The 288358-nt window shown below is 36.7% G+C and overlaps 1 protein-coding gene and 1 non-coding gene across 3 annotated transcripts; one reads left to right on the forward strand and one right to left on the reverse strand.

The window, feature by feature from the left end:
• Positions 1-62384: 62384 nt before the first annotated feature.
• LOC131037169 (auxin response factor 12) lies at positions 62385-234954 on the reverse strand. Of its 2 annotated transcripts, none has more exons than XM_057969240.2 (14): positions 234318-234954; positions 194478-194590; positions 183097-183195; positions 182959-183015; positions 182695-182850; positions 182396-182480; positions 138847-138937; positions 138521-138685; positions 138306-138428; positions 100454-100529; positions 74303-74438; positions 63221-64428; positions 62955-63142; positions 62385-62824 (listed from the first exon to the last, which is right to left on the reverse strand). In XM_057969240.2, the coding sequence occupies exons 1-14, from the start codon at positions 234361-234363 to the stop codon at positions 62647-62649; spliced, it is 2721 nt and encodes a 906-aa protein (XP_057825223.2). In that variant the 5' UTR covers positions 234364-234954; the 3' UTR covers positions 62385-62646. The 2 variants fall into 2 exon arrangements, with proteins under 2 accessions (XP_057825223.2, XP_057825222.2); XM_057969239.2 differs by having other exon boundaries at positions 74285-74438; positions 234318-234953.
• TRNAG-ACC (transfer RNA glycine (anticodon ACC)) lies at positions 101549-101619 on the forward strand. Its single transcript has one exon. It is a non-coding gene; the product is annotated as a tRNA-Gly (tRNA).
• Positions 234955-288358: the final 53404 nt, after the last annotated feature.

Below are 288358 nucleotides of genomic sequence, written 5' to 3' on the forward strand. Positions count from 1 at the left end.
AAAGTGAGAGGCTAACTTTTTCATTAACCCCAGATGTCTGATGCAGGAGCATCCACAATTCGCAGCAATCGTGCATCAACCAAAAACATTTTTCCTTTCTGTTTTGTTTTATGTTTGCAGTTTCAGTTTTCCTTTTTGTGTGTCCTGGTTTTTGCTCACCGGATCCCGTGGAGTTGGATTGTACTTGAAATCATGATCATATTTCTTTCTTTCAGACCGCATTGCATTTGGATCACTTTCCAACAAGATATCACTACCGGTTTCCATGATAGTTTCTTGTTACTGGTTGTTCCTTTGTTATTGATTGCCTGAGATCTATTCTGGTGATCTATCAAAATCCATTCTAAAGCTTGGGGAGCCTTGGGCATTGATTTTGATGTTCCTTGGCATGTGGCTGACCTTTTCCCATGATCTACAACACATCCTTTGGATTTTCGAAGGAATCTCTTGGCGGAGGCTGACCTTGTTTATTTTGCACGTTAGGTCTTGTTCTTTAGGTTTTGATCCTTTTTGGGATGACTAGATCCTTTGGATTGATATATATATATTTGTAATCATGCTTTAGAATGTAATCAATCAGAATCAATCAGAGTATCAGATAGTTAGACTGTGCCTAGAAGATAGATCTTTCGATTCAAGGTCTCGGTTATGACCTATTCTACCAGGCTTGTGTGCTGGTATGTTGTAACCTAGCTGTTACCAGTTGGGTGTAATCAAATTTCATGCAATTAATCAATCTGTTTTGCATTGCCTCCATCATATATGTGTGTTTCTGTTGTGTTTACTCTTGCTGATCGATCCAGATTGATCTCTTTGAGGTCCCTCCTCACCGATGACTGCTTCAATAACTATCTTTTGATACCATGTTTCTCAAAGAAGTCATTGAACTCATCCGAGATGAATTATCATCCTCTATCAAACCTTAAACACTTGATTTCCCTGTCAAGCTCATTTTCAATTTTTGCCTTGAAAATCTTGAAATTTTCTAATGCTTCAAATTTATCTCTTAACAATGCAACCCAAGTCGTTCTAGAATTATCATCAATCAGTAACATGAAATACCTCTCACCTTGCAAGATCTTTATCTGGGTCTAACCACAAAGATCTGTGTGAACCAAATCTAGTAATTTAGTGAACGAGTACTCCTTTCCTCTGAATGTGCTTCTAATCTACTTTCCTACTTGACATTCCTTGTAGATGTTGTTCTTTGACTTAGTCAATCAGAGCAAATCTCTTACTGCACTCCTTGAACTAATCTGTACCAAGTTGTCTTAATTGATATGACACATCCTCCGGTATCATAGCTAGTTGTCATCAAGTTGTGATATCAAGCAATGTTTTGTAGCTCCTTCCAATTAGTACACATTTCCATTTGTCCTTCTTCCAGCTACAATGACAATTCTAGAATCCTTTCGGATTTCACATCCATTGTCCTGAAAAACAACATTGTACCCATTTTCCCACATTTGTCCAACACTAAAGAGATTATGATGCAAACCCTTCACATAATAAACATTGTCAATGTTATGTTTTCCATCAAAAGTAATTGAACCAATACCAACAATTTGTGTTGTTTGGTCATCTCCAACCCTAACTGAACCTCCATCATATCTTTCAAGTTTTCTGAATTTACTTTTATCATCGATCATATGATTTGAACATTCACTGTCAACCAACCATTCACTCTTATCTCTTCTAGCATGAAATGCATTAGAAAGAATCTTAGAGATATCAAACTTAGGAACATCCTTTTCTACCAGAAACAAGCAATCGCCATCCTCATAGTCTGATTCATCATCTGAGATGCCAACATCATCCTTAACATAATATGCCTTCTTATTGAATTTTCCCTTGTTTTCCCTAAATTTCTTTCTAGTTCCCTTTTCCAGACATCTAGTTGCAATATGACCAATTTTTCCACATCTAAAACATTTAAAGGGTAACATACATTTGTTTTTTCTAGAGCCTTTCTTCAATTTTCTCACAAAGTTCACTTCCACCTCATCTAGGCTTTCCTCATCATCTAGACTGTCTTCAGATGCCTTGAATGCGGTCTCTAACTTGTCTTTGTCCTTTCCAAACTTTCTTACTTCAAATGTAGTCAGGGTACCAAAGAGTTGTTCTCTGGTGACTTCTTTGGATCATAAGTTTCTTCAATCACTGAGATCTTATCACAGTAGCTTACCGATAATGTCGTGAGGATTTTGTCAATTACATCTCCATCATTCAAGGTGTCTCTGAGTTCTCTGATTTCATTCATTGCATAATAAACCTTCTCAAAATAGCTTACAATGTCTTCTCCTTCTTCCATCCTTAAGTTTTTGTATCTTCTCTTAGTTGTTAACCTCTTTGTCATCTTAACTCTCATTCCATTAATAGATGTCTTTTAGCTTGGACTCTCTTCATCCAGATGATGGATCACAGAGTGTGATCCGAAACGTTGATGCTAAAATCTTTCACACAATCGAATCCAGAAATACTCTCTTGATAAGTATTCAAAGAGATAACCTTATTCAATTCTATTTTTGATAATGCACTGAAGATAGCGTACCTTGCTCTTTCATTTTCTTCATAATCTTGAATCTCATCCGGAGTGTTCAAACCATTTGTTCGTAGAACATACTTAGTCTCCACAACCTTTCAAGTGTTGTAACCCAGAGAAACCAAATAACCTCTCATCTTCACTTTCCAAAAGCTATAATCAGATCCTTCAAATATAGGAATGGATAACATGTATGCCATTGGATCATGATCTACCTCAAATGGTTAAGCTCCATATCAAGGAACCAAAGCTCTGATACCAATTGTTGAATATCCAGGCAACTAAGAGGGGGGGGGGGGGGGGGGTGAATCAGTTGACAATAAAATATTATTTTAACCTTAATCCACAGATCCAAAATAATTAATAAAATTAACAAAACATTAAAGCACATACACGAAATAGATCAGAGACAACAAACACCATAATTTACGTGGAAAACCCAAGGGAAACACCACGGAGAATGCTAATTCTCAATATATAAACACTGGTTAAGGTGACACCAGTTAAGGTGATTTTTTACAAAGGATGGCTCACTGCCAAGGTGCTCACTACGGGTGGGCTCATTGCCATGAAAGGTTCACTATTGATGTGCTCATTGTTGGTGGGCTCACTGCCTTGAAAGGCTCACTGCCGAAGAAGAAAGAAAGATAAAAAAAATCCACCATAAAATTATAGTCTACATTGTTGGTAACAATCCACAACACTATACTCACACAACTACTGGATTCTTTTAATCTCGCATGTCTTCAACACAAAAAGCCATGTCTGATCTCATAAAACCATACTCCTACATTTACTAAATCATAATTCTCAATATCAACTAAGACAGAGATCTAAAATAAGTCTCCACTAAACATTCTAATGGTAAGAAGGAATGAGAAGTAGACCATATTACATCGTTCCTCATCAAACATATCAACACGCTACATACATCACCAAAGCCGCACCCAAAATGCATTTGCACGCTATATGAAACCACTTCAAGATCCGGTCCTCGAGCTCTAGAGAAATCTGGACCCAAAGATTATACTGAGTAATATCTGTTGAGTTACCAAACTCATCCAGTAAAACTGGGAAACCTCCAATACACACAACAAACATTTCTTCTCATCATACCACATTCGGACCTAATCCGGACCAAAGGATTTGACATCAATGACAACACATAATGTAATTCTAACACTAAGGACTTGATCAATTGTATACTTATCTAAATTATGACATTCTTCAATAGGACACTTCTTTGGCTTGTAGGGTTTAGGCAAAGTTAGTAAGATCTTTCTCACAACATCACCTTCTTCTATCTTTCCACCAACATTTCTAATAGCATTCATAATCTCATTTACCTTGTGTATGTAATTTTCAACTTGTTCATCATCAACCATCTTTAGACATTCATATTTATGTTTCAGATTCATTAACTTAGCCTTCTTTGTCTTAGGGTATCCTTCATATGATTGACTTAAATTGTTTCTTATTTCTTTGGCTTCTTTTAATCCACCAACCTTGTAAAATACTACATCACTTAAGAAACTAATAGTTACAGTTATATTCTTCGCATTATTCTTATAATTTTTTAGTTCATTTGGAGTTTGAGGTCCATTCGATGAAGGCATATAGATAGACTTGACAATTTACTAGATTCCACTCGACAAAGTTTCCAAATAACATTCCTTCCTCCTTCCAATAAGAAAAATTTGTGCCATCAAACATCAATGCTTTGAAATGAAGTTCTTGCACCATTCTAGTTCTACCTCAAGTGGTTAAGCTCTTGTAAGAGAAACCTTTCTCTGATACCAATTGTTGAACCTAGGGCAAGACTAGGGGAGGGGTAAATTAGTCCAGATCTTCTTAAACTGATCAATCAAATTATAAACAATATTTAACCATTCTATACTAATATTAAAAACCATCAACCATAAAAACATGAACACCAGATTTACGTGGAAAACCCAATAGGAAAAAACAACAATGAGAATCATGCTCATAATATAAATAAAATTGATTGCAATGTTTTAGGATCACTATCAAGGAGAATCATGCACCTGATGGACTTGCAAGACTAAGGCGCACTAGCTTAGGGCAAGATACATGGACTTGCACAATTGAGGCACATTGCTTCAAGGCAAGATACAAAGAGTTACCAAAAGTCCCACTGACTTTTAACAAAAGGAATAGTAGAACTGATACGAGAAGCATCCCATGATCATGAAATTATCCTCGAATCTCTATGGCAAGCAACTAATGTTGGCATTTGCATGAAGATTGCATTGATAAACTATTATGTTGTCCTTGATGTCAATTATAACCGGTAATGATGTTGTTATGATGTTGTTTTGCAACCAATAAGTGAGCTAGTGAAGGAAACAGGTATTACTTGAGAAGCAGTGACATCAATCAGTAACTCTAACTATTGATGTGCTAAACCCTAACCGATGGACCTTGGTAAATCGGTTGTATTGGTTTATGATCAAATGATGAACGATAATGATTATGCCACATATGCATGTTGTATGTGAAGAGTTTCAAATGCTTTTTGGTGTGTAAAGAAACTTGGGAATGAGCCAGTACATTTTATGAAGTGGAAACCGCATGATGAGTTACATGGATCGATGAAGCGGTGATCAAGGAGCGATCGAGATTGTCTTGAACAATGTGCAATGATTGCTATGTAATCCAACAGCCATACTTGAACCGATTTGTGTGTAATCTCTATGAGATCCTAGGTTTGTAATGTGTTACCGACCTATTGTTTTGCTTATAAGGTGGATGAGTTGTTTTGTTGTAGTGTTGGCAATGTTGGTTAAGTATAAATGTGATTGGTTGCCGAACTAGAAGGTGTATTTGCAATATGTGTGAAGGAAGATAGGAGCATGAAAAGGATCTGATCAAGCAGAGTAGTGCTATTCACCAGATCAGCAAACCCTTGTTGTTCTCTAACAATTACAACGATTAAATCCCTTAACTGGGTAAGCTCTACAGGCTTAGTGCTATCTAAATCCTCTAGCCAAGTGATCCATTAGCTTGAATTTCAAATCCTCTACCAAGGTTACTCCTAACAGGGTATTGCTTCTAATAGGGCATTATAGTCAATTCCTTAACCAGGTGGTCCCTAACAGAATCTATTCCTAACAAGAATTTTGTAAAGCTTTAATACGCTTGACCCCTAACAGAGCGAACTTCAAAAGAGTTCAGAATACTTGTGGGCATTCATCCCCACCATGGTTTTTCCCATTTGGGTTTCCATGTCAAAATCATTGTGTCAAGTGGTGAATTTTTTTTTGGTTATGTTTGCTATGGTTAATTTGCTTAACTGCTAAATCCACTTAGATTTGATAAGATGACCAACAATAATCTGAAATGTGCTTTTACTATTGTTAGTAAAGTATTTGAATGTTTTTGTTAAAAGGTTTTGAGAGTTTCAGAGCTATTATACTGTTATTCTATTATGACAGTCAACTGGTATACTTGACAATGATTTTGAAATTGTAGTTCAGTGTTTGAACCAATTAGTTTTGAGATTGGCTTGAGAGGTTGTTTTTTAAGTTTGGTGAAATTTTAGTCAGTTTCCATCTACTGATTCACACCCTCTCATTAACTGTCTGGATCCTCATTGATTCATCATACCATCAACTAATATCACGGAAAATACTTCTGACATCCACCACTATGTCAGAACATTGTCACATTGAATATATCACTATCAACGCTCTTCACAAATATCAATTCACGCTCTATGTAATACACAACTCATACATCCACACTTCTTAAATACAAGTTAGGTCATCAAAAACCTAATTGAGGATAGACCACAGATAGGGTAAACAATATTGCACAAAATTAGCCACCTGAACCAAGAATACCCAAAGCGGCCCTCTAGGAGAAAGAGGAGACCCAGATCCATCACAATACATTCTTTCAAGTTGAATCCAACAAACAACACATGCTAATGCATCCTCAAAAATCACCACCAAACATAACTTGTAGATAAATTGTAATAAAACTCAACAACTAGTCGACCAAAAGACACCTTCCAATGCAAATTACCGAATGTGGATCTCCACACACTATGTGAGACCCATAACAATGTTCTAACTCACCCTCTAATGAATATCTAGACCAAAAAGTATGATCTAGTCAATATAATCCAATCGACACACTGAAAAACATATCATAGTTGCATATACCAAGCATAGATCAACATAACTCACTTGTAGGACAAAAACACTACTAGATAATTAAATTGAAATACTGCACAAACCAAATAAGCATGTCCACCAAACCACAACACAAGATTCTACATATCCAAAGGCTACCAAGCATTTTTTGGACTAGTTTGACAGATGCCCTTAGTGTCAAAAAATAGAAACAACAAACTTCTACCATCTGCAAACCAAAAAAACAGATGATGTAACATCCACAAAACACATACAATATATCAAGAAACATAAAACATAATCTTCACCATCTAAAGGAATGTAAATAATTATACCACTGGGGCATTAAGTACTATTTCCTACATATTAAACTTTGCACAACTAGAACTTTCTAGAGATATTTAATCAACATAAATTTAGTACAAACATCAGGCAAAGAGACATGCATCAAACTCAACAACAACATCAGATAGAAAAACCAGCAATAGTACAAGATCATATCCAAAATAGACTCCATCCGGACAACCAAGTTTGACATAAATTACAACATAACTCAAATTTCCAATATTTTTGTATTAGTATATCTCGTAACTTGCTTATCATACCTTATTGAATTAAAGTATGTCCAAATAAATTGAGATTTACCAACTAAACATAATTATTAAATCTTCAAAAACTTTAAGCTACAAACAAAGAAATGGTACTTAAAGAATTAACCACACTTAACCAAACACCAAGTAAATCCATGATACATAGGGAATGAATAAAAGTTTATGGTACTTTAATATTCCTATTCCTCTTTTAAACTTTTTACTTGAGAAACCCTTTCATATTTTTTCATAAAAATTCATATATCTAGTGGTCCATGATCATCACAAAATTCGTTGATCTTAAACTATGTTCTAGATGGTTAATACAATACTTAAGTTTTTTTTTAAAGTTACTTAAGTTTTTGATTAAAGGTAAAACATGTTTCAAAGGGACCCAAAATCTAGAACAAATGGATTTTATTTGGGCTTTGAAACTCGCATACAGAACACTACTAAAAGATAGAATCCATACAAATATTAGAAAAGTAGCCTTCATTAACGACCAACCCCTCACCACAAATACCAAGAGGGGTAAAGCAAGAACAATGCAAAGGCGTACCCTATGAGAGGAATGAGTTGGACAAGGGTTACCACTAAAAGAACCAACTACCTTAACAAAAGAAATAGCTACTAGGGAAGAAGTCCTAGCATCCACATGCTGAGAACCATACACTTAAGGTGGAAAATCAGACAACAGAAAACCAGCTCACGACGACCCAACAACAATCTTTGATGGTGAACCAACAACACCTTGCAACAAACCATTAGTAGATGATGAAGCCAACGACGAACTGACAACATCATTAGCAAGTGTCAACGATGAACCAACAATGCATAGAGATGATGATAAACCATCAACATTAGTAGATGAGGAACAAGCAATGCACAAACCATTAGCAACAACAAATGACAATTGTAGGGTTTCAAGAAAGAGCAAGGAAGCCATTAAAAAAATTATGTGGTTCATACGTTAGTTAAGTTATTGGATATAGATTTTGTAATACGACGTTCAACAGTGCCTAAGATAAAAAGAACTTAATATAGACGACAAAATAAGAAAAATAAGTATATTGAAAAAATCATTTATACTAGTATACCTATATTCTAAAAAAACATATGTAAAATAATGCCGAGAGATATCACATAATTGTTTTGCATGCTTATTAGTTGTGAACGAGGACATGGACCTGAATAATGTTGCATTCTTTCACTCTCATTAAAGATGTAATAGTTTCGTATACTTACAGACAAGTGGCAATGATTCTATTTTATTCAGAGTAATAAAATAATACTTATATAGAAACTAAAACATGTATGCATTTACCTGTCATTTTCACGTCAAATTTATTAAAAATCATTTTTTTGTTTACGGATATTTGTATGTCATTGTAGATGCCTCACGACATAATAAGAAAAAAGGAATGATATAGAAGGTGGAATAAGAATGAAATAATATATCAAAGACACAATTTATATAAGGTAAAATTGGAAATTTAACATAAAAGGTGAAATATAAGAATGAATTAATATATCAAAGACAATTTAAAATCTATGGTCCTTAAGACATTTTTTTTAGAAATGGGGTTTGCCAATACAATTAATTCATAGGTTTTATAATGCTAATATATTGTTGAAATGGTATATCTCATAACTTTTTTTACCTACCTTTAATATCATGTGCCTCTGTCTTATAAAATGAATCCTTAATAACTAGAACCATGTCCAAAGAAATAGGGATTTATTGCCTAAACAAAATTATGAAATCTTCTAACGCAGTCACAGGTTAGGAGGGACGTCAAAGAGATCAATTTGGACTGGTCAACAAGAGTAAACACAACAGAAACACAAGGATATGATGGAGGCAATGAAAAACTAAATTAATTATATCATGAAAACTGTTTGCAATCAACCGGTAACAACCGGGTTACAGAAACTGGCTCACTGGCCTGCTAAAACATGCTTAATTACAAAACAAGTCACAACTGGGACCTCAAATCTTAAGATCTATCTTCTATGTTCTATATCTTTACTTACCTCCATTCTAATGCTCAATTACAATGATTTATACGATCCAAGGGGATTCGATCGTCCCAAAAATGGATCAAATACCGAAGAACAAGACCTAACGTGTAAAAACAACAAGGTCAGCCTCCGCCAAAGAAATTATTTCAAAAAATCCAAAGGATTAAGTTCGGATCAAATGGAAGGTCGACCACACGCCAAGGAACATCTGAATCAACGCTCAGGGCTCCACAAACTACGGAAGGGATTCGATAGATTCTGGTAGATTACAAATGCAAATAGGTCCAGGCAACCGGTACCAAAAAGTTGTCTCATAAACCGGTAGCGATAACTTCCCGGAAAATGATCCAAATGCTTCGCGGTTTAGGAATAAGGTAGATGATCAAGTCCTCAAACAAAATCCAACTACTTAAGATCTGGTGAACCAATGCCAGAAAATGCAGAATGAAATGTTGAAACTGCAAAACAGAAAGCAAAACAGAAAGGAAATATTTTTGGTTGATGCAAGATTGCCACGAACCAGGGATGCCCTGCATCAGACATCCAGGGTTGTTGAAAAGTGAGTCCCTCACTTTGCTGGGGTCAGAGGAAAACCAAGGCGATCTACCTTTTCCTGAGAAATCCAAGATGAATCTTCAACCGGTCTGTCCTTCCACTTTACTGGATACTCCTTATATTGATTGCTCTAGATACTACGCCCAATCCTACAGTCCAAAATATCTTCAATCTAATCTGGTTCCTTCCGGGGCAACTGTTTCTCCAAGTCTGCAATACTGTCCTCACTGAATTCTATTTTATGATATTGATGTAAATCTGCAATGTTAAATACAAGTGAAATACTCAGACTATCCGGTAACTCCACTTCATATGCATTTCCGGAATTGAACTTTCTCAAAATCTTGCAAGGTCCAAACTTCCTCATCTGCAACTTGTTATAAGTTCCAATCGAGAATCTTTCTTTTCTCGGATTCACCATCACTTCATCACCAAATTCAAATTCCTTATGTCTCTTCTTCTCATATGTTTTCTCCTTATACTTGTTGTTCATGTCCTCCAAATGTTGCTTAACTTGAATATGTAAGTCCTTTATGTGATCTGCAAATTCTTCTCCTTCTGAACTTCTCTGGTCTTTACTGTTGATATCTCTTAATTATAATATACCTCTAGGGTGTGCTCCAGTAACAATCTCAAAAGGTGTCCTTCTGATACTAATGTTTACTGAATTATTATAGGCAAACTCTGCTTGTACAAGAATAAAATCCCAACTTCCGGTTTTGTCTCCAACTAAGCACCTTAACAAATTTCCCAAGCTCCATTTAACTAATTTTGTATGTCCATCAATCTATGGGTGAAAAGTAGAACTAAACTTCAAATCTGTCTTCATCTTCTTCCAAAGTGTTCTCCAAAAATAACCAACAAACTTTGTATCTGTGTCTGAAACTATGCTCTTAGTTAATCCATGCAATCTCACCACTTCCTTGAAAAATAGGTTAGCTATATGCACTACATCTGATGTCTTCTTACAAGGTATGAAATGAGCCATCTTCGAGAATCTATCCACTACTACAAATATAGAATCATTCCCTCTGTGTTTTACGCAATCCAAGTATGAAATCCATGCTTATATCTTCCCAAGGTCTCTTTCGTACTGTCAAAGGTTTATACAATCCCACATTTTGACTACTACCCTTTGCAACTTGACAAACTCTACAACTTTCAACATATTTCCTAACATCCTTATGAATCTGGGGCCAAAAGTAATGCTCACTCACCAAAGCTACTGTTTTATCAACACTAAAGTGTCCGGCTAATCCTCCACTATGTTTCTCTTTTATCAGATTCTCCCTCATAGATCTCTTAGGTATGCACAACTGAACTCCTCTGAATAACATCCCATCCTGAATGAAGTAATCCAACCACTTGCTTCTATCTACTGTAACTGGTTCTCTACATGCTCTCCAAGTTTCTGTAAAATCTAGGTCATCATCATACAGGGTCTTCAACTCCTCAAATCCTAATATTGTCACTCTCATCTCTATCAACAAATTACTTCTTCTACTCAATGCATCAACAACTTTGTTAGATTTCCCACTTCTATGCTTCAACATAAAGGCGTAACTCTGCAAAAATTCTACCCATCTCATATGTCTCATATTCAACTTACTATGACTTCAAATACTGCAAAGCTTGATGATCTGTATACAACACAAACTCCTTAGGCAACAGGTGATGTCTCCACTTCTTCAAGGCTTGAAGTATGGCATAAAATTCTTGATCATACACTGAATATCTCTTCCGAGCATCATTCAATTTCTCACTGAAATAAGCTACTACTCTCCCTTCCTGACTCAAAACTGCTCATATTGTTGTTCCACTTGCATCACAATCCACTTGAAATACTTTGTTGAAATCCGGTAAAGCTAACACAGGTTGCTCAGTCACTTTCTGTTTCAATAGTTCAAAACTTTTGTTTGCTTTGGTGGTCCACTTGAATTACTTCCTATCTCCTCTCATTGTCTCAGTCATAGGGTTACGAACTGAACTGAAATTTATGATAAACTTACGGTAGAACCTAGCAAATCCATGAAATGTTCTTACCTCTCCAATGCTTTCCGGTGTAGGCCATTCAACAATTGTTTTTACTTTCTCAGGGTCCATCTTCAAACCATCCTCATATATCACAAATCCTAAATAGACTAACTCTTCCTTCATGAAAGTACACTTCTTAAGATTTATTAGCAACTTTTCTTCTCTCAAACTCTGCAAAACTTGTCTTAAATGCACAAAAAATGCTCCTCTTTTGTTTTACTGAAAAATCAGAATGTCATCCAAATATACAATAACTTACCCAAAAATTTCTTCAATACCTTATTCATCAACCTCATGAAAGTAGTTCGTGCATTAGTTAACCAAAAAGGCATCACCAATCACTCATACAGTCCTTCATTTGTCTTGAACGTTGTCTTCCACTCATCTCCTTCTTTGATCCTGATCTGATGTTATCCACTCTTCAATTCTATCTTTGTAAAGTATTTGGTTCCACTCAAACAGTCTATTATGTCATCCATCCTAGGTAATGGAAATTGATATTTCACTATGATCTTGTTTATTGCTCTGGAATTAGTTCACATCCTCCATTATCCATTCGTCTTAGGTGCTAATATTGTCGGTATTGCACAAGGACTCCAACTTTCTCTAATCAAATCTTTCTTCAACAACTCTTGCACTTGTCTATTCAACTCTTCATTCTCTGTCGATGTCATCTGGTGTGCAACTTTGCTAGGCAAACTAGCTTCAGGAATCAGGTCCATGCAATGACTGATACTTCTCACAGGTGGTAATCCATCGAGCAAATTATCTGATATGATGTCTTCATACTCTATCAGCAACTCTTTTATCTCTTCCGGTTGTTCTTATTCATGCTCTAGATTCTCAATCTTCTTAGGAACTAAGGCAAAACGCACATTCTCATGTCTCATTCCATCTAGGAATTTCATTCCATCCACCAAACAAATTCTAGCATTCGTACAAACTTCACTCTTCAAAGGCTCTTCCAAGGGCAACAAGGTTTGCTTCATCCCATTGGCCATAATAGTGTATGTATTCTTTCTCCCATCATTTATTGCATGTCCATCAAACTGCCAAGGTCTATCCAACAAAAGGTGACAAATATCCATAGGCATAATATCACACAAGACTTCATCTTGATAATTCCCAATTTTCAATTTCACCAAACATTTCTCACTTACTTACAACTTATGATCATCCTGAATTCATGCTATCTGATAAGGCTTGGGGTGTTTCAATCTTTCAAAATTCAACTTATTCACCATCTCTTCTGAAACAAGATTATCCAGACTACCACTATCAATAACAACTTTACAACACTTACCGGTACCTTTCATCGGGTCTTGAACAAATTCTTCCTCTGCAAGGGCTCTTCATCTCCTCTGGTATGACACAAAGCTCTCCTCATCATCAACAATTTTGCATCTTCGATTTTATTAGCTAATCCGGTGGGGCTTTCTTCCACCACTGTTGTTCTTCTGGTATTCTCTGTCTTCTTACATTTGAAAGCACGATGTCCTTCTCCTCCACACTTACATCAAGTTCCTCTAAATACTCTCTTGTCTTGTCTTATGTCATCTTTTCCAAAATTCTCATTCTCGTAGCCATCCGGTTCTCTCCTCCGATAGAAATTTCTACCATCTTTCCGGTATGAATTACCTTCTTTGTTTACTTCCTTGTCCTTGTTCTAATCCATATGGGTTCCTCTACCTCCAATATATCCTCTTCCTCCTTGAAATATTCCTCCAGAAAACCTTCCACCTCGACCTCTTTGCCTCTCCTCATGTCTTTTGTTCAGCTTCTCTTTTGCTTTTAGGGCACAGTGGTAAATTTCTTCAACACTTTGCAATTTAATCAAACTGAGTTAATCTTGTATAAATCCATTCAAATATCTTGCAACTTGTTCAACTTTATCATCAACATGCCCAGATCTGATATTCAACTTGTAAAATGCTTCGATGTACTCCTTCACACTAGATTCCTTCTGGCTCAAATTCTGCAAGTTTCGGAACAGATTCACTTGGTAGTCAACTGGCATAAATTTTGATTTCAACTTAGCAACCATCTGATCCCATGTCTTGATCTTCTCTTTACCTCTTCTCTGTCTATCAACCTGTAAATGCTCCCACCAAAGAGATGCATGACCTTTAAACCGGGTACAGGCATATTTCACCTTTCTTTTTTCTGTAGTGTTCTCAAAATCAAAATATTTCTCCATCTCTGAGATCCAATCCATCATTTCATCTGAATCAAACTTTTCATCATATTTCGGTGGGGTAAAATGTGGTTTAGTATTCGCCCTACTCAAAAACCTCTCCATCCGGATCAATCCCTGGTGGTTTTACTTGTTCTGTCAAGGCTTCTTCTCCTTCATCTTCACTCACATCTTCAATATGTCGGCCTCTTCTCTGGGTTTTCTCAACAACTTGCAACCGAACTGCAATTCCTCGCAACATTTTTATCACAACAGGGTCTGCATTCCCACGCGTTCCAGCATTCCTATATCCTCTTCGCGTCATCTTCACGCCAGTCCTCTACAGCTGCAGTTCAGATCCATAGTCCGCCACCCTACAACAAAATTCCTCAGGACAACGCAATCTCTGAAACGAAAGCTCACTCTGATACCACTTGGTGCAGTCATCAGTTAGGAGGGACCTCAAAGAGATCAATCTAGACCGGTCAGCAAGAGTAAACAAAATAGAAACACAAGGATATAATGGAGGCAATGCAGAACTGAATAAATTATATTATGAAAACTATTTACAATCAACCAGTAACAACCAAGTTACAGAAACCGGCTCAATGGCCTCCTAAAACATGCTTAATTGCAGAACAAGTCACAACCGAGACTTCAAATCTTAAGATCTATCTTCTATGTTCTATATCTTAGCTTATCTCCATTCTAATTCTCAATTATAATGATTTATATGATCCAAGGGGATCCGGTCGACCCAAAAAGGGATCAAATACCAAAGAACAGAACCTAACGTCTAAAAACAACAAGGTCGCCCTCCGCCAAAAAAATTCCTCTGGAAAATCCAAAGGATGAAGTGTGGATCAAACGGAAGGTTGGCAATGTGCCAACGAACATCAAAATCAACGCTCACGGGCTTTGCAAGCTACGAAAGGGATCTGGTAGATTCCGGTAGATTACAAATGCAAACAGGTCTAGGCAACCGATACCAGAAAATTGTCTCAGAAACAGGTAGCGATAACTTGCCGGAAAATGATCCAAATGCTCCGTGGTTTAGGAGTAATGTAGATGATCAAGTCCTCAAGAAAAATCCAACTCCTCAAGATCTGGTGAGCCAATGCTAGAAAATGTTGAATGAAATGTTGAAACTGCAAAACACAAACAAAAATAGAAAGGAAATATTTTGGGTTGATGCAAGATTGCCACGAACTGGGGATGCTCCTGCATCATCTTCACACATTTCAACCTATGACACAAATAAATGGTACTCGAAGAATTAACCACACTTCAACAAACAATGTAGATCCAAAAATTATGCATTGATCTTCTGTGTTCTTTATTTCAACACTCATATGCTCTATGATACAATAGGGAATGTTATAAAAGTTTATGGTTCTCAAATATATGCTTTTGCCACTTTTAAATATACAAAATATATATAACATTTGCATGATGAAAACTTGTAATGGCAATCATGGTAGATCTACTTGTAGGGGACTTGCAGAAATAATGAATGTAAGTAAATTAACAATATAATACATGTCGTAATTCGAACACATGCAAGAAAATTATAATAAATAAAGTTATAAAATTAGATCTTATAAATTTGTGGCATTCAAGTGATGCCTACCATAGTTAAATTATCTACTATTTTGTCACAAGTTGAATGCACAAGTAGTGGTCGCCAATTCCATCTAGTTGTGGGAGATTTGAACAAAAATGACTAGATATAATTAGGAGATGACTTAAAGGATCTTAAGAGGATGGATTAAGGGGAGATACAAGAGATTTGACTCAAAGTATGTGTCACTAATAAAATTAATTTTATAATTAAGAGATGGCTTAAGGGTAGGTAAGAGAATGGCTCGAGGGGAACTGAGAGGTTGACTTAAGGGGTCCTATGAAGATGGATTTAGGGTAGATAAGAGATAATTGACTCAAAGTATGTGTCATTTGAAAATATTAGTTTTATCACTAGAAGATGGCTTAAGGGTAGGTACGATGATTACTAAAGGGGATATAAGAGGGTGACACAAGGGGTTCTAAGAGGATGGCTTAAGAGGAGATACAATTGCTTTCAATAAAAGTATGTGTCATGTGACAAAATTAGTTTTATAATTAGGAGATGGCTTAAGGTAATGTAAGAGTATGTCTTAAGGGGAGCTAAGTGCTAGAGCGAATAATATCGTGTACCTTGTAATTTCCTACTAAGAGAACATATTCATATGTTAAGTTAGCTTAGGTCCTAGGCACCATTCTAGAAGTCTTGGTTGTTAAGACAAGAACATGCCATATCTTATGTTTATGACTTTTATTTATTTTTAGTTACCTAGGCATTTAACATTTGCATCAAGGTAGTTTCTCATACTAAATCTCACCTTGCCTATGTAAGAAATGTTATTGTACATTTATAACATATTCAATTGATCTCATTTGATCAAGATCTTGTATCTCATATATAATTATTAAAAAGCACATTATCTTGCATAATCTTTTGTGGAAGACATTGTTTTTGTTAGTGATCCAAGAGTCTACAACTCTTGCAGTAAGAGGATGACTTAAGGTGTCCTAAAAGAATGACTTGATGAGACGTATAAGAGCCTTCAGTCAATGTATGTGTCATGTGAAAAAAAAATAGTTCTATAATTAGGAGATGGATTAAAGGCGGGTAAGAGGATTTCTTTAGGAGAAATATGAGGATGACTTAAGAGGTCCGAAGAGGATGGCTTAAAGGGAGATACAAGAGCCTTGACTCAAAGGATGTGTCATGTGAAAAAATAGTTTTATAATTAGGATATGACTTAAGAGTAGGTAAGAGGATGTTTGAAGAGGAACTAAGATAATGACTTAAGATAATGCAATAGCTTAAGTGGAGATATAAGAGCCTTGACTCAAAGTATGTGTCATGTGAGAAAATTAGTCCTGTAATGAGGAGATGGCTTAAGGGTAGGTAAGAGTGTGTCTAAGGGGAGCTAAAAGGATGACTTAATGGGTCATAAAAGGTTGGCTTAAGGGGATATACAGAAGACTTTACATAAAGTATGTGTCATTGGAGAAAATTAGTTCTATAATTAAGAGATGGTTTAAGGATAGGTAAAAGGATGGCTTAAGGGGAGCTAAGAAGATGACTTAAGGGGACTTGCAATCACTTTTAAAATTCTTAAGGAATGATAATAAATTAATAAACTATATATTAACTATAAATTAAATATATACAATTATATGTACTTACCTATATTTATTTATTTATTCCATTGTACCATCTGCATCCTCTCTTTTTGTAATGCATATATAATTGTCTCATGTTCTTCCATAAAAAGCATCCATAACTCTTTATTAGCAAGTCTCCCTTGATATCTAATTGTTTTTATATTTGTTGCCATAACCAAATCCGAGCAATGTATAATTTTTTTATTTCTTTTATATCTTCAAATGCAAACAAACCATTATTTCTTATGAGATATTTCCATAGCTAGGTGCCAACACCAACCACATAACCTATTGGATACTCATAGTTATCATTCTCTACTCTAGGATGTAAGAACTTAGATTTTGTCTCAGCACGTCAAGCCAACCAACAGTTTGTTTCCTCTTAATTCCCCTTAGGTGCAACAACATACACATGTCTTGCAAAAAAAATATTAATTCAATAAAGTATGACATATAATTCACATATATACAAATATAATTGAACATATTTAAAAATAATATAATAGAAAAAAGTAAATCAAATTAAAGTACCTTCTTGTACAAGGTCTAAAATATGACCATAGTCATCTGATGGAAACACTTGATCATCATCTTCAACTGTTGTTTCATATAGATCATGTATTTATGTAGATGCCAAAAATCTTGTATCCATTTTCAAGTGATTCTATATTTTACATGCTTTCCAAATCACTTGCAATACAAAATTGACAAAAATAGGCAATCTCAATAAACACATGAGCTTCCTCTTACTTTGTTTTGATCCAATGATTATCACACCCTATTGAAGAAAATAACAAATGATATTAAATCTGTTTTCGGCTTGATACCTCCTTGAAATTTTGTAGTCCAAATATCTATGTAGATCCTTTGTTCCATAAATGCTAAAGTATAAATACATATGAATAATAAAAACCTTATATTCCTTTTTGTGAGATTTTGCCAAGATCAAGGGCACAATGAAAAGTATAAAAATAGAGACAAAAGAATGACAAGAACAAACTGTATTCTCATCAATATGAAAATGATCAACTGGATTCACCAATACAATGAATATAGGCCTGCTTATATAGGCAAGGCCATATGGATGTACGAGCACACAATTATGACACGTGGTTCAATGAGAAACAAGGGTAGGTAAGAAATATTAGGGGTAGGTAGGAGAAATAATATAATATTCCACAAGAGGTGGATGACCCACCGGATGTGGAGTGTAACAACAAAACAAGACCACAAAAGGTGGAATTTCTCCTACAAGCTCTATCCCTATGTGCACACTTCCCTAAGTGTCTCAAATCCAAACTACGAAGAGATGCATTATCCTAAGTTAACTTAAGTAAAGTGTAATAATATCCATAATGAATATTTATTTACACCAACACCCCCCCTTAAGTGCAACTTAGGGGAATGAAGACTCAAGTCAACAATGCAAGATGGGTCCCGACTACTAGGGCATGATAGGTACCCATATACAATATGCAAATGCAAGCAAAACCATGCAATGCAATCTCTCACAAACAGAGAAAAGGAGAAAACCCAGTGGGAAAAAACTTCCCCTCAAAAGAGAGATGAAAGTACAAAAGACTCTCAAAGAAGAAAGACAAAACCTCAAAGAGGAAAAAGTCCCCCCCATAAGAAAGGAAGGAAAAATCAGCTGACCCCCCCTAATGACACATCTCGCACCCCCAAGAGAGATCGCAACTACTGGAACTTACTCTTAGTGAAAGGTTTGGTGAATATGTCAGCAACCTGCTCCGCTGTAAGACAATATTGCAAATCACTACCTGCTCCTGAATGAGCTCTCGGATATAGTGCATATGAATCTCGATGTGTTTGGTCCGCTGGTGTTGGACCGGGTTCTTCGAGATTGCAATAGCACTCTGATTGTCGCAATGTAGGACTGTCGGCCGTGGAGTGGTGAATCCAAACTCTATGAGAATCTCCTGGAGCCAAATTGTCTCAGTCATTGCGTTAACAGCACCTCGATACTCAGCCTCAGTCGAAGAGAGAGCAATAGCATGTTGCTTCTTGCTCTGCCAACAAATGGGGCCTGAACCAAGGTGAAAAGTGTAACCGGAAGTAGACTTACGATCATCAACATCGCCAGCCCAATCGAAGTCTGTGTAACCAACCAAGCGAAGTCCTGTGTCTGCTGCATAGTGAATCCCATAGTGATGTGTACCTTGGATGTAATGAAGGATGCATTTGGCGGCTTTCCAATGAAGCTCATGTGGTTCCTGCATGAAGCGGGAAACCATGCCAACTGCAAATGAAATATCAGGGCGTGTATGGGTCAAGTAGATGAGACTACCCACAAGCTGACGATACAAAGTGGCATCAACTGGTGGAGAAGAACACAGAGCCTTAAGTTTGACTCCTGAAAGAAAGGGAGTCAGGGCAGGCTTACAATCAGCCATACCAAAGCGTGCAAGTAGATCAACAGCATACTTGGGCTGCAATAGTGTAATCCCAGAAGGTGACTATGAAATCTCGATCCCGAGAAAGTAGTGCAAAAGACCCAAGTCAGTCATAGCAAATCTATCATGCAAAGCAAATTTGACCCTACTAATGATGGATGCGGTACTCCCTGTAATGATCAAATCATCAACATAGAGCACAAGTATCAAGTGAGAGTCATCCTGTCGCAAAATGTAGACATTCGGATCAGAATGAGACCTGGTGAACCCTGCTGGGAGAAGAAAGGAATCCATCTTGGCGTACCAAGCCCTGGGGGCCTACTTAAGACCATAGAGAGATTTCCTTAGTCTGCAAACCAAGGAAGTATCCTGGATGAAACCGTGTGGCTGCTCCATATAAATCTCCTCATCAAGATCACCATGAAGAAAAGCACTCTTCACATCCATCTGATGTACAGCCCAATCATGGGCTACAACAATAGCAAGTGTCAAGTGAATGGAGTTCATCTTGGCTACGAGCGCAAAGGTCTTAGTATAGTCAACACCTGCAACTTGAGAGAAACCTTTCGCAACAAGCCGAGCCTTATACTTATCCACACTACCATCCGCTGCAAACTTGCTCTGATAGATCCACTTACATCGAACCATCTTTCTCCCCTTAGGGAGATGGACTAAATCCTATTTGTTGTTCCTCATCAAGGAACTATACTCTTCCTCCATAGCTCGGTCCCACTCAGGAACCCCTGATGCTTCCCTAAATGTCTGTGGATCGGAAGCGGTAGCAATGAATGCATGTGGAAGATCCTGATGTTGTGATCGAGTTCTCCGTGTATCTGAAGGATCCCCAACAAGAGAACCCGCAGACTAAAGTGTCTGTTGAGCCCAACGAGGTCTAGGTGGAGGTGGAGAATGAGGCTCCTCAACTACAAGTGGACCCTGCGGAGGTGTAACCCTGCGAGTCCGAGTTGAAGGAGTCTCATCATCTGAATCACTAGCATCACTATCCACAATGGAGGAAGGTGGAGGAGGTAGAGAGGCTAAGCTAGGAGAGCTTTCCTCAAAGTGAACACTCCTCTCAACGAACACCTCATGTGTCTCAGGATCCATCAATCTATATGCCTTAACACCCTCAGGATATCCAACAAATATGCAAGGCTGACTCTGAGGTTCCAATGCCTTGCATTTTTGCGGAGGTATGCGAGCCCATGCTGGACACCCAAAGAATCTAAAATGTCTCACAATCGGTTTCCTACCAGCCCAAGCCTCAAAAGGAGTAATACCTTGCAAAGCTTTGTGAGGAACCCAATTCTGGATGTGTGTGGCACAACTGATAGCCTCTGCCCAAAAAGCAGGATCAAGAGAACGTGCATGTATCATATAGCTAGCCATTTCTTTGAGAGTTCTATTCTTGCATTCTGCAACTCCATTCTGCTGTGGAGTGTAAGCAATAGAATGCTGAAGATCAATCCCCTCAAATGTACAAAAATCCTCAAGTCTTTTGTTCACATATTCCCTTCCATTATCTGTGCGAAGAATCTTCACCACTTTCCCGAATCGCTTCTCCACACGAGTCTTGAAGTCTTGAAATCTGTCAAATACTTCACTCTTATGAATAAGAAAGTAGACCCAAGTGAAGCGAGAGTAGTCATCAATGAAGGTGAGGACATAGCGGGCCTTGCTAAATGAAGGTGCTGGAAATGGACCTGCTACATCGCTATGAACAAGTTGAAGAACTTCCAAAGCTCTCCAAGCTTTCCCTTTATCAAACTTTTCCTTGGGATGCTTGCCCATGGAACAACCTGAACATACACCCTCTGAAAAACTGATTCGAGGTAGACCTGTGACCATGTCTTTAGTGTTGAGTTGCTGAAGATAGCGGTAGTTGAGGTGACCAAACCGCTCATGCCATAGCTTACTTTCTGAATTTGAATGAGTAAGCAAGGCCCTAGAAGGTGAACTTGGCACAAAGTGGGAGAATGAATAAAGCCTTGAGTTGTCATTGACTTGTCCCACTGCTACCAAGGCATCATCATCAAGTTCCTTTACCATAACTAAATCTGGTGTAAACTCAACCTTTTTCCCATTCCCATAGTGAGTGATTTGGTAGATAGATAGAAGGTTGGTAGACAAGTTAGGAACATAGAGAACATTCTCAAATGTTCCATCATCCATGTCAACTGAACCTTTCCCTTCAACCTCTACTTGTGTATCATCACTATGTATATGTGAGGTACCTTAGATGGCTCCAATGAAGAAAACTGCTCCTTTGTAGAACCCATGTGATATGAGGCACCTAAGTCAAGTATCCACTCCTGTGAAGAACTTGTTGTAGCCACAAATGCTTGCCCTTTTCCCTTAGACTGTGAGGAAGAGGAAGGAGATGAATCCTTCTTTGTGTAGGCGGATGGCAAGTTGATGTTGTTTTTCTTAAGAAGATTAGTTAACTCATCAACTTGCTTTGTGTGGCATCGATGCTCATCATGACCATACTTCTTGCAATATGCACAAGTTGGCTTATCCTTCTTAGGTGGTGTCCCCTTCTTGGAAGAGGATTTAAAATCGCCTTGTGATGGAGAGGATGATTGTCCTTTTTCCTGTTGTGGCTGTGACTTAGATTGTTTCTTCTTGTTGTTGGAATCTTTGCCTTGACTTCCTTGATTCCCTTGATTAGCCACCAAAGCCTTGGACTTTGAAGACTTGAGAAACCCCATGTTCAACAACTTAGATTGTTCCAATATCAACATTTATGTGAAAGCATCAAATGAAGGCATAACATAGGAACTCCCCACTGTCAAACGATGAGTTTGGAAGCTAGACACAAATGTTGCATATTCTGGTGCAAGCTTGTCCAACAAGTTGAATATCCACTGAGCATCCTTTTTGTCAATTCCACAATCCTTAAGCTTTGCTCTTAGCTCATTTGCTTTGGTGACATAATCTTGGATTGTATCAAAATTCTTGGGATCCAAGTTGGTCAGCTCATTGTCAATCTTATAACCTCTGATTTCATCAACTTGACCATACAATTTCTGAAACATATCTCAAACATCTTTGATTGTAGTACACTTTTCAATATGAAAGATGAGGTCATCTGATACATACTTGCGCAAAGTTCCAAGAGCCATGCAATTCTTAGTGAGTCATTCTAATTGAGCATTAGGATCAGCCTTAGGATCAGGTGGTGCCGCTATTGTTCTATCTATGTAATGCATGAGACCTTTTTCCATTAATTTGCTCCATACTTTAATTTTCCATGATGCATAATTATGTGGAGTTAAAGATGGAAATTTATGAGGACTCATTGCAACAAAAATGAAAGAGCACAATGAAAGAGAGGCACAATCACACAAGACACCCCCCCAGATTCACTCAATCAAAGAACCCCCCCAAAAGTGATGATTTGGCACTTTATACTTAGGGCATGTACAATGGGCCACTTGCAAAAAATGGCAAAGTGGACTTCTGATTTCAATTTTACAATTGCCTCAATAAGGCCAAAAGAGACTCAAACTAATAATGCAAGAGATCTAAACTAAGATCCAAGCAATTTATAAGTACCAAATAGGCCAAATAAGACCAATATCTGAAAGTATAATTTCTACTTAAAATCTTTAAAATCTGATTATAGATTATGAAAGTAGATGAAAAATCACTCACTTTCAAAAAAAATGGCACCTGAAAAGGAGGTCGTATGAGCTCAACCGAGGCCTTTGAAGTTGCAGAATTGAGGATTGGACAGGTACAACTGAGAGAATCTGAAAATTCTGAAAACTCTGTGCACCAAAACCAAAAAATAACCACACCACTGCGAAGAGCACGAAAAATTAGCCCAAATCAAAAAAAATTGAACCCAAAAAAGAGCAAAATTGAGCAAGTTATGGGCCTCCAAAGTTGACCAAAAAATCCAAACTGCTCAATTGAGAGGGGTCTAAAAAGTTCCAAAGAAAATGTTAACTGGGCGCTGACTGGGTGTTGCTGACTAGACGCTGACTGTGCACTGCTGACTGGGCAGAAGGTACGGATCCCAAAAATAATTTTCAAAATTTATTTTTTTATTTTTATTTTTAAAAAAAAATTTCAAACTAGAAAATAATTTTCAGAAAAAAGACAATTTTTTTTATTTTATTTTTTGAAATAAAATCCAAAAATTTCGTACCGTACCACCCAAATTGAGCAGAAAATTTCCTCCACACCCAAAAATCGATTTTCGCCAAAATAGGTCGAATTTATATTCGATTTTTATGGAAACGGCCTCCCGGACGCAATGGTGATGTCAAAAATGCTCTAAGATGCCTCCAAAAAATGCAGTCCCTCAAATCCGAAAATAAAAGCCTTCCACGATGTCTCCAAAAACCAATCAATGAAGCCCCAATGGCTTTGATACCATGTGAGATTTTCCTAAGATCAAGGGCACAATGAAAAGTATAAAAATAGAGACAAAAGAATGACAAGAACAAACTGTATTCTCATCAATATGAAAATGATCAACTGGATTCACCAATACAATGAATATAGGTCTGCTTATATAGGCAAGGCCATATGAATGTACGAGCACACAATTATGACATGTCACTCAATGAGAAACAAGGGTAGGTAAGAAATACTAGGGGTAGGTAGGAAAAATAATATAATTTCCACAAGAGGTGGATGACCCATCGAATGTGGAGTGTAACAACAAAACAAGAATACAAAAGGTGGAATTTCTTCTACAAGCTCTATCCCTATGTGCACACTTGCCTAAGTGTCTCAAATCCAAACTACGAAGAGATGCATTATCCTAAGTTAACTTAAGTAAAGTGTAATAATATCCATAATGAATATTTATTTACACCAACACTTTTGAAAATAGTCCATGATGCACTTGATTCCGCTTCGAAATTTTTCCAATGATCAACTCTTTTTAAAATTGAATAAAATATGACATGCCAAGAGATTGCATTGATGAATTAAAAACTACAGAAAATGTCATCGTTGGCATATACTCAAAATAACACGTTGCAGAAATGTAGTGGTAATACATATTTACTAAAAATAAAAACAATAATGGACATATTAGAAACAAGTACCCACATATAAAATGGGCACCCATTCTATTTTAGAATGGATACCCATTTCCATTAGGTCTAACAGAGTTGCAAACAACTTAAGCAGGAGGTAGATTTTGTTGACAAAGATGCAGTTTGAGGTGGTTGGTTCAATGAACTCAAGACCTTGTATCCCGAGTATCCAAATTTTGTAGAGGCTTGGAAAGCTTACAAGGAGCCTATTACTTTGGATAGGACAAGATGGTTGGATTTTATAATCCAAGATGGCATGTTGTTTAAGGGAAGCCAACTGTGTATTCCAAGGAGCTCAATGAGAGAGAAATTGATCGAGGAGAAGCACAGTGGAAGAATGGAAGGACATTTGGACGAGATAAGACCATTGCCATTATCAGTGAACATTATTATTGGCCTCAGTTATCACAGGATGTGAATAAATTTGTGCAAAGTTGCAGTGTATGTCAAATGGCTAAAGGAGTAAGCCAGAATACAGGGCTATATCAACCATTACCTATACCAGAGAGGCCATGGGAGGATATAAACATGGATTTTGTTCTTGGTTTACCAAGGACACAACGACGAAATGATTTAGTATTTGTCGTGGTTGACAGGTTTTCAAAGATGGCACATTTAATTCCATACCAGAAGACCCATGATGTTGTCCACATGGCTGATTTATTCTTCAGGAAGGTGTTGAGACTACATGGTCTACCAAAAAGTATTGTTTCACATCATGATACCAAGTTTCTTCGATACTTTTGGAGGACCTTGAGGAAGAAGTTGAAAACAAAGTTGAAGTTCAGTTCTGCACACCATTGGTAGACCGATGGGCAGACTGAAATAGTGAACAAGAGTCCGGGTAACCTACTAAGATGCTTGGTAGGAGATAAACCCAAGGGATGGGATCTGATCTTACCACAGATATAATTTTCTTACAAGAACACTGGTAGATCACCATTCCAAATTGTATATGGAAGCAATCCAAGGACCGCTCCAGAATTAAGGAAGATAAGACCAAGAGAAGCATACAAGTGCCGAAGCTGAAGACTTTGCATAACACATCAAGAATATACATGAAGAGGTGAAAAATCGCATTAACAAGATGAACCTGCAGTATAAGGCGAAGACATATCAAAAAAGGAGGTATATTTGAGGAAGGAAAGGTTTCCAGTGGGAACCTACAATAAGTTGAAAATGAAGAAGTTCAATCCCTACAAGATTTTGAAGAAGCATGTTCAAGGAATGCATATGAGGTAGAGTTGCCAGATGGAATCAACATTTCCCTTGTGTTCAACATTCCAAATTTGCCAAAATATCATGAAGTTGACACATAGGAGGGGCAAGCAATAGAACAATATAAAATCCCAAGACCTACTTCTGAGAAGGAGGAGAGCGAAGCAATCCTAGATAGTCGTGTGCGAAGGAGTACTAGAAATGGGCAGTATGAGGAATATTTGGTAGAGTGAAAAGTTAGACCTATTTAAGATTCTTCATGGTTGTCCAAAGTAGAGATTGACCATTTGGGTTTTCCTCAACCATCTGAGACGTGACAGAGTCACTTCTCAAACAACCCCGGGTGTCTGGTGCAGGAGCATCTGGTTGTGTAAGGGCAATCTTGCATCACCCAAAACAAATTAAAAAAATTCTTTTTTATTTTTTTTAATGTTTTCGCATTTCTGGATACCCATTTGGACGAACAAGGGATAACAAATTTCATAATCAATTTGTTGTTTTTTCTAGCCAACTTGCTAGTTTTAGAAAGTTTTAATTTGAAGGTAGATGGAGCCAAAAATTTGCGGGAATCTTTAGACCAGAAAAATAAGCACTTTCGCAAAAAATCAGGTCAAAATCATTCACGGTTTGAAAGTTATTCAAGTTCCAGTTTCTCGAAAATCTGTTAAAAATTCTTTCGTCAGATTTGAGGCACTAAATGGCCCCGAAAATGGCCAGAATCGACAAAGCGGATTTATAGCATATTCTTTACTCAGTGAGCTTTATGATGGTTCAAACGACGTGTCAATGCGACTACTAGATCAAAAGTTATGGTTGTCGAAAGTTGGACAACTTTTCAGAAAGTTTCTAGTTTTTTAATTTGGCTCAATTTCATGTTTTGGCACCAGGCCGCCAAATTTTAAATTCAAATTGTAATTTTGGCTCCAAATCTTGGGAGGCTATTTAGGACCCATTTTGGGGAAACTTGTGAGAGTTTTCGAGTTGAAAAAATTGTATCGTAAGAGAAAGGGTATTTCATAAAATTGTATAAGTTGTCATATGTTACAGCTTATGAGGATTCATTCCTCTTGTTTGCATCTACGTGTATCGAAGATAGTTTTCAAATAATAATAATATAATCTTTTGTTGCAAATTTTCTAAGTTTTTTGTGTCTCCGGTTCTTCCCTCATTAGATGAGGTTGTGGGTGGAGATGGGGATGGAGCAGGGGATGGAGGAGTCAAAGGCTGATGCAGGTTCCCTGAGAGAGGAGTTAGGAGAGCATGAGGGCAGGCACAGGCACAGGTGCTAGTACAACTTCAGGCTCCATTGGTAGCACTACCACCAACAATAGCCACAACCACAACCCCAAGGTGTACAAGGACAAGGACAATAGGGACATGTACCACATGCCATTTTGGATCAAGATACAGAGAGAGCCCATGCAATGAGCCTCTAGCATGAGGTAGTACACAAGAGGGGGAGGGAGGCGAGAGTAGACCAAAGCCAATAGTCTGAATGCAAAGGTGGATATATTATGGAGAGAGGTGGATGCTCTGCAATTGGATTTGGAGGCAGTGATGATGGACATGAATGCCCTCCGCACAGAGGCCGACACCACATCAAAGATGCTACAGGTGGCACAAGGTGCGGAGATGGTACAACAGATAGACCACCAGAAGACAAAGGTGAAGGGATTGAGGGTGAGGTTGATGAGGGCAGAGGTAATGTCACCTGCCTCTAGGGAAAGAGGGACCTAGCTAGACAAGCATTGGCACCAGGGAAAATGATGCCACTATTTACAGAGGCCATGGATGCACAGAGAGCAACAAAGAGAGCCTTGCGAGAGGCTCAATATTATTGTGGCTTGTATTACGGTGTAGTCCCTCCCAATCAACGGGCACCTAGTTTTGCAAATAGGATACAAACAATCTAGACCTAGTCATAGGAGTCTGGTGAGTCAATTGGGATGTGGGCACCTTGACCACCTCCAGCAAGACCATCCAGTGGGTGAGCAGATCCTGGGGAATGAGACAGACAGAGAACATGTTAGCTCCTAGTTTTGTGACATTTTGACCCTTCGAGGACATGATTTTCCTTGTATTATGACTGGACAAATCATTTTTGATATATATGAGATGACTCGTGATTTTGGATGGCGAATCATTTGTCTATTTGATTGATGGATTTTATTATGGACTTTGGTATTATGAATTATAATTTGATGATGATGCATGCTTATTATTATGATGATGATGATGATGATGATGATGATGATGATGATGATGATGATGATGATGATGATGATGATGATGATTTCCTAGCTGACATGTTTGTGATGTAGGATGGATGCTTATGTTTATGATTTGTTTTATGCTTTTTTGTATATGATATGCTCCTAATATGTTGTGGATGTAGGACATATGCACTTATGATGTTTATATGATGTGATGTGTGTGATTTGTTGGCATATATGATGATCATATATATGTGGTGAGAATGCCTAATTGATTATGTATGCAAGGTACATTATGTATGATGTGCATGATGTGACAAATTGATGTGATTTATTGATGTATGATGTGAATACAATGGCTGCAATGTGTAATGATTATTATAATGAATAAGAACTACCTAATTAATGAGATGAATGATATGCAATTTTGAATTGATAAGTGAATATGACAATGATTAAAATGATTATGGCATGCATATTATGATAATGTTGTGGAATTTAATGGATATGAAATACAATGATATGTAAAATGCATCTATATGATATGAATATAAATGATATGCAAATGCTATGTGAATGAAAATGAATCTATGTAAAATTAATCTAAATGATATGAACATTATAATGGACTAAAATGCTTCATAAATGAATTACAATGAACCCTAATGAGAATGTATGTAAGATGGAAATGATTTTTAATAACATGTGAAGAGATTAAACTGAACCTTAATGGATAAAAATGATATGCAAATCAAACATAAATGAGATGTAAATGATATGAAAATGATTCTAATATGTAAAATGAATAATGTGAATAAACCCTAGGTATACATGATATGTAATGAACAGGAAAGTAATAATGCAAAACAACCTAGTTATACATGCAATATGCAACTACACAGTAATACATTTCTAAAATGATATGAATGCAATGAACCTTAATATACAATACGATGCAACCGAATGTTATTCTAAAATGATAATGCAAATGGGACCAATGAGGGAGATGCAAGTGAAATTGATGCAGAAGCATCCCTGGTCTATGAGCAATCTTGCATCAACCAAAAATATTTCTTTCAATTTAGTTCTTGTTCAGTTCTGTGTGCAGTTTTTTGTATTCCTGTCGGTAGGTACCGGTAGTTGTTTTCTTTTCATTGCAAATCCTATTTGAGGCAGTTCACCGGAGCGGAAGAGGAGATGCTACCTAGAAGGGCAAACCCCTGAAGGGTAGAGCAAATGATAGAGGACTTCAAGAATGAAGTGAGGAACGAAATTCGGAATGCATTGGCTAGTTTACGGAGGAACCCTGAATCTGAGGATGAGTATGAAGAAGTCAATGAAGAGCTTGAAGTGGAAGAGGCTGAAGGACCGGAAGACGAAAGAGACGAAATATTCCTGAGAGTAGTGGCGCAAGCAAGTAAAGTTCATAAAGTAGAAGTTTCAAACCTTTCTGGAATGCTTAACCCGAAGGATTTGATTGATTGAATCGGAGAGTTAGAGGGTTACTTTGAGTTTGAGGATGTCAACGACTCGCAAAGAGTCTGGTTGGCACAGACTAAGTTGAAAGGGCATGTTGCCTTATGGTGGAAAGAATTACAAAAAGACAGAGTGGAGAACGGTGAAATGAAGATCACACGATGGAGACAGATGGTTGCAAGATTGAAGGTCAAGTTCATACCGGGAGACTATGAGTTTGAATTGTTCAAGAAGTTGCAGAACCTGAAACAGAGAAACATGACTGTGAAAGAGTACACTAAGGAATTCTACAAGGTGATGATTAGATCTGGACATAGAGAGTTGGATAGAGAAAAGGTGGCGAAGTACATAAACGGACTTACATTTAACATCCAAGATGAGATGAGTATGTTGAGGGTTTCCACAGTTGAAGAAGCTTATTAGTATGCTTTTAAGGCAAAGGAGAAGGTGAGAAGAAGACAGTCAAATAACCGTAGAGGGAAGGAGAGAGTCAAGGGGCAGATGAGTATAGAGAAGTAGAATGTTGAATAACAATCAAAACCTAAGTGGAGTAAAGAACCGGAACAAAAAACACAGAGGAAAGGTAGTGGCAGTAGTGACAGAGAATTTCCCGACAAATGTTTCAAGTGTGGAGAAACTGGACATATTTTATGAATGTAAGCGGGGAATGGCAATAAGTTGTATATGATGAATACTAAGAGGGTGGGTGAATTAGTATACCAAAAAATACTGAACTTCAACACTTAAACAGTTTAGCAGTAAACCAGTATAACAGTTTTACTAACATACCAATGAACACAAATGCAAACCAAACAGCAAATAACGCATTCACCCACAGAAGCACAATCACCATAACACAAGAGATTTTGACGGGGAAACCCAAATGGGAAAAACCACGGTGAGGTGAAACTCACCAGCAACTATCTGCAGAATAGTAACCAGACCGGTTAAGGTCATACAATGTTCTTTACCAGAACAAATCCTGTTAGGAATCTCAATCTTTGTTAGGAGATAAGTCCGATAAAAGACTACCTTGTGAGACGATTTCAAATCCACAGTTGTGAACCACCTTGTTAGAGGATTTACAAAGGCTTTGCCAACCCTACCGGGTTAAGGGTTTCAGACTTGTCGAAGATGTGAGTAATCAACAAGTGAATGATCTAACAAATAGCACAGTCTGCTTGGTTAAATCCTTGACAGCTCATTGTTAATGCATTTCAGCATTACTTCAATCTTCAGTAAATCCACACTCTGTTACAGCACACAGACTCGATCTTCTCTTCTAAGATCACACATACAAAAACTCATCAACCACCAAAAACCCTAATAGCTATCCAACTTTTTAAAACCCTAGACATGATGTCCTTATAAAGGAATTCGATTTCATGTTGGTCCAATAGGATTACATTGCAAGTTCCTAGGTTCATTGCATCTAGACACATTTGGTAACACAACACAAAATCACTGTCAAAGTGTCAGTGGATGGTAACTCATCACAAAAATATCGGTTGGTAACTCATCACAGAGTATTACCGATTCATACTTTACCGATTACCGGTTGGTAACTCATCACAGAGTAATACCAGTTCAAACATTAAACCGATTACTGGCCGTCAAAAATGAAGACTAGAAAAATGATAACTGCTTCAGTAGTTTCTCCGAACCGCTTGAGGTCTTCATGCCTCTTAAGATCGGTAAACACTTTCTGCAAAACACCGATAGCCTAAAGACTATAACACAATACCGGTTTGGAACAAATACCGATTGAGCATAACTCATACATACAAAAAGTGTTCCCAAAGCAAGTGTGTGTCCATCAATGACAATCACAACATAATCATCAAAAATGCCAACAATCTCCCCCTTTGGCATTGATGGCAACACTTAGGAAAATTTTGACATCTAAGTGTTTTACAACAAAAAATATGTCATAATCAAAATTACTCCCCCTAAGCATATACACTATACCTTGTGCAAAAAATACAATGTATACTACTCCCTTACAGAGATAAACATGAAGGTATACATAGCATGCACCAAAATTTTAAATACAGAATACTACTCTCCCTTTGCCAACAATGACAAAGTACAGCTGAATAACCCCTGTTTCCATTAGTATTAAAATAATAAGTGTTTATGACAATAAAGAGTGAAACTTGTCAAAAACTGATTTAAAGTCTTGCATAAATGTCTTCATTGATACAGACCATGACTCAAGCAATCAGGTAGCAACCTCACTCTCTGTTTGCATTTGGGATACTTGTTCCTCCATGGCATCCAAGGTACTCATCTCTTGAGTGACTGTTAAGGCATCCAGATTGAGATAGCATTTTTGAAGTATTTGCAGTCTTGGTAGTAAAACCAGTTGAAGTTCCTGCAAATCTTTGGTCCGGTTGCTGATCTCCAACTCAATTCTTGCAGCCTGAAGTTGAAACCAGTGAATGGTTTGTCCATAAGCGGTGAAGGAATCATAGGGCGTCTTGAAGGTTCCTATGAATGTCTGCAAATCAATTTGCAGTTTGTCTTTCTGAGCAAGCACATCATCACAGAATAGATGATGTTGGCATATATTACTGAGGAGTATATTCCCCTCATCCAAAACATCTTTTATGTCCTTCTGTGATTTCTGTAGATCAGACCGGAGCTCATTTAACTTCTTTACCAAGGCAGTGTTCAGAGCCTTTTGATGCTTCTTTTGTGCATTGGCTTTAGTAACATCTTCCAAACATTGCACTTGGTCCTCTACAACTGTGAATAGGAGCTTCAATTGAGCTGAAGAGGCATCGGTACTTCTAAGATTGGTACCGGGAATCAAACTGGTGAGAGTTTCCACCGCAGTTTGAATCACATCTTCCTCATTTTTCCTCCTTAGTGCTTTCAGTCGCTCTTGAGCAAGCTTAATGCTTTGCAGTAGCTCCTATTCATTCGCAGACTGGAGGTCAATGGGATTGGTGATGTCAGCCGATTTGGCTTTACCACAGGTTGCCTTTGGGGTCTCTACATGTACACTCTTTGCCGCTTCCTCCTTTTCCTTGGCTTTTTGCTTATCTTCTTCTGCCATATTTTGCTCCTCAGCTTCTTTCTTTCTTTTCTCTTCTTCCTTCTTCCTTTCTTCTTCTTTCCGCATCTCTTCTTCTTTCCTCTTCTCTTCCTTCTTCTTCTTCTCCTCTTCCTGTTTCTTCTCCTCTTCCTTCTTCTTCTTCTCTTCTTCTTGTTTCTTGTCTTCTTCCTTCTTCTTCTTGTTTCTTCTCTTCTTCCTTCTTCTTCTTCTCCTCTTCCTATTTTCTCTTCTCCTCTTATTTTCTCTTCTCTTCCTCTTTTCGCTTTTCCTCGTCCTGTTTCTCCTGTCCTGTCATTTCTGTTGATGTATCCAGAGTAATATCTTCACCATCCAAAGCATCAACATCAATAGGGTCCATTTGCTCAGTGACCTGTTCTCCTTCACTGTTATACACCTCATCTGGTTTTGCGATTTCTGGTTCTTGTTCAGCCTTCTTGTTGGCTTTGGACACTTGGTGCAACCTCAGAGAAACTTGGGCATGAGAGTGGGTATTTTTAACCACCTGAGGGACTTTCCCTTCTAGCAACAAGAGTCTCCTTCTTTGCATAAAGAAGACACCTTTATATTTTTCCATAACTTCATAAAGTTTGGAATTAGACACATCAGAAAAATATTGGGCAAATATTTCGTCTCTTATCTCTTGTCCCTTTTCTATGGCAATGCGCCATTTGTTGTCTAAAGAATTATATAAAGAATCCGGTGTCACAGATTTAATTTTTAATGGCGACCGGTCATTAATACATAAATATCGAATGACTTCCTGTTCTACTTCCTCCTTCTCATTATCATTGAAATCATCAAAATAATCTGCCAAATCACTCAGCACTTTTCTCCTAATGTTCTTAATAGTTCTTTGACAATGTCTCAAAGGTTTGTAAGAGGAAATATCAATATTTATCGGTGCAGATGATGCCCGTTCATTGCTGGTTGCCTTAGTCTTCTTCCTTGTTTGCCTAGTCTTCTTAGGCAGTTCTTCAGATTCAGTGTCCTCTGAGTCCGGTGTGTTGCCTTTTGTCTTCCGCTTTCTCTCAAAGACTTTGGCGGGTGCAACTTCTGGTTTCTTCTTTGTCGGTGACCGCTTGGTCACTTTAGGACTCGCTAAAGTAACCGGTGCCAATACAGATGGCACTGCCTTTCCTTTCTTCACTGAGGGCTCTTCAACCGATGTAACCCTTTCCAGATAGGTGTCGGTTCTCTACTTCTTAGGATCAAGCGGTGAGGCAAGTAGGGTAGAAGCATACTCGTTTAGCATGTCATACATCACCTCATAACCCATAGGCTCCACTTCTTCCTTTCTGGGCTCAATAGCCTCCATTATGCACTCATCTACTTTGATGATAAAACAAATGTCCTCTTCATATTTATTGACAATATCACCAGATATTCTCACCCTTTGGCTCATCTTGCATCTGAACTCATCAAAGTATTTGTTCAGAACTTCAAGATAACTGGTTCCAACCGCTTGAAGACTTTCCCCGATTTGCTTTGTAAACGATTGGTCAGCAGACCACTAAATATCACCGATTCATGGGAAGTAGCCTTAGAAGTAGAAGAACAATCCGACCAATAGTTGTTTGAATTTAAATCTCAAGGCATTGTCCTGCTTGATTGACTTTAGCTCACCAGTAGCTGCCTTTGCATACAGGTGCATAAATTAAACGAGGCATCTTCCATAATCATCCTGTAGCCAGCATTTACCGCTGCAGCAAAGACAGAGTTGATCCTGCTAGCATAGACTGTTCGGTAACCTATCACCATGCAGGCATACTTGACCAGATCATCCTTGATGGTATTGATGGTCATTCCCCATTGATCGCTCACAGAACCGGTGAGCTTGGTCATTTCGGTCTTGTTGATCTTCCTTAGGGCTGGCACTTCTCCAACGTTATAGAAACTGGTGACGACATGAATCGCTTCCGGTGTGATGTCATGTGTCCTCTCTAAATACATTTTGTCACCGTGCACTCTGCTTAGAATGATGCGGATGTGATCATCTGTGAATTCTTCAAGGAAATAGACCGCATTATGAAGATTCTTCTTTTCCAATATGCTAAATTCCGGTTTGATCTTTTTGTCCTTCCCGCAGAACAAACTCAACTGTGAATGGATCACTATAGATCCTAGGTCTTCAATTTTACAGTCAATGTAATCTGAAATACCTTCCTCTACTATAACACCAACAGGTATTTGGGATAGGGCATTATATTTTGCCTTCCGTTGGATGAAATCTACTGAATCAACGGGTGCACTAGAACTAGGTGCGATGTTGAAGCAATAACAAACAAAGAAACTCGAAAAATACCTTCGAAAGTCGAGATTTAGGGCTTGCAAATTCCGCTTCGCCACTCACTACTTCAGTTGTTGGATTACCGCTTTGAGTTCTACACTTGACCGATTGATGTTATCTTCAGATTCTTCTTCAAGGTTTTGAAATCACTTCGATTTGCAAGACAAATCGCCTTTTGTCGCTCTGCACTTGAAAACTTCTTCGCTTGAAAATTGAAAAGTGAAAATGACTTGAAAATCCCTTTTAAATGAATTCTCCACCTACCATAATAAATGCTCCACCATTAGGGCGTAAACCCTAATTTGCCTTTTACCGTTTCCAGTCTTCCGCGAATTGACAGGTAACACATACCACTTAGGGCCTTTTACCACTGTAAACCGGGGGTTCGAGATATTTCACCGATTGGTTCCCCCTAAGCTTTTTTGTTGTTTAGTTTGCCGGTTCACAAATTTCCACACCAGGTGTAGAAACCGGTTCTTCTAGAGACACTTCTTTTGGCTTCTTTTTCCACGTTTTCTTCATATCTGCTTGAACAGTTTCAAGATCAATTTTTCCTTCCGAACTAATCGGTATATCATCCGATATATTATTTATCATCCTGCAGAATCTTGTTGTGTGACTCGGTTTGTTGCAATGATAGCAAACCATTCCAGGTGCTCTCCAAGGTCCATTATTCATGTTTTCATTCTTCCTTCTGCATGTTGCAGCAGTGTGACCACTACCATGACAAATCAAACAGGTTGCTCTCCATCCGGTTGCCGCTTGATAGCCACCGCTTCGTGACTGATGATTGTAGGTATTAAACCAGTTAGGATTCCGGTTCCCAGACAGTTCAGGAAAAACTCCTTGAATCCTTTGAGGATACCTTCAGGGGTTGTGCATGACACCCACATTCAAATGCTCTATGCCCAAACTTGTTGCATGCATAACAATTTCCATTGAAACTATTGGATGTAGGCTTATTATTTTAAAAGTAAGGAAAATTATTGTAAGGCTTGTTTCTACATACATTAACAATGTGTCCTTCCTTGAGACAATTAAAGCAAATAGCTTTGAATTTTTTCTTACCTTTCTCCTTTGATATCAGTTGCTTCTTTGATGCTGCATCTTTTGCTCCAGAGGTCTCACCTTCTTCATACTTAGAGAAACCAAGTCCAGTGGTATTCCTTACCGGTTTTGCTGATTCAAGCTTTTGTTCTAATTTAATAATGCTCTTATTGAATTTGGCAAGCATTTCCTTTGACTCGGTGAGTTCTTTGGTAATAGCAGCATTGGACTCCTTCAAGGTTGCATTCTCAGAAATAGCCAAGTTTAGTTCACCTTCCATTTCTTCTTTTTCGACTTTGGTTTCTTAGAGATGAGCGGTTAGTGCACTAATTTCTTGTTTCAGCTAGGAAATCTCATGATCTTTGTCTTTTACCAAATCTTCAACTTTCCTCCGATTCTCAAGCTCTTGACACATCCTCATAGTCAGTCCTTCCAATTCCCTTCTTAGGTTGGCATTAGACTCATTCGGTTTTTCAACTTCTTCAACTAGGGCTTCCATGTTCGCTTCATCAGAGGAACTGTTTTCAGTTAGTTCCATCAGTTTCTTAGCATGCTCTCTCCTTTTTGTCAGAGAGGCCTTATATTTGACCTTGAGTTCATCATAGGCTTTCTCAATCTGAGTGAGCCAATGAGCAAGTTCCCTCACAGTGTATTCCCCCATATCTCTTTCCAAGTGGTTAAACTTATAGAAAGGTTGGCTCTGATACCAATTGATAAATTCTAAGAGAGGGGTTGAATTAGTATACCAAAAAATATTGAACTTAAACACTTAAACAGTTTAGCAGTAAACCAATATAACAATTTTACTAACAAACCTGTTAACACAAATGCAAACCAAACAACAAATAAGGCATTCACCCACAGAAGCACAATCACCATAACACGAGATTTTGACGTGGAAACCCAAATGGGAAAAACCACAGTGAGCTGAAACTCACAAATAACTATCTGCAGAATAGTAACCAGACCGGTTAAGGTCATACAATGTTCTTTACCAGAACAGATCTTGTTAGGAATCTCAATCTCTGTTAGGAGATAAGTCCGATTAAAGACTACCTTGTGAGAGGATTTCAGATTCACAGTTGTGAACCACCTTGCTAAAGGATTTACAAAGGCTTTGCCAAGCCTACCCAGTTAAGGGTTTCAAACTTGTCGAAGATGTGAGTAATCAACAAGTGAATGATCTAGCAAATAGCAAAGTCTGCTTGGTTAGATCCTTGACAGCTCATTGTTAATGCATTTCAGCATTACTTCAGTCTTCAGTAAATCCACACTATGTTACAGCACACAGACTCAATCTTCTCTTCTAAGATCGCACATACAAAAACTCATCAACTACCAAAAACCCTAACAGCTATCCAACTTTTTAAAACCCTAGACATGATGTCCTTATAAAGGAATCCGATTTCATGTCGGTCCAATAGGATTACATTGCAAGTTCCTAGGTTCATTGCATCTAAACACATTTGGTAACACGGCAAAAAATCATCGTCAAAGTGTCGGTGGATGGTAACTCATCACAAAAATACCAGTTGGTAACTCATCATAGAGTATTACCGGTTCATAAAACTTCACCGATTACAGGTTGGTAACTCATCACAGAGTAATACCGATTCAAACATTAAACCGATTACCGGTTGTCAAAAATGAAGACTGGGAAAATGATAACTGCTGCTTTAGTTTCTTCGCTCCGCTTGAGATCCTCGAATCGCTTGAGGTCTTCATACCGCTTGAGATCAGTAAACACTTTCTGCAAAACACCGATAGCCTAGAGAATATAACACCATACCTGTTTGGAACAAATACCGGTTGAGCATAACTCATACATACAAAAAGTGTTCCCAAAGCAAGTGTGTGTCCATCAATGACAATCACAACATAATCATCAAAAAGGCCAACAGTATGGCAAATGAGGAACTAGAAGGTGAAGTTACCGGAGCTAACTGTACACCGAAGCAAGGAGAATCCCTTATGTTCAGAAGAGTCATGATGGAGCAAAGCAGTGAGGATACCGGATCTACTCAGAGAAAGAGTCTTTTCTGGACTCTGTGCAAATTAGGTGGTTAATGTCGCAAGGTTATTGTGGATAGTGGAAGTACTAATAATTTTGTATCTAAAGAGATGGTAGTTAAGCTTGGGTTGAAGAGGATTGAGCATCCTTGTCCTTACAAGGTAATTTAGTTACAAGATGATCAAAAGATAGAAGTAAAGGAATAGTGTTTTGTAACTTTTAATAGTGGGGCTTGGTCTTGTGTGATGTTCTATCTATGAGTGCTTGTCATGTCTTCTTGTGAAGACCTTGGCAGTTTGATAGAGGAGCTATTTATGACTGTAGAAGAAACCTAATCACTATTTGGAAAGATGGGCAGAAGTTCACATTGACTTCTTTGAAAACAGAGGTGAAGAATCTGAGTCTTGAGAAAAGTTGCAATACTGAGAAACTAGTTGTAGAGGTTATACTAGAAGATAGCATGAGTTCGCAGAAAGATTTAATAGATAAACCTAATGGACAAATGGAACTAGATGACAGAAAGCTTATGCTGACAAATCGGATGAGATCTTATGGCAGAAACAAATCAAAATTACGGAAGAAAGAGAATAGTAAGAAAAAACAATGTGTAGACCTGAAGCAAAGAAAGAGAAACAAAGAGAGTCAGGGGTTAGAGAAGTCGGTTGAGATCTCGGAGGAGCTAAAGAAGAGGTTGGGGGATAAGGAAGATGTTTGGATCAGAAATGAGCACGTGGTCTTTATCTCGAATCCTTTTAGATGTTTATGAGTTTCCTCTCATGGAACATCTCTTTCTACCTGGTGTGTTTGATGCAGGAGCATCCCCAGCCTATGAGCAATCTTGCATCAACCAAAAAAATTTATTTTAGTTTAGTTTGTGTTCAGTTCTATGTGCAGTTTTCTATGTTCCTGCAAATAGGCACCGAAAGTTGCTTGCTTTTCATTGTAGATCCTATTTTCAGTTTGCAGGCTGGTTCATTTGCTTAGTTCCATATTTTCGGTCCATTTGGATTCTTTTCCGACTAGTTATCACTCTCGGTTTGACTGTTTCTGGGTTCTGGGACAATTCTTGTGCTTACCGGTTAGTCTTCCTTCATTACCAGAGCCGTTCTTGGCATGTGGATCTATTTTGGGTCTTATCCAGTGTTCTTTGACATGTGGTCGAGCTTCCTGCTGATGCGCACTTCTTGGTTGTTATTTTCCGGAACGATTTCTTTCATTCATGGGGCCGACCTAGCTATCCATTTCTTTTTCCTGCATTGATAAATGTAATCTTTTATGGCCGACCTGGATATGTTCCAGAGGGTATACATAGGGTGTTATGTAATCATTTGTAAGGCAGAGAAAGTAGAAATGAGAATAAGTATTGAGATTTGGTTTTAGTGATCCAATTGATTCTGAGAGTCCCGGTTGGATTGTATTAGGTTTGTAGCCTTCATGTAACCGGTTAACTATCGAATGTTCTATGATGATTGTATGATGATAACCGATTGGTTGCCGAAGGTTCTAAGACAATAAAATGATATGTTTTTGTGATCTTGTTATGTTTTCTTGTTGTTTTCGTTGTGTTATTCTTGCTACATAAGTCGGTCAATTCTCTTTTGAGGGTTTTACCGGTTATGGCTACATCAGAAATGCAACGGATGTAGAATGGAGATGGACAATTTTTGTGCTGTGCCAACCATAATACAATGAATGGGATTGGATAGACGAATGGATGGAAATAGAGGATGAACAAATTTTAGTTTCCAAGGTAAGTGGATGAAATGAAATGAGTGAGTGGATGGGATTTTTCGTTGTGTAGATGTGGAGAGAAAACCTAGCTTTGATACTGTCAGGGATTTATCTACATTGCCGATTATAGGAATCAAGATATTGTGAATATCCATGGTGTGGACTAGACTCTCAAACAATAGGTATCTCAATGCACACAGGTTCACAAACACCGATAATGGTGTAAGTGTGAGGTTGTTGGATCATACCAGAGAAACCATCAAACACACCATACCACAAAAAGATGCCTCAATATACACCTAAATAGTAAACCCTAATTGTTTATAATTGATCCTAAAATGAAAGCAAACAATCTAGAGCAACCCTAAATAGTAAACCCTAATTGCTTATAATTGATAAAGTAAATGCTCTAAATCCATGATGCAAAGTGATCTAAATCATGAATATGAATCAAAATGAAGCTCATACAAAGACATGGAAACAACATGAAACCATACCCAGCCCCAAGGGAGAGGTACAAGCCAATCTACAGTCGGTGATCTCCTATCGTTCTCCTACATCTTCAAAAAGCCCCCAATTGATGAAATGATACTTGATGAATGTTTGATGGATGAATGTTGTTGAAGACTTCAAAGATCTACTCTTTCGTTGCAAAGAAGGCTTTTTATGTTCCAAAAACCTACCCTTAGATTCTTAGAAGAAGACCCCTTCAAATGAAGAAAGAGAGCTTTTAAGTATGAAACCTTAGATCTTAATTTCATGTTTAGGCCGACCTAGGATTTGAATTTCCTGCCAAACTTTTGGGTTTAAGCATTATTATATCATAGGATTATGCTCCCAAAATTTCGAGAAAAAAGTCGAGGACCATGTGCACTTTCAACATGGTCTGACCAACTTTTCACCAAATTTTCGGGGTCGTTAGGTATAATGATATTAGAGCAAATCCCAAACTTACAACTGATTTCAAGGTGTTTTGATATGTGAAATCCCACCGGTTCCTCGTCTTTAGGGAGGGAGTTAAGCAATCCAGCTATATAGTTGATTCTCGCTTAAGCTATAGTTGATTCCCTAGGGCCGAATGGTCCGGTTGAACGCCCTCCTTATTGATAGTTGTTGAATTCGAGCCTTCTGAATCAATTATCGTTAATATGTATATAACATGCGGATACGACTTAAGAGTTCTACCTGCAAAGTATCCTGCGAAGAGGCAAGCTATCGGGAAACAAAACAATGGAACCGATGCCCACCCGTTCATGAAAGTTTTAATTCATTCTTTAAAAGGAAGAAAACTGCATGCATCCCTCATGTCGGGAGAATAAAGGGAAGTGTCACTAAAGCCCTTTAGCCGCTGAGCTATCGGGCCTCAAAGGTCAAAATGGGACATAATTAGGGTTTAGGATTAAATGATTTATTAAAGGAATAAAATGACAAGGGGCACACTTAAGATAAAGGGCCCATCTTTATAACATGTGAAGTGATGAATTATGAATTTACATTTAATTAAATGCTTAAAAGAGATTAGAAATGCAAGATGCAAAACACACTAAGGCGGGTGTTAACCAAGTGTGAAATTGTACCACCCTAGCAAGCGTGTACAATTTACGATACTCCAGTAGCCATAGTGTCTGCAGCTCTATTGTTGGTCCTCGAAATCTACTCACATTGAATGTTAATGAAGTGTTGCTTGAGTTCCTCCACCATGTTACAATAAGGATGCAACTTGTCATCCTTCGTTTGGTACTCACCATTGACTTGCTTAATGACAAGTTGGGAGTCTCCATAGATGTGTAGGTCAGTGATATTCCATTGAATAGCAAGGTGGAGTCCAGTGATAAGAGCTTCATACTTCGTGATGTTGTTTGTGCATGCAAAGGCTATCTTGTAGGACTTGGGTATACAATCGCCTTGAATAGTGATCAACAAAATGCCTGCCCTCGATCCATGTTGTGTGCAAGAGACATCAAATTACAACCACCGTTTAGTGGATTGTGTATATGTCATGATAGAATCATCCGAAAATTATGCAATAAGGAGATGATCTCCTTGTAGAGGAGCATCAACCAACTGATCAGAAATGATCTGTCCTTTAATAGCTTTTTGATCTATATACTCTATGTCAAACATACTCAGCAACATGACCCATTTAGTTGTACGTCATGTAAGAGCAGCCCTTGATAATAGGTACTTGAGAGGATCGATCTTTGCTATGAGCTTCATCTTGCGATTAAGCATGTAGTGTCATAATTTTTTAGTGCTCAAGACCACTGTTAGGCATCCTTGTTCTATGGGACTGTAAGTGAGCTCATATCCAAAAACAGTGCGACTGATATAATAGATTGCACTTTCTTTCCCTTGGTCATCAGTTTGTCAAAAGAGGGGATGCGAAATACTCTTTTAGCTTGTCAAAAGATTTATTGCGCAAGCAATCCCACTTAAACTTGGTGTCCTTGCATAGGAGATGTGCAAATGGATGGCACTTGTCTGCAAGTTGTGCTATAGACTGTCTGGTGGATTGAAGCTTGCCTTTTAAACTGTGTAGTTGCCTAAGTGTCTTAGGAGGAGTCATTTCAATTATTGCTTTCTTTGGCCGGATCTACTTTGATTCCTTTCTGAGACACAATGAATCCCAACAGTTTTCCAGATGTGTCCTCGAAGACTCCTTTTTGGATTAAGTCGTAGCTTGTATCTTTCTAATCTCTAGAAGATCCTTCTCAAGACAGGGATGAGTTCTTCACGTGTCTTCGATTTTCCCAGAAGGTCATCCACATATTTTTCCATGATGTCATACAAGAGGTCACGGAAAATGGTTGTCATTTCTCTTTGATAAGTTGCACTTGCGTTCTTTAGTCCAAATAGCATGACTTGATAACAAATGTGTCCCCAAGGAGTGGTAAATGTTGTTTTGTGTTTATCTTCTTCTACAATTTTGATTTGGTTGTAAATAGAGAAACCATCCATTAAAGAAAGCATCTTGTGCCTAGTTGTAAGGTCAACAATCATGTCAATGTTAGTTAGGGGGAAATCATCCTTAGAACAAGATTTGTTTAGATCCCTGAAATATATACAAATGCATATGCCCCCATTAGGCTTGCCAACAGGTACAATATTGGAGACCCACTTAGGATAGTCAATGGGTCTGATGAAACCAACATCAAGCATTTTCTGTAATTCTGCTTTGACAAGTAGAGCGATTTGAGAATGCATTTTGCGGAGTTTCTATTTCACTAGCTTAACATCTGGTCGAACTGCAAGATTGTGTACTACCAGCTCTGGATCTAACCTTGGCATGTTAGTGTAAGACCAAGCAAACTTGATTTGCATCTCCTTGAAGAAGTTTATAGTGTTTTTGTTTTCTTGATCTGAAGGGTCTTAGTCACAAGCACATTCTTTGGATTGTCTTTTGTTCGCATGTTGATGGTATCGGTATCTTCATTGAGGAGTGATGATCTTTTTGGCAGCAAAGGAAACATGGTAGGCAGGTCAAGTTCCTCATCTTCTAGTGCCTGATCCAAGTTTTCACTAGAAGATATGTCCTTTATTTTTACCTTTTTTGCATTTGAAGGTGCCTCGAGGAGGTTCTCACTAGGAGACTTTTGATTTTTCTCTTTGTTTTCACTTTTGTGACTAAGGGAGTTGACCTAACTACCAAAGTATGCCTCCCTCTACAATTCGATGCCACTCACAGTCGTGTGATTTTTAAGGTCATGCATGTTTAATAATGCCAAGAGGGCATGGCCATCAACACAGATATCAAGAGTCAGAGGTCCTTGTTGGTCCCAGTCAATGAGTTTCGAGTTGTACAAGTTGTAGATTTGATGGGGGGGGAGGAGTGACAGAGGTAACGGTGTTTACGTAGGCATAGTCAAAAAGGTCATTGAGGAATTCGAAAGGCACTCCGTGAAATTCCTCTTCGTCGGAGTCTTCGATGTCAAAAGGGTTTGTGGGAACACCTCCAATGGTGACCTTAAGCACTGGGGAGTAACCCAAGCCCCTATGGTATTTGTATGAGGCCAATGAGAGGGGTGTTTTCCTACCTTGTTGTTTAGGTCCAAGATCGTGTCCTCTATAGCCCATCTTGTCTACCATTGTTGATGCCTTGGGATAAATTTCCTTAGTTAAGTTTGTTGGTGCTTCATTTTCCTCTCTGAAGAGCCAAGAGGTAACATCAATTTCAAGACTCTCTTCGTCAAGTGAACCCCACTGGTGGAAGGTGGTTTTCTTACATTTGATGGTAGGTTTCTTTTGAATCTCAATTTCCTTAGGTCTACCATAGGATTTTGCAAAAGGAGGGACATGTCCCACATAGAGTGCATTTTGAAGGGTGTATTATCCACATCCCTTGTCAATTATCTTGACCTTGATCTTGGGTTGGGAGGAGGTGGAACCAACATTGAATGCATCAAATGGTGGTGGCGGAGCAGGTGTATTGAGCAGACAATGGTAGAAATGTTTTCCTTCAAGGAGTTTGCAGTACTGGAAGGGTTGTGGATCATTCAAGATTGTGATTTCTCTACCATTGTAAGGGAACTTAAGGCATTGATGATAAGTGGATGGAATGGCTTGAATACAATGGAGCCATGGACGACCAAGGAGGATGTTATACGGGAGATCAAGGTCCAAAACTTGACCCGTTGCATGGCCCACTTGAAGAGGTAATGTGATGGTGCCTTTAGAGACTCTTTCTGCATCATCATATGCTTTTATTGGGATTTTACCATGTGTATCAACCAAGTCTTCAAAAATACCCACTTGTTTGATCAATTTATATGTACACAGATTCAGTCCAAATGCACTATCTGTTGGCAAGAGACGTTGTTCTGGTGAAGATCGATGCTTGATTGATTATGAATGGTTGTCACTGATGAGAACTCAATTCATAAATCACATCCGGTGTAAATAGATTTAGTTTACTGGAAGTCATTTTGTTCATAGGCATAAGTCTGGAAGGTGGAACGCAGTACCCTGTAGAGGATGCGATCATGGCGCACATCATGACATTGGTGTTGTAACTTTCGTTGCGGTGGTTAAGGCAGTTGATTCGAGGTTTCAGGTAGATTATTTCATGATCCTGATATCCGGTGTTGAATTGTGTGAAAGTTTAGAGGTCCGGTACCCGATAATTCAGTTAGAACGGAGCTAATTTGGTGTAACATGTGCTGCGGAATCTTAGGGATGATTTCGGTGATTGGTTTCATGTTCGAGGTGATTGGGCCGACCTATGGGAAGCTTATTATCATCTTGTTTTGGTCCGCATTTGGATTTGTGCACGGATTGAGCCGACTTGGAAATACACATTTCATGTTACGTGTTATGCGGTTTTTCGAAGCCATCAAGGCTAATGATTCCTTTCATTCGTGCGGATATATAAGATCGATTTGGTTAATCATTTTGGTGTATGTTATGAGTGAAGAGAGCCTGTATGCAAGAATTTGCAAGTCTAGTGAATGTGATTCAACGTTTCGATGGTTCGGTGAGTGACAAAGCAGAATAACAAATCAGTTGCAGAAGACAATTTGAGCCTAACCAAAACTGCATTTTCACATATGTAGATGCTACACTTTAGTTCATTCATTATAGTAATCATTTTTAATAGCATGTAAGGCAGTGAGCCTTCCTTCGAGTTGTATCTCTTATGTAATTGAGCAGTGAGCTCTAGGCAGTGTGCCTGAATGCAAGTGCATTCCCCTTATGTAATATTACCCTACTTGATGCAGTAGCATCCCCGATTCACAGAGATCTTGCATCAACCAAAAACATTTTCCTTTCTGTTTTGTTTTTTTGTTTGCAGTTTCAGTTTTCTTTTGTGTGTCCCGGTTTTGGCTGACCGGATCCTGTGGAGTCGGATTCTACTTGAAGACTTGATCATCTTTCTTACTTTCAGACCGCATCACACTTGGATCACTTTCCGACAAGATATCGCTATCAGTTTCCATGACAATTTCTTGTTACCGGTTGCCTGAGAGCTATTTTGGTGATCTACCGGAACCCATTCTGAAGCTTATGGAGCCTTGGGCGTTGATCCCGATGTTCCTTGGCGTGTGGCCAACCTTTTCCCACGATCTACATTTCATCCTTTGAATTTTCCGGAGGAATCTCTTGGCGGAGGCCAACCTTGTTATTTTCATGTTAGGTCTTGTTCTTCGGGTTTTGATCCCTTTTGGGCCGACTGGATCCTTTGGATCGATATATATATTTGAAAGATTTACTAGCCACTCTATACTTTTCATGACGATGCAAAAACAAGTAAAAGAACGACAAAAGAAGACCAAAATTGGTAGGATTTCATGAGGATTTATGTCAAATGACACTATAGTAAACCATCCAAAGAGCAAGAGGCCATGAAACCTAGCGAGAACAGGTCATCACAAAAGGTGTACAAAGTTCAAGATGATATGATACAAGTATGAGAAGTAGACATGGACAAGATAGTCCAATATTGTGATAAGAGTGATACGAGAGCAATAGAATAGAGATCACAGAGAAAGGCCATAAATCAATCAAAATGATCATGGGAAGCATGAGCACAAGCGACGTACAACATTACCCTATGCTCAAAGAGATGACATTTATATGATGGATCACCAAACATTGTTATTAAATTAAAATATTCATACCAAGTATTTAAAACAAATAATGAGCATTCATGTCCTAAGGCAGTTTTGAATATAAATGGATGTGATAAGATAGAGGTGAAGTGACAGTCACTAAAGATCTCGCAAAGGGTTGTTAGTTGAGGACAATGAAGATAAGAGGGAAAATCAGACTCAATGGAATAACATATATGTCTACTTTTAAGCCCTATATGAGCCTATATGCCCTCTTAGTGCATTTAACCATCTTCAAGTCACTTGTCACATGGCCTATAAGACTGGAAAGTGAGTCTTAGTGGTTGGATGATTAAATAAGAAGTTACAGTTTCCTTCAAAGTGCATGGAGACAAGTTACAAGCATATAGGAGATTTGTTAGAAAGGTGGATAGTTGTGGGAGACCTTTTGCAAAACGTCTCACCACTCTAGGCAAGTAGAGGTAAAGGAAGAAAATGTCAATATTTATCAACTTCTATGCTACATAAGAGGAGTCAACATTCAAAGCAAAAATATACCTTTTTTCAGACCCCAAAATTGGTGGATTGCGTCATTAGAAGCATCAAACTTGTTAAAAGAAGTACGGGTAGAAGTTGTACACACAAAAATAATATTACTTCTTACTTCATTCATTACAAATTACTTATATATAGGATTTTTTTTATATCCTATTTTGTCGGAAACAACATCTATAAATGTATGAGATGTTTTAACAACTCATAATACAATCCCAACCAATTGCTTACAAACCTACAATAACCATGTACTAAAACTTACTTTTATTTTAACATACCACACAATATTATTCTAATTGGCCACACTAATAATATTAAGTTGTTTCTCAACAACTTAATATTTATTACACTTATGCTAATTTTTAACACCAATGTGAACACTAATCTCTAACATGCCTCCTTACTATGAACATGGTAGAAAAAACTCACACACTCCTCTACAATATGCTCACCCCTATGGCATGCCCATTCTCATGATGTTAGATAGCTCATATAACCAAAAGAACAACTGAGGGGGGGGGAGGGGTTGAATCAGTTGTCAACAGATTACAGAACATTAAGCATTCAAAACCTTATTACTGGAACACATAAACTTAATGCCAAAATGCAATTAAACATAATCATAAATCACAGAACAGTTACCATCCATCCAAAACACATGACACCAAGATTTGTACGTGGAAAACCCGGTAAAGGGAAAAACCAGGGTGGGAAGCCTACCCATAGTCAGATAATACTTCTGCAATAAGTATGTGATTACAAAATGAGGGGCATGTGCATGCAGGAAGGCCAATAGCCTAGAGTGCACTACTCATCACAAAAGGAGCCTCACTGACTACAAAATAAATCTAGACTACAATCTAGAAAGAATAGTAAACTGCAAAGATAGCATCTCCTATGCCTCAAAACAATTCTGGTTAAGCTTAGTACCAGAGGTCTTAAACCTCTCTTACCAACCCGATTCGATCACCTATGATCAACCAAACCTTTTGCATATGATTAAAACATTATTCGCACACAGATAATCCTATCTCCCAATTAACATTCCCATATACCCATAACCATGATCTACAAAGAGACCTTACATCATATTTATACCAACCCGGGACCTAAACAATTAGGTCGGCCACCTAAAAGATAATACAATAAGTTCATAAAATAAACCCGCAATCCAATGATCAACCAAGTCGGCTTAAGCCGAAAACAATGTAAACCAATCACTAAATCTCCTTAGTAACGCATCAGGAACATCCTCCAACACGTTACATAAACCGGTCCATAACCTAGATAACACCAAACCCAAAATAGGTCGCCATAAACCAAATCCAACACCATCGATCAACAGGAACACGAACAAGATAACCAACAACATCCTGAAAGTCATCTAGAAGCTGCACCAACACCATTTATCATGTGCATCAAAAGATCTTCAACAAAGCTCTGTCGGTAAAACCCTTACCGGTGACCAAAAGGCTTACTAGAACAAATGATAGCTCATGAGTTATCAGATCCTAAACCAACTGATCGTGATACACATCTGAATAGCATGAATGATAGATCCAAAACAATTCCACAAACCAAAGCATACCAGAACATATCAGATCGATATCATAGTCCAACCACTCTACCGGAACCAATTGGAAAGCGATAAACAACGAAAACAACTGGTGTTGCCATCAATGACAAAACATCAATGCAACACATAATCAATTCCTCCAAATTGCCAACACATGGCTCATGAACTTGATACAAAAGAAAGTATCTCTTCTTCAATGGTTTTAAACGGGATTCCCACAAACCTTGATGTGAACAAGGACTTATTAACTGTACACCTCGTGTTGTTTTCTGGATCCTCCCCCAAACACTTTCGAGATCCATGAAATGACTTCCTCTGGTGCTTTTGTTCGCGACTATGCTTGTACATCAGTGAAATTATATAGAAATCAAAATACATATCACAAATTTGAAAAAAACACACTAGAAAACATTTCACATTAGAATCCATAATAACATGATGTTCTTAATTGTAGTCATTGTCATCGAGCGTTGCCACTCGATCTCGAACAACATAGACAGTTGCCACAACCACTAGAAGTTTCCCTCGACTTTAGTCATTTTTGCACTAAATGGGAATGGAACATTGGTTACTCTTCTCCCCCACAATATGAAATTTCCACTTATTCACACAACCGGGAACACTTAAAAGTGAATCATATCATGTTGCATACTACTATCTGGATCTTGTTGTCTACGGATCTTGTTGTCTAGATCTTGTTGCACATGAGCACCATTGCCAATGAACATATTCATTGAATGATCATCTTCCAATGAAGTACAACAGTCAAAGGTTCAACACAGTCATTGGACCTTTGTAGTCATATGCTCTCCAATACAATAATTTTTCAGCATTCAAACACCATACTGAACATTTGTCACCATAAAAGAAATACTGGTAGAAGTTGTACACACAAAAATAATATTGCTTCTTACATCATTCAGTACAAATTATATATATATAGGATTTTTTAGATCCTATATTATAGGAAACAACATCTATAAGTATATGAGGTGTTTTAACAACTCATAATACAATCCCAACCAATTGTTTGCAAACTTAGAATAGCTACGTGAGTTATTACTAGAACTCACTTTTATTTTAACATACCACGCAATATTATTCTAATTGACACTAGTTATATTAAGTTGTTTCTCAACAACATAATATTTATTACACTTATGATGCTAATTTTTAACACCAATGTGAAAACTAATCTCTAACACTTGTCCTATTGTGAATGATTCTAATGTTTCTAAGTTCTAGTGAATGAATGAGGGCAAAAAGGAAATCCGTGACTCAATTTAGATACTTCTCTTCAATTTTGAAGACAAGTATTGTAGCTTGTAACTCTTTCTTGGTAGAAATATATTGTTTTGTAACTCAAAACCAATCATTTTACGACTAAAAATCAACGTAATTTAATTTTCAAGAGTAATTTCAAACTTATTTCCAATACTAGAACACATTTTTATCAATTAAAGTCATATTTTCCTTCGATATGTATTGTCTTTTGGTGTTTTTTTTATTAAAGATGTATTCATTTTCTTAGTTTTTATCTCAAAAAATATTTTAAATACGTCTCCTTTGAACACCTATAGAAAGGAAAACACATGTATGCATTGTGAAAAGTCTTTCATTTCCTTCTCAAATAGCGAAATGTAGGCTTTTCTATAAAATATTGATGCACAGGTAGTGAAAAATAGAAGAAGTGCAAGATAAGGGATTTTTATGAATCGTTTTTTTTAGTTTAGTTTAAATTAGGTAAGCTTTAAGGTAACAAACCCTCTCTAGAGATCCAATCAAACTTATGGGTAACTCATAAGCCCTAAAGTGATCCCATGTTTCACTAAATGGCTAAATAGAGCATTTAGCTAGGGTGTATTTCGTGTGATAACAACCCAAAGGGCATAAAATTGTTGCTTGTAAATGTGTGTTCAAGGGGAAGTTTAGTTTGGATGACACGATTGAGAAGGATAAGGTATGGTTGGTTGCTAAGGGTTATTCTCAGGTGGAGGGAATTGACTATGGTGATATATTATCTCTTGTTGCAAAGTTGACATCTATCTGGTTCTTGTTGTCACTTGTAGCATCATGTGATTTAGAAATGGAGTGAATGGATGTGAAGACGTCATTCTTTCACGGTGATTTGGTGGAAGAGATATATGCCACAACTAGAGAATTTCGTTGATAAAGGTAAAGAAAATATGGTTTGCAAGTTGAAGTCTTTATATGCTTTAAAGCAATCTCCTAGAATACAGTATTAGAAATTTGACACCTATGTGTTTTCTTTGGCATTTCTAAGATCTAAATTTGACAATTATGTGTTTTTCAAATTTGATAATGGTTGCATTCTTATCATAGTTATATATGTGGTTGATATGTTATTTAGTGGGAATGGTATAAGTATGATTTCAAATTCAAAGTCTTAGTTTTCAAAATAGTTTGAGATAAAGGATATAGGTGCAATGAGGTATAATCTTAGGACTCAGATTAGAAGAGATGTAGCTAATACAAAGCTTTGGTTAAGCTAGAATAAGTATGTGAACTTAGTATTGGAAAGATTTAGAATGACAACTTGCAAACAATTAGTTGTTCCTATGTTGTAGGAAACGAAGCTTTTCGTGGAGAATTGTTCAAAATTTCTTACCGAGATGGATGGCATGACCAAAGTACCATATGCAAGTGTGGTTGCCAATCATGTATGATATGGTATGTACAAGGCTAGAAATTGACCAAACAATGACAGTCCTTAGTGGGTGTATGGCTAATCTTGGACAAGTACATTGGGATGTGGTGAAGAAAGTGTTCAAATATTTGTGGGGTGCTTTCAGGTATTCTCTATGTTTTCATGGTTATCCTACTAGATCTTGACATCTAGTCAATATTAGTGGATATATACATTCATATTGGGTAGGTGACGTTGACAACAAAAGATCCACCATTGGATATGTTTTCACAATACTTGGTGGTGCTATTAGTTGGATGAGCATGCGATAGGTTGTAGTCACTTTAAACAAAGCACATGGAAGCTACTCATGCTTGTAAAAAAGTCATTTGGCTTAAGATATTGTGTTCCCCATTAGTTTTGACACTGGACATATTACTATTTGTTGGGATAGTCAGGGTGTCATTTTCTTAGAAAAGAATATTACTTTCCAAGCCAAAGCAAAGCACATTGATGTTCAATTTCAATTTGTGCATGATATGATAGAACATGGAAATGTGAAGTTGCAGAAAGTTGACACTTCGATGAATGTTGCAAATGCATTGACAAAGCTACTGAGCACAAAGAAATTAAGATGGTGTTCCAATTCCACGAGCCTTGGTGCCTTGAGTAATTGATTGCAGCATACTCTTGATAGGTCCTAGGCAAGTGGGAGAATGTTGGGATTAAGGTGTCTCAACCTTTAAGTCCTAACATTAATTAATTCAGTATATGCTGAATATTTATCTATTTTAATTTTGTTAATTTCCTAAGTTGTCATTCACTTTGTGGGTCCTCTGATTGAGATCCTACATGGCGGGTAATGAAATACAACAAGATCCCTATTTCTTAGAAAATAACCCTTGGAGGTCCTATTTTTAGGAGGTTGAAGACAAAAGTTTCTACAATGGTGATAAAAATGATTTGAAAATATTCTATGTTGATCTGATAGTCTTGATTGATAGGTATTATATCATAACTGAAGAGGAACAAAGCAACATTTTGATTTATCCATTTTAGGTTCCCATGTTATGGATAAGAATGGTTTTCTTAGAATTGGGCACCCAAGATGAGGATATGCTTCATTTTGGATAAGCAATTTCAAGTTTGATCTTACAATTGTTGAACTTTTCCTATTTTTATTGATTTGTAGAAGATTGAGTGTACTTTTTTGGGTCCCTAGCTTCCACATCTTTATATACTTGTTGTATTACTCCATTATGCATATTAGGTTGATTAATATTATGCTATTGTTATGCTGCTAAAATTATTCTAAGTTCTAGAAGACTCTTGAAGAGCATAAGCTTTGATATTGCATTATAATTTCTTCATTGCTGAATAATACAATTGAGTTGGGTGTTTCAAGTGTTGTTTTTCTCCTGAAACGATTTTCCCACATAAAACATAGTGATATGGTTTAATTATTTTAACTATTTAAAATTGGATTTTATAAATACATCTTTTTGCTTTTGTAATTGAACAAAGGTTTGAAGAATTGTTTGCAATCATCTCCTATGTTAGATTGACGTAGAGACCTAATTCTGCATACTCAACTTCCTTTCACCTACATAATGCATCCATTTTTCCCCTTTCATTTTGCATGTCTCAAGCTGCTAATACGAAATAAAAGTGTGGCATTCCAAACATTTAGATCATATAAGATCCACATAGGTAAATAGTTTAATTATTTTGAGCATTCAGATGCTAGAGCGATGCACTAATGTCCTCGACATTTTGCTCCATTTTTTGGCGATAGGTTCCTCTCTCACCTGGTTTCCCAAATCTTCTTGTAGTTCCCACACATGTTTTGCAACCCCTGTATCATTTTTCAAATGCTAGAGCGATGCACTAGCGTCCTCCATATTTTTATCCATTTTTTAGTGCCAGGTTCCTCTCTTTGTTGTTGGTTTTAATTAGGGTGAAGAGCGGATTCCAATTGCCTAAGGCAACATCAGAATCCGCCCTAAAGGGCTAGGCCCTTTAGCCTCTCCTCTAGCGTGTGGGGTTGGGCCCTCTTTACTATGTGGCATGTTCAAATAAAATAGGGCCAACCTCTTAAAAGGACACGCTACACTAAATCAAAAGATAAAATATCTTTGGCACCAAAATACCACATTCTAAAGCCAACCTAATTAAGTATAAGATGGATATAAATAAAGATGCAAAATGAAACATTACATACACTTGCAACACATACATCAATTGTCAAATTCGGTCTACAACCAGCTAATGTGAAATACATCAGAAAGGTGAGAATTCATTTCCAGTCAAGTGCGAACTTTGTAGCTCCTCCTTCATTGTCATCTCTGTTGTTGAAAGTGCGATTTCCATTTAAGTAGAGGTGTTCGCCTTGCATATTATCTCAGAATTGTAGCGGACCTGTGAATGCTGAAAGAACAGATCTGATTGTTGATTCATCCACTAAGGAGAAGTGCAGACCTAAACAACAGACTACAGACCTATTGTTGATTGATGAAGACAACCTAAGAAGCAGCTTGTGTGTTGACCTAATTGCTAAGTGAACTCCTTCATCAAAGCCCTAAGAGATAAGTTGTAATCAAAACATTATGCTTAATACATAATCAGATCTGAGGATCTTTCTTGTTGGGTTTTTCCTCCTAGGAGGTTTTCCCAGGGTACTTGTGTGTTGTGAGTTCATTTTGTTCATTTCTCTACTTATGCTTCATTCTGGAAAATCCTAACACTAACAACAATCCACATTAATCCAGAAAATTAGATAGATTTCTATTTTCTAAGTATTGTAATAATATGAAAGTCTAAAAATTAGCATGGTATTAGAGCTATAGGCTAGATCAACTTTCAGATTTCAGAATTTAGTACTCTTTTATTTCCAGACTGTTGTCTCATTCCCAGGTCAGGTCAATGGGGCTAAAAGTTGAAGATAGGCTCGATGGAAATCTCAACTTTGATGCATGGAAGCTTCGCATCATGGTTGCCCTAGAGGAAGAAGATCTTCTTCACTTCATAGAAGAGAAAGAGCTAACTGAACCTACAGATGCAGCTGAGCTAAAGCAATTCAAAAAGAATGATGTCAAGGTCAGAAAGCTCCTTATTGATTCAATTAAAGATCACCTAGTCACCTCCATTTCCTCATTTACTACAGCAAGAGAAATATTCAGTCATCTACAAGGTACTTATGAAATCAACAATCCCAGTAGGGCAATTAATTTGAGGCAGCAATTACTTAATATCAAGATGTCAAAAGAAGATTTTGTTATGTCTTATTTCATGAGGATTTTAGAACTAAAGAATCAACTAAGGACAATTGGACATAACATAGAAGACAAGAATCTTGTCACAATTGCTCTAAATGGTCTACCATACTCATTGGATTCCTTTATTCATACCATAAGTGGAAGAACTGAATTACCTATCCTTGATCATCTTAAGAATGATTGCATTCAAGAAGAGTCGCGTCTTATCACAAGGGGACAACTCAAAAGTCCTCAAGTGAATGATCGACATGTACTTGCAGCCCAACGCAAAAAAGGTGGTCATTGGAAGAAGATTAATCCTAAGAGGAATAGAGACCTCAGATTATCAAATGCTCAGAATACTTGGAAGAAGCCAAGAGATCTCTCTCATGTTCGATACTTTAGATGTGACAAATTTGGTCACTATGCTAAACAATGTCAGAATGAAACTTCGCAAAGAGAAGCCAACCTAAATGAAGTCTCAAATCAAAACGAGGACTTCCTATTCATTTATGCCCTGTCAAGCAGCACTCTCACAGACAGTAACACATGGTTGATTGACAATGGTGCTTCCAGACACATCACAGGCTATCGTCGGCATCTTTCAGACTCAATAGAGAAAGATACCAGTCTACATGTAGTAATTGGCAATGATGCTGAATATTCGGTAAGAGGTTCTGACACTACTTCTCTGAATTTAGATTCTGCTATTTCTCTTCACCTTCGTGACATCTTATTTGTTCCTGGTATTAAAAGAAATTTAATTTATATTTCTCCTCTATAAGATAAAGGTTATCAAGTTGAATTTTCTGAGGGTAAAGTTTTTGCTTGGCCTAAGAAGGCTAGTTTTAAATTTGCTCGTGTAATTGGAAATAGATATGATAGTTTATATAAACTCTCTACTAACCCTATTCAAGCCCTCATTAATGAGGCTCCCGAATCATGTGAGCTATGACATAGAAGACTTGGACACTTACACTTTCAAGCACTTCCCTCCCTTGGAAAGATCGTCAAAGGTATGCCTAAACTCAGTCAAGTTCATGATGATACATGCAAAGGTTGTGCTATGGGTAAAAATGTTAAAAGTTCTTTTCATAAAAGTGAAAGTAGAGCTAAAGAAAAACTAGAACTTGTTTACTCTGATTTATGTGGTCCTATGTTTGTAGCATCTCCTAGTGGATTTCTTTATAATGTAATCTTCATAGATGATTTATCTAGGAAAACTTGGATCTACTTCTTAAAATCTAAAGAATCTGATGAAGTCTTAAGTAGATTTAAAGAGTTTAAGACATTGGCTGAAAACATTTCTAGCAAAAGAATTAAATGTTTAAGATCTGACAATGGATGTGAGTATACCTCTAGTAGCTTTCATGATTTTTGTGTTGAGACAGAAATTAAGAGGGAGTTTTGTGTTCCCTACAATCCTCAACAAAATGGGGTCGCTGAAAGAAAGAATAGAACAATTATTGAGGCTGCAAAGGCTATGATTCGTGATCAAGATTTACATACTTTTCTATGGGTTGAGGCTTCTAGAACAACAGTATACATTCAGAATAGATGTCCTCACCGTGTTCTAAAGAATATGACTCTTGAAGAAGCCTTCACTGGATCCATACCTAACATCAGTCACTTAAGAATTTTTGGAAGTTCTGTATATATTCATGTACCAAAATAAAAGCGAACCAAGTTGGAGCCTTCCGGAAAGAAAAGAATGCTAGTTGGATACAGTGAATCCTCCAAAGCCTTCAGGATCTACATTCCAGGTCAAAGATATGTTGACGTAAGTAGGGATGTTGCTTTTGAAGAAGATATTGCATTTAAGAAATTAAAAGGTTCTCCAGTTATTGATGAGGCTAATGACAATCAAGATATGAATGTTGATACTAACCTTGAGATTCAGAGGGAGTCTGTTGTGCCTCCACCTCAAGAAGTGCATAATGATCCACCTGAGCCTATCGATCCCACAGATGTACTTGATGACATTGTTGTTAGCAAAAAGAGGCCACTTTGGGTGAGAAACGACATTCAAGAAGCTGAAAGATTTGCACCCCCCAGTGATACCTTCAGAGAAAGCAAGAGACCTCAAGTATTCTCCAACTACGTTGCATTGATGAGCAATCTCATTGAGTCTGAGCCATGCAATGTTGAAGAAGCCTTGAACCAACATGCCTGGAAGTTAGCCATGGATGAAGAATATCAGTTAATCATCAAGAATGATGTCTGGGATATTGTGCCTAGACCTAAAGGTATGTCTGTTGTTTCCTCTAAATGGTTATATAAAATTAAACATAATGTTGATGGTAGTATTGAGAAATATAAAGCTAGATTTGTAGTTCATGGTTTTTCTCAAAAGGAAGGCATAGATTATGAAGAAACATTTTCTCCTGCTGCTAGATATACTTCTATTAGAACTATAATAGTCATTGTTGCAACTAAAGGTTGGAAGCTACATCAAATGGATGTTAAGGTTGCCTTCCTTAATGGTGTCATTGAAGAAGAAGTCTATATTGAACAACCTGAGGGTTATGAGATTCATGAAAGAGAAACACATATTTGCAGATTAAAGAAAGCACTATATGGCCTCAAACAGGCCCCTCGAGCTTGGTATGAAAGAATTGATAAGTATTTGGCAAGCTTAGGGTTTTGCAAGAATGATGTTGATTCTAACATTTACTTTAAAGTATTTAATGATGAAATGCTCATTCTGGTTCTATATGTGGATGATTTATTTCTTACTGGTAAAGACGAACTCATTATTAGATGTAAGAAAGAATTAGCTTCAAAATTTGAAATGAAGGATTTAGGTCTAATGCATTATTTTCTAGGTCTAGAAGTATGGCAAAGACCTAACGAAATTTTCTTAAGTCAAGGAAAGTATACTATTGATATTCCAAAAAGATTTAGAATGATGGATTGTAAACCTATGTCTACTCCTATGGAATCTAACTTAAAGAAGTTGAGTGTTTCTGCAACTAACTCTGATTTTGCAGATCCATCTAAGTACAAACAGTTGATTGGATCATTGATGTATCTAGTTAACACTAGACCAGATATATGCTATGTAGTGAATGCTCTCAGCCAGTTCATGAGCATGCCTAAACATGTTCACCTTGTCGCAGCCAAACACATCCTGAGATACTTGCGAGGCACAATTGGCTTTGGGCTGAAGTATCCAATGAAAACTCCAATAAACCTGGAAGGTTACTCAGATGCAAATTGGGTAGGAAGTGTAAAAGACAGGAAAAGAACTTCAAGCATCTGCTTCAACTTAGAATCTGTAGTGATTTCTTGGGCTTGCAGAAAACAATCCTTAGTGGTACTAAGTACAGCTGAAGTTGAGTACATTGCAGCAAGTGTTGCTTCTAGGGAAGCAGTATGGCTTCGTAAGCTTCTCGCTGGGTTGTTTGAACAACCTTGGAAACCCACAGTCATTCATTGTGATAATCAAAGTTGCATAAAGATGTATGTCAATCCATTGTTCCATGATAGGCCAAAACATCTGGAAACTCATTATCACTTCATTCGGGATATGGTGCAAAGAGGCACTATTCAACTGAAGTATGTCGGTACTGATGATCAGATTGTAGATATCTTTACCAAGCCTCTATCCAAGGTGAAGTTTGTGTACTTCAGATATAGGCTAGGCATTTCGAAAAATGAAACCTTGGTTGAGAAGGAGTCTCAACCAAGGTGATGCATTGTGTTGCATCAACCACCCTCTGTGGGCAATGTAAGGTGGTAGTCTTCTCAGGGAGAAGAGCAATTGTTACCATCCTCTGCTGGAAATGTAAGATGGTAGAAAAGATCCTCGCCACCCTCTGCAAGCAATGTAAGGTGGATCCAATCTTTGCTTATGTGCAAGATGGAAGTCTACTATGTTCTGATTATGTAATCCATTCTTTGCTTGTGTGCAAGATGGAAGTTAGTGATATTATGATTATGTTTTCTTCTCCCTAATTAAGAGGGAGTGTTGGTTTTAATTAAGGTGAAGAGTGGATTCCAATTGCCTAAGGCAACATTGGAATCCGCCCTAAAGGGCTGGGCCCTTTAGCCTCTCCTCTAGTATGTGGGGTTGGGCCCTCTTTACTATGTGGCATGGTCAAATAAAATAGGGCTAGCCTCTTAAAAGGACACACTACACTAAATCAAAAGATAAAATATCTTGGCGCCAAAATACCACATTCTAAAGCCGACACCTACGTAAGGATAAGATGGATATAAATAAAGATGCAAAATGAAACATTACATACACTTGCAACACATACATCAATTGTCAAATTCGGTCTACAACCAGCTAATGTGAAATACATCAAAAAGGTGCGAATTCATTTCCAGTCAAGTGTGAACTTTGTAGCTCCTCCTTCATTGTCATCTCTGTTGTTGAAAGTGTGATCTCCATCCAAGTAGAGGTGTTGGCCCTGCATATTATCTCAGAACTGTAGCAGACCTGTGAATGCTGAAAGAACAGATCTAATTGTTGATTTATCTACTAAGGAGAAGTGCAGACCTGAACAACAGACTACAAACCTATTGTTGATTGATGAAGACAACCTAAGAAGCAGCTTGTGTGCTAACCTAATTGCTAAGTGAACTCCTTCATCAAAGCCCTAAGAGATAAGTTGTAATCAGAACATTATACTTAATACATAATCAAATCTGAGGATCTTTCTTGCTGGGTTTTTCCTCCTAAAAGGTTTTCCCAGGGTACTTGTGTGTTGTGAGATCATTTTGTTCATTTCTCTACTTATGCTTAATTCTGGAAAATCCTAACACTAACAGAAATCAACTTTAATCTAGAAATTTAGATAGATTTCTATTTTCTGAGTATTGTATTAATCTAAAAGTCTAAAAATTAACATTTGTTACCTTCCTAGATATGTTTTATGTTTCTATACATTTTTTCTACAATACATGTATGCTCTTCATTTCATCCATTTGATCTACAAGCTATGTCTTTCTCCATTGTCCACTCTACATCCTATGTTCGATGTCTCATATCTAAAGAAGGTCCTTGACCAACAATGTTCACATTCTTCCAAACTACCCTAATGGATGATAAAAGATCTACCATGCTCGACAAAAATGCTATTTTGGGCTAATGATTGCACACTTTTAATAGCCACACCATCACCATCACCAAAGTTTTGGTTCAATGACAAGTATTGTGATTAAAAGACACTATTGGAGAACCTTCCCACTAGCTTCATCAAAACTTTCCTAGAGCTATGAATTGATGAAACCACATATGGGGGACCTCATCCCGAACATGAACAATCAACAATAACACTTCAATAGGGGTTTGAACCTTTGTGGGAAGGATCACAACACCACAACATTATCCATCACACTATGCCATTACCAATTTGTTTGGTAATGGTATCCAATATGATAAATATTGTATTATTTTCATGTGTCCTTTTCTTGTAATGTCCCCTTTTGGGAGGACACTAAATCTTGCCCAATATTCTTGTAGAATTATTGCAGGTTATTTACTTTCAATCTGCTGTGGTAATTTGGACAGATTCAATTCGATGTTGTTTCTCTAGTTATTGATTTAATGTTTCCTCTTCTTTTCCTTTGATGCCTATTTTATTATTGTTTCCAAATTTATGTGTTATGATCTCCTAGATAAATGTTCGTATTATTCTTCCATATTTTCTTATAATTCTGATTTAGGTCTGCCCCTAAATCTGCTTTTAATGCTTCAGATATTTTGTTTAATTCCATGGATCATTCCTTCTCAAATGAAAACCCCTCCACTTTATATATTCCAATGTGGGGGAGAGGTCACACCTCTTCATCATATATGCCCTTTGGCAAGAGACACGACCGTTCACCATTAGCACCCTTTGGAAGGGTGCAACTCTTCATTATTTATGCCCTTTGAAAGGGACACAACCTTTCACATTCAGATCTGCCCTTCTTATTGAATCAGATCTGCACTTTTTATTCCCCATTTTCCCCCATCAAATGAGATTCTCTTCTTCCTTCTATATCTCATGTTTGAGGGCGTCGCAACTTTTCATTTCATGTCTTTTGACCATTCCTTAATTAAAATTTAATTACTTTTACTTATACTTGTATATTTTAATTTTAAATTTTATTATTATTTACCATTAACTTGTATTTCAAAGTGGTGACATTACATTTCTATTTGATGATATTTTACAAGTTAAAACCCTAAGATAAATTAAGAAGCTACTTATAATATTGCCATCACATCTTTAAATTAAATAAAACAAAATAAATAGGCAAAGGTTGAGGATAATTCTCCAAATATATTACTAAATTAATTTTAGGTTTCTCTAAATTCTAGAAGAGTCAAATGGGAAGGAATTATTTTGGCCTGATCAGTTTTCATGCTAAGTATAGGGAATGGCTAGCCACCTCCTAGAATGTGTACCAAACATCTATTATAATGTATAAAAGATAATGATGTCTTAGTGCATTCTAGGGGCTGGATAGCTGTTTCCTAAATATACACCATTTAATATTCAAAGTAATCATTTGTTTATATGTTTTATTGTTTATTTTGTTTTCATTGTAAAAAGAAATTTATTTAATACTTTTTATTAATTATAGTAGTATTAATTAAATATATGATTTATATGGGTCTTTTTTATTTTCAGTTTTTAAGTTGTGTAGTATAGGTTGCCTTTGGATATTCTCGAAGCTTTATAAAATCTTTGGTACACAGAATTTTATATTAAAATGCAATTAAAGTATAAGTATACCTTACCTGTGAACCATACAGTGTTGTCAATGCATGTAGGGGTAGATGAGGATGAAATTGGAAAAATCAGTACGGTGATCAGCCGAGCTATGTTTTAGACAAAATGTCAGAAGGCCATCCCCTGGGATTAGCTCGAATACAATGAAAATTGTGACACAGTGTCAGAGGATGAACACTGTCAATATTCTATTGTCTGTCATATCGTATGGATTGAAAAAATATACTCTTCGAACTAATATACTGTCATTAAGTATGTCTTCTTCCAATTTTATGGTCCGCTCATATACAACACTTCACCTTGAAACATAGAAAATGGTTGTTAGCAAAACCATCTAGAGTTTTTAGTTTATGAAAAGTTTTTTAAGCCTAAAATCACATCATAACTTCAAGTTGACCAGTATATGTCCTCTATTAATGCAATCAAGTAATATTTGAATTTTTAATTAGATATTAATTTTATTGTATGTCACTAGTTCTAGGTGTTTTGTGGCAATTGAACTTCCTTGAGGATTCACACACGTAGGGAGCGTTATCTTAATTTTCTAAATAGTTACACATGCAGAGTCTCTTAATTCCAATAAGAAAAGATGGGATAATATGAAGTATTCTCACAAGCAAATTTCCAACTTCCTACAATTAATATTTTGGACCAAATAAATTGAATTGATTGTGGCTTCTATTCTTTGATGGCATTATAATTGGACTATTTTAATATTTTTTATTTTCCATATTCAATTTACGTCTAGCCAAGGATTTTCAACCAAAACTGTTTCTCTTGCCATGTCTTGTCTACCTTTCTTGGAGTCTAGAGAAACATAAACTTACGCTCAAATGCTAATAAATTCCGAGGGGAGACTATACGTCTCCTTCATATGTTTACGCAGGTATATTTCCTCAGCCTTGTAAATCGTAAGAAGGGAAATCATAAGTAATTACCAACATTTACGTACATGTGAGACTCTGCTTCAGACTAGCTACAGTGTATTCAAAAGTGGTCTTCCAGGATGAGATAACTAATACAAGTAAAATGCATTCCTATGATGGAAAGACAAGTAAATACATTTAGAAATAGAAATAGTTCTTCAGAATACCTGGAGATAATGCTGATATGATTTATTTAACGAAGGATCGAAATTAAGAATTAGGACTCTATAAAGGACTAAGCTAATTAGATAAGTAGGGTTATATTATTTAGATTATTACATAAGTAGAGTATCACTTGTTAAGCATATCAACTTTCTAACCGAACAAGAAGGCTCCTCAATGCAACCGTTGATAAGATATTAAGAAATGCAAACAAAGTTTATTAAAATCGATTATTTGTGTACAAAAGATTTGGTCACTTTGCCAAACAAAACTAGCAAGGAATGTGATTAATGTTGTCCCTTTTTATTTAAAGAAAAGATAATAAAGAAAGCACTTGCAATTAGTGGCAACCCAGCTCAAACATACATAATACTTTGTTCAGATAAGAAATGGTTTAGCATTCCCTTCGAAATATTCAATAGTGATCTTTACAACAGAAAGTGATGCCTTACTCAATATTCCAGGGATCCCATGGTGTAAAGTTCATGCCTAGTGATAGACTCCTCTGGACTGCTACTTGTTTGTTGTTTGGCCGGATTGGAGCTCAAGAGCACCATGCCTTCTTGGCTCATCTGCAGTACTTCTGGAGGAGACAGTACTTTAATGAACCGGACATTATTTATAAATTCCCTGAAAACACAGTATTCAACCCCAGAAATTAAGAAACGTATCATGAAATTAGATTAAATTAAGAAAACAAACATGCAGCTGCTTTTCTCTAGATGCAAAAACCAATTAAATAAGTGACGAGGCAGCATACTCCCAAGGGTCATCTCCAAGGAGGAGGACATCATTTTCCTTGTCAACAAATACAAGCTGCCAGCCTGATCTGGGGTCCTCAAGCACGCCTTCCAAGCCAAACATGCGTGCAAGTTCACTGCGCAAATCTGGATAGCTCCTGAAGCGCATAACATCTAATGATCTCCCAACTGAACCTAGCTTGTAAACCTGGCAATGCACCCAAATTCATTCAGGTGGAAAAGTATAACCACAAAACATTATGGACAAATATAAAAAGACACTGACCTTCGTAAAAGTTCTTGTGCACGGATTCACCTGTGCAAGATTTGTTGCACATTCCAAAAAATCACCTTCCTCCAAGCCCCTTGAGGAAACTGTGCTTGAGTGTGATAGGAAATTGGAGCTAGGGGGACAAGTGTTGAGTAGGTTAGTGGCAGATAACATGTTGCATGGATCTGGACTATTGCCAGCATTTTTTGATTCTGTGTTAGATATAACTGAGGATGGCGTGTCTACATTGAAACCAGAGAGAAATGAGCTTTGTGAGTCAGGCTGATTTCTCTCCTGTCCAGAAGAACAAACCTCAAATGTGAATTGGGGCAATAATACTGAATGTGGTGAAATATTGGATTGTGATACAGGTTGTGATGGGCGACATGAATATGGGGACACTTGTCCTGTAGGAACATGCTGAACTGGTTGATTATTAGATAACCTCTTAGGGGAGGACCACGATGCAGGGGATTTTTGTCTATCCTCAAAAACACCAGGCCCTGGAAGAATGCCAGAGGGTTGCTGCAAGACTGTCTGACATGTTTTGGGAAGCATCATGCTATAGGTACTTTCTTCTGAACCTAAAGATCCCAAAATTCTTTGATGAGGTGATGAAGAATCTCTAGTTGAATCAAGATTTGTACAGGAATTCGCTAAGACTGGTTTTGAGTTTATAGATGATTTCAAACTTGGGGTGGACTGATGTGGAGACAATGGGAGCTGTGGCAAAGTACCAATAACGTTTGGAACATGGAATATTTGTTGCTGATAGAGCTGTTGCTCGAATAATGGCTTATGTTCTTTCATAGAATGCTGTAGTGATGGATGGTGCAGTTGTTGCACAAACTTTTCCTGTGGCAGTTGATGCTGTAAACTTTTAACTTGCTGATGAAGAAGGTGCTCTTGAAGATTCTGTGACTGCTGAATGGCATTCTTCTGCACCTGTGACTTCAATCCGTTTTGAAGTTCTTGAGATGCCATAAGTTGCAACTGTGGAAACTGTAACACTTGTTTAGAGGGTCCAAAATTCATATCATCTGAGGCTACTGTCTTTTTTTCTTGGTACATGTCTGGTTGAAATCCTTGTAGAAAAGAATCAGAACTTCGTTTGATCTGCATCCATGGATCCATATCCATCGGGGACTGAAAATTTTGTTCGCCATTAACTCCTCTCATCCACATGAAGGATCTTTTCATCACATCATAATCATTTTTATTTTCTGTAAATGAAAAGGAGGAAACATATCTAAGCAATATTACTTAATAACTCTGCCAAAATGACAATTAACGTTTTATGCATTAAAATACAGCTAAAGTAAATGAGACCTGTTAACCCTGCCCTTCTCATTAACTATCAAGTCCAAGAGACCAATCTATACACAAAATGGAACTATAGTGTTAAAATTAACAAGCTCCTTAACCTCTTAATATACATCTTACATTTACAGCAGTGCCAACAATCATGCTTAGCATTTCAGGACATCAATGTCCCATTTTAATAACAATGTTTTATATGTATCATTATGATCAATAATATTTCCTATAATTACATTAAAAGGCATGATCTAAAGTGGCAACAGGGAGGAGAAGCAGTTAATGTCATGACCTGGTGCAGGAGCACGCAGGTTTATAAGCAATCAGCACCAACCAAAATATTGGTGTTTTGTTCAATTTTGATTTATATCAATTTTGTTTGGCATCTCTCTTCAGCTTTGCAGATGCTCTATGACGTCAGTATGCAAACCCCTTAAAGACGATGATAAACCAGGTATAAATAAGTACCTAGCAATTATATTATCTCACTGGTGGAAAAATAGGTAGTAGCGCTCTGTTCTAAGGTGCAGAAGATTAAACCAAGAACCTGAACAAGGAGAGTGCTTGTAGAGCAATACAGAGAAAGAAAAAGTGTTTGACATGACAGTTTCAAAGCGGCTGATATGATCAAAATGTTCCATGTATTTCCAAATCTCTTGTAATATCAGGAGAAGAGTATGATTGATCATTGAATTGTATACATATATGAGAGAAATGATGATAGACAAAAGTATCCGAGTAACAAAATCTCAACTTAAAAAAAAACAATGTAGATGGTATTCTCTTTTCTGCCCAAAGGACTATTTGAGCAGTTTTGAAGAGTTGCAAATTTTTATTTTTGCAGCCCTCTCCTCACACCAACTGCACCAGCAAACCCCTTCACGACCATTCTTCCTCCTGTTTTTGTCATTGGAATTTCAATGGCAATAGAAGCTGTAGAAGACTTTCCCTGTGGCAAGCTTGACAAAAAAAGTTAACAATGACTTTGTTTTAGTAGCAAAGCAAATGAAGAGTTTGAAACACGTCACTGGAAAGATGTAAAAGTTGGTGACATTGTAAAGGTTAACCATGATGAATTCTTCCCTGCTATTCTGATGGTTTATACTATGTTGAGACAATGAGCTTAGATGGGGAGGATTATTAAGGTAAACAAATTGCAGATGATATAAAATATTTGCAGACAGAGTGAGAAGATCGAAACGTTGGTAGGAAGACGAAAGGCACCAAACCTGAAGAGGAACAGTTGCCCCAGTTGCGAAAGGAATCAGAGGAGGTAACAACTGTCGAAGTTTATTATAAAATGATAAATAAGATAGCAAAAGGAAACGGTATGGGCCAAGAAGGATAAAGCTGCAGAATTGGCCTGGTGAAGGAGGGAAATGTGGCTTCGAAGAAGTGGAGGGCATGGCTTTTGGCCAGCAAAACAGAGAGTAAAAAATATTGTGGGCTGCAAAGTAAATATTGAGAAGGCAGAGTAAAAATTTGAATGCGTGAGGAAAGGAAATCCTATCAGATGCATAGTGAATGATTGGGCAGAGTTTGGGAAGAGGGAGGCCATGTGAAGGCCATAAATTGTAAATTGTTTTACAAATCTAATTTGTTTAGATGATTTAAAATAAGTAATGAATGTTTGTTGCAATCTTCGTTTGGATAACATGTAGAAATTAACCGAGAGTCACCGATAAGTAGTTGTGTTAGTGTGTTGAAGTTGCAGGCAAGGTGCTGGCTTGCATCATTACCATGAAAGAAAAATTCTTTAGAGCCAACACACACACACACACACACACATATAACATCAAAATTTTAAAATATATTTTTAATGCCTACAGGTGAAAGCATTAAAAAGTAACTTACAAATATATTATATTAACTACACTTCTGAAAGTAAAAACAAATCAAAAGACTGACCAAAATATCATGAATGGTGGATTTGATATTTTGGTGGATTTTTCAAAAATAATTATTATAAAGTTAATAATGTAGATAAAATAATTTAAATTTTTAGATAAAAATTAAAATTTCTGTCCATGTATGTACGTAATAAATAAAATAATTCTAAAGTAAAATATAATCTATTTAGTAAATAAGATAGCTTGAGATTGATAACTCGAGATATTTTTTAGATAGATGTATTTATGATATCAATACTAGTGTTATGACAGTTGTAAAGTGCCAAGGTATTTTTTTGTATTTTGACGAATGTTTGATGAAATAAGTTAATAACAGTACTAAAATACTACAACTATTCTGTGTATTTTTGCAAATATTTCACAAAATGATCATCTAACAATCAAACAAAAACTGATATAAATATTTTCCATTCAATGGAATACCATTAATTTCATTCATCAGAGTGTACTCAGATTTTAACACATAATTCACTAATACCATTGCTCAGAATGAATACAATACAAACACAGATTAATCAGAAGCACATTTGACCTCATTCTCAGACCTGCACTATTTCCATAAAGCCACTACAATCACTTCCATAACAGCTGATATGATCACTGCACACTGAAATGACAACAAATCTGTTCCAGATTGCTATAAACTATTGATCAGACAGCTGTTGAAATTACTAGTTGCTAGTATAGACTCAACTATAGGGGCAAATAAGGAGTAAATGCTGACAGCAGATCTGAATCCACAATTACAGTGAATTCTGATTACTCTTAGTAAGAATGGGCTATCTCTACTTCTAGAACGTGCGCGCACACACACACACACACACACACACACACACATATAGAGCTGGAAGTATAGGGTTCTAAAACCCTTAGAAACATCAGTGCCTCATGTATAGTATCTCATGCCTTCTCTGAAACTCTTACCAAATGGTGTAGCTGGCTGCTGAGCCCACACACTTCAAAGTTAAAACTATATTGTCACCTATTTCCTTTCCCATGTTTGACTGTATCATGCAAAATTTTCTATGGCTCATCTCAAAAATTTGTAGTAAGATGTAGTGGCTGTAAAATTTATGATCTTAAACCCTTTTTAAAATGCCTCATCTTCGAATATGCTTCCTTTAGCCTCACATCCCTATCTCACCTCTCCAATACTCAATTAGGATTTCCTTTGCAAATTGAAATAATTTATAACAAAACCTTCAATCTTCAACCCATTGGAAATGACCACAAAATTGAAAATGGTATTTCAATCTTGAATACAAATCTTCACAATTTTTATAACATTTAGCACACCTATGAATCTTGGATGAATCCCACTCACAAATTGCTAAGAAGTTTCTATTCTTGAAACCACTCTTTGTTGTATGGTTTTTGTCCTAGAGCAGAAAGATGAACAGGTGCTCAATCTCCAAAGATAGGGTTTGAAAAATAAAATGCCAAGACTGAAATTCTCTTCTCAAACTGTCCTTTTTGAAAAATAAATTGAATGAATGATTCAATAATCGGATGATTACATCGAACGATATACACACGTATATATAGAGGTTACAAGACGATGTTCTATAATTAGAACATAACATTAAAGTAAAAGATTAAAGAGCTAAATGCTAAATTAAGATTAAAAGATAATTAAATAAAAAGAAAAAGTTAAATGCTAAATAAAGCTTAAAAGCTAATTACATAATAAAAAGCTAACTTAACAAGCTAAATAAGTCAACTAAAAAGCTAAATAGCTAAATAAGTCGACAACTAATATGACTGCTAAAAATAGAAGATGACCATTATAGAAGATATTAATATTATTATAACACTTTTTACACCCCCTTTCAACATTTGAAATATTACCAAAAGCCATTTTTTTTAATAAACTGTCCAAGTTAAATAAAATAATTAATTAAATATAAGGTGCCTGCAAAATGAAGGACCTTAGGCAACTTAATTGAATTAATTAATTATTCCTTGTGTAACCTGAGGACATGTCCCCAGTAGGCAATGTCTCGGGTTAATGGGGACAGGTCAAAGCCCTTGCACTGTCCCATAAATTTGCAAAAATTCCGAAATATCCCCAATACAGCCAGCAAAATAATTGAAAACTCTAGGGGATGGCCTGACAATACCCTACGGCACAACAAATTTTAAATTGATTTTAAATAAAAAACACAAAATTAATAAAAAATAAAGCCCTCCCACACCCCTTTGCATAAAACTTAAACCTAAAAAAAAGAAGAGGGTTGGAGCTTTTAGGTTCAAATTGCCAAATTATCAAGTGCTGGTCAAATGAAGCAGAGCTTTTCTGCAACTTCAACAGAGAAAAGAAAGATTCATTTAACGGCCATCTATGATAGAGATAAAGGGACTTTTAAAATAAAGTCCAATTGGCTATAGAAAAAGAAACAACACCTTCTCAATCGTCAAATATTTCAGAATCAGATTTTATATAATGACCAAATTAGTAATTTTTTGAAAAATTTCAATTTTGTCCACATGCTATTTTGGGCAAAAAGTTGAGTGCCTATTTTAGCATATTGTGATTATTTCTTTCTTTTTTGAATTGTTTTAAGTCTAGAATATTTTATTCTTATTTTAGGAGATAGGGATAGGATATCCATTAAAGAAAGATAAATAAGTGCTAAGAGCAAGTTGCATTCTTCAATCAGACAGATTCATTCATGAGAGACCAATAGGACTTTAGAAGGGAGTTAGAAAGTTAGAGAACTGTACAACCAAAAGAGGAAGAAAGATTGAAGTAAATTTATGATACTGAAATCTTGATTTAAATCAAGGCATGTTCTTGCAATTGTGTAAATGAAAGAATAAGGAACAGAGAAGTTTTATGTAACTTTGTATAGCATTTGCTTTGGCCCTCATGAAGCAACTCTAAATGTTTGATAGTATTTGCTTATCCTTATTCTTATCTTAGGTTCATACATTTCAAATTGTGGATGTGATGCTAATGATATTTGATTTACTTATTAGATAACATTAATATTAAATCATGTTATAGTTTACTTTTGCAAAAATTAAAAAACTTGCTGGTGAGATAGGAAATTTTAGAGTCTTTTACTCTAATCTTTGAAATAAAAAATAGATAGGTCAAGTTTACTTGAGTTATTTTATCTTTATAAAAAATTCCAAAAAACACTATAGTCGCAATGGAGTAGATTAAATTAGGGAGCTTCACCTGCGAATTTGAAGAGAGGATTTTCTTGTTGACTTTTTTTTTTATGTTGTCACTCAAAGTGACAAATTAAAACACCAGCACAGTCAACCTTAGCTTTCTCTCCTTTGGAATTGTATTGACATCACCTTCATTCTTTTTCTTTCAGTGTTATCTATCTCACAACTTTTTAAGAAAATGGAGAAAGAAAATTTGCCACTAGCAGCTTTGAAACTTGTTTTTTTTTTCCATTTGAACCTATGATTTTCTTGTCAGCTTTGAATTAATGAAATATCTACTATGTTTCAAGATTACCTTTGCCCATTTGAGGAAACCTCCTGGTTAGATCAATTTATTAAGGGCAACAGCTGCTGATCCATGTTATTTCTTATGAATTCAGGTGAAAGAATATTAGCTTCATTGCCCAAAACACCTCCTAATCTGCCAAAAGAATATCAACAAACTGGAAAACTATCAGGCACCTGAAAAACCTTCTTGCTTTGAGTTTATTATCACAACTAGCATAATTATCTTTAATCTCAGAAATATGCATGAACTTGATTCCTAATCTCTGTTGATTCATAAATTATATTAATGATATGAAGTCAATTATTAAGCCTAGTTGGGACACCAACTTTATTTAATGCCATTAAATGAAATTAAATGCAATTTATTAAATGCATTTGATTTCCTAGGGGCCATGGGTTTTGAAGAGGCATATAAAAAGTTAATTGAACTCTGTTTTATTCATTCATTCACTTATTCATTTTGTTGAAATTCGATTGAGAATGAACAGCAGGGGTTTTGCTAAAGCTTCAAGCTTTCTGGGAATGAAAACTCTCAAAGGCGGCAATACCTGTAGGTGTGAGATATCATCCAACGGTATTAAGTGGATAATCTCATCCAGAGATTATACTTGTGCATTGGATTTTGATTTACAGAGTTGCAAAAGGGCATTTAGAGAATCAATTCAAGCGTAGATTGAAGATCAATCATTTGCAGATTTTAGATGGTTTAAAGGTTCATAACTCCCACTGTTCCATCTTCCAAATCAGGCCATACTTTCTCAAGAGTTGGTTGTACATGTTCCAAGGTTCTGTGGGTTTTTTAAAGCTAGTTTTCAGATCTGCTGTGGACTCCAATAATCAGCAAATATCATCATTCAGAGAGGCGTTGGAATTTATGCATCTGATTTGTATTTTCAGCATCAATAATATTATCTATAGCTGATAAAGGTATGTACTGTTAATCATTGAAATGCAATCTATCGTTAAAAGTTTGAATAAATTGTTGTTAAATTGTCTAGAATTGTTATTATTATTTCCAAGCATTTATATTTCAATATTTACACATCAAAATCAAAAAATCAGTAAACGTAGAAAAAGCAGAAAAGAGTTAAAAAGACAGAAAATATTCCAAAAATTCAATTCAAATTATAGAATAGGGTGGGATATTTCATGGCAACACCTCTTACGATGGCTAGAAAGAATTGTAGCCAATATATTTTGTCATTCTAGCAGTTTGTTGCCCAGAAGGTTTCACTACTCTTACAATTTCTTACTGGATCCTTTGATCCATCTCTTGTAAATTTACTATTAAGGTAGCATTTGTCTTTTCTAAAATGGGGCTTGATGGTAGTGTTACCATAGTTTTACCTTGATCCAAGTTTAGTGCCTAGAACCTGCTTCTTAGAGAACTTTGACTTGGACATTCTAATCTACACTCTCAAACACATGGGAATCCTCTAATTTCCTTGTCGTTTCAATGTTTCACACCATTTTTTTGCCTTTAGGATCTCTTTTCCTTGCTCCAACCCTTTTCCTTAGAGCTTGTGGCTCAATTCATTCCTCTATTAAAAACTCTTCAATGCCTCAAAGGTTTCTCTCATCGCTTCCCCCTATTCATTTTTGAAGGAGTCTTCAAACTCCATGTCCCAATTAGATTTTCTCACCTAAAGGAGGCTGTACTGATTCTTCATACAAAACTTGCTCTGCAAGGTCAACGCACGCTTCGTCTACCAATTGTTATGTCTATATATTTCCACCCACTCTTCCTTTGTATGGTTATTCCTTGTACGTTGAACGATTTGATATCTCTAACTTTGACTTCTACTTCGAGGCATACTTGACTTTGAAATCACATTAGTAGAGTCTTCAACTACTTCTCATATTCAACTTCACTATTCTCTTTGCTCTAGCAACATTTGGTCTTGGCCACATTGCGGTCTCTAAGGCTATGAATATCTTAAATTAGACTTGACTTCTATAGAGAAATGTTGCCAATATTTACTCTTTGACCTAATAAAACCAATACTCGAAATAAAGAATAGAAATAACAATGCATACCAATATAGTAATAAAAAATATTTTTATTCACATTAAATTCTTACAAAAGTAGACTAGTGATGAACCAAGGATAGAACTACATCCCTTGACTATGGAAATTCTATATAAAGCACTTGTAAGTTGCCCAAAAAACTATAATCATCAACAAATAACTATCCAAAGCAAACAAGCAATGTTCCATGGGGACGCGTCCCCCCTGAAAATGCAAGAGTTTTCAAGATAGGGGCATCCCCAAGACGTAGGAATGCCTAGGGAACATCCCCCCATCGTCCCTCCACTTCCACCAAGTTTCCTCCGTCATCTCCGAGATGTTTCGTCACCAAGGGACGTTTCTCGAAAGCTTCTTGCACCAAAAATGCCAAAGGAGGTGTTGGGACGTTCCCGAGGCTCCTAGACGTCCATCGACACCCCAAGGAATATGATTAAGTCTTCCACAACAGAAAGTAATGTTCGTGAGTTTTTTTTTAAACAAAGAAAAAAGGTCACTTCAAAGGCCTAACCCTAATCCTCACTCAAGCCTTTCCCCTTTGGCATCTCAAAAAAGTTACGAGAGACATAGTACCTCATTCTTATTCACAACCTCATACAAAATCAGTCACTGCAGTCTAAAGAGGAAGAGTGAAGTCTGAGTTTGAGCTGCAAGGAGACTTAGGAGAGAGCAAGCCAAGAGGAGCTTCTTCATTCTTGCAAGAGAAGGACAGCAAGATTAAAGGTAGGCATTTGCCATTCTTTCAAAACATTTTTTGTTCATTGATCATAAAAATTGTTCATTGCACAATGCAGCTGTTAGAACTGAGAAATTATGATTTTTGCATTTAAATTTATGAATGACTGTCATTGACAGGCAAAAGCTCAACATTGAACAATGAACATTGAAAAATAAAAGTAAAAACATAAAACCCTTCTGTTAGAAACTTAGAAAACTTAGAAATCATCATTTTAATCACTGTTTGCTGGAATAATACGCTCAAATTCATTGTTCAAAACTTCAATGTTTACATCAAAATTCATTGCAATGTTTTTAATTTGACAAATTTGAAATTAATAAACTATGACAGCAGCATATAGATTTTCCGACTAATTTTTTTTAACATCGTTTCTTGCAGCATCATTATCATAACGAGTTCTTACAGCATGAGTGAGGATGAGAGTCAAGAGGTTGAAATAGAAATTCAATGTGAAAATGAATCATCTGTTGATCTTAGATAGGAGTGGGAGGTGAGCCTAATGCTCAAATTGTAACAAGTCCTATTAGGAGTTGAGATTATTGCTGCCCTTCTCAAATCCGCATGAAATTCACCAAGGGCTCCTTTAATTAAAATTTGAAAATCACCTTTAAAACAGTGTGCATCTAAGGTACCAGAAAAACCTAGAACAACTGGTGGCACTAGAAAGTGGAAGAGCCACAAGTTTAATCTTGAATGGTTTGGCAGCATTACTAGAACTAATGCTCACTTCTTGTTCAAGGCAAAGGTGCAGATGTATGCAAAAAGGTGGAAGGAAACTTGAAGTATAGGTCTGAAATATTAAAATAATGAGGTTGTAATGAAGTTGAAGTACATGTATCTACTAGTGCCACAAAGGAGTGGGGGTAATCAGATTTATACAGTTTCTAAATCTACTTTGCAGAGTCCAAGGCCAAATAATCCATCTAGTTCAGGGGTAGCAGACCCTAAGGGGAAATGTAAGATGACTAGTCCATCTTCACAACCATTGGCAGATTTATTCAATGTGCAAGCAAAGGATGAGACAAATGATGCCATTGGCAAATTCTTCTGTGCCAATGGCATTCCATTCCATGTGGCTTTCTCTCACAAAGGCTCATAACATCACAAAGCACATGGCAGAAGACACATCTTCTGTCAGAGATACAACTACTCAACTAAACTTCTGAGATAAGAATAAGGGGTGATTATATGCTGTTACTGATGTACATAGCTTATGATAGCCTATTGTAATACATTCTACAGATCCTTACCTCAAGTGTACTCTAGGTTTCAATTCAATGTTGTAAGCACAGATTGGTCCTACATCTGGAATAATTTTCTGTCACACCATCTCCAAATAATGCATTTTAATATCCTTACTAATTTAAAATAAGGAATTTTTGCCTCGCATCTATAGATTAACGTGGCATTCAAAATTCATATAGTAATAAAAATTCTCAGTTTTTGAATTCCAAAAATTCCCTTCACAGAAAAGCTCCATCAAGGATTCTACCAAAGAGAATCACAACGAATAGAGGATGTCAATACATTGTAAAAGTAGTATTTTCTATATTGCAATAAAGGGATAAAGGAAATAAACAATGAAAATGTAAAGGAAATATCACATGCAAATAACTAACCTTGGAGAAAAGGCATACCCTGCATCTGCGACCAATGACATTTTAATCCTAATGGATAGGCCGATGGGTACATCAAGAATGTGGCTAATGGTTCAATTTCCCATCGAGATACTTGCATTTTTCTTTCACCCACAGAAGATTCATCCCAACCAACCTACATTTAAAAACATATACATTCTATTAAGAACTGGTTGTTTATAATTTTTTATTCAGCTGGTAGCAAAATCCTTGGAAATGACTTTGTCACATATTGACTACAATCCATGATAAATATCCTTAGAGCTTATAACTCCAACAATACATCAGCTATTTTCATTACCTAGTTAACCCTCATATATTATAAAAATTTCAGAAAAACATGCAAAGGAGTTGTTAGTTGTAATATCCACTGCACTTAAATTGAAAATGAGGAACAATTATGATAGCTACCATAAAAATATGGAATGAACATGCCATTATAATCCAGGTAAAATACACAGTTTTCTTGCCAATTCAAAGCATGTCATGTATCTCCATATCATCAGCAGTAAAACTTAGGTTGCAAGAGACGGGCCAACATAATCTTTTCTTTTCACGTCTTTTTAGTTACTATATAAAGTATGAATCGATTTTTATTTATGTAATCTATTTATATTTATTAAATTTAAAATCAATCCCTTCATAAAACATCAAAAACTAGCTTGTAATAAGCCTATGGGGTATTTTTATAAAATATAGATTTTTGTAATCTGTGACTTATGCAACACTAGAATAATAAATTAATAATGGAACACTGAACAGAAGTAATCAAAACCCAAAATATTGAACAGCAATATTATATGATATTATTACAATTGCATAAGATCTGAAGATTCTGAACAATGAATGACTACTGATGTAATATAAAAGTAGATGCAAATAATCCCTTACACATCACATAAAATGCCAAAAATAGATCTGAAGCTCAGCATATATATATATTATTTATTTCAGCATAAAACAAAAAACAATCTCCACTCACATGTATGCTTGATTTGCTGATTATGCTGCCAATTCATCAACCGTACAGCTATACAAGACTTACAGATCCATTCACAACAGCAATTATGACCTATATGGACACAACAGGGAATTTTCTAGGCATGTAACAGCAGTACGGTACTGAATATGAATACGAAAGTTGTGGAGGACTTTGGCATGTACCACACTCAAAAAGCTATATGACAAGCTTTGTATTGTACAACTTTCTAAAAATAACCACAGTAATGTTGCTCAACAACAGATGATGCCATAATGGTAGGAATAAATCACACTTCCAGAAGTAAATCTTCTAAATGCTCAATCACAATTGTAAATAATTCAATTTTCAGCCCAAATGCAATTCTTGGATGGAATAACCTCAAATTGATGTCTCCTCTCCTCATCTCTATTTAAGAGATGTCTCCTCTCTCATTTCTTCTTAATGAAATTATTGTAAAGAGTTTCTTGCTCTCTCTCTCACATTTTAGGCATTGCCTCATTCATAATATCACAAAGGGTTTTTCTTTGCTTTTCACCTTTCAAAAGTTCTTGTGCCTCCTCCTTCACATTTGGGTGATTGCTCCAAGGTTTTTTGCATTTCTCTTGGTAACATTTACTTTATCAATAAACTTACTTGGATTTTATTATTCTTTCCTTGCTCTTGTATTTCCTTTAATGGTATCAGAGCAAGTTTCTAATCCTTGTTTTAAGTTGACATTGATGAAGGTTACCATTCTATGGAGTTCACCTTCTTGGAGGCATTCTTGAGAGGAGAAGTTCTTTCTTTAATATTTTCTATTGTGCAGGTTTTGGTTTTAGATTTTAAATTTTTTTTTTCAAACTTGTTAACAAGTTTGTCTGCAGGTTCAATTTTCTTAGATTCTATTTTTTTTAAATAAGCTTTGAAAGGCTTGCCGCCAAAGTTTCTTCTTTCTGGTTTAAAGTTGTGGATTTGGAAGGCTTGCCACCAAAGTTTCTTCTTTCTGGTTTTAAGTTGTGGTTTTGGAAGGCTTGCCGCCAAAGTTTCTTCTTTCTGGTTTTAAGTTGTGGTTTTGGAAGGCTTGCCACCAAAACTCCATTTCTAACCTCTTTTCCTGCATTCTATAATTTATGTTTATCAGTTTAGAGGGCTTGCCACCAAAACATTTTGCATTATTCAGTTGCTTCTCTGTTTATTTGGAGATTCTAATATTTTATTTCACTTGCAGATTATTACTGGTTTATTTTTCTTTTCTATCTATTTCTGTTCGATTCAGAGATATATTTTAGTTTATTTTCTCTCTAACATTTCCTGCAGATTATTAGATGTATTTTATAACAGTTTCTATTTGATTCAGAGATATATTTTAGTTTTTTTTTCTCTAACATTTCCTGCAGATTATTAGATGTATTTTCTAACAGTTTCTGTTTGCAGATTAAAAAAAAAACTATTTATGTTTCTCTGTTGTAATAATTTTGTTTTTTATATTAATTCAATCTTTTGTTAAAACTTTCATCTTTCTGTTTAAATCTGTTTGAAATAATTCTATTAAATCTAAATTTATTTATTTTTAAATCTGAATCTATCTATTTCATTTACTTCAAACTCTGTGTTTTCTAACTGCTTCTTGTGCAAACTTTAATAACAAAGATCTCTAGTTTCAATTTCAGAATCAATTTTATTAGATCTTTGTTATTACCTGCCCTCAATCTGCAGCAAAAAAATAAAAAATCAGATTTAAAAACATATTCTCTTCTACCTACTTCGTGTAACGTCTCTGCATGTTCTTGATATATATCATCATTTAGTCTATGTAGATTCTCTGTTTGTCACGTTTTCTCTCCGATTTTACTGTTATTACCTACCCTCAGTTTGCATTTTATTTTGTTCTAGTTTTCCTGCAATCTGTGTTTTAACGCCTCTGCCCTTTATCATTTCATTGCTTACGTTTATTTCCTTTCTCTAAAAGCATCGTTTACTGCTCTTTTATAAAACTTTAAACTCCATTTTCTTAATCTCACGTATAAAGTTATATTAAAAACTTTATTTAAAATAAGTTATAAAGTTTACTTTATTTAGAATATAAGTAAAGTTTTCTTTTATTATTAAAAGTTTTAAAGTTTTTTAATAAAATAAACTTTATCTAAATAAAACTAATTTTTTAATTTTTTTTAATAATATATATATAAATTCAAACTTTTTTCTATAAAAGTTTCTAAAAAAAATATAAAGTTTTTTTAAGATTTGAAAGTTTTTTTCATAAAAATTTAAAGAAATTGTTATTGAAATTTTTAATCAAAGAGGTTAATTTTCATTTTTTACTAACCATTATTTTGCTATCATGTCTACATTAATTCCGGAAATCAAATTAAATAGTTCTAATTATCATTCATGGAAAACACATATTTCTTTTATTTTTCGTTTCAAGCATCTTTTGGATGTCGCAACTAATAAAACCTTTGAGCCCGCTACAACTGCTCCTCAAGCCGACCAAGATAGATGGAAGGCTCAAAATGAGGAAGCACTTGGTTTAATTGGTATTTCAATGGTTCCTGATTTGTATGTTTTAATTGGAAATTGTACAAAAGCGTATGAAGCTTGGGAAATTTTAAAAACAACTTGTGATAGCTCAAATGAATCCCGAAAAATTTAGCTTCAAGATCAACTCGAAGATCTCAGGTATACGGATTTTAAAACCATGGATGAATTCTTATTAAAGTTTGATTCTATTAATAGTCAATTAACTGGTTTAGGAGTTACACTAGCTGATTTACATTTAATTCATCTTATTCTTAAAAAATGTCTTCCTCGTCAATTTCAACAATTTATTACGAATATTCATGCTCAACTTGCTATTCCTAGCTTAGCTACTCAATTAACTTATGATATTTTTCGTAATCTATTACGTCAAGAGGAAGCTAAATTAATTCAATTTGGTACTCTTAAAAGTAGTGAACATGCTTTTATGTCTAAAAATCAAAATCATAATAATAATTTTAGATCCAATAATAATAATCATAATCATAATCATAAATCTTCTAATTATCAATCTCATTCTAAATCCTATCATAACAATTCTCATAATAATAATAATAATCATAATAATACATACAATAATCAAAGGAATAATTCTCAAACAAGACCCCATTGCACATATTGTGGGAAAGATGGACATATTACTAATAATTGTTTTAAGAAGCAAAATGGTAAAAAGACCATGAACCAAAATACTCAAAATAATCAACAACATAAACCTCATTATAAGAAAGGTAATAATAATGGTGATTCATCTCGTCATGCATTTACATGTACTTATAATGTTTCTCAACCACTTGAGTGGATTATTGATTTTAGTGCATCTCAACATGTTACCTCTCATAAAGAATGTTTTGAATCTTTGCATCGTGATACTTCCAATATTCATGTTCAATTAGCTAATAATTATAGTTGCAAAGTTGAAGCTATTGGTGATATGAATGTTCCTAATGGGAAATTACATGATGTTCTTTATGTTCCTGAACTAAAATCAAATTTGATTTCAGTTCCTAAACTTTGTCAAGATTATAAGATTAACTTTTATAGGGGCATATGTTATATCATTGATCCAAAAACTAATCATGTTATTGCTACTACTAAAATGGATAGTGATAACTTATTCAAGTTCTATGAATTTGCTCCTCCAAAGTATTCTTTGCTTACTACTGTTGATTTTACTATATGGCATGAAAGACTTGGCCATCTCAATTCTGATTATATTTCATTGATGCAAAAAGCAAATATGGTTGATGGATTGCCTACTATTGTTCCTTCTCAAATTGTTTGCAATGGTTGCATGAGTGGTAAGATGCATAGGGAACCCTTTCCTCATGGTCAATCTTGGAGAGCATATACTAAATTGCATTTAGTTCATAGTGATCTCTTGGGTCCCATGGAGAATCCCTCCATCCAGGGTTCAAGGTATGTCTCCATCCAGGGTTCAAGGTATGCACTTACCTTTGTTGATCATTTTTCAAAGAGAACATGGATATATTTCCTTCATAGTAAGGATCAAGTGCTTGATGTGTTTATTGAATTTCATATGTTTGTAGAAAGGCAATCTAGTTCTAAAATTAAGATTCTTCGTACTGACAATGGAAGAGAATATGTCAATAATGCATTTAATACTTATTTGAAATCTTTTGGAATTAAACATGAGCTTACCGTTCCTTATACACCACAACAAAATGGTGTGGCGAAACGGAAGCATAGGACAATTGTTGAAATGGCTAGATGTTTATTGCATGCAAAAAATATGGATTACAAGTTTTGGGTTGCAGCTATGGCTTGTGCAACTTATTTAATTAATAGAACACCTACCAAAGCCTTAAAGGATAAAACTCCTGAAGAAGCTTGGTCTGGTAAAAAGCCCAATTTGCAGAATTTAAGAATTTTTGGTTCCATAGCTTATGTTCACAAACCTAAGGAGAAAAGAAAAAAATTAGATGCTAAATCTTCTCCTTTTATTTTTGTTGGTTATGATGAAAATACTAAAGGTTATAGAGTTTACAATCCTATTACTAACAAGGTAAAAGTTGCAAGAGATGTTTGTATTGTAGAAAAAGGCATTCATGATTGTTCTAAAGTGGAGGATGATGAACTTGCTCAAAGCAAAGTTGTGCTTGTGGAGGACCAACCTCCTTCTCTTAACCCTACTCCTAATGCATCTCTTTCTATTCCTTCTAGTGATAGTGATGATGATAATAATAACTCTACTCCTCATGAATCTTCTTCTAGTGATGAATCCATTACTTCTAAAAGAAGACCTAAATGGTTTAAATCTTTAATTCAAGATAGTGATGAATACTTAACTAGAATGGATAGACTTCAAGTTAGAAGAGTTAATTATTGTAATTATGCCTTAATGACTACTATTATGAATTCAAATGATCCTAAAACATTTGATCGAGCTAAAAACCAACCACATTGGCAAAAAGAGTTGAAAGAAGAATATGATACTTTAATTTCTAACCAAACTTGGGATTTAGTTCCCTTGCCTCATGGTAAAAATCTTGTTTCTTGCAAGTGGCTTTATAAAACCAAATTGAATGCTAATAGTCAAGTTAGTAAATTTAAAGCTAGATTAGTTGCTAGAGGTTTTTCTCAAATTGAAGGCTTAGATTATACTGAAACTTTTGCTCCTATTGCTAAAATGCCTACAATTAAACTTGTGTTTGCTTTAGCTTCTAGAATGAATTGGCCTATTCATCAAATGGATGTTAAAAGTGCTTTTCTTAATGCTGATTTACATGAGGAAATTTATATGTCTCAACCTCCTGGTTTTATTAAAGAAGGTAATGCACACTTAGTTTGTAAATTAAAGAAATCAATTTATGGATTAAAACAATCTCCTAGGGAGTGGTATTCAAAGATTAATGCATTCTTTCTTTCTTAAGGCTTTATTAGAAGTAAAAATGATCCTCACTTGTATATTAAACATAGTGAAGATGATATTATCATTATTATCTTGTATGTAGATGATTTGATTCTTACTTCAAGTTCCAATACTTTGATTTCTGATATTAAGTTTCAACTTAATCAAAAATTTCAAATGGCTGATCTAGGTCTTTTACATTATTTCTTAGGAATGCAAATTTGGCAAACCTCTAAAGGAATTTTCTTATTTCAAAGTAAATATGCTCAAGATCTCATAGATAAGTTTAAAACGAATGATGCTCACCGTGTTTCAATTCCTATTGAATTAGGCACTAAGTTAATGCTTGATATGCAAACTCCTCTTGTTGATCCTACTTTGTATAGACAATTAGTTGGAAGTTTGAATTATTTAACTCTTACTAGGCCGGATATTGCTTATAGTGTTGGTTTGGTTTCAAGATTCATGTCTAAACAACAACAAATACACTTTAAAGTTGCTAAGAAAATTTTTTAAATATATTATAGGAACTATTAATGTAGGTTTGTTTTATGATGTAAATTCTGATTTTACTTTAAAAGGTTTTACTGATTTCGATCTAGGTGGAGATCCCAATGATGGGAAATCTAATTGTGGTTATTGTTTCTTTGTTGGTTCAGGAGCAATTTCTTGGAATAGTAAAAAGCAACACTCTACCTCTCTTGGATCCACTGAAGCTGAGTACAAAGGATGCACTAATGTTTCCAAAGAAGTCTTGTGGCTTAGAAGACTACTTGAAGATTTGGGTCTACCTCAACACAAGCCAACTCAATTGTATTGTGACAACCAAAGTGCCATTGCCTTGGCTAAAAATCCAATTTTCCATGCAAGGACAAAACACATTGCTCTCCAACACCACTTTATTAGAGAACAAATTGAAGACAAGCAAGTTTCACTCCTCTATTGCAAGGGGGAAGACCAAGTTGCAGATATTTTGACCAAGCCACTTTGTAAAGAAAAGTTCCAATTTCATTGTAAAAATCTTGGCTTGCAACCCTTTGAAGGGTTTGATGTAAACTCCCCAAGTAAAGCTTAAGGGGGGGTGTTAGAATATTTAATCTTTACTTGGCTTAGGTTTATTTGTATTTAGTTTAGGATATTCCTTTGGAATTCCTACATGTAATTTGTCCTCTAGTACATGTGTGAGGACCAGTCATTTCTTTTATTTTCCTTTATTAAGGAATATTAGATTTCCTCCATAAGAGGATGTGGACACATGGCACACACATTTTATGAATGGTGGCATTCATAGATTTGGAAGTTACTTTGTAACTCCTCTCCTCATCTCTATTTAAGAGATGTCTCCTCTCTCATTTCTTCTTAATGAAATTATTGTAAAGAGCTTCTTGCTCTCTCTCTCTCTCATTTTAGGCATTGCCTCATTCATAATATCACAAGGGGTTTTTCTTTGCTTTTCCCCTTTCAAATGTTCTTGTGCCTCCTCCTTCACATTTGGGTGATTGCTCCAAAGTTTTTTGCATTTCTCTTCGTAACATTTACTTTATCAATAAACTTACTTGGATTTTATTATTCTTTCCTTGCTCTTGTATTTCCTTTCATGGTCTCAGAGTAGGTTTTCCTTTTCCTCTCTTTTCTGTGTGTAGGTTGCAGGTGTGCAACTGTATTTGCAGATTTGGACTCCATTTCCAGAGGTAGAAAAACCATTTTCGTTTCGCGGATTTTTTGGAGGACCGTGTGCACTTTCAACACGGTCCTGACAACTTTTCCTCAAATTCGTAGGGTGACTTCGTCTCGACATATTATAACCAGATCCAGGTGCACTACTTCATCTCACGCTTCTATCTCGAGTTATAATCAGTTCTTTGCTACTTTTACACTTAGTCCCAAAATATATAATTCAACCATTACTCATTCTAAAAGAGGGGTTAACTTGTCATTTCACACCATTATCAATTCATTTAATATTCAATCTCTCTCCTCAGAGATTGGATCTAGTGAATTATCCCCCCTCTTTTAAATGTAATGTTCGTGAGGTGATTGAGGGGAAATCCGGAGTGAAACTTTCATCTCTCTTTGGAGGGAAGAAAAGCTTTCCTCTTGATCTCTCCATCATTCACTTTTCACCCCATTACATTTTGGTGAACCCGACGTCTTGCATGCTTTATTCTGAAAATCATTGCATATTTTTCATTTACAAGTTTAATTTTTCTGCGAACTTAGTCGTTAGTTCATTCAAAACCCTAGTTTTTAAAATTGAAATTGAACTTGTGCTTTGTAAAAATTGTTTGCTATTGTATTAAATCTGAAAATTGTTTTGTTTTTCAAATTCAATTTCTTCATTGTCTTGTTCAATTTGCAAATCAAATTCATAAAATTAAGTGGTTAATTGTCAAAACCCTAATTTTCAAAAATAATATTGAACTTCACAAAACTTGAATTTCCATTGAATTTTCAGATTTGTGACTGTTTTCAGAAGTATCCTCTTTCTTAAAATTCAAATTTTCAATTTCCCTCCTTTTCAAATTTCAAAATTTCAAAAATTAAGTGGTTAGGTCCTAAAACCCTAATTTTCAAATTTAATTGGATTTTGTGCAAATTTCAATCAATTTCAGTTTTCTAAGCATATTTCAAGGTATCCCTATCCATTAGGTTTGACCCTTTCCAAATTTTCCATTCAATTGCCTCATTTTTTTAAAAACCCTAATAGGGTCCTATTTTCACATTCAAACCTTAATTTCATCCCTGAAAATTTCAAAAAAGGTTGGTCGAACCGTGTGCACTTTTTTCCCAAAATTTCAGGAGACTGTTATGACTGTATTTAATAGCTTAAATCCAAAAGATTGGCTGATTTTGTCGATTTTTTATCTCTCTAATATCAAAAATACCTTCCAAATTCAACATTTCAAATTTCAAGAAAACTTTTAACATTAAGTGGTTAATTTATAATCTGCCCTAATTTTAAAAATTCTGATTTTGTCAATTTTAAGATTAAGTGGTATCCCCTTGGCCCCTAATTTTGAAATTTCAATTTCCTTTCATTTATTATTTTTGGAAATTGTGTCATTTTCCCCTTTCAACAAAGTTCAAAATTGTCTTATCATTATTTTCTCAAATTTTGCATTATTCAATTTTGTAAACTTTATTCCTATAATTCGAAATTCAAATTTCTCTCTAGTGCATGAGTTTTACCACTATTAGTCCTACCAATACTATCCCCGTTAGACGAAGCATTAAAATTAAGGCTTCCCAAAGTTTAATAACCGAGGAGATGGAGCTTAATTTGGGTAACTTCTTTAATGAGGATAATGCTAATTCTTCCCATCCTAATCATGTCCCTATCTATCCCATGATGAAGAAGAAGCTTTGACTAGAGTTTCCATAGATCAACTTTCAAAATTGGATAATCAATTTGATAACTTTCAACAATGGATGTCCCAAGAATACCCTAATAGTGAAGCTCTTCCATTAATTGAAGGCCTTAAATGCATGATTCAAAGTGATAAGAATGGAATTGATATATTGTGTGGCATTGCTCATATTGTCGATTCCAATGTCATGCCTATAAAGAGTTGTGTCGAAACCCTAGGTTATTCACAACCTCCTACACAAGTCAATCCTTCTATTCCTTTGACTAGTCCTATGACTAGTGTTCCTACTTTTACTTCAAACATTATGGCTACTTCAACTCAAAAGGTCATTCCTACAACAATTAGTCATGGGGGCAATCCTTCTTTTTCATTTAATCCTCCATCTTTACCTATGTCTTCAATAAGCATTCCTATTATCCCTCAACCAATCAATGTGACACAAGGGGGCAATTCTTTCAACAATTTTATTCCTCCTTTAAGTCTCCTTTTTCCTACTAAATCTTCACCTATGCCTACTTATCATAATGTCCCACCACCTTATTCTCAATCAATGCCTTCCTTCAATAACATCACACCACCTTCTCAATCAACCATGTCTAACATCAATTCTTCTACCGAAGCGACCATTAACAATCTTGCTCAAACCGTGTCTTCCTTGCAACAACAAATTACTTCCATGAGTCAATCCAAGTTTAGCGTGCCCACGTACGATGTTGCGAGCCCACTTTCTCTTGATATTGTGAAAATCATGCCACCTAAGCATGTTGAGGTCCCTCAATTGGAACTCTATAATGGAAAAGGTGATCCTCTAACGCATGTCAAAAACATTTCAAACCTTGTGTACTATTTAGCTTATGATCAAAGATAGCTTGCAAAATTGTTTACAAGAACTCTACGAGATATGGCTTTACAATGGTATTGTTCTTTACCTTCTTATTCTATCACTTCTTTTCAACAATTAGCAAATGCTTTCATTCAACAATTTCAAAACAACATTGGTCCTAAAATTACTTTGACTAATTTAATGCATTGTAAACAAGGTGTTAAAGAAAAAGTGACTGATTTCATTGGTAGATAAAAACATTTGTCTACTCAAATTTCTTTTCCTGTACCTGATAATGATATTCAAAGAATTTTAATTTCTAATTTGCAAAAAGTTATTAGGGAAAAGCTTCTTTTGTCTTTGTTTACTTCCTTTCCGCAGTTGTGCGCAACACTACACAATTACCAACTGGCTATGAGTCAAATGGAGCAATCTACTCCTATGCTCCGAGTGATAAGGGGAAGAGTGTTCAACAACCGTTTGCGAAGTTCAAACCAACAAAAGGCTTCATCAAGTTCAATGATACAATCAACAACAACACTGTGAATGCTACAACAGGTGTGCCTCCTATTTCTAAATTTTTCAAAAGAGAGACAATTTACTCCTTTGAATGAATCTTTACATAGTATTATGCCTCAGTTGTTACAAAGAAATGTTATCAAACTTCCTCCTATAAAACCAGTTGATCTATCTAAAGCTTGCATCCCCTTATTTTGATAACAATTCATTTTGTCAATTTCATCGTCAGCCTAGTCATGATTCTGAGAAATGTTTTGCATTGAAAAGTAAGATTAAAGATTTGATTGATAATAATATTATATCTGTGGCAGGTGTGAATAATAAGGGAAACAAATCAGTAGCTCCTCCTAATCAAAATCTTAAGATTTTCACTGATCCTTTGCCTTCTCATACCTCTAACGTGATTGAGACTAAACATACCTCTTTTTCTCCTTATGACTTCATCTCTACAGCTCTGAATTTGGTGAACATAGTAGAGAAACAAGTGACACATAAGGATCCTTCTATCACATTTGACCCTAGTGAGACTATTAGAGCACCCAATGGCCCTTTATACATAGTTGCGAAGGTTAAGGATATACCTTGTCGTGGTACTCATGTTGATCCCTCTTGCATGGTTAACTTTATCACTAAGGAGTATCTTTTCACTTTACAATTGCATAAACCAATATATGATGATTGTAATGTGGTTGTGAAGTTATTTGATGGATTCTCTTGTCCTACCATTGGTTTTATCACCCTTCTTGTTGAAGTTCACACTAAATCTATGGATGTCAATATTGTTATCATTCCTTCTTCCGAGCAATTCCGTGTGAAGTTAGGCTATCCTTGGTTATCTTCCATGAAGGCTATTGCTTCTCCAGTCCATAAGTGTTTGAAATTTCCCCACAATGGAGAAATCATAACCGTGAACCATAGCTTATTTCACCCATCCAAAAGAAGCCCTAGTGTTCCTTTTAATTTCTTTTGGCCTAAACAATTTCAATCTCTTCCACCAAGGAGCGATGCTCTTTTCCAATCTTATCAAAAATGGAAGAAAGATATAATTTTATCCTTGAGTCAACCTAGATCCCCAACACTTGATATTCCTATCATTCTTGAAGATGAAGTTCTTCCCTTAATGGATAGAACTAATCTTCCTCCTAAGGAAGATTCTCAACCTATTCCTATGGATGTATTTATGCCTTCTCCTAACAACACCAACAACATTCCTCTTAAGGTTACATCTGTACCACCTCCTCATGATGGACCTGGTCTCCTTCCTACATCAAATACTCCTCCTTTATATGGCGCAGTTCCACCTCCTTCCTCTTATAGAGAGAAGAGGCCTACCTCTCCTCTTGTTCAACCTAAAAGACCTCAACCTAAACCTTCAATTATCAAAGAGGAGAATATTCCTCCTTCTCAGCCTTCCGCTAAGACTCTACGAAATCGTTGTGCGAGAGAACGCCGACGAGGACGTTGTGTTCGAGCTTGTGAAGTTGTTCCTCAAAACATTCAATCTCCTAGAACTCCAACAATTGACATGATTCCCTTTTCTCCTAAGCAAGATGTTCAACCTAAATCTCCAAATCGTACATTGCAAAAAACATGTGATAGTTTTACTTCTATTGATGTGGGAGCTCCTCTTTCTATAAATCTTGATGAGGAAATAGGTGAAAATGTTACTCATGATGGAAATACAACTCCTAATATTTATGATAGTGACTATGAATATGTTGATGTTGACAAGCATTTATCAGCTGAATTTTCAAAAACCCTAATCGTAGCTCCTAGAGTCGAACAAGGTGACTTACCACATGAGCATAGTCCTTGTTTGGATCTTGTGATGGCACCATCTGTTGTGCTCGATGTCGCTCCCCTGGCGTGTTGCCCGCCTTCCCGAAATAGTGATCACCAAGATCAAGAGGTGGATGTTGTGCTAGATTAGCAACATTAGCACAGTAGATCTTCTCTCTCTCTCCTTTCTTGCTCTTTTGTGACTATTCTTCTATGTGTATCCTTGTTCTTCTATTTTTCCCTTAATGTCTATTTGAGGAGGATGCAAAGCATTGAGATCTCTTTTGGTCTCTTTCATGTTGACTCAAAAGACACCCTTCTATTCCCTTTCTTCCAAAGAAATTTCCTTTCTTTGGGGAATGACGATTATTATATGCACATATATATATGATATGCCTGAGTTATCATACAACATACTGACCCCGAGGAAAGCGAAACTACCTCATGTTTTGTGTTCATTATCCTTGGCCCTATTCCTCGATTGGGGGCTAAATCCTTGCGATAACGTGCTCCCTCTTTTTTCTCTCTCTTGGATGTATCCTACCTTAAGCAATCACTCCCGATAAGGCATGCGTGATCACTTTAACGTGGTGACATACACTCCGCTCATATTTTCCTTCTTGATACTTAAAGTTACTTGGTGAACTTGGCTTCGCTTTGTGATTTTGGTATCCTTGCTTTTCATGACTCATAGCGAGGGCAACCTTGCTACTTGCAGTCATGGTTCTCTCTTCTCAATATTCCCTTTTACTTTGTTAATCGAAAATCGTAAGATCCTTAGTCCACTGGGGCTTGGTGTATCTTGCCTCCTTGACATGGTAGAAGTCTTTCAATCTTGTTTCATAAAATTGCGACCCTTACAATTTTCGACCACATTAGGGTCCTCACATTAGCGAATCGAATCCCCAAGCCAGATCGGAGACCCAAGACTTGCTCATCCCTGAAAACTACACCTTATCCTGCCTTCCGCATTGCCTGAACCTGCTTCCTGTCCTAAGTAAATGGCAGGACAGGGGCGTGGCCCTACCCTATCTTGGGGCGCCTTCTTTCAAACTGTGCATTTCCAACGGGAAAACTTTCCCTATGTCGTCCTATGACGAAAATCAGTCCAATAACCCTAATTGACGAATATATATGTCGCATTTGCCCTCCCATTTGCATAAGTTGGATAAGGTGACAAAGGGCATAAGTTCAAATACATGAGATCGCGCATTCAAGCATTCAAGAGCATTCAAGGATTCCTTTCAAGCATTAAGCATTCCAAAGTCTCCCTTCAAGGCTAGGTGTTGCATTCAAATCAAGGATTCAACCATTGAAGAGGAGATCCCTTTCAACATTCAATTCCATACAAGCAAATTTGCCTACATTTCTATCACAACCTCCCTTGAGGTGAATTACATTTCAATCTTTCATTTACACTTTCTTTCATCATTTGGTTAATTCCAAAACTCGGGGTTTTAACTTGTCATTTCACACCATTATCAATCCATTTAGTATTCAATCTCTCTCCTCAAAGATTGGATCTAGTGAATTATCCCCCCTCTTTTAAATGTAATGTGCGTGAGGTGATTGAAGGGAAATCCGCAGTGAAACTTTCATCTCTCCTTGGAGGGAAGAAAATCTTTCCTCTTGATCTCTCCATCATTCACTTTTCACCTCATTACAAATACAAATCCAAGGCTTGTCAACTAGGGAAACATTTCATGATTAATTGTGAGGTAAAGTAGGAGATAGAGTTAGATTAAAATCAATATGACTTAAAATAGGGCTTGTTAAAAAACCTTTTCCTTCCCAAAAGTTTTCTTCTTCGTATTTCGATTTATAATCTGAATGATATTAGGTATCTTCACATTGCCATTTTCATCAAGGCCTTGTAAGACCATGGGACCTTTTGCATGCCCATTCTATTCACTCTTTCCTTTGCTAACAATATTTCCCTCAAGAGGATTCTCCCTACAAGAAGATTTTTTTATCCTAATAAACTCATTTGAAGGTACATCCTTGGACAGCAACTCATAAGATTTCAAATTTCAAAAATCAATTAACAAACAAAAGAGAATTTAGATTTTAATCAAATTTAGTGACTGGTCTTTGGTCACATTCAACAAAAATTAATTTTGTGTGCAGTAGAGAAGATTGGTAGAGAAAAAAAACAATTGAGAATAGAAAAAAAGTAATTTTCAACAAAAAAGATGGACACATCTTACCAGCAACAATTTAAAATGGAAAAATGCTACCCCAAAAGCAAGACATAGCAGACCCGCAGCAAACCAATACCTAACACCTCATGAAAACCAAACAAATAGAAAAGATAACAAGAACTATTTTAACAGTTTCAGAGTACTAGCAGCTTCCAGTTCTTACCGATACATGCTCTGATGAATCTAATAGAACTTCAGCAAGTCCTTTTTTCTTGTTCCATAGATTTCCTTTTGCCTCTAGTCCTAGCACTAGGACCCTGATGACTGGTACCCACCATCTCCCCTGCATTGGTCACTTCCATGTTCTGATCCTCTCTAATTTCCTTAAGCTTCTCATGAAGAATATAGATGACCTCAAAACTATTTTGAATAGTGCATTTGCTAACATTTACAATTCTCTCAAGATTTTGTATAATTTGTTGCAATTTGCAGTCCATACCATGCATACTATTATCGAAGTCATTCCTTCTGTCATGCATTCTAACCTCAAATTCACCCTCCAAGAACTTCACATCCTGCTTTACAACATCTAGGATAGATTGAAAATCACCATTCACTCTAGACCCCATCTCATTAGCACCATCCTTATTAGATACCAACCTATTTTATAAGGATCTTAGCCTTAAATTAATCTAGCTTATCTCCACGTGGAACATTTTAGTCAATCAAAATTGATCACTTTCCTTAGCAAGGTCCAACATATTATAAATATCCTCCTTGTTATCTCAGAGTTCTTGAGGAAAAAGACCCACATCACCCCCAACATTATCAGGACCTCTAGCGTTATCAGAGAAAACGTCTTGACTCTTAGTCATATCCTCATTGATGATCCTATCCACCTTCCCCTTACCTTTAAAAGGTGCAGCACCCATATCCCCTGTCATTACAAGTTTCTCCTTACCTTTAAAAAGCATAGTGTCCTTGTCAACCCCGGGTCTAATCTTCTTGCCCTTCTCCAAAATAGACAGATTATTAACAAAATGTTCAGCCCTAGTTTGGGATCCATCAAACCATGGAATTTGTGCTTTTCTTCCTGTTGTGATCTTTTCACACATCACCCCATTGCAAACAGCAACCCTCTCTTTCCTGCTCTCCAGTTTTGTAAGTTTAGGGTTTTGCCAGTCAGGTGACAATTTTGAGCTTTTAATGCCCGAGTCTTGCCCTTAGATGTGGTCATGTTCTCAAGTCCTAAAAATGCAAATAATGTCAAATCTTTAAGTTTTGAGGTCATTTGGATCAAAGTGTTGAAAACATGTTAAAATGACCCTAAAATTTTGTTTATTTTCCAAGTGTTGAAGTTGCAAATGTAAGTGAAAATGATTAAAATGTTGCAAATTGGTGTGAATTTTTGTGTTGAGGTACCAAAAGTCCGTATAGGAGTCGTTTTTCCACTCCTAGGAGATAAAATAAGTCAAAAACACACAAAGTCCCAATGGACTTCTATTTTCCACCTCTCCAATCTTCAAAAAATGTTAAAAGTCTTGATGGAAATAGAATTTTCATTGCATAAAATGATGAAATTGGGTAAGTATAGACTTTTAAAGTGTGAAAATCAACTTAGTTCTGTTGGAAAACATTTTTCCACCAAGTGATTAAGGCATAAAACCAAAAGTCCCGATGGGAGGCGTTTTTCCACTTAGAATTGACGATGAAAATGGACAAAGTCTTGATGTAGGTTGTATTTCAACTCCAGGACTGAATTTGCAAGTGAATTTCCACTAAGGATAAAGATGAGTGCCGATGGAGGTCGTTTTTCCACCAGGCCCACAAGAAAGAAGCTGGATAAGGAAATTGAGTCTCGATGACCCACGTTTTTCCACTTGAAGGTAAAATGACCAAGCTGAAGTGAAATAAGTGTATCCTAATGAGGTTTGATTTTCCACTTGAGGGGAAAATGATCAAATAAGGCAAAAATAACATGAACAATGTGTCCTAATGGAAGTCGATTCTCCACTTGGGGTAAAGGTGCATGGAATTGATCAAGTTTTGGTGTACGGATGCACATCGATTTTCCACCAAGGGGTATTTGATTGATTTTTTGAATATTTAAAAGGGAAGTAAGTCCCAATGCAATGTGAATTTCCACCTCAGGCTGATTTTTAAGGATTTGATCAAATTTGTGAGTCCAGATGGGCATTTAATTTCCACTTAAGGCATAACTACCAAGATGGGGTGAATTCAATTGAAAATTTTATTGTCCCAATGGCTCACGATTTTCCACCTTGGGCTGGAAATCAAGATTACTTAAGGAATTTGGGGGCAAATCAGTCCCAATGGGGATCGATTCTCCACCATTGCATTTGGTGGACAAACAAAGGTGAAAACAAAGATAAATTTAAATGCCCCTATGAAGTGTGATTTTCCACCTTGGACGTCAATGTGTTTTTTTATCCCACATGCATTGTGTGGTGAAAAGTAAAGGTGAAAAGATGAATAAAAAGCCCAGGCCAGCAACTATTATAATATGATTAAGTGGCCGATTTAGCAACTGGAGAGCTGGAAGACAAAGTATGAAGTTTGCCATTGCTGGGAGAGTGTGATGTTGTGCCTAAGGCATCAAGTTCGCCATTATTGGAGAAGTTAGCAACAGCATAGAGGGGGCCATTGCTGGTTGAAGACACCATTATCAGACCTTAAACGTTTTTACCAGTCACCTTTCCCAAGCATAACGTTCTTTCCAGCCATTGATTCAAGCAAAATCTTGATGATTTCCAGCAGATTGAGGGCAGATCTCTTTAACCACAAGGGTTGCCACATGAATGTGATCATTTCCAGCCATTAAAATACGATTTTCAGAGGTGTTGTCAGACTTCAAAACTCGGAAATCGACCTGGAAAACCACATTGGATTGCAAAATCAATCATTTTCAGAGCCTTTGAAGCATGTATTCAGACTTAGACATCAAAATCAGACTTAACCCAGGTCTGAAAATCAGGTTTATTGAGGAGGAAATTTCCAGATTTTGATTGAGATCCTCACATTTTTCAAAATTTCGGTTACATAATGTTGAATTTCTGAGCTTACAAGTCTGAAAATATTCAAAATCATAACTTGCAACAATTTTGAAAATTAATCTTCAAAGGTTTTTTACAAGGTTATTGACTTCTAGTTTCGTACAGGTACCATGTCCAAGGCAGGGATAGCTGCAAGGAAGACTCAATTAAAGAATGTGCTTGAAGGATACTATCGGGAGTCGCCTATATCTTCCAAGTGGAAGAAAGTTGGAGATACTAACATGGAGTACCCAGATAGAAAGAGGATGAAGTGGAGGATGTTCGGAATGAAGAGCCAACTACCCTCTCCCTTGACGGTCAACATCATGAAGAGTAGAATCTAACATGCAGTTGGCTTCCTACCATAATACAATGCAACAACTGTGCAAGGCACTACAATCCACAAACCAGAACGATCAAAACACCTAAGGGTTCGGTTCTTGCATACCTAGCCGAGTCAATAAGGGAGGTGTTTGGAATTCCTAGATACCAGGACATGCAAGAAAGAACTAAGAGGATGCTCAGGCTATGTTTGAAAAGCGCTCCGATGCATGTATGACGCTCATCAATAATGAGTGGGTCCTTGAGGCAAGGCGTCACCATTCCAAGTTACCTAAGCGTCTCCTATGTTCAAACTTCAAAGAGGAGTATAGCAACTTAATATTTCTACTGAACATGATCATGGGGGCACCTAAAGGAGCTCTATTTGAAACATGGATGTTCTATTTCATTGAGTAGATATCGGATGGTATAGTGATGATCAACTGGACGAAGATTTTAAGCGACAACCTAGACATCCACTTGAGAAGTTTGGAGAGAGCCAAGACTTTCTACATGATTTCCAACCTAGTCTACATGCTAGCAAGGTAAATTGTATATGAAGGACTGATATGCTGAGGCGAAGTTGGAAACAAGCCTGGACAATACAAGGTGTATGAATGTTATCGCCAACTCCACCTGCATGAGAAAGAACAATACAGAAGGGTGAACAATGTATTCAACATATACATCACACGATTGCTGCAAGGTGGAGTACATAGGCGTTTGTCCAAGGAGGTAATGTCATTAGTTTAGAAGTACGAATCATGGTATATTCAATTTCCTACCTTCACATACCTAAGGATTCAAGGATTCACTTCCGAAGCATACGAGCTTCCTAGGTATCCAACCGATAAGATGGTGTTACTTGAGGTAGTGAGCCAAGAATAGATTTGACCCTTTTCGAAGAATTTCAACAGCTAAAGGAGAAAAGTTTACACACAAGATTAACATCGAGGACTATTGGGTAAATCTTACGGATGAGCTCAGAGTTAGAAGAAAGATGTGGTCTCAGATGTCAATGGACTTCATGAAGAAGTGTAACTTCTTCTTGATTCCTGATCAAGTGAAGGATGATGGGAATCATATTCATCCGCAATATGTAGAGGAGAAGGACAAGCCTGTTCCATCACCTAATTGGTCATAGCCCGAGTTCCTAGACTTGCATATTTTGATGAAGAAGTAAATGGTTGCTCCAGGGAATGGGTGGACAAACAAATGAACGAGTGAAGGAGGCAGAATACCACCTTCACTTATGAGAGAATAAGGAGTGAAGAGTCCTCTGTCAATGATGATGAAAGAATTATAAGTAATATAAGAGCAAACAATGGCGAGGAGAGTCAAGGTCCTATAAGAAGAAAAGGTATGCCTAGAGAAACATAAGAGAGAGGTAAGGAGACTGCTAGTCAGGAATCCCGACATAAGAAGCACAAGTCTAGCACTCAATCTACCATGAGCTCTTCATCCGTGAAAGAGAATAATATGACAAAGGACAATGAATCCGAGCGAGGTTCTGATATGGAGATCTTACCGGACTATGATCAAGATGAAAATGCATCAGCACAATGGGCACCACATGAAGATGAAGAACAGCAACCAAGATCTCTTACCATTCAACTTGAGGTCCACTTGGGTGATGATGTGGTGGATTTGAGTAAGAATAGAGAAAAGGATGAGGTTATTTCAGCCTTGAGAGGACATGATGATGAGCATCAACTCGAGGATGGGATGGAATTTTCTACAGTTCCCAATTGGTTGATGAGCAGTATGGAGAATAAGTAATAGAGGCGCAACATGTTGAAGATATTGATGACTTCTTAGACCGGATTGGTAAGGCTAAAGAGTATAAGGCAAACAAGTTCTCCAAGATTACAAGAGATGATTCAGGAGCACGCATTGTCCAAGTGGGTGTCCTAGTTGTTGATAAGACTAGAGATATGATCACTCCTACTGATTATTAGGTTACTACAATTGACCTTGAACCTTCTACAAAGCAACAAGAGTTTCAAGAGTTGAATGATACCGCCAAGGCAATTGAGGCACAATTGAACAAAGTTGAAGAGAAGAAAGAGATGGTAGAGATGGAAAACAAGAGACTCAAGGAGTACATTGAAAAGTTGAATCGTCAAAGGCACGAGGATCCTACATTTGTTTCACCTATTGCTATTGCTCATGGATCGCCTAATGATCATGAGGCGATGAGGAATACATACCAGCAGGTTGGAAGATGCATAGAATATATTTCAAAGCAAGCAGATGAGACTTCCTAGTCCAATTTGTCCAAGCCTATGATAGAACAGCGCTGCTCATAAGCTAGATACAATACTTGGAAGAAGTATGGGAGGAGTTCCAATCAGTACAAGAGAAGACTATTCCACGACTCAAGGTGTTGAAGAGGATCCCTGAATCTACATTGATCCAAGAGGGAGTTATTTAGGAAGCTAATGTGTATGATTTCCATGGATGGTATTGTTCCTTGGTCATGAAGTTAGTGTTTGATCACACAAAAGAGGAGTGCGCGGAGATGGAAGGATCAATCCAAGAGATACAATTAAAGATCCTCGTATCAATTGAAGAGTTATTGGAACACGATTTCCACATTACCAACACTTTGTAGAAGAATTAAAGGAAAAGATGAAGTTTGTTTACTTCAAAGAATTGGAGTCTATTAGGAAGAATCAGCTGAACGATTTGGTTTCCCTCATGATCCACATCAACAACTTGCAAAAGCTTACACCAGATTGCAAAAACATTTTCGATGCTTGCCAGATGCCTTGGATGTAATCGAATTGCAGCTTGATGGATTGCCAAGTGTCACAATGGAGGAGCTCAATTCAGTTATGTCCAGATTCATTGAATATGCAGCTAGAGAGAGGAATGTAAGGACTCTTTTAGAAGATAGATTGCATGATGACTAGGCGTCATCCCATTGGACCTCATTTCTCGAGTTTTATGATTCCACTTTTTTGATGTAAATCCTAATTAGGGCAATGTTGGCATGATCTTGGCCCTTGAGTCTAAATGAATCTTGGCCCTTCATTTCATTTTGAGACTCTATATAAACCCCTTCTCTTATTTGTAAGGGAGAGATTTTTCAGAATCGTTGCTTATATGCTGCCAAATTTAATTATTAAACTTGGTGATTTCTATGAGATTTTGAAGCATTCTGTGCTTCTCCTACCTCCAAATTTAGTTTAGAATTTGTTTTCAGTATTGTAGTGAATGAAAGAAATTGTCGAGTCAATCTATATGAAATTCGTTTTATGCATACCACTAGCTATTTGTTGATTGTGAGTTTGCCTTGTGTGGTCAACTAGAATCCAATTCGAGCTTAAGTTCAATTTTTTACTTGTGCATCGATATTGAACGAATGGATTGTGTTAGTGTTGTAAGTACGGAAATGAATACCAATTGAATATCTTAGAAGATTGCACTAAGCTTGTGTTGAATTTTTCATTGTATGGCAAGACTAAGCCTAGTTGAATTTCATTGAGTCATTCACTATCTCTTGTATTCTAGGTTTAAGATAGGATTAGAATAGAACTTTCTAAATCTATTCCTTTTGCCTTTTATTTAAAAATATTTGTTAGAAATAGATCAAGTGCTCATCTTGCAAAATCATAAGTCATTTGAAAAATTGTGGCAAACCTACTTCCATTCATGAAAGTTTTTAGAACAATAGTGTAAGTCCCTTTGTGCATAAAGCAAATCACATTCGCCATTGAGTTACCCACATGTCAAGAACTGAACCTTGGAGTCGTCTTAGTTGATCATATATTTAGCATTTGAGGTGATTTTGATCAAGAGATGGTAAAATACTTTGGTATTTTATTCTGTGTTAGAGGTGTCTAAAAAACACATCAACACTTCCTCTTTTATTTGTCGATTTAATATTCTTCCCTTTTTCATTCTCTGAGTGGGGCACAAAATATGTATCCTCATCCTCCTCAACTCTCTATTTGCCATCATCATCCAACCCCTCAACCTTGGTAACAGAATCAAAAGAAATCTCAACCCATGTTTTGCCCCTATTAGATTTTTTAGAGGGAGAGGGAAGCGCTTTGAAATGTTCCTTAATCAACAAAATCAAACCATCATGCAAAACCAGAAACTTGGAACTTTTAGCATGCTTTTTTAACCAAAACTCTAGAGTAGGTAGCATAAAGAAGGGAAAGGACACATAATGCTTATGGCGATGATTAAGTAGGATAAAATAAATATCATAAACAGTAGTGAAATAGCTATCCAAAGTAAAATAATGCATAGACTTCAGCAATATTAGCCTACACAAGTTTAATAGAAATTTTGTCATAACCCCCGTTTGAAAATTGAAAAATTCTTCCTCCCATTAGCGGAAAGGACTATAATTTCCACAACTAGCTCTTCAATTATAGCCAACTCTTTACCATCTACCACCAAGATATGTTCCTTCCACCCTTTACAAAGATTTTTGTCATTTTAGGATCATGGCCATGCAATTTCTCCAAGTATCTCCATGTATGGAGTAACACCCCCACCATCCAAAATCCTCCATATCCTCCCTTTCCTTTTAATGATCTCACAAGAAACAGGCTTAATTTTGCTCCTGTCACCACCCATGGAAGAAAATTGTGACACAACCAGAAGAATGAGTGAAAAACCACACCGCCACAAAAAAACAAGAAAGGCCCCCAAAACAACACCCATAATTTGTGTGAAGAGTACCCAAGCCATTATATCCTTAGATGATAGTTCCAATGCGGCCACTCTACTCATCTAATGATGGATTTAATATCCCGAGGTACTCACTTGTAACTATGCAAATATTGTGTTGAGTCACTAGAAACCCCCACATTGGCAAAGTCGTCAACAAGACAATTGCCCTCCCTAGATATGTGGGAGATATAATAATTTACCAAATAATTGAGGATAGCCAATGAATCAAAGATATAAGAACCAATGAACCAACTAGAAGAATTAATCTTATTGAGACAATTTATAATTTTGAGAGAGTCCCCTTCCAATCATATTTCGCGAAATTCTTTAGATGCGGCCAATTTCAAACTGTGATAGGCTACCACAGCTTCAACTAGGTGGTTTGTTTGGCTACCCAAAGGGAGTGCCACCACTAAAATGAACATACCATTAGAATCGCTTAACACTCGCCCACCACTAGTAGGCCCCAGATTAGATCATATGTTCATTGTTATTTCGATGGCGATTTCTTATATTTTATTTTGGCCATACTTTGAGTAGTTGTTCTATATCTATATCTAGCCATAAAAAATAACCTCGCTATAACAGTGCTTGTAAATTTATATCTTGCGGTGGTCCCGCAACACTGTGTCCCACTTTCAGGACATCCTAATTTTTACCTTAAATCACATATTTTTTTAGAAAACATAATGATTTAATCCTTGAGAGGTTCCCTTTAAAGGATTTTAATTATAGAGGGTTAGATTAAACTCCCTTGGATAGAACCCTTATAGTCTTAAATCATACCTGCAATAGAATCTCCCCTGCACCTATCAAAATGTTGACAAAAAACATTTTTTCTTTACATTTTGGGGGATCAAATGAATTCATTTAGAAGTTATGTTTTATAAGTGTGTAACACTTATTATAAGCTTTCCAAAAGGTATAAATTTGAATACATTTAATTTTATTATTATAATTATTTTTAATTTCTTGTGAATGTAGGTTTTTCAGCAAACATTAAGGTTTTTGTTTTGCACATGTGAAAAAATAGAAAAATAGAGAAAAGAATTTGTAAAAAATATATGTTCCCTAGGTATTGATGTCCTAATTTCAACAAAAAAAGAAGAATTTAATTCAAATGCATACAAAAGAAGTTATGCAATACGACATACACCTTTGCCCTAATTATAATTACTGTCACTTCAAAAATTAATTTTACAGAATAAATGCAACAAAAAATTATGAAAAATATCCATTTGGTACATATTGGTGTAACAAATCTATATTTTAAAAATTAGAATTTTTTCCTCTTCTAGAATAAGTTATGCACTACGACATAAACATCACTTTTTAAAAACATTGTTTACTATAAAAATCAAGTTATTAAAAGTTCGGAAAAAAAAATCGCAATTTTTTTTTCAATTTTTTTTTAAATGTATATTTAGAATCTGCAAACAACATCTCACAAATTACTAGCTTGCATCATTTTAAATTCTTAATGGTTTAGCTGCTATAGGTGTTCAAAAATGAAGATCTGATGAAAGTTGCTGATTTCACTGTCCTAATTTGGCCAAAAAATGGGACTCGTTATTGTGAACTTTCCCTGCAGCAAGATTATTGGCAATTTTTTTGAAGTTACAAGGCTGCATGTTGGTGTTGTACAATCAAGATAGGAAGCATTCTAGAAAGTATTAAGTAGCTTCCATTACCTTCTGTATGTTCCAAGCTGGCGAAATACCTTAAAGTTTCTTAATAGACTTTACTTTGTTATTTGGGCCACTATAAGTTTCCTTGTGAGGGTTCACATCATAATTTCTTGAAGGCTTAAGCCTTAGTGAAACTACCTTGTGATTTCTCTTGTTGCAACTACATCAACAAAATAAGAGTGCAAATCATATAAAGATTACATTACTTTGTTGTTACCTCATTCTATTGAGTGCTCATACGGTCAAACTCAAGCTGGAGTTTCTCATAAATATTATGAAAAGATTTTTCATATCTGATTTTAATATCAATTAAATATTTGGGAAATTTCTTAAGTTGTTATAAATAAAATAAAGTATGTTGTGTTATATTGGTTGGTTATCAGATTTGTATGTTGTTATTTAGTGTTTTGTTGTTATTTCACTATTACAAAAAAAAAAATTGTAAGAAATCAAAGAGGGTTGTTACAAACAAAATAGGTTTATATTCAAATGTCAAAGCTCTAGAATATTATAGAGGAATTGTCTTAGTTCACCAAAATAGATGAAAACCATATCGAAATCATTCATAGCTAGCCTACAAAAAAGATTACCAATTCAACTAGCAATATTATGTAGTGATATTAGAATTAGTGGGCAAGATAATATGTAATAAATCTTGTACATCATTCAAATCATCGTGTCTAGAGTAGAAGTTTAGTCAATTTATTTCATTTATCATCATGCTAATTAAAAACAATATGTCGTGTCATCCTATGTTATCCAATGCAACAGAGATGTCTCTGATGTACTAAAATTTATGATATCAGATAATGGAGTTATCTTCCATCTGCTGGGTTCTCTTCTATTATGTTATATGACACAATGCTTGTATCACAATGAATTGAATTCCTAATGTAGAGGAATTACTTTGTGCAAAAGATTGATTTACCTCTACAAGTTGATGTTATTTTAGAACAAGGAAAATATTAGCATTCATTCTAGGCTAATATTATAATCTTGAATTTCAATTGACAAAAAGAAAGTAAAACATTAACAATGCACGCGTCTTAAGGGGAAATGACTGTTATAAGGGGATTCTATTTCAAACTACAACTTAGGTCATTATTCAATCTTATACTAATTTAAACTGAACTTAGAATTTCTAAGCTGTAATTAATGGCTTTCAAACTAGAGAAACGGATCAAGCTTTAAAAATTAAAATACCTCTAGCTACATCTAGGCTTTTCAACACCAATTCTATGGACTAGGACTTAATCAAGTGAAATAGTGGCACAAATTAAATCAGATAAATAATTTTCATACAAAATGATGCAAAATGAGTGATATAGTTACCATAAACTAATTATTAAAGAACATGATTTTTGACAACAGTTTAGATACTTTGCATAACCAATACCTTAATAGAACGCCACTGTGAATTTGGCCATCGAATAGGATCCAAGTCACCTATGCCAGTTATAGTACCCATGTACCTTCATAAAACACAATTTAAACTCAAAACCATTTATTTGATCTAGCGAAAATCCAAACAAATGAAAAAGGGAAGTATATGGTAGAAAAATAACCAAACATTAATAAGGAGTCATGTAGATAATATATAATTTTTATGATTAAGAATAAATTAGATTTCAAACCACGAAAGGAAACATAAAAATGTTTTTATCCAAATATCCAACAAATATCATTAATAGTTAAAACATTTTGCAGATTGATCATTTGTACAGCAGAAACTCAACCTAGGGATTTCCATTCTATACTTACCACCAACATCAGTTCAATGGCTTGTCATTTGTTTTGAAAGAAATCAGATGGATGATTAATATACCTTACTCAAACAGAAAACTCCGATGAGGTATGTCAATTAAACAAGGATTTTGTGATTATGTTGTCAAACTTCAGTTCCTAGAAAAAAATGGATTAGCCCTTCAATTTAAATGTCAAAAGCTAAGTTGCCAAATCACAATTGGTCGTAGTGAAGGGTACAGGTACTTGGGTATAGTAGGCCAGTGTGTCAAAAATAAAGGGTCGGGTATATCCATTGAAAACACACATAAAATTCATAAATGTAGCCCAAAAATAGGAATTAAATTTAGAATACCAAATTATGTATATGGTAAACAAAAGTACCATAAATATAAAGATACAATATACTGATTGGGAATCAATTTCTCAAAATTGAAGATCATGATAGTGTTGATGTTGTAGCTATGGTTGGATCCTTCTATGGACTGACATACCTTACATAATTGTCTAATTGGCCTAATCGGCCTCAGACAATTATAGGTCCAAGTTATGATCTCTTGTATTCACCGATATGTTAAACTACTTTTGCAAATGGTAATTGATATCTTATCTGGCCGACCCTATACATGTCCGCCAATACTTGTCAAATGTAAATTGATTTCAGGAGCCGGCCTATTGTGAAGAGGTGTCTCCCCTGTTGGTGTTGGAAATAAGCCACACCCGGACCGACGATGGACTGGTCTAGGATGGGCCAGTAGCTCAGTGGTAGAGCACTCCAGCACCGATGGAAGGTCCTAGGTTCGAGTCCTAGCTGGTCCATGTCTCAACATGGTATCAGAGCCAGGTCCAGGCTAGGAGCCCCAAGCACAAGAGAGGTGTGGCTTAAGGGGGGGTGTTGGTGTTGGAAATAAGCCACACCCGGACCGACAATGGACTGGTCTAGGATGGGTCAGTAGCTCAGTGGTAGAGCACTCCAGCAGCGATGGAAGGTCCTAGGTTCAAGTCCTAGCTGGTCCATGTCTCAACATCCCCCATATATATATGAAGTGCAAGATTCATTCCTATAATTATCAATCAGCGAATTACAACTCTCCTCAACAGAGAGAACTTCATCAGTGAATCATTCCTTGAACAGCAAATTTCCTTCTTGGCTAACGAACTCAGTTTAGCACACAGCGAAGCCATCATTTGATACAAAAAACTCATTCTTGGAGAGCGAATGTTCACAGCAGATCAGATCAGCACCTTCTGCATTCGGATACCCTAGTGCTGTTAGGATTTCATGTGCAGTTGTGCATGACCTATTTATACAGCTTCAAGAAGTGAAACACATTTGTATAAAGAGAAAATTATTTACCTAATACAATCAGAGATTTCATTGCTGGGTTTTTCACCTCCAAGAGGAAGGTTTTCCTAGGGTATTTTGGTGTTCTTCTTGTTCTTTGTGTTAATTTGGTTAATTGCTATCAATCCGATCCAAAAAATCAACATGGTATCAGAGCGGGTTTGAGTCGATCGTAATCAGATTGTAATGATCCCCCTAAATTTTATTTTGATTTTTCCAAATTACAATCAACACAACACTCGTTAGGGTTAGGAAATGAAAACCAAATGCTGTTGAAAGTAACCCTTCCACTTTCTGATCACCGAGAGCCCAATCTGGGAGGGTGAGAGCATATAGTGTTGAGGGGATCGTTAGATGCCAATAACTAAAATTGATTACCATACTCGGGCAGCAAGCCAGCCCCTTTCGCTTATACAGCGGGATATTGAAAAACAATGCAATCACTTGGCGGTAAACCAGCCAAGGACAAGCCAAAGAACTGAAGAATGCAATCACTCAGTCGCTTATCCAGGGGGGGGGATTAGAAATGGAATTCACTCAACTCAACCGCTTATGTAGCAGGAGGACAATATAACAAATTCAAGATAGGCAGCTAAGCCAGCCTCTTCCACTTATGCAGTGGGAACAAATGAGAAATCTGAGAGGATAGCTGTTAGTACTACTAACTACAAACCAGCATTACAATTCATTACAGAGATTTCAGAATTTAAGAAATATTGGTAATCTAAGGTAGGCGGCTAAGCCAGCCTCTTCCACTTATGCAGTGGGACAGCAGAAAGCCAAAATGTTGCTATTAGTACTACTAACCAACATTACAATGAATATAGAATTTGACAGCCAAGTGTTGATTAAGAACTGGCAGCTGCAACAAGAACTCCAAACATCCTCTAACAACCCAAACAATTCACACTCTCAAAAACTCACCCAAAATTAAACTTTCGAAAATTTAATATATAAGACAGCATGCTGGAAATGCATAACCAGCAACACCAATCCACACCAAAATGCTCCTAACTTACTCAAAACTCACTCAAATCACCCCACAACACACCCAAACTAACAATATGCATTAAGCAACCAACTACAAACTAGAAGACAGCATCAATTTGACCTTAGACAAATAGCACGTTTCCCAATGCACCTCCTTAAAGTACATCTAGGATTAAAAATATTATTTGCATTTTAAAATTGAAGACTCAAAACTAGGGTCTGAAAACTTACAAATCTTATCACCAAATGCATAGGAATGTTTAGAGCCAATACCTAGAAACAGCAGGAGCCTGCACAAAGACTTAGGAGTGAAAATATTTTTCAGCCATGACGCCATCCAGCAACCAGGAAACACACAAAACTCTCACAAAAACAGAAAACCAACTGATGCAATCCATTCTCAATATGCTCTATCTATTCCTCTTAGTGAGAAGTAGTCTCTCCACAGCTAGGTGCTATATCACAAGCACGAAACTGACATAGGCTAAGAAGCTCGTAACTTCGAAGCACAAGTCTAGCACAATTCCAGTAGCACATCGTTATACAAATTTCATGGATGCAAAATGAGAGCCCAAGTAACTTATTTATAACTTTGCCCAGCCAAATTCAAATGCAAATGCTCACCAAATACGCCCCAATCACATGTCATTTCATCCCACTCACATTTGGCGATATATTTCATTTCATCTTTTTTCAAGCATATCACAGCCAAGATGGAAGTCCCCTTCCTAGGCTCCAAGTTCGAACTTTTCCCCTTGGTCCACAATTTGCCACATAAAAAACATTATAACTTAAACACTTTTTCATCCATATCGCCTGACTTAGGAGAATTAATAATTTTTCGAATAAAAAGGTACTTTTCCCTTTCCTAAGTCGTCCAACAATAATAATTAAATATTAAACTTTAGAAAATCACTTGCAAATCAAATACTGTTCAGTACCAAATTGAACTACGAATTGAAGTGTTGAAAACCGTCAAACTAAACTGGGTTGGAGTTCTGCACTAAACTGCTAAAAATAGAACTGCCTGAAATGACACTTACTAAAAATAGTAAGTCCTGGAAACAACTCCAAAAAGATTGTTCTTCGAACCTTGTAGCTCAGCACGGGAAACCCAGAAAAACCCAATAATCATGATAGCTAACATCAATTTACTAATAATAGTAAGTTTTGCAAACTCCCCTGAACTGATTGCATGTCATACCACTGCAAAGCTTACAGAAAACCCTCGATTCATTCTGCCAAACTCCAACCAAAACATCCCTGAAAACTAAGATGAGTCCTAGAAAATAGGTAACCCTAATTTCTTCTTCCAGTTAGCCTACAGGTCTCCAGAATAGGCTAATGGCTCACTAAACTACTCCTCACTGAGAAGGCGACATTACACAGATTGTCTGATAGCAGGCAAGCTCTCCCTCCTTCACCTTTAAGAAGAAATATCAAGCCTCGAAAATGGTGAACGGTCTCAGAGTCGAAGATAGACTTGAAGGTGCATCAAACTTCACTTCATGGAAGGTTAGAGTTATTCTTGCACTAGAAGAAAATGACCTTCTTGAGTTTGTAGGGAAGGATGATGTATCTGAACCAGCAGATGAAGCTGAGAAACTTCAATGGAAGAAAAATGGCATAAAGGCTAAGAAGATTTTGATTGATTTCGTGATGGATCATTTAGTGCCTATCATCTCCAAGATGTCATCAGCCAAAGATATGTTCAAAACCTTGGAAGGATTGTTTGAGATCAACAACACTAGCAGAGCCCTCGCATTGAGGCAATAACTTCATCATGTAAAAATGGATAAAGATGATTCAGTCATCTCATTCTTTATGAAGATTACCGATTTAAGAAATCAGTTGAGCACTATTGGGGGTAATATTGCTAACACAGATCTTGTTATGATGGCACTTAATGGTCTCCGTCAAACTTGGGAACCCTTTATTCAAACCATCAATGCGAGATATAAGTTACCCAAGTTCAATCGCCTTCGAGCTGATTGTATTCAAGAAGAGTCAAGGTTGGCAACAAGAGGAATTGGATGTAACCATTATGATGTGGACAATCAAGTCCTTGCAACACATAGTGCAATGGAAAGAGACAAAAGCAGAAAGAGGGATACAGACAGAGAACCAGATCCTGTTTCAGAACCAAAAAAGAAGAAGGATTTCTCTCGCATTCAATGTTACAAGTGTCACAAGTATGGCCACATTGCTCGAGATTGCAAATTCAGATCTACTCATCTAGCTTCCTTTGCGGAAATTGACGTAGGGACACCTCAGAAGGAGCCAAGTTCAAAAGTCAACTCAAAAGGTTTCTTCTTCTAAAAGAAGGTTGATATCAAATTCAGAGGGCGTCTGTCTTGCAACCTTGGACAAGGAGGTCAGAAGGTTGATATCAGTTTCAAAGGGAGCCACATCATCATGAAGATATGATTAATGCATTCTTCTCTGTTGATATCATTCTTCTCTGCGAGAGACGTTTGAGGTGCAAGCCCTTTTTAGTGCATTCTTCTCTACGAAAGAATTTTGAGGTGCAAGCCCTTGTTAGTGCATTCTTCTCGACGAGAGAAGCTTGAGATGAATGCCCTTGTCCCACCCTCTGGGAGTAGCCATGGTGGATGCCATGTGAGAGACTCCATGAGTTAGCACTTGTATTTATTCACCCTCTAGGAGTAGCCATGGTGAACATCATGATGATATGACGACATCACGTTGAGAATTTCGTGATGGGTACTTGTGTTCATTTGCATTTCCATTCATGGGAGTAGCCATGATGGACCCACCCTCTGGGAGTAGCCATGGTGGTTGTGTACATTTGCATTTCCATACATGAGAGTAGCCATGATAGGCCCTCCCTCTAGGAGTAGCCATCGTGGATGTCACTATGGATTCCTCCCTGGCTAAGAGGGAGTGTTGATGTTGTAACTATGATTGGATTCTTCTATGGGCCGACATAGCTTACATAATTGTCCAATTGGCTTAATCAGCCTTAGACAATTATAGGTCCAAGTTATGATCTCTTATATTCACCGATATGTTAAACTGCTTTTGTAAATGGTAGTTGATATCTTATATGGTCGACCCTATACATGTCCGCCAATACTTGTAAAATGTAAATTGATTTGAGGAGCCGACCTCTTGTGAAGAGGTGTCTACCCCATATATAGATGAAGTGCAAGATTCATTCCTATAATTATCAATCAGTGAATTATAACTCTCATCAGCAGAGAGAACTTCATCAGCAAATCATTCCTTAATCAGAGAATTTCCTTCTTGGATAGCGAACTCAGACTAGCACACAGCGAAGCCATTATTTGATACAGCGAACTCATTCTTGGAGAGCGAATGTTCACAGCAGATCAGATCAGCACCTTTTGCATTCGGATGCCCTAGTGTTGTTAGGATTTTATGTGCAGTTGTGCATGACCTATTTATACAGCTTCGAGAAGTGAAGCGCATTTGTATAAAGTGATACTTACTTACCTAATACAATCTTAGATTTCACTGCTGGGTTTTTCACCTTCAAGAGGAATGTTTTCCCAAGGTATTCTGGTGTTCTTCTTGTTCTTTGTGTTAATTTGGTTAATTGCTATCAATCTGATCTAAAAAATCAACAGATAGATATCAAATACATTTAGAATACCACATATTATGTATATGCTAAACAAAAGCACCATAAATATAACAAATACAATATATTGATTGGAAATCAATTTTTCAAACTTGAAAGTTGTAATGTCCCCTTTTCCGCTCTAGTTTGTTTAGGAGATTGTTGGCCAATCTCGAGACCTGTTGGTCAGTCAGAGGCAGAATTAGGGTTTCTTATTTTCTAGGAGGATGTTTTGGCAATTTTGGTGGCCTACATGTTGGAGTTTTACAGTTTTGATTCTGAATTTTCTAAAAGCTTCGCAATGATGGTACAAGCGTAGCAATCAATGAAGTTTGGTAAACTTACTATTTTTAGTAAGTGGGTGTGAGGATAGCTCATTTTTTTGGATTTTTCTAGGTTTTCGAAGAGCTTCTCTATGGTGTGACATGCAATTGAATCTGAAGACTTTTCTAGACTTACTATTTTTAGTAAGTTGCGACGACTACTCAGAATGTGGTTAAAATGCATTTGGACACACTTACCATTTTTAGCAATATGCTATTTTTATTAAGTACTAGTTTTCGCAGTACTATTTTTAGCAAGGGTTCAGCTAGTCAGTTCAGATGGCTATTTCTCGTAGGTCAGTTTGAGCAGTTTGTCTTCAAACATTTTTGGAGCTTGTTTTGGCAAGTTAAGTATTTGATGAAAAAATGGTGTTTTAAATTAAATTATAACTTAAGGCAAAAGTTGGACAATTTATTTAAGGGGGATTGCTTAAGTTATATTGATATCTAAAGTCATTTAATTAATTATATGTTAGACGATTCTTGATTGACAAAAATATTTTATAGATGAATTATTGTTAAGGCAAGATGGATGCCTTAGGAGGAAAATAAGATAATTTTATAATATAATTCACTTTATTCTTTGGACGCCATAATACAATTTATTGATGTATTTTTTTATAAAGTGTATTTGCCACCATGTGATGGGCAATTTTGGGAAAAATGAAATGAAATGCAAATTAAGGAAATTGGAATGTCGTCGTTTAATCCCATATTAGAGGGAAAAGAAGTTCGATTTGAGGAGGAAGTTATAAATATGTGCCTTGGCCTTCATTTGAGACTATTCATGCTTATTTGCAACGAAGTGCTGCCGAAATTCGAAGTGATTGCTTCGAGGAATGCATACCTCCTAGCTGATTCTTGGCTTCTTGCTTGAAACATAGCAACCAGTTGAGATTGAGAGATTGTTCTTTACATTGAAGAACAAATGGAGTTCATCGATGTATTAACATTTGATGTTTTCTGATGTGTTTTCGGGTGTTTGTTTGTTTTTAGGTTGCAGGTCGGCTGTAGTGCTGAAGTGGTTTTGTCATCATAAGTCTATGGGTAAATTTTCGTGGCTTTTGGGTATTCTCTCATCTTTTTCCTAAGCCCTAGGCGATCCTTTATGCCAATTTTCAGAGTCTAATTTGGAGTTGTGAAATTATTAGACCAAATCACCCTCTTCCCAGACCGTACCATGCTGGGGTTGTGTAGAAATGTGTGCATTAATGCTTTGAGCAAGTTTGCAGTTGTGTTGGTCTTAATCAGGTCGCTTCCTTCCTAGAAATCATTTGCAATCAGTCTCCAATCTTTTCATTGAGTTTTGGAGGAGTAGTGTGCATTTTAGTGTGGTTAGAAGTTGCTCATCTGTGTTATTCAGCTTGCTGGAAAAGTATATCAGATTCTGAAATTTGGAGAGTGAGGTTGATTTTGGGGGTAGTTGGTCATTGTAGCATGTGGAGTGCATTAAACATTATTTGCAGCTTTGGACAGTGATATCTTTTAATCTGAAAATTCATGTTATGTAATGTAAAGCTGATTAGTAGTACTAACAACTATCTTATTTTAAATTGTATCACAAGACCCACTGAATAAGTGGAAGAGGCTGGATTTACCACCTATCTTATCTCATTATACTTCAGTACTCCAGCTGAATAAGCAGTTGAGTGGATTGTTATTAAGTTTTTCAGTCCTCCCGCTGCATAAGTGGTTGAGTGATCTATTACCTTGTTTGTAAATAATTGTCCTCCCACTGCATAAGTGGTTGAGTGATCTATTCCCTTGTTGTAATAATCGTCCTCCCACTGAAAAGTGGTTGAGTAATTCTTTTTTAGTTGTTCTTGCCCGTTGGACAAGCAGAAGGGGCTAGCTTGCAGCTCGGCATTGTAATTTCAGTTGATTATTGGAGCTAACAATCCCCTATTCACCATATGGTTTCACCTTCCCACGTTGGGCTCTTGGTGATCAGAAAGTGGAAGGGTTCTCTTTCAGAAGTATCGAGTTTATATTTCCTAACCTTAACGGGTGTTTGTGGTGTTTGAAAATTGAAATAATTAAAAAAAAAAGTAAGGGGGTCATTACAAAAGTCATGATAGATATCCAATATATTTTTTATTTATTTCAATATCAAATAACATAGAAAAAAAACAATTTCCTTTTGTAAGACCAAATATTTATCCTTCAACTAAAATAGCAATAATTTTAATTAGGAACGATCTCCATCTTACTAATAAAAGAATATGCACTATGATAATACACATAGCTATGACGAAACATCTAATTTTTTTTAGAATGACCTATACCATATTACAAAATCATTTCCGATTTCCCATAATGTTGAAAAGATTCCCTTCTAAAAAAGTCAATGTTCATTAGTGTAATTATAAGTTTGAATCACTTGATAGTTGTTGAAGCATCAAGCCAAGTGTTCTATCATCTTCTCTTGTCTCATTTAATATATATAAACTTGAGCTTTACAAGAGAAACTATATAAATTACTTTGTTTTCTCAAATTGAATCAACTTTCTACAATACTATATCCCATTTTGAAAGAATACTACACCCACTTGCTATGAAATTTTCATCACCATTTTCTGTTTCGAGCGATGAATTTTGTAGAAGGTCATTCAACTTCTATATTTATCATTTTTGTTAGTGAAAACTGAAGAAATCAGGCTAATGATGCCCATGAGTAGTCTAAAAGTGTGCAAGCTACACCATGTGACTTGAAAACTAGATAACCGAAGCTGATTGTGCCCATGAGTAATCCAAAACTGTGATGAAGCATACTATTGATGTATTTTTTATGCACTTCATACACAATAAAATACCAAGGTATCTTATCCTAGCCTAAACAAAATCTCCTCAATCGCTGAATTAAGCGATCACTTGAGGTGACTCCAAGATTCCATATGTCGGGTCTTGGTGTGTGGATAAGCTCAATGGTTGATGTGATATTGCCGGAATCACAAGGGCGACTTAGGTTCATACTTGAACTCTTGCTTGAATGTGGCTTGAATGTGGCTAGAACTTGAGATCTAATTGACTTGGAGAAAAGATAAAAAGAATGAGGGTTTAGAGATACTACACTACTCCTAAGATCAATGATAGCACTAGATCATGCTTGGATGGACACATTCCTTAAACCGGGTTTTGCTTTGCCATGTTGCCAACAACTAGACAAAACTGCTGCAATCTTCTAAGGGAGATGAAAGGTTTTCATATCATGAATCATTCATCCAAATACCCAATACATTGGCACAACTTGAATAAACATATCCACAACTGAACTTAGCACAATTTGATGTTTAGGATAACTATGCACTATAATTGAAAATCATCCAACCACAAATAGTATGAACTAAGAAATTATCAACATCCATACATTACTCCATCACAATCAATGAACTTCATCTAACATGATGATACAACGAGAAACCGTGCAATATGTAGAAGAAACACCACTATCCACCATGAATTCAATGAAAAGGATATTTATTTACAAGCTTCACAGCAATTTTTGCCTTCTCCTCCTACTCTACTCTACTTGCAAATGATACGGCTGCTAACTCTACTATTGATCCACTATTCACCTTTACAAATGAGAGAATGGAGTCTTCTATAGTGCTCTCAATACAATTGAATGGCCAATATCAAATCCACATCAATGGCCAAGATTGAAAGATAGAAACCTTAATTAGGATTTGTTACACATATTACATAACATTTAATGCTTTACCAATGATAAAATTACATTGTTAGGACACGTCCATCATTGAATTCCAACCAATGAATGATGAGGTTAGGTACATCGAAATTTGTACCTCCACATTTGGTAGTTATCCTCCTCGTTGGATGAGTCTGCATTGAATCCAGACACCTTGATTTGAAATGATGTAATTGGGTTGAAAATAATGTGATTGGGTTGAAAATGACTAGGTGCCACCTCAGCTTACTCCTTGTAACTCATCACAAGTGTTTGTGATTCAGGCAATATCTCTTGATACTCAACATTTCCAAGCACTTGATGAATGAGATGATGGTGGGAGATATTCCCAAAATGCATCATCTTATCTGACTTGATCACCTTCACTTATCCTTCTTTGTACTTCTAAATTCACGTTGAATCTTGTATTAGACCTTAATTCCTCCCATGATGTAGAGATATCTCCATTTAGATCTTGTATTAGATCTTGGATTTCAGGAGGAAATTTAAGACATTTGCAAAATTTCTTCATCTCAAGGATAAGTCTTGAAACTATCTTGAATCTTGATGTGTACATGTTCTTCATCATTTTTGTCTTTGTATATCTTGATGTCTTTCAGGAATCCCTCATTGTAAAGCAACTCTATGCATTATTGGAGTCTCCCTCATGACAATTGCAATCCTTGTGTTGTAATGCCCTAAGTCCTCCATCCTTGCATCAAAACTTCATGTTGTCTTTCGGGAATCCCTCATTGTAAAGCAACTCTTTGCATTATTGGAGTCTCCCTCATGACAATTGCAATCCTTGTGTTGTAATGCCCTAAGTCCTCCATCCTTGCATCAAAACTTCATGTTGACGTATTCCACTTGCTAGGTTGAGGTGTTTGTTTCCTTGATTCACCATCATTCCTTCTTCTTTGAATCTTCTTGTCATACTTGAATTCCTTCCCATTGCATTGCTTTCTTCTTTGATGTTCCAAGTGTGATCTCTCCATGTGATTGAATCTCCTTGACCCCTTCATTGATGTAGCATCCCCACTTGCCCCCCTTCATATGTTTTACTTATGGCTTCAACCTGAAAAGAGAACGAATATAAATCAAGAACTATGCAAATTAAGTCTTCTATATTGTCTTAAATCATGCCTTCAAACCTTCACATAGATCTGGAGATGACTCATTTTCACTTAGGAAATGATGTTGTCAATTCCAATCTCATGTATGATTTTCCTAATTTCAGGTCTGGTTTGGGTTTCTACCAAGTGATAGACAAATTGCTGCCCTTCAACAAGATTGTAGTGGATTTTGGGCAATGAAGGAAATATTTCCTTCCTAGGCGTCGATTTGGATGCGTAAGGGAATCTGCTTAGGATGGCCAAGGATTTGGAGGTATGAGGGAAGGAAGTTTCATGATGGCTGGGATTTTCACGAGGTAAGGGAATGTGTCAAAGACAGCTGCAGATTATGGTGAATGGAGCAAAGATCACTCCTTGAGTTATGTCGTGGATTTGAAGAGGTAGAGGAATGTTATGAGGATGGCCGAGGATTTTGGTGGATGAAGGAATGTTGCTAAGGATGGCCGGAGATTTGAGGAGGCAAGGGAACATTGGGGATGGTCGTGGATTTGGAGGGGAAGTGGAAAAACTTGCTTGCCTCCCTTAAGTCATGGTTGCCATTATCAATTTCACCCTTCATCAAACTTATTCCTTTGCTTGATCAAATATCAAAATGTTGCACTTACCATTGCCAAGTCGTGGATCCTATCAAGTCAAGGAAAAAAATCATCAACCACCTTCCTTGTCGTGGATTTAGAAAAATGAGGGAAGTATTCCTTCCTAGCCGTGGATTTAAGGCAATGAGGGTAGTATTCCTTCCTAGTCGTGGATTTAAGGTAGTGAGGAAAGACTTGTCATGACTGTCGTGGATTTGAGGCAGTGAAGGAAGTATTGCTCTTTATTCAACTTTGCTAACTTCAACACTTAGCCTATCCATTTGCTTTCACTATCATGTTGATCCTTATTCAATTTATTTCAAAGCCTCCTTATCATCATTCATCAAGTCAACCTCATCATCACTTCAGCCTTGATTGATCCTCATCAAGCAATTCATCTCAATTGATTGCTCATCTTTCCTTGATCGTTATCATTTCTATATTCTAACATGAAGATATCCACTTGCTCGCTTGACTACTCATTATACTTAAAACTCATATTCTGTCACAACCTGAACGCTCCCCTATGAAGCATCACTTAATGATCATATTGACTCTCACTTAGAGCTGCAAAGGCTCCAAACTAGTCTAGAGGGGGACTTCTCTAGTGCTATGTTGTTTGACTTGATCACTAACTAACAACAAAGGTATTTGGAGACACAAAGTCTATAAATAAGAGTGTTGGGCTCTTGTTTTTGGTATCCATGAAGATTTGGCCAAAAACTCACTGAGTTTCGGCGAGTCCGAGTCAAAAACTCGCCCGCCTGTAACTGGAAACACAAAACGGTAAAAAGGTTATTCATTCCGTGTTTTTTGATTGGGTTTTGGGCTGAGAAGGGTGAAGATTGACTTGGAGTGACTTGCAAGGTAATTTGGAGTGATTTTTGAGTGATTCCAAGTGGATTTGAAGGGGATTTTCAAGAAAAATCAGAGTCCCGAGTTAGTTTTTTAATTTTTTTCCTATGTTTTTTTAAAACATTTTGTTTATTTTTTGTTGAATTTAGATGAGCTAGAAATCATTCCTAAGTAATCTAAAATCTTTTTAACTTATTTGAACAAGATTTAACACTAGTTTTGACAGTTTTACATATTTTTTCACTATTTTTTTTGAAGAACATCTAATTTTCAAAACAAAATCAAACCCTAATAGTTTTTTTTTTTTTTTAAACTTTAAATCATGTCTAAATGTTTTTTAACCAATTTAGATAGTTTGCTAAATTGTTTAACTAAAATGTTAACTTTTTTTTTCAGTTTGTATGTGTAGGTTAACTAAGCATTAAATATGGCAAGTCATGATTGGCCACTAGAACCATGCCCATCCGGTTATATAGGCGCACCCATCCTAGAGGTGCTAGAGATAGGGCTTGGAGGTATGCATGTGAGGGACCCAAACCTGGGGAAGTTATTTGCATAAAGTGTGAAAGATTACTTCATGGAGGCATCAACCACCTCAAATACCACCTTACATGCATAGACAAACATGATGCTAGAGAATGCATAGGGACCACTCCTGAAATAAAAAGAGAAATGAATGCCCTATTTACAGCTAAGGAAGATAAGAAATTGCAGAGGGAGAGGGTAAAGCTATCCATGAGATCAGCCATAGCTGACTCTCAAGGTGCTTCTATTGATATTGAAGAGGAACAAGAAGCACTTCAGAGCATAGTGGGTTCTCGGCATGGCCCACGTATCCGCAAACCCACCACCACCTCGCCCATTGCATCTAGTTCCTCTAGTAGAGTACCTGGCTCTAGCAATGCCAATACCAGTATTGCATCACGATTAGGGTCCATGAGTGACTATTTTGTGCCCAAGAACACACCTGGAGCACAACCATCATTAGAGGCCACTAGATGGAATAGGGAGGCACATAAGAAATGCCACATTGCATGTGCTGATTTTTGGTGCTTCAACAACATTCCATTCAATATGGTGGAAAATCCTTATTGGCTGAATTTGGTGACCGCAATGACAGTTGTAGGAAAGGGGTACAAGGCCCCTACTCACAAGGAGTTGAGTGAGAGGTTAGTAAATTACTAAATAGTCCACTTGATTTCATTTTTACTTGTTTTATAGATTTCTTGTTTATTAAATCAAAATTGAGTACTAAGAACTAATTTCACTTTGTTCTTGTAGGTTGCTCACAAATGTTGTTGGTAGGGCAAAGGAAGTGGTAGAGGAACAAAAAAATGAATGGGCAAAATGTGGCTACACCATTCTTTCTGATGGGTGGACAGATGGCAAGAACCGCACCATTATAAATTTTTTGGTTGCTTGCAAGGACAATGTAGTGTTCCTGAAGTTTATTGATGCCTCCAGCAGGGTGAAAAATGCGGAAACATTGGCTGGAATGTTGGAGCAGGTTGTGATGGAGGTGGGGTTAGAGAATGTGGTGCAAATCATCACAGATAATGTAGCAGCATATGTGTCAACATGTAGAATCCTTTTGAATTGTCACCTTTAGGCATTACCAATATTTTCATTTGTTGTACTTGTGGCTTTGTTTTACTTGGTTGCATCTTTCTTAGGAATAACTTATTTTGCAAGAAGAATCCTCCAAGTGAGGCACCCCACTCTTTTTTGGACACCTTGTGCAGCAAATGTCCTTGACCTTCTTTTGGAGGACATAGGCAAACTTGGGTGGGTGACTCCAATTGTGGAAAATGCAAGGAGGATCACCAAATATATTTACAATCACCCTTGGGTTCTAAATTTGATGAGACAACACAGCCAAGGGAGAGATTTGGTGAGAGTTGGTGTCACAAGGTTTGCAACGATTTTCTTGACGTTGCAAAGTGTTCTTGTTGCATTGACTTCTTTTAAACAAATGTTTGTGAGTGGAGAATGGCTTAACTCACCTTATTCAAAGAAGCCTGAAGGAGAGGTTGTGGCATTCATAGTGTTCGACAACCAATTTGCACAAATGGCTGTAGAGATTGTGACGGTAACTTCAAAACTTTAATTTTTTCTTATTCTTGATTCAAGTCTCTCATTACTAATTTGTAACTTCATTAATTAATCTTCTTGTAATTTGTATTTTTCAATTGTAGGTGTCAAAGCCCTTGGTTCGAGTTCTTCACTTGGTGGATGGGGATAAAACCCCAATGGGATATCTTTATGAGGCTATGGATAGGGCCAAGGAGTCTATCAAAAACTACTACAAGGGGGATAGACTCAAATTTGATCCCATTTGGGAAATTGTTCGTACGAGGTGGAACAATCAGCTCCACCAACCCATTCATGCAGCAGGGTACTTCCTCAACCCTCGTTTTAGGTTCGAGGGTTCTTACTCAAATCCGAATGGAGAGGTCATGCAAGGCCTCAGTACATGCATTAAGAAGATGGTACCCGATGTTCAAGAAAGAGACCTCACTGTGAGTGAGCTCCAAAATTATGAAGAAGGAAGGGGTAAGCTATTCTCTTCAGAGCTGGCTAGGAGAGGAAGAACCACTCAAACCCCAGTTATAACATTTGCCATTTGGATTTTGGGATCTAAAGTGACTGATAAACTAATAAATTATGTTTTATCTTTTCTCTTTGCTTTCTAACTTTTCAATTTTTTTTATTTTGCAAATGCTTGGTGGCAAAATTGGGGTGGAAACACCCCCCATCTCAAAAAATTTGCCCTCAAAGTCTTATGTCAGCTTTGCAGTTCATCCAATTGTGAGAGCAATTGGAGCTTGTTTGAAGCAATCCACACAAAGAAGAAAAGCAAGTTAGCGAGGAATCGCCTCAATGACCTTGTCTTCATGCAATATAACCTTTGATTGCGCATAAGGAGGGTAGAGGAAGTAGAAGGTGGTCCAATTGACTTGGATGATATAGATCCTTACAGTGATTGGACATCACAGGAGAAGCCTCCATTGTTTTCTGAGGGTGAAATCACTGATTGGGAGAGGCAGGCTATGGAGTAGGAGGGGGGTGGATTAGGTTTCACGCTGGATGACAGTGAGGAGGAAGAGGATGAGGAGTCATTGTCAGTGCCACAAGAAGGTGGAGACATAGCTTCAGCCATGATGAAGGATGACCCAGGCATACCGAGCGAGGAGGCACAGACACTCACACGCCCACTGCAGACTTCTAGGACTAGACCCTCTAGATCTAACTCTCCCAAATTTTTTGCTAGAGCTAGGAAGAGGAAGTTGTAATTGTAATTTGTAATTATGTAGTTACTTTTGGTTTTAAAAAAACTATTTACTATATTGCTTTCAAGGTTTCAGCCATCAACATTCCTCATGAGGATGCGATTTTGTAGACACTTTGCATTTAAATAAATCTAGAATCAGCTTGTTTCTTTTGTGTTGTCATTTATTGACTCATTGGATGCATCTTCTCATTAAATTTTGCAAAAAAAATGCATTTTTTGTTAAATTTAAGTGTGTTTTTAAGTTGCCGAGTTTTTTCGAGTTTTCGCTGAGTTTTTTTTCCCAAGGGCTTGTCGAGTGGCGAGTAGTTCAACTTTGGTTTTCAGTGTGCTATAGGTGTGTTTTGTTCATAAGTCTCTGTATGGTCATTTGTCGGTTCTGGGTATTGGCTCGTTATTTCTCTATGCTCTACGCAATCATTCCTATAAGTTATTAGTGCTAATCGAAGTCATTAATTTTATAATGCAATTCGAATTTCTGCCCTAGCTGTACCATGTTGAAGCTGCCTTGGGATGTGTGCAAAATAGTTTTGGGTTCGTTTGTTGTGTTTTGTCAGCTATAGCTTAATCGCCTATCTCCTAGCTTTCATTTGCATCTGATTTGGGGTCATTCTGTTGAGTGTGGGCAAAGTTGTGAGCATTTTGGTGAGTTTTGTAGTTGCTGGTCTGCATATTTCCAGCTGGTTGTTTGCATATCAGATTCTAAAGATTGATAGTGAGAAGTGTGTTTTTGGAGTGGTTAGTCTTTGGTGGTTTTGGAGTGCATATCTTATCATTTGCAGCGATGGACAATGATGTTCTTATTCTGAAATCTCATGCTATATATTGTAAAGCTAATTAGTAGTACTAACAGCTATTTCTTTCTGGATTGTAACACTTGACCCACTGAATAAGTGGTAGAGGATGGCTTTGCCGCCTATCTTATCTTATTGTAATAATGTCCTCCCGTTGAATAAGCGATTGAGTAGATTGTTATTTTCATTCTCAGTGTTCCCACTAAATAAGTGGTTGAGTGATTGTTATTTACTTCAGTTTCATTGGAATTGTAATTGGCTGGTCATACTGCCAAACTATTGTTAAATTTCTATTACCCATTGGACAAGCAGAAGGGGATGGCTTGCCGCCCAACATTGTAATTTCCAGTGGATTATTGAAGCTAACGATCCCCTTATCGCCGTATGCTCTCACCTTCCAACATTGGGCTCTTGGTGATCAGAAAGTGGAAGGGTTGCCTTTGAGCTGTATTTTGAATATCATTTTCTAATCCTAACGGGTGCTTGTAATGTTTGTAATTGGAAATAATTGAGAAAAAAAGTAAGGGGATATTTCAAAAGATTGGTTTCAAAAGTGAAAGATCTTCCCTAGCCAATCCAAAAGTGAATTTATATGGGATTCATAATTAAGCTAACTAAATTTTGTGCGAAATCGGTAAAATATCTTCCAAATTGATATTGTGCTGAAAGTTACAAATTTAATATCTAGTAAATTTGGTGAAGTTTGAAGATTCTTTGAATATATAAAGAAGTTGCTAGAGACTCTTCATCCAATGGTTTAATACCCCAAGTTCCAACTGTCACAAATTGATATTGTTTTTTCTAATTGTTGGCACTACCTTATTTCATTTATCCTTTCATATGTTGGAGGCGTGGTGCAAGGCTTTCCTATACTAGGAAAGAGCTGCAATACTCACATTGAAAGATTTAAGGTGTTACCTACTAACTGCTTTCCCTTATCACAAGTCACATCGGTTTGGAAAGAGGATGTAAGGGTCCATATGTTGGGCGCATGTCATAAATAATGTTTAAGTCCCTCTTTTTGTAATTTGCCTTTTATAAGGTTATTTCATACAGTTTGGGCAGATTTCTGGGCAGATTTCAAGAGTATTATTACTAGGGAAAAGTTTTTGGTCACAAGGTATCACAATTCAAACTTGGTATCAAAATATCATAGATGTCAGAACAATATAAACTGCAACATATTGATTCTTTGGAATTTCCAGTTTATATTGCTATCAATAAGCTTGATCTTCATCCAGCTATATAACTCCTTGAATTTGCATGTAAAAAGAGAAAAAGATCATCTAGAACATAAGTGCAGCAATATTACAAGCTACAAGTAGTTTTGAGGAAAGGCGTCAGAATATGTGGAGATTCTAGACCTTACAAGGCTTGGGAGATTCAAAATGATGTTGTCTCAATGAATACTCCTCAGTATAATTTGGATGTCAAGATAGTTCATGAGGTTAACAAATAAAAAATTCATATCCCTGTCCCTGTAATTTGATTTTCAGGATAGAAAGTCGCATTGTTCTTAATTTATTGTTTCTAGTTACATAGAATGAATGTCACCTATTTGGCAAAACGCCTTACTCTAATGGTAACCCAACCTCAAATCAATTTTGGAGAAATAACAAGCACCATGCAACACATCAATAAGCTCATCAATATGAGGGATGCGATACCTATTCTTAATCGTCTTCTTGTTTGGTGCCCTATAATCTATGCACATACACATCATTCTATCATTTTTCTTAACCAGCACTACTAAAGAAGCAAAGGAACTCCCGCTCAGTTTTATGTTAACTTTGCATAGGGTCTATATAATCATGACCCAATGTTACCAACCCATGATGCCACCATTTGTCAATTGTTCCATCTAAATGTGAGGCAACATATTTAATGTCTTCATCTTCAAGCATTGGACTTAAATGGAAATATGTGCCCAATTTTTGTACCCATGCCTTTGTTGAGGTTTGTTGTCCTCATTTTTGTTTCCAAAAATGAAAGACCATTATATAAAAATTTTGTGAAAAAATGAAAAAAATTACTCTATGGCACGCTTCCTGAAGCAGAATTTCAACTAATCCTTGGACTGGCTTAATCCTCAGTCCATCCTCGAACTACGATTCAAATTTCATCGCATTTTGGGTTCGTTTGCTATGTCTTTCCTTCAATTTCAAGTTTTAAAATCCCAACTACAGGTGGAGAATTTTCGTTGAAGTGCAAGTTTTAATGATTTCCATTGTTTTGGTCTTTGTAGGGAAATTTTTAGCTTATTACATGTGCACTTTATTTAAAAAATGAAAACTTGTAATTTGTTTTAAATTTCCCCTTTGATGTTTTTATTGTTTTTTGGCTTTTTTGGCTTTTTTCAGTTAAAATAAGGATTTTTTGGTTAAGTCACAAGTAAACTTGTAGTTCCTTCCAAAAACCCCTACTTTAATGGTTTTCACATGTAATAGGGATTTTAAACCCCTATTACATGTGTGCAAGTAAATTATAACTTGTAGGGGTTTTATTTCCTCTTTACAAGTGATTTTAAACTTGCATATCTCTCAAAAAATCTCGATTTTGCCTTGTCAATGAAAAAGTGACAATTTAAAACTTGCACTTTGGTCTAAAAAACCCGATTTTGCTTGTAAAGTGCATTTTTGACATTTTAAACTTGCATTTTGTTCCAAAAATCCCGATTTTGCTTTGTTGAGGGAAAAGTGACAATTAAAACTTGTTATATGGAAAATAAAACCCGATTTCCTCTATGACATGTGAATACATGAATTAAAACTTGTATTTTCGTCCAAAAACCCCAATTTTCTTCCCCTTGGTCAATTTTTCCACGAATTCTTCCTAATTTTTTGTGGATAAATTCAAGGAGTAAGAAGGCGCTTTTATAGCAAGGCGATTTATGTGGACTGAAGAACATGTTGCTGCTGTTTGGTGATGATTTACCCTCATTCTTTGCTAAAAACGGTTTACCATGTGGTCCTTTCAATCTGCATTTTGGCGGATATTTTCTTTGCAAATCAGCAAACTCCTAAATCGTTTTTACTTCTCTTACCTAGGCGTTGAAGTTGGGAGAAGTTTTCAGTCATTTAATGAGCCATTTAAGATGCATTTGATACCACGTGACCCTCCTTTGGCTGCGTATTGGAAGGGTTTGATGTCGTGTTTCCATCTCCTATTTAGGTATTTTGTTTTGGATCTCTTTGGCGTGTTCTTTCTTTGGCATTTTGGCCGTCCAAATTTGGATTTGCTGCCACGTTTTTCAGTTTGTGGCGTTTTTGCAAAAACGTGATGAGGGTTTAGCATTGCGGATTGTCTTCTTAAGAGCTATTCTTCTTCATTCAAAGATTGTTTGCATTTTTGGAGAAGCATTTTCAGTTTCATTCAAGGTATGTTTTCCTTTCTTTCTTGTTTCATTTTATTATTTTCTTATTTTCTTAGTTTTACTTTCTAGTTGTAATTTTGTAAATATGTTGTTCTTCCCCCAAAAATCGGTTTTCTGTGAGACAAATTTTCCCCTTGGTATGCAATTTTTGAATTGCATTGTTCTTCCCCATTTTCCCTCTTTACTTGTATTCAGGATTTTAAATCCCGATTACAAGTAGACTGGAAATTTGTGTTCTTCCCTTACAGTTAAAGAATTTAACCCTTTTTTGTTCAAATTCCAAGTTGAAAAGATGTGAAATACCCCCCCCCTTTCAAAATTGGGTTTTAAAAACCGGATTACATGTTGAAAAGTTCTTCCCATTTTCATCAAAATAACATTCCCGAATTTTCCCATTTCTATCCATTCATGTTTCCCATATCCGTACTTTCCATTTTCGTCATTTTCCGCAAATCAAATTCTCATTTTCCATCCATTTCTCCATTTGCAAATTTACAAGTGTACTTGCATTTGGGTTTTAAAAATCCAATTGCATGTATGTTCTTTCCAACTTGTATACTTGCAAAAATTTCCCCAAGATCCAAAATTGGTCAAAGTCAAGATTTTCCCATTTCCATATATTTCCCCTCTTCCTCTCACAAATCGTGAAGTTCAAGAATCGAAGTTTTTCCCATTTGAAGAAGGAAGAATGTTATTTGCAGTTGACTATGATGTTGCCTTAACACTTTTAAGTTTGCATCACAGTATTCCAGGTTTTCAATCAATGTCAGATTTGTCGTCATCTCCAGTTCCAGAAAAGATGAAATACAAATATGACAAGTATCAGAACGAGGTTGCACCTTCCCAAGTTTCTTCCCCTTTGGATCGTATCAGAGACACGGAAATAGGGCACGTCGATATGACAAAGTTTGTCAAGAGGGTGGAAGATCCACAAGATAACAACATGCAGCGGTTGTTGGACAGCCATATCCATCATGCATCTTCCTTCCCGATGGCCGCCCTAGAACCTAAATTTGTTCTCGCCTGCGCCCATCATTTTGACAAAAAGACAAAAGTCATCAAAAATGATGATGGTGAAGCAATAATCTGTCTTGATGCAGATACAATCGAGAAGGTCTTCAGAATACCTCCTGCACCTGTTTACATGGAAATCTCCTAAGAAAGTTGAGCTGATTATTATGTGAAAAGAGAAAGATTGTAAACGACATATCAATAGGTGGATCCAAGAGCCACGAGCCTCCTTCTCAAGGTCAGCTAAGTTGTACCACTGTGATTTCAAATGGGAGATAGGAGACACCATAACCCTTCTCAGCAGGATGATGGGCCTCGAGCATTCTAATGTCTTTGAGCCATGGATGTACCAGTTCATCATGTTCATAAGGCAGTTGCATCATATATCATGGGGAGAAGTCATCAGCGATGCCTTGTGCGAACAACTCACAGCAGTCCCTTCCACCATGACTTTTTACATGAACTCATATTTGGTGTACTTGGCAGCTTCACTTAGACACTTTCCAGGTCTTTCTACCAAGGTTGATCGCTCACTTATACCAGTTTGGGAATATTATGATCAGTTGCCTTTGAGACCCAGCAGACTGCATTTCGGAAGAGTCCAAGATGCATTTTTCGGATATTTCATGTGTCAGTTTGACAGAACTCTGAGGAACAAAGAGTATCAGATGAGGCATGGCAAAGGGTGTGCGAATATGAATGTTTGTTTTTACAGTTCTCCACCTTCACCTATATGAGGATCGGATGCTATAGTGGTTAGCCATCTATGCTTCCTAGATACCCGACAAACAGGATCATTCTTATGGAGTTGGGAAGACAGATCATGGCTGTCCACACTCATCAATCTAATAGACATAAGGTTGGAATGGGGATATCTACCACAAACCCATTAAAAATTGGCCGGTATTCCCTTGTCACATCTGTGAAAGCTAAGGCCATGGAGACTAAAATGCAAAAAATTAAACTCAAAAGGTTTAAACTTAGAGTTGATTTTGATTACCGAGGAAGGAAGGAGAAGATCAAAAAATCATTTGTGCACGTGCATCGCATTGAGGACATTTGGATAGATCTCCACACAGAGGTTGAAGTTCTAAAGATGGATTACTGCAGGCTCACTGTTGAGCAAATTGTTGATTTGAACTTGGTGGATATCCCACAAGGGATGATTGACGATGGGCATGTAATTGATCCTGAATACATTTCGCAGAGGGTTGAGGAGGCTCCACTTCCTTTGATCCAATGGTCACACAAAGACTCCATATCCATCCCTCAGAGATTTCAACCTATCTTGGCTAACACCAACACATGGCTGAAAAGTGATGTTGATAGACTTAAAAAAATCAAGGTTGGAAAACAAGATGATTCTACGGGGCCTCTTGGACGTAAATCTGAGATTCAAGTTGACGATAAGGAAGGTGCATCATCTTCGGGCACGAAGATCAAGTTGCGAGTTAGTCGGGCACTAGTGCTTCCTCCTGAGGAAACAACAGTTCGTGGGAAGGAAAAATCACGGTTTCATGTTCAGGCGGTTGATCTAGATAAATCCAGAAGAGGGGCAGCAATCTGATGATGCTCCTAAGTCTCCAGTTTCAAACTCGCCTCATGAGATCATTCCCCCAAATTCCATTGAGATGCCTCTTTCTCCTCCTGATTTGCTTGTGGATGAATCTCCTCGTAATGTTATTCCCATTTCAACATACGAGCCACCCCCTCATTATCAACAAGAGAGTGTGTTGGAAGTTCCTGAGGATATTCCTACTTGCATCCAGTTATCAGAAATTGATACTTCCGCTTCTAATTTTGAAGAATTTATGAGGCAATCCAAAGTTGCTAAGAAGGCCAAGACTATCTCCAGAGTAACTGTTGACAGCAACAAGATGAAGGTAGCTGAAATTGTAGAACCCATTGCAAATAAGCGACTTGAAGAAATGTCAGTTGCTGATTATAAGGTTACAAGGATAGAGTTGGCCAAAGAAATGCATGAGGTCATTAAACATGATGCTCAGTTTTCCGTAGCTTCGTTGGTACAAAGGTGTGATAACTTCTAGCAAAGAAAGACAAGCTAGAAGAGGAAAACCGACAACTTATGGCAGCCGTTCATAAAATCACAAAACTTGCTGCTGAAGGGAGTAACTCCATAGGTTCTTTTGGTTCCCAAGAATCAATTCGTGGAGTGGAAAGGGTTGCTCAGAAGGTACAAGCACTGGATTCCTAGGTTGATCAGCTTCATGATCTTTGTGCACAGGTGATAAAAGACATTATTCAGATGATGTCTAAGTTGGAGACCATTGAGGAAAACCTGGATCAGACTTCCGATACTTTCAAAAAGAATCTGGAAAGTGTTGAGGATAGTTTGGCAATCTGGCGTACCATGCCCCAACAACAGTTGAGTGTTTTACAGGAGCATGCCATCATCTCTTCCAAGGTCATGTACTTGGAATTTGAAGAGCTTTTGGAAAACAAGGCCCTTGTTCTTAAATCCCTCATTGAGGAGATCGGTGATGCAACGAGATTCCAGGGTGAAATTTTCCGAGATATTGTCTCGCATTGTGAAAGGGCCTCTTGCAACATATTAAGTCAGGATGGAGAGCTGATTCCAGAAGAAGTTCTTGCTGATTTATAGATGAGGATTCATAATATAAATGGAAGAGCGAACAATTCTCTGTCGCTTCAATTCAGATATTGATGAAGCACCAAGCCTTTTTGCATGAAATCCAGTCTATCCTGGATAAGAACGACTTTGTGCTCCTCCGGTGTCATGACACTATTGTGAAGACCATGGTTGTTGCCAAGAACACCCATGAACCGAATCCCGAGGAACTACAAATGAGCATCCAAAAGTTTAAAGGATTCATGTCTTCAAGTGTTGCAACTTAAGTGTTTTTCAACACTTAGTTGTATTTTCCCACTTTTGTAATCTTCAAGTTGTAATTTTGTTTTGACAAGTTACATGTAAAAGTAATTTTTGTAAAAAGCAAGTTAGTTAGGATCCTCCCACCTTTTTCTCAAGGCTCCTCTTCTATAAATACTTGAGGAGTCTATTGTAATCTTTATCTTTTGGAAAGCAAGCAAAAACACTGCCAAATTTACAGCAAAGAAGTCTTTGAGCTACCATGTGTAAATTTAAGAATTGAAAGGAATAGAAGAAAATTGCTCAAGCTTTGAGTCTTTGTGCTACATACTTGAGTTTGTGTTCTATACTATCTTTCTTGCAAGTGTTCCTTAAAGAGCTTAATCACATGTGATTTGCAGTCTTTGTGCTGCAAGTAGTTGAGGTTAATATAGATTAAAATAAATATTTTGTGAGAAATAGTTGTAAGTCTTTGAGCTTATACTACTTCCCATTGTTTTAAGTAGAAAAGAATAAGATATTTCAGTCTTTGAGCTGCTATAATTTGTTCTTTATAGCATTAGTATAGAAAAGGGTAGATAGGACTTCACATAATCAAGTCTTTGAGCTTGATATTGTTGTCCTGTCCCGAAGAAAGTGACGGAAGTCTTTGTGCTTTCAGGATACTTCATTTCCTATCTCTCATTTCATTTGAAAGTGGTTACTGTTGTTTATATTCAATCGCTATCCTTTTCTGTGAAGAGAAAAGGATATTGTCTTTCTTGAAAGAAGATGAAAGATCGCTGTCCCATCCTATTTTATTTTCAAAGTTGTAGTTAGATAGGGGGAACCTTCCCTTAATTAGGAGAGTTTTACTCACACGTTGTGGTTGAAACCACAATTTTGTATATTTCCCCAAGTGTACAAAATTTTCAACCAGCAAGGTTTTCCCTAATCCATCATAATAAGGTATTGACAATTTTCCAACCTTCTTCGATAAATCATTGTTATGAGATCTTCCCCTATTGGATTCGTGTTCCATTCTAAGGTCCCTATATTTTGTAATGTCCCCACTTTGTAATAGAATTTAATAATAAATAATAATAATATTATTAAAATACAAAATAACAAAAAAAAAAATCAAGTTAAAATATAGAAGACTATAATTAAATATAATATAAATTTAATTAAGTTAATGAATGGTCAAAAGACATCAAATGAAAGTTGTGACTCCATCAAACATAATATATAAAAGGGAGAAGAGAACCTCATTTGAGGGGGGAATAGGGAAGGAATCAGAAGTACAGATCTGATTTAATGTGATGTCCCCAAACTGAACCTCACCAAATATTGTTGATATTGAGAAAGCTCCGTGTATTATCTTTATGAATGTTTGGAATTGTTTATCTTTAAGGATAAACAATTGCTTGAACTAATAAAGCATTAAGTGACAGAAAGAAAGGAATGTCAATTACATATCTAGTTTTCCATACTTAAGATCAAGGTTGAAAAACTCGGACTCGACAATGACTCGGCAAGCCCAAATGTTTTTTAAAACTCGGAGAAAAACTCGGCAATACTCGGCAACTTTATCGAACATTTGAAAATACATTTATTTTTTAAATATTATTCAAAAACACACATTTGCACCAAATTTGTATAACATATATTGATTTCCATCATATATAAATCAAAGTTTGGGTTAAATACATAGTATAAACCAAAAAACAAGTGCAACATATGAATAAGAGTTCAATACATCAATGTATCATAGTGACATAGAGTCATAGAGTCATAGACCACAAAACAAGAACCTCTGAAATTTTGATTACATATCAAGTTCAAGTTTTAGTTCAATGAGAATGAGAAATCATAAATTGCGCCTACGACTAAAGCTCAAAACAAATTGTTGCTACTGGGGGGGTGGTGCTAAAGTAGTGGCAACATCCTCAACATGTGCCTTACTAAATGATCAACCTCATGCTCTCCCTCCTCACGTGCTGCCACTTCTGCATCCCATTCGTCTCCTGACCTCTCCAACTCACTTAGTTGCTCATCTGTAAGGAATGGATCCAAATCATTATCAACATCATCAAGAGCAGCAACCTATTCTGCTGCATATGGATCAATGTCATCCAAGTCAAGTGCTTCATTTGAATTTTGCCCTTGCACCTTCTTATCATGCAATCGAATGTTGTATCGCACATAGACAAGATCATTCAAGCGTTGTTGAGTTAACCTATTGAGCTTTTTTGTGTGGATGGCCTCAAAAACACTCCTGCTGCGCTCACAACCAAAAGCACTACAAGGCTGTGATAATATGCGGATGGCAAGCTTTTGAAGATTAGGCGCAGTGGCATCATAATCTTCCCACCACAAATCTGCAAAGATAAAAAATGTTATTTATAACTTATAAAGATTTTAATAATCTTAAAGAGAAAAATAAATGGTAAAATAAAATTAAACATATGTTTTTTTTACCTGGTCGTAAGGTGTCTCTCCTACGTTTGCAATCAGGTGAAGAAAGCAATGGCCCTGTGGCCTTCTTATAGCTTTGCAACTCATCAAGTATCAGGTCTCGAAGGTTCTCATCATCAACTAATCTCCGAATGCATGTGTCAAGGCCAATTCTAACCTCTACATATGCTCCGAAACTCGGGGAGTAAAAAAACTTGGGATTCAAGAAGTAGGCAGCAGCATGAATGTGTTGGTGGAGTTGATGGTTCCACCTCCGATCAATTATGTGCCATATGGGTTCATACTTGGTCTTGTTTGACGCATACAAGTGTTGAATCGCCTCTTTGGCCTTATCCATGGCCTCATACAAATACCCCATGGAGTTATGATCCCCATCCACCATTTGTAGCACCCTCACCAACAGTTCCGACACCTAGATATTAAAAAATTTACAAAATCAGCAGATTGTAATATTAGAAAATTAAATAATAAATCATCAATTAAAGTTTCAAAACTTACATTGATGATCTCCACCACAATCTTGGCAAAATTAGAATCAAAAATGGCAACCACAACCTTCTCTGCTTCAAGCTTTGTAGCATAAGGACTCTCCAACCATCTTTCACTTACGAACATCCGCTTCAAGTTGGGCAATGTAGCAAGTATGCTTTGCAAGGTGAGGAAATTGGTAGCAAAGCATGTGACCCCCGATCGCACAAGATCCTTACCATCAGTGTGCTCTCTCATAAGATTCAGGACCCATGTGTGATTGTAGATGTATTTGGTGATACTCCTTCCATCTTCAACCACTTTCTTTACCCAACTTAGTTTCCCTATGTCGTCAAGGAGCAAGTCAAGACAATGGGCAGCACAATGGCTCCAAAATAATGTCGGATGTCTAGCCATTAAAAAGTTTGCTGGCTGCCACATATGCAGCTGCATTATCAGTCACAACCTGTATGACATTCTGCACTCCCACGTCCATCACCACCTCATCCAACATGTTGCACAAGGTCTCTGCATTCTTCACTTCATTGGAGGCATCAATTGATTTTAAAAATACTAATTGTCCCCCTAAAGCAACTAGAAAGTTGATGAGTGTCCTATTCCTACCATCCATCCACCCATCAGAAAGAATGGTGCAGCCATTCTTTTCCCAAATACTCCTTTGCTCTTCCACAAGTGCATGAGTGTTTTGGACCTCATCTTGCAATAACGGTCCACTAATCTCATAACGACTTGGGGACTTGAACCCCTTACCTGCCACAGTCAATGCGGTGACCAATTGTTCTTAAGATGGACTAGAAACAACTTTGAACGGAATGTCGTTGTAGATCCAAAATCTAGCACATGCCACCTTTGCTTGTTGGTGAGCCTCTTTATTCCATGCAGTGCCTAGCAATCCAGGTTGTGCACCAGGAGTGACGTGGAATAAAGTAGTTTTCCATATGGCTGCCCACACTTCCCATTCTTCGTATCTGTGGCCCAAGGGAAGAACTAGATGCCCCCACATCTGTATGTGACCCTTTAGAACTCAAATCTTCCGTTGGGGCTGCCATTGCATCTATTGTTCTCTTTTTTGTTGCCTTCCTTTGATCATATGCTTCAAGCGCTGCTATTGCATCCCTTGTAGCCTCTTCAGGACATTTCTTACATGTTCTGGTATCTCGTCATTCAATCTTTGCAAGGTGATATTTGAACCTATTAATGCCACCTTTTATAATCTTAGTGCAATGGTTACAAAGGACATCTCCTCGTTTTGGACCTGGTGTCCCATGTTTCCAACAAGGGTCTCTCTTTTTGCCACCAGCTTTAACTGTAGAGCTAGAAGCCATTTTCTTTCAAAAAAAATTGGAAAAGAACCTAGCAAAAGAGAGAGATGACATTTAGAGAAGTAGAACAATAACAGTGTTATTCAGTAATCAAATATTACATTCCTACAAATCCTATCAATTAACTATTAAGTTTATCACTGTCATAATTTAAAAATAATAGTCACCGTTATTTAACAGTGATAATAAGTTTATTATCATTGTTATAAAAAAATAACAGTGATAATAAACTTATTACCACTGTTATTTAAAAATAACAGTGATATAAATTGTTAATCAAATTATTAATAATTTATCACTTTAATTAAAAAAATAACAGTGATAAATTGTTTTATTAATAATCTATCACTTTTATTAAAAAATAACAATGATAAATTGTTAATAAATTATTAAGTATTAACAATTTATCACTGTTATTTTTAAATAATATTAGTAATAAAGTTAGTTTATAACTTTATTATCATTGTTATTTAAAAATAACAGTATAATAAAGAGTAATTATTAAACACTTAGAAGATAAAAATTTAAAAATGATAGTCATAGAATCATATTAAAAAAATCAGAATCGTAATGAAAAAAAAATTCAAATGCTTGTTTGAATGAGGAATTTTTTTGTAAAAACCTACAATCGTGCTCCAGAACGCCTAGATTTCACGTGCAAGCTCACGATTTGTGCCCTAGTCGCGCCGGTTTTTGCGTCCAATTCTCAGTCACGTTGTTTTTTTACAACCCGTCAGGGCGTGCAGAATGAATAAATCGCGTTGAGTTTTTATTTCATGTAAAACCTAAAGTTTTTATTTTTTCCGCCGGTTTTTTGGTCATTTACTGGCGAGTTTCGACGGTTTTTACGCGGTTAAATCGTCGCGATTTTTTCATATACCCGTCGCCGAGTATACCCGCGACTAACTCGCGCATGGCCAGGGCATGCAATTACTCGCGAGCTTTTCCCAAACTTGCAGAGTTTTACAAGCTTGCTTAAGATACATAAATATGGTAATGTTAAGGGGTCGATGTTATTAAGACAGAGACTTATAATCGATAATATGTAGCTCACAGTGTACATCATAAGACATCAACCTTAATAAGAAGAAGAATACTAAGGAGCGATTAGAATAAGAGCACGAAAGAAGTGTTATCAGCGAATTGAAAGATAGTCTAGTTTATAAGGAGAGATGTTAACTACTCTAATGATTAGTCATCAATGATGATTATAAGAATATTAATTTAGCGATGTCTATTGGAATATTATTTTCTATCAGCATTCAATTTGACAGAAGTGAATAGGAGTTTATCTAGCCTTTTGGAAATATAGAATAGTGAAACATTTAATACAAAGACAAGATGTAACTAGCCTTGATATTCAAGAACAGTGTGAGTGTCATTTGACTTTGACGTCACAATTAGGAGATAACCGATACCTTTCCTTGGTTAGAACAGTAGATACATGCTGTCCAGGTACGGAGAAGTTTGATCCAATTAAGTGAACGAGGAAATGCAGCATCCTTGCCGTGATTTATTTACAAGATTCATGGATTACGTCATTTGAATATCTTGCATTAATTTTTGAAGAGTGCCGCCGCATTCATGAGAACCAACAATCGCCTATGCTAATGTCAAGCGATTAATACGAGTAGTACTAATCATCGAAGGTTCGGTTGACACTACAAAGTATTGAGGATATCGGTGATATACATGTCATGATGCATTAACAATGGCTGGTATAAGATATTAATATCAAAAAATTAGAATTAAGTCTGTATCACGGAATCGGAAGTGATACAAGCCAAAATAAAGACGAACCAGTTATGGGACAAAACCAACTAATATTATCACTGAGGAAGTCCTCTGAAGATCGATCACAGATGCCGACTCCAGAATATTGATTAAGGACATCTTTCATTTTCTTATTCATCCTCTGTGGATTCGACCATCCTAAGCCGTATCAATTTAAGAGCAAAGAGGATAAAAAACCAATAAGAATCCTTCTTCAAACATTTAGCCATCAGTAATGATTTGTCAAGCATATCAATCTAACAAATCATTAATTAGTAACAACAAAGGTAATCAATATTATGGGCAGCGATTAGAATGGTTCTATGAAGGGACATGAGTTAGAAGACTAATGGTAGCGATTAGCAAGGAGGAGAATAATAGATGCTGATATTAGCATTCAAGTGATGCAATTGAAAGGAAGCCATACACCGGACGTGTCTCCTGTGATGTAACCTATCACTCTTTACAAGGATATATATAGTCACTCAATTTGATCACTCCTGGGGAGGACATACATCTAATTTTGTTTTAATTATCCTCATCAGATCTGCTCTACCTAGAGCGAATTGCCTGAAGGCATTACTGGTGCAAGCATACATAGCACAGATCAGAAAGGATTGTATAAATTTAAGAGCATGTCAGAAACAGCATATTAATCCTTGTTGCAAGCATATACTTTCACATCAGAGACAGCAACTCATCACTGGCCAAGATCAGACACAGCAAGAATACCATCTCATACATTGCAATTAGATCAGACAGAGCTTTACATCAAGTGAACTCCGTCAGACAGTGAAGATCTTCTTTACATATTTATCAATTTTTCATATCTGAGACAGCAAGATAATCTTATCATTATTATATTGAGTAGACCAAATCATCCTGCATATGTTTTAGAGCCATCAAGATAAGTTCTCTCTAAATTATTCTTAAATTTTAAATTCAACATTATAATGAAATGTATTCAGTTTTAATAAAGTTATGTTTATTAATATATATCAATTGTCATTACAATTTAAAATTGATGTCCCAGGGCTAAATTATGGTAAATCCTGAATGGTGTCCAGGTATGGAGAAGTTTGATCCAATTCTAATAAGTTATGTTTATTAGAAAGGATTGTATAAATTTAATAATATAAGTATTATTTATTAAAATTGATGTCCCAGGGCTAAATTATGGTAAATCCTGAATGGTGTCCAGGTATGGAAAAGTTTAATCTAAATTCTAATAAGTTATGTTTATTAGAACAGTAGATACATGGTGTCCAGGTATGGAGAAGTTTGATCCAATTAAGTGAACGAGGAAATGAAGCATCCTTACCGTGATTTATTTACAAGATTCATGGATTACGTCATTTGAATATCTTGCATTAATTTTTGAAGAGTGCCGCCGTATTCATGAGAACCAACAATCGCCTATGCTAATGTCAAGCGATTAATACAAGTAGTGCTAATCATCAAAGGTTCGGTTGAGACTACAAAGTATTGAGGATATCGGTGATATACATGCCATGATGCATTAACAATGGCTGATATAAGATATTAATATCAAAAAATTAGAATTCAATCTGTATCACGGAATCGGAAGCGATACAAGCCAAAATAAAGACGAACCAGTTATGGGACAAAACCAACTAATATTATCACTGAGGAAGTCCCCTGAAGATCGATCACAGATGCCGACTCCAGAATATCGATTAAGGACATCTTTCATTTTCTTATTCATCCTCTGTGGATTCGACCATCCTAAGCCCTATCAATTTAAGAGCAAAGAGGATAGAAAACCAATAAGAATCCTTATTCAAACATTTAGCCATCAGTAATGATTTCTCAAGCATATCAATCTAACTAATCATTAATTAGTAACAACAAAGGTAATCAGTATTATGGGCAGCGATTAGAATGGTTCTATGAAGGGACACGAGTTAGAAGACTAATGGTAGCGATTAGCAAGGAGGAGACTAATCGATACTGATATTAGCCTTCGAGTGATGCAATTGAAAGGAAGCCATACACCGGATGTGTCTCCTGTCATGTAACCTATCACTCTTTACAAGGATATATATAGTCACTCAATTTGATCACTCCTGGGGAGGACATACATCTTATTTTGTTTTAATTATCCTCATCAGATCTGCTCTACCTAGAGCGAATTGCCTGAAGGCATTACTGGTGCAAGCATACATAGCACAGATCAGAAAGGATTGCATAAATTTAAGAGCATGTCAGAAACAGCATATTAATCATTGTTGCAAGCATATACTTTCACATCAGAGACAACAACTCATCACTGGCCAAGATCAGACACAGCAAGAATAACATGACGTACATTGCAATTAGATCAGACAGAGCTTTACATCAAGTGAACTCCGTCAGCCAGTGAAGATCTTCTTTACGTATTTATCAATTTTTCATATCTGAGACAGCAAGATAATCTTATCATTATTATATTGAGTAGACTAAATCATCCTGCATATGTTTTAGAGCCATCAAGATAAGTTTTCTCTAAATTATTCTTAAATTTTAAATTCAACATTATAATGAAATGTATTCAGTTTTAATAAAGTTGTTTATTAATATATATCAATTCTCATTACAATTTAAAATTGATGTCCCGGGGCTAAATTATGGTAAATCCTGAATGGGAACATTACATTTAAATAAGAAGTTCAGATCTGATAAGACAACAATAAAGACGCATGACCCTTTAAATGGATGTCACTTTTCCAAGAGATGTGTCTCCTCAATTAAATAGGATAGTATAAAAGGATATGGAATGATAAGAGGAGAGGGTAGCCTTCCAGTAGTTCGAACTTCTGAAAGAGATTCAATATCCCTATCAGATTACAGTATAAAAAGTAAGTATCTTTCCATAGGACAGGTACAGCAACCCCAAGAAGGATCAGTCCCATTTGTCACAGCAAAACTGTACTTATTCCAGAATTACTACTAACAGTTATTGAGACTGTGCTAAATCAGATATCACTGTCATTTATTGCATTACATGTCCCCATCTTATTTCTGCATATGTAAGAATATATGAATTTATGATAGAATATGAAACATGATAAGTGACTGAAATACACCTTGTATGAAGGGGCCTGAGGTGCAAGCAAAAAGGATGTACTAGGCTGGAAAGAAGCAGTTCCAGAGTGGATCAAGAGGGTCCCTAAAACCAGAGGGCACTTACCTAGAGGGCCAAGCATTCCACTTACGACCCCAACCCAATCCCACAAGGTGGCAATTGTCTTTAGAGAGATGAGATGTGGATGAGGAATGCAGATACAAACCACCAAGGCAGAGGGCTGCAGTACACAACCCTCTTAGGCTTGGTATAGGAAAGTGCTTCCAGCGGACCCTCCTATGTCCCTTCTCTCAACTTCAACATGCTTACATATTTATGAATATGACAAGTTATCTAGATATTTAATATATCTATGTGTATATCTGCATATGTTGTTACAATTATGATTGCAAGTTTCAGACCTTGGACTGCGCCAGTTAAAGATATTTATTTAGTAAGATGACATCCTAACATTAATTGGTTGCAAATGTTATTTTAGGGCAATATAGAAGAGGGGCCATTACAAATGGTATCAGAGCATGGCCCCCCCATCCTGTAGGGTAAAGATGAATCAATGAATCATTCTAGTCAATGAGAAGGGACCTAACAATATGTACATTTGCCTGTATGCTCTGTGTTTGCATGTATCCATTTGTATGCTTTGTGTTTTTATGTGTATGCTCTATGTTTGGTTCATATCTGATGTGCTTCCAGATTCCATGTGTGTTTCCAAAGCCATTTCATTTTTGAAGTCATTTTGAACACTCCATGATCATTGCTTGAGGACAAGCAATGTTGAGTGGAGCAGACTGTAATGTCCCCACTCTGAAAGAATTTAATAATAATAAATTCAAATACAAAAGAATAAAAAATAAAAATTAAACTAATAGAAGAATATAATTAAATATAACTAAAATTTAATTAAGTTAATGAATGGTCAAAAAGCATGAGATGAAAAGTTGTGACTCCCTCAAACATGAGATATAAAAGGGAGAAGAGAACCTCATTTGAGTGGGGAATAGGGAAGGAATCAGAAGTGCAGATCTGACACGACAACAATAACAAGGCATGACCCCTTAAATGGATGTCTCATTTCCAAGAGATGTGACTCCTCAATTATATAGGATAGTATAAAACGATATGGAATGAAGCGAGGAGAGGGTAGCCTTCCAGCATTTCAAACTTCTGAAAGAGATTAAATATCCCTAGCAGATTACAGTATAAAAAGGAAGTATCTTTCCGTAGGACAGGCACAGCAACCCCAAGAAGGATCGGTCCCATTTGTCACAGCAGAACGATACTTATTCCAGAATTACTACTAACAGTAATTGAGACTGGTAAATTAGATATCACTCTCATTTATTGCATTAAATGTCTACATGTTATTTCTGCATATGCAAGAATGTAAGAATTTATAACTTTATGATAGAATATGAAACATGACAAGTGACTGAAACCCACTTTGTAGGTAGGGGCCTGGGGTGTAAGCAAAAAAGATGTACTAGGCTGGTAAGAAGCTGTTCTAGAGTGGATCAAGAGGGTCCCTAGAACAAGACGGCACTTAATTAGAGGGCCAAGTATTCCACTTATGACCCCCGCCCAATCCCACAAGGTAGCAAGTGTCTTTAGGGAGATGACATGTGGATGCAGAATGCAGAATACAAGCCACCAAGGGAGAGGGTTGTTGTAGACAACCCCCTTAGGCTTGGTATAGAAAAGTGCTTCGAGTGGACCCTCCATGTCTCTTCTCTCAACCTCAATATTCTTACATGTTTATGAATATGACAAGTTATCTAAATATTGAATATATCTATGTGTATACTTGCATATGTTGTTTTAATTATGATAGCAGGTTTCAGACCTTGGTCTGCACCATTTAAAGATATTTATTTGGTAAGATGATATCCTAACATTAATTGGTTGCAAATGTGATTTTAGGGCAATACAGAACAGGGAACATTACATATTCTTGACAATTCATTTCAGATTGGAGCTTGGCACCTGACATTCTCCAATCTTGAAGAATCTGATCCTGAAGTTCATGTAAGGTAGGGTCATTTTCCATGTGTTGGTTTCTAGGACGAAAATTAGGTATGAATAGCCTCGAATTGGCTGATCCAGTTCTATCATTTTGATTGGTGTTTCTATTGTTGACCAAATTGTCTCCTCTACCATTCGGCCCCCCGTTGCGACCCCAATTATTTCCTCCATTATTTTGATTAAGATTGTTCACCATGAGTTGATTCATCATTGCACACATCTGGACATAGTTCTGTTGTAACTCATGTTGTCCCCTGGCTAAGTGATGCAACATATCTCTAGTGCTTGAATCTTGAAGTTCTTGAACACCCATGTTTATTTGACTTCCTTCTTCCCAGTTTAAAAGTCTGAATTCGATTTATTCTTCCTAAGGTAATAGTGATGTGGTTGTTTGCTCATACTATGTTTAAGTTCCCAACTTCCCCAGGCTGACAGGATGCACAACTTTGATACCACTATAAGAAACCCGCTCAAATGGACCTCTGAATTCTCTTACTAAATGTGTAAAACCAGTTCTGCTAATGGATGAGTTTCATGATTTCTTTTCAATGTTTGCATTCATAGTTATATAATAAGTAAAGGATACAAATTTTCACTGGAAACTAATGATTGCAACAATGTAAATTCTGAACAGATATTTTATTGCAAGGAATACATAACAATATGTTTCACATAGAAATAAATCTCTTAAAGAAATTGTTGTGTGCACCTTAAATTTTTCCCGATTCACATAGTTTAGAAACAAGTTGACTTTTTATTTCTTCAAACTCGGGTACCACTATAGTTCAGATCTGTAAGGCACATTTCGTCTTTGTATGATTGTCTGGGAAATCATACCGTTCCAGATAAACTTGCTTCCCACGTCCACAATATGGTTTTGTGTTATTCCCTCCAACAATGCAAACATCCAATATCAGGTGTGTTGGGCTTTTCCAGCTTTATAAATGATAATAATGCTCTCTTACAATATTTCTCTAAATTAACACAATCCAGTTCAATAACTTGAGCCCTATTTTCTATTCCATCTTTCGTTCAGTATTCCCATCATGGCTTAGTATGATGTCTAGTTGTGTTGGGCATTCCTGTCACACTAGAAGGGAAATTGATTAATATATCTGAGTGCAGATGGTTCATTCACGACTTGAAGGTGCCACAGATTAAATAAACATTCATTAGAACATGCTACCAATAACTAAGCGGCTCCAATGTTTGGCTGGCATGAATACTCGGGAACTTAAAATCGATCCTTACAATCATTTTTCAGTAAAGAAATCATTTTAACTAACTCTGTCAAACCTTCTAGAGCAGGTCGTTTCACTGTTGAAGAATGGCCTCTGTCAGGATCCAAACCGAAGGATACAAAATTTAGGAAATTCCCAGATAATTATCAACTCCATGTCTTTTCTTCAATCCGAAGGCTACTATTATAGTATTATTTTTGCCAGTTCTGACAGTTCCCACAGGATTATGATTTATTTGTGACTTTGATTAATTTGTCTTAAAGTCATATTAATTAACTATATAATATTACTTTAATAATGTTTATTTAAAACAGTAATATTAAATCTTTAATATAAACTTCTCTACATAAACTTAATTTGTGAGAAGGGACATTACATTCTCCCTAGCAATTTATACTCTTAAATGCAACCATACTATCCATATTATCAACTACATATTTTCCTTGTCTACAGCTGTACCGATTCCCTTTGTCAAGGTAGCAAGTATTGTTCTAAATCTTGAATGCTAATGACATAAATAGGGGTGGCATATGATTTCATTTGCAAGTTTAATATTTGAAAACTCTATTCTTGGCTGCCATAGTACTTTTTGGCTAGCTGTAATATTTGAAGGCTGTGAAGCATTTGAAGGAGCCGCCATATTTCATATAAAAGGAAGTTTGAAATTTTTTAATATTAATCTATGTTCATTTCAGCTATCATACATCTTTTACAACTAGCTATAGGCCAAAATCTTCATTGACTTATCTTTTAATCTTGTAAGTGATCTATTTATATATAGTTTCAGTATTATTTCATTAGCTCGAATATTTCCAAGCATTTCCAACATTTGTCACTTCCGGTCTCTATCTCAATTTGGTTATCCGATTTGTATGCTATTAGTTGGTGTTTTGAATACTTACCCATCGATATTAAAGAAGGAATCTCTCTCTCTCTCTCTCTCTCTCTCTCTCTCTCTCTCTCTCTCTCAAACACAAATGCCTGTTATAGGCCCAATTTTATTTAAAATAAAATATTTTATACAAACCAAATACTCATCCATTCAAACTAAACAAAGAATTTGAGTTTTATAAATTGTGAACATAACAAGAAAAGATAACTATTCACATGATCAATGTTTCTCAAAGAAGTACTATTTGCCAACATATATGAAAGATAGGCACAACTAAGCAAAATATTTGTCACATTTGGTACACTTCTTCATTAGAAAACCATGATCAATATCACTGCAATTTCCATACTCTAATCAAAGAAAGTTCATAATGATGTGAAAAATTATAAGATTTACCTTCGGACACTAGAATCTTCTGTCTCAAAAAGCATCCGAAAACGCATTCCAATTGAAACGTGCATATGATAAACTGCCTTTTCATATTTAGACAGAGGTATCACAAACTCAGAAGGACATGCCCTGCACTAACACAATGTTGTTATGCAAGTAGTCATATTGGGTATTCAAACAACTTATAGACTATTTGAATGCATTCAGCTGCAGTGCACTACCTTGGATTGTAAAAAACAGTGAATGGACTATTTGTTGAATAAGCATGAGCTGCTGCTGCAAGGATCCCTATGTGCATACTATCTGAGGATAAAACTGATGAAGGTATGATTGTCTGAGCTCGTTTAACTCTTCTTATTCCCAAAAACAGCTGTCCTTTCTCATTTCTATTGGATAAATCATCAAAAATACACAGCATTAATACTGATAACTAGCTCACTATAATTGGTTTAAATGGCAACCTTGAAACATTATTGCATGTCTATCTCCATCATTGTACCAAATTTAGAGAAAACAGAATCTGCAACTCCACCAATGAAAATGTTACCTAAAGAAAAGCACAGAATCACCAGCAATAAGTCTCTTGGCACTAGCAAACATGCTCCAGCCTGTTGTGAGCAGATGTCTCTTGGGCTGACCTACAAATCAAATATAAATCAATCACTAACCCCAACAACATTATTTGTATTGCAAAGCAAAAAGAAATGTGTTCAACAAGTTGGTTTTTCATTAATGAAGTTTTAATTGAGAAGGAAATGTACCAAAAGAATATGATTCTATCAAGAACCAAAAGCTAATAACAAGATTATATTACAAGTCTAAGTCATTTGAGAAACCAATAGGTAAAAGTGCTAAATGAAACCTTCTTCGCACAAATATCTAATTGAATATCAATAAAACATATATCTATATTCCTTTCTATTTATCACATGTTAAAGAACATGTTTAATTTAACAAACCTACAAAACTCTTTATAAGGATGCCCTAATACAGTAAATTTTCAATATGTACATAAATTTTAAATTGATATGTAGGTAAGTTTTAAATTTTAATACAGTAAGAATGAACAAGAATGTCAACTGTTGTATGTATATTGATAAGTACTGCTGAATGTTATCAAAACAATATTGACTTATTCTGCTTATAACATCAACTGCAAATTACAATGTATAGAGTGAATCTAATTCACACACAGGCTGGTATCTCTTCCACGCTGTCTCTCTCTTTATCTGAATAGGAATCTGATATCAACAGCAGTCCGTATTTCCTTTTAATATAATTCCAATCTGCAGAGATTTTCGTGTTTCACGTATTTGCTTCCAACGATAGCAAAGTAGTGATCCACAAAGGAGTCACGACTCCTTGTGGAACCGACATGATTCCCTAAGGAGTAGCCACTCCCATGTGGAGTCATGTCGGTATTTATAGACCGATGCATATCCCATGATAGTATCGCCAAGTTCTTTAAACATTTTAATCGGTCAATTAAACCGTTAGTTATATGCAGTCAAACACAATGAATCGGTTACAGTCTCTAATGAAATAATATAACATAATTAATATTATGAATGATTAGTAACACAAAGTTGTTACTAATCATTCATAGCATTGATTATGATATTAATCATAAGACAAACCGATAGATAATCATACATAGATAAATGTACATCTATATGTGATCAAAATAATCCGAATAGATTTACAGATAGCTACAAAACAAATGTCTAAGGCCGTAACGCCAATTAGTCATTTGATTTATCCGATTGATGCTATCTATTTTAACACTCCCTCTTAGCAAGGGAGGATAATCTTCTATACTAAAATACTTTATTGTGATCACAATAGATTCATCTATAAGAGAGAGAGAGAGAGAGAGAGAGAGAGAGAGAGATCGCCTCACTGTGATATTAGGAGATATGGCATATCCACGGAAATCACATCTCATGATATCCACCATGATCTCATAATGTAATACCCACCATTATGGCTTGTCCACGGATATCATGTCTTATGATATCCACCTTAATGGCAAATTTAAGGATATTGATTCATGGCACGTCCACAGATATTATGTCACATAATATCCACCATGAACATCTCTATTAGTAACATCATCTAGCATGGCATATCCATGGATATCATGTCTCATGACATCCACCATGAACAGATATTACTTAGAGATGACATGTCCATGGATATCACGTCTCCATGAGATCCATCATGATGGTAAGATCAATATTGTTAGATAGTCATCTTACAATAAAGATCAGAAATACATGTGTCCATCATTGAGAGATCGTCACCTCCAAATAATGTTCACAGGGGCTCAACAAGCACTGAACCAATGTAGTCATGGAGTCACACACGACACTAATCATGAACCATATCAGATTAATAAAATTAGAGTTTATACTTTAAACATCTTAAAAGAATACATTAGTACTATTGAAACAAATCAATGTTGCAGAGACTCAATCTCAGCTAGAGCTACATTTTCTACCGTAGCAAGCTTACCTCGAAAGTATGCAAACTTTAATCTAGCAAGAGGCTTGGTGAGGATATCTGCAATTTGTTCATTGATTCATTAGTACAAAAATTTCTTAACTGAATAACATACCTTTCCACTTGACCTCCACATGCTTTGACCTTTCATTAAATACAAGGTTGGAGTCTACACTCTTGGTGTATTCCAAGCTCATCAAGTATTCATCTATCCAGAAATTTCATGACTTAGGAGTTAGCATAAAGGGCCTCTTAGTCTACATGGGACTCCATCCCATGAATCATAATCTTTAGACTGATCACTAGAGAAATCATCTCGACATAGTCCACTGCCTTTGAATCAATATGACCAAGATTCTCGGATATCAATCGAAGCATATCTTCTTAGTTTCTCCCTCTGTCAAGGAAGCATCCCTTGCTCACATGGACCCAATAATAGAAAATATCTTTCTTTAGGAGACTCTCATCATCTGGTATGATCCTCATACGGGTGGAAGTGCTAGATCCAAAACCAACATGGATCTATTGTTATAAGATCAAGCCCTAGGTAGGAATATGATCATCTTGAGATTTAGAACAAAATCCCCTTTCAGTATGCTCCCTGTCACTAAGAGAGCCCTCTTGTCTCAATCTTGGCTTTGAACCCTAGATGCTATCATTACCAGCACAAGTGCCTCTATGACTTTCACAAGTGAACTATTGCACCTCTGTAGGTAGATATTTGTTTTATAAAAAAATGGGAATGCAAAATCTCAGAATCTTCACTAAAGTCCTCTGCATATTCCTAAATTTTAATCTCTTCATCACAAATAGAACTTCAAAACTCTATAGCCTGAAAAGCAATAGACTATGATTCTAAAGATGTCCTAAATGTAAGGGACAAATTTCTCATAGTAAATTGAAGAAATTTAAAACACAAGATATCCAAATGCAGTTGTTGTAAGCGAACATCTATTGACAAAGTTGTTTCACAAATAACACGCATAATGTAATTACATGAATTAACAAAAAACTACATATTAAATTCATGGACATTATTCAACCAAAAAGAAAACTTATCTCTTTCAAATCAGAATATGAATCCATCTGAATCCTTTTGTGGAGGAGTTTCACCAACATCCGTAATGGAAGCTTAAGGCATAGTCCTGGTTGGACATTGCATTGCATAGTGACCATATTTGTCACATCTAAAGCACTGGATTTCTGAAATATCCTCATTCTTAATATAGGAGCACCATTAGATTCCTTATCTTTCTTCCTTTTGAAATGTCCTTTCTTACTTTTCATCTTTGTGGAGTGGGAGGCAAGGACATGAATATCTTCCTTTATGGAGTTTTGGCCAATGCCTCTGATAGCCAATCTAGACTCTTCTTGAATGCAATCTTGCTTTAGTCAATCAAACTTAGTAAGTTTTGATTTTGCACTTATCCCTTGAATAAATGCCTCCCATGAAGAAGGGAGACCATTTAGTGCCAGCATGGTTAACTCTTTGCTCTCTATTGTGTGACCTATAGTAGAGAGTTGGTCTTTTAATTCAGTAATCCTCATGAAGTATGAGGTGATGAATTCGCCATTTGTCATTTTGACATGATGGAGTTGTTTCTTTAGAGCAAAAGCTCGGCTTGTGTTGTTTATCTCATACACGTTCTCTAGTAATTTGAACATACCATAGGCAGTCTCCATCTTGGAGATAGTTGGCAAAATATGATCTTTCACTGAGTCAACTAACATCTTCATGGCTTTATTGTTCTTTCTCATCCATCGAAGCTTTACATCTTCTTCTTCTGGTTCCGGTATGGCTTTCTTCACAAATCCATCTAATTCGTTTTCACTCAAGGCAAGCATGATCCTAAACTTCCAAGATACAAAGTTGGAAGCTCCTTCAAGACGATCCTCAAATCTAACACCATTCACCATTTTGATGTATAGAAGAGAGCTGAGAAATTCGAGAAAATATAGAGCATAGTCTTGCCTAAAAAATTCTGATCTGATCTTTTCGTTATGCTGGCTCTGATACCATGTTAAAGTGGATCAGATTGGTATGTAGGTAAATTATAAATTTTAATACAGTAATAATGAACAAGAATGTCAACTGTTGTATGTATATTGATAAGTACTGCTGAATGTTAACAAAACAATATTGACTTATTCTGCTTATAACATCAACTGCAGATTACAATGTACAGAGTGAATGCAATTCATACACAGGCTGTTATCTCTTCCACGCTGTCTCTCTCTTTATCTGAATAGGATTCTGATATCAACAGCAGTCCGTATTTCCTTTTAATATAATTCCAATCTGCAGAGTTTTTCATGTTTCACGTATTTGCTTCCAACGATAGCAAAGTATTTAAAACAAGTGGTGATCCACAAAGGAGTCACGACTCCTTGTGGAACCGACATGATTCCCTAAGGAGTCATCACTCCCATGTGGAGTCACGTCGGTGTTTATAGACCGATGCATATCCCACGATAGTATCGTCGGGTTCTTTAAATATTTTAATCAGTTATTTAAACCGTTAGTTATATGCAGTCAAACACAACAAATCGGTTAGAGTCTCTAATGAAATAATATAACATAATTAATATTAAGAATGATTAGTAACACAAAGTTGTTACTAATCATTCATAGTATTGATTATGATATTAATCATAAGACAAACCGATAGATAATCATAGACAGATAAATGTACATCTATATGTGATCAGAATAAGCCGAATAGATTTACGGATGGCTACAAAACAAATGTCTAAGGCCGTAAGGCCAATTAGACATTTGATTTATCCGACTTATGATATCTATTTAACAGAAAGTTGCACTCCATTGTTAGAGCCCTAGAATGTACCTACGTTTTTCCTTGAAACCATAACCTTTCTTTAAAAACCATGGAAGAAAGTGCAGAGGAAAATACCAAAATCACTAAGTTACCAAGATATGATAAAGCATTTCATTGTGTCCTCCCCACTCCGAAAACTGTTGAAAATTTACAAATGATTATCTTCAGACCGAGACCTGCTCTGTACAATACTGGAACCACCTCTTAACTACATCAAGTTCTCTTCAACAAAAAAAGGTTTATTGACCCTGCGGATAACACTCAAAAGATAGGGTCTAATTTCAATTATATCATCCTTGCAGAGCTTAAAATTGATCCAGCCACACAAGGTGATCTGATCTCTGAACACTCTGTTACACACCTCCCTCTTGAGCAGTCATGATCCATTTTTGGAATATGAGTCCTAAATGATTTGAATAAAAAGTTTTCCAAGAAATATCCTTATGTGCGAATAAGTAAATTGATATTACATGGCTAAGAATATATTCATGTTCTACAATGAAACAGAGATATTGGAGTCAAATACCCTTGGGAATCAAAAAAAAAAAAAAGCAAAATTAGTGTTACAATGTAACATGTTGTACGTGTGTAATGCCACTTACTAATAGACCTAAAGTCAATAACATAAAGGGTTAGTTCACACCTCAAGAGCCTATATTCCAGCATATATGTTTATGAAGGATTCATGCACGTCTTAGTATTTCTTTTTAAAAAATAGATAATAAGAGATACATCCTGAGATATTGGATTCAGTAATCTCATTGTTAAATTGATATGTACATAAACATATGTGTCTACATATACCACAAACTGAGAGTGGATGTATGTAAATATCCATACTCGATCATGCATTAATTAATCACTTTTGCATACAAGAAAAGCAAATGCATGATGTGCTTCCTAGAATATTGTTGAGCTTTTTTTAATTTTTCTGTGTATGCATTTTGTATGGAAAGCTTATCTTCTAGGTAGAGGGTGTCGAATGTTGGACTCGAGGAAGTGAATTCATAGTAATTCACAGTCATTACAAGTACTTTGGCCAAAGTCAAATTTATCGCCTACCATGATTAGTTCTCCACAACATCCTGATTGCATTTTTGCATATTCGAGTAGGGATTGCATGTAGTCAAGCTTGCACTGGGATTTCCCCCCTACCCCATACTTCCAGATTGCTAGGCGTTACGAGCGGGGTCGATAAGTATTTGAGCTAGGAAAGACTCCGAGGAAGCTGAGGCTAAGTGGTTGGTCGAAGAGAGCACCTCAACCATGATCTCGTCCATTGATCTACATAAGACTAAGTAGTCTTGACAATCGGAGGACTTATGATATCATTATGGTCTTCATCAAGAACTTTTGTATTGTATTGAATACTATAATGTAATGTGTTCTATTAGATTTTGTTATTGAAATTACAAGGGAAGTTGCAATTTTAAATTGGTAAATTCTAATCATGTAACTTATTATTATCAATTTTGATGGAAAAGCTTGTAAGGTATGCAGGTCCTTACATTTTGGTATCAAAACAAAGGTTCAATACTTACACCTATGAGCTCACTACTAGGAAGGAAATTCATAACAACAAAATTTAGCTAACGGTTAGTAAAAACATCTATGATTGTTATGACAGGATGAGCGTTAAACAAACTACACGGAAGTCTGTATACTTGTCTTTGCCCCATTTGCGAGCTAATGAAAGTCGTCCCACCAAGTATGATTATTCATGTTGTGCTCTTTTAGCAAATGACGATACATTGGCCTTAGTCACCAATCGTCTTCGAAGGGATCTTATGGAATGGCCTACCCCTATCAAGAAAGCAGTACATTTTGCCCAATCAATGGATTGTACCAATAAGCCAAAAGAAAAAGTTTCTATTCCCTCTGCCGAAGAAGTGGTTCATAGCAATAAGCCAATTTCCATTCCTCCTGTTCAATCGGTGGTTAATAATAACAAGATATCGAAGTGGTTCATAGCAATAAGCCAATTTCCATTCCTCCTGTTCAATCGGTGGTTAATAATAACAAGATAGATATTCCTAATATTGAAACCACTTCCAAGGGAGAGGAAAGGGAGAGGAGAATAAGCCTAAATGTTCCTAATTTATAATGATTTCATCTAATCGTGAAGAAGAGCCATAGAAGTGTCATATTCTAGAAACAATAGTGATGAATAAATAATGAGATTTTACTTTTGCTAAAAAAATGTGTTGTATCTTATTATTATTGCGATAGAAGATGTCTAATTCTAAAACTTAAAAATAATAACACTAGAACTACAAACACTGATGCAGGATGATTTAAGTCATCATCATGTATTCTAGAAATGTTATTCGCATTGGTCGGAGTAATGAATTGAATGAGAGGATGCACCAAATGTTAAATAATCTAAACCAACAAGGCACTCATATGGAAAACCTAGAGCAAGAGATTTGAGGGATTCATGGAGGGCAGAGTAAGAATAAGAATCTCATAAATGGACCATCAAATGAGAGACTTGAGAACCTAGGAGATAATAATCGACGAAGAATCATAGAAGAGTTGGATAAGGATCTAAGAAAGGTCTCACCACCTAAAGTTGATGGAAAGACCATTGGGGATGAAGCTAAATCATGGATAATTGGAATGGAACAATATTTTAAGCTTTGAAATGTTTCTGATGACACTAAGAAAATGTGGGCAACCTACCAACTCACTGTGGAAGTAGCTCTCTGGTGAGAAAATGAAGAAGTTGAAAAGAAATTTTTGCCAAAAGAACTCACGTGGGAACGATTCTTGAAACTCTTCAGGAAAAGTTGGTTGCCTCAACTTTTCTTTGATAGGAAGGTGTTGGCGTGATTTTATGCATGTTCAACATAGAATAAAATACCCAAAGATATCCTATTCTCTCTTGATCAAAATCTTCATGCGCTAAACAGTTGAACTGTGTGATCACAAAGACGACTCCAAGGTTCCCAAATGCGTATGGATAGTCCCAGTTGGTTCATTGAGATTTGCTGGTAATCTCAAGCGGGACTTATGTAATTGTTCGAGGAGCTAATCAATCTTAAATTTTGATTATTCCTGACACTTGCAACTCTCTTCTTTTTTTTCTTGAAATTATTTTGCAACAAGTTCTTTCCAATCCTGCTTCTACTAAGACTTCGAAAAAAAGGAAAAAAGGGTGAGGGTTTAGGGGGATAATTCTAATCCTAAGCTAATCCTATGAACTTTGGAGACAGAAATTGTAAAAGTGGAATTCAAACCAATTCTTGTTTCGCCAAATTCAACAACTACACAAGAATAGTGATATCTTCTAGGGAGCTCAAAAGATTTTCATATCACTAATATTCACCAACATATTGAACAACGAATATAGTAATAGAAGTTAAGTTTTCATTTACTTGTTCAGCCTAGCTTTGCAAAAAAATTGAAAATCATCCAATTATAAAAAGTATGAATGCATCAACTCCACATTTAGCAATTTTATCAAATCCTTCATTCAATCTACAACTTGGAAATTAAATCTATTCTAATGAGAGCCAAGAAACCATGCTAACTTGCACAAGTAGACAAAGATTCACCAACATATTGAACAATGAATTATGTCTATTACTTAAGAAGTATCACTACAACAATTTCTTCAAAATCTCTCTTTACAAATGAGAGGGAGGAGCCTTAAATAGGAGTACAAAATAAATTAAGGGCTAGGATCAATTTAGGACTAACGAACAAGTGGACCAATGAGAGATAAACAACTATTAAATCCAGCTTTCTTCTAGAAGTGAGCATCCCTTATCCTTTTCTTTGGCAAAAAATTCAATGAACCTCGTCACTATGGGGTTGAGCTCTTCCATTGAGACACTTGGCATAGTATCAATCTTGTATTCCATCAGGTCCATCTCATCTTCACATGTGGCAAAAGTGGCTGTCCAATCTATTTCCAGTTTTCAAAAACCATCCTCAATGGGCAGAAATGAGGACACTATACTAAAATGTTGCTTCTGGGTTGGATTTGTAGAAATGAAGAAGTCTCTCTGAGCTCTGCCCTTTCGGGTTTTCTACATCCATGTCCTTATCTCGCGCTATTTCTTGCTCAAGCACATCGAAGACTGTGACGAAGACCTAGTCTTGGATTGCTTTGATTGTTTCTTCCACTCTAGCACCATCAATCTTCATCTTTTCCAAGACTTCTCCTCTAGTCACCAAGGCATGATACCATGTGCCGAAATCACATAACTCCTAGACTTCTTGCTCCTTTGTAGCAGGACCTAAGTCCACAGTCATTAGCTCATAATCTTTAGGAGTGATGTCCTCTTTTGTTTTGTCAATTTTTGAAATGGCCACCTGTACTAAATGAGATCCTATGCCATCTTTATGGATTAAGGAATAGTTCTTTGCCTTCTACTTTTCTTGAAGTCTTCAAGGTCCACATGGCCAAGGTTCGTATCTCCAACCTTTTTCCATTTTGTCGCAATCTTGCACTCTAGTTGCGGTCCTTTGTTACTGAGCTTTCATCTGCACCTTTCTAGAAATCCCTTCTTGAGTCGACATCTTCCACCTGAAAAACATGAAAATTTCTAAGTTAAAAAGAAGGGGGGGTTTGATGTTTGTTTCCAACCTAAAGTGCAAAGTTTGTTGAAATTACAAAGGATAATTCTGATTTGACTTATCCAATTCTAGATATTGAAATTGTAACTAAAAATCAGAGTTGGTGAAATTTTGGAAATTGAAATTGTCTGATTGTGAAAACTTTGCCTCCAAAATATGCAAAAAGCAAGATGGTCTTGAGTAAAATTTGAAGAATCTGAAATGAAAATTCTCTTGCAAGTTTGAAAAATTAGAAATTCTGACTGAAAGTTGTCTTTAAGTCTGAAAGAAATTGGAATTCTGAATGAAAATCTGCCTTCAATCCTTAGTTAACCTCAGAATTTTCGATAAAATTCCTTAAATTGCTTTAAGGAATCGCCTTCAACTTTGTCTCGAAGTGTAGAAATTGACTTGAAATTCTCCTAGAAGTTGCCTTGTGCCTGCAACTTAGTTCGAAATTTGCTTTGAAGTTTGAAAGAAATTATTACCTAAGCTTCAACTTTCAGCATTAAGAAGCGAACTGTGAGAAAATGAAATGCCAATGCTCATGCTAATAATGAAGGCGAACTCTTACTTATTTTAACCTTTTGTGTTTTTGGAAATAAATCTAATATTGTTTTGAACACCAAGTCGAACCTTCTCTTGCTTGTGAACTTCATGCTTGCTTGAGGAATTTCCTTGAATGCTAGGAGGGCGGACATTGCTTGGAAACGGGATTTTTCTTTAATGTCAAGGCCGACTTTGTATGAAATCAAGAATTTCTTCCATGTCCAAGGCGGACTTTACTTTGAATCAAGAATTTTCTTCCATGTCTAGGCGGACTTTGCCTAGAACTGAGGATTCTTAGTCCAAACTCCATACTTAGCCATTTTTCATGTGATCTTCCATTAACATTCTTGACAATAACCCTTCCTCTAACTCAGAACTACCCATGATCCCGGGAAAAGAAAAAAACAACTTTCTATGTTTAGAAAAAAGCAGGTTCCCAAGTGTGGCTCCAAAATTCAAAAAAATAAACTTTTTGAAAAAGAAAAATGTAGGAAAGGTAACTTCCCTAAAAAATAGGAAGTTGTCAAAATTGATCACAAAAAATTGCACGTTTACTCCTTCAACCTATCTAAGCACATCTGAAGCATCAGAACGTTTTTCTGATCAATGTCTCCTTATTGATTTGATGACTCCTTTGCATAGGCGAGAGACAATACACAAAACCTAAGACGCCAAAACACTACCCTAAAAAGAGAAAGCACAAGGGTACCCATTTGCAATGGGGCAATGTGTGATTATGTCACAACAGAAGGTAACAATATTCTAGAATTTAATCAAAGGAGGATTGACAATTACTAAGTATTGGGAGAGGTTCTCTCACCTCCTCAAGTATGCTCCTCAATATCAACAATATGAGTATTTTAGTATTCAAAAGTTTATTTTGGGATTACGACCTCAAATGGGAGCGGAGGTAGACCTCCATGAATCACAAACCATGGATGAGGCTTTTGGGAATGCTCTTAAACAAGAGAAAAAGCTACAACAAGCAGCCACTTATAGCAAAAACAAAGATACTAAGTTCAAGAGAAAGCAACCCCAAAATCACAACCAACAAGGGGGCAACTGCCAAGTCAGGAATTTGAAACGCAACAATGATTATCAGTATAAGGGAGAAGGTGGGAATGACAAAAGTCAAAAACGAGCAAACAATAACAAAAGTAACCTCAATGAGGGCAAGCTTGGTGAGAAAAAGGCACTTTGTGGTGGATATGTGTGTGGTGGAGAGCACTATGCCAACAGTTATCCTCAGCAAGCAGGATGACAAAAGGGACAGAATTAGCAAGAGCCACCTCAGCACCAAATCCATGTTGTGGTTGATAATCGACAAGCTGAATTCCACGCCACACTAATCCACCTTTCGAGCAAGCTCTATGGCCAAACTGTTTTTGTATTACTAGATATTGGAGCTACGAAATGTTTTATAGATCCTAAAATAGTATCAAAATTACCAGTTAGCCCAAACCATATGCAAAATGCTTGGTCAGTCCAGTATGCAAATCAAGCAAAGAAAAAGGTGGATTTATGTCTCTTTTGTAGCAAGTTAAAACTTCCAAACTTTTAGACCCAAGTAAATCTCTATGTTGCACCCTTAGGATCTTATGATATAACTATAAGAATTGCTACCGAGATGTGAAGAGTCGACAATTCAAAGGGAAAAAGGACGAAAAAGCAAGAAGGGAAGAAGGTAAACCCAAGTCTCCTAAAAGTGAAAAAATTAAAAGGTATAACTTTTTATAAAATATTGAAGGTCAAAAAGTTAAAAATGAAAAGGACGCGGAAAATATGCTTCAAAGAAATTTAAAAAAATGCTGGAAAAGAAAATGGAAATGATGAAATGGAAGGAAAAAATAAAGGAGAGAAAAAAGATAAAAGACTCAAAAAGAAACAATAGATAAAATAAATAAGGGACTATTTCATAACAAGTTAATTAGATATCTATTGCTAAACCTAACCCTAACACCCAAGGGTAATTAAACTTCACAAACAAGCCATCTAATCCCAAAACGCAGGAAACGGGAACCAAAATCCAAAGCAGAGCGCCAACAAAGAAAATCTCGTGAAGAAGACTGCACATGTATGGATAGAGAATCATCACTGAAAGAACCTCGTACGGAAGATCGTACACCATGTCGATGTGTCTTGCTAGCATGTAGACTAAGTAAGAAGTCATGTAGAAAGACTTTGAGCTCTCCAAATTCCTCAATTGGATATCTAAGTTATCACTTATAATCTTTGCCCAATGTATCAGCACTATCCCAGCTTATATCTCCTCAATGAAATAGAATGTCCATGTGTCAAATAAAGCTCCTTGAGGTGCTGCCATGATCCTGTTGAGTAGAAATTGTTGGCATTATGTTGTGATTGATGTCAACCGGTATGGAATAGTCATCGATGAGTAGGTAGTGGTGACCGTTATGGGTGAAGTAAGTAATGATGTCAACCGATATGAAGGATGGAGTGTGTAAGTAGACAGAAAAGGTATGTTACCGATATACATGAAGTGCAGCATCTACCGGTAAACAAGGACCACCGGCAAGCAAGCAAAAAAGCAAAGAAGAACAGAGGGATGTGATCACCGATAGACAAAGAGACGTATAATGCAATCGGTAAATGGATTCAGTGGATGGACCAGCATTTTTGATGGAAGGCCAAGTTGATCCACCGGAAGAGAAGAGGTCAGCAGGTATGAAGGTCCACCGGTGAAGTTAGGTTATACCGGTAAGGTGTGTTGAGCCGGTAGTGAGTCTTAGTCAGTGAAGGATGTCAAACCAACTTTGCAATCTGAGGAGAGGTGGATGTCAACAAGGATGACAGTTGTACACCAGGTGACGAGCACGCAGAGGTTGGTGAAGTATTCATCGACCTAGTAGTTTTATGAGTAGGTCGGCATTAATGAAGAACCCACAAATCATGGGACTATGGCAGGATGTTGCAGCTCGAGGGAGAGAGAGTGGCAAGGTGATTGAACTAACCTTGCAGGACGATCCGATCCTTGTACTCATTGGCTGAAGGAAACAGTCGAGCCATTAAAGGTGCTTGACAGAGCAACACCGAAAAGCATGTTGCAGACATCTAAAAATAGAAAACGTGCATTGGAAGGCAAGGATATGGCAGTGATGTTTGATATGATGCAGATCATCTTTCCAGAAAAGTAGATCTGATCAGATCGGATACAAATTGAGTTGGTAGAGGAAAACCCTAGCATGCCACCGTTTGAATGTTGCTTTTGGCGGGAACCCTCACATATAAATATGTGAACTTAAGACTAAAGATGATGATGTTGGATGCGAGTTATGAGAGAGAAGAGAGCTTGAGAAAGAAAAGAGACTATTTGTCTTAGAGTTCCTTCACAAAGAGTCAGAGTGTGGAGTTAGCAGGCTCAACCAGTGTGAGGCTCTAATCGGCAGAGACAGAGCAACTGGTAAACTATTATACTCTTAACAGTCAAACATACCAGTAGAGATTGTATGGTTAAGATGGCATCCAAGTGTAATACTGTGGAGGGTGAGATTCTGAGAAAGAGAAGAGAGGCAAAGAGTAACTGGTAAGAGATCAGAGAGAGCAATCTGATAACCGACAGAAGAAGGACTAGTGAAACAAAGGAAGTTGATAACCGTCATACATTAGTTGATCAGGTGTTGCAGAACTCGTTTGCAACTAGGTGCTATCATTGCATTAAAATTGTATTTCATTATATTACACCGACTTGGTGCTTGGTGCAGGGGTTGGTGCCCTAAATCATTTGTAACCTGTTGTTTTACTGTGAGGCTGGATTGGAGCAGTAGACTCCAGCAGCATTTCTGACCGAGGTTTTTCCCATATTGGGTTTTCCTTGTACATCTGTTGTTGTGGGTTATGCATTTGTGTGTTTGCCTCTTTTGATATCCTCTCATATATTACCGGTTTGATTGCTTAGTGTTTAGGTTGTGAACCGGTACTTAAAGCTTGGTTTAAAGAGAAAAGATTTTTAGGAACCATCGATTCACCCCCCTCTCAGTGGTACATTGTGTTCAACAAAAATATCATGTCACTATACTCCTCTTTGAAATCTGAACATAGGAGTCTCTTAGATAACTTAGAATGGTGATGCATTATTTAAAGGACCCACTCATTGTTGATGAGCGTCATACATGCATCTGATCCCTTCTCGAACATAGCTTGGGCATCCTCTTTAGTTCTTGTTTGCATGCTTTGATGGTGAGGAATCCCAAATGCCTCTCTTATTGACACTTCAGCGAGATACGCAAGCACCAACCCCTTAGGTGTTTGGCTTCATCTTGACTGTAGGTTGTAGTACTTGTCACACTCAACCATAAGCTTGCTGCATTGTATTGATGGTGGGAAGCCAAATGCGTGGTAGATTTCACTCTTCATAATGTTGACTGCTAAAGGAGAGGATAGCCAGTTCTTCGTTCCATACATCCTCTGCTTCATCCTCTTCCTATCTAGGTACTCCATGTTAGTATCTCCAACGTTCTTCCATTCGGAAGATATCTACAACTCAAGATAGTAACCCTTAAGCACATTCTTCAACTAAGTCTTACTTGCAGCTATCCATTCCTTTGACATGGTACCTGTACAAAGCTAGAAGTCAATAAGTTTGCAAAGATTACTCTAATAATTAATTTTCCAGAATTGACTTAAGTTCGGATTTTAAATGATTTTCAGACTTATGAGCTTTCTAAAATTAGAAATTCGAAGTTATGAAACATAAATCTGTGAAATACAAATGTTTGGATCAAAATCTCGAAAAATTTCCTGAAAGAAAACTCATTTTCAGACTTAAGATAGATCTGATTTTAATCTGTAAGTCTAAAAATGTCCAACTCAGAAAATGAAAGGTATTCGAACCCAGTTCGCTGTCCAAGTCTGATTTCTAAGTATAAAGGTCTGAAAATACCTCTAAAAATAACATTATATCACCTAGAAATCATCCCTTTCATGGTGCAATTCATGTTGTAGGTGCAATCTGTATTTGCTTGGCTGGAAATGATACGTTTCTAGTTTGAAATGATGGCTGCAAATGGTGGTCTCAGCTAGCAATGGCGCCTTTGATAATGCTGTGAATACCTCCAGAGGTAGCGCTATTAATGCCTTAGGCAAAAATGGCACCTCTTCCTCCTTAGGCGATTCCAATCCCTCCTTTCCTCCAGCTCACTTGGAGTCAAATCAACGACTTAATGATAAAATACTGCTTGCTAGCCTGCGTTCTTATTCAGCATTGGGACATTTAAATTTGACTTGATTTTCCCCTTCATTTCATCCACCAAATGGAATGGTGGAAAAATGCACTTCATAGGGACTGATTTTCCATTCAAATCATATTCATTTTGTATTTAAAACTCATTTAATCTTGTAAGGGGGAAAATCGATGGCCATTGGGACTTTGTTTTTCACCATAAATTCACTTTTCCTTGCATACTTACTCTCAAATGGAAACCCTTTAGTCCTCAAGACTGGTTGTCCTTAACAATCTCATGTTATTTTTCATCCCCAGCCCCTTGGTGGAAACTCAATGGTCATCAAGACACTTAAATTTGTTCAAATCCTTGCAATTTAACCTGAAGTGCAAAATCGACCTCCATCAAGACTCAATATTCATGTTGTTTTTGCATCATTCAATCACCTTTCCTTCAAGTGGAAAATCGATCCTCATCAGCACACATTAAATTCACATTATCTTGGTCATTTTTCCCTAAAGTGGAAACACATGGGTCATCAAGACTCATTTTCCTTATGTATTTTCAGTCTTGTAGCCCTAGTTGAAAAATGACCTGCACCAGGACTCATCATTTCCTTTGTTTTTGTCTTGAGAAGAAATTCTCTAGTCAACAGGACTTTCCACAAAAACATCTTCATTTGCTTGTAAACTTAGCCCTGTAATGGAAATTCGACCTCCATCAAGACTTTTCTTGTCCTTAACATTAAATTGGTACGTTCACGCTCAAAATGGAGTGGAAAAACATCCTTCATTGGGACTTTGGTGATTTTCACCTTTTGCTCAGTGGAAAAACACCTTTCATTGGGACCTTGTTGATTTTCATGCATTTAAAGCCCAAACTTACCCAATTTTATCAGTTTATGCAATGGAAATTCTATTTCCATCAGACTTTATGAATTTTCCCAAGATTTGAAGGGTTGAAATTAGACCTCCATCAAGACTATGCATTTTGACTTATTTCACCTCCTACGAGTGGAAAAACGACTTCTATAGGGACTTCTAACATTTTCACACAAAATTCACATCAATTTGCAGCATTTCCATTGTTTCTCGCCCACATTTTAAGGCAAAACTGAAATTCAACACTTAGAGGGAATAAATCAAAACTCTAAGGCAACTTGACGCTTAGGATCATTTCAGCAAATTTAACATCCTTTTCAACACTTTGATCCTATTTTGTTCAAAACTCAAAGATTTATCATTATTTGCATCATGGAGACCTAAGACCATGACCATATCAAAGGACGAGACTCGAACACTTACGGCTCAAAATTGTCGCTTGACTATCAAAACCCTAAACTAATAAGAACAAGGAAGCAGGAAAGAGAAGGTCCCCATTTGTGATGTGGCGATGTGTGAAAAGGTCACAACACACCACACAGAAGCCTTGGTGAGTTGTTGAAACCCTATGTTGTACAAACGCAGAGCACATTATACGCATAGGTTGGCAAACTTTTAAATCCATACACCGTACAGACACGAGGAGGGTCACCAACCATATGGAGCAGCACCATACTGCAAAAACCCTAAACTAACAAAAACAGGAAAGTAGGAAAGAGGGGGTCCCAATTTGCAATGTGGCGATGTGTGAAACGGTCACAACACACTGAACGGAAGTCTTGGTGAGCTATTGAAATTGTATGCCATACAGACGCAGAGCACATTATACGCACAGGTTGGCAAACTTTTAAATCCATACACCGTATGGACACAAGGAGGGTCACCAACCATATGGAGCAGCACCATACGAAATCACATCATTACGAACAAAAACTAGGCAAGGTGAATTTTGAGACCATACTCTGCCATACAAAAGAAGAAATTGCAGATCCGACAGCAATTGTAGAGGAGCCAGAGGTGGACAGTATGGCCGAAGGTGAGATTGGTATGGCTGGATGTGAGATCCATGCAGCCGAAGGAAGAGATCCACGGAAGGTAATCGTCAAAGTTACTTATGGGAATCCTAGTAGAGGCAGTTATTTGACGAAGGATAAAACCAGAGAAGCCAAAGGAAAGATGTCACATCACGTAGCCATGGCAAGCAACAATGTAAAGAAGAAAATAAGACCGAGGGTACAGAAGGACGAGAAGGTGACAATGGATACCCTAACATTTGAGAGTGTCACTGATAGCGATTGTTGCACATGGTGCGATAGCACTACAGACGACCACCCAATGAAAACCTTGTTGGAGAAGGCGGAGTTAGACAAAGCCATTTTGATGCGTGTGTTTAACATACAGGAGTTTGTGCCAATATTGCACACTATGGTGGCAAGATATGATTGAAACTCGCACAAGTCCCTCATGCAATTCTAGCGAAATTCAGTTGTGATATCATTAGAGCCAAAGGAATTCACAAGGGTTTTCGGTATCCCATCTAGTGGTTTCAAAGTGGCCAAGCCCTCGACAAGGACGCTCATAGAGGAGAAAGACAGGTTGCACACACTGGTATGTTGAAGCGACCTCTTGACGAAACAGTGGGATAGTCTATGGAGAAGTAGCAAGTCGAGGGGTCAAAAAATCTTTCATCACAAATGCAGAATGGAGGTGCATTCTTGACATGGTAAAGAGTTGACTCACAGAAGCCAACAAGGCTTGAGATATAGCTGTATGGATGTTGAAACTCATGAATGGAATCATGACGAAAAAAGTCTATAACTAGGTAGAGTTGTTATTTAGGGCAGTGAGGTGCACAAAACAAAAGGCACATATAATGTAGAATCTTGGACAACTCCACAAACATGAGCTCATATAACAAGGATGTTGCCATAAGGGTCAATGCTATCTGTAGTGAAGTATTGGATTAGAAGAAGAGACTTCAATTCTTCATCAACCTTCTAAGTTGCCTATAGAGATGGGCACACTTCTATTGACTATCCAACTAAAAAAGGGAATGGAATCCTTGTCTTGTGATGATTCTTTTGTATTTTGTTGTATGCAGTCAACTGTCTTACTAATTCAAGTAATATCAACTTGTTAGTAGGATACCTGGGTACCATGTACAGTGGGCAAGAGCATCCTTGCACTCGTATGTAGGTAAACTTGGGAAATTGAATAAACCAAGCACCAAACTTCTATACTAGCTCCTTCGCTCGTTGGGATAGTCTTTGATGGATGCCACCTTGCAATGTTCTCGTGATGTGCATTGTAAAGGCATCATTCACCCTTTGATAATGTGTCTTGTTATGGTAGTGCAACTATATGTATGATTCACACACTTTCAATTCTCCGGATCTCGTATCAACCAGACCTCTATAAGTCAAACCTGCATATTAATGGGCACTGGCAAGCGAATATATGACGTATGAACTCATGTAGAAAGTCTTAGTTCACTGAAGCCTCTTAAGTTTTATATTAATGGTGTTACTGATAATCTTTGCCCAATTGAATTTTTCTTTTGGCATAATCTCCATAAAGTAGAACATCCATCTCTCAAACTAATAGGCTTAATGAGTTCCCATGATTTGGTTAAGCAATGTGATTAGATCCCCAAACTCTTCCTTGAAATTGATTTTGTGAAGCTTGGTGGGCATCTTGGATAATCTTGGCCTACTCTTCAATAGCCAATATTTGTTGATTATCTCCAAGCATTTGTCGGGATCATCATCATAAACATCTTGTGTTGCTTCCTTAGTCTTCTAGATCATGCCGCTGAATTTAGGTATATAGAAAGCTTCATGAATAGCTTCCTCGGCAAGGTAGGCAAGTTCACGACCATCAAGTGCCACTATCATCCTCTTGCTTGCATCGTAGTGTCTAGCACACTCAATGATCAACTCATTGCACTATATTGCAGGAAGGAAGCATGCTGCCTTCACAATGCCACTCTCCATCATCAAATAGGAATATCCAGAAGGCTTGGTGGTGTATAGTGGTCCTTGGAATTTCTTCATGTTGATCTAACCCAAGTTGGTATCTCCTACATCGTCCCAAAGTGACGTGATCTTGGACTCGATCATGTCTCCTTTTGAGTCATTTCTCAACCGGTTTACTTGCCAGTCAAAGCTTTCACCTTTCTCATGTATGTTTACCAGAGCACTTGCAGTGAGAATCCCATATTCTTATCTATCGACCAATGTCATAACTTGTCTAAAGATTCAATCATCATGCGGATACTGAAGATGCTTACAATGGTTGCAACAACCAATATTTCCCTCGCATTAATTTGCACTTAATGGGATGACATCAATCTGAGGCATCCAGTCATACAATTTGGGTGCGAGTAAATGATTCTACATTTCGCATGCATACCTAGGAATGATTTGTCATGCCTTCACACCTGCAGGTCACATTAATTCAAATATTTCTAAAGCCTCCCCAACAATCCATTTGTGTATAGCTTATCACCACGGCACGTCAAGAGAACACATTTCTTTGAAGCATCCTTTATTCATCTTGTGAAAAAGAAAAAGGTTAGGGATGCTTCAAAACGGAGCATTTCTAACCTTTCCACACAAGGTTAGAAAATAAGGTTAGAGATGCTCCATTTTGGAGCAATCCTAACCTTTTAATTTTAGAGGTTATAAATTTGGGTTAAGAATGCTCGAAAACAAAGCATTCCTAACCATTTTCTCTCAAGGGTTATGATTTTGACCTTTAGGAGCCATTGACCACGAAGTGGGAGAACGGGGAAATGAAAATAATGGTATTTTTAAATAACTTTTTCCCCAAAATGATCACAATATTGAAACCAATTTAAAATATTAAATTATTTTTTGAAAAATAATTTAAATATTCCCCATTAAAATTTAATACCCAAATTTAGGAAAAATGGCCATAACTTTTAATTAATTATTGTTAAGCATGGCAAAAACGTGAGAATATAGGGTTTTCACCATTAGCAAGGCTGATGTGATTCCTCTTGCACTCAAGTGTAATTCCAGAAGGATCACCAACAAAGTGAAAAAAAAGCTAATTTTGGGGGCTAAGTAATGCAAAAGCAGAGAATGATTGAATTTACCTCTCATTAAGCCCACATTTTCAAATTGACAATGTAATACTGATAAAATTAAAAATAGGAAAATACCAACCTCAGATTCAAAAAGGAGTAGTTGCCTCCTTTATGGCATTATATCTTCTGGAAACCTGAAAGAATAGAGCAAGCAGATTCCGTACTCTGCAATCATTTCCAAAGACTTTTCCATTCTAGGAAACTTTGAACAATGCTCCTTATTATTATGGTTTCCCAAGTCTAGCTCTTTCCCATGAATTATTTCCTAAGAAAGCAGTTCCAAGAGTATATTCAAAAGTTTCCAAACCCAGTAAATTTGAATACCAAAACATAATAGAGTTCAAATAAGAAAGGTAAATTTATCAAATAAAAAATTTGTTATCTGCAGAGCTATGATACAACACACCTTAAAAGTTCTCAGCTAACATTCTCTCAATTAGTAATGGTACAACTTGACACATTCTATTTATGGCTAAAATAACATTAATTGATGCTTGCATATTGCTTTTGGACCTATGAGCTCATGACTGTTGATGTGTTTATTATGCACATGCGAACACAGAAAAAAATACCAAGGTATCTTATCCTCTCTTGAACAAAGTTTCCCCGAATGCTAAAGATTTCGCCTAAGGATTAATCGAGGCAACTCCAAGGTTCTTGTATGTAGGGTCTCTACGTGTGGATAAGCTCTTGTGGTATGATGTGATTATGCTGGAATCATAAGGGGACTTACGTTTGATTGCCTGATTTGTTGGAACTTAAGTCCTATCTACTCACCAGGATAATAAAGAAATAGCAAAAGGTACATGGTTTGGAGAATCTAATCTAAGGCCTAGAATGCAAGAAGATGGATGAACGACTAGATGGAGTCCTACTGGGCAGGGTCTCACCATTAGATTGAACAATCCAACACCAACTCAGTACGATTTTCTAAGGGAATTTTGAAGATGTTCAAATTGTTACACCATCAAACACTAATCACCATTCAAGTTAATGAATGAACAATAGACGTGTAACAACTCGAGATTAAGCTTATTTTATGCCAGTTGACCACGCAAGGTGCCCTTACAATCAGCAAGAGGCTAGTGGTTTGGACTAGGCGGATTCTACGCGAGTGCATTCAATAATTTCCTTCATTCAATCTAATTAACCATCATTTAAAATGAAGATTCAACAAGAGACCATGCATATTGCAAAGAAACGACACATTTCATCATAACTTCAATGAAAATGGAGTTCATTTATAATCAAGGCAACAATTCCTTGCCTCCTCTTCCTAATCTACTCTAATTGCTATTCTATTCACCATTCTAGCAACTAATTCTTAGCTATTAACTATTAACTAACTATTCACCTTTACAAAAGAAGAGCCAGAGCTTTAAATAGAGAGCTCTTTACATCTCAATGGCTCAAATTGATTTACAATCAATGGCTAGGATTACAAGATGAAAACCCTAATTAGGGTTTGTTACAACAAACTCCTTTAGCCAATGAAATAATTGCATTCAATATTTGTGAACCAATAGGAAGCAGGGGTAGGTGTCTCGAAGTTTGTGCCATCATTGGTGAGTCAGGTACATTGAATCTAGACATGTTGATGTGGACCTATCTGACTGGAGGAACAGTGACTAGGATGCCATTGGTTAATCAAGGAATGTTGAGCAATATCTCTTGATACTCAATGATGATGAGAAGCTAACTTTGATTAACTCTTCTAAAACTATCTGCTTCTTTCAACGTACCCTTGCACAGACCTTGGTCGATCCCTCTTTGTCCTTGATGTACTAGATGAAAGATGTACCTCCCCTTGACTCTCTTTGTGCCTAATGAGGGCTCCTCACAGTCAAGAACTCCTCTGGTAGCATATCTCTCTTTGCAAGATTCCTCTTTTTGACATCCTGTGGTTTCTCCATGTGGTAGAAATGAGGTCTTTGAGGATAGTTTGGTCTATTACGTGCAACTCTTTGAACACTTGAAGTCTTCCAACTTTGAAGCACTCTGAGTCCCCCTCCATGCGTTTGAGGCATCTTTAATGATGATGGAGCTGGAAGAGGTCGCCCTTGTCCTGGCCTGATCTTCCTCCATCTTAATTTTGATGACCTGCAAAACAAACAAACGATGATTAAGAATACATGATATATTCATTCTAACATGATCTTTCTCACCTTAAATCATCAACAAGAAAGCATTAAGATCAACTCGCTTTGGACCCTCTCCAAGGACAGGACCTATAATAAAATGCGCTCTAGATCCTCTCCAGGGACAAGACCTATAATGATATTTTCGCTCAGGACCCTCTGGAAGGACAAGCCCTATAACGAAATTCCCTCTGGACCCTCTGGAAGGGTCAGGAGCGAAATTTGACAAAGTTGCTCAATTAGACCTCATTTTCAACCTTACCTTACCAAGATCAAATCATTCGCCTCCAAAATTGCCTAGGAATAGGCTTTGCTCAAGGACCTAGGCAAAACATTAGACCTAGGAATTTCGCTCTAGACCCTCTGGAAGGGTCAGGAGCGAAATTTGCATTTTAACTCAAATTCTATCATCTCATTGTCTCAAATCACTTTTCAAGGACACGTACAAATCAATCCTTTCCCAACCATTCCTTAGGAACCAAGATCTTGGTCTTGTTGTGAACACATATTTTAAACTTTCAATTTTGATGTCCCTCGCTCGCAAATAATTAAAATCCGTCACCCTAGGTATCGTCATGAGGAATAAATGATGGTATTTGTAACACATGTTGATGGTAGGGAATGAGAAAATACCATCATTTATTCCTCATGACGATACCTAGGGTGAGGGATTTTAATTATTTGCGAGCGAGGGACATCAAAATTTGAGAGTTTAAAATATGGCAAACTGTGAACTGGGTTCAGGCAATAATTGGTCAGATGGTATAAAATGATGCTTAGGACATGTTCACAAAACGATTTCCCTCAATTCTTTTAAATTTGTAAAACTCATCCATTTTTCATATTTTGACAAACAACGACCTTGGATCACATGCTTACTCGTTATGCATAGACACATATTTGGGTCTTCATTCAACATTGAGACCAATTTGAAGTTCAAATTTTAGGTATGTCAAATATGGGGCAACAGATATGATATTTGATTTGCAAGTAAAACTCAATTATTTAAGCTAAGAATTCCAACCTAAGAATGATAATCTTTCAAGATCTCTAAATATCCTAAATCCTAGGTTGCATTTCTAACCCTTAACTGAATATGATCGTCTAAACTAATGATAATTCCTTGATAATGCTTAAAGATGAACAAAATTGCATTGAATTAACAAGAGCCCTTGTGAAGACAATGAATAGAAGCAAAATCAGTCATGAAATAAGGTCTGATTTTGGGTATAAAATGATAATATGAGCCTTGTCTCGGATCTGCAATTTTTCAAAACAAACTGATATGTCAATTAGTTGCTCTTTTCATGAGATTCTTTGTCTTCAACTGAGTTCGTTTTTGAACAAAAATGGTAGGATTGTTAAATTCTTATAAATAAAGTGTCGCTGTCCTGTATAATGTCTTCGCTGTGATCAGCAATAGCAAATGTGACAATATCTAATCAAGATTAAAATCGCTGGCCTTTGAGATAGATTCACTGTGGACAATGACCAAATCTGCCAACTTCAATGATCACTTTTGCTTTTAATTTGAAAATTGCTTTCAAAGGAATGTATTCACCTTGAATCGAATCTGACTGGAGTTGCTTTTCGATTTTGTGTTTTGATCAAATGAAATGATCAAACACAATATATAGGCGTTTGAGGGAGAATTGCAGCTCTCCAGCTTTGGCCAACTTCACCACCATTATTAAATGTTTTTCAATTGATTTGATAAGGCCGACTTCAATGCTAATTCAAAGTTTCAAACAATTGCTTTAGTCATTAAATTGATGCTATCTACAACAACAAATTACTAAGAAGCAGGATGAGAGGATGTCCCTGGACAAGTAGAGGATGTTGATATGGATGTAGCCTTGGAGGTGGAAAGCCTTTGGCGAAGATGTTGCACTTGCTCTGTACAGAGCCTCAGGTTACGCTCTGCAACCAACTCTCACTTTCGTGACCTCTTCACCATTTGCACTGCCTCCATCAGATCTTACTTGGACTTTTCCAACTCTCGAGCCATGACTTTCTAGCGCTCCTCCAATTCGGCCAAAATGACATCCTTCCTTGCCAAGGTAGCCTTCTATTGCTGCCCATAGTACCAACAAGAGTCTTTATCCCCAACCTTCGTCCTTCACCCCACATGACTTATATATTACAGTGACCAACACTTTGTTCATCAATTCAGGTTGATCATTGGCTTGTCAGTAGTACGGACTTGAAAGCTTATGAAAGATCTTAAATTCCGTCATCATCAACTAGTTGACATGGTTCACAAAATTTACTCCCCTATCACCTGGTTATTTGGATTGGGATGCCGAACCTTGTTACTATCTACTCATAGATAATCTTTGCTGCATTGAGGGCAGTATTGTCAGGGAGTGCTCTCACCTCTGCCCACTTGGTGTGGTATTTTTCGACTACCACAATGTATTTGCACCTATGTGTCTAACTCACCTTCAGTGCCCTGATGAAATCCAAACTCCACCTCTCAAAAAGTTCCTAGGCTTGTGAAGGGAACAATGACATGAAGTCTTGCTCAAGGGGTTTGCCCACTCGCTGGAAGATATCGTCGTTGACAACCCATTCCCGAGCATCCATATGTAGTTTTGGCCACCACATTCCTACCAATAGGACTTTTTGTGCAGTGGCATCTAGTCCCATATGGCCTCCTTCCAAGCCTTCGCGTGCTCCTTTCAACACTCCAGGGATTTCCTCCATGATGCATCTTCATAGCTCATGGTCAAGACCCATCTTGTATAGCAACCCGTTTATAAAGTGAAAAGTGTTGATTTTAACTACCAACTTTCTTGTTTGGTTTGGAGGCATTTCTCTCGGAAAGGTGGAAGTGGATAGATACTCCCCAATGCTTCCATAACATGGCAGTAATATAGCAATTTGAAACAAGTGACCATATGACTTGATGCATAATAGTTGGTCAATGATAACATGGCCCTTCCCTCATCACATGATGATGGTGAACGTGAATTCTTGCAATAGGAGTAACTATCTACTTACCCTCCCTTGGATGATTGGATTGCTCGACAGATACATTAAATGTCGGTGGTCCCCATAGAACGTATAGGGTGTCGCCAACAAGTAGTGGTGGAACTTTTGGACAAAGTACACCATGTCGAGTGCCTCTCTCTTAGTTGCACTGTAGTTGCTTACACCTTGGAGAGTAGGTGATTGGCAAAGAAAACCACATTGTCCAATCCCTACACACCCACATACACCAATGTGGCCCCAATAACATAGTTGGAGATATGCACATGCACATGGAACTCCTTGTTCCAATCTAAGTATCCCAAGATAGGTGCACTGACTAGTCTTGATTTCAGTTCCCTAAATGCCTTGTTCTTCTCTTTCCCCCCTCATAAACAGTTGTCCCTTCCTTGTTAAGCAACTCAAGGGGGTAGGAAATTTTTAAATAGTTCATTATGAACCTTCGATAGTAGCAAACATGCCCGAGGAATAAGTTTGCTCCTATTACGTTCTTTGGGGTCTGCCTTTGGATGATAACCCCAACCTTGTCAGGGTTTGTCTTCAATCCTTCCTTGCACACTATGTGGTCGAGCACTTTGTCTTGGCGCACCATAAATATTCACCTTTTTGGGTTAAGGGCTAGTCTCGCCCTTCAACACCTCTCCATGCATTCTTTTAATGTTGTCAAGTGAATATATTGTCTGCCATATATAGACTAGTTATCTAGGAATACTTTGAAGTTTCATACCAACAATTTTCCAAAGAAGTGTAAAATGATTAGCTGAAAGGTAGTTGGGGCGTTGCACAAGCCGTACGACATCCTGTTGTACGCACACACCCCATCTTCCACCACGAAGGTAGTCTTCAACTTGTCCTCCTTAGCAATACTTATCTGTTTGTACCTCAAGAAGCCATCCATGAAGAAATATATTTAGTGACCTGTAACTTCCTCCAATATGTTGTCAGTGAAAGAAATCGGGAATGGGTCTTTCATTGTTACTACATTCAGGCACCTAAAGTCCACACAAATCCTTATCTAATTTGCCCCCTTTTTTAGGGATATGACAATTGGCCAGACCCACTCACTCATTTCCACTTTGAAGATTATGCCAACCTTGGACATCTTTTCAATCTCCTCATGTACCTTGGTGACACAGTTTTTGTTCATCAGGTAGGGTCACATTCGTACAAGTTGTGCACTCAATATGAGGGGGATTCTATGTACGCACATTTCTAGTAGTATCCCCTTCTGGTCCTTGTACATCCAGGAGAAAGTGTCCTTGTACTCCATGAATATCTTGAATGTAGCTGCCTTTAGCACGAGGTCCCAATTGTCACCGACCAAGATGACCTTCGGATTGTCTTCATCGCCAAGATTCAACTACTTCACACTCGACTCTTCATACTTTATTACATTGTCTCATTCAAAGTGATGAGCGAACATATCATCCACTCATGTCACTCCCGCCTTGTACTCTTCGTACTCCAAGGGAAAGGTAGCACTCTCTACAAGTTGGTCGCCTTCCTCAATCTCCCCGATCTATAGTCTGTTGTATTCAGGGTAAAAGAATTAATAGTCTTTTATTTGCCAATGGAATAGACTATTCAAGGAGCTTGTTTCATCTTCTGAGCAATCTTCCAATTCAAGCACTCCTTCGTCATTAGGTTCCATTACTTTCCTTCCTTCATCCATACCCGAATCTCCATCTTCAGACTCTAAACTGGAGGATGCCAATTCACCTCTCAACACCTGATTCTTCAAGTCGACGACATACTTCCTCCCCTCACTCTTAATCGAGAGTGTATTCCCAGTTGTGGTTTGCCTTTGTGGAGATCAACAAACCTCTCCTAAGGAGTGCATCGTAGGCATTTTTTTAACAATGGGATGATTACAAAATCCAAGAAAAAGTAATGGGTGCCAATTGTTACTTTTTGTGCCATCAATATTCCCAGTGGCTTAATTCCATTTAGGTCAACACCCACCAAGTGGAAGGTTGGCGGCCAGAGTGTTGGCTTCCCAAGGCACTACAAAGTGTCCTCTGATAGTACATTAACTCCCGAGCCTCCGTCGACGATGGTATTTATGACCTACAGGCCCAAAATTTCCATCTCTACGAAGGCAAGCTTCCTCCCAATACTCATCGCTAGTAACATTGGATCGCTGGCAAGGTTACCTTCACTTGATGGTTTCGTTGTTGGTTCCTCTCGTGGCTTTCTTTATTTCTCGCCAATTGTGTCTTCATTGACTATATTAGTAATGACCATCTTCAATTGTGGCATGGTTTGTAGAATCTTGTTACCTTTATAGGAATGCTTGTTCGCAACACTTGTCATGCTATATTCTTTTCCAACTCTGACCATATTGGAGTACTAGAGCCTTCATTTGAGGCCCTACGTTCATTGGCCATTGTCGTACCACATCAACTTTGGCCCTACGTTCATTCACCATTGCTAGTACTTCTTTGTTTAGCCCTTCCACGACCAACATATTTACCCCTTTTTGCTTCAGGAAGTCACAATATTCATAGTTTCCAAGTCCACACAACTTGCACAATGTGCCCATATTGTTTTGACAGCTTTGGCACTCTCAAGTGAATTGACCCCACTTATTACATTTTCGACACTATATCATGGATCTCCCCGTCACGTCATAATGTATTCTACTCCTTGGCCCACTATTGTTATTTTTGTTCTTATTATAGCAATTTCCTCACCTATTACAATATCCCCCATGTGACGCATTGCAATTGGCAGGTCCTTTTGGTGGTGTAGTCGGTGGGGTTGTCTGTTCCCCTTGGGCAAAGAGCACTTGGGTGCTTCTTGTTTTTAAATTGTACAGGCACTCCTCGATGAATTGTCCTAGTACTTGATAATTGTCATAAAATGATTTCTTTGGACAGATTTTTGTGTAACCTTCTAGTTTACAATCAATGCACCACATCCCCTTCTTTCCCTTGAGATTTTCTTTCTTAGCTCTCAAATCCTTCATCATACGCATCATGTACTTCCTCAAGGTTAATACTACTTTTTGATCCATCTTCATTGTTGTCGTCCTCTGTACTCTCATTGTCGCTTGCTCTCTTCTTTCCCCGTGATGTTTTGCTTTCATTTTCAATATCCATCGATCGATTGTAAGCATCAGCATACAAGGACGAAAATACTACCTTCATTTTCTTCCTCAGGGAGGGAATCAATCCCTCAATGAACCATCTCTTCTACAACCCGTCAGCTAGCTGGTTCATCATTTTACCCAACAACTCCTTCAACCTATGGTTGTAAAATTGTCCATATTCATGTTTTCATTGTTTAGTGTTATAAATTTCAGCCACAATTTCATTATCGTCCCTTAGGAATTTAAACTCCCCCTGAAATGCCTTGTTCAAGCTGCCCCATAATTTTGTATGTTTATCTTCTAACTCTGAGAACTAGCCAATAACCGCTCCCCTTAAGAATGCGGGAAATGACCTTAACCAATAATTCTTATCAATTTGACTGCTTGCCAACCATATAGTGTCTCATGTCTTGCAATGCCTTGAAGGATCCTCCAATCCATTCCTAGTGAACTTTTTGCCTATCCATACCTAGAATTGTTGAGCGAGGGTTCACCATTGTCCTCTATCGATGTGTATCATGTGCCTAGGACAAGATTGGACTATCTTACTCTTGAAGTTTTAGTGCTTCACTTGCACTCTTAGCAACACACGAGCCTTCTACACATCCACCGTCTCCATCCATTGCACCTTGGTTAGCTTCCTCAATTCTCGACTCCTTCCCTAGGGTCTCCGGCTTAGCCCCCCTATTCTCGAACCCTCGGCTATAGATAGCTTCTCAATACAATGCAGATTGTTTTCAAATATTTTGGCAACCTCGCCCCTGAGATTATGTCCTTTGCCTTCTTTGTCACGTACCAACTATATGGAAGGGCTAATCTCTGGGGACTTGCTCCTAGAATCTTCGTCCGGCATTGATTGTATAGACTGGTTGTTTACTTGGTCCAAAAGGTCTTTGTCTACTTCATCGAGGAGCGGTAAGTTCCTAGCAACTTCCACCAACTCACTACACGTACGATGTGTTGTGTCCCCTTTGCTCGACGATTATCTCTCCCCACTATGGCTTCAACTGACACTTCTACTTCTACTCCTCCAAGTATCTTTAAGATTGAACTTAGACAAGCAAACAAGCTTTCAAAGAATAAATATGTTTAAGATCAGATTTAGGCTAGCAAACAAGGTTTCTAACCTGCCACCATGAATCACCACCACTCCAAGTATGTGCTAAGACAAGCAAACAACCTTTAAAAGCTTAAACATGTTTAAGATCAAATTTAGTCTAGCAAACAAGGTTTCTAAGCTGCCACCATGAATCACGACCTGTAATGTCCCCTTCTCAACAATAATCAGTTCAGTCGGCCGTTAGCCTATTCCGGAGACCTGTAGGCTAGTCGAAAGCAAAAATTAGGGTTTCCTCCTTCTAAGGGGATGTCTCGACGCTTTTGGTGGCTTGCATGTTGGAGTTTTACAGTTTTGATTTTGGATTTGTTCTGGGTTTTCAAAAAGCTTCGCGATGATGGTACATGCATAGCAAGCAATGGAGTTTGGTAAACTTAAAATTTCTAGTAAGTGGTGGCGAGGACAACTCATTTCTCTGGGTTTTCTGAGAGCTTCACAATGGTGTGACATGCAATTGAATCTAAAGACTTTTCCGAACTTACTTTTTTTAGTAAGTTGTGATGGTTGCTCAGAATGTGTGATTAAAATGCATTTGGATACTATTTTTAACAATATTCTATTTTTAGTAAGTGCTATTTTTGGCAAGGCTTCTGCAGCTCAGTGCAGTGGCTATATTTGACAGTGCAGTTCTCTAAGTTTGATCTCCCATATTCTTGGAGCTTGTTTTGGTAAGTTTAGTATTTGATAGAAAATGGTGTTTAAAGTTGAATTATAACTTAAGGCAAAATGGACGATTTATTAAGGGATTGGTTAAGTTATATTTAAAGTCATTTTCTCAATTATATGTTGGGCGATTATATTATGTATTATTTGCATTTTAATCAAGTGTCTTGTCTAGGCAAAATTGAATGAGTTGGTGAAGGATGAAATGAAATGCAAATTAAAAAGTAAATTTGAATTCCATTGTTTATGTTGCAAGGTGTGCGCCCTTGGTCTCCTTGTGTTGTGCAGCGCAATGCTCGGGTTTCTGACATGGCTTAACCACCTCCTGTGGATTCTATAAGTCTAGTGGTTGTATCGGGCATTAACAGGTCAATCTTTTGGTGCAACAACAACCACACACTTGTAACAAGTGGTATCAAAGCTTGGTCACGGGTTCAAACCCCTCGCTTGCTCTAAGGGGGGGATTGTTGCAAGGTGTGAGCCCTTGGTCTCCTTGTGTTGTGCACCGCAACGCTCGGGTTTGTGACATGGCTTAATCACCTACTATGGATTCTATAAATCTAGTGGTTGTATCGAGCATTAACGGGTCAATCTTTTGGTGCAATGGCAACCACACTTGTAACAGTTTAGTCCCACATTGGAGGGAAATGGAGGTTCGAGTTGGGAGGAAGTTATAAATAAGTGCCTTGGCCTTCATTTGAGACTATCCATTGCTATTATAATGAACTGTTGTCGAAATTATTCCAGACTCTTGCTTTGAGGGATACATACCTCCTAGTATCTTCAATTTTGAGCTTGAAAGATAGCCCCTAGCTGAATATTTTGACTGTTTCTCTTTCAGAGGAGCAGATTGAGCTTAACGAAGATCAAGATATTTGTTGTGTTCTGATTTTTTAGTGTTGTTTTCAATTTTCGAGTTGCTGTTTTGTGTGGTGCTGAATGTGAAATTCATTCACAAGTCTTTGAGACTTCAGTCACTATTTCTGGGTATTCTTCCTTTGTTTTCCTCTTTGTTAGGCAATCCATTTTGCTAAGTTTCGTAGATTTTGATGTTGATTTGGATTTTCTCGAAAAAATCGCTCTTCTAGCCTGGCCATACCATGTTGGAGGCTGCCTTGGGAAGTGTGCAATGATATTGGTTCAGATTTATAGCGAGTTGTTGGTGTTGACTTGGGTGCCTTCTCTCCAGAGATCATTCTCACTTGATTTCAAGTCATTCGGAGGTGTGTGGGTAACGTTATGAGCATTTAGGTGATTTCTCTCATTGCTGGTCTGTTATTTCAGTTAGTTGTTCTTTATATCACACCTGAATTATTTACCTATTTGGTAACTTTCCATATGTTGGATAGCTTATATTTGTTAGTAGTAGATCCATTCCTAACATTTTGGCGTGATTAGATATCAATTTTTTATTGTAATCTGCAAGCTAATGCTCTCATTGTAACGCTGAAATCAGTAGTACTGATCAGCCTTTGCTTGTGGCATTTTACATTTTGTATTTCCCACTGTAGAAGTGGAAGAGGGTGGCTTAGCCACCTATCTATTACTTCAATTGGTTTTCAAAGTCCTCCCGCTGAATAAGTGATTGAGTGATTTTACTTTCAGTATTGTAATAATTGTCCTCCTGCTGAATAAGTGGTTGAGTAATATCATTTGCAGTATTATAATAGCTGTCCTCCCGCAGGAAAGTGGTAGAGTGATTTTAGATTTGAGTTGTTCTTGCCCGCTGAGCAAGCGGAAGGGGCTGGATTGCCGCCCAGCATTGTACATCAGTTTGTCTTTTGAGCTAACGATCCCCTATTCACCGTATGCTCTCACCTTCCCATATTGGGCTCTTTGTGAACAGAAAGTGGAAGGGTTACCTTTCAGCAGCATTGTATTTCATTTTCCTAACCTTAAAGGGTGCTTTGATGTGTTAAAAAATAAAAAATAAAGTAAGGCGGCCATTTCACGGCCACTCCAAATATGTGCTACATATAGAAACTCCACCCTAGAGGAAAACAATACCGCTAACATTGCGAGTTCTTCGGACACAAATGAGAGGAGGGACCACTAATAGATACAATCTTCCTTGTCTATCAAGATTAGAATACCAATTATATTACACTTGCATATCCAATTTGCTTCTATACAAATGGACATTACCTCAAAGCCCAAATCTAAACAATTATTCCTTCTGACAGCTTCGTAAAATTATTTATTCCAACATTAAAAAGCACATAGATGATTCAATATTTGCAAAAAGCCTATTATTTAATGACTATATAACACTACTGCAAGTCCTCTAATTTATTATGCCCTTATCGTCATGAATTTGGGAGACAAACTGTTGGCAACCAATGCAACGGCTAGTTTGCATTTCCTTCGCTGCCATGAGCAGTGCAGTTTTCTAAATTTGTTTGACAGTTTTCCTAGTTGATGGTTTAGATAGTTTCCAATAGTGCAAAGGAAACTATCTTTTTATAGTTGATTTCTATGTAATGTCACAATTTTAAAGCAATTTATTAAGCACTTATTTTATAAAGCTATTATATTTTTTATCAAGTTCAGAATAATAAAAGTTATGTTTGTTGTTCCATATAAACAGCTTTTTGCAGGATTGTTATGTAATAATTTTATGCTAATAATTATATAGTGCATGTGAAATTTAGATCTGTTCTGTAAATCTGTCATCATTATTATCTTAGACTGTTTTAAAATCTATATTTGGTATCAGAGCAGAAGACCCAGGGATGTGTTGAGGTTGAAGAAGTGTTGTGGATGTGCAGTTTGAAGATAGAAGAAGCCACCAAAGGAGCTTGCTGATCTGGAGAAAGGAGGCAAAAAGGAAAAGAAAGAATCACATCAAAAACAATTTGTAGCTGGTAAGGGAAGCAACTGACACAATCAAAGACTAGGTTACTGCTGGTTGGATAAAGTGTTTCTAATAGCAACAGAAAAAGTCAAGGAATTGACAGAGAAAAAAAACAGATTGTGTAGAAACCAATCAATTGCAAAATAGGTAAATTAAGTTATTTGTTTCAATGGGGAAAATTGCTAAAAACATGTAGAAAGAAAATGCAAATTTAATTTGTGAAAGGGATCTTTTGGAGGAAGAAATGATGGAAATTAAGAAAATGTAATTCATAATTGATACAAAAATTTAAAAAAATTTGAAAGGAGAGATGTGAATATTTATGTAAAATTGAGAATTCTTCAGAACGAATTGGAGATGCTAAAGTAAGAAATGCAGAATGAGAAGAAAAATTAAAGTTTCTTACAAAGGAAAATAATTTTCAAAAGGTGAAATACAAAAGTTGATAGAACAATTTGTTGGTGTTGGAAATAAGCCACACCCGGACCGACGATGGACTGGTCCAAGAGGGGCCAGTAGCTCAATGGTAAAGCACTCCAGCAGCGTATGGAAGGTCCTAGGTTCGAGTCCTAGCTGGTCCATGTCTCAACATGGTATCAGAGCCAGGTCCAAGCTAGGAGCCCCAAGCACACGACAGGTGTGGCTTAAAGGGGGGTGTTGGTGTTGGAAATAAGCCACACCCGGACTGACGATGGACTGGTCCAAGAGGGGCCAGTAGCTCAGTGGTAGACCACTCCAGCAACGTATGGAAGGTCCTAGGTTCAAGTCCTAGCTGGTCCATGTCTCAACACAATTGTGCAGCCAAATCAATTCTTTCCAACATGCAAGAAGGAAAATGATAGTCTAAGGTCAAAAACCTTCATTGTGTGATGTCTCATGTGATACTTGTGATTTATATTCTTCATTTGATGAAGCAGTTGATATGGATGATGTACCTAAATTTTCTTGATGTAAAGAGAGAAGTTGAAGGTAAGGATGTGTTTGTACCCTCAAATTTTGTGAGTGCATGTTGTGATGTTAATAGCAAAGGTTGTTTTAGAAATAATGTTGGCCTAAAGATGATGAAGAAAATGGGTTATGATGGCAAAGGTTTGGGCAAAGATGGGCAAGAAATAATAGAGCGCATTCACCCAATCATGAAGCCAAAGAATGAAAGCCTTGGATATGGCAAGGAAGATAGAATTGATGTTGTCAGTGTTACAGGATCATGCAAATCAGCTCAAGGAATGCAATGTTCACATTGTCAAAGGGAAGGACATATGGCAAAGTGTTGGAATCTTCACCCTTGTACAATTTGTGGATTGAAAAATCACTCTGAAAATTCATGCTGGAAAAAAGAGTGCAATGGACAATCTATGAAGGATTGTATGCATCTTAATTATGGATGGATTGATGCATCCAATTAGAAAAAAGTGCCTAGTGTGTTCAAAAGGTTATATAAATCTAAATATTTCGGTGTTGATAAAAATAGTCGTCAAACAAGGTTTCTTGTTTGAGTCAAGTGGTTAAAGACTGCTTGTTATAATTGGCACATTAATGTGTCATGAGTTTTCTCTATGTTATAGAAATGAAGGGAAAGCCTTGCGATCTTTCATGAGGGATAGATGAGCAAATGGGTACTTCTACAAGAAGTGTACTAAGTAGGTCTATAAGACCATGTACAATGTAATATTGTATAGTGAATTGCAAAGGATCAGTTTTTGATGCTTTGAGATTGTAATCTGAGTCCTCTCCGCATCAAGGGGAAGTATGTTGGAAACTAATGCAACGGCTAGTTTGCATTTGCTTTGCTGCTATCAGCAGTGCAGTTTCTAAATTTGTTTAACAGTTTTTTTTGTTAATCAGCAGAAGTGTTATGTAATAATTTTATCATTATGTTGATAATTATAGTGTGTGGAATTTAGATCTGCTATGTAAATCTGTCATCACTATTATCTCGGACTGTTTTAAAATCTTCACAAACTCCTCTACTGTCATGTCCCCTCAATTTTCTGACAGTATACAGATTAATGTATCCTTAAAGAAAAATATAATAAAATATTATTCAATGATTACTAGTTTGCACTAATTATTAAATATCCTTAAAAGAAAATAATAATAAAGTAGTATTCAACAATTATTGATTTGTACCAATTATCGAATATTATAAGCTTAACGTGTATTCGTAATTAACCGTTTGGGAAAGAAGTGGGCGGTGACTTTTCAGAGAGTCACCACCACTCCAAACTATTCCAATAGACATGGAGGGGGATAAATAAAGGGTTCGTGAAAATATAAGGGATATAGATTCTGGAAAAAAACACAATCTGTGCCACAGGGAGGGTCATGCCTGGCATTTGACCATCTTCTGGCATGAATTCTATTTGACTGACTCATCCCTGATGGGATTCCTCTATCATCAACACTTGTCCATGTTGCAAGTATGGTATCTCTTTACATTTATATTTATATTTGATTTCCATTCTGAATAATGGTATAAGGCTTCTGTAGGAATATATTCTGCAGTAATAGTATTTATTTCTGTGAAAACTCGTTTCAGTCTGTAAACCATTATTACATAAAATTTGTCCATCATGATCCTAATGATATTCATTCAGCAAACAGTAAAATCTATGACTGCTAAGGAATGTTAAAATACTGAAATAATAACAGTTAACTGAGCAATGATATATAATGATAATTGGATATTGACAAATAAGATTGGACATTGACAAACTAACTGGTGAAATAACCAGAATACATAGACATAACAAGATTCTCTTCATAAGAAACCTGAACAAGCATATGAATTCATGAGAAGTAGGGGAACTGTTGCATAAGACACCCTACTTGATCATAATAGGGGAACTGTTACATAAGACACCCCATATGATCATAACGAATAGGGGAACTGTTACATAAGACACCCTATATGATCATAACGAATAGGGAAACTGTTATATAAGACACCCTATATGATCATAACAAGTAGGGAAACTGTTGAATAAAACACCTACATGAACATGCTTGAATAGATAAATCCAAACACCCTATTAACCTTGCATAATAATACACAATAATGAGTTCCCATTCTTGATTCTGTTATATGCATCTCTCTATGCTTTAATCAGTCATTTCTATAAATTTATAACATTAATTCTTAATGTAATTTGCAGTATCTCTCTGGCCTTGTTTTTGCAGATTTGACTCCAATAGAGGCTTTCCTAAACCCTTGAACTAAGAGCAGAAAACAGTAAATAAAGTATTTTAAGGCACCTTATAACTAGGGACATTACATCTACCAAATTCTCATCACTACCAAACAATGATATCACGTCATGCCATGCATCAGTGAACATGTAATATATATTATACATCATTTTTGCCACTTCATGCCCCTCATTGATTCTATGGACATTGCCCTAACAACACACTCTAAAATTGGACATCATGCATAAGGCATGCACATTAGCACCAAATTAGAGTATCTATGGATGAAACCAATATCAAGGCTCCAACCAAGTAAGTCCATAAGGAGGGATAACAATGGTCAGAATATAATACTTCACCAAGAATTGATAAAAATTAGTGTTCACGTAGGTGTTAGAAATAAGAGTATATGTGGGTATATAAATTTGTGTTATGAATAAGTGTCATAATATCAAGTTCTTGACAAACAACTTAATTTTATTATTAGTCACAAGGATGGTTACAGTTTGTTTGGTAAGTTATCATAATAGTGGTATATGTTGAGTTGTTACAAGCAACTCAATATTTATAGAAGAGTTGTTTCCTATAATATAGGATCTGCAAATCCTATATATATGAAAAAAATGGAGAAGCACAGATTATCTTGTGTAAAATATTTGCAGCTTCTCTGTCCATTTTTTTTATAGGAATTCCATTCGAGGGTATATGTGTGATCATCAATCTACAAGAGATTACCATCATCTTTGCTACATAAAGATAAATTATATCATGTCATAAAGGGCATGCATCACAATATACATTATAATCATCCTTACCACCTCATATACCTTGTTAAATTCTTGTTCATTGCTTAGAACTACGATCTATGTCTGATGATCAAGTATAATATATTGATGACTTCTCATCCACATATAGGCATTACATTTATTGTTGTTGACAATCTATGAGATAGTTTGCGAACTTCAAATCAATAGACCAAAAAAATTTGACTCCACAAAACTCAGCAGCTTTAAAAAGTACTTAATTTTTTTTTAAAATATAAATTTCTTGCAAAATTTAATTACAAAGTGTATCAAGTGAGTCTATAAAATCATTGCTTAGAAGCATTTTCTATTAGATTTTAATGCTAATAGAGTACAAAATTGCATTATCATGCAAATACGATATCTAACTAATACCTATTATAAATTTATGATCATTGTCATTGAAAATCATCATAAATTGCATATCTAGACAAGTTACAAATTACAAGAAATTACAATTTTCTTTTCCCCATTCTAGTGAAAAATTGGGGGTAGACAGTGGGGAGCCGAAGTAGAGGAGATAGTCTAGTCCTCATACTCAACTGTGGCTCCTTGCTCGGCCTAGAAGGTTGTCCTCATATCTCCACCTTGCTATTAGATGCCATTGACTTCTCCTCTACCACATCAATGTCATCCAAACACAACCAAATCTCTCTTGTTTCTCTAGTAGCCACAACTTCCATGGTCTGCCTCTCCAAATCAACAGCTTCACGCCTTCGTAGCATCGTAAATTGTATCCACACACAATTTAATCCTCACTTAGACCTCACCTTGGCCCTTCGGCTTTCAATGCCTAATGCATGTTCTAATTCTACTCACACCATCCATAGACCTGCATTTTCATCTCCTTCTCTAACTTCCCTCCAAGCCTGAGTCCTGATTGTCAAGACTAGGGGGAACAACACCTTGGTCCTCTCACTCAAGACCTACTTTTGGTCCTTATAACGGTCATCCCAAATGAGTGGGAAATTCGATATCATGTCAGCCTACTCCAGAAATTCAATTGATTTTCAAGCAGTCAAGAATAAAATGAGGTCTGGCCCTCTCATTTGAAAGCCTAACGAAAACTTAATTGAACAACTCTATGATCTTAATTGCAAATTCAATTCAAGTGAGCAAGCAATCAATCATTCATCAAGCATTGGAGAAGAAGCGAAGTCATGTTTATACATTCAAGATGGCATCCATGATCAACCTTGTTTGAATACATTCTAAAGCCCTTGCATGAGGATCAAACAATACTTCATCAAGGTTTATATTTCAATTACAAGCATTTTGTTTCAAATCTAGCCTTTCCCTCAAAAGGAAAGCATGTGTTGTCAGGTAATTATGTCATATTGTAATTAGAATGTTATGTGTGTTAAGGGTCAGTGGTTATGTGACGGTTGTCGACAGTTGGCATTGGACAACCTGTACCGACACCTATATATATGTACTTGGTTTCCTACTTCAGGGAGGAGATATTGTTGAAGAAAGCTATGTTTTGAATGTACTGGCATTTGGCATTAATGAATACATACATCTGAGTTCTTCTATTTACTTGCATTGTTGTATACTGTCACATTTCCTACATTTTTGTACTATTGAACACACACACCCTTCGCGGGAAAACATCTGGCGCTGTTGCCAAATTAAACTTGGAATGACGGGAACATACTACATGGCACAACAATAATGGGGCAACCAGTGAGCCAGGGGACCAGTAGCAATCCCGAGGAAGAGCCAAAGGAGTTTTCGAAGGAGAGGGAGCATTGACAAGGGGTTTCACCTGCATCCTACAAGCATCCATCGAAACTTACGTACGGAGGGAGGCCACGACCGAGGACGTCCCTGAGAGTGCAGTGTGGAGTGCCCTTGGCGTAAGTCCAGTCATACATCAATTGATGAACAACTTGCCTAGCTTGTTGGCATAGGCGTTCCTTGCTCTCCAATCAGTCATTCATCAAGCATTGGAGAAGAAGAGAAGTCATGTTTATACATTCAAGAAGGCATCCATGATCAACCTTGTTCGAGTACATTCTAAAGCCCTTGCATGAGGATCAAACAATACTTCATCAAGGTTTATATTTCAAATACAAGCATTTTGTTTCAGATCTAGCCTTTCCCTCAAAAGGAAAGCATGTGTTGTTGGGTAATTATGTCATATTGTAAATAGAATGTTATGTGTGTTAAAGGTCGGTGGTTATGTGACAGTTGTCGGCAGTTGGCATCGGACAACCTGTACCAACACCTATATATATGTACTTGGTTTCCTATTTCAAGGAGGAGATATTGTCGAAGAAAGCTATGTTTTGAATGTACTAGCATTTGGCGTTAATGAATACATACATCTAAGTTCTTCTATTTACTTGCATTGTTGTATACTGTCACATTTCCTACATTTTTGTACTGTTGAACACACACACCCTTCGCGGGAAAACATCTGGCGCCGTTGCCAAATTAAACTTGGAATGACGGGAACATACTACATGGCACGACAATAATGGGGCAACCAGTGAGCCAGGGGACCAGTAGCAATCCCGAGGAAGAGCCAAAGGAGTTTTCGAAGGAGAGGGAGCATTGACAAGGGATTTCACCTGCATCCTACAGGCATCCATCAAAACTTACGTACGGAGGGAGGCCATGACCGAGGACGTCCCTGAGAGCGCAGTGTGGAGTGCCCTTGGCGTAAGTCCAGTCGTACATCAATTGATGAACAACTTGCCTAGCTTGTTGGCATAGGCATTCCTTGCTCTCCAAACTCGTCGGGAAGAAACCTACCGCAGGACCCGTCGACAACAAATTTTGCAGCAATTTGAATAAAGGAGTCAATGAGAGGAGGAACGTGACGAAAGCCGTCGACGAACCTTCAACCCCACGGAAAGAAGGAATTGATGCCCGTGATGCTAAATAAGGATAGAAACCGTGTGCTAAAGGAGAAAGAAGACGGGCACGAGGCAGCCACAAGGACGCTGAGGTTAGAACAAGAAGCAGAACATCGACGACGACTGAAGAAAGTTGCTAAAGAAAGCACAACTGGCAATGATGGCTCGGGTGTTGAGGGCCAAGTTTCTGTACTAATAGAAACCACTAGAAAGTGGTTGGAGGACCTTTCCTTGACATTGGAAGAGAATGGTAACGGGAGTACGGTAGAGCCGTACATGCCATACAAAGGTGCCGAGACTAGGAGGGAAGAGGAGACAAAGACCGAGAACACAGAGGCAGAGGATACCAGTGCGACCGAAGGTGTCGGAAGGACACAAGGTCACGGTAGGAGAAGCAATTTGTTCGGTTTAGGCTCATCACACCCTGGTAGTCAGAGCAACTTGGTGGGACCCAACGGACCAAATCTCGGTGGAGTACCTCTTGGAGGACCAGTGTCTGGAGGAGGAGTTCCTGGAGGGTCAAGTTCGAGTTCCGGAAGGCAAACTGGGCCGCCGCCAAGGAACGTGATGGTGAATCGGCAAAACTTGCCTAAGTTGAATGGAGACGGGAAGGAAGACCCGATACGGCATTGTCGTACATGTGAAATAATCTGGTCGGCCAATGGCGTGACCGATAGGGCGGAATGGGTGGTGCAATTCCCCACCACCCTACGAGGAGTAGCCATCGATTGGTACTCGGATACTAATAAAACTAAGCTAACAACTTGGGATGAATTACACAAAGCCTTCAAAACAGAGTTTCGACTTCTCAGAGACGACAACGAAATCATGGCAAAAATCCTGAGTACCAAGCAAGGGAAAAGTGAGACCATCCGAGCACATAATCGACGCCTGAAGGAATTGCTAGGAAAAATGAACAACCAGCCCGATGATGGATTGAAGAAAAGGTGGTTTGTGGAGGGTTTGAAGTCATCACTCAGAAGGAAAATGAAAATTGTACCACCCACCTCCTACGAAGATGCCTATAACCGAGCAATGGACCTGGAAAGTGAAGGAAAGACATCTAGGAAGAAGAAGACAAATCCTCTAGGGAGGAGGACTCCTCCGAGGGTAGTAGCAGCGACGAGGGGTCGAGCAAGAAGGTGCAGGCCCTCCAGAAGGATATGCATCGCATAATGAAGGAATTCAAACGCATGAAGGGAAGCACAAGCAAGAACGAGTAAGTGTGGTGCGCGGAATGTAAGGAGGAAGGTCATACAAAAGGATCCTGTCCTAAAAAGGCCTTCTACGACATTTGCCAAGTGTTGGGACACTCCACCAAAGAATCTCCCTACAACATGAAGACACAATGGGAATCAAGCGCTCTTCACCCAGGAGCAGTCGTCACCCTCCACTACAACAGACACATCCCAGCCTCAAGTCAACACCACAGCATCATCTGGCGGTTGCAGAGGTAACCGAAGGGGAGGAAGAGGCAACAATAATAATAACAATAACCGTAGTCGAATGCAATATGATGCCAAAGGACGATCGATGATTCAGTGTCGAGCTTGCAACCAGGTTGCTGCATACTGTCACATTTCCTACATTTATGTACTGTTATGCACTATTGAACACACACCCCTCGGGGGAAAACAACATGTTGCTGCAATTTCCATTTCAATTACTATTTCAATTTCAATGTTAATTACTAAACCGGCGTTTGAATTAAGGCAAACCCTTATCCATAACATCTTTCTTCTCTTTCTGTGTGTAGGGAACAACCTCATGAGTTGTACTCAGGGATTCCAACAAAGTTGATGACAACTAACAGGTTCAGCTTTCGACGGAGCGAATTCGGAGGACCAGGGCAAATCTATACTACCCGATCCTGAAAAATCAAGCCGAACTTTTGGAAACATGTTCCAAACATCTTATTTTGCCCAGATCTCAATTTGCGGTTCCGTGGGATATCTATAGTATTCTGTTTTCGACAAGTTGCTTCAATTATTCATTGTTTTACACAAATTTCACAATTACTTTCCAATTTCAACAACGAAAGAGGGTAACTCACAATAACCAATGAATCTAATCAGAATTTCAGCCCTTTCCCTATTTGGATTGTGGCTAGATCTATTCGATTCACCACTCTTTCAATGTGTTGGCTGATTTGGCTTGTTAGTAGTTTTATTATCAAATTGGTGAAACCCCAATTCCAAATTACACCCCAATACACCTATAAACAAGGACAGCTCCTCATCCTATACTATTCAATCACTATAGGAATTGATCTTATCCAAATCAATAAGCTGCTCTGTTTTGTCCTTCCCCATTTTTCTGCAAAGCCAAAGTTTGTATCGTACAAAAATGAGGTTAGCAGGGCATTGTTGAGTCAACTTATTATGCTTCTTGATATAAATGGTGTCAAAAAAAATATAGTTGTGCTAACAACTAGAAGAGCTAGAAGGCTGAGACAAAATTCAAAGAGTTATCTTTGAAGATTTAGGGCATTTCCAACCCAAATCTACCCACCAAGGACTTGCAAATAAAATACTCAAGAGTTCATAAGGAAACAATATTTTACTAATTGTAATTTCTAACTTGTAAGATATATGGTTTCAATCTTTCTTGCCTAGTGTCTAGGCGGATCTTCCTTGCATAAATAGAGAAGAAAAAAGCTACCCCCTAGCTTTCTTATAATTCTGCAACCCTGAAATGATGAGATCTCTCACCTCAACCTCAAATTTAATCTTGTCAATGTATGTTGAGAGGTCCTCCGTAACCTACCCATTTGCATCTATGAAGCTATCGCAGAAAAAAAACTTGGAGTTGAGATGTGTAATGTCCCCCTATCTAGTTAAATCATTTGAGGACCCATTTCTTTATTTCTCGTAGGCTAAAAGATAAAGTTGGAGAAATATTTTAATGATAATGTCTTAATTTTGTTTTAGAAATATTACTTAAAAAACATTGTAAAAGGACAATTTAAAAAATATTATTAGTTAAATAAAGTGGGTCATCTAAATGGAGCATAATAAGGCATTTTGTAATATTTTATTAAAATATTTTTTGATGGGCGCTATTAAGGGAAAAGGGGAGTCTAGAATATTGGTGCCAAAAAGGAGTCTTCAAAAGACAGGCACTCATTCATAAGGAGATCATCCAATTTATGAAATCAAAACCCCCTTTCTATCTTGTAGTTTGAGCATTTGTGTTCGTCTATTTCTCCAAAGGATGAAAACAATTGAAATGCAAGAATTCGAAGAACACAAACAGTCTTAGCTTCCAAGATAGAGCATAAGACAAAAACCCTTTGTGATTTGAAGCACTTTCACCAAAGAATCACAATAGTGCAATGAAGATTGCAACTTATTTCCAGTTTTCAGTTTGCTACAGCACCACAGCTACAGTGCTACCATTAAAGTGCCACCACAGTATTGCAACAATGTCACTACAGTACCACTATACTACCATTCTGTACCTACAACTTTAGTGATACTACTACAGTGCCCTATCATTATGATTAGAAACATTACTATTTGCATTAATAAATTCAATCTTCATTCAGCCTTTAAACAAGTTGCACCTGCCAGAATCAAGTTGTACCTTTTGCAAACATCCATACCATCTATTTCATGCATTATAGCATTGTATTGTGAGTTCCCAATTGTTGTTTGTATGTTGTTTTCCGTAACAATTTATGGTCACAATCATTTATATATCAATTACCAGTTGATAAAAAATTCAAATGTTTGAAGGATTAAACCCTAAAAATAAAACTCACCCCGATATATATGCCGAAATTTCCATTCATTTTCATGGAGATCTCTTGCAACTATCTCTTGGGCAGGTGGCTGCTGAGAGAAATCCTGCATAAAAAGAGATAGAAACCAATTATGTCTCTCTATACCTACCTACAAGACTGATCACCAAAGAAAAAAAGAAAATATCTTGCTTATTCTTTCAACCAATCCACATTCCCTACCAATTCTTTTTGTTACCACCTTGCCATGTTACTTAATATATAGAAATATATGTTTAGAGAAGACAAAGAACAATGGTTAAGAGGACCAGGGTGCACACAAGTGGAGGAAACACTTTCTCAGCTGCACGACGTGGAATTGAAAATCCACCGTGAGTACTAGTATCACTGGGAGTGAGTGTCTTGCAGAAGTAATTAGTTGGCTGCCGGCTGGGAGTATCAGAATCAGGAACTAAATATGATCCCTTTTGCTCTTGCTGCACAACATTCAAACTCAGAGTATTGCAAATATAAAAATTGGTTCAAAGACAATTTGCACAAAAAGATGGAATCATCGCGAACGGATAAGTTCCCAAACAATTTACCTGGTTCAATGGCTGTAGGGTCATTTGAGCATATACTTCATCTGTCTCGATATCTGCCTGATCTTTGATAGTTTTAAGGCATCAGAATGTAAACACTTAATATATGTCCAAAAGCATAAAGGAAGAGACCACACTCACATGCATAGTAACATTGTGAAGCTGACAGATTAGTTCAGGTGCCAGATTTGGATAGTTGGGTATGTCACCATCAATCTTTTTGTTTGTTGATGCAGCTACCTGATATCACAACCTCAGAAGATTGTAATAAAGCAAGAAAAAATAAAATAAGACAAATCAAAGGCAAAAAAACACTTTGGAACTTCCTTTTTCGGGGGCAAAGATAGCCACATGATAAGCTAATGTAATGTTCAAAGAAACAGCGTAGAAACTAAAAAATCCATAAAATTTCATGTCAAGGTATATGCTTCTGAATGCTAATAAACAATAACATAAATCTCAAAGACATGCAACACATATCCTTCTAAAAATGGAAAAACATTGGGAAATTCTACATCTGAAACTACTATAAAAAAGGGTTTTTATTTCGTACTGAATAGAGTTAATAAGTAAGATTGTCACACATCCTAGAATCATTACTTCTACACCTCTTTCATTTCACATATTGATGGTATTAGAAACTTCAGTCACCTCGTTACTAATTAGTACTAGATGAATCTAGCTAATCGTTCCTCAGAAAGGGACCTTCGTTTATTACTAATCTTCATTGTTTCTTGATCCATCTTGAATCTCATTCAATTTACTTCCATTCAGTTTCTTCCTTATGTATTGAGTCTGTAGCATCTTTGTGTTCATTTGGTTCCTCTAGAAAGCCTGTTGGTATGCCCCATGAGAAAAAAATTTAAATCTAGCATAAGGACACCCTCATTAAGCATTACCACTGTCAAAGGGACATATGGAGAGTCAACATAAAAATTATCTTTCATCCTCCAGGAATGTATTTTTCCACAATAAGAATGACTATGTAATTTTTAAACTTTAAATAATATAAAAGGTAGCATCCTCACACCAATATTTTTCATGATTGTAATCATTCTATAGAATAAAAAGTAGGACAGATCCACTACAAATATGATGTTGTTATTGTGAAACTGAAAATAATTTGTTAAATCTATATAGCGTAAGGCAAGAGATCGATTTCAAATCCTAGTAGTTAGTCTTAGAAAGAGGATTCTTAGCATTGAGTTACCAAGGAAATCTCTCTTTAAGTCAAGTCAGCTCCGTATGCATAGCATGCAATAGCAAAAAATTTTGGATTTATTAAGGATGGTGAATTTTTGTCCAATGAATTTTGTTTGGGTTAGATAGTTAAACCAAAGAAGCATTAATCGTTTAAGGAATTAATCAGCAAATGAAAAGTATAAGATTTTTTGAAAAAATTGGAAAAAAAATCGTGAAAAAATCGGATTTATAAAAAAATGTAAAAAAAATTGAAGAAAAACATTCAAAAACTATTTAAAAATTTAAAATTAATAATTATTAAATAATTATATATGATTACAGTAAATTAAAAATTATAGCATATTAATGTATTCTAAATAATTAAATAATTACAGTAAATTATCCAAAGTTTTTAATATAACTTTCTAATTTATTAAATAGTTATAGTCAATTATAAACATTACAATAAATTATAAATTATTAAATAATTACAGTATATTATTAAATAATTATTAATTTATGTTAATTTATTTAATTCCACAAAAATTTTAATTTTCCTATATTCAATAATATATTTTAAATAATTTTCTCAAATAAATTATTAAATAAAATTAAAGAAACAATAATTTTTTTTCTATTCTTAACAACAAATATTTTCGAAAGATGAGACATTCGCGTCAAAAAAAAAAATTATTAAAAGAAAGTATTTAATGCAAATACATCAACAAACATAAATTTTCGAAGCACTAAATTCAGAAACATTTTGGACACAAAATAGTGAAAATATGTTCATAAATTTTTGCACCCACAGGATCCAAAAAAAAATTGTACTTCAATACTTGATGCCCGCCATGAATAATGGAAGCCCTCAAACATTCATAATTTTTTTCACCCACACAATACATAACAAATACATTTTCAATTTTCATGGGGAAATAAAAACTTCATCGATATAGAATCTTCATTTTCTATCAGTTACGTTTTGGCTCAAACATTTGATAGTGCGTGCAAGCTCACAATTTTGTGCACGTTGCTTACCAGGATCTTCATTTTTAGAGATTTAAATGCAGCCGAGCATGGGTCAAATAGATACTCACAATGATAACCTAAAAAATTTGTTATTTAATAATTTTGTTCTTAATAAATAATTTTTACAAATATTAATCAGCACTCTCCTATTTTCTTTCGTAAAGTTGAAGGAAGGGCTTTCTCTATATTTGAATAATACCAGAATGAATTGTAACCCTCGCGGTCTGATTTATAACGTTTTCACAGCATTTTTTTTCGGATTTTCACAGGTTTTACAGTTGTTGTGGCACTTTTTTGGGTGACGATTTTTTACTGATTACATCACAATTAAGTGCTCGATTTATTCGCGATTTTTTGGCAAAATATTGTGGAAAATCGTTGCACAATTTTTCCCCGAGTTTTTTGGGGAAAAAATCGGCCAAAAAAATTGGCGGCCCTAACAATTGCAGATTAATTGCGATCAGTCAAGATTTTTTCCCAACTAATGCTTTTTTGAGTTAAACTATAATGATTCATAACTCATTTAATAATCATTCCAACATTGTGCAATGTAGTCACTAGAAAAAATGGCTCTATTTGTACTTTCCAAAGAAACAACCTACATAGCGAAAGGGTTAGAATGATATTATAAAGTAATGCTTGCTGGCAACCAAGTGCACAACTCAATAATGCAACTTTTACAATATCTAAAACTAAAGATTCGATAAATCTAGTGGCAAGCCTTCCAAATGAATAATAAAAAACTTATGTGTTTTATTGCAATGCTTAACCCTTGAAATCATCTCATGAGTGATAATACAAATCTGCTTGCAAATGCCCTTGTTACAGCTGCATTGACTCTTGGAATAAACTTCTCACCTCACGACCAACCTAAGCTTCACCTTGGCTCTCTTCCAAACCTCCCAGATGTTCCTCACATACCAATGGCCAGCATGTTATAGTGGAGACATCCAAATCTGTCCCAAAAAGGAACACCTATCTTCAAATATTTACTCGCCCGGCACCATAAAATGAAACACCCAGCAACTTTGGTCTCATGAGTTTGGTGCTTAGAATGAAGGCAACTTGGCCTGAAAATGGTAGCCAAAATAGACTCTTTGACCCACTCTAACTCCATGTGAGGCAATAGATAAGTTCAATGCCCAACCAAGACCAACATGCCAACACAATCATTCCTTTCCTAGCATCTAACTTGAAGCAGACAGCAGTAGCAATTGCCCAACGTTATTGGTCCTATAATTTCTTTGTAGTCATTAACAAAGGCATTCGTCATCTTTCTTGTAAATCTTTTTGAAAATATGTCTTGCCTGCAAACCTCACAAATTACCGAATCTTCAATCATTGAATCCCTATGTAAAATTTGTGTGATCCAACGTACAATCAGCTAGGGTAGATCTGTCACTACCAAAATTGATTCCCTTAGGGTTTTCATCCTATAGTTTTCTCCAACAAGAACCTCCAAACTCCACAATAGAGAAAAATAAGCATGCATGAGCAAATGAGCTCTCAAATCCTTTTTTTATATTTTCACATGGAGCTTTCTCGAAAGGACCTTTTAATTTCCTGCTGAAAATCTTTCAGTAAAGTGTAGAGACTTTTAATTTTCCCTTTTTAGTTCACTTAAGTCACTTTATAAAATTAATTGAAGCCATCCATAAAATTTGCTTTATTGACCAACTTATTTAATTAAATAATATATTCGCTGATTTAAACCAAAATTAGCCTACCAGTATTAAATAAGCTAAATGTGTCACATTTGGCTACTCCTTGGAATGGGATATTACATTTTGAGTTACATAGAGGCTTGAATATAAGTTTGTGAAGCAAACAACAGTTGAGCACTTTCACTCTCCTAAGAATCTCATAAGAAATCTTCTCCTTGTAAGTCAGAATTGTACTAAAACCCCTTCTTTGATGCTCTATCAACAACTTCCTTGGGAGCCCAACCTCTATGTTCAATTTAAATTTTCATATTTTCAATGTAATGAATGACAATTTTCATTACATGATTTTTAAAATAGGCCCCTTTCTTTAGATTCCATTTTTCCAATGATATGGTGCTTCCCTTGAATATGTGAGTTGATTAAATCCTTCTTCCTTAAGTCGTCCTATCAATTATATAACATATGTATTCCTAGTTTAACATTTTGTCAAATGATTACCACAAACTCTTAGTTTAGTGGTTTTGGGGTTTTATCAAATAATTACCATCCAATATCTTTTCCTACTTTCTTTAGTGCCCTTGTGTCCAACTTTTTCCTTGCAGTTTAGATGCTCAAAATTTCTTCGTTCTAGCAAACAATTTGACATCAATCTTTACTCTTGCTAATGCTCTTGGCCAATCATTAGTCAAACAATTACCATGTGACATGTCCTCTTGGCACTTGTTGTGACAAAAGTTTGCACCCTTGTTGAGCTATCAACTCAACAACCTCGTGAAACATGGAAACAACCCCGAAGTGTGGGACCTTGCGCAATGGGATTGAATCTCCGGAGAAGACCAGCTTCCTTCTCAATCCAAGTGCAGGTGTTGAACCAACTCAACACTCCAAATTCCACCTTTAAACCTATCCTAACAACTTGCAATGGAAAAGAGAAGAAGGAAATGCTCAAATGAAAGGAGGTGATGCACCAAGAAAAGAAATGTTCCTCTCCCCACCCCGGAATGACACAAAGAACCAATCGAAATACCCTAGAGATGCACAAACTTCAATTGCATGAATGACCCCAAACGCATGTATGGAGATTAGAATTTGATGAATGTCATAGGGGAGAAGGTTTCCCACAAGTCCCACTCAGAAACAAGTTAACACAACATATACACGAGAAAAAGCCACAAAATATACACTTATAATGAAGGTAAGGAAACATACACAACATGCATAACTTGAAGAGGCAAGAATGACGATTTCAATTCATTCTCAAGCCAATGGCCAAACTTATAGTTGCAGAAACGCAAGAAAATGTACAAATCTTCAAGAGAAATGAAAGAGCAAATAGTAGCTCAAACTAGCAAGGAGAGAACATTTCCAATGAGGCTTAATAGCCTATAAATAGTAAAATGGTCGCAAGGAAGAGACTAATGATCAAAGAGGGGAAGCCTTGACCATGCCCTACGTAGAGGAATGCCAATCCGGGAAGGTAGGGAAGTGCACAGATCTGACATGATTGTGCGTACAAGAAACCCATCCATTGTTGGCAACAATGCAGCAAACTGAGAGGGGGGGTGTGAAACAATTTTCTCACAAACTCAGTACAATTCAAACTTAAATTTAGATCTGATTATTAGCAATGAAAACATAAACCATCACCACATCAATAACACACATAACACCAAGATTTTGACATGGAAAACCCAGTTAAGGGAAAAACCACGGTGCGAACCTACCCAGAATGAGATAATACCCTGTTACGAGTAAATGTAAATATTACAGTGGGAAATGCACATGCATTCAAGCACACTGCCTAGAGCTCAATGCTCAAATCACAAGAAGGGCTACAACCCTGAGGAAGACTCGCTGTCTTACAAAGTTCGGATTACAAGAACTGATGAAATAGCATCTCCCAATGCCTGATTACAATTCCAGTTAAGCACAGATACTCAAACTTTGCCCTTTCCACTTCTTCGCATTCTTTTGCACTTCTCCTTTGCTACTAAAAGATCAAATCAATATTCGCACATGCAAATACATCTCACAAATGACTATTACATATATTTATACAAATCATCAACCTATATTTCAAAGTCGGCTAAACCCTCAACAAAAATTACAAAATAATAACCTCACACGCTACAACACATGCTGACCAAAACAATGTCAGCTAAAATGTAGTTTGGACCCAAATTAATACCGCAACCAAGAAACACTGCCAAGAATTACGCCTCGAACATCCACAACACGCTACAATCACCAAGAATGTCGCATAACACAAAGAACACCACCGGATCAAGAAAATGATCAATAACGCGCACAACGATCAATGCAGACCATCAACACGGATAGGACCCGATCTAGAAACATCCACAAGGAATGTGAATCATAGCAGAAACAACCGCAACATCACCACTTACTAGAATCTCCATCATCAATATACCAAACCTCAAGAACACATGCTGAACTGAGTGTCAAACTGAAAGAATCACTTGCGAACTTCCAAATCACGAACCATCTAAATTGAAGACACATATGAACGTCCCAAACACTCTGCCAAATCCGCAAACCAAGATAATGCAATTCCAAAGCGATGCGGAGAACAAACCAGAATACCGAATAACACGAACAACTGAATATCAACCATAATACCAGACCTCATAGCTCGATCAAATCAACATACCGATCATTGAAACTTCTGCTAAAACAACTAAACATGCATATCTCAAAACCTATCAAACTGCAATAGCTCAACTGCAATACACTGGCCAAACCAACTCATTTACTCTAACTGCAACACAGGAATACACAGAAGAATATGTTGACATCAATGACAACACATCATTCCAGCAAACTTCTTAGCAATATCCAACAATCTCCCCCTTTGGCATTGATGGCAATATATGAATGCGAAAAACAATCAATACAAAGAAATAAATCAACAACCAACAATCTCCCCCTAAGATTATGCACACAACTCAACATAGCTCTCTCCCCCATAGGATTTTTCACATGCTTCTCTCCCCCTTTGACATCAATGCAAAAGGCACATACAACACAAATCTTGAGTCTCTCCCCCTATGACACACACTCTAACAATTCTGAACATCTGAAACACATACTGACTACTCCCCCTGAGTAGCAACCTCACTCATCAATCCAGATCATAAGATATCTCTGTGAAGTCCACCGAACTAATGCAGCTCCATGTATCTTAGTTCTCATCAAGTGGGGCAATTACCCCTAGATTCTCTCTGAGATACTCAAATGTATCTTTAGGCAAAGGCTTCGTGAAGATATCTGCAATTTGTTCCTTTGTAGATACATACTCCAATCTAACTTCCTTCTCATTCACCTTCTCTCTCAAGAAATGAAACTTGATTGATATATGCTTGGTCTTTGAATGCAACACCGGATTCTTAGAAATATTAATAGTACTTGAATTGTCACAATATATAGCAGTAGGCTCATCAAAAATAACTATGATATCCTTCAACATCTACTTCATCCAAATCACCTGAGTACAATTGCTAGCAGCCGCAATGTATTCAGCTTTTGCAGTAGACAAAGATATAGCACTTTGCTTCTTACTCATCATGAAACCAATCACTTACCCAAGAAAAATGTACCACCACTCGTATTCAGCTTTTGCAATAGACAAAGATATATAGCATTTTGCTTCTTATTCATTCATGAAACATTGTATGATAGGAATACCATATCAAAAATGGATAGAACTACTTTTCAAAACTTTCTAATATAGATATCATTCAATACGACATTCATAAAAAAAGAAAAAATTGAATCAAATAATAAATATTAAATAATATTAAACTTAATAGATAACCAAATTAATAATTAGTAGTATAATTTAACATAAATACTATATATTATATATTTAACAAATATTTTATATACCAATAAATTAAGTTTAGTAAAGAATAATCTTCATTTATAGTTATTAATTTTATTTAAAAAGATTTAAATTTAAAAAAATTCAACAAATTAGAAACAATATTAAATAAAACTATCTAAATAGTTTCTTTTAATTAAATAAAATTCTAATAAATTAAAAACCATCTAAATATTATTTACCACAACCTTAGTATAATATTTAGACTTATAAATATAAAATTTGAATGAATTTAAAATGATATTGGAAACCAGCTTACACGCTAATGTTAATATATTTATGTAATCTCGCCCTTTCCACTCTAGTTTGTTTTGGGGACTGTTGGCCAATCCCAAGACCCGTTGGTTAGTCAAAGGCAAAATTAGGGTTTCCTAATTTCTAGGAGGATGTTTTGGCAATTTTGGTGGCTTGCATGTTGGAGTTTTACAGTTTTGATCACAATGTTGTGTTCAGGTTTAGATGGTGTTCTTTTGTTGTTATAGCTAATTTTACTTCCATTAGGTAAACACTGTTAGATCTGATTTACAGTTGATTTGAAGCTTCTCATATTGTTGTTCACCTCTTATTTTAAAACATTTGGTATCAGAGTTTGGTCAGTTCTGATTCTTGGGTGATAGAAAGGATGTTTTTTGAACCTTTGTGTAGTGTACAAACCTGATTTTTTTCTTTTGCATTTTGTGATAGAAAGAGAAGGAATTAGAGAAGTGTTTGTATTTCATGTCTCATTCAGATCATGATGTTGCATACAATGAAAATAACATTACATGCATAGAGTTTAAACATTTTTTTTTTTCGGGGATGACCCCACGACATAGCGGTTAGCTGCGAGCCTCCTACATGGGAGGTCTTGGGTTCGAGTCTACTCAACTGGTTCTTAGCTCCAGAGAAAAGCTTAAATTACAGCTTCGGCTATGACTCATCAAAGAAAAAACATATACTTTCTTTCAAATCAACTTGGAAATTCAAATCAAATCAGAATGCAACAACAGTAATCAGAAATCAGACTTATTTAAACACATTGCAAACCCGGTATTCATGCCAAGAAGTGTATTTTCTTCATGAAATCAGCAACCTCTCCAAACTTCTTCAAAAATCATGGAAAGAACTAGCGATCATGTGCAGATTTTAGACTAAGAAATACTACTTCAAGATCAGTTTGAATCTCTCAGGCAGAATACAACATTTGTGTAATGTACCATTTTCAGGTGAAAATAATTAATTTTAAGTTGTCGGACAAAAGTATAATAAATAAAAACTTTAATTCATTATTTATTAAGTGACAAAATGCTAAAATATTTAATATTTTAAATAAAGCCACTTTTGGGAGACAAGGTAAAATATTTTATAATGTGATTTAAATTAATTATTTTCCAGAAGTTTCCCAAGGCAGGTTATAAAAGAAGGCTGAGAATCTTAAAAAGTTTGCACTGTCAGTAGATCCAATTGCTATAACTTTCATTAATTTTTGTCTTCCTGCAACACGGTTTCCTTATTAGTTATTTCCCTATGACTTTGCTTTGCTGCAAAATTATTTTATTTATTTGCTTTCCTTTTTTTTGCCTTCTGCTACATTTTGCCCTAAGTTTTCTAGTAGGAGATGTCAATTTCTGGCCGGGAGACTTCAGAGATGGCTGACAAAAGCACCCTATACATCAAGAAGTTTCCAGAAGCCTTTGTGGTACCAAAGACACATCTCAGTAGCCGAGACCCATCTCCAGGGGTAGGAGACGTGTCTCCTAGTAACTATGTTAATTTCCATCAAAAAAAGCTCTCAAAAAGCTTTTAAAAACAGCTTGAGTTTTATTTCCCCCATAACCTAGGTGTCCAACTTTGGGGTCAACACTTAGCACTTTATTATTTAACACAAAAACAAATAATTTAAGGTCACTTTATAGCTTTAGTGTAATTATTAAAATAATATCCACTTTAAGAACCTCACCAAGACATCAAAATATAAATCTGAACATGTTGAAACATAACTAAAGCTAAAAGATGATAGTTGATGCCGACTCAAGCACATACTATGAATACAATGTTCTCTAAGAACCAAAGAGAACAAACCCAAAAAACCCGAGAAAGATTGATGTCATGCAATAATTGCTTACTATAAATAGCAATATTCTCCGAGGACCAAACAAAACAAACTCAAAAAACCTAGAATGATCGGTGCCATGTAGTGTTCTTCAAACTCAAGGATTGAGGAGAACAAACCAAAAAAGTTCCATGTCAAACAAGCACTTAATATTAGAATTGTTGTTGGAACCCACTAAAACAAAGAATTGAGCTCACCAAGAACATTGGAACTCTCCCAGTGCATTTGGAAACCTACGAAAAACCTTGAAAAACTAGCTAACGCTAGTAGAACAAGATGGCATAAAAATGGGGACATTACAATAGAAGAGGAAGAGAGATTAGTTGAGAGGATCAAAAAAGAAGCTTGTGGAGATGAGATGGGTAAAAAACCATTTGTGCAATAAAGAAAAGCCAAGGAAAACAAGAAGATAAGAAATATCAAGTAGGTGTTGTATGAGGAGAAGAAGGTTGTGGTGAAAATACTAATAAGCATGTGCATTTAGGTGAGACCATAAAATTTTGAAATGGAATCATGAAATTTGGCCTCCGCACATTAAGTATTAGCGTCAATCCCAAACAATGCAACACCAACTTGCCAATGGGCATGGACATTAAGGTGAGAAGATATTGATGAAGAGGCCATGAAAGCAGGCATTTAGGTGAGAAAATAAAATTCAATAATAGCATCATCAACTCTGCCCTCCACACATGAAGTATTAGCTTCAACATCAAATTAAGGGTTAATGGCCACTTGTCAAGGTGTGGAAATTCAACGCTAAAGAGCAGATCTTGAGTCTCACGGTTTTGATAAAAATTTATATATAAAAATATAATGTTCATGTTTTAAACACACATGAAGACTATATAGCTAAAAAAAATATCGATCAACAAATAATGTACATACCATTACAATATTAGTAAAAGATGTTTTAAGTAATACAATTAGTTCATGTGTTCATTGGTGAGTAACTCCCAACTTTCGTGTCCAAGTTGAGTACGGAATTTTTACTCTATAAAAAAATTCTCCGATTGATATGTCTTTATGATCAAAGCAATTTATAGAATATTATATAAGGGTAATAAAAAACCTTTACCTCTTAGGATTCATCCCCACTTGCTGATTGATGCTATGTACTTCTAACATTTACTATAATATAATCTCATTCCAAAACCCATTCTATTACTTTTTTTGATGTGACGTGCCTTGTATTACTTCTCTTTCATTCCATTACTAAAAGCCCCAAACTTGGAAATTATGAATATACGATAAATAGTTAGAGAAAATGAAGTAACATTTTATAATATAATTTGTTGACACTTCCAGTAGTTTTTTTTTCTTCCTTGTGATATCAAGGAGTAGAAATCCCAAACATTTGTATTATGTTACTAATAAAAAATCAAATGCATAAGTAGTGAATACTGGAGAAAATGTTACATGGTTCGATTAGAAAATTAGTTGTATAAATCGCTGCTAACCCAACTTGCCTCTTTAACAACTAGTTTCTCATTCAGTTACAAGAACGTAATAAAAGAGCTCATCACCATATGTCACATTCCAATGTCTCTTTAACAACTCGCTTCTCATTTTGTCTCAATAAAGTAATCAAAAAGCTCATATGCACACATCAAATTCCAACAAACACAAATAATAACTCGTTAGTGGGAAAAATCACCTGTTCGCTATGTCCTTGAGGAAAATAAACAACACGTGTCCCAGGAGCAGGTAAAGATACAAGTGGCCCAGCACAAGCATGCCAAAGCTCTGTATTGAGGCACCTTCGTTCTCCTATTTGCCATTCCAAAAATAGATGCATTCATGATATGTTCAAATGAAACACCAGTTATGAATTATAGAAAATAACTGCCTAAGAAATTTTAGTATACTAAAAGCCAAAAGGAACTTGGTCCATAAGGCACAGTTTGAATATGCTACATGATAAAATAACACAATGTTGACAAAATTACTAATCCAGCATCATTAAAGTTGTGTTATTTAATGATATCACATTTGCCCATAAGGCATAGTTTGAATACGCTCCATCATAAAGTAACACAATGTTGACAAAATCCCTAATCCAACAATATTAAAGTTGTGGTATTTAATGATATCACGTGCCAAAATAAATCTCTCCTTGGTTTTAGGTTTTCATTGGTGGTTTGTTTGGAGAAAGTCACACATAATTGTAAGAAAAAGGAACTATTGAGTGCTTTAAAATACAATGACAATCATCATAAATTCATATCAATTATCAGTTGGTTGTTGTAATTGCATGAGATGTAATTTTATTCTCTATTGTTTGCAAATCTAATAAAACATATTTTCCCACCATTTTATACTGTCATCTTATACATTTTGTAACTATATTTTTATATAAATTTAAGTAGTTTTCAAATTGCCCAAATTCCTGAAGTTTTTGCCAATTTGCAAAAAGTTTTGGTTTACTAAATCCGAATCAAGTCCAAACACACAAATTGTGGTTACTTTTATTTATAGATAGATAGCTGATTATGAGTTAGACACCAAACTATGAAATTGCCTACTCATTGACTAGCTACAAACAGTTGTAACAAATGAGCATTTTATACTGTCATCTGATACATTTTGTAACAATATTTTTATATAAATTTAAGTAGTTTTCAAATTGCTGAATTTCCTCAAGATTTTGCCAATTTGCAAAAAGTTTTGGTTTACTAAATCCGAATCAAGTCCAAACACACAAATTGTGATTACTTTGATTTATAGATAGATAGCTGATTATGAGTTAGACACCAAACTATGAAATTGCCTACTCGTTGACTAGCTACAAACAGTGGCAACAAATGAGGCTTGTGGTGGTGGTATTACCATTTGTTCTCAATCACCCTATGCATTTTTGCTTGCCATAACTTGTCAAAAGTCAAAGAGTGAGTCTGGTGGATCAATTTTTGGGTCGTCTTCCCAAAGAACTAAAGGTAAGTGGCGAGTTAATGCATTTGTCCCTTTTGTACAACAATAACGTACTCAGGTGTGTGTTGCTAAGTTGTGCCCACTATACTCAAATGTATATAGTTGTATATATTCATCCTAACTATCAAGACAATAGATATATAGTTATTGTGTATCAAAACCCAAACCCTTGGCCAAGTTCAAATAAGGCATGTTTGTTAATCTTTATATAGAGTTTTCCATTGACATAGACTCCCTAATATTGGACTCCATTGATTCTCTCCCTATGTGCTACTTTGTTACGACCATCCCCCTAAACAACCCACCTAATCAAGCTTAGTTACAAGGGAGCTTGTTTGGTTCTGTGGTTGGTGGAAAAGTGCTCATATGATGTGCTTTCTCCCAATAAACGTTGGCAAATGGTTGGAGAATATTGCATTAGCTGATTTTTATACTTTGGCTTCCATTCATTGAGGTATACTTGTACAAATTAGATTGTTTTGGAATCTTCAAAAATGATATATTGTTGTTCATTATGAGATAATTGCAGGCATATATATACTTCAGTTTTTCTATATTTATAGATAATGTATAAGCAATCCAACAAAAGAGGATTTAAATGGAACTCTTAAGAAGTGTATTTGAAAAGTTATCAATGTATTTTGTATTTTAAGCATTATCTTATTCAGATTTAAATGCCAAATTTAGTCCATAGTTTTTTATATTTATAAATGTTGTTATTTTCAAGTCCACTTCTCAAGCATAATATTCGCCTATTTTTTGAGTTTTCTCGTAGGCTAATTGGTGCACAAAGGGGAACTTCAATTTTCTTGGAGAGCACAATATTGATCAAGCAGTGGTTTTGTTAATAAAATTGATTTTAGGTAACCTTGGTGAGCCTCGTGATGCTTTTAGAATGCAATTCCATCCTTTTGGGAGCTCTCCAAACTACTTGGATAAGCATGCTATTTTTAGACAAATCCCAAGCTGCTTCGGTTCATCCTAAGACCTCAAAAACTTTATGGTATGGTCAAAATTGCATATCTATCTCATTATGATGCTTTCCACAATTTAGGTAAATAATTTAATAATTAAATAATTATAACTTAAGCTGTACTAAAGAGGAAATATTAAAAAGGCAACCAATGTTAATTATCTATTGAAAAATGTTTTAAGTTGTACCTTCAGAGTGATGCATAGACACATGGGAGACTTTGTATTCATAAAAGATTTATTATTTAATTTAAAAAGGAGCTTTTGAAGGGAAAAAAGGAAATTATAATTTTATTTCCTCTAGAATGTTATAAAAGGAGGTTGAAAGCTCATTGTTGAGGTTAGACATGTTATGATATTTGCTCTCCATCTGAGGGAACCTGTGTTCATATCTTATTTTCTAACACCCTCTTGAAAATAATGGTTTTAAGGATGAAAATCCCCATAGGTGGTCTTCGCAGCTTCATACAAAGGTCACAGTTGTGCCTACAAGTATAGTTTCAATTCGTTGCTTCAAGAATGAAGGTATCCTAAATGTTTTGATGAGTTGTTTTGGATTTTCTAATGCTATTGTTTTGTGTGAGTTCATCATTGTTTGGAAATGCTGAAAAAGGGGGTTGTACATCTCTTGCTGGTCATACCATTCCTATCAAGGCTTAACTGCAGCTATACCAAACTTTTATATTTCATTCTTGGAAAATCTTTCCTAGCTGAGTCATAAAATCATTTCCTTGCTGTTTATTTGTTGAATGATGCAATGTGTGAAATCCAAGGGGCTCGTACCAGGTTGACCAAGCTGTACAGGCATGAAGGAGGGGTGTATGAGTTGCCAATTGAAGCACTATATTTCCCTCTGATTTTTGTGTGTTTTGATGGTGCCTGGCAATACTAATCTTAGCTCTATCACTTAGGCATTGAAGTTTTGTATTTCTATAGAATTTTGGTAAATTTCTACGATTTTTTCTCTTCCTGGTCCAACAGTACAGCATGCCATAATTGTGTTTACAGACCTGTTATTGTCTGATTTTCATTATCGGTTCGATGAATTACTTTTTCAAGTGTGTTTGGGTGTTTTTAAAGGAGTTTGATGTGTGTTCTCAGTTGTTTGCAGTTGGGTGGTTTTTGGGTGTGCTTCTAGACAATGTTTGTAGTGTGCTAACAGAGTTTTCAGCTCTGATTTTTAAGTACAAACAGCAATTATAGAGTTACATCAGACCTTACCAACCCCTTGTTTCATCCACCAAAGCTAATTTGCAGTTGGTTTATTGATAAGCTGATTAATCTATATCATTTGGTTCATTCTAGGGTTGTTGCAGCAATCTTTATTTGTGATCAGAACTTTATGCCAGCATATGTCAGTAGTTTATCTTTCTAGATAATGTTTTGTATTGTATCGAGTATCTTGTAGTACTCTGGATGGTATTACCATCAGTGGTCTCTTCCTTGCATCTTCTTTTAATTGCACACCCCACTCAATAAGTTGAAGTATGTGCTTGTGACATGTGTAATTGCGCTCCCTGAATAAGCAAAAGTGACTGTGCTTGTGTGATTGCACTCTGTTGAATAAGTGAGAAGTGGTTATGTTAGTTGTAATTACACTCCATTGAATAAGCGAAAAGTGGCTGTGCTTATTGTATTTACACACCCCGTTGAATAAGAGTAAAAATATTTTTGCATCAAGCACACTCCACTGAAGAAGTGTAGATTTGGCGTGCTTTCCACTTGGTGTGCTTAGTTAATGATATTACTTCATGTTGTTCCATCTTAAGATAATTTGGTGTGGTCCTATACACCATATGTTCTCACCTTACCCATCTCCAAAATTGGGTACTCAAAAAGTGACAAGGACATTGCATTATAGATTCAATTCAGTTGAAAATTTCAAAAAAAAAAAAGTAATGGTCATTACAATCTTATACTTAATTCATGAAAACTTATCGTAGTTGAAAAATCAAAATCAACAAATGTTTCCCATTCAAAAAAGTAAAATCACATTTACTTGGCATTCTTGATTTGTTTCAGCTATTTACCGACTCTGAAAAACTGTCATTTATATTGGTACTTGTTCATACATCATCAGGAATGCTTATTCAGTGCAATGTGATTGATTAGTTACTAACAGTAAATTGAAGAATATGGAAACAATTTGATTTGATACAATTGTCATAGATGATTTCTTTACATCCTAGTTCTTGAGATGAACCTAGTTCTCCCATGTTCCATTTCTCATGCCTTGCCTACTGTGCTCTCAGTACTATTGCCTCCCTAGGATTTTTGAAGTGGCATGAAAAATATTAGCTAACTTCATTAATATAATTTTAAGAAGTGGATCTCATCACCCAAGCAAATGAGGTTTTGATAAAAATTTAACAAATTCAATTATATTTTCTACCAGATTTCTCATTTGTTTCAGATTTCAGGAAATATCCTTAGCTTGATAAGGATGCATGCTCATCTGATTAATTTGCATTGTGGCTCTAAAATGCACACTGAGCAAAAGGTTATGTTAAGAGAAAGCCTGTTACAGCTTTCATTTCCCCTCTCTTCCTTGCATTGCACAAAAATAATTTAATAAAAAGGCACACTTCTAAGTATAATTTAGATGTAGCAGCAAAGGCAACAAGGCAAAAACACAGCAAATTTTGTTGCAGTAGTTGACATTTTAATTTTTCTCTTTAAAAACAAGACAAAATCGAATAACATGTATGACAGAACCATTCTTCAAATTATAGGGGAAAGCTCTCTAAGATCTTATTAAACCTAGAACTAACAGAATTTCCAAATATGCACATTATACAAGATTTCAATAGCGATTCTAATTCAAATTTAAACATCTGACTATGTTATTACCCTAGAGGCAACACTAAACTATCTGTTGTCAGGCCTTGTAGCAATATTTTCAGATTAAGGGGGGATAAACAATTATAGCATGAACAAGCACAACATCCTACTAGTAAAAGTAGAGACCAACATTTGGCTATAAACAAAGATTCAACTTTATAACGGGTTTGTCCCCGTAGTGCAATGGTCGTTACAAGCGGTGTTAATACAGTAGCCTCGGTTCGAATCCTAGGGCCAGTTGCTTGTGGAGACAGTTGATCGAAGCCGGTTGTTGCCAAAGGCTGGTCAGCATGATGGAGGATGCTGCAGTCGCTTGATTGGGAATTGTGGGATGGCGTGGCAAGCAAGCAGGACTGGACGGTCCAAAGGTGATGACGAAGGATGATGTTCAGAGGACTATACATGAATACCACATTAATAAGGCATGAAAGAAAGAGGTGTTAAGCCCTCGGGACGTCAGGATGGGGGAATAGCGTGGCAGATTGCATGGAAGGTGGGTATGTTACAAGGAAGACGGCCCATAGCAGATGTAGAAAGGGTGGAGGCAAACGGAGGAAGTAGCCCAATGGAGGAGCCCTACGCAATGGAGAGATAACGAGACATGGAGCGATAAGGAGATTGCAACAAGTGATGAGGAGGCACGCAAGCATGGAGAGATAAGGCTCAAGAAGAACGTTAAGGCCAGCAGCATGGAGAGATAAGGGTTACAGAGCAATCAGAAGAATAGGAGTAGAGTAAGTATTAGGATGGCAGAGGGGTAATAAGGATGGAATTACCAAACATCTCTAACGATGAGGTCCCTCAAAAAAGTGGCCTCACTGGTTCATAGCTCCAGTCAAAAGCATTCACCGATCAACAAAAAAATAAAAATTCAATTTTATAACACAAATAGATGCCAACTATTGGCTAAATCAAATGCCAATATTCTACATCAATAATAAATGATTGAATGGACAAACATTATACAATTCTAGAAAATGAATTATGTCATGTCCCTGTTTTTTAGAGTGATCATCCTACTAGAGACCTTTAGCCTATACTTCATTTCCATAGGCTAAAAGGGTAATATAAGGAAGTGTTTCACTGATCGAAATTACAAAAGTCACTTTATTGAGCAACTTTGGTCCATAATCTGATTTAGTTGTTTATATTTTTAAGTTGACATCAAAAAGTGCTTATAAGTGAAAGGAAAAGTGAAAAATTAAAAACAAAAAATAAAATAATTATTTTCCAAAAGAGGCATACCTTTTATGGACTTCAAAAAATTCACTAAAAATGGAAAACTTGGGTGGGATGGCTTGGAAACTTTATAAGGAGGTTTGTGGTTATTTTTGCGATCATAATTGGATTGGCATTTGATATTTGCAAGACTTCCTTTCACTGTAACTTTTGGTTAAGCAGCATTCTAAGGACAGAAACCCTTAGAATTTAATGGAATTGACGAAAACCCAATTCCATTATTGAGGTAAATCCATCCAGGGTTTACAACTGGACTTCAAAGCAATGTTCCACATTATTTTTGTGTTGATATTGCAGGTTTGAGCAAGGATTCAAGAGGCATTTTATTGCAGATCTGAAACTACGGTTTTAATTCCCAAAAATGGGAAGATTTGTGTCAAAACCGATTTTGGAAGAGGCAAAAAATTATTGCAGGTTTTTGGCACTATTTTGGAGCAGGATTGAAAATCAATTTTGCAGGTTTCACATCAGCACTTGGATGACTAGGATTTGGAGCAAAAATTAAAAGGATTTGAGTCAAATTTTAATTTGGGTTTGAAGGTTTTGATGCAAAACTTTATGCAGGCTGCCTAGGGTTTTATTGCTAGTCATTTGGCATCGTTTTGGCATCATTTTATGAAGGAAAAGGAAAGAAAAAGGTGGCTGATCAAATTTATGACTTGCTGGCTGTGTGAAAAGTCTATATTTATCTTGCTATATCCCATCCATGGCATTTGTGGAGGACTGCCATTTTTTGGATAAGGACCACTGCATTTTTGAAAGGGTTACTATCATATCTTGACAATCATTGGCCTAGGGTTTGATAGATATCATCATCTAGGGCTGGATCACATTCCATTGGAGGCATTTTGATGTTCATCTTGCATTAGGCATTGCCCTAATTGAAGCGCCCACCTGAGAGGAGCAATTTGGCATTTTTGCAGATGATTTCTTCATTGTCTAGGGTTTCTTTAAGCCTACTTCGTCACATCCTTTGTAGCAGATCTGAGCACCACATTTTGAGCAGCATTCTTGGTGGTTTGTGTTCACTTTGCATTAGGGTTTCATGCCCTAAACTTGGTGCCACTCCTAGGATAACAGTTTCATCATTTGTTGTTCAAGTTGCCATGATTTGGTATGTATAAACCCTATCTGATTTGCGACTGCAGCATTTCTGGGCATGATTGTCATATTTTTGCCCATGTTTGGATGTACTTGCAGACTTTTATATTCTGATTTATGACAGGAGAGTTATCTTCCGAATTTCAGTCCTGTGGTGGCCATTATTGTTCATATATTGTATATCTCATGTTGTATTTCATCTCTGATATTGGGTGAACCTTTTGGCATAATAATTTGATGTGTTTTGATATTATGTATTGGCTGTTATAAGTGTATGATCAGTCTGAAAATAATAAATCGGAAAGTTTAGAAATTAGGGTTTGAACAGAATTTGAGAAAATAAAAAATTAGGGCAGAAATCAGAAGTTAGAAGATCAAAATTTTAGATAGTATCCTAGTGGGGATATTTCAGTTGTATCAGAGCTTGGATCCTGCCAACCTTTGGGTTCTATTTCAAACTTGTTTCAAGCAATCAAGTGACAGATATAAGAGGTACATTGCTAGAGAAGAAAGGAAACAAATTCAATGGGCTCATTCCTATTCAGAACAGGACACATTATCAGCAGCAATAGCTGCAAGGCAACACCATATTGAAAACGGATCAGCTAGAAGGATGGGTGACAAGAGAGATAACAGTCCACCACCACATGTTGAAAGAGACGCAAAGGAAATTTTAAAAGGTGTGGCAGAAGGACAAAGCAGGTAGTAAATGTTTTACAACAACTTATAGCAGGTACTCAACAAATAAGCTCAGATCCAGGAAACATAATCAGGAGCCAACAAATAATGACAGTGTAGTTAGTACACCACATGTAGAGAGGACGCCTATGCACGCACTTCAGATAAACCATTGTTGCCTACTTTCTTACCCACGAAAGAAGTGGAAGAGGAGGTTGCTGATGTGGATGATGAGGTGGTATTTACAAATAAATTTATGACTATGCATGATGAGTGGAATACCCTTTCTCAACATGTCAAGGATGTCTTACCTTTCCATCAATACATTGGACAGAGAAGAGATAGTAGAAGATCAAGGCAAGAACGAAGACCAAAGCAGCAAAACAAGGATCTAAAACAAGCCACAAGCAAACTTACTCTTCCTATATTTGATGGTAGTGGGAAAACTAGTGCTAGAGCTTGGATTCACAAGTTAGACACCTTCTTCACACTTAAACCGATGAAAGAGGATGAAGCAATCAAGTTTGCAACCATGCACCATGAGGGTATTGCACATGATTTGTGGCACCATGGTTTGGACATGGTTTGGTCACTCAAAACCATGAATTGATTCACTCATATGAGGAGTTTAGCAACAAATTGATTGCTCGGTTTGACCATAAGGAAGTCGAGGTGTATTATAGAGAGTTGGCACAATTGAAACAAAGTGGGCGCTTGGATTCTTACAATAATGAGTTCCATAAGATTGCTACCATGGTACTTGATATGACTGAAAAATGGGTGGTAATGTTGTTTATTGAAGGTTTGAATGATAAGACAAAAGGGCTAGTTAAGGTGCTTAAGCCTAGGACTCTTCATGATGCTATTCAGCTAGCATTAGATCTTGATATATTTCCTTCCACATTTCAGCATCAAAAGAAAACTTTCAAGGACAAAAAAGATTCAAAGTCAATTCAGAAATTTTCTAATCAGCCCAAGGACACGTCTCCTAAGGTAGATAAAGAGACAAGAATTGAGTTAAGAAGAAAGAAGATTTACTTTCCATGCAAAGAGCCTTGGGAACCAGGACGTCTTGGAAAGGGCAAGGTGCATCTTATTGAGGTGATTTCTGATGTGGAAGATGATAAGGGACAAGATTCTACTTTGGTGGACAGTGATGAGGATGATAAACATGATGACAAAACACATGGTACTATTGCTTTCCTTTGCAGTGTTCCTATGATATCATCCTTTTATGTTAAAGAGAATTGTCAACGGACAAAGAGATATGTGTATGGTGGATTGTGGTGCTACACATAATTTTATTGATGAGAGCTTTGTAGTCAAGAAAGGACTGCGACTAGAGGACTTTCCCGGATTCAACGTCATGTTGGTGGATGGATTCAAAGTGAATTGCACAAGAAGGATACCAATGTTGAGTATACAATTAGATGGCTATACATTTGATGATGAGTACAATGTTGTTGGTATTGCTGGTACCGAAGTGGTATTGTGAGTACAATGGTTGAGATCTCTTGGAAGATACATCCAAGATTTCAACAAAATAGAGCTTGAGTTCACACATATGGGTAAGAAAATTATTTTTAAGGCAACCAAGAGAATGAAATACCCAAATACGTGGCAGCCAAGAGTTTGCAGGTTCAACTCAGTGTTGAATGCTTCAAAGGCAACACAAGGGAAGGTAATAACAGTCCCAATCTTCTTATTTAGGCCAGCAGCACTTTACCTCTGCACAGTCATGTGTTAGCGGCCCATACTCATGAAGAAGACTGTTTTGAAGTACCCCAATGATAGCACTCAAGTTTGGGTAGATAGTCATGAGACATTGGTTGATAATGCAACTAGATGAGGACTGATTTTATACATTTTGGCATAGTTGATGTAAAACAGCCCCAAAGAATGTGTGAAGAGTGGTTAGAGAGGGCTAGGAAAGCCAAGTGGTTAGCTGGCAAAGCCAAACTACATCTTCAAGGGATCAAGGATCAGTGTAACTTCATGGATCAAATAAAACAAGACAACTCCACTTTCCATGATTCAGAAATTTCAGTTGGTGTTGACAACTATAATGATGAAGAAAATGATTTTGTGGAGCATACACTCAGTGGACCAGCCACTAATGACATGTCTCTATGTGTAATTGAAGACATCCATAATGAAGATTTGATTGAGACACCTACTTCTTTGGGGTATGCAGCTGTTCTAATGTTAGGACTTGACTCAAATAAAATAATACTTTAATGGTGGGTGGCTACTTGGCTGGATATAGTGTCTTCAGAATTGTCATGGCTTACATCAGCTAGTTGGTTGCGTTGGAGTGTGTGGGATCATGATTACATTGTTGATAATCAGCATGAGATGGATACTTTATCCTTACATAGTCTTGGACACACCATTGACATCATCTTAGGCCTGATTTTCAGTTGGTATGATGCTGGCCTGATTTATAACAGCAGTGTTAGATGGACTAGTACACTTCTCTATGTACATGTGAAGAGTACTTTTCATAGCATTTTGATGAACTGCCAGTTTAGATGGAGAATTCTTTACATTGGGCATGGACGTTAGATGGATTTGGGATCGAGGAATTGGTTGGAGCATTGCTGATTTGACGTATTTGATTGCAATATCGAGGTGGGATGATTTGTCATATCCCCTTTTTTTGGAGTCATCATCCTACTAGAAACCTTTAGCCTATACTCCACTAACGTAGGCTAAAAGGGTGATATAAGCAAGTGTTTTGCTGATTGAAGTTACAAAAGTCACTTTATTGAGCAACTTTGGTGCATAATCTGAATTAGTTGTTTATACTTTTAAGTTGACATCAAAAAGTGCTTTTAAGTGAAAGGAAAAGTGAAAGGAAAAGTGAAAGGAAAGTGAAAAATAAAAAATAAAATAATTTATTTTCCAAACAAAGCGTCCCACTTATGGACTTAAAAACTTAATTAAATATGGAAAACTTGGGCAGATGGCTTGGAAACTTTATCCACCATCAATACTCTGAGGGCATAGGAGATCAATCCATGTGCACGTTGGCATTTTCTCAAGATGGCAGACTTCTGCAAGGAGTGTAGAGTGCTCCTAGAATGTCAAATATACATGCAAATGGAACCATTATACTCATTTGGGCTCCAAGAACTATCTGCCATTGTCAGAAAACCTTCCCCATAAAGCTAGCACTCTCCAAGAAAATTGAAGTGGAGCAAAAAGGGATAGAACAAGATCTCCCTCCCTAGAGATTGCTTGTCCTCAATCAATACTGAACCTAAATGTCAATACTAGGATACCAAATGAGACTACAAAAGACTCCACCCTATTCTCGCTACACCATTTTGATACAACTGAAAACTACAAATTTGTCATTCTTTGTTACACTGCGAGGCAGTCCACCAATCATATAAATTCCTCAATCCCAAATTTTTGTATCATCATTTAAAATAAAGACAAACGAGTTAGCATATCTTATCAAGTCACCATCACAAGTTGTCCCTCTCAAAATGAATATTGAGGGCAAACATTTGAATTTGCTAACCTTAGACATGGAAGTGATGTTCATCAATTGTGCATAATCAGTCACACATACCTTCTCAAAACAAACTTTACTACTGAGTTTATCAATTTCCCTCTTCACCACAAAATGTAAACCAACTTGAATACATGCTGAAAATAATTGAGAATGGTTATGAATTACTTGCATTGTCTCCCAAATGCAATCAACATTGATTGACATAATTATCCTTTTCAACAACTACTTAACAACATTTTCCCCTGATTCTATGAAGTCAAACTGAGCATAATTACAGTTGTTCAAGACTGAAAACCATAACTCATGATTCTGATGTTGTCTTTTCTCCTTTTGCATGTTCCACTTTCACGATTTCTTCCTCAAGCTCATCAAGATTCTGCTGGAATAGACATTTGATAGAAATCAAGGACTTTTGCTTGTAGCATAAGAGTACCCTTCACCTTCTTTTTGAGATCTTCATTTCTTCATTGCTCCAACATTTGTGGCTTGGTTCCCACCAACTCTTTGCATGTGAAACAATGATTCTCTTCTAAGTTTGTCTTTGCTCACATTAGGAATGTCGATAATAAGTGAATCATTAGTGTGCTACAAGCAAGAAGAGACACTCGACCATTGGTGTCTATAATATGTGAATCATTGGTGTCTATAATATGTGAACGTCTATAATATGTGAATGTCTTCTGGTGGATCAATCAAACTACTCGTAGGCACGAAGAACGACGCTGAATTCACCACTTTGATGGCGGGAATGACATTGAGCAAAGAAAAAGGACTGTTGAAGATGGATATTGAGGGAGACTCAATGAATGTTGTTTGAGCGATTATAACCAGAATAGCGCCGAGTTGGAAATCGAGAATGTGGATTGACGGCATACAAGAGATTTTGGAGCATTTTGCGAAGAACAAAATCAGATACGTATATAGAGAAGCCAACACGGAAGCTGATATCTTACCGAAATACGCAATCGATCAGACTGAAGAAACAATGATACACTGCAATCCTCAGGCTTGAAATGGCTTAAACTAGAGTTATGATCTAGACAGATAATGGAGAAAGACAATTTTTCCACACTTTCTAATTCACGAGGTAGGGACAGAACATAGTGCCTATCTTCTTTGGCAAAGCCCCGGATGATGGAAAAGACAGAAGAGTGGAGAGAAACCATCATGGTCTATAAATTAGGCCCAAAGAGATGATGAACTAAACCTGTTGCAGTGGTTGAGGCGACAACTATGGTGGGCTGTTCCGAAATTATATTGATCCCAGGATACAAGTGCAACTACGAACAGGGCTCGATCAAAGAGCAGTTAAAGGAGTTGTTTGTGCTGGAGGGAGACATGGAGGAGGGAGTGATGTGGAAGATCACCAAGGAGAAGACTTTACTTGGCTCTCATTCCCACAACGCTGCTCTGCTAGAACAGTTCCTATACAACATTGCTAGGACGGTGGGGAACCATGACGCCATAGAGCGATCCATCAAACGAATGGTTGTTCCCCAATTAAGGATACAAGCAATGGCGGCACTCGAAATGAACACCAAAACCTTCAAAGGCCAGGTGGCAGATGCCTTTAGCAGTCAAGAGCTGCTCACGAACACAATAAGTATGACAATGCAATGGTCCTGAGAGATGGCCTATATACTAATAAATGGAAACTTTGAACATATGATAGCTGTAAATGGGAGCACGTTCCCTCTTGAGCAGATTGAGAGATCACAAGAGGTCATAGAGGTCATTAGGACCCTATTGTTCTTTCTCTATGGCTGATATGTACTCTTTTTCTAGATTAATATAAAGGTAGCTGCCCCTAGGTAGCAATTTGCTGAAAAAAAAATGTGAATCATTGGAAGTTAACCTCTCAACTGTCAAAAATGGCTTCAAATTTTGCTTATATTGTTAACACTATTTTCAACCAACTCATGCAGTAGGAAAAATATCATGCTCCTTCTTAAAGTCAGCCAATAGAAATGATAAGAGAGGCTGGTGAAATATCATGACTCTACTTCAAGATAGAAGACGTAATGAGCTACATTGCTATTACAACATTTTTTGCATGATACTTTCTGACAATTGCAAGGAAATAGTTAAACATTTGGAGAATTAAATCATCACATTCAAGGTCAAGCTTCACCACATAAGACCTAACCTTTGCAATGGTTTCTAAAATCATAATCCTCTTACAAAATGGACTTCTAATATCACACAAACCTTGAAAAATTTCCACAATCAGCTAAATATCATGGAAACTTTCCATAGTCAATGAAATATCTATTTCATTATGTGTGAATTTATCAAGTGGTATTAATCTTATAGTCTGATCAATGCAAGACGTGACTATAAGTCTCAAATCACTTTCTTTATGTCTCAACGATACTATTTTGCTCAAAGAAGTCATGGACAGACTCATTGCAAGTTGCAATGCCTTAGAAGGTGACTAGTCCACCATAAATAAATAATTCTCTACTTCCTCCAAAATGCAAAAACCATCCTTTGATTGAGATAGTGGCTCAAGTTTCTTACTTTCTCTATAAAGTTTCTTCGCTAAATCTTCGTCACTAAATAATGCCATGATTCAGTAGCTATAATAATTCCCTAAATGATCAATCCCTCTAAAACCCGAAACTTGATACTACTAAACTGTTGATCACAGGCAAGCACGACATATTTACTACCCAGTAGGCTAGTAGGATTTGTGGCTCTGATAATCCTCTGAATGATAAATCACTACTAACACTCAAAACAATTAAATGTTGAAACTCGCCTATAACCACTTAACACTACCATGCAATCTACTAAAATCAATACACAATTGCTAGAACTGACTATCAATAGACTCAAGTTCTTTCACTCAAATGCATATTATATGTATCTCTACATCAATTGTTAGCTTCCAAATTGACATGTGAGTGCTGTTCAATAATTTGTGATTTTGAAATCTGCAACAAAAGATTACACACCAACAAGCTGGTGAGACCATCAGCTCTGATACCATTGTAAAGTTCCTCGATAATTTATTTAAATTCTTCAAATGTATCACAAAATACTCTGATTGATTAACTGTTTTCTTTATATCATTTTGGCAAGTTAAACCAAGATAACAATATATAATGCAATTCATAAATAGATATTACTTTCAATAACATAATAGAGGAACAATGACAATTTTCAAATATTCACACTTAAAAATTTCTGATATATTTTATCATCAGTTGGCAGAGTTCTATTCACATACAAATGCAGAAAATGAGGTTAAATAATTTTCTACCCTTTAACTCGAAACTTGAATGTTAAGTTTTGAAGTTTGGGACAATCTAACTTCGACTGAGCAGCTGATAATGAGATTTTCAGACCTGTTGCGTGCATAAACATCACCTAATGTGGCAAACAACACCCTCCATACCTTGCATTCAAACTGTTGAATACCACTGTGGAGTTTTATAGTACTAGAAGAGGTGAAACAAATCCTCTAGAATTTAGATGAAACTCTAGTAAATCACAATTGTGCAGATTTGGGACCCAAAATGTTGCTCTCCTTGATGGTAAGACCCTTATATTTCCTGAAATGAATTAACTTCCATGTTGCAGAAGAGAATGGGTGATAACTAAACTTTACACACTCCAAACACCTCTAATACTTGGGTGATTCACTTAAAATCTTAAACCATGGAGTAGCTAACAATAATTTCATATATGGCAGCTATAAGTGTTCTACAACTTATAATATTTTCAAACAAACTGTAAGGCATCCTTCTATATGGTAGCAGACAGCATTTGTATGCTTTAAGAATGCATTAGATCTCCTAAAACTTTGAACTTGCTGATCCTTAATGTGAGATAGCTACACCAAATTGCTTGCAACCTTTATAAACTCCATGCCTACCCTCACATAGGTGCGACTTCCTCCTATTAAAACTTGCTATTTCAAAGAGGGTGCAACCTAGTAAATTCCACGAAAGATGGTGGCCAACAAGCTTAAACAAGAAATGTAAATGCAAGTCCAACTCAATTAAATAACTCACCTTCCAAAATTATTGCCTACAAACTTCGATAAAGCTGTTACCTGCAAAATTGCTAAACTTGTAAAGGTGTGGCAATCTAACTCAAAATCTCCACAAATTTTGTTTGAATCCACTCAATTAGCTAGGCGGGTTTTCATCCACAAAACTGTTTTGAGGGGTTTTCATCCTTCCCCTGGAGAACGAACCAAGTTCAATCTATCCAAACTAGGGTTTGTAAAATAAAATATCAAGAATGCTTTTTTTCATTCCCATTTCATCCTTTAAAAACTTTCCCACAAAAATAATAAAATAATCCTCAATTGTTTGCCAAGCGACTTTATTATTTGAACTTTATATTTTAAAGAAAAAACATCGCTTTATAAAATAATTAATTATACAAGTCACCCAATCTGAAACAAATTAATTTAATTAATCAACAATTTATTGATTTTCAGCACAATTGCCAAAGTTCTGAAAAAAAAAATCCAAAATAGGAATTTTAACCCACCGTCAATACTCTAAGTGCATAGGTGATCGATCCATGTGCAAATTGACATTTTCTCAAGATGATAAACAACTGTAAGTGTGGAGTGCTCCCAAAATGTTGGATCTATACACAAATGATACCATTATACTCATATGGGCTTCAAAAACTCTCTGCCAATATTAGAAAACCTTCCCCATAAAGTTGGTACTCTCCATGAAAGTTGGACCTTTCCAAGGATGTTGGAATGGACTAAAATAGGAGCATTACAATTTTTTATTTGTATTGCCAACTGAAAATTCCAACTTTCACTAACGATTTTTAAAAAACTGTCCTTCTCACAGTTTTCCAATTGCTATACCACTTCTTTCTTGCCATTTTGGACTAGCTTTGCCAAGGCAAATTTGAACTATGACTTATAATCGTCACTTAAATCCTTTGAATTAATAAAACTTTCACTTGTCTTCACCACCTTTTGACCCTTGGTAAAGTTTTGAAGTAGGTTTGCCACCTTTAGCATCCTTTCCTTGTGGCATTGTCATTCAAATTGTAGGCCAATACTAAGACTTGCCCCTACTTTACTTTATGTTGATGTGTAATTTCAATGGATTGTGTAAAGACCCCTTACAGGTTCTTAGCCAAAATTTCCAGAACCTGCAAAATCAGACTGCTGTTCTGAAAAATCAGATTCTTATCCATCAGCAGAATAGGCCTCCAAGCAAATGAGCATTGCACTTTCCATAACACTTGTGACCAAGGGCCCAAGGTTCCTTACAAGTATAGCACAAATTCTTCCTTTGAAGCTCTTTTCGGAGCTCATCATCCATCCGAGAAGCGAACTTTTTGGTCCGATTTGGAAACCTCTTCTTCTCTTTCTTATGAGCAAAGGGCTTGGACTGAAATTTTGACTTTGGGGCAGCCAACTCCATACTTTTGGATTTCTGAATTCCTTCAGCCAATGTTGGTGGATTGAAAGCGCCTTCACCCACCCTTTCAATGGTTCCTCTAGTCCAAGAACTACAAGCCTCTTTTCAGTGATGTTAGGGACCATCACAAAAAGCCTCTAAAAATCAATAATGTATGTGTCAAATGAACCATGTTGTTTTAGTTGGGCAAGTTCATGAAATTTCACCTCAGGATCCTTGGTGTCAAATCTTTCAATGAGTCTGTTGGTAAAATCCTCATAGGTGACAATGAGATTATGGCCAAGAGTGACCAGACCGTGATACCACCATTCATGGGCGGCCCCATCCAAATGTAGAGTAGCAAACTTGATAGCATCTTCTTCGAGCATAGGCCTTAATGATAGGTAGTTATCCAACTTGTGAACCCACAATCTAGCCAAACACTTGTCACTTCCGTCATAGTGAGCTAAGGTGACTCTACCAAGGACTTGTCGGTAGCCTCTTGGAACTAGAGGAGTGTGATTCCCATATCTTCCACCTCCTCTTTTTTTCTTTTGGTTCAAGAACTGGTCCAACGAGAGAATGTCTCGGATCTCAGTGGGGAGAAGAAACATACTCCATGTAACTATTCCTTAGTTCATCTGCCAAAAGGTATTTCAGCTTCAACTAGTGACACCTCCCTTCGTATTAAGGTAGGTTGAAGTGGCCTAGGGGCTGATCCTTTAGGTGTTTCCACATTTTGTCCCACATTCCTTCCATTGGTATTTGTATTGGAAGTACTTGCTTCAGCCCCATGGTTTTGTTGACTAAGAGTCATATTCTGATCCATCTTAGCAAGCAAATTGGCCATCATGTCTAACACAGCATCAAACTTCTTTTCTACTCTAACTTCAAGAGATTCCTCTAAGCTTGTTCCTTTTCAGCCATTGTTTCAACTATTCCCACACGTTTTCTGATAACTTCTGAGAATGTCTCTTCAAACGGAACTAAAGGAATCCGAAACTGTTGTCTTTTCTATTCTCTGTTGTCGTATCCAATTTCTCTATCACTCGTAGAGAACTTTTGTCAACTGAATTCACAGGCTGGCAAGAAGACCAGTTCTAATACCACTAAAATATCCCCTTAATTTTTTTCCAATGTAAACCACAAGAATTTGCACCCGTTAACATTAGCATAAGAAAATCTAGAAAACTCAACCACTTGTTTAGTGGGAGTATTAGATAACAACTTGGAAAAACATATTGGAAAATGAGAGGGAATACAAATTGGCAGTATAACCAGCCACTTCAGCAGGCAATACAAAAACTAAACTCAACCACTTATTCTGTGGGAGTGTTAATATCAAATGCTGAAAAGTAATAGAATAAGAAATTGGTGGTAAACTAGCCACTTCCACTTATTTAGTGGGTTACAAGGTTAGCTTCAAAATCTGAAAATTTAGGAATGTTGTTTAGTACTACTATAACAACGAATTACAATAAAGCTAACAATGAAGCATCATGAGAAAATACTACTACTATGATTTATGAAGTTAGAGAATCAATCCTAAACTCAAAGCTGATAATTTATAATGAAAATCAAGGGTTTAGATCAATGATAGCCAGTCTGATATGCAACAGCCGTAGACCAGTTTATTTCAACTAGCATCACCAGATAGCTTCAAATGTTCATAACTTCCTCGATTCTTTCTCCGAATGCGCTCAAACTGAAAGCAAAGACACCAAAAGGGCTACGCGTCCAACTTCCAATCATTCCAAGTCCCAAACCAGACACTAAGGAGATGGCACAAATCCAAATGCAGCCCAGGCAAGATGGTAAGGCTAGATAAAGGTGTGACCAGCAGTAAAAATCAATGCCTTTGTCAAAAATCACAAAACCTTGGGCATAGGAGTGCCCAAATCTCTAGGAAAGAACAAGCCAGTACACACAAAAATCAGACTAAACCTCCAATCAGTATGAGTATAAACTCGAATCAACATATAGGGTTTTCACACTCCAAAAACCAAACAAACACCACTCACACCAATTATAAAACATCGAATCCACACAAAACTGAAAGATTGAGAGCCAACATCTCCATTGGAATATCGTGGAAACCTCTGGATGAAGCTACACCACAATCAACAAGGAGTTATCTTTCAAACTCGAAATTGGAAGAAGCTAGGAGGCACTCAACCCCAAAGAAAGAGTCTCTGAAAAATTTCAACAACACTTCATTATCAAAATAATATCATTCCCAAAAGAGAAGGAGAGACCTTATATTTATAGACTCAAAACCCAATTTTCAAATTCCTTTTTACCCTCAAATTTGGATGTCCCTTTTCATGTGCACAAATAACTTAATAAAATTTATTAATAATCCCCAACTTAAATGACCACAAGAGAACATCTTTTATAAACAACTTAAAAGTCAATGAGCCTAGGCATGGGGGTCAGAAAGCAACTTGAAATTATAATATCACTTTACTTATTACCTTCCAAGAACGAACTCCAAGAATCCTGAATAAGCCACCCCTCAAACCGGACAGCCAGAAATAGAAACCAAGTATTGTACCATACTGCTAAAAAATAGTAACTACTAAAAATAGTGACTCCAAACACCTTTTAAGCACAATCCAAGTAGCCGTCGAGATTTACTAAAAATGGTAAGTTCAGAAATCTCCTCTGATGAAAATGCATGTCACACCATTTTGACGCTCTCTGAAAACCCAGAAAGACCCAAAGAGCAAACTATAAAACTCTTGCAAATAACCACCTAAAAATCTCCTAGAAGATGGAAACCCTAATTTTGTCTATGATTAGCCTACTGGCCTCCGGAATATAGGCTAAAAGTCATCCAAAAGGACTAGTGTTGGAAAGGGGTCATTACATTGCATTGTCTCCCAAATCCTGGCTATTAGGATGGTCATCATGTCTCGTTAGTCAATAGGCAATCGATCCTTCCTCTATTGTCTTTTTGTAGTGTGTTTGTGTGTTGTATCCTATGCTTTATAATAACTAAAGATGAACATTGCTTGAACCATAATTTATCTTAATTGGTCAATTCCATTAATTATGTGTGTGTGTGTGTGTGTGTTTGTCAACCCAAATTAGAGCATATATAGTATAAATACATTTTAATACATATATAAATATATATAAATGTACATTCATAATAGTTAAAAGATGTACGTAGATATATATGTATATACATATAAATGTATAAATGGGATATAAATCTTATGTGGTTATGTGTTATATTTATTTGAGAACATTGGTTTCCCTTATGTATTAAAAGAATTACGTAATCAGCTAGTAACCAAAGGTTTGCTTTATAATTAATATTCCAGCAGAAAAAGACGTTACTCCTTGACCACCATTTGTCATATGATACAAGATCCATCAATCAAGATGGACTACGTTTCTTATGGCAGTTTTCTTGTCCATTGGTGATCATTATATGGAAAGCATTGAGAGTTAGAACAGGCTTTTTACCATTCATTATTCATGTTAGCTCATTAGAGCGATGGTGTAAGTTTTGATACATAATTTTCATTGGCTATTTCTGCAATATAGAGCTAAGTCTCTCTACAGATAAGCATTGCTGAGCTTGGCTATTCTATCTCATTGACATTGCGCATTTGTACTTTGGCTTCTAGGCATTACACAATCATAGATTTGCCTACTCAAGAGCTCAGGAACATTATAGCTTTCTTAATCTTTTGTATTGTCTATGTGGTGTATACATAGAGAGCAGAGGGTATTCTGCACAGATAGGAGGCAAGGTCATTTACAGCATCATGCCCAGATAGGAGGCAAGGTCATTTACAGCATCATCATATATCAGGCATGTTACCATTTTCAAATTTTTTTATGACTATCATGTAGATATTATTGTTTGCTTAATTAAATACTATGCTCAAAATCAGAGCAAGCTTATTGCATCATTAGGAAAAACTGTGATCCTCTTTAAGATCTGGAAACAGGAATTTATGCTACCTATATACCCTATTCAAGGTATATCAAAGCAGCATAAAAGAGTTTCTATATGTTTTATTTTTCGAGCATGTGAAGCATATAAGTTGTTTGGTTGTGTGTCTTGTTGCTTAAATATATTGAAAGATCATCATGCAAGTTCCGTTTGGGGAAATTGTGCATCTTTATAATAAGGACACATTATCCGATAAGGATTCCTTATTATAAAGTGGTATAGTTCAAAAAGAATAATATCCTAGTAGTCTTAGTCTGTGATTTTGATCTGTCCATGTATTACCGAATGGAAACCGAAACCTTGTTCTGACAGTTTGAGATGCAGCTGTAAAACCATTTTTCAGTTTGAACAATATAAGTCAATTTTTCCAGCAGTAGGCCAAGCTGTTTGTGCCAAGTTCCCTTGAAGGTCATTAGAGATCGTTAATATCAGTCGACATGAGACTATTATGCAACTAAATGACTGGAGAACCAAAGGGACAGTCGAACCTAGAATGTTAAGTATCCAGTGAGTCGGTAGGGTTCGAGACTATGTTATTATCCTATGATAATCGTTCATGACCGTTAATAGACAATGAGCAGTTGGTCGGATAGTTGGTTAGTAAACCAGTGAGTCAGTGGTGCTCAAGTGAAAGTTACTATCCCAAGTGGGTGGTTAATGATCGTTATTGTCAGTAGACTTTAAGCAGATGGCTTGTTTAGAAGGTTGGCAACCAACGAGTTAGTTGGACTCAAGAATTGAATGTACAAGTCCAACAATGGTGGTGAATACTGACACCCAAGTCAGGCTTATCAACCTAGAAAGAAGAATTGCAGAGCAACAAGGAACAAAAGATGAGGACTATGAAACTCAATCTAGGGGAATTTCAATAGGCAAGAACATACAAGGCTGAGTCAACAACAAGGAGAACACTCAGAAGCCTTAAACATGAATAATAAGAAAAACCAGTAAGCCAACAAGCTCTCTAATCATATGAAGAAGATTAAACCAACAAAAACTGAGGGCTTTGCATCCGGAGACACCTCTGAGGTTTGGTTATGCAAAAGATAGGGAACTCAAAGAGATTGCATATCATGATGACATGATGATATATGAGATGTCCTCATACAATGGGAAAGAGTTTAAGTCAGTCAAAAAAAAAAAAGTATCCTTTGCTAAAGAATATCCTTATTCCCGGAATTATCAAGATGTATTTCCTGAAGAATTGTAGGGATTAACCACCTAAGAAAGCGTTTGATTTCTCCATCGATTTAGTGTCAGCTGCCCCTGACACCAAAGCTCCTTGCCACTTGACAACCATGGAATTGATGAAATTAAAGGCACAACTACAAGAACTCATCAATAAAGGGCTAATTCGACCCAATGTGTTACCATGGGAGCCCTCGTGATATTTGTAAAGAAGAAAAATGGAACCTTACGTCTATGTATTTACTATTGACTATCGAATGTTGAATAAGCTTACAATAAGAAACAGGTACCCCTTACCAAGAATTGATGAATTATTCAACCAAATGAGAGGGGTCGCAGTATTTTTTCCAAAGTTGATTTACGGTCAAGCTATCATCAATTAAGATTGAAAGAAGAAGATATAGTAAAGACAGCTTTTAAAACTAGATACGGGCACCATGAATTCATTGTTTAACCATTCGGCCTCACCAATGCCCAGCAACATTTATGACTTTGATGAGTGTTTTAAGGATTGTCTTGACAAATTTGTTTTAGTGTTTCTAGATGATATCTTAATTTATTCAAAGAATGAGGAGGAACATCTATAGCACCTACAAACAGTTCTCCAACGGTTACAAGAACACAAGTGGTGTGGAAAGCTATCCAAGTGCACATTTTTCCAAAAGGAAGTGCAATATCTAGGGCACATCATCTCTGCTGAGCGAATAGCAGTAGATCCAACAAATAGTATATCCTATCACCACTTTTCAAAGGAAAGGGAACAGATTTGAGTGGGCAGAGAAATGTCAGATATCATTTGAATATCTGAAAGAGAAGTTGACAACTATACCAATTCTAAAAGTGTCAGACCCTAAGGGACATTTCATGGTAGTTGCGGATGCGTCCGAGGAGAGCTCAGGAGGGGTTCTCATGCAAGAAGAGTGGGTTATTGCTTACGAGTCCAGGAAGTTGAAGAACTATGAGCAAACTACGCATCTCATGATTTTGAATTGGCAGCCATTGTGCACACTCTTCAAATGTGCCGACACTACTTGATGGGAAAACCATTCGAGTTTCGGTCTGATCACCAAGGACTGAAATGCATATTTACTCAGCCTAATCTGAATGCTCGCCAAAAAAGATGGTTGGAGCTAATCTCTGATTATGATTTTGAAATCAGTTATATCAAGGGTAAGGAAAATAGAGTAGCAGATGCCTTGAGCCGTCGAAAACATTTGTCATCTATAGTAACTGTAATATAGATTTTAAAACTCAAGTTCTGCAGAAATCTTGAAGAAGATGATTACTACAATCAGGTTCAACAGGCTCTACATTCAACTCTCAAGACTCCAAATATGAAGGGTTTAACATCGAGTCAAATGGGTTTTTGAGGTATCAAGGAAGAATGTATGCACCGAACTCTCTGGAATTAAGGAAATTAGTTTGGAAAGAGGTTCATTCTGCACCATATTTCGGACATCCTAGCGTGATTAAAATGTTAGCAGATGTTAAGCCTCTATATTTTTGGAAAGGAATGAAGAGGGATGCTGCAAGATTTGTGGCGGGGTGTTTTGAATGTTAGAAGGTGAAAACAGAACCCCAACATCCAACAGGGCTATTGCAACCAAATGGCTCTCCAAAATGGAAGTAACAGATCATCAGTATGGATTTTGTCCAAGGCTTACCCATGACGAGGAATAGGCATAACGCAATTTTAGTGGTGGTGGATAGACTCACCAAAGTAGTACATTCTATATCGGAAAATTTTGACTGATGGAGCACTTGTAATTGCTCAGAAAATTTGTTCAAGAGATTTTTCGTTGGCATGGAGTACCAAAGAAAAATTATATCTAACAAGGATGTCATAATGACATCCAAGTTTTGGCAACCTTGTTTGTAGCCTTAGGAACTCAATAAAACATCAGTTCAGCCTACCATCCCCAGACAGTTGGACAAACAGAAAGAGTGAACCAAATTTTGGAGGATCTCCTTAAAATGTATTGTATGGACCAGCAATACAAATGGAAAGTTTACCTTCCTCTAGTGGAATTTGCTTACAATAATTCATATCAATCAGCCATTGAGATGGCGCCTTTTGAAGCATTATACGGGAGGAAGTGTAGAACTCCTATCAGCTGGGATAAGCTAGAGGATAGGATAACACTCAGACCCAAAATGCTCATAGAAATGGAAGAACAAGTTAAGCAAATCAAGTAAAGGTTAGCACAAGCTAATGATCAACAGAAAAGCTAAGCAAATGCACAGCGAGTTCCTACACAATTTGTGGTGGGAGAGAAAGTTCTCCTACAAGTTAAACCACAAAAGAGTTCTATTAAATTGGAAAACCCTCCAAGCTAGCCCCAAGATATGTGTGAGCCTTTGAAGTCCTAGAGGTTAACAACCTGTTGACGTGTATTTTGTACACAATCATACACAGAATAAAATACCATTAGGCATCTTATCCTCTCTTGAGAAAATAGTCTCTAACTGCTGAAGATCTGCAAAAAAGGATCAGTTAGGTGGACTCCAAGGTTCTTTTAGTGGGGTCTCCACGTGTGGACAAGCTTTTTAGTGGTATGATGTGATTTGCTGTTTCCTTCAAGGCTTCTTACGGATTCAATAGTTCGAAGGTTTTACTAATCTAAAAGGAACTTTCAAAAAAAAAGGAAAAAGGACAGGGTTTGAGAGGTCTAATCTAGTCTAACCCTATGAACGACTTAGCATGAATGAGATTTGGCAAGACTCAACCAATTTCAATTTTGCCATAAGATAACAACTCAACTGAAATTAGTGCGATCTTCTAAGGTAATAATGGTGTTCAATGCATCAAAGGTCAAGGACACTACTACGAAGGTACATATCCTAGATGCGAAAATGCTTGAAGGTTAAGGACTCAAAATGTTTTCCAGTCGACCACGCAAGGCGTTCCTACAATCAGCAAGAAGCTAGTGGTTTGGATTGCGAATCCTACCAAATATCAAATCTCACACTTAGTCTTTCAAACAAACTACTTTGATTGAGCGTGATTCAAGTACATCCAACAACCATGAAGATAACTCAAGAAACTTGCAACAAAACACCATAACTTCAATATTTTATTGATTTCCAAGTCATCATATACAACAATTGCTTGAACTTCTCTCTTCAAGACTCAATCTTGCTACAACATAAAAATTGCTTACAACTCTATTCTCTATTTCTCTATTGACTATTCTGATATAAATGAAATGAAAAATGGGGGTATAAATAGCATCCCCAGTTACAATGAAAGGTCCAGATTGAAAGTAAATCGATGGACAAGATCATGACACCTAAACCCTAATTAGGGTTTGTTACAAATGACCTCCTTTTTACTGAACAATATTAAATACATAGCCAAATATTAAATTTGGCACAAAAATCTAGGAGGTATCAGCCAATGAGAATTAAGATGTCATGTCATCTGTAACAACCTTTCATCTAGAATCTTATTCCCCTTCCAATTTTCTTTTTTAGCATATGCAATGAATTTTGTCACAATTCCTTCGATTTCTGTGCTTGGAATCTCGGGAAGATTCTTGATACTCTCTTCTAAGTGGATAACCTGATCAAATGCATCTAGAAGAGCTGTGTCCCAGGTAGGTTCAAGTTCCTTAGTTCTATCAATTAGGAGCATGGTGGCATACATCTGATCATACTGCTCATCTGTAACATCTGCGTCCTTGCGAAAGATGATCTTGATTCTATCTTCAAATTCTTGTAAATCCACATCTGTCTCGACCTCGATCCTTCTGCCAAGAATGGTACGAAGTACCTCAAATACTCTGTCCTGGATCGGATTGATCACCTCCTCAACTTGACCACATCTAACACTGATGTCCTCAAAGAGAACACTCTTTATATGGAGTAAGGTTGACCACTGAAACAAACTGTGAGAATCGCCTTCCAAGATCTTCTCTTGTGCTAAAATTCTTCTGGATGTATGTCTTATAACTTTCAAGACAGGAATGACAACGTCCTTGGTGTGGGCAAATGCAGCTACTGTTGCCATCAGTCTGTGGATTATCTCAAGGACTTGGATAGCCTGGTGGGTGATCTTCGACATCCTTGTAATAAACTCAATGGCCACCGTGTGAGATCTATCCATCCAATTACATGTACGCTGGACCATATTCCTGAATCTTTCCGCTTCATTGATTGATTGAAGGGGCAATGCCTGCAATGGTGATCTAACTGGATCCTGACGTCCCAAAGGTTCATTGATGTGACTGAAATATGTTCTCCATGCACCGACCTCTTTCTCAAGCTTTCTATTCTTTTCTACTTCTTCTCTGAACTTATCCTTCAATGCCTCAAATGTGTCGGTGGCATCATCTAAAGTCTGCTCTGCTGTGGATGGTCCTAACTCAATAGTCTGTATATGATAGTCCTCCGCTAGGATCTCACCCTCATATTTGTCTGCTGCCGGTGTAGCTACCTGCAGTTTTCTAGATCCAGTCTCATCTCGAATCATCTTGGACATCTTTGTAGCCTTCTTCTTCTCTGTTGTCATATGTGAACGTCCAACAAGGCTCTCTAGATCGATTGCACTGTCTTCGTCCTCAATTACGATCACCTTAGTCAATCTTTCCTTCAACCAATCTGGGATATTTGATCTTGTCTCTTGAACTTGAATTTCTTTGTGTACTACTTCTTCTTGTCTGGGAGGAGATGTTACTTCATTATCTTCTTCTAAATCATAGTCTTGGAGAGATCCATCGGATGAAACATGCTGTGCCTGTTCTTCCTCCTGCCTGTCATTCTGTACCATCGATTCCATGGATTCTTCCACTCGAACTGTTTTATCTTCTGGCCTGGAAGAAATACCTGGTGTCTGATCTTTGTTGGCACCTTGCTTTTTCTTGGAAGGTTCTTTCTTTTCTGATCTTTCCTTTCTCTTTGAACCTCTCGAATGGAGATTGCCCTCACTGGCACATCGAAGGTTACCTTCACCTGAATTCCTAGGATTAGGATTGCCTTCACTAACACTGGCTCCACCTTCGGCTGGCTTTTCTTCCAAAGTAAAAGACATGGCTATGCCTTGTTCTCTCAACTTCTGATGTTGAATATCTACCCATCTGCGAGTACAAGACAAGACTGGTGCCATCAATCCATCTAAATCCACGGCCTCGGGCTCATTCCAATTCAAACTTATTGTCTTGCTTTCTCTATCATATGAAGATTGGATGTGCCTGCCGTTGTCCTGAGCTTGGTCGGCTACTCTGTAAATCTTACATTTCCTGATGAAATCCAGAGGCAATCTAGAATGTATCTTACGTTTCACTTCGAGATCATCTAGGAGATTCATCATAAAATCTTCAATCTGGTACTCATGTCTAAATCTTCTACCGACTGTCTCTTCTAAATGTCCATGAGGATCAAAACTATTCCTCCAAGCAAAAGATGAAAAAGGATACAAGGCTAACTCCCTCTCTGCGTCATCCATGGCTGAGACATTGGGACATACCTCAACTGAGTTACCCAAAATAATAGGTACCTGAACTCCATTCTGATGTCTGTGTCTGAATGCCTTCACATATGCTGCCAACTGCCTTGTTACTTCAAGTAACACAATTCTATCTGTCGGGTACCTCGGCAGCATATATGGAGGTAAAGGACATCCATACACTCTAATGTAAGTGAACTTGGGAAACTGAATGAACCAAGCACCGTACCTCTTGATTAACTCCTGGGCATCCTGAGATAATCTGTTGTGAATCCCTCCTTGCAACGTCCTGGTGATATTCATCGTGAAAGTATCATTGATTAACTTGTAGTTCTTCCCTGGTGGATGATGCAAGTAGGTATAGGATTCACAAACTCTGACCTCACCGGGTCCTCTTCCAATCACTCCTCTGTGAGGTAGTCCTGCGTACTCAACGCTCCTGATTAAGGCATAAATGACGTATGAACTCATGTGGAAGGACTTAGTGGCCCTGAGTCTTCTCAACTGTACGTCTAAGCAATGGCTAATTATCCTAGCCCAATGTATTGTACCCTTCCCTTGAACAATCACCTGGATGAAATAAAACATCCATTTCTCAAAATAGAAGGCATGAGGTGCTCCTGTGACTCTGTTGAGCATGGTGATCAAATCTCTATACTCCTCTTGGAAATCAATCCTGTGCGGTGTGTTCGGTACTTTGCTCAGACGGGGACGACTCTTGAGTAGCCAGTTCTTGTTGATTATGCTTAGACAAGCATCTGGATCATCATCGTACACTGATCTGGCTCCTTCAATGCTCTTGTATATCATGTCCCTGTGCTCTGGAAGATGAAAGGCTTCACTTATGGCCTCCTCTGAAAGGTACGCCAAAATATTTCCCTCATTGGACACAATGGTCCTGGACTGTGGATTGTAATGACGGGCACACTCGATCATCAACTCGTGACACTGAATGGCTGGAGGAAAACCGGCCGCCTTAATGATGCCACTTTCTATTATTCTCCGGGCGACAGGTGATGGCTTGCCGATGTAAGGGACCTCTCGGAACTTCTTCGTGTTAAAGTTCCCCAAGTTTGTATCTCCAATGTTGCTCCACTTGGACACGATCTTGGTCTCCACTTCTTCGGTCTTCTGATCTTCTTTCATGAGGGCCGAGCGACTGGTGGATGCTCCCGCCTTTGGGGTCGCCATACCTACACAACATTTCACTATAAGAAATAGATTTTGCAATAAATAACGTAAATAAGAGAGATAGATTTTAGGAAACCTCATGATAAGTCCCTAGAGTTATCGTTTCCTAAAATACAACGATTGAGCTAAGAGATTTTCAAGGATCAAAATTTGAAATATGACGATGAATGAATAAAACAATAACAATAAAATCGCCATACCTCGATAGAGAGAGCTAACTCTAGAATGCAAAAACAAAATTCGCCTAGGCAAAATTGAGGTATAAGATAATCTTCAATATGATCCCCTCAAAATTGACTTCGCCACCTCTGGAGAGAACGTGATCTTCAAGTAATGCCTTAGACGTGGTCTTAAATGATCTCCAAATTCGCCCTCGGTGTGGTCTTAGATGGATCTCCAAGTTCGCCCTTGGTGTGGTCTTCAAATTCGCACCACCTTTTGATAACTACGCGCCACCCTTGGATGAATGAAATTCGCACCACCTTTGGCCTTCAACGCAATTCGCACTCCACACAAGATGATACTAGCGCCACCTTTGGTTTGAAATCGCACCACCTTTGAACACACTTCGCACTATATTCGCCTCTTCTTGATTCGCATGAAGGAAGGTAAAAATGATTATGTAAAAATGAGCGTTTCACTCCCCTTATAAATAGCGCTCATACCCTTTCACCTCTTAGGCCGACTTTGACAAATAAAACCATTTTTTAAATGATTTGCAATAAAATAACAAGGCCGACTTGCCTAATTGGGCGCTTCAAACCGATTTTTATATTAATTAAATAATTAATTATTAATGCCTTGCGTTTTTTTAAATGAGAATTTCGATTTTTAATAAAGGCAAAATATAATTAATAAAAGATAACGCCATATTAAATGCTAAATAAAAATGGATTTTCAATTTTTTAATCGATTTAGCATTTAAGGAAATTTAAATTTGTTTGTTTGGCGCCAAAATTGGAAAACAAAGGGACGTACCTCATCGCTCTAGTCCCTTGGAGAGGGACAGGAGCGATTCACTATCTTTGGCATGATTCTTGCATTTCTTACGTCCAACTCCTTCATCTCCACGTTAAAAATCGATCACCTTGATGGTCCTTCGAATTTGATCGCCTTGTGTGCGCATATGGGTGTCCTTTAAGTGCATATCGCCCTGGTCCTTGTCCAAAGGACTGGAGCGATCTTCTTGTTTTCATGTCCATCTCGCATTCACCTTGCGTCCTTTGACCTTCGAAATATCATTGCTTGTGTCCTTTGCGCTTATTTCCACTTGCTTTTGCAAGGTACTTTCGATGTTATAAGGATCATCGCCCTTGTCCCTTGAAGAGGGACAGGAGCGATCCACATGTTTTCCTTGGCCTTGTCAACTTTGTACTTCGATCTTCATGGTAATGTCCTTCAAACGTCGTCCTTCACCTTACCTAACCTTGCTTCGCTTTGATCTTTGAAGGGACGGGAGTGTTTTAATAGCATCGCCTTGGTCCTTGTCCAAAGGACAGGAGCGATCTTGATTTTTTCACGTTCAACATGCATTTTGACCTTCGATCCTTCATTGTGATGTTTTCCAAACGCCTTCCTTTGTCTTGCTTAACCTCGCCTTGTTTCGATTTTGGAGGAATATGAGCGCTTTTGATAGGATCGCCCTGGTCCTTGTCCAAAGGACAGGAGCGATGTGGGGCCTTTACACCATTTGGCGATGTTTGGACGTTCAACTCTCTTGTTTATCACCTTGTTGTCATACCATGGACCCTCCAGAACATTGCAATGTTTTGTCCTTACGTAAATTTTGCATAAAATGGGCAATGCATCTAACATCGCCCTGGTCCCTTCCTGAGGGACAGGAGCGAAGTTCATCATTATATGCTTGTTCTTGTTTGTACCAACTTGCAATCAACTTCATTGCGTGAAATGACGTCCTTTCGACCTTCTTGGTTGCTCGAAACTTTGTTCGCCTTTTGAAATCTACGCCATTATGTAGATATCGCTCTGGTCCCTTACCAAAGGACAGGAGCGATCTAGGTCTTTAGAGTACAAATCCTTCCATGTGATGACCTTTGTAACGTTTGCGCCTGGTGGAAATGCCTTGAAATGTCCTCGCCACCTTTTGTCCTGGCTTGGATCGGTCTTGAACCTTGGAGGGACGACCTTGAACTTGAGAGGGACGTATCTTCACCCTTGTATCGCCCTGGTCCCTTGGAGAGGGACAGGAGCGATTTTTCCCCTGTGGCTTTCATCTTACTTTGCCATGCTCTAAGTTTATATTCAACGGACTCGTCCTTCTTCCCTCCATTCGTTCATGCCTTGACATCATTTGTAACTTTGCAAGAAGAGCAATTATATCAAAAATCGCTCTGGTCCCTTCCTGAGGGACAGGAGCGAACTAGGCATTTAGCACTGTTATGGACGTCCAAAAATCTTCAATTTATATTCAATGCGTTCATCCCATGTTCTCCTTCGTTTTTGAACGTAAACTTGTCTTGACCCTTGTCTGGTTTTTGCAAAATGGAGGGAATCGCTCTGGTCCCTGGGAGAGGGACGAGAGCTACTAGGTACCTCGCCCTGGTCCCTTGGAGAGGGACAGGAGCGATTTAGTCAATATAGGTCATTTTCTCCATTTTCTGCATCTCAAATTATATTCATTTGGCAAAGTATCTTCCTTCGGACGTCCTCCAGTTGCTGAGCTATCAAAATCTTGCATGGGCATGGCGAAATTTGAATTGTAGCTCCGGTCCTTCACTGAGGGACAGGAGCGATTTTCCTTCTGGAGACCTTTCTGTGCTCATGAAAATCTTCAATTTATATTCAATGAAAAGATCTCGTCGTTCTTCATCACTTCAAACGTAAAATTTGTCTGGGCTCTGCAAGGACAATGAGATATTTGAAATTGAGCTCCCGTCCTTCACTGAGGGACAGGAGCGATTTTGCTCCTACAGGCCAAAATAACAAGATTTTTCACATTTTAACACTTCACGAGGCGAAAACAAATCAATTCCAATGCCCAGGATCAAACTTCAAAAAAGTCAAAATTTGGTCAAAATATTCAATCAGACAAAAATTCACATTGACGGTCATCCTTTAGACAAGTTTAAGCTCTGCATGAACATTCCAATTGAAAATTAGACCATTTTGGCGAATTCATTGCATTCAAAAATTTGCTTCTAGGAAAGAAGCTCAAAAAGCTCTCAAAAGCGACTGGATTTTGGCTTGAAAAGGCAAAATTTAAAACCCTAAGGCTTGGCCCTAAATCCAGACAATTAACTAACTAACAAAACCCTAAAAACGAAAGCGAAAACGAACAAAAACAAGCAAAAAGAGGGGGTCCCCATTTGCGATGGGGCGATGTGTGAAATGGTCACAACACAACCCAGTCACATAATGTTTCCCATGTTTCATATCTTAATAAGAACATTGCATATTTTGATCATATGATTGACTAGAATTCCTTGCAGCTGCGGGATCCCGAGGTGGTTATGATCAAACTACTCAAAGTGCTTGACATAAATAAGCTACACTTACGTACGCACGTAACTGCAAGGTTATACAATGCAAGGTCCAATGGGACCAATATGCAAAAGATAATACTACTTAGGATAATTATGATGAAATCCTTCAGAAATTTCCTTATCTACGCCAAAAAAAAAAAAAACAATTGAATTAATCTAACTTGAATTAAACAATTCTATTTATATGTTTTAAATTTTGGTAGTGTTAATCAATCATCGAGGACAATGATTCACAAGGGGGGAAGTATGTTACATCCCTGTTTTCAATAACAGTTGCTAAATGATAATACAGTTGTGATCATTATATCAATTATATTTACAGTTGTGATCGTTATACAATTATATTTTATTACTTGCATATGTGTATGCATAATCATTGAGTTGTACTATGGTTTTGAATGATTAAATTTGACAATGTCTATTTCCAAGTATTTGGATAATATGAAGATAAGATTAGTCTAACTGGTTTTTATATAACCAAGTGGATGCAGGATACGCGACGCCCTTAGGAGGGACGGAGAGTATCATCAAGGAGAGGATTGTAAACTTTGGAAGAGATCAACTTGCCATCAAACCTTGAGCCTTGAGATAAGTTGTTCTAGTAGTCGGTCATCACCTTGGCTATTAGGATGGTTGATCCATCTTGTTAGTCAGTAGACAGTTAGTCTTTCCTCTATCGTCTTTTGGCAGTGTGGTTGTGTGTTGTTTACTATGCTTTATAATAACTAAAGATGAACATTATTTGAACCGTAATTAATCTTAATTGGTCAATTCCATTAATTATATATATATATATGGTGACCAATTAAGATATATATATCAGCCCAAAAAAAAGCATATATAGCATATATGCATTTTAATACATATATACATATATATAAACATACATTCATAATAGTTACGAGATGTACGTAGATATATACCTATATACATATAAATGTATAAATGGGATATAACTCTTAAGTGGTTATGTGTTATATTTATTTGAGAACATTGGTTTAAATTATGTAAGCGGCTAGGAACCAAAGGTTTGCTTTATAATTAATATTGCGGTGGAAGGAGACATTACTCCTTGACCACCGTTTGTAATATGATCCAAGATCCATCGATCAAGATGGACTATGTTTCTTGTGGCAATTTTCTTGTCCATTGGCGATCGTTATAAGGAAAGCATTGAGAGTTAGAACAAGCTTTTTACCATTCATTATTCATGTTAGCTCATTAGACTGATGGCACAAGTTTTGATACATGATTTTCATTAGCTATTTCTACAATACAAAGCTAAGTCTCTCTACAAATAAGCATTGTTGATCTTGGCTATTCTATCTTATTGACATTGCACAATCATAGATTTGCCTGCTCAAGAGTCAAGAATATCATAGTTTTGTTACTTGAAGATCTTTTGTTTCAGTGGTGTACACATAGAGAGTAGAGGGTATTCTACCCAGATAGGAGGTAGGGTCATTTACAGCACCATCATATGTTAGGCATGTTACCCTTTTCAATTTCTTTTATGACTATCATGTAGTTATTATAGTTTGCTTAATTAAATACTATGCTCGAAATCAGAGCAAGCTTATGCTTACGCATTGCATCATTAGGAAAAACTATGATCCTCTTTAAGATCTAGACACAGGAATTTATGCTGCCTGTTTACCCTGTTCAAGGTAAATCAGAGTAGCATAAAAGAGTTTCTATATGTTTTAGTATTTGAGCATGTGAAGCATTTAAGCGATTTGGCTGTGTGTCTTGTTGCTTAACTATCAAAACTTTAAAATACCATTATAAACTGAAAGATCATCATGCAAATTCTGTTCGGGGAAACTATGCATCTTTATAATAAGGACACACAATCCAATAAAAATTCCTTATTATAAAGTGGTGCAATTTTAAAAAAACAATATCCTAGTAGTCTTAGTCTGTGATTTTGATTTGTCCATGTATTACCAAATTAATACCGAAACCTTGTTCTGGTAGTTTAAGATCTAGTTGTAAAACCATTTATGTCAGCTTGAACAATATAAGTCAAATTTTCCAGCAGTAGGCTGAGCTGTTTGTGCCTAGTTCCCTTGAAAGGTCGTTAAAGATCATTAATGTCATAAGACATAAAATTATTATGTAACTAAATGGCTAGAGAACCAAAGGGAGAGTTGAACCTAGAATGTTAAGTATACAGTGAGTCAGTAGGGCTCGAGAGTATGTTATTATCCTATGATGGTTGTTCATGACTGCTACTGTCAGTAGACAATGAGCAGTTGGCTAGATAGTAGGTTAGTACACCAATGAGTCAGTTGGGCTAGAGTGAATGTTACTATCCCAAGTGGGTAGTTAATGACCGTCATTGTGTAATGTCCCCTTCTCGTTGATGTACTTCCAGTGGTCCATTGGCCTATTCTTGAGACCCGTAGGCTATGTGGAATGAAGAACTAGAGTCAAACATTGATGAGGCGAGAACTAACTATTTTTAGTAAGTCAGGGGTTGGCTGTTTTGGTGATACTATCCTACTAAGCTTTCCATGCTCTATCACTGGATGCGAAGATCAAGCTTTTCGGAGCAGTAGTTCATGAATTACTATTTTTAGTAAGTGGAAGTATGGAGTGTTTCTATTTTTGGCAATGGACAGGGTGCTGATCCTACAGCAGTTCAGTGGTCTCCCTTGCTCAGATTCGTCCTGGTTTTGTTAATAATCAATATTGGAGTTATAAGTGATGTAATTAAATATTATTTCCTTATCCTAAGGTTTAATATTTAATTAATTTGATTATTTTCGCTACTGATTAATGACTTTGGAAATTGTGCATAACATGATGTCTCCTAAGTGCTAGGTGAATTATTTATGTCTGGAAAGGGAACGCCAACATTAAATGGGAGAAGTTATTTCTTTCAACCAAGTATTTGCTAAGTCAAATCGTGGTCTTTGCTTGCTTAGCATGGTTTTTGACTTAAAGTATGGCGCCATCCTTGGGTAAATGAAATGCAAATGGGAAAGTTGAATTTGGGCGCATTTGTGAGCATTTGCATTTGGATTTGGTGGAGTTAGAAGTTATAAATAAGAGCCTTGGGCTCTCATTTTGGGTATCTTATGAAATTGCATCGTTATGCTGCCGGATTGGCAATTGAAAAAGCTGAGCTTCGAAGTGTGGCTTCCTAGCTAAGACTCGGTTTCGTACTTGGAAGATAGTACCTAGCTGTGTCCTTGTATTTCCAGTGTTGTTGGTGAGTGAGTTTGCAAATTGTGGAGTGTTTTGTGTGAGATTGGAGTGTTTTCTGGTTGCTGGTCGCGGAGCTGCTGAAACTATATTTTGCTCATACCTCTTGGCCAGGCGATTCCATCATTCTGGGTACCAGCTCATCCATCTTTCCTACCACTGGCAATTCATCTTGTAAGTTTTTAGCACCTTGCATTGAGTATGGAATTTTATAATGCAAATCGAAATTCTCTGGTTAGGCGTTGGGTTTAGGGAGTGCATTCGGATGCGTGCTAAATAAATGAGAGTGTTTTGATAGCTTCCTTTGGATTTGTTTTCATTGTTGCTGGTATAGTTTTGGTTTAGAACTGATTTGGGGTAAACTGGGTGAGTAATGAGAGAGTTATGAGTGTTTTAGTGAGTTCATAGGCTGCTGGTTTTACATTTCCAACCTACAGATTTAATGTTAGCAGAATTTCATGCTATTTATTTTGGATGTTCAACATTGCTCTTCTACTCTCACTCTCTTTGTTATTGTAAGGTTAAGTAGTAGTAGTACTAACCATTCTGGCTTGTAAACTCTCATCCCACTGAAAAGTGGAAGAGGCTGGCTTGCCACCTATTTCAGTTAAATTGTAATTCAGTCCTCCCGCTACATAAGCGGTCGAGTGATGATTGGTTGTAATGGTCCTCCCGTTGCATAAGCAGTCGAGTTGAGTTTATTTGTGATTCAGTCCTCTCGCTGAAATACCGTGGTTGAGTGATTTGTGTCTGCTGTATGTGTCTCTTGGCTGGTTCACCACCAAGTTTCTTGCTTTCCTGCTGGATAAGCGGAAGGGGTTGGCTTGCCGCCCATTATTGTATTCACTTCATCTTTTCAGCAGATTTGAGATCTAACGATCCCCTATTCACCGTATGCTCTCACCTTCCCACATTGGGCACTTGGTGATCAGAAAGTGGAAGGGTTGCAATTTTCAGCAAGCTTTGAGTTTATGTTTTCTAACCTTAACGGGTTATCTGTTGGTTGATGAGTTTCTATATGTTTTAGTATTTGAGCATGTGAAGCATTTAAGCGATTTGGCTATGTGTCTTGTTGCTTAAATATCAAAACTTTAAAATACCGTTATAAACTGAAAGATCATCATGCAAGTTCTGTTCGGGGAAACTATGCATCTTTATAATAAGGACACATAGTTCAATAAAAACTCCTTATTATAAAGTGGTGCAATTTAAAAAAAACAATATCCTAGTAGTCTTAGTCTGTGATTTTGATTTGTCCATGTATTACCAAATTAATGCCAAAACCTTGTTCTGATAGTTTAAGATCTAGTTGTAAAACCATTTATGTCAGCTTGAACACTATAAGTCAAATTTTCCAGCAGGAGGCTGAGCTGTTTGTGCCTAGTTCCCTTGAAAGGTCGTTAAGGATCATTAATGTCATAAGACATAAAACTATTATGTAACTAAATGGCTAGAGAACCAAAGGGAGAGTTGAACCTAGAATGTTAAGTATACAATGAGTCAGTAGGGCTCGAGAGTATGTTATTATCCTATGATGGTTGTTCATGACTGCTACTGACAATAGACAATGAGCAGTTGGCTAGATAGTAGGTTAGTACACCAATGAGTCAATTGGGCTCGAGTGAATGTTACTATCCCAAGTGGGTAGTTAATGACCATTATTGTCAGTAGACTTTAAGCAAATGGCTTGTTTAGAAGGTTGGCAACCAACAAGTCAGTTGGACTCAAGAATTGAATGTACAATTCCGGCAAGGGTGGTGAATGTACAATTCCGGCAAGAGTCTTCAAATATTTGCACAGTGCCTCAGAGTATTCCTTATGTTATCATGGTAACTTAATTGGAGGCGAGCATTCTCTTGATATTCATGGTTATGTGGATTCAAACTAAGTAGGTGATCTTCATAGTAGAAGATCCCCTTGTGCTTCTGTGTTTACTCTATTTGGTAATACAATTAGGTGGATGAGTACGCAATGGGTTGTGGTTTATTTGTCCACTATTGAGGCTAAATATATGGCAGAAACTCATGCCTATAAAGAACCCATTTCGCTTAACAGACAATGTTCAAATATTGGATTAAAACAAGGTGCAATGACAATTAATTGTGATAGTCATAGTGCTATTTGCCTAGTGAAACACTCAACATTTCAAATCAGGACAAAGCATATTGATGTATAGTATCATTTCATGGGACATGGTCAATATGGCAAAGTGTAGTTGATTAAAGAAAAGACTTTGATGAATGTTGCAGATTCATTAACTAAAATGTGTGATCACAAAGAAGTTTAGTTGGTGTTCAGAGTCTATGAGCCTCTTGGTCCATACCAATTGAGTTTATGATGGCATGGTTTCCCTGATCCTTGAAAGATATTGAACAAACTAAAGAATGTTGGGAATTCAAGTGTCAAAACTTTGACAATTTCTAAGTTTATCTATTTATTATTTTACATTTTTCACAACTATTAAGCATTTGTATTATTAAATATGTGTGGTCCACTTAAAAGAGGCATAAAATTTTGAGTTGAAGTTTTTCCACACACCAATGCTTTGAAAAATGAGTTTTTAGTTGTCAAAAAATGACCATTTAGTGGTATAACATGGAAGGCCCATTTTTAAGGATGTTATGACAGAATCTATGACAATTGTAAGGATTAAAAATGAGTGAGGTTACTTTGGATGTGATAGCCTACATCTATAACAAATTTCTTATAGGATAGGAGTTGCATACTATTCCTGGAGGTTCCACATGTCTGAGGGGTGTAAGAATTCATGCCTTCTTTTAGGAGCTTTTTTAGGGTCTATATGGCCATTTTTGGCACCTAGATTCAATGGCACATGATAGTATCACTTGGTTACAATAGCATTTGTGCTATCTTGTATTGTATTTGGCCATATATTGAGGTTGTGGGATACTAGTTTATTTATTTTGATTTTTTGGTACTTGCTGTCAAATTTCTCGTGTACGTTGGTAACAACTCTTGTGAAGACTTGCTGTGCAAGTATATTGTAATTATTAAAGCTTTATAGATTAATATATTGAACTACTTTGGAGCGGGGTTTTCCCCAGCTAAATCACTCCGTTGTGGTATGTTGCTTAATTCAGTTTCATATGTTTCTACATTATTCTATTACAAGTTAAAATCAGTTTTAAAAAGAATTGCATATTCTTCTCTCAAAATTTAGTGTATGAAGTCATGTATGAAGTTGATTCTTTAGTGGTCCTTCTGCTGTTCTCAGTTTTGGGTCCCATAAACTGCCTGATCTCGTGGACATCATAAAAAATCATCATTCATTCATTCAACCTTAGCTTCCTTACATCTATTAGTCAGAACAACTTCATCTTTCACTTGACATAATGCAACCTCAAACTATCTGTAAGAGTTGTTAGTTGGCTACCAACAGGACAATAGGCAAAGTTTAGTAGAGCTGCCAACCTAATTATTGAGGAAAATAATAACGTGCAGCTCATACACATCGCGAGTTCAAATTACGTTTCAAGACTTCAAAAACAAAACTAAAATCTAGCAAAAATAACGAGGAAAAAATCAATGACTTAGTGAAATGCAGGTCTGGAGTTAGGCACGCGGGTGCGCGTATAAAGCATAATTGGCAACCAGCATCTTCAAAATCTTCTTTCCAATAAAAAAGTTAAAGTTGTAATATACCTAATCTCGCTGGAAGCAGATCATGAATTCGACAAAAGAGACTAAGATAAAAATTACCATAGAGTTCGAAACACGTTGCAAAATTCAAAAGAGAAACAGTGAAAACTAAAATATTTCAGCTAAATGCAGGTCACGAGGTCGATAGGCGGCGAAAACATAGAAAGCACAATTGGCGGGCTGCATCTTCAAATCCTCCATTACACAAAAATAAACTGAAGTTGTGACACCAAATCTAGCTAGAAGCAGGTCACGAGTTCGATTCACGGGCCTAGAAGCTCAGGAAAAGAAAAAAAATTAGCATACGACTAACTAGACAGACGTCGCGAGTTCGTAACACGTTACAAAATTCAAAAGAAAATCAGTACAAACTATACTATTTCAGCTAAATGCAGGGCACGAGGTCGAGAGGCGGCGCAAACATAGAAAGCACAATTGGCGGCCTCCATCTTTAAATCCTCCTTTACAAAATAAATAAACTGAAATAAATTTAGCTACAAGCAGGTCACGAGTTCGATGCACGGGCCTTGAAGCTCAAAGGAAAAGAAAAATAACATAATACTCTGCAAATTTAGCTAGAGAAGCATCCTTAATTCGCTACACGTTTCAGAACTCCATGACAAACTAGAAACTTGAAACTAAAATCAAACAAGCAGGTACCTTGTTGAGGCTGTTGCAAGCCGATGCCGGCGGAAAATCGCCTCATTTCAAAGAAAAAACCGCAGGGGCGGCGCAAGGGCGTGGGAAACAATAATAATTGTGCCAAGACTTGAAAACATTTGCTGTAAAGTTGTTAGCAGTGGGTTCGTGTCCATAATATGCAAGCAAGGCGTTATTGCACGGAGGTCTTCTCCACCATTCCTGTTCGTTTGGTGCCTCCATTCCCTTTCGTCCCCACACGCACACATTCCCACATTTGTGTTTGTCTATACGGCTGTACGTGTTCCTCACAAACCCAGCGAGGTCCTCTGTGGGGCCGCCTCGAGTGCGCCCGCCACTTTGCTGCCGTTCGATCTCAACCTTCCATTACACCGAGCCGTTGATGGCATGCGTCCCGTCTCGCGTCTCTTACACCTCTCTGTATTACAGCTCATCTTGATGTGATTCGTATTTGCTGTATTTTTATATGCCCTGTCGATTTCCCCTGCATTTCTGCGTGGTGAGAAAATTTAAAAAGTGACCAACTACCCCTCACCCTTCTATTAATCGACGCGTACGCCTCTACCGTGCATTTCATTTCTTTCTCTCTTTCTTTTTCAATGGTAGAAATTTGTGTCTCTCTCCGTCAGGTTTGCACTGTTGCACAGCAATATTTCAAATGCCCTTTTATTGTGGAAATTGGTAAAGCTCGGCTTGTACGGTTTTAGATGTTTGTATTGGGATGTGGACTTCGTCCCATCATGCGGTCCGACGCTCTCCACACCTTTACACTATGCAACCTCCTATTCAGACACTTCTTACACTAAATAAATATCTTATCCTTTTCCATATGGATAAGGACTTTGCATCAATCATTTTTTAAAAATATTGATGAAGCTATTAATGTATATTGTTTAATAAAAAAAAAGAGATGCATTAAGTCAAATGTCTATAATGTGATTGTTTGTATTGGTCTAAAGATTTGATTAGTATTGCTAAAGGAAAAATCTAATTTATATTGTTTTGTAAAGTGGATTAAGATATTAAAGATTCGAAGACTTCTAAATAAATCTTCAAAATAATAGAATTGAATTGAGACTACAAAAGATTTGCTTACTAATTTGTTAGAAATCACTACTTTTTCCAAATAGTCTAAAGATTACAATTTTTGTTTTTAAACTTTTGAGAATCAAAATCTCAAAAGATGATAAATCAACGAAAGTGTGTGAATATGAAAAAAAATAGCATACAAATATAACTAAAATAATTTAGTATATTAAAAAATCCAACAAAAAAAAATTGTATGTATGTGGATGAATTGAAATCAACAAAATAATTACAATTTGTTAAATTATCAACAAAATAATTGCAATTTGTCAAATTGTAGGTGAAATAACTTTCCTATTAAATTGTTTTGCTATTATGTCATATCTATAACACTATACACTCTCATTCAAAATAATAAGGTTTACAATTTAACCACAAAATTTAAAACATTCCAATTTAAAAAAAAAATTAGTGACATTATTTTTGCAGCTAAAATTAATCAATAAAAAATACACATTCAAGTCAAAATATGACATAGACAATAGTGATCATGTCATTCAAGCCATTAATACAATAGTGATCATGTCATTCAAGCCATCAATACGATTAACATTTGATCACATGAATTAAAAACACATCATTTATAAAAATAAAAAATAAAAAATAAAAATGTTTCTAATGTAGACCAATAGAAATATAAATAAAGGACATTTTTACAATCATTTAAAATAGAGAATTTTGTATAACTATAAAACATTTGTTCAAAATTGTTCATTCTATATAATGATTAGTTAAATTTTAATGAAAAGGGCTTTCCAATATCTTTAAATTTGATGACAGAGACTTCTTGACCCGCGTCAAAATCATCCTGGGTGACAAGTATTTGAAGGCCAAATTCAAACACAAATGCAACACGGATGTGGCGTCAATGTTCGTCGCCTGGTGTTTTGAATTGGAAATGAAGGAAGTAGTGCAATGTTTGGTTGACAACTTCCTCAAAGAGGAGTGGAGTGGGGGATTCAGAAGTCTTATGTCCATGGCACATGAAGGGCAAGGGTTTGTATGCCCGAGTGGTACGTGGTTGCAGGTTATTGAATTCACTCCACCTCTTTGCCCTTTCCTCATATGGAGCACAACCAATGACAAGGAAGTCTGAAGGGCCTTGGCATAGGTTGGTATAAACAAGTTCAAGCTTAAAAATTCAATATCTTATGACATTATGTTGAGTGAAGTGGGGGCAGCACCCATTGAGGCTATTGCTATGATGAGACTCATAAGTTATTTAAAAAGAATCGAGAGAATGGATGAGGAGCAATGGCCTAGGATTGTCTTTAATGATACTCTATGCAAAAGAAAGAAGACTTGGATGCAACAAAATAACAAATGGTTAAGTAAATGGAATATCTACTTGAATGCGTGCCCCACCTATAGCAAGGAGATAAAAGAATTTGTTATAGACAAGTTTTGCAAGTGCACTTGGGATAAAAACCTTGGGAGAAAGAAAAATACTATATTGAAGAGTTTAACCCCACTTGTAATTATCAGAAAAAGACGTACATAGGGGCCAATATTCCTTGGAGAGCCAAAATCCTTATTGATCAATTAAGAACTAATTCTCACCAGCTTTGTAGTGAAACCAGTTGTTGGAAAAGACCTAAAAAATATTAAGAGGAGAGAGTGTGCATTTTCTGCTCAATGGGTAAAGTGGAAATGGAAAAACACTTCATTTTAGAATGTGAAGCTTTCAAGGACAACATGGACAGCTATATTAACATCTTGATAGCTAACTCTTGGGACAATCTTTTCAGTGAGGGAATTGTTGAGAAGTTGGGTGCACTTATCATCACGCTGCATAAGAAGAGAACTGGAATGCAAAAGGCAATCAGTGCTTAATCCAGTGTGGTTGGCAGTTTTGTCCCATAGGCTACATTTGGTCTTGTGGACGTTAAAATAATTTCTTATTCTTCTTCTAAAGGGTGTGAAGGAGTATTTGAAGGATTTTGAGGCACGTAATATTTGGAGGGAATTGGAGAAATGGAGACCCTATGGAAAGTGTACGACACATGTGTCTGTAGCTCCCTCCTTGCGACGAAAACAGGACAAGTCAAGAGGTTCCAAGAAGAAGTCTGACAGAACTTTATGGATTGGATTTCCTCCCGACCATCGTGAGGTTGTGTTTTCATCTCAAACCATGGATGGTCGAGGGTCACCGCCTAGCACCAAAGGCAAGGAAATAGTGATTGCAAATTGAGCCCTATTTGTAGAATCTAGTTTTGTTTAGATGTCTTTTATATGTACATTCGTATGCTACTTCTGGATGTATATTCTCTATAAATGTTTTTAATTAGCTTTCATGGGAGGTGTAATGGCAGATTCATAGTGAGAGGGGGGATGCTTTTGTCCTAGGCTTTTGTGGTGTTTTTTGAGAAATCAACTGGAGAGATTTTCAGTCTCATTTTTTGCTCCCTCTAACAAAGATGTATTGTTCTTATTTCTATTAATAAAAAGACTCATTAACCGATCAAAAAAAAAATGACATATAGATTTTTTTTCTTTTTAATTAAATAGATTTTAATATGATGAATAGACATATCTCGCGTAAAAGTTGTCTTTCAATTAAGTAATTGTGACAAGGGATTGTGTCCATCAATTACCCAAAGGTCAAAGCTTGGTTCAGTTGCAAATCTATTGATTTAAATCTTGGTGAATGGTATAATCAAAGAACATACCATCTTCTTCATAAGTTATACTTTAATTATTGAACTACAACCCTTCTGGATTAGTCACCCAAAGGTCGAGCTTGATTCGATTGCACATCTATTGATTTAAATTTTGGAGAAAGTTATTATCAAATAACATACCATCATCTTCATTAGTTATACTTCGAATATTGAGCTACAACCCTTTAACCTTAGATTTTTTATTAATTTTTTTTTTTTTTTAAATTGCATTATAGGAAAATGCCATTGATTTAGTAAAATAGTTAATATATTAAGTTCACAGATCGTTACATGAGATTTGATGTTAACAACTCAATTCAATTTTAAAAAAAAATAAAAAAATAATGTTAATTTTAGTCTTAAAACTGGTTAATTACCATTAGTCATCCAAAGGTCGAGTTTGGTTCTATTGCACATCTATTGTGTTAAATCTTGGTGAATAGCGTAATCAAAAAACATGCCATCATCTTCATCAATTATACTTCAATCATCGAGCTACAATCCTTTGACTTTAAATTTTTTATTTATAATATAATTATTTTGTAATTGCATTAGAGTAACATTCTAGTGTATGGTCATCATGCATGCATTCATACTATGCATGATTAATAAAAAAATTCAAAATATTGCTTTCTTTTAATTAAATGTGGGTCACTACATTTAGAAGCGACACTAGTCATGCAACACAGTGAATTGATGCATGCACTAATAAAATGGCTTCGAATGTATAATCACATATTAAAAAACATATTCTAAATAACGAAATGAATATACATATATATTTAATAGACATATCCATTTAAATACATGTATATTAAATTTTAAAAAATCTTAAAAAAAACCTTCACCATTAAAAATAATATAACAAAATAACTTAAATCTTATTTTTAATTTTCATAATAAACACAAATGCAAACTTCATATTAATATTTACTAAATACAATTAATTATTATTATACAATATTCAATTTTAATAATATATAATTAAATAAAAAATGTTTACTTAAATTTATGATGTAAATTCAAAAAACAAAATTAAAATAATAATAATAATAAAATTTTGATAATGGTGATAATGATATGGTGACGGTAATAATTATGATGGTGATAATGTAATGACAACGACTACTTTTCACATCAAATCAAATTGTTTTCTAAAATCTATTGAAATGGAATATACAATTATATATATAATTTCAGTTGTCTACATCTAACTTTATTGTACAAACATCTACTTGGAATTCCTTTCGTTATGGTGGTATTTGTCTAATCATCTCTCACAATATTTTATAATGGAAGTGCCCTCTTTATTATAATTTGATTATAGGATTTCAAAAGAGATTTTTTTTTTTTGAAATGCAACTTTTATGACCTATATATTATCCTTCTCATAGAATGGTGCCCCCACTCACATTTAAATTGTAGTTTTTGTTTTAAAAATCAAAATGGTTATTTTCAAGTGCCAATAAATTTCATAAAATAAATTTTAGTGGTAAAAATTGTATGTATTAAAAAGTTAAGATTTATTTTGATTAGAGTAAATTTTATATAATAATTAGTATTTTTTTTTAATCGATAATATTAGATTTTATTAATATAGAAAAAGAAAGTTATAATTACAAAGGAAAGAAAATATTTTTTGTCATAACTACCCACAAAACCACCAACCACCCAAACCACCCAGCCTAGACAAAACCATTCATCCAAAATCAACTTCATAGACCACCAATCCAAAAAAAATTCAGCATATCACTATGCACAAAAATGCAACAAGTCGATACAGAGCAAATCAACAAAATTGACATAGTCTGATAAACATAGAAACGGGAATAAACTCCCAACAAAGACAGCACACCATATACAATTCACAGAGGACTACCTAGAAGGATTGTCAGGGTTTGTTTCCTGCTCTCCATCACTGCCTTCGTGCATCTAGTCCTCGGCCTTAGCCTTCGTCTTATCACTTCCTTGTCTCCTACTTCCCCCCGAGCTTGATGAATCACCTCCTCCAGCTCCATAATATGTGCAAACATCTTCAACGCCTCCCACCCTCTCCTCGTCGCCTCTCTAAATCTTGCCTTCACCGCTTCCCGCCACTTGAGAAAGGGGATATACTTGCCTCTCAATTCTTGATGGAACTCCAGCACCCCTTCATGCTTGTCAAACCCATCTGTAGTACCCCTGCCCTAATCTATTTCTAACCTTGGTTTAATCTTGATCAGTTTATCGTAATATTATGTTATAGTCAGATGATTGATTTTGCGCATCACTGTTGATGTGGTTTTCTCACTAGTTGTATGCAAGTTATTCAGTGTTCCTATCTCGTGATTTTAGTATCGGACTAATGCTCTCATTAAGTTATTATATATGTATGCACGTATGTTCTTTGGTTGCAGGAAATTTCAGGTACAACACCGCATGAGTGCGAGGTTCGTCTTCACCCGGTTTTGCAGGTTTGAGCATACCCTTTTTAATCCTTAGAGTTGGATTAGGTGGTCGTAAGACCCTGGTTGACCTTAGTCGTGCTCAAGTGAGCATCGTCAGTCGTTGTCGGTAATCCCTTTTTTTGTTTGGGTTTGCGAGTCGTATGTTTGGTTGACCTTCTCGTTTTGCGTGCTTGGTGTGTTTGGTTAATTTGATTAATTAGTCCTTAGTAATTATCTTGATTAAATATGCATTGTGCATTGAAGATTAATGGATTAAATTAATCGGGAATTCGTTATGCGATTTTCGTTGATATTGTATTGCTTGTTTTGAATTGGGAGGGAATTCGATTAAATGACTGATTTTGATTATTAAATGCATTATATATATGCTGATGAAAAGAAGTTTTGTATTTAAATTTCAATAGATTCTAATTGCATTCTGTTGGCTTTTAAAATTTGAAAGGTTAAATCGTATTAATTGAGGAAATCGATTTTTGATTGAAAAGGCAAGTCAATTGGTTGCTATAGTTAGAAAGTATTAAATTTGGAGAATTATTTGTAAATAAAAATTTTTAATTCCAAAAATATAAATTTTTGGGTCAACTCTTCCATATAACCCAAATTTGGGGAAATTTGGAGGGATGGACATTTTTGATGAATTTTATTTTGGGAAAGAAAATTGGGAATGGAATTGGGGTTTTTGGGAAGGAATGATGCTGGATCTGGCAGGTGGGCTCTCCCTCAGCTATACCAGGATTGCGAATGAAGGTAGGAATTCTGAATGGTTTTTCTTGTTGCCAAAAGAATTTACTGTTTTGGTTGAAAGAAATGAATTTGTGATTGAAATTCAATGTGATTGTCCATTTGGAAGTGGCTGGAAATTTTGTTTTGAGATTTTGGTTATCCCTCAATGTTTCCTTCTGGGTGGTTTGAATCCCATTGTGTATGGGGAAATGAATTCCATCAAGAATCTTGATACCAAAATATGTTCATTGAAATCGGATCTTTCTCGAACCGAAAATTTTAATCCATATTTGAGTTGGGTTTATTGTTTGTGTTAATTCCGAACTGTGTTTTTTTTTTTTTTTTAAAATAGATATAAAAAATTTATTTTGAGCCTGTGTGTTTGAGTTACCACGCTGTGTATTCATTTTCGTAGCGAGCCGGGCGTTATTTTTGTTTAAACCCGTGGGTTGGGGTTGGAGGCGGGGAGCGGAGCCCCACCCACTCCTCCTCCCCTCTCCCCTGCTCGTCCCCCTATTTCCCCCCCCCCTCGCTGGCGTTTAAGGCTCGAGCGCGCGGCACACTGCGGTGACCGCAGGGCCGTAGTGGCCGCAGGGCGCCGCGGACCTGCGGGCACCGCAGTGGCGCCGCCCGCATGGGCTCCCCTGCGTTTCGGTGTGGACTGCGGCTAGGGTTAGGGCACGGCCCGCTCAGCTCGCCTCTCCACTTAATTTTTTAAATGCGTTTTTTGTTGTTTTAAACGTAGTTTTTTTAAAAATCATTTTTTTAATGCATGTTTTTTTTTAGTATTAAAAAAAAAATGCATATGATAGGTAATATCATGTTAATGTATGTTATTTTAATGCTGAGTTTTAATTAGTTTTTAATCTTGATTAAGGTGGCATTAAATTTTGATTAATGTTAATTTGATATTGACGAAGTTTGTAACGGAGCTTATAAGTCGATCATTATTCAATTTCATTTCATGATTTATGCACCCCTTCTAATCAAGTTCTAAAACTGTTAACTTCGCAATTGAATATCTTTGATTATATTCTGATTGATCTTGAATTAATAAATCTAGATCTCACCTTCTAGCTGATTTGAACATTTGGCTAATTGAGGCAGTTTTGTTTAAAAATAATAGAGAATAAAATGTTATTGGAAAATCGTTGAAATACGATGTAATTACTGCTTGATGATGTTAAATTTTATCGTAGAACATATCATTTGAGTAATTGTAAAGTAGTGAAATATTTATCGTTGGGCATTAGAAATTTAACGATATGCATTGGAAATGATTACCTCCATTTAGATTCTCTTTCTACATTTTTATTTCCGTAATCCGTTTAATGTATCTGGAATTGAAATTATGAATCTGTAGAGATTGATTTTAGACCAGTATGTTAATGACGTTTTGGATTGGAGATTAAATATCTTATTTTAGTTGATTAATGGTTGTCTGAGATTTATTAATATGAATTGGTTAAAAACTCATTATGGCTTAATTTCCTGTTCGATGCTTTGAACCTTAGGAGTTAGAAAACCAAGAACAACTTATCCCTAGTTGAGGTAGATAACTGTAAGCTGATTTAGATCTTGTAGAAAACTCGATCGACTTGTAATGATTAAATCAACTTGAGGAAATATTGTCTTTTCTGATTATTGCCTTGCGAGTGTAATTTCTGTATTCGCCTTTAATTATGAAATGGCATGTTTTGCTTTGTTTAGTAGGACCATGTCGTATAGATTGACTTGGGGTACCTGTTTCAGTCCTCGATTCCGAGTTGACTGTTGTATTGTGGTAGTGTCGTTTTGATCATATCCCTTTTGTGTGAGTCGAATGAGGATTGTGGTTGACCATTGTTGGTCAGGTCTCTAGTTAGAGTACCGTTAGTAAGCGTGTATCTATGAGTCATGTTTGACCAGATGATTGTTTCTCCCTTCTTGAACTCCGTTCGTCTAACCATATGTATTCCTTGGTTTTGAGTTCGTCCGAGTATAGTCTAGTGTCGTATGGGAAAGTGGCTTTCGATTGGGGGCCGCGCCCAAAATGGCTGTTGGGTAACCTGTCGAAAGTGAGTCTAATAAGTGATAACCTAACAGTAGATTAGAATGTAATCTCTAAATAAGATAATGTGCCTCACACATGGGATGAGTGCTATCATAGACTCGACATGCTGTGGGAAGGCCTGAAATGGCAAACTACCATCCTTGTCATCACGAGAGGATGAGTGGGTCCACATGAGGCTTGGATGGGCCGGAAGCTCAGATTAGGTTGCCAAGGTGACCCAGTGTATGGGGTCGGGACCTATGAAGACTTGCCATGGTAACCATACCAGGTTGTGTGATGACACTTGTCCCTACGTTTGCTAGTGTGTTGTCGTTTTGTCCTGTTAGGAGTACCTTTGTGAGTCGTCCTTTTGTCTCTGCCCTTGTGAGTGTCGGTTTCATGTTAGACCTTGGGTGGTGATGGCTCAGTTTTATGGATGCTCTTCTGGACCTTTGTATTAGCTTGATTATGTTCAGCTGGATCCTGTTCTTTTCAAGGATCGTTTTTGTATTATTGACCGATGCGGTCGTTTGTATATTGTTTATAATTCGCCTTGATGGCCGGATTGTAATGGTGTAACCTCTTGTATTCTTAACTTTATTATTTATCAGAGGGGTCTTGCAGTTGAGCAGACCCAGAGATGTAGCCCTTTAGGGGTGAACTCCGAGATCATTATGGTGTTATGTGATGTATTCTCTTATGTTTCCTTTATTCAGCTTTATCATGTATGATTAGCTTATGTTAGAATGGTTAAGTGGATAAATGGAATTAACTATAAATGCTTATGTTCAGTTCCTTCTTGAATGCCATGTTGATCGAATGCATAAGTAGTTTAGATGATATTTATCGTAGATGCTAGTATGCAATCGTCTTTTGAAATGCAATAAGTTGGAATATGAAAGAATGTAACTTAGAGTAATGAATTATACTCAGTTGTTGTTAAGGAATTTAAATATGCTTGGAAAGATCTCTTATGTTATGATGAAATCCTAGTGTATTAGAATGTTAGATGTATGGTTTGTGATTTTAAATGAAAAGCTTGAATGAAGATTATGAATGGATCTTAATGATGAATCCTTGCTTGTGATTTATATTTCCATCTTTCGAAAGAAATTATCCTGATTATGAATTATCTCGTTATTACGATATTCAGCTTTTGGATTAATTGTGTGAGTTAAGTGAATTGTGAAATTTAAGTAATCTCGTTAGGGAAACTCTTTAGGTGTTAGTTGATGTCTTCCGCTATGTAATCTGAATCTTTGATATCTTGTTGCATCTTATGTGTTGTAACCTTAAAAAAAAAATTATTGCACTCTATTCTTGTGTTATGGCTTAATCCCTTCGGGGTTTCCTGGCGGGGCATTACACCATCGCCCGGTATATCCCACTCCAGAAGCGAATCCATGTTGTCAAGGAACTCCGTTGGTATTATCACCTTCCGGACCTGCTTGCATGAAGAATCTAGCTCAAGTCCCCACTCCATGATAAGGGAGTATAAATCGGCACGAGTTCGGTATCAATGACCAATCAATCCCAACTCTTCACCGAGAACCAACCGCACACTCCTAATCAACAGGGGGTCCTTAGAGCGAAACATGTTCTTTAGCCTCCGCTCTCAGACAGGCCCCCAAAATGCAGTGAGAAGTTTGAAGTCTTTAATGTGAAATTGACCTCCATTACAAAACCAAAGTGTCAACCATAAACTTTTAAGTGAAAAACCACGCTCGCTGACCAAAAAACTTCTTAAATATGCAAGAAATGACACACACTTCCCCACTCTCTCCATAAATGCACTCTCCTTAGGCTCCACCATCACTGCAGGATAAATCGACATTAATTGTCAACTTCAGTGGAGCCAGCCTATGCACTCGGGAAGAGAACTAGACGTCCTCATCACACACTTCGCATTAATAATCAAGTATGAAATTTGTACAAGCCGACTAAGAATGCCATTGGACAATAGCATCATCACCCCCCACCATCTCGTCACACATCTATCCAATTCACACGTCACATTGGATAATGCATCTACCATCACATTCCCCCCCCCCCTCCTCCTAATATGAGAAATACGAAAATCCTAAAAAACATTAAGTTTTGAGTAAATAATTGATACAAATTTATTTAGTCGCTAGCTCAGAGACACTCCTTTCATAATTGCATCCACCACCACTTTAGAGTCCCCTTCTAGATACACTCTTGGGATATTCATGTTATTGGCCAATTCCACCGCTAATAAGGCACTATGCACCTCAGCCTCATTATTCATCCGAGCTTGCAACCTTTGCGCCCCTTTGAAGAGGACCTTCCCCTCCTCATCACATGCTACAGACCCAACACTTGAGATGCCCGAGTTACCTCTCTATGCCCCATAAAAGTTGATCTTAATCCATCCCTGCTCTACCCTAGCCCACACCTCTTCACCTCTCCTGACCACCTTACTCGAAGGATGAACCCTGGAAAACCGATGAACGGGTTATAATAATTAGTATCTAAGTAACATTAAAAATTGACAAATTAGATGAGTTTTAATTAATTTTAATTTTTACATTTATTTTTAGATTTGAATAATAATATTAAATTATAGTATGATATAAAATTGATGTTTACTTTTGTCCAAGGGGTTGAGCATAACTAGTTAAAACACTGGGTTTTCATTGTGGAGACCCAAGTTCAATTCCCATTAGGGACATCTAAAGTGGAATTCTAAGCTGCGACTCTTGGGCTTCCATAAGATGGGGAAGGTCTTGGGTCAATTTAATCAAACATAATAATAATAATAATTCAAAAATATTGCGGCTACGACCTATTACCTATAAAAAAAAATAAAATTGATGTTCACTTTTTAAAAATTAAATTTAAAATAAATTCATTCCCTTTTTTTACTATTAATTATTGTCTACATATATGAGGTGGATGTTGGCGGCCCTATCCCTCATCAGCAAGAAGTTTGTCCGTCTGAACTAGAGAGGCCAGTAAGATGACATGAGAATTGGGGTTGCATTTAGTGGAGATTGGGTCATCCTCAGCCCCCGTGAAGCGTCTTTCTCCATATGGGGAGTGTGTGTTTGTTGATCAAAGTCTTCTCTAGCAAAAGAAGAAGCGTAAGGAATTAGTTGTTGGTGCTCGTATTTCCCAGGTGATAATTTTTTATATATGCATGGATTTTGGACTAGTCTCCATGCTCTGGTTGTCTACTCTGGTTTGTTCGTCTCTGGTTGTGGAATTTAGTCCCTTTAGTATTGACTTGGGTTAGCGGCTAAGTTGAGTATGTTAGTCTTTTTTGGACGTGCATTGGGTGTAAATGTTTAGTTTATGGCCTCGAGCATGGCTCAATATTATTATATAAAGGCTTGTATCAACTTTAAGGAGGTGTGTTTGAGATCATTTTGCAAGATATATGTGTCTAACTTAGTCATAATCCTATCTAGTTTAGCCTAGAGTTCAACTCAGCTTTCAAATTTATTATATGGATGTAATATTTTATAATCTAATATAATTTGTCTTCAGCCTTTTATTGATCAAAAAAAAAAATTGTCTGCATATTTGACTACGAAACATTTCAAATTATACACCAGGGTGTTGTATAAAAGGACAAACCCTCATTCATGTTAACACATCTAAAATTTAGAATAAAGAGATTGCACTTACTACTTCCATCATTCTTCAAGAAAAACATATGAGCATTCACAATTGCATAAGCATATGCATACTTAGAAATAAATATGTATATTGCATGGTTGCATGATGTCTTTGATATTTGTTCACATGTTGTTGAATTGGTCATCCAAGGGACTTGATTAAGGTAAACATGACCCTCACTTAACAAGCTCCTCAAAGGTGTTTGTAATAAATCATATATGCTACAACTAATTTTTAAAAAATTATAATTTGATGAGGATTTTGAAAAATAAATACGTTTCAACACTTTGTCCTAGTTTTATTTAGGACCAACCCAATCCCTCCCCGTAATGGAGGGATTAGATGTAGGGGTATGTCTCCTAGTCACAAGCATCTTGAGGGAGGTTAAGCCCTAGCCCACCAGCCACTGTATTGCCTACACATAGAGTGACATCACCAACTATTGTGAAGTGACTAGATGAAATTTTTTAAGCCACAAATGAGATGTCTTTCTTGGAGAGCATAAATTCCACCTATGGAGCCCAATGTTTGTGTTCTTGTTGTCCTCGTTTTTGTAATCTAAAAATGAAGGCAACCCCTTTGAATTTTTTGTAAAAATTCATATCATTATGTCTCTAATTTATTCTTTTTGAGGTCAAAATTTATCTTGATTAATGTCTAATCAAGTGTACATTTTCTTTTGGTTTTCATTGTTAAGTTTTGGTTGTTTTCGGTTTTGTTTTTGCCTCGCTTAGTTTAAAATCGGGTTTCTGGTGTCTTATTGCAAGTTGAGGAACTTTTTGGAGGCATTACAAGTGAACTTTGTTAACTTTGTAATCGGGTCTTCAAGACTCGATTTCAAGTAAGTAGAGTTAGTTTTCTTTCTTATTTTCTCACTTGTAGTTGAGTTTTTTAAACCCGATTACAAGTTTGGTTATCTTTTTTATAGTTTTGCAAGTGTCCATATTATTTACTTGCAATTGGGTCCTTAGGACCCGATTACAAGTAGATGAAGTCTTATTTATTTTAAATGAAGTTTTTACATGTGTAATTGAGTGTCTATGGCCCAATTAAACATTTAGTTCTTTCCTTTCTTTTATCTTATAATTCTTTAATCGAGCTCTTAAGTCCTGATTACAAGTGTTTGTGTTGTGTTTTGCATTTAGCTTTGCCCTACACAATTGCCTCGACTTAGGTGATTTTAGAGGGATTGCTTTTAATGCTTCCTAGTTTTTTTTGGTTTTCTCCTCCATTTTCCTTCAAGAAGGCTACCATTGAGAGTTTTGAGCTTTGTTCTTTCATCTTTGGGGTTTTCATTTCAAGTTTTGACGAATTTCAAGTATGTCTTTCCTCTTATTTGTTTTGTTCTTGTGTTTTCTTTCTAGATTTTTGTGGTTTGAATCTTATAATCCAATCTTAGACTAAAAGTTTATTTCACATCCTTTGTATTCCATGTCTTATCTCGTGCATACATTCATCTCTTCCGCATCACAAGATTAATTCAAACATTGCCAAAACTCGCATATTCACCATTGTCCGTTTTTCAAGCTCATGTTCTTCTTTTTATATTTGGGTTTTGGCATCTTTCACATGCATCTGCTTTCACGCCATGATCTCCCTTACATATTTGCTCATATAGTGAGTTTGTGCTTTGTCAAAGCGGCATATTTCTTTTATTCATGTCCCACTAATTGAGCATCGACCTTCCCTCATTATTAGCCCTTTTAAAGCTTGTTGCAAGTTTCTTATCGATCGCCCCTCATATGCATTCATGAGTTTTATAGATTACAAGTGATGAGCACTTGTAAGCGGGTCTTAGAGACTCGGTTGCAAGCTTGTTCTTCTTTTTTGCAAGTGATCATGTTTTTACTCCTTGATGTTCCTTCTTGTATTAAATTGTGTTTCTGAGTGATGATTACAAATTCATTTTTAGTCATTGCAACCTTATTTACTTGCAATCGGGTCTTAAAACTCGACTGCAAGTAGAAGCTTATCATCATGCTCAAACTGCTCCTAAGAGTTATGGTGCATGCTATTCATATGTAATCAAGTCTTGAAGACCCAATTGCAAGCATCCATTGCCACTCATAAACTCACATTTGGAGTCAGGTCCTACAGACTCGATTACAAGTGCGAGTTGTGAAGGTTTCCTTGCTTCCATTTCACTTGCAGATGACCCTTCAAGATTCAAATTCCTCCCTTGTTGTTGTCCAAAGCTTATCCACAAAGAATCTTTATGTTGGTCCAAGTTACCTCATGATAAATAATCATGCAAGTCTTGGTGTGAGTATTTATTTTCAAAGTTTTTTTCATTATGGAATCCCCAATAGCTATTGAAGATGTTCTTACTCTTTTGACTTTTCATCACAGTGTTGCATATTCTTATTCAGTGATAGAAGAGCCAACATATCCTTCCAACAAGAAGATGAAATATAAATATGATAAATATCAAAATGGGAACGCTCCCACTCAAGTGGTTTCTCTCATTGATTAGATCAGAGACATAGAGATTGGACACGTTGACATGTTTGAGTTTTTGGAAAGAGCAAAGGTATCACTAACTCATGGCATGCAATTTTTCTCGAATGATCATATTCATTTGTTTCCACTTTCCTAGTGGCTACCTTGGAGCCTGAGTTTGTACTTGCATGTGCTTCTCATTTTGATAGTGGATCTAGGACAGCCAAGGATGATGATTCCAATGTCATAATTAGATTAGATGTAGAGACTATTGATAAGATCTTCAAAGTACCCACTGTCCATGTGTATGCATACATCTCTATGAAGAGTGCTCTAGATTATTACAACAAGAGAAGGTCAGACTACATAAGACACATCAACTCTAAATGCCTCATAATTCCCAAGACATGTTTCCCAAGATGGCCCAAGTGTATCGCTCTAACTTTGTTGAAGAAGTTAGTGATATGATCACACTTCTCAGTAAGATAATGGGTTTAAGACACTCTAACGTGTTTGAAATTTGGATGTACAAGTACATCATAGTCATGGGCAAGGGGCAATCTCAAATTTTCTAGGGTGAAGTCATCAATGACAACCTATGCAAGCAACTGGCAAAAGTCCCAATCACCCTCACCTTCTACATGAATTCATACTTGGTGTACATAGCGGTGTCACTTAGACAATTTCGTGGTCTTTCTATCAAAGGTGATAGATCACTAGTACCAGTGTGGAGATATTATGAACAACTCGCTCTGAGGCCTAGTAGAATGCATTATAGAATAGTGCAGGATGCTTTCTTTGGCCACTTCATGTGCCTATTTGATAAAACACTTAAGAACAAGAGATTCTTTGAGACAACATGGAGGAAAGTGAATGAGTATGGATGTTTGTGTTGGAACCAATGAATATTGAGAGGGGGTGTGTTGGCAATTTGGAGGAATTGATTATGTGTTGCACTAATGTTTATCATTTATGGCAACATCGGCTACACCAGCTGCTTTGGTTGTTTACCGATATCTGATTGGTCCTGGTAGGATGTTTGGTTTCTGGTTGGATTGGATCATGTTGATCTGATATGCCTTGGTCTACGGAATTTATTTGGATTGGTCATTCATGTGTTCCAGATGTGTATCACATTCAATTGGTTTTGATTTGGTGATCGGATGATATCCTATATGTTGGTAAGCTTGGTTTGTTGATCCGCTGAGGGTTTCACCGACAGAGTTTGTTGAAGATCTTTGATGTTATGCATAAGTGGTGTTGGTACGACTTCTAGTAGAGATTCAAGATGCTAATGGTGACCGTGTTCGAGACTTGTTTGATTGGGATCAGTGCTTTAGCATGTGTGGACCTAAATTAGGTCATGTGCTATCTAGGTTATGGACCGGTTTCTGTAACATGTTGGAGGATGTTCCTGATGTGTTACCAACAGGATTTAAGAATTAGTTTACATTTTTTTTGGCCTAAGCCGACTTGGTTGATCATTAGATTGCGAGTTTAAGTTATGAATTTACTGTATTATTTTAGGTGGCCGCCCTAATTGTTTAGGTCCTAGGTTGGTATATATATGATGGAAGATCTCATTGTAGATCATATGTGAGGATGAAAAGGATGTATAGGAGCAAATAATGAAATAATTATTCAGGCAGAGGATTTGGTCGATCATAGGTGATCGAGTTGGAATTGTGAAAGAGGTTTTAGGCCTTTGGTATCGAGCTTAACCAGAATTGTAATCAGGCATGGGATATGTTATACTTGCAATTCAATCTTCATTCCAGATTGTTGTCTGATGTTTTATGTAGTTAGTGAGACTCCTTTTGTGATGAGCAGCGTGCTCTAGGTTGCTGGCCTTCCTGCATGTGCAGGCCCCTTATTGTAATATTTATTCATCTGATCAGTGGATAGATATTGTGGGTCTCCAATCCCACCATGGTTTTTCCTCTTTGAGGTTTTCCACGTATAAATCTATGGTGTTATGGTGTTCATGTTTGTGATTACATTGTTGCTTACTGTTATATGCTTTTATGTTTACCGTTTGATAAGTTGTTGTATTAATAAGGTTAAATTTATCCATTCCAATAGAACATTGATTCACCCCCCCTCTCAGTGTTCTTGGTTTCCAACAGGGTGAATCGATGTTTTGTAATTCACAAACTTATCAACCTGATTCTTAAACCACCAGATGCATGAGAATGAAAGTGAAATGCATAAACATAAAGCAATTAACCACACAACCATAACACCAAGATTTTTACGTGGAAACCCGGAAAGGGAAAAACCACTGTGGTATTTGAACCCACAATATTATTATACTATGGCCAAAAGTGTGATAATATTACATAAGGGGAATGCACTTGCATTCAGGCACACTGCCTAGAGCTCACTGCTCAAATACAAAAGGGCTACAACTCGGAGGAAGGCTCACTTCCTTATAGGCTACTACAATTGATTACAATAATGAATGAACTGAAGTATAGCATCTACATATGCCAAAATGCAGTTCCGATTAGGTTTAGATTGTCTCCTACAATTGATCTATCGTTTTGCTCTATTTTCCTACTCTATCACACACCGAACCACCAAAAATTTCAATCGCATTCACCAAACTTGCTAAATCTCTCATAAAGACTTCCCTCGTTCATCACATATGCCAAAATGTACATCCATATCGATCTTACATATCTGCACCAACAAAATGAATCATTTACCATGTCAGCTTCCAAAAACTGCATAACACACAACATGAAATGTGTATCACCAAGTCGGCTTAATCCATCCACAAATCCAAATGCAAACCAAAATAAGAAGATAATAAGCTTCACATAAGCCGACTCAATTATCTCGAACATGGAACCAATCACCGAAATCAACTCAATAAATCCGCAACACACATTACATCAAAATAGCTCTGCTCTAACTGAATTACGAGATATCGGACTTTCAATCTTGCTCACGAATAAACACTGGATATCGGGGTCATGAGATAATCTGCCTCAAATCTTGAATCAACTACCTTTATCACCGCAACCAAAATTACATCACCAAAATCAAGATGTTCACAATGATCTCATGTTCTACCGATTACTGTGTTCCACCTTCTAGACTTATGCCTTATGAACAAAATGACTTTCGATAAACCAAATCTATGTACACCGGATGTGATTTTTAAAATGAGTTGCCATCGATGACAACCATTAAGCATCGATCATGCATCGATCTTCACTGGAACAGTGTCTCTTGCCAATAATTTATTCATATAGCTCCCAACTTTCACCTACATGAGAGTTGGATAATTTGAAGGTAAGCCATACATGCTACCCAGATATCCCAATAACAAAATCATTCTAATGGATTTGGCTAGACAGTTGATGGTAGTTCATGCAATCCAACTAGCCAATCATAAGAAAGGTATCAATATTTCCACTCACAATCCATTGCAACTTGGTCGATATTCCTTGAACACTTCAGCAAGAGCCAAGGTAATGGAAACTGAACTTCAAGAAATCAAGTTGAGGAAGTTTAAGGGTACAGGGGATACCACAGGGTATAACTCATTATGCTCACAGGAGACTGGATGTGGCTACTTGGGTGCCCTCTATTTCATATGAGCAAGCGTGCACGGAGTACCGATCATTGGGGTTAGTGGATTGGGATTATATATCATGCATGATAGATAGCGGGATGATAGATGAGTACGTTGTATATTTATCTGCACACAGGTTTTCTAGGTTGACATGTCCAGATGAGCCAGAGCCAGTTCTAGATGAGGATGATAAGAGGCTATGACATAGAGCTCCTAGATGACCGAGGGATGGTGGGGGGAGAAGAGGTGGGGGTGGAGATGGAGGGGATGGTAGAGATGGATACAGAGGAGACATAGGAGATCATGGTGTTGGAGATGACGATGGAGGAGATGATGATGGGGGAGATGATGAAGGGGAAGATGGTTGAGAAGTGGCAGTGGCAAGCGTACCAGGAGCCAACAGTTCTAGATCTGCTAGAGATGTATATATGAATTGGATGACCCAGGTGGTCAGACGGAGGAGATCAGGTCTAGTGGATCAGGGGCATCAGGTCCCAGATCAGGAGGTTCCCCAGGTTGAGAAGGTACCTACGAGAGTATCATAGGTTGAGCAGTCATAGGTAGAGACCCCTTGACAGATCCTTGAGGTATATTGAGCAAGATGAAGAAGATATGGCAATGACAACACCAATAAATTCAAGAGAACATGAATATGCTACATGCAAAAATGAGTTTCTTGTCCATGAAAATCAATGGGAAAATAAATCCTTGACTCATGAAGAACACAAAGATGATCCTATTTTAGAGTTCAAAGAGCTTGAAGAAACTTGTCATAAAGTTGAAACCAATCCTTTCATATAGAAAAGCAAGGAAGATTTTGAAGAATACAATTTTTGGGATTAGCTGGATTTATTTTTTTCTCAAAACTTGATGATAAGTCAATATCTCCCAAGTTATAAATTTGTGAACAACATGATGGAATAAAGAAAGGAGACATGTTTCTACTTGAATAACATGCACTGAGTGATTCTGATCAGAAAAATGATGAGAAATCAATCTACAAGAAAGAGACCAAAATCGGACTTCCAAGTTTTGTTCATACAAGAGGTTGTCCTATAAGACATCTATATGTGATGGAGGCTAATGAATCGCCAGAGGTTAAGCTTGCACTCAACTGTGAATCTCCAATTGAAGGACAACAATCTCACATCACCTATCCACTTTCAAGTAACAATGTGTATGATAAAAAAGATGAGGTAGGTGAATTTGTTTTTGTTCTTTTAGAAACATTGCAACAATTGGACAAACACTTCTCATTTTCCCCCCTCCTCTTGGCTACTTATGAGCATGTCAAGCATTGCAAATTGAAGAGAAAGCGAAGCTATTTTGTAGAACTAGTTAATGGTTTTGTTTAAATTATTTTTTCACTTGGCTAGTTTAGGATAGTATAGGTTTGCATTTCAATAAGTGTTGATACACAAAGTTGAGTATTATTTCTTTCTCCAAGTGCCAAGCACACTCAATTAGTCTTTTGGGTTAGTTTCAATAGTACTGCTCAGTTTATTTGTTAGCTTTTAGAAGATGCATGCAACATGTTCAGGTCTGAGTTTGAGTTTGTTTTAGGTTTCTCATGACTCCTATACCCAATTGATTTGTCAAGGCTACTAGTCTTAGATGCTTAGCAAGAAAGGATTTCACGGAGGTCACTAAAAGTGTTAGCCAATTTTGCATTTCATCCAAAATAGTCACACTTGGTTAAAAAAATGTTTCCCAAAATCATGATTTAATAAAATGTTTTATCTATATGGAAGGATAAGGGAAGGAGGTTGAAGACTTCTTCCAGCAGTTGAGCAGATATAGCATTTGGAGACCTTTTCAAGCCATTTCCAAGCATTTAGTGGAAAAAATCTAATGTCTTCTCCATAGACCAGTCAAAGATGGAGTTTGTTCTTCATCAATATGACAAATTGGAGCACTTTCAAGGGGTTTAAATGGCCATTTTCAGTTACATCCAATCCATCAACAAAAAGAAGACTTCTTCAACCATCAAGGCAAGGACACGTGGCATATTTTCCGGCAACACATGTTGCATGTTTTCTATGTATAAGAAATTTATAAATACTTAATTGGGTATCCTTTTGAAGGCTAGTTCTTATAGTATTTTTCGTAGATTTGTAGCAGTTGTAAGCTCTTCTCTAGGCATAACTGTATTGTAACTCACAACAAGTCTTTTGAAGACTGAAACCAATGTATTTATCACATTTTAAAGCATTTTCAGAATTTGTATTGTCATTGCAATACCTTATATATCAGTGAAAAAATGATTCAACCTTCTCATCTTTCTATTTTTTTGTGCGTACCATGATGATTGATGAATGTTTTCTTGTGATTTCATAAGTCCTTGTTATGTTGTGTCATCCCAGCGTCTCAAGATAAAAAAAATATATACTTTTTTTAGGTTATAAGTTGTGCAATGAATATGAATAGTTCATTATATGTTTTCCTTCTCAAAACTATGATAACTCAAGCCTTCTTATTAAATTTTGGTCCATAAAGAATGTAAAAATAATTGAGTTGTGTAGAGAAATAGCTAAGTACATGCTTATTTGTTTGCAAGAAGCAGTGGTATGAGTCTAAGTATTTGGTGCATCATCTCAAATAGTTAGCTTTTTCATGTTCAAGAAAGTTCTTACCCTTTTCTCATTAAAGTAATTAATTTAGTTTAGTTAGGTGATTGCCAAAGGGAACTAACCCTTTAATTTGGAGGTTCATCTCCACTAAGGTTACCCACATTGATAAGTTGAGACATTAGCATATTTTTATCCCCAGAACTCTTAAGTTTTTCTCATATTTTGATTTACATAATAGTAATGATGTATCAAAAGTTGACTATATGTATTTAAGATGTTAGCCTGAACCTATTAAAATACGTTTTGCCTTTGCCAATTAGTTCCTGCAACCATGTTATTCATTCTTGTTGCCATGGAGATTGTCTTAGGCAATATCATGTGTGAAATTAATAGATGTTTTGATTAATTAAAATATATGTGTATGTTCTTTCTTTTTGAGGTTCCAGGGAAGGCTCTCCTGTCACGCCAGTTGCAAAAGGAGATATTCAAGGAGGAGACTGAAAGATCAAATCAGCAGAAATGCTGATGAGCGTAAGGAACGACAGAGGAAAAGTAATTACGCAATGCTTACTGATGTCTTACTGAAGTAGATATTAGTATTGAAAATACCACCACGATGTGTTATGACTGTGGTTCTGTATTTCCTTTCTTGATTAGTTATCCGCCTCTTCTTATCGGTGTGATCTGTGTAGTAGGAAGTAATTGTTTTCTTCTAAATAAAGGTCTTTATCTCTTTTCATAGGTTAGATAGAAAAGAGAAGAAGCAGAGCAGAGGATTTTAGAAATAAAGTTACAAGTGTTTTGAGTTTCTTTTGATTCTGAATCATGTAATGACTTCTGAAGAACAATGAATAAAGATATGTTATTCTGAGCACTTAGAGTTGTTTTTGGGAAGCCTGGAATCACTCATCCAAGGGAGCCCCCTTGGTGAGTGTTCCTATGCCTTTGTTAAAATTAGTTTTCTTCTTTAGCTGTAGTAGACGTTCTTGCATTGACTGTTCCTGGAGCCATTGGAAACAGATCCATTGACTATTCCTGCAGCCAAACCAAAACAAAGTAATTCCTGTTTGGCACCATTAAATTTAGCAAGTATTCCTTGAATGAATTTATGTTAATACATAAGTTTTCCTGTAGCCTTTCAATAGTTTTAATTCTTGCTTATCTTATCCGCATAGATGTTAGTTGCTGCAGTAATGCAGGGTAGCTATTGTAGGAACTTAGTGCATATATAGTGCAGACCCATTTCAAGTATTACATCCTTGGGTTGACAATCAAATGAACACTAGCTATGGGAATAATAACTTTACAAAGTGAATGACCAAACTTCGGGTTGAGACTTCAACTAGAGTTATTATTCTTATTGTTGGGTTGAACATTTTTGGCGTCGTTGTCGGGGATGGTGTCAAACTAAGAACCTGTTATGGCTATTATCTCTTCAGTTTCCGGTTAATTGTTTTTTTTTGGCATACCTAATTGTTCAAAAAAAATTATGAACCTGCATGCATAGGCGAAGAAGATATGTTCTAGGTAGATTTCTACCTAGTCATCCTAATCATGCAGAAATTGATTTCCCAGATATAAATCCTTTTATTGAACTTTATGAAACCCCAGAGAACTTGAACCACCCTGAATCTAAATTTCCTAAAGGCAACCTTCATTTCCTTTTTGGACCACCAGAAGAAGAATTTCATTTAGTAACTCCCCCCACAAGTCCAATGCCAAGAAACCCACCTCCTGGTGGGAATAATCCACCCCCACCTTTGGACCCAACATTTGAGTTTCCCATATTTGATCAACGTGATAATGCTAATCTCAACAACATTCTGGCTTCTTCCCTCCCTAAATTCTATGGATTAGTGACAGAGGATCCATACACATTCCTGTTTGAGTTTGATGTTCTCTGTAGGAGTTTTGATTATACTACAAATGCCCATAGACTCAAAATATTTCCTGCCACTTTGAAAGAATCATCTTTAAGATGGTTTATGAGCTTGAGTAGTAGCACAATCAATACATGGGACGAGATGAAATGACTGTTTCTTGCAAAGTATAAAGACTATTCTAGAGGCATTGATCGCCATGGGGATGATATTTTTAGGATGACACAGAAAGAAGATGAGAGTCTTGAGGATTACCTGGAAAGGTTTATGTTTAGTGTCAAAAAGTCCAAGCATAGCACTCTAAATGAAGATTCCCTCGAGCTGATATTTTTAAGGGGAATCAGTGAGGAATGCACTGATGCTTTGGATCTTATGGGAGGAGGTGACATAACACAATCTACATGGAATGAAATAGGACAAATTTGTAAGAAGTATTCTAGATTAGCTTCTAAAAAAAACAGGCATTTCAAGCCAGGAGCTCCTTCATCAACATCTAGTACTGGAGTTTCTAGAATGTAACTTATCCATTTGTTGAAGGAGTTTAAGGAGGATAACATAAACAATATGGCTACTCAGTTGGATACACTCTCAACTAAGAAGAAGCATGAAAAAGCTGATGCATTTGTTGCAGAATTTTGCCCTCATTGTAGACAAAGAAAAAAGGACTGTAGATGTAAAATGGTTGCAAATCTTGAGGTTCCTGACTTCAAGCCAATACAAGGTGAGGATGAACAAGTTTTCTATGTTGCTCAAAGAAGGCCAAATTTTCAAAGACAAGGTATGCCACCAGATCCACTTTCTTTTTTTGATTATAGTGGTAATTCCTATGCACCAAATAATCAATGGCAATCACCATATGCTCAAAATTTTGGTAGTTATCCAAACTGGTATGGTCCTCAAGGCCAAGGACAACATTTTGCTAGTCAAATTCCACTGTGGCAGCAACCACAAGGAAATTGGTCTCCACCTCAGGCACAAGGGCACCAATTTCAAGGGAATTGGCAACCTACTCCTCAATGGAGGGGGAGTCAACCATGGACTAATCAATCTTCTGGATATCAACGACCTAGTCAACAACCATAACCGCCTGCAATAATGCCTCCCCCTATAGCCATTGTTGTTCCACCTAAAACTATGCAGTTTCCCACTTAACCAATGCCAAATCCTAATATTAAATCTCAGCAACAACAACAAGTTTATTCAGCTGATCCTAATCAATACCCAACATATTCTTTATCTATAAGTGATATTCACCTCAGATCTGGGACAACTCTGCCTAATCCATCTCCTCCAGTTATAACTAAAATGCCCGAAGAACAAGAAATCTCTAGCCCAACAACCACAATACCTCAGAAATAGAGACTACCCTAATTTCCCCAGAGATTGCAAGAAAAAGAAGTTCTTGCAGAACTGGAGCAGGGTTTTGATATTATAGATCAACTGAAACATGTATGTATTAAAATCTCATTGTTACAAGCAATAAAAGATGTTCCCATATACAATAAGGCAGTTAGGGAAGCATGTCTAAAAAATCCTGACAAGAAGAAGAAAGATCCGCAAATAGTGCATGTGATGGGTCAACTGGTAGATATTATGCTAGTAAAAGTTTCAATTCCTAAGTATTCTGATCCTGGTAGTCCTGTTGTGAATATAGTCATTAATGGCACTCAGATAAAGAATGTTTTGGTTGATTTAGGGGCAGCCATTAATGTGATGACAAGAGAAGTAATGCAGCGGCTTGAAATCAATAGTCTCAGACCTACACCTACAATCCTATAGCTTGCTGATAGCTCTACAGTTCGACCTGATGGTATGATTGAAGATGTGGTTGTTACTTTGGATTCCTGGGAATACCCTGCAGAATTTATGATCCTATCTCCAAAGAAGACATTAGGAAGATATCCGGTGATTTTGGGAAGACCTTGGCTTGCCACGACTGATGCATATATTGGATGTAGATCAAGGGATATGACTATTTCAGATGGGAACTCTACAAAAACATTAGCTTTGTATTCTCCTGCTCAACCCCAGTTTGAACAACAACAAGCCGTTTAGCCTACTTTGTGAGAAGAATCTGAAGGAGTTGACTCTATTAATCACCTTATGTTGATAAATAGAGAACCATTCATGCAATTCCGTGATGAACACTCAATTCTTTATAAAATTCTGACAAATGAGTTAAAACAAGAACAACAATTGCAGGAGTTAGTACCAAATATTACAGATTTAGACCTTCCTGCAACCACTGATATATTGCATACTTTGTTGCCGCAGGAAGTCTATACTTCTCATTTTTTTGATATATCCCAGATTGATCTTACTATCAAAATAGAAGTTGATTTGAATAAATATTTGAATATCAACAGTGATCTTGCAGATACTCAAAAAGTAGCACTCATGGACTTGCTGAAATGTCATAAACATGCCTTTGCATGGGATTACAAGGATATGCATGAAATTGATCCAATAATTTGTACCCACTGTATCTACATAAAAGAAGATTGTAGTCCACTTAGATAGCCACAAAGAAGAATCAATCTTGCATTAAAAGAAATAGTGAAAGAGGAATTGCAGAAGTTGTTAAAAGCTGGGCTTATCTATCCTATCTCTAATAGTCAATGGGTATCACCTTTGGTAATAGTTCCTAAGAAAGGAGGAAAATGGAGAGTATGTGTTGATTACAAAGCTTTGAACTTAGCAACCAAAAAAGATTATTTTCCATTGCCATTTGTGGATCAGGTATTAGACTCTTTGGATGGGAAGAGATACTTTTCATTTTTTGATGGATTCAGTGGCTACAACCAGATTCAAATTGCCCCAGAGGATCAAGAGGACCACATTTACTTATCCTTGGGGAACATATGCATATTTTGTTCTTCCTTTTGGATTATGTAATGCTCCATCCACTTTTCAAAGAGCAGTGATAAGCATATTTTCAGATATTTTCCAAGACATCATGGAAATTTATATGGATGACTTTACAACTTATGGTTTTGAATTTGAAGAAGCATTAGAGAACCTGAAGAAAGTTTTGCAATAGTGTGAAGACTATAGTTTGTCATTAAATAGTGAGAAGTGCTTCATTATGATGCAGGAAGGTATAGTCCTTGGTCATCATATCTCTATAAAAGGAATATAGGTTGACCCAACAAAAATTGAAGTTAACTCAAAATATCAATGCATCGGTAAAGTAAAAAGATGTCAGAAGTTTTCTTGGTCATGTTGGATATTATAGAAGGTTTATCAAAGATTTCGGCAAAATTACAAGTCCCTTATATTCTCTACTTACCAAGGATATGAAATTTAAATGGACTTCTTCATGCAATGAAGCTTTCTTAAATCTCAAGCACGCTTTGACCCAAGCACCAGTTCTTAAAAGTTCAAATTGGTCTTTTCCATTTCAAATTCATACGCATGCATCTGATTATGCAATAGGAACAATCTTAGGACAAAAGGTTGATAACTTGGAGAGTGAAATATATTATATTAGCAAGAATTTGCAGGGGCCTGAGTTAAATTACAGTCACTGAAAAACAAATGTTAGTAGTTATATATGCACTCAACAAATTCAAGCACTATATAATAGGATATCCCATATTTGTGCATACTGATCATACTGCAATCAGATATCTCATGAATAAGCCTTCAATTATTGGTAGATTAGCTCGCTGGTTATTGTTGATGCAAGAATTTGATATCATAGTTATTGATAAACGAGGAAAGTCCAATGTGGTTGCAGATTATCTTTCAAGGCTTCAGTTGCAGGAAGATCCTACAACCATAGATGATGCTTTTCCGGATGAACATCTATTCCTTATACAAGCCCACACTCCCTGGTATGCTGATATTGCCAATTATTTAGCTGCTGCTAAAATTCCAGTTCATTTCTCTCCTAAAGAAAGAAGGTTTCTAGTTGAAAAAAGCTTTAACTTCTCATGGATTGTTGATTGTTTGTTTTATCCTGGACCCGACCAAGTCATGAGAAGATGTGTAAGAGAAGATGAAACATATGATATCCTACATGCATGGCATGATGAGTTGTGTGGAGGATATTTTGTTGCTAAGAGAACAACACTCAAAATACTGAACACAAGATATTATTTACCAACATTATATAAGGATGCAACATAGTATACAAGGAAATGTGACAGATGCTAGCGTATGGGGAGGCCTACTAAATCTGATGAGATTCCATTGTATCCACAAATATTGGTTGCAGTGTTTGATAAATGGGGATTAGATTTTGTTGGCCCAATTGATCCCCCTTCTAATGGAAAATCTTACATTTTGGTTGTACTGAATATGTAACCAAATGGGTGGAAGCTCATGCCATGACACATGCAAGAGATAATAAGGTGGCTGAGTTCCTTTATGAGGAGATATTTACAAGATATGGAGTACTAAGGGAAATTGTATCAGACCAAGGACCACAATTTACTTTAATATTGATTGCAGCCTTGGTCAATGAATACAATATAAGGTGCAAAAAATCTACCCCATATCATCCACAAGCTAATGGACAAGTAGAGGTCACAAATAGAGTGTTAGAGGCTATTCTTACCAAGACAGTGGATGTTCATAAAAAAGACTGGTCTCACAAACTTTCAGAAGCAATTTGGGCATACAGAACAACTTGGAAGACACCGATTGGTTTTACACCTTTTGAGATGGTGTATGGAAAAGCAACAATGATGCCTATTGAGTTTGAGCATAAAACTCTAAGGACAACTTTGTAATTAAATATGACACTTTCTGAAGCACAAAAAGGTCGTATTCAACAATTTAATGCTTTGGATGAATGGAGAAAAATGGTCGTCCAATAGACATAACTGATTCAAAATTAGAGAGCCAAGTGACATGATAAATACATCAAAGAGAAAAAGTTCAAAGCAGGTGATTGGGCACTATTGTATGACTCAAGATATAAAGATACTATGGGAAAGTTGCAAACTAGATGGTTAGGTCCATATGAGATAGAGGAAGTTTTAAACAATGGAGCCATTTGTTTGACTGCAATTGACCCAGTTCGGTTCAAACTTTTAGTAAATGGTCACAAATTGTGTCTTTATCATATGCCTGCTAGCAAAGAGGAGTTCCTACAACAATTTTCTGAGAAGGATCAAACACAGGTTCCTGCAGCAATTGGGCAAGTTCCTTCTGCAATTGAACAAAGTATTAGAGGTAAGGTTCTTGCAACCTCTGTAGTGAATATACCTGCCACTTCATAATTATCCACACGTCATTTCATAACAATATTTCCATGTCTTATGGAAACATTATTCTTCATAAATAAATTTTTCCATCCACGTCATCCCATCTCATTTCTTTATCTATCATTTCATTTCACCATTCTTTTCGCACAACTGCAGGTATGTACATATTTTATTTTATTTTAATTAGGCATTTATGATTTCATTATGATTATTGCCTTTGCTAAATCCGCCTACACTTCCCTAAATCCTTTCAGCATGTGTGGACACGTGCCAAAATAAGTTTGGGGGGGGGGGGGGGTGTTTTATGGTTCGGTTTCCAAAATTAGTAATTACTCGTCCTTTTCGATGCCTTGATTTTATTGTTTGCCATCATTCCTTTAATGAGATATTCTTTGGCATAAGAAAGTAATGAATTATGCCACCAAATTTGGAAATAGGTAAAGAAGTTTCAATTTTCAGTCCGTAGAGTATTTTGGTTCTTCATTTCTCAGCTGCAGAGATCGCTACATTAACAGATTAAGAAATGGGTGGAGATCCTATCCGCCATGAACCAATAATCCATGATGCATTGCTACAGGATGCTCTTTGTGAGCATTATTTCTAGTAGCATGGTTGGATTGTCTACTTTATGAAAATAACAGATTATAATGAAGAAATTGCGTCTGAGTTTATGCATTCATTCAACAAAGGGGAGGCTACTGTTAAAGGATTAAGGGTCATTTCTACAGAGCAACGGATAGCTAAGGTTACAGGGTTGCTGTAGGAAGGAGAATTATTTCTAGAATCAAAAGACACTAGAAGCGCTAGAGTAGAATTTACATGCCCCACAGATGGACCTCTAATAGTGGACAAGCAAGAAACCAGAAGGGTATCCCTTCTAGCAAAGTGGCCCCAAGTGGCCTTATATGTAATGAAGTACATTACTTGCAAAGGGAGGTATTCAAATTTACATTCACCCCATTTCAAATTGCTGTCATTTACAGCATGGTCGAAGAGTGAATGTTCCAAATTTTTTATATCACCTCATTTCCACAAGTGCCAAAGAAACATGAAAGAATGGAAATCATTCTATTAGCCATCATGGTTTGATAAAATTGTTGGTAGAACATTCTCTTAGGGATGTTTCACAGATGGAATTGGGGGTATTTGAAAACATATTGCAGTTTAGGGTTGAGGATGCTCCTATTGCAGATGAGTTAGCAGTTGAAAAGGAGGAAATGAGAGAACCCTCTTCTCCTATATTTTCTATAGAGAATGAATTGCTCATCACTGAAGGAGCTGTGACTATTATGGAGGAAGAGATGGTTGAGACAAACATGGAGCATCCCTCCACTTATTTTCAAAGAGAAGCGACATCTTATAAAAGAAAAGGGAAGGAATTAGAAGTAATTAATGCAGAAGATGAACCTATGGTTCAACCACATGCAACTCAAGTTTCTCCTGCAGCTAAGAGGCATAGACCGAAGAGAAATACTCCTATAGCAAAGCCGCAGGTAGAAACCATTCCTGTAGCCACTCCAAAGGTTTATGCAAGAAGAACTTGGAGTACTACCCAAAAATTCCATCCAGCAGGTGATGCAACTGAGGTTATTTCAGTGGAAGCATCAGAAGAAGAGAGCCTAGTAGAGGTTGAAATTCAGAAGGAGGATGATGTTGATAGACTTTCAAGTCTGGCATATATGGCAGAACAGCTTGAGGAACCTGTTGAAGAAATTCCACGTCCTAAGGTAACAACTATTAGACCTCCATCATCCCTCAATAGTTTATCTATTGCATTAACATTTTATAGGGACTGGGAGATAGAGAGGGCTAGATTATAGGGGACAATTGACAAACAACAGAAGGAAATTGAAAAAAGGGATAATAAAATTGAAGAATTAGAAGCCAAAGTTGATACAATCACTAGTATGGTCCCCGTGTTAATGCAATGTAGGGCACCGCCAAGAGTTTATGATCTGCATTTGAAAGAGCGGTATTTAAATTTTAAATTAAACCGCATTGTCAGGGACCTTAGCCCTTCTTTAGAAACCCCTGAGGAATTTTATGATGCCTATTAGACTTCCCCAATAGCTGTGAAAAATTTGTTGTGTGAGCTTTAATTGCATAACTATTCTATAACTTCTGATAGTGAGTGGAATCCCTTGTTATACATTGGTGATATCCACATAAAAGCTTTAATGTCATGGATTCAGAATGAGATCAGCATGGGAGCACATGCCATAACACATAGGGATGTTGAATTTGATTGTCCATTACCACTGAGGAAGGAAGAAAAAGAGCAAAGAGTTCTCTATTATGAATGGCTGAAGCTATTGGTAAGACAAGATGTGAGGAATCAAGTGTTGCCAATGAGGGAAGAAATATTCCAAGCATATGAGCATTTAGTTCAAAATGAAAGTGCAGCTACAATTGAAGGCCTAACTCAGCGCTGGAATAATTTGCTAGAAGAAATGAAACAAGGAGAACCTCATTCACTACCAAATTTTCATTCAACTATGCAAAGAGCCCCTAAATATATGCAACTGGGCAGGATGAAAACCAATAACTAATTACCTTTGATCTTCTAGCCCCCTATACTTATGTGGCCATTGTTGGGATGTAAGGTTACAGATCACCCCTATGAAGAAGCTACAAAGGAGGCCAGATGGTCTAGATTAAAAAAGAAGAAAGGGTTTTATTGGAATTTACCTTCAGGAGGAATAGGTCAAGGAACCGTTGGTGACTTAAGAGTTAGTGCCAGAATTAGGAATTTTCCTCTTGCTGGAGGATCAACAAGACCTTAAAGTTGGGGGGCATGATGAGTTGAGACATTGGCATATTTTTATCCTCAGAACTCTTAAGTTTTTCTCTTATTTTGATTTACATAATAGTAATGATGTATCAAAAGTTGACTATATGTATTTCAGATGTTAGCCTGAACCTATTAAAACATGTTTTGCCTTTGCTAGTTAGTTCCTGCAGCCATGTTATTCATTCCTTTTGCCATGTGGATTGTCTTAGGCAATATCATGTGTGAAATTAATAGATGTTTTGATTAATTAAAATAGATGTGTATGTTATTGTATGTTCTTTCTTTTTTAAGGTTGTAGGGAAGGCTCTCATGTCACACCAGTTGCAGAAGGAGATATTCAAGGAGGTGACTGAAAGATCAAATCAACAAAAATGTTGATGAGCGTAAGGAACGACAGAGGAAAAGTAATTGCACAATGCTTACTGATGTCTTACTCAATAGACATTAGTGTTGAAAATACCGCCACGATGTGTTATGACTGTGGTTCAGTTTGGATCCACATTATTAGTAACTTAACTCCGACTGTTTCCTTTCTTGATTAGTTATCCACCTCTTCTTATCGGTGTGATATGAGTAGTAGGAAGTAATTGTTTTCTTTTAAATAAAGGTATTTCTCTCTTTTCATAGGTTAGATAGAAAAGAGAAGAAGCACAATAGATAATTTTAGAAATAAAGTTACAAGTGCTTTGAGTTTCTTTTGATTCTGAATCATATAATGACTTCCCAAGAAAAATGAATAAAGATATGTTATTTTGTACTTAGAGTTGTTTTTGGGAAGCCTGGAATGACTCATCCAAGGGGGCCCACTTGGTAAGTGTTCCTGTGCCTTTGTTAAAATTAGTTTTCTTCTTTAGCTGCAGTAGACGTTCTTGCATTGACTATTCCTGCAACCATTGGAAACATATCCATTGACTGTTCCTGCAGCCAAACCAAAACAAAGTAATTCCTGTTTGGCACCATTGAATTTATCTAGTATTGCTTGAATGAATTTATGTCAATACATAAGTTTTCCTGTAGCCTTTCAATAGTTTCAATTCTTGCTTATCTTTTTTGCATAGATGTTAGTTGCTGCAGTAATGCAGGGTAGCTATTGCAGGAACTTAGTGCATATATAGTGCAAACACATTTCAAGTATTATGTCCCTGGGTTGACAATCAAATGAACACTAGCTATGGGAATAGTGAATTTACAAAGTGAATGACCAAACTTCGGGTTGAGACTTCAACTAGAGTTTTATTATTATTGTTGGGTTGAACACACATCTTAGGTGTGTTCCCATGTTTTTCTAGATGGTTGAATTGGGTTCAAGAAGGGTGCATATTTCAGTGGTAATAGTTTGTTAAAGAAACTCCTCTTGAAGGTAGATGTATTTTGAGTAGAGATCTCTTATCCTCCCCCAACTATCTTATCCTTAACTATAAGAGTATTGCCTCTTCAGCTTGGATTTATGAACATTGTTTCCTAAAACGATATCTCCTTAGTGTTGAAGGTGGGTATCCTTGTTTCTAGATTCCTTAAGACATCAATATAGGGCTATGTTGACATCTTAAGGGGGGGGGGGCAAACATATCACCCTCTTAGTACTATATTGTACTATATTTTTGCATGTCTTAAACTGGGTGCACATTCTTGAAACTAGAGAAAACAAAATATTATATGAGATGTTCCCAAAACCTGACACTTGCCCCTTGGCATTTTTCATTATATGTCTTATAAAAATTGTTGCCTTCTCTAAACTAGAGAAAATAAACTCTTATATGAGATGCTTAACACCTCAAATAAAACATCACTTTCACACACACACTAGGATGAGTGGAACTAGGAAAACAAAGCTAGACTGTTCCTACTCTCCTCCCCAACATGGATGACCTAGAACAACACATCTATCATGTGTATCCATGTCCTATCTCCTTCTTCTCATGGATCACCTAGAAAAACACATCTAGAATGTGTATTCATTCTTCTCTCTTTCTTTTCATGAGCTCATAGATTTGCTATTTGTAGTTCATGGCTGATACGTGCTCTTGCTCTTTTATGTGATCACTTGTGTTCTTGAGATGGCATTTTTCAAGAATGATATAATGGTTGAGACATTTAGATATCGAGGTCTCTTCAGCTACTTGACTTGAGGTCTTGTTTTTGGTTTTAGCTTTTGTGTTGTATGTATGTTGCCTTTTTATCTTTGTTTGCTTTTTGTTTTTGTCTTGTTCTGTGTGCCTTTGAATGAGTTTGAGTGACTTAAGATCCTAATATTGGGGGCTTGGTTCCTCTAAATTAGTGACATTGTATACTCCTCATTATGCTCTTCATTTCTCCTCTCTTCCATCTCTTTGTCTACTTTACCGCGAGTATTTGTATAGGCTCATACTCTCGTTAAAGTGGGGGCTAAATGTGATGAATAAATGATGAAGAGTTAGTACCAAACCAGTATTGAGAGGGGGGGGGGGTGAATCAGTACAAGAAAAAACACTTACCCTGAACCGGTTTGACTGTAAACACTGCACTTGACTGGCAAGCAATAACACTGGTCTAAATCAGATTACTATCGGTAAAACACAGTGAGAATATGAAAGACATAAACCGGTAACTATTAGCTTTTCACACAATCTAATACCTCATTTCCACTTCACCCTTATGCATAAACAAGTAATCTATCATCATAAATATAATGACTGATAGTTCAACATGTTTTACCACTTTGACATAAAACACTATACCATCACATGAAAGGCATCACACATGACACATTGATTTTTCACGTGGAAACCCAACTAGGAAAAACCATGGTGGGGATGAATACCCACAAGTTGTTCTTGAACTCTTTTGAAGTCCGCTCTGTTAGGAGCCTAGTCCGGTTAGAGACTTTTACAATAGGTTCTACTAGGAACCGATCCTGGTAGGGATCACCTAGTTAAGGGATGGCTAAATACCTGGTTAAAGGTTAGAACCCTGTTAAAGGTTACCTCGCAAGAGGATTTGAAGAACTCATTGAATTGAGTCACCCTATTAAAGTATCTACACAAAAGTATGTTAAAGCTACCTGGTTAAGGGATTTTCCAACTACTGAAATGGTTAGAAGTCAACAGGTAATACACTGATCTGATAACAACATTCAATGCCAAGGCAAATCCACTTTAGCTCCTCCTCTTCTGCAATCACACTCTATAGGTATCAACACACTTCTCTGGTCTGGCAAGAATCAAGTATCTCTTCACTTGGATACACACATAACATTTTCCAACAACTTAAAAATAAAAAACATCATCGACCTTAAGGAAATAGATAGGTCGGTAGCATAAACCCTAAACCCTAAGCATTTAGGTTTTACAATCTAGTCGGTTCAATCCTGACCGTTTTTCACACTGCATCAAATACAATAGTCTTGAATAGATCTCAAGATGTTCTTCAATGTTCATTCTTTGCCGCTTGAGGAAGTTGATAACTCATCACGCACTCTCCACCGTTTATAGAGACTTCACACATTCCCGAGGTAGATAGGATCAATCTCCATGCAAGATCCTCAAGGAAATCCTTCATGCGCACAAGGCTGACGTGACAACACTTATCTAGTCTTCATTACAATGCTAACTCATCATAAGATGTCATCGGTTGAATTACACAATATTGGAATGCATCAGTCGAAAACCCTGAAGCTGAAACTACCAATCAGTAGTCATGCCAAATGAAACCTTGATACAAAACTTCCATTTACCGGTTCTCATTCCAACATACCGGTTCACCTTGAATAAATATACCACTTCACTTTTTCACAAATACTAGTTTACATCATCATACACGTTCATACTTCAGCATATTGACATCAATGACAACATACAATATCATCATGCTTTGCACATATGCCAACAATCTCCCCCTTTGGCATTGATGGCAATATACAAAGATATCTTTCTGCTTCACATCTTCTCCCCAATATGGAAGATATCTTTTCCGCTTCACATCTTCTCCCCCTTTGACAACAATGCCAAAGTGGAGGCATACACAACTATGTTCCATTATGTTGCTCCCCCCAAGGAGTAGCATCCTTCAACACACCAATTCAAAAAAAGATATATCAATGTAAGACCTGACTGATGTGGAGCACACACCTTTAGTTCACCTCTTGAAGGGGCAACACCCCTAATTCACCTCTCAAATATGTAAAGGTAGCCTTCGGTAGAGGCTTGGTGAATGTGTGCTAACTGCTCCTTACTGGAAACATGTTCCAATACAACCTCTTTGTTCTGAACCTTCTCCCTCAAGAAATGATACTTGAGCTCGAAGTGCTTGGTTCTAGCATGTAAAACTGGATTCTTGGAGATGTTAATTGCATTTGTGTTGTCACAAAATATACTTACCAGTTCAGATACAGGAAATTTGAAGCCATTTAATACATGCTTCATCCAAATTGTTTGGGTGCAGTTCATAAATGCTGCAACATACTTCGCTTCTGTTGTAGACTGAGAGATACAACTCTGCTTCTTACTCATCCATGAGACTAGTCTACCACCAAGAAAGAATGCACCACCAGTTGTGCTCTTCCGGTCGCCCACATTACCAGCCCAATCAACATCTGTAAACACTTTCAAGTTGAAATCATTACTGTATGGATACCATAATCCATAGTCAATAGTTCCTTTCATATATCTAAGAATCCGCTTGACTGCTACCAAGTGGGATTCTCTTGGGCTTTTCTGGAACCGTGCAGTAATGCCCATTGCATGTGCAATGTTTGGTTTGCTATGTACTACATAGTGCAATTTACCAATCATTGATCGACATTCCTTCTCATTTACCAACACTGAGTCATCCTCTTTTGATAATTTACAACCGGTCACCATTGGTGTACCAATCGGTTTGCTGTCTTCCATGCCAAAGGTCTTCAACACCTCTTTGACATACTTGGACTTAGTGATAAAGATTCCATCTTTCATTTGTTGAATCTGTAGTCCAATGAAGAACTTAATCTCCCCTATAAGTGACATCTCAAATTCCTTTTTCATCTCATCTGTAAAATCATGACTCATCTTGTCATCTCCACAAAAAATTATGTCATCAACAAATACCTCACAGATTAGAATCTGATCTCCTTCTGACTTTAGATAGATATTGCTATCTTCACTTGTTCTCTCAAATCCAATCTTCACAAGATGGGAGTGCAAGCGTTCATACCATGCTCTAGGTGCCTGCTTTAGTCCATACAAGGCTTTATGTAGCCTACACACCATGTCACTGTCTTCTGATAGGGCAAACCCATCTGGTTTCTCTATATACACCTCCTCTTCTAGTATTCCATTTAGGAATGCAGATTTTACATCCATTTGATATACTTTGAATCCCTTGAAGGCTGCATATGCAAGAAGCATACAAACTCCTTCCAATCTGGCTACTGGAGCAAAGGTTTCTCCATAGTCTTCTCCTTTTTCTTGAGCATATCCTTTACACACCAGTCTGGCTTTGTTTCTTACCACTGTGCCATCTTCATTCAGCTTATTTCTGAAAACCCATTTGGTGCCTATGACATTTTTATGCTCAGGTCTGGGTACCAAAGACCATGTACTATTCTTTTCTATCTGGTCAAGTTCCTCTTCCATTGCCTTGATCTAGTCTTCATCTTTATGTGCCTCTTTAAATGTTTTAGGCTCAAATTCAGAGATCATGCAAGAATTTTCTTTGACCTTTCTTCTTGTAAGAATTCATGCATCCTTATCTCCTATGATATGCTTTGGATCATGATTCAGCTTTACATACCTAGGAATTATCTTAGTTGTTTCCTCTTGCTTTTCTTCTTCATCCTTATCTTCAACTGCATCAACATCTACCGGTGTAGGAGCACTGTTACTGGTGCTAGGCTATTTTGCAACTGGTTCCTCTCCTACTTTCTCATTGCCGGTTTCTCAGAGGTTTCATCAACTCTAACATTGATGCTTTCAACAATTCTCTGAGTCCTATTGTTGAAACATTTGAGAGCTTTGCTCTTTGTGTAATACCCTAGGAATATTCCCTCATCACATTTTGCATCAAACTTGCTCTGGCGTTCACTCCTCTTGATATAACATTTGCTACCAAACACTCTAAAGTAGCTTACCACTGGTGTCTTACCGATCCAATACTCATAAGGAGTTTTATCCTTACCTTTCTTGATGAGTACTCGGTTCATAGTGTAGACTGCAGTGCTTATTGCTTCTCTCCAAAAAGTGTGAGCAACTTTTCTTTGGATCAACATTGTTCTGGCTGCTTCAACTACAGTTCGGTTGTTCCTCTCTGCTAGGCCATTCTGCTGTGGAGTTTGGGGGGGGCAGACAGTTTCCTCTTGATGTCATTCTCTTCACAATACTTGTTGAATTCACCGGAAGTGAATTCTCCTCCTTGATCAATTCTTAGGCACTTAATCCTCTTACCGCTTTCTTTTTCAACCAGTGCTCTGAAGGCTTTAAACTTTCCAAAGGCTTCAGACTTGTCCTTCAATAATGTGACCCACATCATTCTTGAGCTATCATCAGTAAGAATAATAAAATACCCATCTCTGTGCACACTCCTAGTTTTCATAGGACCACACAAATCAGTATGCACAAGATCAAGTAAATTGTCTGTAGTGAAAGATTTACCTTTGAAGGTTGAAGAAGACATTTTCCCTAGTTGATACTCTCTGCACAAGGGATTCTCTGGTTTGCTCAGCATAGGCAATCCTCTAACTGCCTTGATCTTACTGGCCTTCACAATATTATCAAAGTTTACATGGCAGAGTCTCCTATGCCATATCCAACTATCATCAAACTTAGCCATTAGACATGTACTGATATTTGCATTCAGCTAAAATAGGTTACCTTTTGTTTGCATACCGGTGGCCATTAGTTCACCATTCTTTCCTTTGATTTTGCACACTCCATCTTTGAATTCCAGAGTGAGTCCATTATCATTTAGCTGGGCAACACTCAAAAGGTTGTGTCTGAGACCTTCTACGTAATACACATTGTCAACACTACTTTTTCCATTCAGAGAGATGGACCCTCTGCCTTTTACCATACATGGTGCATCATTACCGAAATGAACCTCACCACCATCATTCTCTTCCAGAGATAGAAACTTACTTCGGTCACCAGTCATATGGTGAGAATAGCCACTGTCAATAATCCACTCATTGGAATTATCAAAGTGGGAGACAAGAGCCTTCTTGTCTGACACATCTTCCTTAACTGCTACAAACACAATGTCTTCACTTTCTTCATCTTCTGATTCCTCATTAGTAACACCTTCATCAACTGCTACAAAACAGTTTCTCCTGTTTCCTCCTTTGAACTTCTTTGATTTGTCCTTATTATCACCATTAGGACAGTTTACAGTAATGTGTCCTATCCTATTGCAAGAAAAGCATTTCAAAGGGAGCTTACCTCTATACTTACCAGTTCCCTTAGGAAGTCTCTTAGCAAGAAGAGATTCAAATTCCATCAGGATCTCCTCATCATCCATTTCTCTACTTTGTCTTGGTTCACCACTGGTACTAGCTTCTTTGCCCTTTCTAGATGGTGCAACAGATGCTCTAAAGGTTGATTCAGTCTTCTAAATACTGCCATCATAATTATTTAGCTCATAAGCTGTCAAATTAGGAATGATGGAGTCTAGGAATGCCTTTGTCTTGTCTATAGACCTCAACTCCTGAATAAAATCAACCCTTATTGCATAGACAGGTAATAAGGATCTGAAGACTTTGCTAACAATAGTGGAATCATCTATTTTACCACCTGCACTCTTGATATCTCCAACAACAGTTTTGATTCTTATTCCATATTGTTGAATGGTCTCTCCTTCAACCATCCGCATGTCTTCAAACTTTCCCCTAAGGCTCTCTTAGCTTGTTTCACATGCTCATCACCACCATAGATATTCTCAAGAGTGTCTCATACTTCTTTGGGATTGTCTTTATCTTGAACATCAATAAACTCAATGTTAGATAGACTGCTGATTAGGGCTTCCATGACTTGCCCATTCTCGTGAATCTCTCTCTTTTGATCATCGGTGAGAGTACCGGTAGGGATAACATAAGCATTCTCAACATAGCTCCAGTGTTGAGCACCCATGCTTCTAATGTTAAAGTTGTCTCTGTTGAACTTTGGACCTTCCCTCTTCATCATTAGAGTAGGATGTTTTCCTCAAGCAGTTAAGCTTACAACACAAAGGACCTAGAAGATGCTCTGATACCAATTGATGAATAAATGATGAATAGTTAGTACCAAACTAGTATTGAGAGGGGGGGGGGGTGAATCAGTACAAGCAAAAACACTTACCCTGAACCGGTTTGATTGCAAACACTACACTTGACTAGAAAACAATAACACTGGTCTAAATCAGATTACCACCGGTAAAACACAGTGAGAATGTGAAAGACATAAACTGGTAACTCTTAGCTTTTCACACAATCTAATACCTCATTTCCACTTCACCCTTATGAATAAACAATTAATCTATCATCATAAATATAATGACTGCTAGTTCAACATGTTTTACCACTTTGACATAAAACACTAAACCATCACATGAAAGGCATCACACATGACACACTGATTTTTTGCATGGAAACCCAACTGGGAAAAACCATGGTGGGGATGAATACCCACAAGCTATTCTTTAACTCTTTTGAAGTCCGCTCTGTTAGGAGCCTAGTCTGGTTAGAGACTTTTATAATAGGCTCTGCTAGGAATCGATCCTGCTAGGGATCACCCGGTTAAGGGATGGCTAAATACCCGGTTAAAGGTTAGAACCCTGTTAAAGGTTACCTTGCAAGAGGATTTGAATAACTCATTGAATTGAGTCATCCTGTTAAAGGATTTACACAAAAGCCTATTAAAGCTACCCGGTTAAGGGATTTTCCAACTACTGAAATGGTTAGAAGTCAACAGGTAATACATTGATCTGATAACAACACTCAATGCCAAGGCAGATCCACTTTAGCTCCTCCTCTTCTGCAATCACACTCTGCAGGTATCAACACACTTCTCTGGTCTAGAAAGAATCAAGTATCTCTTCACTTGGATACACACATAACATTTGCCAACAACTTCAAAATGAAAAACATCATCGATCTTATAGGAAACAGATAGGTCGGTAGCATAAACCCTAAACCCTAAGCATTTAGGTTTGACAATCCAGTTAGTTCAATCCTGATCGTTAATCACACTGCATCAAATACAACAGTCTTGAACAGATCTCAAGATGTTCTCCAACGTTCATTATTTGCCACTTCAGGAAGTTGATAACTCATCACGCGCTCTCCACCATTTATAGAGACTTCACACATTCCCAAGGTAGATAGGATCAATCTCCATGCAAGATCCTCAAGGAAATCCTTCACGCGCACAAGGCTGACATGGCAACACTTATCTGGTCTTCATTACAATGCTAACTCATCACAAGTTGTCATCGATTGAATCACACAATCTTGGAATGCATCAACTGGAAACCCCGAAGCTGAGACTACCAACCGGTAGTCATGCCAAATGAAACCCCAATACAAAACTTCCATTTACCGGTTCTCATTCCAACATACCGGTTCACCTTGAACAAACATACTGCTTCACTTTTTCACAAATACCAGTTTACATCATCATATCGGTACACACTTCAACATATTGACATCAATGACAACATACAATATCATCATGTCATCATTCTCTGCACATATGCCAACAAAATGTAGAGTCGTAAATTATAACCAGGCCAATTTACACCTCATGCTTGTGCCCCTAATTTAATGTATCTCCTTGTCATCTCCTATCTGGGTATGTTCAGTGCATTAGCTCCTATTCTAGTGCCATGCACTCCAAAATTATTTCTTGGAGGGATACCTTTCTCCCTAGGGATAAACCATGGTCCTTGACTAAGATGGACTAGGGCGTTGGAGGGCACTAGCACCCTGATCCCTCTCAGTTAGGCCCTCTTTTGAAGTGGGGGATGGGCCCTATCTTTACAACAAGAAATGAAATTTGTGTCTCTATATTACCATTGGAGGTCGGTCTAATATGTAATTGACCTAGATACCCCTATATAAAGACATTCGATTAACCTAATTTCATCATAACTAAGACCCCAAGGAATCAAGCATCTATGCATTCGTGAAGCATTCATCATCGAGCATTTTTAGAGATCTTCAAGGTTGCATATTCTTTATTCAACCATTATGGAGGAAAATTATATCATTCATATGCAAGCATGTGTGTGTGATTAGGGTTTTATCCTTTCATGCCATTTCATACAACATATGTGATTATATTCAAGAAATAATTCACAAAGATGAACATGTCCCCCTTTGGACGACAAAAAGTATGGAGGACCAAAGTGACAAACATTTGGGTCTAGACAATTCAAGATGACCTTTTGGGAACAAATCCAAACACTCATATATTACTTAGATCCAAGTTCATGGCTCCGTTTAACAATTGTAGCTCACTGTTTATGCATATTTTCTTAAATTTCAACACATTTACCCTAATTTCAATATTTTCATAATTCAACTTATAAGAGGGCATCAATTTCCAATCTAGTGAATATAATAAGAATTCTTATCTCTATCCTTGCTAATTTTATGCTAGATCAATTGGATTCACCCCCCTTTAATGTAATTGGTCCCTAAGAAAAAATTAGTGGTCTTCTCCCTTCTTGTGGTGGAAACCCTAATTTTTCACCCTTTACATGGAGAATGAACCTTGGTGGTGACTTTATTGTCAAGTCAGCTTATCATATGCTCCTTAGGGTGGTGGAGAAAGGTTTGGAACCCACTGTTAATTCCCAAAATTAACTTCTTTGGGTGGACTATTTTACACAACAAAAGTCTTACTCAAGACAAGCTATCTAAGTGAGAATTCCAACTCCCTAATCATTACGTTTTATGCAATTAATAAGAGTAAAGCATTCCCTACTTATTTCTCCACTGTACCTTTACCAAAATCCTTTGGAGTATGGTGCTGCAGAAGCTAGATATTTCTTGGGTCATGAATGGATACTTATAACAATTTATTATGGATTAGAGGGTGCCTTCACATAATCCCCTTTTTAAATAATTATGGAAGCAAATTCCACCCCATCTTAGGTTGAGTATATGGAAAGAAAGGAACAATAAGATTTTTCGTGATTTGGAAAAGCCTATGGAGGAGGTTCTTAGATCATTGTCCAAATTTCTCATGGAAAACCTCTCTATCACTACTTGTCCTTGCCCATCCTATGCCCCTACATAATTAGATAATAAAATTGCTAAAAATTGGAGCTTACTTGGATCTTATGAAAAATTTAACAATTCTTAAAGGATGAAGAGAAAGTACTCTAGGTGGTGTCCACTTAGACCTGGGTACTACAAGTTGAATTTTGATAGTGTTTCAAGGTATTCCCAAGGTGTGGCTACTATGAGGGGGAGGGGTGGTTATAAGGATGCATTGAAGAAAGATAGTGGCAGGATACTCTAGGAACTTGAAGGGAAATATAAATAATCAAGTTGAAGGGATGGCCTTACTTTGGGGGCTCAAAATTTCTCTTTCAATCGGTTTGAGGGATTTATCCATTAAAAGGAATTCAAACTCGTAATTGATGTTGTCAAGGGATTGAATAAGATTTTAACTAGTCTATTGAAGGGAAAGTTATAGATATTCACAAATTCCTTCTGGGACTGGAGTTCTTTGAAATCAAACATGTCTATAGAGAAGGCAACATGGTGGTTGATGTTATTGCAACATTAGTCCTTCACATGGAAGGGTTTAGATACTAAAGGAAAAAGGGTCCCCTCCTAGTTCAGTTACTATTGGGAGGAAAGTGTCTGACGATTATCTCATTAGGGGTCTTTTCCTCTTCTAGAGCTAGATTTTGCAATACTTATTGTGTTGTGGTTATGGGGCTGAAAGTTTAAATATTAGTGATAGGAAAGTTTGAATAAGCGGCCAAGTAGACTTGGGATGATGTGAACTCAAATTCAAGTGATGTGGACTCTTTAACGAGTTTGGAACGGTTATGATGAAAAAACAATTTCCTTCCATTGACGTGGCAAGGGGTGAATTGTAGGTATCGCGTGAGCATTTTGGATAGCCATGTTATGATGCATTATCATCATTCTAGTGAGACACTTGGAAGCCTAGGTAATGATGATTATTTAATCCATAAAAGAAGAAAGGTCATAGAAACCAAGCTAATCATCCCATCACAATGTGCATTGTGCCATTAGAACAAGTGGTGGGTTAGGAGAGGATGGAGGCACAATTATAACCTTGATGGTTCACACATTTATGGTTTTCTCATTAACTGATGGTTTCTTGTGGCAGTTTTTAGTAAAAGAAATTCAAATATCCTGGTTTTTTGGAGAAGCCCCTTTGCTATTACTACGACTGTTCCCAAAATGGGCGGGGACCGTGTGTGATATGAGCTTAATTAATTATATTAATTTAGAAATGATGGTATTGTGTGGCATATCTACAAGGAGGGAGGGGTTGATGAGTACATCAAACATATTAATGGGTTCGATGAGGAATTATCTATACAATTTTCAACCTCCTAGAACAACAAAAGACTCACAATGAGTGAAATCTCCTTTGAAATTAGCGAGGGGGTGATTACACAAGCCACTAGTCTTTCCATGGAAGGGAAAAGGTGGAAAAGGACCAGTCATGTGGCAAACAATGAGAGTCTCAACAGATTCTTTAGAGGGAAGGAAGTCCTGGTTAACCATACAAGGGGAATTTCCCTAATGATCCAGAAGGGTTTGAAGGTGGGCCACCTCCAACGTAGCCTTATTTGCTTGCACTTGAATTTGTAGCATGACATTATTACATATACATTCTTTAGTAAAAAGTAAGATATGGATATCAATAGAGCTATGAGAAAATAAAACAACATTTGTATCTTTCCAAATTGTGAAGAGAATTTCCACCCTAAAAGCATGCTGAATTTGGGAAAATTTAAAAGGGATGTGAGGCAAATCCCCCAAGAGGGTCATATGCCAAGAAAAGGGTTCTAGCTAGAAAGGTCAAAAGAAATCATGAATCTAACTCCACAAATTTTGAGCATGGAAAGAGAACCAAAAGAGGTGAATGAAGGTTCTAGGACGATCATAAAAAGGGAAACGCAGATCTGGGATACCCACGTGTTGCAGATGAGAACCTAGAGGGAAGCTTTGAAAAAGAATACACAAGGCAAAATGAGAAAGTTTGGTTTCGAGGATAACAAACTAAATATTATGGAATCTACGACTCCAAACAATCTAAAAGGATTGCAAATGTTATCAAAGATTCAAAATTGGCACCATGGGTGGGTGTAAAGAGAGTCAATGGTACCCTATATGTGGTTTGCAACTATTAAAGGTGATATTAGGGAACCAATGCTGGTATTTCCATCATGGTTTCATAGAATAAATACCCAACTTGCGTGGCATATTTAGACGCAGAGTGGATATGACAGAGTCATATGTTTGTTGATTTGGCCAGCTAAGCTGGAACTATATTTGCATATCTTCCCATGAGTGAAGACTCATAGTAGCTCTAGAAAAAGAGTCCTAGGGAGTATGGATGCCATGCTTATGAAAGTGCAGAATACAAACTTTAGGCACTTGGGCTAGGGGAAGCACTTGAATTTGAATAAGTGGAGACTGCCAAATATTATGTTGGTTGAATGAGAGACCGTCTTTGAAACTAGATCTATCTCGCCAAAGCCAAGGTTTGACAACTTTCCAAGCACACCAAATGATTTTGGCCACAAAATCACATATTATCTTAACAACATCCTTCATAGTGAGAAGGGTTTGAAAGTTAATCCCCTTCCAAGAAGGTCTATTGGCAAGGAACAATAAAGAAATACAATTTTGAAGAAGAATTATCCAAGTTTCATTGCCAAAGATGGATTGTATGATCCATTTGAAATATAAGGCAAGGCCTTGCTTCTGAGTAGAAATAAGCCAAAGTCCACTGGACTCCTGCGAGAGGAAACAAAACTCCTAGGCTACTTTATGAAATCTATGAAGGGAGCCCAACAAGAAGAGTAGTAAATATGAGTAGTTGCCAAAATATTAGAGTAGATCTAGGACTTCCCTGCTAAAGAAAGCGGTTTGGTGATCTATTAAGCCACCTTCTTCTCAATTTTGGTGAGGACCACATTCCAAAGGTCCATAACAAATCCTTTGAAGGCAAAAGGAATTCCCAAAAATTAAAATGTTTCACGAGCTATGCATTTCCACCCATAATGGAGCATCTATTAGGAGGGCAAAAGGAAGGATTGCCAATAATATTAAGTTTTGTGTCATTGAATTGTTGACCTAGAAGCTAAATAAAAATTACCAAGGCATTGGAGAGTTTCTTGGACATTATGTTCATCTTCAATGGGGGTGAGAAAGGAATCATCTGCAAAATGGCCATTGCCTAGCTGAGAAGGTGACTCAGGTAGATAAATGTTCCTAACCCAACCAATGAAAATGGCACTAGCAAGAAAATACCTAAATCTCCTAGTGGCCAACACATATAAGGAAGTAGCTAGAGGGAAACACTGATGAATAGATCTGAATAACCCAAAAGTTGAGGACTAGTTATAACTAACGATGATGCATGTAGAAGCTTCCCCAAAAAAACATCTTCACAAATTAGATAAACCAGGGGCCAAAACTGAGAGCACCCAACATGGTGAGAATGAAAGGCCATTCAATTCAATCTTAGACTTTAGAGAAGTCAATCTTAGCAAAGATGACCTTCTACTTACGCTGACAAGCCCACTCCATTCCTTTCCACACCACAAAGATTTTATCTAAAATAAAAAATAGATATGATAAAGCCAATCTGTTTAGAGCGGACAATCTATGGGAAAAGATGACAATTTTTTAACACCAAGGCGTTGGCAATAATCTTATAAGAAACACTGAGTAGGGTAATAGGGCATTGATTGCAAATGTCTTCAGGGTTGCGAGCTTTAGGTATGAACTCAATGTTTCCTTTATTAATTAGTTGACAACAAAATTGAGAATGAAAGGCTTCCAGGTAGATCTTATGTAAATCAGGTCCCACATAAGGATAGAGAGCTTTGTAAAAGTCACAAGGAAAGCCATTGCACCTAGGGGCCTTGTCATTGAGCATGGAGAAAGTGACTTCCTTGAGGTCCTCAACGGTGAGTAATTGATCATAAAAACATTTAAATCACATGGAGTTTGATGTCTTCAATGGTTTTGATTAACCTTTAACTAGCATACCTATCTTTTTAAAAATATGTGTAAATTACGTCAATAGATATATTAGATTTGAATTGAACTGTTGCTAACATTAATTTTTATTGAATGGTTAATTTAAAAAAAATCTTTTTTACTGAAAATAAGTGTATTCTATTAACATACTTTGGAATTAATATGTGAATAAATTATGATTGAATCAGTGAGATTAAGCCTTATATTAGTCATGAAACCTTATATGTAATCTTAATTACTTTTAAAACAGATTTGATGTGAGTACTTTGTAAAGGAAAATATTGGTATTGTATTGATAAGTAAAAAAAAATACATCATATTTTGTAGCCATTTGAGCATTGATGGTCTAAGGTGATCCCACCATAGTTCATTCATTTTCAAAACTTAAGAAACCTCCATCATATTTGTCATAAAACCCTTCAAAATTGACCAACTTCATAAATTGTTCCTTCTAGGCCAAACTATCTTCCACCTCAATGCCCACTGCAGCCCAATGTTGGTGTCACTCCAACCTACACACATTCAAGTATAGTAGAAATGGTTGCCTAGCGACCTTAATCCTTGGCTCAAACATCTTAGGAATATCGTTGGGCTAGGGCATTCCCACTCCTGGTTTTGACAGCACAACTATGTCTATATCGTCTAGCAAAAATTATTGCTTAAAGACAAGACAAAACAAGTGAAGTGACTCCACCTTCAACTCACTAAGGTCTAGTAGGAAGGCTAGGAACTGTGAAGAAATGTCTGTGTTCACCCGATATCTATTTGTCGAGGTCAAAAACTTGCAACCCAACACCATTCTAATGCCTTTCATCATCAATATGGTGGGCGATCTGCAAAACTATCTAAAGCCTTAAGTTTGAAATGTAATCTAGAAATGCCATTTGCCTTTTGTCGCACCTCAACCGAATATGTGTCTCCATTTTAAAACCATAGAATTAATATTATTATATTATGTATATTATTATACATTTTGAACGTCTTTAGTTTTCTTGGTATAATTTTATCTTGATTACTATTTTAATTATATAATTTTATTCAATCATTAGAAATGGTAAATATAATGCACATGCACTCCCTCCTCTTTCTTGATCTCAATTTCTTATCCATGAAATCATGCAAAGATTGGTTTCATTAAAAAAATAAAATAAATTATATTTCATTAAAAAATTGAAAAAATTAAATTTAAAATAGAATTCAATAATCCAAGAAATCAAGATTAAGAATTTTTAACCTAAATACAAGTAAAATCAAAAGTAAGTTATTTACTAAGTAATAATATAATATTCACCATCTCTACAAACTCTATAATTAGCAAACAATAATAAAGAGTTTATTTACAAATTAGGTTAAATTCCATTTATATAGAGATTTGACATTCTATTCATTTGGAAAATAATGAAAAAAATATTATTTCGCAATTCGTTTGAATAAGGACAAAAAATATCACTATTTTTTTTAACTAATCCACTTGAGTTAAAAAGAAAAATTCACTTCTTTTGCCAAATTAATTACATTCTTGTATATTTAGTTAGAATGTAAATCAAAATAGTGACATAGGTTCTTCTAAAACTTGTATGGTTACACCTTGGTAGACAATTGAATAGTCATATCTATTTCCAATAAAATGACTAATGAATTTCTAAAAAAAATTTATTATTTTTACCATGTAGGATTACTTTTTTTTAATGGAAATATAAATTATTATTATTTATTAATTCTTTTTTTTTATGGAAATATAAATTATTATTATTTATTAATTTTTTTTTTTATGGAAATATAAATTATTATTATTTATTAATTCTTAAATTCAATATAGTCATCTTAAATTTTTAATAATATATATATACCATGTTTAGGAGATGAATTTTTTTTATTACTCCCCACATTAAACCATGTTTTCTATAAATAAAATAAGAAAAAAATTATTAGATATTTACAATAATTAATTTTAAGTAATAAAAAATATAGAAAACTTACATATAGTTGGCCTCACTTGATAGTTCCCAAAGGAAATTTCATTAAAGATAAGTCAAAGAAAAGCAAAGCAAGATGACAACCACCTTCATCTAGACGACTTAAAATGAATTTTGATAGAGCTTCAAGGGGAAACCCAAGACTATCAGGAGTAGGTTACATAATCAAAGATGAAAATGGATATGCCAAATGGATAGGATTGAGAAAAATTCTAGACGGAACAAACAACGATGCAAATTATGTAGCGTTACAACATGACATTCAATTATGTTTACAAAAATGCATTAAATCCATAGAAATTGAAGGTGACTTGATGATTATTTTAAATGTAATCATAAAAGATCACTCACCAAGTTGGAAAGCAACTAGACCAAATTCACCAATTCTTAAAACAAATCCTTGATTTTACACTATCACATATCTATTGAGAAGCAAATGAAGTAGCCTATTACCTTGCAAACATAGCCATTGACCAAACCCAAATAAAATTCATTTCAGATAGCATATATAGATGGCCTAAATTAATTAAAGTAACTCAAAATGATTACTCAAAGTAGCACACTTCTCATTAAGCAATTCAGACACATCAAATATCCCTGCAAAATTAAAACAAAGAAAGATACAAACTACAACTAAATCCCAAAAATATCTAAGAGAATCCCAAGATTGCCGCTTTGGTAGAGATAACTTTGAAACCTTGGTAAATAAACAATGGCCAAAGCAGGTTCGAAGAACCAAATTTCATTCTATTTAAACATTTATTTGAATATGCATATAATGTAAATTATGGAGAATGTTTTTGGTGTTGTGAGTAGGTGTGAGGTTGAGGAGTGGAATGACCGCTTCAAGAGGTTGTTTTCATGTTCACAGGATCCACCAGCATAAGAAGATGTGATCAAGGTTATGGGGAGAAGCATACGAGGATAGGAGCATAGGCACATTCATGATGAATAAATCTATTAACAACTGTTCACACCTATAATATATGAGGTGGGAAACCCTGTGGTAGGATTCAGTGTTGTAAGAAAACTTGTTGTTGGACCAATTATGAAGTGATATTGAAAATATCCACCTTGTGAAAGTGAAACCCCATACTGGGGAACTAGCTATAATCAAGATAGATCAACCAATATAATTGAGACAACAAAATAAAGCATGCCAAGCACATATAAACATAACTAACCTGTAGAACAAAACCAACACTTGAAAGTTGAATTAGAATACTACAAAAACCAAATGAACATGTCCTTCAAACATCAACCCTTGGATCCACATATTTGGAAGCCACTAGGTAATGTCCGGAGTAGTCTGACAGACAACCTTACTATTAGAAAACAACAACAACTAATCTCATCATCTGAGCAATCAAAGAACCTACACACTTGATAGTACATCACTCATAGAACATAAGCATTTTTTCCAAATTCACACATTGTGATCTTCATAGTCTAGAAGGATGTAAAACATTCTTCCACTTAAACATTAACTACTATTTCTTTCCTGTTGAAACTTCTTGTACCGTAACCTTCCAAAACTAGCTTATATATGTCAATCATCAGTACTAGGCAACATTAAAATATCTGAACATCTAATCCTACATCATATATGTTACTAAACACTTACAATCAAAGACAAATAGCTTATAAGTGTGATATACACGACAACACAATGCATCATCAACCATCATCTCTAATTTTCCATACATCCCTATCATAATTGAATATCTATTGCATATTTTGCACAGATTAATTGTGCCAAACCAGACAAGGTACCATTTTTTGAAAATAGGACATAAATACTTTTACCTACATATTAAAGCTTACTCAACATTACTATCAAACAATATACCAATTCTCTTCTCCATACTAAAACATCCATAAATATAGATGTTAGGAAAGTACCACATACATAAACAACAACACCACCGCCAGACAGAGCATCAACATCTAAATCCATAATCAGCAACATCTGCACTAATATTTTTGAACCATGTAGTCTGCATGATTGATCATCAACTAAGCATTGGACAAATGATTAATAACTGAAGAATCAAACAAATAAATCAACTAATCACCAGGCAAATCATCAGCTCATCAACTAAACATCAAACAAATTATCAAATCATAAACTGAAACACATCAATTGAACATCAGACAAATCCTCAATTGGATATAAAATTAAACAATCAGTAGACATGTAGACCATATTCAAAATTTGTGAAACCGATCATCTAAATCAACTAATTATGACAAATACCATACAAGTTTGGCATCAATAACAATATAACAAAACATTATTGAGGTTTCCAACACCAAGAATCTGACAAGATATGTTAAAAAGAACCAATCTAGAGATCAAATTATTGGTGACAAGAATAAAGGTTTGTAGACCCAAAGAAGACTTATCAATGCAAGTGAGCAAGTGAATATTTGTCTTCTATCAAAATTTGAGCCAAATTTTTTTTCAGATGCAAGAAAGGATCAAGGTATATCAGATGTACATCAAGTCAACTTTCCTGAATAAATATCTAGAAGAAGAAGTCTATATAGAACAACTTAATGGATTTTGATCAGAAAAAGATCTGGATATGGTATGAAGATTGAAAAAGGCATTACATAGCCTCAGGCAAGCCCCTAGGGCTTGGTATGCTAGGTTGGACAAATATCTACTACAACAAGGCTTCATGAAAGGTATGGTTGATAGTAATCTTTATTTCAAAATTGAGGACGAAAAATTGTTGATAGTAGTTGTATATGTTGATGATATTATCTTTGGAGGAAAGGATAAGGACTGTAAGAGATTTTTAGAGGAAATGTAGAAGGAATTTGAGATGTAAATGATTGGTGAGTTGTCTTTCTATTTTCATCTTCAAGTTTCCCAGTTAGCTAATTGAATATTTATTTCTCAATAAAAGTATTTTAAGGAGATGTTAAATTTTTTTGGCGTGGAGAATGCTAAGCCAATGAGTACCCCTATGGCTACTAGTTATCACTTGAGCAAGTATCTTGAATCCCCAAAAGTTTATTAGACTCATTATAGGTCTATAATTGGCGGTTTAATATACTTGACTACTTTTCGACTTGATATTATGCATGCAATATGTACGGTTGCTAGATATCAAGCCAATCCTAAGAAATCTCACAATAAAACAATCAAAAGAACATTCAAATAATTGAAAGGGACTTTGGATTATGGTCTATGGTGTGAGAAGGACAACCATTTCTCCTTGAAGGCTTATATTGATGCTAATTGGGCTGGTTGTGTTGATGACAAAAAAGTACCAAAGGAAGTGCATTTTTATTGTGAAATGGATTGGTCTCTTGGCTCAGTATGAGGCCAGATTCAATTTCCTTATCCACTGCATAAGCAAAATACATTGTTGCAACATCTTGCTACACTCAAGTGTTGTAGATGAAGAAAAATTTGAAAGATATCAAGGTGATTTATGAGGAGCCCATTCCTATCATGTTTGATAATACTCTTGACTCTTAATTTTTCTTTGAGGACTACAACCTTATGGGAAACTCAATGATGGGGGACCTACGCATTTTCACTGAGTGACCTTTGAGATTTTAGAAGTCGGTTCTTCATTCATTTGGGGGGAGAAAAGGCAAGGAAAGGAACATTGAAAGCAAAACTATTCTAAAGTGATGTGCTGAACTAATTTTGATGCAATAAGGGGCACAAAGAACTTCACATGTGTGCCATCCTGAGGCCCATTCATCAATCTACATGCCTAGAACCACGATTAAGATATAACCAAAAATCCTTTTAACATAAACCAATATATACCATGTATCCACCAGATAACAAGCACTAAAACATAGTTTAATCAACAGAGTATTAGGCATATATTTTTAAAGTTATGTCAGAATTTTACAGATGCACAAAAAACTATACAATGGATACTAAATATCAACAATCATAAAGGTCATAGGCATAGTTTGATTATCTTGTCTTCAGAAATACAAAACAATAGATTAAAGGCCAAAATCCTATAGAATGTCAGTCTAGCTTTAAAATAGGCTCTCCCCCTTTTACAATGCGGTTGTAGGCTTATGTAATAAAAATATCTTTGATTTGAAACGAGAATTGCAACCAAACGGGATTTTGCATGCTCACTGTGTGTCCATTATCCTCAAGGAGGTTGTTGCAGCCGCCCAGATTGTAATCATTGTTTCCCTTTCATGCACGCGGCATGGACGCCACTTGAAAATTCCCTTTCACTATTGCAACCACTAGATCACGCGGGATTTTGTTTTTCCTTCATTCGCGCCATCTGGTTTCACTATGCGGCGCCTCCTGGAGCCTTTCACCCTCGAAAGAAATAATGACGCTCTTTTCAAATCTCCTCGGGCTCAAAACATCTCTGGGCCTGCACTTTGTCGGTCCACGTGGTACTTGGGCGGAGCTCTTGGAACCCTCTTTCCCTTCGTAGTCATTGAACACCCCGTGGTGTTGACACATGGCACCCCCGCGTGCCTTCCAGGGATTAAGAATTCGTGAGCTTGATAGAAACTATGCCATACTGACACGTGGCACCCCCACATACCTACCTGTCGTGAACAACAACAAATTGGTCTTAACTTGGCGGGATCATAACTTTTCATTTGATGCTCGAAACCTTAAGCCACTTACACTGTTAGTAAGGTCTTCAAAAGATCCAATTTCAATTCCTTAACACTATGCCTTCGGATGCTAAGTTAAGGGACTAGGAACAATTTTGGCCCCAAATTTCGCTCTGAAGGCCTCTGAAAATGCAAAATACTAAAACATAGGGTAAATATCAAAAATTGGATTTTCAATTTTTCTCACCTTTGATCGGTCTGGATCTCCTTCAGGCTGATTTTGACATGTTTCCATCAATTCCCTGATCATAAACCCCCGAAGGTGTAGAAATTAATCTTGTGATGCATTCAAGAACAAATCATGTTTCTATCTCACATCATTTCTTACAGGAGAAAGTTGCAAAGAAGGAAGTTAGATTAGAGTATGTGCTCGCTAAGGATAAAATTGTAGACATATTCACTAAGGGACTCCCAAAAGATACCTTTGAGTATCTCTGATTGAAGTTAGGGGTTATTGAACCTTTTTCCAACTAACATGTATATAATGTTGTATCCATCCAGGGGGGAAAATTTCAACACATATCCTTTGTTTTGGATTGATGTTGATTATTGATCTCAGGATAAGCATGTGGTTGGTTAGTTCTTGAATGATTTGAATAGAAAATTAGGTGAAGTTGTGCACCCTTTGTTCTTGATTTCAAGGGGGTAGAGATAATATGTGAAAAAGATATTATTAATATGGGGAGGGATACTAGATGGATACTACCAAAAGAAGAGTGTACATCAAAGGGGGTGATTATCATAAATATGTATTTTCATTTATCTCAAAGCAATTGGGAGAATGCCAAGGCAATGAGGATGATGTAACAACAATGAGGAGAATTCCAAGGCTATGAGGAGAATTCCAAGGCTATGAAGATGATGTAAAAGCAATGAGGAGAATGTCAACGCAATGGGGAGATTATTGGCAGTCTTGTCATTTGTTGTCAGCCTACAACTTGTATATTGCCGATATGGTTTGTTAGAATATGAGGAGATAGTTGTTATCGCTTGTAGTGGCTTTGTGTTTTTGATATCCACCATCTTGGTGTCTAATGGTCACACTCAATTAGGATGTATTTTCCATGGTCCCAGTACTCTTGATCAGGAAAATGTTGTTTTCAAAATGTTTGCATTATGATGAAGTTTTATATGCAAGAAAGACTATTTAAGTTTGGCTAGAAGAATGCTCTTAATTCTT

The sequence above is a fragment of the Cryptomeria japonica genome, chromosome 9, assembly GCF_030272615.1.
Source record: "Cryptomeria japonica chromosome 9, Sugi_1.0, whole genome shotgun sequence".
Lineage (NCBI taxonomy): Eukaryota > Viridiplantae > Streptophyta > Pinopsida > Cupressales > Cupressaceae > Cryptomeria > Cryptomeria japonica.

Bases quoted from the DNA above. Each gene is read 5' to 3' on its own strand.
- LOC131037169 (XM_057969239.2), bottom strand. From the start codon at position 234,363: ATGAGGCGATTTTCCGCCGGCATCGGCTTGCAACAGCCTCAACAAG. The intron at 182,851-182,958 runs GTAAATTGTTTG...AATGTTGTGCAG, and splicing joins CCCTACAGCCATTGAACCAG to CAAGAGCAAAAGGGATCATA. The intron at 74,439-100,453 runs GTATTGGTTATG...TTTTAAATGTAG, and splicing joins CACAGTGGCGTTCTATTAAG to GTTGGTTGGGATGAATCTTC.